At 45.4% G+C, this 288,358-nt stretch overlaps 3 protein-coding genes across 5 annotated transcripts in view; 2 read left to right on the forward strand and 1 right to left on the reverse strand.

The window, feature by feature from the left end:
* Nucleotides 1-14,345: 14,345 nt before the first annotated feature.
* Nucleotides 14,346-225,013, reverse strand: USP32 (ubiquitin specific peptidase 32). Of its 3 annotated transcripts, none has more exons than XM_081346563.1 (34): nucleotides 224,213-225,013; nucleotides 153,121-153,248; nucleotides 130,015-130,120; nucleotides 126,917-127,035; nucleotides 119,205-119,364; nucleotides 93,597-93,728; nucleotides 91,033-91,140; nucleotides 86,498-86,613; nucleotides 84,574-84,636; nucleotides 79,748-79,831; nucleotides 76,813-76,874; nucleotides 70,797-70,899; nucleotides 69,817-70,009; nucleotides 66,376-66,554; nucleotides 64,296-64,436; nucleotides 60,927-61,044; nucleotides 55,471-55,625; nucleotides 52,672-52,753; nucleotides 51,403-51,477; nucleotides 50,602-50,740; nucleotides 48,524-48,629; nucleotides 47,013-47,186; nucleotides 42,252-42,426; nucleotides 41,079-41,230; nucleotides 39,749-39,863; nucleotides 38,074-38,276; nucleotides 35,620-35,804; nucleotides 35,183-35,269; nucleotides 33,730-33,850; nucleotides 31,630-31,821; nucleotides 29,508-29,805; nucleotides 23,953-24,380; nucleotides 20,629-20,721; nucleotides 14,346-18,828 (listed from the first exon to the last, which is right to left on the reverse strand). In XM_081346563.1, the coding sequence occupies exons 1-34, from the start codon at nucleotides 224,268-224,270 to the stop codon at nucleotides 18,655-18,657; spliced, it is 4,824 nt and encodes a 1,607-aa protein (XP_081202689.1). In that variant the 5' UTR covers nucleotides 224,271-225,013; the 3' UTR covers nucleotides 14,346-18,654. The 3 variants fall into 3 exon arrangements, with proteins under 3 accessions (XP_081202689.1, XP_081202688.1, XP_081202687.1); XM_081346562.1 differs by having other exon boundaries at nucleotides 60,786-61,044; XM_081346561.1 differs by having other exon boundaries at nucleotides 38,074-38,282; nucleotides 60,786-61,044.
* Nucleotides 225,014-231,603: 6,590 nt separating this feature from the next.
* DHX40 (DEAH-box helicase 40) lies at nucleotides 231,604-270,622 on the forward strand. Its single transcript, XM_081313846.1, has 18 exons — nucleotides 231,604-231,675; nucleotides 233,516-233,696; nucleotides 234,212-234,357; nucleotides 236,534-236,653; nucleotides 238,733-238,963; nucleotides 244,647-244,713; nucleotides 246,151-246,282; nucleotides 249,158-249,257; nucleotides 251,940-252,026; nucleotides 253,158-253,340; nucleotides 254,320-254,400; nucleotides 254,797-254,965; nucleotides 261,846-261,949; nucleotides 264,316-264,424; nucleotides 265,085-265,179; nucleotides 265,419-265,488; nucleotides 267,295-267,523; nucleotides 268,791-270,622. Exons 2-18 carry the CDS (start codon nucleotides 233,531-233,533, stop codon nucleotides 268,928-268,930), a joined length of 2,229 nt encoding a protein of 742 aa, XP_081169972.1. The 5' UTR covers nucleotides 231,604-231,675; nucleotides 233,516-233,530; the 3' UTR covers nucleotides 268,931-270,622.
* Nucleotides 270,623-280,780: 10,158 nt separating this feature from the next.
* Nucleotides 280,781-288,358, forward strand: part of CLTC (clathrin heavy chain) — a 126,357-nt gene continuing 118,779 nt past the window's right edge. The window contains exon 1 of the mRNA XM_081346560.1: nucleotides 280,781-281,164. Coding sequence (XP_081202686.1) covers nucleotides 281,123-281,164 — 42 coding nt within the window. The 5' untranslated portion in view covers nucleotides 280,781-281,122. The remainder of the gene's footprint in view (nucleotides 281,165-288,358) is intronic.

Here is a 288,358-nt window from a genome sequence, read left to right on the forward strand (position 1 = left end):
TACATGGGGCTGCCCTTGAGGACCACTCGGAGGCTTCAACTGGTGCAGAATGCGGCCGCGCGAGTTGTGATGGGGGTTTCCCGATACTCCCATGTAACACCTCTACTCCGCGAGCTGCATTGGCTTCCGGTTGCCCTCCGGGTGAGATTCAAGGTGCTGGTGATGACCTATAAAGCCCTGAATGGCTTGGGTCCAGGATATTTGAGGGAACACCTGCTGCCAGCATCAAGTTCCCTTCGTCCAGTGCGCTCGCACAGGGAGGGTCTTCTCAGGGTGCCGCCGGTAAAAGATTGCCGGCGGATAACACCCAGGGGGAGGGCCTTCTCTGTGGGTGCGCCTGCCCTCTGGAACCAGCTGCCCGTGGAGCTCAGGGCTGCCCCTGACCTGCGTTCATTCCGCCGAGACCTGAAGACTTGGCTCTTTGAGCTCTCTGACCCAGGCTGAGAATTTTTAACTGGGGTTTTTATTTTCAGGGATAATTTAATCTTTTTAATTGTCTTTTAACTTTTGTATTTTGTATTGGTGTGATTTTAAAATGCCCTGTAAACCGCCCTGAGTCCTTCGGGAAAGGGCGGTATATAAATCTAATAAAATAAAATAAAATTAAATTAAATTAAATTAAATTAGCACAATGGAGAATATCCCTTGCTTAGATCAGTCTCTTTCGACCTTAGCAACTTTAAGGCCCGTGGCCTTCAACTCCCAGAATTCCCCAGCCGGCTGGGGAATTCTGGGAGTTGAAGGCCGCGGGTCTTACAGTTGCCATGGTTGAGAAACACCTGGTTTAGATGCTAAGTCTGTGCGATACAAAACCTCAGTTGTGTGTGCTAAGTGTGTACAGTGCAAGAGCTCAGTTGGTTTTCATTTAATTTGCAGGTCATTTATATTAAATTAAGTTACCTGCCATGATTTGAAATTAACCTTGAAGGCCGCCAGCTGATTGAATAATTTTCCTCTCCCATGAGAGATTAAAATAAATATTCAGTGATAACTTTGTAAGGAGCTGGAGGGGAAGGGGAAGAATCTTTAACCTCTTGGATGGTGAAGTTTCAAGGTTTAACAGGGAGAGAAGAGAAGCCTCTTGCTGGCTTTACCCTGTGGGTGAATATCAAATCAGCCGGTGAAACCAGGACGTGGGACTCCTTAGACCTTTGGACTGACCCTTCCTGGAGAATGGTGACATTTGAGAAACAGCCTTCAGGAAGCGAACAATAAAAAATGAGAGAGAGAGAGAGAGAGAGAGAGAGGGAGTAAAAATCAGGAGGGAGGGTAGGAAGAAAAAGGAAAAGCTGGCTAGATCAAGTTTAAACAAAACATTTGTGTGAAATAATTTCTGCCTGACTTTTTATCAGAACAAAGAGCTTCTTATATAACCCTGGAGAACATCTGTGCTTTCCCCCCCACACACACACACAATACATAGAAACTTTATTTTTTGTTTTGCTGGTTAATCGGATTACAAACGGTCGCTACCTTTAGTCTTAAGATTCTATAGATTCCACGATTTTCGCTTTCCTGTTCCTTTTCCCCTTTCCTTACCTCCCCTGCCCTCCCCTGCCCTCCTCATACTCCTCTCCTTTCTTCTCCCCTGCCCTGCCCTGCCCTGCCCTGCCCTGCCCTGCCCTGCCCTCCCCTCTCCCCTCCTCTCCTCCCCTCTCTTCTCCTCCCTTCCCCTCCTCCTCCCCTCCCCTCTCTTCTCCTCTCCTCCCTCCCCTCTCCTGCTCCCCTCCCCTCCTCTCCTCCCCTCTCTTCTCCTCTCCTCCTCTCCCCAATCCTGCCCTTCCCTGCTCTCCTCTCCCCTCCTCTCCTCCCTCCCCTCTCCTGCTCCCCTCACCTCCTGCCCTGCTCTCCTCTCCTCCCCACTCCCCTCCCCTGCCCTTTCCTTCTCTTCCCTCCTCCCCTCCCCTCTCCTCTCCCCTGCCCTTCCCTCCCCTCCTCCCCTCTCCTCTCCCCTCCTCCTCTCTCCTCTCCTCTCCTCTCCTCCCTCCTCTCTTCTGCTTCACTCCCCTCCTCTCCTCCCCTCTTCTCTCCCCTCCCCTGCCCTTCCCTCCTCTCCTCTCCCCTCCTCCCCTCCTGTTCCCTGCTCCCCTCCCCTCCCCACTCCCCTGCCCTGCCCTGCCCTCCTCTCCCCTCCTCCCCTCCCCTCCCCTGCTCCCCTCCCCTCCTCCTTGCCCTGCCCTCGTTCCCTCCACTCCTCTCCCCCATCCCCATCCCATCCTGGAGAGATGAGTAGCCCCCCCAAATTCCTCACCCTTCCTATCCTTTTTATTTTTGAAGGAGGCAGACTCACTCCTGGGTGTAAAGATTTTAGTTATTAGCAAAGGCTGTCAAGTTTGTAGTTTTCCAGTGACCTGTTATGTTTTTCTTTTATTAGAACAATGAATAAAAGGAATCAATGCAGAGAATTTACTACAATAGTTGAGAATGATCTTCCAAAGCAGCCTTCTGAATAAAAAGTACCTGCAGGACGTGGTGGACCCCCACTTTCATAAATTTTGCCTCTGTCATTTCAAATTTGGACTCTGCGGCATCAATATATTTTGTGCATGTCAAGTTGGAAAAGAGAGTTAAGGGTTTTTTTTACCTGACCCAGATTAGCCTAAAATACGTAGATTAGAACAAATGTGTTCAGTCATCCTCTCTGAAATACACTAGCTTTACTTTGAGTTATAGATCTACAGCACTGTTTTTAGCTAACGCAGGAGTAGAACCTGAGAAATTCTTCTCCAAATTCTTCTAGTCATCGTTATAAACACTGAAAAAAGAGCATCATTTGTTATGATAAGAGGAAGCAGAAGTCACTGGGACCTGGAATGGAGATTAAAACTTGGTGATGGATTAGGACAAGGACTTTGGTCTTTGTGCTATCATATCTAAAATCTTTGCCATTTGGACTTTACCTTAAACACCTTTGGACATAGTATATTTAGACTTATTCCGTGCTGTGGATCTGGTATATTTAGACTTATTCTGTGCTGTGGACATGGTATATTCAGGCTTCAGCAAGGCATTTGACAAAGTAGACCACAACCTACTTCTTGGTAAGCTAGAAAAATGTGGGATAGACAGCATCGACACCAGATGGATTTGTAACTGGCTGACAAACCGTACTCAGCGAGTAGTCCTTAATGGCACTACATCTACACGGAGGGAAGAAAGCAGTGGGGTACCACAAGGCTCCGTCTTAGGCCCAGGACTCTTTAATATCTTCATAAATGACTTAGATGAGAGAACAGAAGAGGAACTCATCAAATTTGCAAATGACACTAAGCTGGCAGGAATAGCCAACACTCCAGAAGACAAGCTTGGAATCCAAAAAGTTCTCGACAGACTTGAACACTGAGCCCTATCCAACAAAATGGTATCTAACGTGGAGAAAAGCAAGGTTTTACACCTGGGGAGGAAAAACCAAAGGTACAAGTACAGATTAGGTGAAACCTGGCTCAAAAACAGTAACTGTGAGATGGATCTTGGAGTCCTAGTGGACGATCACTTAAAAATCATAATCATAATAGTAAAGTTGGAAGGGACCTTGGAGGTCGTCTAGTCCAACCCCCTGCTCAGGCAGGAAACCCTACACCATTTCAGACGAATGGCTGTCCAGTCTCTCCTTAAAAAACTTCCAGTGTTGGAGCATTCAGTAGTATGAGGCAGCAGCCAAAAGAGGTTAATACAATCCTGGGTTGTAAAAACAGAGGCATAGAATCAAAATCACGTGAGGTATTAGCACTACTTTATAAGGCCTTAGTAAGGCCACCTCTGGAATACTGCGTCCAGTTTTGGTCACCACATTACAAAAAAGATGTTGAGACTCTGGAAAAAGTGCAGAGAAGAGCAACTCAGATGATTAAAGACCTGGAGACTAAAACACAGGAAGAACGGTTGCAGGATTTGGGAATGGCCAGTCCAGAGAAAAGAAGGACTAGGAGAGACATAATAGTAGTATTCCAGTATTTGAGAGGCTGCCATATTGGGGAGGGGGGTCAACCCAAAGCACTAGAAGGCAAGACAAGAAGCAAGGGATGGAAACTAACCAAGGAGAGAAGCAACCTGGAACTAACAAGAAACTTCCTAACAGTGAGGACAATTAAGTAGTGGAACAGCTTGTGGGCGCTTCACCACTCAAGGTTTTTAAGAAGAGACTGGACCGCCACTTGTCTGAAATGATAAAGGGACTCCTGCTTGAGCAGGGGGCTGGACTAGAAGACCTTCAAGGTCCCTTCCAGCTCTCTTCTGATTCTGGTTTGTTGGAGTTTGCCACCAGGACATGCGATGAAGACTAGCATCTTAAAAAAAGATGTCTATGGATATAATCCAGAACAAATATGGGACTAAAAAGTTTCATTTAGCATTTGAATAAGTCTTCCTTTCTTTTTTCCTTTTTTTATATATAAGTAACATCAACATTGTTTGTAGTTATCCTATATGAGCTAGAGAGTGATAGATTTAAGAGTTTATTGTTGTTAGCATATGGAGGTTTATGATTGTTCTTTGTTTTTTATACCTTGTACTTAGCTCTGGGAAGTCGGGGGGGGGAGGGGGGAATGGTGGGGAGGGGTAGGGAGGGATAGGTAGGGGTGGGGGGAGGGGGGATTGTTAAAGACAAAATGTATTCTAAAACTTTTCAATAAAAAAAAAGATGTCTATGGAGATTCTCAATCCACCAGGTCATTGTTGTCCGAAAAGTGGTTTTTTTTCCCCTCTAAAAGGCAACTGGACTTTCTTGGGGTTTTTTCCCCCCTTAGGAAACATTTCACTTCTCATCCAAGAAGCTTCCTCAGTTCTGAACTGAACACTTCTTAGAACTTAAGAAGCTTCTTGGATGAGAAGTGGAATGTTTTCAAAGGAAAAATAAACAAGAAGGTCCAGTTGCCTTTTGGAAAAAGCACCTTTGGGCTTTAAAAAGAAGAGTTAGTCCAATTCATGGAAGTTATGGGGACCAGTGGCTGTTAGTCTTGGAGATTGTTGATTCCCTCTGAAGGCCAGGTGCTGTGAGCTTCCTTGTGCGATGGGCTGGCTTCTGTGAGAATGGAGTATGATCCAGTGGGACACAGCTTATGTTTTCATAGAATAGAATAGAATAGAATAGAATAGAATAGAATAGAATAGAATAGAATAGAATAGAATAGAATAGAATAGAATAGAATAGAATAGAATAGAATGGAATGGAATGGAATGGAATGGAATGGAATGGAATGGAATGGAACGGAACGGAACGGAACGGAACGGAACGGAACAGAATAGAATAGAATAGAATAGAATGAGATAGAATAGAATAGAATAGAATAGAATAGAATAGAATAGAATAGAATAGAATAGAATAGAATAGAATAGAATAGAATAGAATAGAATAGAATAGAATAGAATGGAATAGAATAGAATAGAATTCAGAATGAATAGAATAGAATAGAATAGAATAGAATAGAATGAGATAGAATAGAATAGAATAGAATAGAATAAGGGACGCGGTGGCTCAGTGGGTTAAGACGCTGAGCTTGTCGATCAGAAGGTCGGCAGTTTGGCGGATCGAATCCCGAGTGCCGCGTAACAGAGTGAGCGCCTGTTACTCGTCCCAGCTTCTGCCAACCTAGCAGTTCGAAAGCACGTAAAAATGCAAGTAGAAAAATAGGGACCACTCCGGTGGGAAGGTAACAGCGTTCCGTGCGCCTTTGGCGTCTAGTCATGCCGGCCACATGACCACGGAGACGTCCTCGGACAAGCGCTGGCTCTTCGGCTTTGAAACGGAGATGAGCACCGGCCCCTAGAGTCGGAAACGACTAGCACGTATGTGCGGGGGAACCTTTACCTTTACCTTTACCTTTATAGTATAGTATAGTATAGTATAGTATAGTATAGTATAGTATAGTATAGTATAGTATAGTATAGTATAGTATAGTATAGTATAGTATAGTATAGTATAGAATAGAATAGAATAGAATCTTTATTGAGAATAGTATAGTATAGAATAGAATAGAATAGAATAAAATAGAATAGAATAGAATCTTTATTGAGAATAGAATAGAATAGAATAGAATAGAATAGAATAGAATAGAATAGAATAGAATAGAATAGAATAGAATAGAATAGAATAGAATAGAATAGAATAGAATAGAAATCTTTACTGAGAATAGAATGGAATAGATTAGAATCTTTATTGAGAATAGTATAGTATAGCATTGTATAGTATAGTATTAGTATTAGTATTAGTATTAGTATTAGTATAGTATAGTATAGTATAGTATAGTATAGTATAGTATAGTATAGTATAGTATAGTATAGTATAGTGTTCTTTTTAATCTGATTTATATCCCGCCCTTCTCCGAAGACTCAGGGCAGCTTACAATCTAAGCACAAATCAATGTGCTTAGCACATTGATTTATAGTATAGTATAGTATAGTATAGTATAGTATAGTATAGTATAGAATAGAATAGAATAGAATAGAATAGAATAGAATAGAATAGAATAGAATAGAATAGAATAGAATAGAATAGAATAGAATAGAATAGAATAGAATCTTTATTGAGAATAGTATAGTATAGTATAGAATAGAATAGAATAAAATAGAATAGAATAGAATCTTTATTGAGAATAGAATAGAATAGAATAGAATAGAATAGAATAGAATAGAATAGAATAGAATAGAATAGAATAGAATAGAATAGAATAGAATAGAAATCTTTACTGAGAATAGAATGGAATAGATTAGAATCTTTATTGAGAATAGTATAGTATAGTATAGTATAGTATAGTATAGTATAGTATAGTATAGTATAGTATAGTATGTATAGTATAGTGTGTTTTTTAATCCGATTTATATCCCGCCCTTCTCCGAAGACTCAGGGCAGCTTACAATCTAAGCACAAATCAATGTGCTTAGCACATTGATTTATAGTATAGTATAGTATAGTATAGTATAGTATAGTATAGTATAGTATAGTATAGTATAGTATAGTATAGTATAGTATAGAATAGAATAGAATAGAATAGAATAGAATAGAATAGAATAGAATAGAATAGAATAGAATAGAATAGAATCTTTATTGAGAATAGAATAGAATAGAATAGAATAGAATAGAATAGAATAGAATAGAATAGAATAGAATAGAATAGAATAGAATAGAATAGAATAGAATAGAATAGAATCTTTATTGAGAATAGAATAGAATAGAATAGAATAGAATAGAATAGAATAGAATAGAATAGAATAGAATAGAATAGAATAGAATAGAAATCTTTACTGAGAATAGAATGGAATAGATTAGAATCTTTATTGAGAATAGTATAGTATAGTATAGTATAGTATAGTATAGTATAGTATAGTATAGTATAGTATAGTATAGTATAGTATAGAATAGAATAGAATAGAATAGAATCTTTATTGAGAATAGAATAGAATAGAATTTTTATTGAGAATAGAATAGAATCTTTATTGAGAGTAGAATAGAATAGAATAGAATAGAATAGAATAGAATAGAATCTTTATTGAGAATAGAATAGAATAGAATAGAATAGAATAGAATAGAATAGAATAGAATAGAATAGAATAGAATAGAATAGAATAGAATAGAATAGAATAGAATTCTTTGAGAATAGAATAGAATAGAATAGAATAGAATAGAATAGAATAGAATAGAATAGAATAGAATAGAATAGAATAGAATAGAATAGAATAGAATAGAATAGAATAGAATAGAATGAGGTAGAATAGAATAGAATAGAATAGAATAGAATAGAATAGAATAGAATAGAATAGAATAGAATAGAATAGAATAGAATAGAATAGAATAGAATAGAATAGAATAGAATAGAATAGAAAGCTTTACTGGCCAAGTGGGGTTGGACACACAAGGAATTTGTTTCCAGTGCATAAGCTCTCAGTGTACATACAAGTAATAGTGATAATCATGACCATATAAAACATGAAAATACATTCATCATCAATTGTGAAATACAAGACTTCATCATAAATCATAAGAGGCAACATTTAGTGATAGTCATAGAGTAGTAGCTAAGCAAACAACATAAATCATATTAGGGTACAAAAAACCCCCAATATAAATTGTAAGATACAAGTAGCAAAGTTATGGTCATAAGAAGATAAGGACAAGTAATAGGAAAGGTGAGGAGTATCATAGCAATACAGCTTTACTAGTATTTTGACAGTGTTGTAAGAATTAGTTGTTAAGCAGAGTGACGGCACGGGGAAAAAATTATCCTTATGTCTTGTCGTTCTGGTGTGTAATGCCCTATAGCAGGGGTCTTCAAACTTGGCCCTTTTATGACTTATGGACTTCAACTCCCAGAATTCCTCAGCCAGCATGCCTGGCTGAGGAATTCTGGGAGTTGGTTCACAAGCAAGGGTCTTCAAACTTGGCCCTTTTATGACTTGTGGACTTCAACTCCCAGAATTCCTCAGCCAGCATGCCTGGCTGAGGAATTCTGGGAGTTGGTCCACAAGCAGGGGGTCTTCACACTTGGCTCTTTTATGACTTGTGGTCTTCAACTCCCAGAATTCCTCAGCCAGGTGCCTGGCTGAGGAATTCTGGGAGTTGAAGTCCATAAGTCATAAAAGGGCCAAGTTTGAAGACCCCCGCCCTATAGCATCATCTTGAGGGAAGAAGTTGAAATAGTTTATGTCCAGGATGAGAGAGGTCTGTAGATATTTTCACAGCCCTCTTTCTTGCTCGTGCAGTGTACAGCTCCTCAATGGAAGACAGGCTGGTAGCAATTGTTTTTTCTGCAGTTCTAACTATCCATTGAAGTCTGCATCTGTCTTGTTTGGCTGCAGTTCTAAACCAGGCAGTTATAGAGGTGCAAATGGCATATTCTTATATTCTAACCTTCTTGCCATCTCCTATATACAGGGGTGGGTCGCAAAACCCATTAAAGAGAGAAAACGGGTACCACGTCTTTGATGGACACCTATTTCCTATGAACATCATCAGCATTACTGTAGGATGCTTACCTAGGATGGCAAAATACAGAGCCTGCTATGAAGCTCCATGAAGCAGTGGTTTGCCCGGTGGGTCTCCTTGTTTTTTTACTCTTAAGAAAGTCACTTCTAACATTTAGATGCAATCTGGGCAGTTGTTTGCACAGATGCTTCCTACAAAATCTCCTATCTGGCTCTGGAGATGTGAACTCATTTGAGATCAGAAGGAATCCCCTTGACTGCGTTTCTCTCAAGCTCAAGTTTCTTCAGCTAGGTTTAATTAATTATGGGGTGGAACACGTGCCTTATTTGAGAGCCTAGGCTAAAATAGGAATTCAGCTGTTCCTTCCCTTTCTTCCCTGCTAGCATTTCTGTGGCTCACTCAAGATCTACCTACGGATTCTTCTCTTGCTTTTATTTTGAAGGCATCTGAGGAAACCTTTGCTTGGTTGATGCTTTTAGCAGCCTTTGCAGACTTCCATCGCTCACCAGTAGTCTTCAATTTGCAACCCTTTGTTGGGCGACGGAAGTTATGATGGCGCTGAAAGAAAGAGACTTATGAATGGTCCTCACACTTACAACCGCCAGAGTATCCCCACGGTCGTGTGATCAAAACTAGGACGCTTGGCAACTGGCACGAATTTGCAGTGGTTGCAGTGCCCTGGGGTCATAGGATTGCCATTTGGGACCTCCCAACAAGCAAAATCAACGGGGGAAGCTGGATTCACTTAACAACCATGTGATTCATTTAATAATTGCAGTGATTCACTGAACGGTGGCAAAAGGGTCATAAGATCAGGTGTGATTGACGTAACAACTGACTTGCTTAACAACAGGAATACTGGTCTCAGTTGTGGACACAGAGCCAGGACTATTTAAATCAGGGGTCTTCAAACTCGGCCCTTTTATGACTCATGGACTTCAACTCCCAGAATTCCTCAGCCAGGCACACTGGCTGAGGAATTCTGGGAGTTGAAGTCCATGAGTCATAAAAGGGCCGAGTTTGAAGACCTCTGATTTAAATGGTTTCCAGATGAATGTCTGGCTCTTCTTTGGTGATATGGCCCTCTTTCTATATATAATATATATTTTTCTCGAGGTTTACATTTTCACCAAGTAAATTATATCTACAGCATTCCTCTGGTCCACTAATTTTGTCACTTGGTCAATATGATGATGATGATGATGATGATTACCCTGCTGCTTTGCATCTGAGAGCTTCTGCACCGGAGACAAATTCCTTGTGGGTCTAATCACACTTGGCCAAATAACTTTTATTGTATTGTATTGTATTGTATTGTATTGTATTGTATTGTATTGTATTGTATTGTATTGTATTGTATTGTATTGTATTGTATTGTATTGTATTGTATTGTATTGTGTTCTGTTCTGTTCTGTTCTTTTCTACTTCTGTTCTGTTCTATTCTGTTCTAGTACTGTTCTGTTCTATTCTATTCTATATTCTACTATTCTATATTCTATTCTCAATAGATTCTATTCCTATTCTATTCTATTCTATTCTATTCTATTCTATTCTATTCTATTCTATTCTATTCTATTCTATTCTATTAATATTCTATTCCACTCCACTCCACTCCACTCCACTCCACTCCACTCCACTCCACTCCATTCCATTCCATTCCATTCCATTCCATTCCATTCCATTCTATTCTATTCTATTCTATTCTATTCTATTCTATTCTATTCTATTCTATTCTATTCTATTCTATTCTATTCTATTCTATTCTATTCTATTCTATTCCCTCCTTGCAGTGTTTACAATTCCTCATTTTAAAGAATTTCTTAAAGGAATCTTCTTGCATTCTTTTATTGTTAGGTCAGTGATGGTGAGTCTATGACACACATGTCAAAGGTAACATGCCATGATGTTTTTGGTGTGCTCTAGTGGGGCCTCTGAACACTCAGGAAGTCAAACAAGAGGGCTGTGCTGTTGTGCAGCCTCCGAAAATCATGTGAGAATGTGACATCCTTTTGTGCAATTTTCAGAGGCTGCAGAGACCCTGGGACACAGGTAGGCAACCTTGGCTCTTTTATGACTCGTGGACTTCAACTCCCAGAATTCCTGAGTCAGCCATGCTGAGGGGAAAGGGAGAGGTTTCCATGCTGAGCCAGGCTGGCTCAGGAATTCTGGGAGTTGAAGTCCATGAGTCATAAAAGAGCCGAGGTTGCCCACCCCTGCCCTGGGAGAATGAGGTTTGCTCTCACGCAGCCTCCGAACCCTTTGGAAGTCACACAGGGGGCTGTGCTCTCTTGTAAATGAGTTTGTTTTATTTGCATTTCATTCTCATAATTTAAGGACATTTCTTTATCTAATACGGAATAACCAAGTTAGAATGGATCTTGGAGCTCTTGCATGATTTTCAGAGGATGTTTGAGCCTCTAGAATAGGGGACCCCAACCCGTGGTCCGTGGACCGGCACCGCTTCCACGACATGCCAGCAACTGGGCTGCACAAACAAGCAAAGCCCCATCTGCAGGATGCAGGCAGCACACAAAACCACGCCCCCTCCAGTCCACGGAAAAGCCTCCCTCCACGGAAGCGATCCCTGGTGCCCAAAAGGTTGGGGAGGGGGCTCTGGTCTAGAACCTCCGGAAGTTAGACAAGAAAGCCGTGTTCTCGTGTAGCCTTTGAAAATCATGTGAGACTGGGCTGGGGTATGGTCTCATGCAGCCTCATTACCCTCCAGAAACTACGCAAGAAACTGTGTACTTGTGAGGCCTCTAAAATGAGCTTGTTTTACTCATAGTTCTCAACTGACCACCGCAACTGGGCCCCAAATTTCTGTTGCTAAGTGAGACATCTGTTAAGTGAGTTTTGCCCCAATTTATGAGCTTTCTCGCCACAGTTGATCACTGTATCACTGCAGTCATTAAGTTATGGACACAATTGTTAAGCGAATCTGGCTTGCCCCGTTGACTTCGCTTGTCGTAAAGTTTGCAAAAGGTGATCACATGACCCCCAGGGACACTAGCAACGGTCACGAGTTGGTTGTGAAGCATTTGAATTTTGATCACGTGACCATGGGGATGCTGCCAACAGTTGTAAGTGTGTAAAACGGTTAAATGTCACTTTTTCCAGCATCATCGTAACTTTGAATGATCACTAAATGAGCTGTTTTAAGTGGAGGACTACCTGCATTTCATTCTTGTAATTATGTGACATTTCTTTATATCGTACCTGGCACCACACGTTTGGACTGTATTTTGTTCAAGAAATAAATGAATATATAAAAAATTGTTTCTCTTTTGTCCCAGGAGGAATGACACCCCAGTAGAGTCAAGGCATTTTCCAAATTTTTAACGGAGACACCCCAAAAGGTTCACCATTGCTGTGTTAGGTTCTTCAGCCCGGCATCCGATTTCTCATTGCTCAAATTGTGTCAGAATCTATGGTTTTAAGTCCAGGGTTAATGACATCCAACTAAAGTTATCCATAAAATCAAACTCCCGCATTCAATGGTCGTGCTCCCTTCAAATTCCTACTGCTTCTATTTTGTCAATTAAGTTACAAAATGTCATGGATTTTGCCCATGACGTTATAAAATGACATGGATTTTGTTATTTATGTTACAATATGACATGGATTTTGTCAATGACGTTAGAAAATGTCGTGGATTTTGAAATTTACATTACAAAATGACATGGATTTTGTCAATGACATTAGAAAATGTCATGGATTTTGTCAATGTTAGAAAATGACATGGATTTTGTCAATGACATTAGAAAATGTCATGGATTTTGCCATTTACATTACAAAATGACATGGATTTTGTCCATGATGTTAGAAAATGACATGGATTTTGTCAATGACATTACAATATGACATGGATTTTGTCAATGACGTTTGAAAATGTTGTGGATTTTGCCATTTACGTTACAAAATGAAATGGATTTTGTCAATGACACTAGAAAATGTCATGATTAGGCTTCTCTGGCTAGTACAGGACAGTAGTTAGGAAATCACAGATCACCTAAAATAAATCTTACCTAGAATTACTCTGTGAATGTAAATGTGCAACATCATTTTCCATTTTTTTGTTTGTTTGTAAAGAAAAGATTCCAGAAATAAAGAAACAGGAGAGTGAAACCTGAGATGTCATGAATCTAACAACAAACGTTGGGGAGAATTTGGAAGTAAATGCTGCCACCCATTGGCTGCACAGTTCATAAATGAAATAAGTACTGTACATTCATTCTTTTACTCCTGTGACCACTATTTGTTAAAATGTATTATGTTTTTAATTACTATTATTGCTGTTGCTGTTTTGTCATTTCAATGTCTACCAGTTTTAATATTTCAAAATGTTTCTTCCGGGGACGATGTTGGCTGATCAAAAGCACCGCCAGTTGGGTGGCAAAACGGGCACGTCTCCCTCGCCAACGGTCATCATTCAGACGTGTTATTTTGCTTTTGGAAAGAAAACGAATGGAAAGACCACACACCCAGGCGTACACACTGCTATCCCAAAAGCACTTAAGGTGAACTCCACTACGTTTTTATTATTTTTAAAGAGTAAATAACACAACCATTTTTTTAGTGGCGAAAGTTACAATGCCGCTGAAAAAAGTTGACTCAGGACCATTTTTTTCACACTTAACAACCGTTGCTGCATCCCCATGGTCACGTGATCAAAATTCAGACGTTTGGCAACTGGCTCATGTTTATGACGGTTGCGGTGTCCCGGGCTCACGTGATCACATTTTTATTTTATTTATTTTTTATTTTAATTCCATTTATATCCCGCCCTTCTCCGAAGACTCAGGGCGGCTTACAAGCTTAGCAGTAGCCTTCATTCTATGTATATGCCTGCTTATTAGGGCTTTCACACACCCCCAAGCGGCATTATTACAAAGTCAGCTTATTGCCCCCAACAATCTGGGTCCTCATTTTACCTACCTCGGAAGGATGGAAGGCTGAGTCAACCTTGAGCCTGGTGGGATGCGAACCTGCACTAATTGCAGGCAGCTGGTGTTACTTAAGGAGGCATTAGCCCACTGCTCCACCAAGGCTCTTTGAGACTCTCTTGACAAGCAAAATCCAATGGGGAAGCCAACATTCACTGAACAACGCTGTTGCGAACTTAACAGCTGCAGCGATTCACTTAACAGTGGTGGCGAGAAAGGTCGTAAAATGGGGCACAACTCACTTAACAACTGTCTTGGTGAGCAACAGAAATTTTGGGCTCAATTGTGCTCATAAGGCAAGGACTACCTGTATATAAATGGAATGAATGAATGAATGAATGAATGAATGAATGAATGAATGAATGAATTGAATGAATGACAAGATAATAATGAATAACCCAGGAGGAACATCACCTCATGGTGATAATTTAATTTTTAGAGAAGCTGTCCTCTCAACTGTTCCAATGATGAATCTGTCGACAGAGTGAGTTGCATCCACAGTATTTAATTTGTTTGAATAATATACTTACAGATAGACAAGTTCACTCCATATACAGTTACTTGGACTTTTTTTTTAATACAGTTCATATCCCAATACATTAATACTTTTTTTTTCCTTTAAATTATTTACACAGTACTTATGTACACGGTCTTTCTAAATTCAGTGCATTGTCAATAGGTTTTATACAATAATTTACAGAGCGAATATAGTTAAACAGTTAACTTAAAAGTGTTTTTTTCCTATTAAATTTAGGAATTAATTTAACCTTTTTTCTTAAAAAGAAATTAATCATTACAACCGATGTAACAAAGCATGGCAGGTTTAAAGACGACGCAAGTTGATCATGCTGTGTTGGGACTTAAAACCAAACCCCTTCGGAAAAAAAGGAAGAGAGGAAGAGGTGAGCGGAAGAATCTTCAGAGATAGATAAGAGGTTGACGTCCCCTCCCATTTTTAAAGTAGGGATTTTCTCCATGCTCAAGAGAGGTCAAGAAAATGGACATAGGGGATAATGCGTCGTTTAACATCTCTCCCCACCTCCAGGATTTGGCTACCCCACTAGGGACATCACATCTTCAACAAGATGCTGGCTTTTTTTTTTTGGCAAAAGGGGAACGTTGCACTATTAATCACACAACTGAGATTGGTTTTCAGTAGCTACTCTGGACTGTACTTTCCTGAAGGCCTCATCCGCACAGTCGGGGATTATGGGAGCTTACAGGAGATTATGGTGGCCTGTTTCTGCAGGACAAGCTGAGAGACACTAGGCCTTTTTTTCTCCTTGGGGTCTGCCGCGACCTTCTGCCCTTCTTAAAAGCAGAAAACCTGGGTTTGAAGTGACCCCCATCTGCAACATTCATACCCGTGCACGCACTAATGGGAGTGACAAGGTGCCCCATTCGGCAACCACTGGATGATGGATCCACGTCACTCGGGTGGGTAAGATCTTCAGTGCACGGCTGAGTTGCTCGGACACAAATAGTTGGGTGTTTCAAAGCGATCAAAAGATTGAACAACTGTCAGCTGTTGTGTTCTCCAGCAGTGTATCTCAGCCTCGGCCACTTGAAGCTGGGTGGACTTCAAGTCCCAGAATTCCCCAGCCAGCATGGCTGGCTGAGGAATTCTGGGAGTTGAAGTCCACCCAGCTTCAAGTGGCTGAGAGGTAAAGACCGTTCTATTAGCCTGCCAAAGCACAGGCTAAAATGTAAACGTCTACCTAACCCTGCAATCCTTCTCTTCTGTCTATATTTACCAAACTCCCTAAAAAGAGACCTAATCCACCTTTCTAACAGGAGGTTAGCGGAATGAAGCCACAATGCCCTGGAACTACCAGGAAATGGTACTAGGGGGAAAAAAAGGGGAGTTTTAAAAGGTCTTCTATAAACTCTGCAGTTGGAAGAAGACAGCCTGATGCAGACAAAAGCTAAGTGATTTGGCTTGGGGTGCGCGGGGGAATGAGGGAAGAACTGCAGGGAAATTAGCTAAAAGAAATAATCTGAATTTTTATTGGGTTCTCACTAAGGGAAGGGTTGATAGGACCGGTTCAAACAACAGTGCAGGGCTGAGCTGATAAGTGTGTGTTCCTCTTCAAGAAGGCAGAATGAAAACCCTGCACATAGATAAGAAATCGAGCTTGTGAGGAGGCAAATTGCTTATTGACTTCTCTCTGCTGTATGAAAGATTTTATTTTGCACAGAGAAGTCACTTGTTCAACTAGATCCTTCTTCCCAAAATTTTGGCAGCATGATCCCACTCTAGATCTCCCAATTAGTGACAAAACTCACCTTTGCTGCTCTTTTAAAATCTCACTGTATCACTAACAGGCTGCGTTGATGAAGAAATGTTGATTTATCCTAACCTTATTTAATCATCTGATTGGGACTGGTGAGGAATAAAGGGGGTCTGATTTAGGGCCTGGCTTAGTAAAATGCCGATTTAGGAAGGATTTTCCATCAAACTCTCGACAACAGAGCTCGACTGAAAACGGGAACACCGCTGCGGCTCCCTCGTTATCCTCCTCTCTCAATCCATTTCCATTCAGGAAGATGGAAATGGCCACCAATTTAATTCCTTCCTTCATTTTATTATTAAATTTATGCAGCCACCCATCTCACTGACTCTGACTCTGGCTGACCTACAAGATTTATCAAAATGGAAGGGGAATCTCCATCAAGAAATGGTTAAAGTAAAGGATACTCCCCCCCGCTTCAAACCCCCCCCCCACAACCTGCCTAAAGTGGGTTTGAAGTATAAATATTGTTTCTGGAGACAATGTTGGAAGATCAAAAGCACAGCCAATTGGGTGGCATCATTCAGACATGTTATTCTGCTTTTTGAAAGAAAATGAATGGGAAGGACACGCCCCCAGGCATACACACAGCTATCCCAAAAGCACTTAAAATGAACTCTGGTGTGTTTTTATTATTATTTTTAAAGTGCAAATAAAAACAATCATGACTAGCCCTCCCTCCAATCAAGGAAGACCCTTCAAAAGGTCTGCCACAAATGTAGGATTGGTGTTAGAAGTGTTGAAGGAGGGGGCCGTTGATCTTGCACTCCATCTCCATCTCAAGCTACTTGGCGGGGTCCAAAAAACCAAGATGGCGGCTGCCCCTGCCGTTCTGAAGCCCCATCTCTTGCATACATATCATAGAAGTAAGAAAAAAAAGGGTAGGGCTTGGATCAGTCACCAACACCATCTTGAACTTTTTGACCACTACCCTACTTCAGGGACAGCCTTGAGTATAACTCTGCTTTGGGTACACATTTCACATCAGCCATCACTGATACACTGTCGGCTCAAACACTCAACCAGGTTCTGTTGTCTTTGGGGTTTAAAGGCTGGTTTGAATTGCATTAGGTTGGATTGGGTTGAGTTGCATTGGGTTGTATTCGGTTAAGTTGCTTTGAGTTGGGTTGGGTTGGATTGGGCTGAGTTGCATTAGGTTGGATTGGGTTGAGTTGCATTAGGTTGGATTGGGTTGAGATGCATTGGGTTGGGTTGAGTTGCGTTAGGTAGGATTGGGTTGAGTTGCACTGGTTTGGGTTGAGTTGCATTAGGTTGGATTGGGTTGAGATGCGCTGGGTTGGGTTAAGTTGCTTTGAGATGAGTTGGGTTGCATTGGGTTGAATTGCATTAGGTTGGATTGGGTTGAGTTGCATTGGGTTGCACTGAATGGGGGAATAGATTCCTGTTTTCATTATCCCAGTCTCAACAATGACCAATACACTAAAAAATCAGGAGCTAGTTTCTTTTGAACAAAGGTCGTAAGATGAGGAGACTGCGTAACCACAAAGAGAAAATATTTTCAGAACCAGGGCAGATTTCTTACGCCCAATACCCTCTAGTGAACAGAGAAACACTTGGTTCCTAGAACATCCCAATCCATCCAAAGTGGAGATGAATACAAAATAATTACCCCACTCACTGCTTCCAGCAACAGCCTGGAACTGTCTCAGCTTCCAGTTTTTCAGCCATTTTTAGGACCGAAAGGCTGCTGGAAGCTGCTCTGAATTTTCTCTGAAAGCCAAAAGGGTTGGAACAATTCCACAAGGTCAAAAAAAAATAGGAAACTTTATTCTCAAGGCGACGGAAAGGGACGCTAATGAATACATCCACTGAGAAAGTGAACAGCAGGTTAAACAGGGGAAGTTTGGGGGGGGGGCTTTTCTGCAGCTTGTGCCTGCCGTCTCGTGGATGCCTCTTCTCCTCGCGGAAATGGGACTACAACTTCAGAAAAAGGAGGTAGAAATTTCATGTTGTCAGACAACACTACAAGTTGATCGTCGGAAATCGGAAGAGAATGTTATTTCTTTCCCCAACCCCAACTCACTTCAGATGTCTCTTAAGAGCAAATTGGTAAAAGGAAAGAACGGACTACGGCTATCCTGGCTCTGAACTGGATTGCCTAAAACTTTAAATGCATCTAAGTCCTGGTTTGCTGAGGTCAAGCCAGTTTAAAGGCTGAAGGCAAAGTAAAACCAATCAACGAAATGGGCGTTTCCCCCAACCCTCTGGGCATGGAGCAAGAGATGGGAAAGCAAAGCGAATGTTTTAATTAGGGTTTCTCTTTCTCCCCCCGTTTTTTGTTTGTTTGTGTGTTCGTTTGTTTTCTTTAGTTGTGCTTTCAGGTCACAGGAGGAAAATAAAAATAAAATAAAATAAAATAAAATAAAAACTACACCTAGCTCTTCTGCTCAGTTAAAACCGTATTTCCTTTCTTTCTTTTTTTCTTTTCTTGCCAGCCTGGTGGTGCAATTGCCTCGGACCAACCTTTACAAACCCGTTTTGCTCATTGCAAGACACAGTACTTTTTGTAATCAGACTCAAAATCTTCATCCATGCTACTGGTATCCGCCATATTCTTGCCCTCGATCTTGGGCAAAAATTGTGCATAGTCCACTCCTTGCTGTTCGTAGAAAAGGATGTAGGCAGAATCTGTGTCAATTTCGTCGGTATGCAATTCCTGAATGATGGAGGAGGAGGAGGAGGAGGAGGAAGAGGAGGAGGAGAAGGAGAGGGGGTCATTAGGGAACAGTCCTCGAAGTAATACAATATTACTCCAAAATTTAAAATTTAACAAAATTCTGAGAACTGTTGAAACTCTTGTCCTAATACTACTGGAGACTGTTTGGCATCAGGGAGGATGGAATAGCATCTTATTATAAGGACGCTGCAGGAATTAGCAACTTTAGTCTATTAGTTAGGGCACCCGGCTAGAAACTGGGATACTATGCGTTCTACTCCAACCTTAGACATGAAAGTCAGCTGGGTGATTTTGGGCCGATGACCAGGAGACAGTAAGTTCTAGTCCTCCCTTAGGCATGAAAGCCGGCTGGGTGACTTTGGGCCAATCACCAGGAGACGGTGAGTTCTAGTCCCGCCTTAAGCGTGAAAGCCAGCTGGGTGACTCTGGGCCAATCACCAGGAGACTATGAGTTCTAGTCCCGCCTTAGGCATGAAAGCCAGTTGGGTGACTGTGGGCCAATCACCAGGAGACAGTGAGTTCTAGTTCCACCTTAAGTATGAAAGCCAGCTGGGTGACTTTGATCAGTCTCTCTCTCTCAGCCCAACTCACCTCACAGGGTGGTTGTTGTGGGGAAAATAGGAGGAGGAAGATGAGTTGGACATGTTCATCACTTTGCGTTATTTGTAAAAAAAATAATAAAGGTGGGATATAAACAAACAAATAAACAAATCCTGTTGGAAACCTTGGGAAAAGGCAGGATGCAGAATAATAACACTGATACATCCCCTGGAAGAATGCCCAGACCCAGCTAAGAGGTCTGGAATATCCTAAAGGAGCAACAAAATTACCTTAAGTACAGAGGCAGGGAACCTTGGCTCTTTTATGACTTGTGGACTTCAACTCCCAAAATTCCTGAGCCAGCCATGCTGAGGGGAAAGGGAGAGTTTCCAAGCTGAGCCAGGAATTCTGGGAGTTGAAGTCCACAAGTCATAAAAGAGCCAAGGTTCCCCACCCCTGTATCTATCCATGAGCCTAGAGCAGGGGTGGGGAATCTTGGCTCTTTTATGACTTGTGGACTTCAACTCCCAGAATTCCTGAGCCAGCCATGCTGAGGGGAAAGGGAGAGTTTCCAAGCTGAGCCGTGCTGGCTTAGGAATTCTGGGCCCTGGTTCCCCACCCCTGATCTAGACATGTCAAACACAAGGCGGATGCGGCCCGCGAAGTGGTTTCATGTGGCCCGCGAAGCCATCCTGGAAACAGTGAGGGAACGGCCCCCACTGCCTTGGCCCTGGCCCAGAGACCCTCCTTCTGCCAGAGACCCCCAGATCTGTCCCACTCCTGCCCAGGCCCCCATAGGCACCCTTGATGCGAATGAGGTAGAGCTGGCCATTCCCACCCAGTAGGCCACACCCACTCTAGCCACGCCCACCCAGTAGGCCACGCCCACCCTGGCCATACCCACCCAGCCCCCTGAGGGTAACCGCAATGCTGATGCGGCCCTCAATGAAATTGAGTTTGACACCCCTGATCTAGACCAACATGTCTCAAGTCCACAAGGGGCCACCCCCAACTTTCACGATGGAACAACGCAACTGGAAGAGAGCCTCATCCACCTCAAGTTCTCCTGAGACCGACAACTTGACTGGCACCCAGAAACAGGCTGCTGTTCCACAGGTGGGCCAAAGTAAATCGTCTTAGCACCCAACGTCCTCAAATTTTGGTGGCTAATTTCCTGTGTAGTGGAAGCTCCCGTCAGGCCTGTTCTGTTCTTCCCCGTAAGCCAGCCAAGTGGTTTACCTTACAGCTGCTGTCGTTGTAACAATACCATTTGTCGTTTGGGTTTTTGGCATAGGTGACGTAGTGGCCTCCTCCCATAATTCCTGAATGGCACTGGAAGAGAAGAGAGCGGAAAAGACAGCAAGGTTATCCATTGATTCAAGTCCTCCATCTTTTCCTTTCTGCCAAAGGGAGGGGGGAATTAACCCGGTGCGACGGGAGGCACCATTTTAGAAGGCTGTACGGATAGTCCTCAACTTACAACCCCAACTGAGCCCCAGATGTCTGTTGCTTAAGCGAGACGTCTGTTCGGTGAATTTTGCCTCACTTTACGAGTTCCCTTGTCACAGTTGCAGTTGTTAAGTTGAAAACACGGTGGTTAAGTGAATCTGGCTTTCCCATTGACTTCTCGCTTGTCAGGTGAACACGTGACCTCGGAACACTGCAACCGTCATAAAGACGAGACGGTTGCCAAGCATCTGAATTTGGATCCTGTGACCGTGGGGTTGCTGCCGTGGTCGTAAAAGTGAAAGATGGTCGTAAGTCCCTTTTTCCCGGTGCCATTGTGACTTTGAACAGTTACTAAATGAACTGTCGTAAGCCGAGGACTGTATCATCTCCAAGGTGTTTTTCCCCAAAGGCAACTGGACTTTCTTGGGTTGTTGCTTTTTTTTTGTCTTTGAAAACATTTCGCTTCTGATCCAAGAAGCTGCTTCAGTTCTTGGACGAGAAGTGAAACGAATCCAAGAAAAAAAAACGACAACCCAAAATAGATAACCTTTATTGTCATTTTTTTTTACTGTGGGCACAACGGCACACATCAAAAATGAACTTTAGTTGCCCGCTCTCAAACACATATATGACACACACCTAACTGTACTATATGCAACATATGTATAGACCCACACCCCTACATCACATAACAAATAAATATTAAATACTGTCCATCATGAATATATAACGGAAGGAGGAAGAAAGTCCAGTTGCCTTTTGGAAAGTTATCTTTGGGACAAACACGACTTGGATGATGGGAGAATCTCCACAAACCTTGCGTCTTCTCACTTTTATGCATTTCAAAAGTTCCTCAAGACCCAGCAGCCTTCGACCAACCTGCTGACCGGCAGGCAAAGAATGGCCTTGATGACTAAGAGCGCCTGAGGAGATGGTCTTCCAGCAGCTGAGAAGATCTGAAAAAGACCTGCCTCCAGAAGCTGTGGATGCTCCAACACTGGAAGTTTTTAAAAGGAGACCGGGCGGCCATTTGTCTGAAACGGTCTAGGGCAGAGGTCACCATCCTTTTCATGCTGGTGGTCTGGAGGGAAAGGCAGTAGCTGGGAAATCTGCGTGCACGTGCCAGGTGCGTGCAGAAATGGGGCCGTGCACACCTGGCAGGGCACTAGTGGCCTCTGCATAGGTGTGCGGGTGCTATCCGCCGCTGCTAGCCCGTGCACATGCGCAAGTGGGCCGTGCAACCCATGTGCGCCAGCAGCCCCGTTTGTGCAAGCGCATAGGCACTAGCCGCCACCATCCCCGCATGCATTCATGAACAGTTCCACGGGCGCTGGCGTGAGTGGGGGTGAGTGCGCGCATGTGTGTGCGTGCAATGGCCAGCCTGGTATAGGGTTTCCTGCCTGAGCAGGGGGTTGGACTAGAAGATCTCCAAAGTCCCTTCCAACTCTATTTTATATTATTATTATTATTATTATTATTATTATTATTATTATTATTATTATTATTATTATTATTATTATTATTATTATTATTATTAGTGAGGGAAGTAAAAATCCAAGAGGGCGATGGTATGGATTTCTTTTCCTTCAAGGGAACACAGGTAGACCTCGACTTACAACCATTCATTCAGTGGCCATCCGAAGTTACCACGGCACTGAAAAAGTGACTTGTGACCATTTTTCACACTTACGGCCGTGGCAGCATCCCCATGGCCACATGATTAAAATCTGGACGCTTGCCAACTGGCACCTACTTATGCACTGTCCCAGGGCTCACGTGCTCACCATTCGTAACCTTCCCAGATGGCTTCCGACAAGCAAAGTCAATGGGGGAAGCCAGGTTAGCTTAACGACCGCGTGAGTCACTTACCAATGGCAGTGGTGTGCAGAACCACTGTGGCAAAAAGGTCGCAAAATGAAGCGCAACTCGCTTCACAGTCCTCTTGCTTAGCAATGGAAATGTTGGGCTCGGTTGTGGTCTTAAGGCGAGGACTTTCTGTAGTCTGAGGTTTGTCAAGGGAGTGAAGGCAAGGCCTTGTTTTCAGGAAGAGAAGCACACAGACTTACCGTGCAATGTTTTCTGTGTCAGGAGTGCTTTTCAACCCTGGAGACTTTAAGATGTAAACACTTCAACTTTAAGGAGAGATTGGACAACCATCTGTCTGAAATGGTATAGGTTCTCCTGCCTGAGCAGGGGGTTGGACTAGAAGGCCTCCAAGGTCCCTTCCAACTCTGTTATTCTATTCTATTCTATTCTATTCTATTCTATTCTATTCTATTCTATTCTATTCTATTCTATTATTCTATTCTATTCTATTCTATTCTATTCTATTCTATTCTATTCTATTCTATTCTATTCTATTCTATTCTATTCTATTCTATTCTATTCTATTCTAATTTCTATCCTATCCTATCCTATCCCTGTTCTATTCTATTCTATTCTATTCTATTCTATTCTATTCTATTCTATTCTTATATTCTATTCTATTCTATTCTATTCTATTCTATTATTCTATTCTATTCTAATTTCTATCCTATCCTATCCTATCCTATCCTATCCTATCCTATCCTATCCTATCCTATCCTATCCTATCCTATCCCTATCCCTGTTCTGTTCTATTCTATTCTATTCCATTCTATTCCATTCTTTCATTATTCTATTCTGTTCTGTTCTGTTCCATTCCATTCCTTTCGTTCATTATTCTATTCTATTCTATTCTATTCTATTCTATTCCATTCCATTCCATTCCATTCCATTCCATTCCATTCCATTCCATTCCATTCATCTTAAAAGTCTCACAGATCTTTAAAATCGCCAAGTTTAAGAAATACTACACCGTTAATCATACAGAAAGGGCAGACTGACTAATTGCAAAACTGGACAGAAAACCCATTCCTTGTATCCTGATCGGCTGAATAGAAATAATTATGATGACTAAATCTGGATAGAAACTGCTGGACCCTCTACTCTTCCTTTTGGGGTGCTTTAAGTGCACCCCCTCTGATAACACATTTGGGTCTTTCATGTAATGGCTCGGCCTAAATCTGAGCTGGGGAAAAAAAAACAACTGATCCGAGGCTTCACCCAGATGGCAATTGTTTCCTTGACACTTACCGAAATTGCATATAAGTTGTAAATGGGATTAATACAGATTTCTCCTCTTTTGTCATCCACCAGTTCCTCTTCCCGGTGGGCTTCCAGTGAACCGTTGAGACTGTGGTTGCTGGGGGAGCTCAGCTTGCAAAGGTATCCGTTGGTCAGCTGCCCCTCATTGTCCTGAGCGGCCACTGGTTCGCCGGAACCGTCCCCCAAATTCTGCTGCTCCCTTCCCGGGGAGTCAAGCGTGGCCTTTGGATCTGGCTGGGTACCGTTCTCGCGACTTGTGTCCAGGTTTTCTTTACTGCTCGACAGTTTGTTTTTACATAGCTGGGGGAGCCGAAGGCGCCCTTTACTTCTGCCTGTAGTCCTGGGGCTACTGGTGGGACTAAGGTTTTTACCTGTCGAAGAGCTGGATATGCATTTCCTCGTGGAGGACGGTGATGCTGGAAAGAAAGAGATGTGTCAGAATCCATTGATACTTCATTTCTAACAATCTCCTCTGAGCTAACCCCAAATCTCCTCTTTTTGTGATTCAGCGTCAGCCTGTGATACCGGCAGCTGAGTCTGATGATTCTGAAGAGGAGGAGGAGGGGTTTGGAGAGCCTTTGGTGTCAAAGGGAGGCTCTGATGCACTGCAGGACTCTCAGCCTGGCCCCTCCCGTCATGTTCCTCATCAGACTCAGCCTTGTGAGCACAAGGTATTGGACGTAGATGATTCACAGCTGGATCTATTCAGGGACGCTAGGAGAAGGAGGCAGTCCAGCAGAGCAGAACAGAGAAAGGCAATGAGGCAACTCGGTGAGAGGAGGAGAAGGTAATGAGAAGCCACGCCTTGGGACTGCTGATAAAAGGGGAAGGTTTGGGAGGTGCTGGTTGCTGAAGGCAACCGTTTGAAGATCTTCTGCTAGAGTCCTGGTCTGTTATTCCTGTTTAACTCTTGTTTGAACTTTTGGTTTAACTCTTGTTTGAACTTTTGATTTCTTTGTAAATAAATTTGGTTGGGTTTTTCCAGCCTGTTGACTATAAAAAGGGGTTGTCCCTGACATTCAAACAGGGGCCGGTCGTAGGCTGGAACAGAACACCTCTCCCCCTGGATTCTGCCATTCCCAAGGGGGAGAGGGAACAGGCATGGAGCGTTATGGCTTTCACTTCCTCCCTTAAATGTAACCTTTGTTTATTCTGCCTGCCTGCTATCCATCACAATCTAATCCATTGCTTTCTTGCTAAGCATTCCCTCTTATCTTATGGGCAACTAGGAAAGGGGGTGGAAAAGGGAAGAATGAAACCCTCCGGAATCTGGTGTGCTTCTCCGGATGAAATGTGAGAGGGGTGGAAATGATCCTGCTGTGATCTCTCCTCTCCCACGATGGGCTTATCGCACGGAGCTTGGCTTATCCGGAACTGACCGAATGAACTGTGGGGTGGGGTTTGCTTGCGGACACTTTAAAAATATCGATCTGTGAGGGGATTCCTCCGATCCTGTCTATTATGCCTGGTATCTCCTATTTCTTAGTAAAAGTTGCTGCTTGGAAAAACTTGTCTCCTTCTTTCTTAAGATGTGGGCTGAAGTGGATTCTAACAAGATGGGGGAGTGCTTTGCAGATGAATCAGTGTTCCAACCTTGACTACGTTTAAGTGGTGTGGACATCAACTCCCAGAATTCCTCAACCAGCCGTGCTAGCTGGGAAATTCTGGGAGTTGAAGTCCACACCTCAGAAATTGGCCAAGGCTGAGAAACACTGAAATAAATCAATCCTCCTCGCCTTGATAACAAGCAACAACAACTTCTTATTAGTTAAGACTTGGGCTACTTTGCAAAAAAAAACCCAGTCAGGCTGGTTGCTTTCTCTTATCTCAAGCTACCTCGCAGGGTTGTTATAGAGAAAAAGAAATAGTTGGAGATATTTTTGTACCCAGCCTTTATTATTTTTAGAAATAACTCCAAGCTGCAAACATCTCCAACATATATTCCTCCTATTTTCCTCACAACATGATCCCTGTGAGGTGGGTTGGATTGAGGGCAAGTGACTGGCCCAAGGTCACCCAGCTGGCTTCCAGGCCTAAGGCGGGACTAGAACTCACCTTCTCCTGGTGACTGGTCCAAAATCACCCAGCTGGCTTTCATGGCAAAGGTGGAATTAGAACTTAGGGTCTCCGGGTTTCTAGCTGGTGCCTTAACCACTAGGCCAGGGGTAGGCAAGCTCGCCTCTTTTATGACTCGTGGACTTCAACTCCCAGAATTCCTGAGCCGGCATGGCTCAGCTTGGAAACCTTTCCCTTTCCCCACAGCATGGCTGGCTCAGGAATTCTGGGAGTTGAAGTCCACGAGTCATAAAAGAGCCAAGGTTGCCTACCCCTGCACTAGGCCAAACTGGCTCTCTTGTAGATTATCTTGAGTGCCCAGAGGAAAAGTGGGGTTTATCAGATAGATTAGATAGGTTAGTTAGTCGGTAGGGAGGGAGGGAGGGAGTAAAGAAGAAGATCTTGTCAGATGAGTTGCATAAGAAAAACGAGTTGAAACATTTTTTAAGTCCAGGATGTCCAGATAACTTGTGGAATTCGTTCGGACAGACACCTTCCTAATTCACTGGTGTATAAGGGGGAGCACCTTCAGATCTTCACGATTCTGTTATTAGAGCTAATCTCCGTAAAAGCAGTTTTAGCTTTTTCCTGTGGAATTGTTGTCCTGCAGTTTCTAAGTAAACTGTTGACCTACTTAGCGGGGCTGATGTGGATGGATTGATGGGTGGATGGACAGGAATCGGTTTGCTGAGTGCTCTCCTCAATCCCTCCACGAGCACAAAGCAGTCTCCTCGGGGTCGCTTCAGTGGGATGTTTGGAGATTGTGTGGCTCCTTTCAACTTAGGGAAAGGCCCTTTGCTTTCACAAAGGAACGTCAGTTTCCTCCAAAAGTTGTACTTTCAGAGTGGGTGGGCCAGGCAACCAAAGCTATAATTCAGTGGTGGTGAACCTATGGCACGCGTGCCAGAGGCAGCACTCAAGAGCCCTCTCTGTGGGCATGCGCACCATGCCCTGGAGATGGCAACTGTCCCTCTTCAACCAACCGCCTGCTAACTCGCTGAGGTCCCACATGGCCGGATGCATTGTTCTGTTTCAGCCTATGACCGGCCCTGTTTGTGTGTCAGGGACAACCCCTTTTTCCTTTTTACAGTCAATAGGCTGGAAAAACCCAACCCAGATTTATTGACAGTTCAAACAAAAAAGCAACAGAATATTTCCTTCAACAAATGAATCAAAATATCAAACAAGAGTCAACAAACAAGAGTTAAACAGAAGTATCAAGAACAGACCAGGATTCTGTTAGAATGTCTCCAAACGGTTGCCTTCAGCAACCAGCCCCGCCCACACTTTCCCCTTTTATTATCAGTCCCAAGGCTTGGCTTCTCACTGCCTTCTCCTCCTCTCACTGAGTTGCCTCATTGATTTTCTCTGCTCTGCTGGATTGCCTTCTGCTTCTAGAATCCCTGAACAGATTCAGCTGTGACTCCTCTGAGTCCGACACCTCGTACTCACACAGCTGAGCCTCATGAGGAACATGACTGGAGGGGCCAGGTTGAGAGTCCTGCAGTGCATCAGAGCCTACCTCCGACACCAAAGACTTTCCAAACCCCTCCTCCTCCTCCTCCGATTCATCGGACTCAACTGCTGGAAGCACAGGCTGACACTGAATCACAACATGCATCCCGGCATGGCTGGTTTCTCTCCCCCCCCAGCCCCCCCATCCCATCCCTCCTGGCCTCTCATGCTCTCCTTTTCCCAGACACGACCCACTGCATCACCTCCTCAGCTGTTGGCCGGCCATCCAACTCAGAGGCTGCTTCTTTGAACTGCTGGTGATGGGCTGCGGAGCCCCAGGTTGAGGGGCCAGCGAGCTGTGGCTGCTGATGGACACCGTCGGCCCCCATGTGCTTGCTGGCCTCTGTGTGTGGGGGGCCCGATGGTGTCAGGCAGCAGCCGCCCCAGCCCTTGCCTTGCCCCGTGGCAATGGTACCCCTGCCCTGCCTCGCTTCACCCCGCATGACGAGCCTCCTGTCTACCGCCCCAGAGACCCCCTGGATCTCCCCCAACCCTGCCCACCCCCCCACAGCTGTCCCTCCCCATGAGCAACATTGAGGTGACCACACCCACCCAGTCTGCCAGGACCACCACAGCCACGCCCACCCAGTGGGCCACACCCACCTGGCACCTGGCGATACATAAGTGGGTTTTGGGTTGCAGTTTGGGCACTCGGTCTGAAAGGTTCGCCATCACTGCTATAACTCATGCAGAGATGTAACTCACGCCCGACTTTTGCAGTTCTGCTGTCAGTTGGCTTCAAGAGTTGGGATGCAGGTAGTCCTTGCATCACGACAATTCATTTAGCAACCATTTGAAGCTACAGTGGCTCTAAAACAAATGGCTTACAGCCCAGTCCTCGTACTTACGCCTGTCATAGCATTCCCCACAGTCGGGTGATCAAAAATCTGGCACCTGGCAACCAGCATGTATTAACAACAGTTGCAGCTTGCTGGGGGGGATGTCATGTGTCCTTCCCAGCCAGCTGGTGACAAGCAAAAGACGGAAGCGGGATTCACTTAATGACCATCTGGTTCACTTAACGGCAGCAATTCGTTTAGCAACCGTAACAAAAAAAAGATTGTAAAATTGGGCATGACTCATTTAACGACTGCCTGGTTGAGCAATAGAAATGGTCATAATATAACGTTCGCAAGAACGTTATATTATAGAATGGAGAAAATGGGTTGAGTACATCCAGAACAAAAGGGACGCGGTGGCTGAGTGGGTTAGGACGCTGAGCTTGTCGATCAGAAGGTCGGCAGTTTGGCGGGTCGAATCCCGAGTGCCGCGTAGCAGATTGAGCGCCTGTTACTCGTCCCAGCTTCTGCCCACCTAGCAGTTTGAAAGCACGTAAAAATGCAAGTAGAAAAATAGGGACCACTACGGTGGGAAGGTAACAGCGTTCCGTGCGCCTTTGGCGTCTAGTCATGCCGGCCACATGACCACGGAGACGTCCTCGGACAAGCGCTGGCTCTTCGGCTTTGTAACAGAGATGAGCACCGACCCCTAGAGTCGGAAACGACTAGCACGCATGTGCGGGGGAACCTTTACCTTTACCTTTACCTTACATCCAGAACAAATATAGGGTTAAGAAGTTTCATGTAGCATTTGAATAAGTCTTCCTTCGCTTTTTCTTTCTTTATTTCCTTTTTTTTTTCTATATATATTTAATATCATTAAGGTTTGTATTATCCTGTATAAGCTAGAGAGTGATGGATTTTAGAGTTTATGGTTGTTAGCATATGGTTGTTTATGATTGGGTTTTTTTTCTATACCTTGTATTTAGCTCTGGGAAGTCGGGGGGGAGGGGGGGAGGGGTAGGGAGGGAGGGAGGGGGGAGGGGGGACTGTTAAAGATAAACTGTATGTTAAAACTTTTCAATAAAAAAAAAAGAAATGGTCATAAGTTGAGGACTTCTTGTAGATCCCTTCCCCGTGGGGTCCAAGCAACTCTTATGTAGCGCCCTGTGGGAGAAGACCTTAGTCGCCTACCTCTAACATTATTTAAGTTGCCCGAAGTGTTGAGGGAGGAAGGGCTCCGGGTGAGGAGGACGTCACCCTCCCCGGCCACAGTGCCGCCCCGCTGCTCCGCCTTCCGAGACTCCTCCGGCAGAGTCAGCAGCTCCGTGGGATCGTCAGCCTGCGGTGTCGGCAGCTTTTGCGGCCAGCAGCTCGGATCTCGTGGCATGAGGAAGGCACTTGGGTCAAAGCTCTCCCGAGGAAACTTGACGATTTTTTGGGATTTTATCCAGCGGCCGTTGACAAACTGGAAGCGCTTTAAGTGAATGATCTGGAGCAAGACAAGCAAGAGGGCAGTCAGCTGAGGGCTTCCTTGCTCAAATGCCTTCCGTTTAGGGCAGGGGTAGTCCAACCGTGGCAATTATAAGCCTTGTGGACTTCAATTCCCATAATCCCCTAGCCAGCCAACATGTCTGGCATCTATGGCAGAGATGTCCATCCTTGGCAACTTTAAGCCTTGCGGACTTCATTTCCCAGAATTCTAGGAGTGGAAGTCCACATGTTGTAGAATTGCCAAAGTTGGACACCTCTAGTTTAGAGGTTTGCTAGGCCCTTTTGGCACTACAGCTAGTTCCTGAATTACAATTGATTGCTTAGTGACCATTCAAAGTTATGACAGACACCCCCCCTCCCCCCAAAAAAACATTCTTACAACCTGGTTCCTGTGACTGCATTTCATGCACTCAGCAATCAGCCTACATTTGCAGGTCTTTTCTATAGCAATAGCAATCAGAGTTTACAACATTTTTGGGGTGGTTTACAATGTCAGCATTATTTGCATATGGCCCCCAACAATCTGGGTCCTCATTTTACTGACCATGGAAGGATGGAAGGCTGAGTCAACCTTGAGCTGGTCAGGATCGAACTCCTGGCGGTGGGCAGAGTTAGCCTGCAATGCTGCATTCTAACTATTGCAGCTCCTTTGCGGCAATCAGCTGTCACATTATCAGAGTTTATGTTTTTGCCCAAAACTGGCATGCCCTTCCGCTTTTCAGCAAAAATACCCCATAGCAAACAGTGGGTTTGCTTAATAGTGGCGGAATTCATTTAACGACTGCCATGAAAAGGAACACAAAATTGGGTTGGTCACATGACAACTTATTTTACAACTGTAATGGGCAGTCTTTAGTACAGTCATAAATGATATAATCTGTGGATCCTACATCCAAGGAAGGAAGGAAGGAAGGAAGGAAGGGAGGGAGGGAGGGAGGGAGGGAGGGAGGGAGGAAGGGAGGGAAGGGAAGGGAAGGGAGGGGAGGGGAGGGGAGGGGAGGGGAGGGGAGGGGAGAGGAGAGGAGAGGAGAGGAGAGGAAAGAAAAGGAAAATGTAGGAGGGGAAGGGAAAAGGAAAAGTAAATGTAGGAAAGGAAGGGAAGGGAAATGTAGGAAGGAAAGGGAAAAGAGAAGGGAAAAGGAAGGAAAGGGAAAGGGAAAAGGAAAAGTAAGGAAAAGAAAATGTAGGAAAGGAAGAGAAGGGAAATGTAGGAAGGAAAAGGAAAAGGAAAAGGAAAATGTAGGAAAGGAAGGGAAGGGAAATGTAGGAAGGAAAAAGGAAAAGGAAAATGTAGGAAAGGAAGGGAAGGGAAATGTAGGAAGGAAAAGGAAAATGTAGGAAAGGAAGGGAAGGGAAATGTAGGAAGGAAAAGGAAAATGTAGGAAAGGAAGGGAAGGGAAATGTAGGAAGGAAAAGGAAAATGTAGGAAAGGAAGGGAAGGGAAATGTAGGAAGGAAAAGGAAAATGTAGGAAAGGAAGGGAAGGGAAATGTAGGAAGGGAAGGGAAAAGGGAAGGGAAAAGGAAGGAAAAGGAAAAGAAAATGTAGGAAAGGAAGGGAAGGGAAATGTAGGAAGGGAAGGGAAAAGGGAAGGGAAAAGGAAAAGAAAATGTAGGAAAGGAAGAGAAGGGAAATGTAAGAAGGGAAGGGAAAAGGAAAATGTAGGAAAGGAAAGGAAGGGAAGGGAAATGTAGGAAAGGAAAGGAAGGGAAGGGAAATGTAGGAAAGGAAAAGGGAAAAGGGAAGAGGAAGGACAGGCCTTGTCAGAAACCTTCTCGGCTGGGCCTGGCTGAAGGCAGAAGAGAGACAACCGGCCGGCCTACCAGGATTGGGGGAAGCCTCCAGAGGTCCAGCTTCTTGGTGGCCAGGCAGTGGGTCCTGCACTTGGAGCAGTAGTACATTTCGTCTTCCCCCAGCTCCTCCTCGCCCGTGAAGGCCCGCAAGCAGCTGTCCAGGTTGATGGGCTCGGCCTGAGCACGCTGGCTCTGCTCCACGCTCCGGTGCTCCTCTGCGATCTGAAGACGGGAAGGAAACCGAGGAAGGGTGAGAAAGGGGGGGGGAGCTTTCCGGAGGGGCTTCCCTCTGTGGGAAAAGCCCCCAGCCCTCCCTTTTTACTTCACAGGCAGAATCCTCCAAGTCCCTTTCAAGGAAGAGATTCTCCAGCCATTCACGCTCCACAGGGGCCCTTGGTGAGGAGAACCTCGTTTCAGAGATTCCCCCCCAACTTTGGCAACTTTACACGGTGTGTCGCACGGGTGCTTTTTCACCAGGCAACTGGACTTCCTTGTTTTTCTTACGAAGACCTTTCTCACCCAAGAAGCTTCTTCGGCTCTGACCGGGATGGTGGGGGAATGGAAGGATTTTTATACTCCTTGCAGACAGCTGGTCCTTTGCGTCCTTTTAGCGGGTCGCTGAGGCCACCTGGTGGTTTATCTGTGACCTCAGGGTCACCTGAGTTGTGCAAAGCCCAAAATATTGGACTTTGGACAGAGAGGACCACTGGTTTGAAAGAGGAGGTCAAAGAGGTCGTCTATGTCCAAACTGAACAGCCCTCTCTCAAAAGAAGGGGAGGGATACGACATCGTCCATCTCCTGTCTGCAACACGGTCCTTTCAGCAGTTCCAAGATGGATCCACACCCATTTGCACCACTCAGGTGACCCTGAGGACATAGACACACCTCCAGGTGGCCTCAACGACTCTCTAAAAGGAACGCAAATGACCAGCTGTCCGCAAGGAGTATAAATCCTCGCATTCCCCACCATCCAGTCAGAGCTGAAGAAGCTTCTTGGAGGAGAAGCGAAACGTCTCGAAAGGAAAAATAAAGAAAGTCCAGTTGCCACCTGAAAAAGCACCTTTGGGACAACCATGACCTGGATGACTGAGAATCTCCTTAATTCCACGCTGGCTGAGGAATTCTGAGAGTTGAAGTCCACAAGTCATAAAGTTGCCAAGTTGGAGAGACACGAGACAGAATCTCTCAGGATATATCTAGCAGTTCCAGCCAGGTTCCATCCATTAAAGGTAAAGGTAAAGGTTCCCCTGCACGTGTGTGCTAGTCATTTCTAGGGGCCGGTGCTCATCTCCGTTTCAAAGCCGAAGAGCCAGCGCTTGTCCGAGGACGTCTCCGTGGTCATGTGGCCGGCGTGACTAGACGCCAAAGGCGCACGGAGCGCTGTTACCTTCCCACTGGAGTGGTCCCTATTTTTCTTCTTGCATTTTTACGTGCTTTCGAACTGCTAGGTTGGCAGAAGCTGGGACAAGTAACAGGCGCTCACTCTGCTACGCGGCACTCGGGATTCGACCCGCCAAACTGCCGACCTTCTGATCGACAAGCTCAGCATCCTAACCCACTGAGCCACCCCGTCCATCCATTAGGCTTAAGCAAATAAAGGACTGGACACAAACTGGATTTCAGTGTGCGGTCTCTGGGTTTGAGCCTGGCCACGCAAACCTATACAGGAAGTCCTCGACTTGTAACCATTCGTTTAGTGTCCTTTCAAAGTTATGACGGAACTGGGGAAAAAAGAGGAACTTATGGGCTGTTTTTTCACGCTTGTGACCATCGCAGCGTTCCTTGGGTCACGTGATCAAAATTCAGATGCTTCGCCAACTGGAATGTATTTATGAAGGTTGGAGGGCCCTGGGGTCATGTGATCTCCTTTTTGCAATCTTCCGACCAACCAAGTCCGTAAGGGAGCCCGATTCACTTAACAACCAGGTTGCTAACAGCTGCAGTGATTCATTCAAGATCTGCGGCCAAAAAGGTCATAAAGCGGCGGGGGGGGGGCGGGAATTAACACCTGTCTGGCTTAGCAATGGACATTCTGGGCTCAGTTGTGGCTGTTGAGTCGAGGATTCTCCGTACGCCACCGCAAGAAGGAAAAGGCCTGGGATTAACCCGCAGGCTTTGGTTTTGTTTACCCGTTCTTGTGAGGTCTGGTAGCGGAGATGAAGCGCGGTGGGATCCCAGTCGACAGCAAGGTTTGCGTTCCCCATCAGTGCTCGCTCTTCCGTGCAATCGATTTTGCACCCGTAGCAAAACCTAAACGGGAGGCGGAGACAGCCAGAGACGGTGAACTCCAAGCAAGAGAGGAACCGGATCGCCACAATGGGACTGGCCCCTCCCACTTACACCAGCAGGAGGGGCAAACTCTGGACCCTGTCAATCAAGGAATTCCGGCTGGTAGGGTCCAAGAGAAGAGCCTTTTTGGCTGTGGCTCCCGCCCGCTGGAGCATGGTGCCCCTCGAGGCGGGACCCGCCCCTCCCGTCCTCTTGGCCTTCCAGAAAGTCCTGTAAACCTGGCTCTGCCAACAGGCCTGGGGCCCTGATTGGGCTGTAGAATAGTGAAGGTGGTTAGCGGATTAAAAGAGGACTCCCCCTCTAGCCTGTTATATATTGATTCTTTCCTTAGCTATTTTTTTGTTTTGTTTTGTTAATTTTAATGTTAACAGTTAGTGTTTTAATGTTTTATATTTTATATTGTTATTTTTTTCATGTGAGTAAGCCACTCAGAGTCACCTAATATAGCAATGAGAGGCATATAAATTTATAGATGGATGGATGATACGGGTAGGTGGGTAGGTAGGTGGATGGATGATAGGGATGGATGGATAGATGGATGGATGATGGATGGATAGGTGGGTGGGTAGAGAGGGAGGGGGGTGGGTGGGTAGATGGATGCATGGATGGATGATGGATGCATGGATAGGTGGGTGGGTAGAGAGGGTGGTGAGTGTGTGTGTGTGTGTGGATAGATGGATGGATGCATGGATGGATAGATGGATGGATGCATAGATGGATGGATGGATAGGTGGGTGGGTAGAGAGGGAGGTGGGTGGGTGGGTGGAGAGATGGATGGATGGATTGGTGGGTGGGTAGAGAAGGAGGGGGGTGGGTGGGTGGGTGGAGAGATGGATGGATGCATGGATAGGTGGGTGGGTAGAGAGGGTGGTGTGTGTGTGTGTGTGTGTGTGGATAGATGGATGGATGCATGGATGGATGGATAGATGGATGGATGCATAGATGGATGGATGGATAGGTTGGGTGGGTAGAGAGGGAGGTGGGTGGGTGGGTGGAGAGATGGATGGATGGATAGGTGGGTGGGTAGAGAGGGAGGGGGGTGGGTGGGTGGAGAGATGGATGGATGGATGGATGGGTGGGTGGATAGAGAGGGAGGGGGTGAGTGAGTGGATAGATGGATGGATAGATGGATGGATAGGTGAGTGGGTAGAGAGGGAGGGGGGTGGGGGTGGATGGATGGACGGATGGACAGACAAGTGGGTGGATGGATGAGATAAGACAGATACAGACAGACAGAGGGCAGAAAGACAGAAGGCAAGAGAGGGAGAAGAGATCAAACCCAGCAAAGCTCACCTGTACCAGGGGCACCAGGCACAAGAGTTGCCATCTTTCTGAACCACCCGAAGGGTGAAGGGGTACTGATATCCCAAGCTGTCATCGCTAAGGAAAACACACAAACACACACGGCGTTATTTCCGGGAGCACAGGCTGGCACGGAATCACAACCCCGCCCCGCAGGCCTATTCGTGTAGTGAGCCCTTGGTGCTCTATGAACTCAGTGGCTGTCTTGCAGACGTTTCATGACCCAACTAGGTCACATCATCAGTGCTAAAAGGGCAAACCCTTCTCCTTTCTTGCACTGGTGAGGTTAGCTAGTTGGGTCATGAAACGTCTGCAAGAGAACAACCAGGCTCAGAGAGCACCAAGGACCCCAACCCTGAGCTACAAATATTTTCCTTTATCAGACCTATTAGTGGCTCAGCAGTTCCTCGTTCCAGCACCAGACTCACCAATCCTGAGCATGGTTACTTGCTTCCTGGGGAGGCAAAGGGCTTGCAAGCCGAGACACTTGAATCCAGACCGCATCATAGAGGTCTTTCTTCCTGGTGTGAACTGTGCAGGGAACAATCAGAGGCATCCCAAACAGGCTTGGCCGGTTCTTTTGAGACGAGAGGAAGTACATTTCGGCCCGCATCTGCATTCAATGGGGAAGTTTTGTTTTTTTTAAAAAAGAAAGCACATGTATTTTGAAAGTTAGGAACGATTCAGACTTTTGTAAAAAAAAAATAAAACACGGATGGACCGTCTCTCAAATGGTGTCCAGAAACGTTAACAACAAAATAGCAAAAAAATGGCCCCAGTGTAATCAACACCTACTTTTTGCTTAATATTTTCATGCCTTTTGTAATTCCAAAGTTTTTAATGATTAAAAAAAATCATCATTACAAAACGTAAAATCTACAAATAGATATGGAACGGCTGTGTGGCAAATGACGACAAAGATAAGTACCAATAGGGATAAGCGGCTTGGGTGCAATTCCGAAACAACGGAAGCACCCCTTGGACACCATCGGCACTGACAAAAAAATCTCCCATCAGTGAATTGCAAAAAAAAAAAAAGCAGCTTTACTGGAACAGCTTGCATCCTGCAATGATGCTTTTAACTCCCATCAAACCGCGACACTTTTCACGGTAGAAAAAGGCGCAACGCAGCGGAGATTTCCAAAATCTCTCTGTGAGGGTTTTGGGTAAAAGATCTGGCTTCAGTCGGTCCAGGCTTCTCCTGCATCCCCCACCTCACCCTCCCAAGGATAAACTCCTATTCCCAACCTCGTGGCCACCCTTTCAGCACTCTGGAGATGCAGGTTAGGTTGAGGAAATAGCTTCTTGTCACAACAGCATCCTTTCTCAGAATACAAGAATGTTGTTGTTGTTGTTAGTTGCGAAGTCGTGTCCAACCCATCGCGGCCCCATGGACAACCTTCCTTCAGGCCTTCCTGTCCTCTACCATCTTCTGGAGTCCATTTAAGCTCACACCTCCTGCTTCAGTGACTCCATCCAGCCACCTCATTCTCTGTCGTCCCCTTCTTCTCTTGCCCTCAACCTTTCCCAGCATTAGGCTCTTCTCCAGTGAGTCCTTCCTTCTCATTAGGTGGCCAAAGTATTTGAGTTTTAGCTTCAGGATCTGCCCTTCTAAAGAGCAGTCAGGGTTGATCTCCTGTAGGACTGACCGGTTTCATCGGCTTGCAGTCCAAGGGACTCGCAGGAGTCTTCTCCAGCACCATAGTTCAAAGGCCTCAATTCTTTGGCGCTCAGCCTTTCTTATGGTCCAACTTTCACAGCCATACATTGCAACTGGGAAGACCAGAGCCTTGATTATATGCACTTTTGTTGGCAGGGTGATGTCTCTGCTTTTTAGTGTGCTGTCTAGATTTGCCATTCTATCTATATTCTGTTCTATTTTCTATATTCTATTCTATTCGCTATATTCTATTCTATTCTATATTCTATTCTACTCTACTCTACTCTACTCTACTCTACTCTACTCTACTCTACTCTATTCTATTCTATTCTATTCTATTCTATTCTATTCTATTCTATTCTATTCTATTCTATTCTATTCTATTCTATTCTATTCTATTCTATTCTATTCTATTCTATTTTCCCCTTCATGGATTACTGCCTTGTCGTGGCGAAGGGGCTTGCGTAATTCAATGAAGCTATGAGCTATGCCGTGCAGGGCCACCCAAGACGGAAAGGTCATAGCAGAGAGTTCTGACAAAACGTGATCCACTGGAGAAGGAATTGGCAACCCACTCCAGTATCTTTGCCATGAAAACCCCATGGAATACAAGAATAACCTTGCTCAAACAAATCTTGTGGTAAGACGGGCAGTTAACACATTTAACAAAGAAAAAAAACAAATAAATACATAAGCCACAAGGCTATTGGATCCTTGCCTCAGTTTTTTGCCCAAGAGGTCTGGAAATCTCAACAGCTTTGGACAAAGGCACTCAGCCAACTGTGATTCCAACAAAGGGTCGTTCGCTATTCCTTTAGTGCAGCGGTCCCCAATCTTTACGTCTTGGTGCCCCAGCACACGCGAGCACTGACCTGCTGCTCATGCACGTGCATACACACCAGCTCACTGCTCATTCAGGTCAAGCTGTGTGTGTGCCTGCTGGCCTGCCGCTTGCGTGGCCCGGTTCCGAACAGGCTGCGGGCTGAAACCTGGGGGTTGGGGACCCCCGTTTTAGTGACAAGAGTGACTATTAAACAGAGGGATCTTTTTGAAGCCCACACTCCACAGATCGACAAGCAAATATTCCCAGCATGGTACACATTGTGTCTGAACCCCAGATAATATTTCCCCATTAGCTGGTGGTCCTCTGAAGCTGTGGCTACTTCATCTGAAACAGACAAAGCACCTTATTGGTTTGGGGAATAAGATGTTCTGCACTAACCATTTTCCGGTGGACCGCAATGATGTAGCCGATGAAAGGGCTGTCAGAAGGTGAGGTCACGTGACCGTTCATCATCACACCGTTCTCCACCCTGCAGGGCACCACTGTGTTCGGCATTCCGTTTGGGATCAAGGTTGACCGCGGAAGGTCACCGTTCATCAGGCAGTTGATCATCCCATTGGTCGACTGTCCACGGTAAAAATCTAAAACTCAAGCGCAAAGAGGCTGTTGTCGAAATAGGTCCTGGCGTGAAGCCAATTTTACACACGGAATAGAACAGAATACAATAGAACAACAGAGTTGAAAGGAGCCTTGGAGGTCATCTAGTCCAACCCCCTGCTCAGGCAGGAAAGCCTATACCGTTTCAGACAAACGGCTGCCCAGTCTCTTCTTAAAAACTTCCAGTGTTGGAAGCGTTCACCACCTCTGGAGGCAGGTTGTTCCACTGGTTAATTGTTCTAACTGTCAGGAAGTTTCTCCTTAGTTCTAGGTTGCTTCTCTCCTTGATTGGTTTCCATCCGTTGCTTCTTGTCCTGCTTTCAGGCGCTTTGGAGAATAGCTTGACTCCCTCTTCTTTGGGGCAGCCCCTGAGATATGGGAACACTGCTATCATGTCACCCCTCACCCTTCTCTTCGTTAAACTACACGTACCCAATTCTAGCAGCCGTTCCTTATATGTTTTAGCCTCCAGTCCCCTAATCATCTTTGTTGCTCTTTTCTGCTTAAGCTCTTTGCTTAAGGATCTTTTTTTTTACCACCGCCTTCATAAGGAGACCTGTTTTACTAGACTGTAAAAAAGAGAACAAACTTATTTAGTCTTGCTCACATCTTGTCGTATTCTATGCTGGGCTTCTCCAGCATAAAATAAAACAGTATGTGAGGAAGGCTAAGTTAGTTCTCTATATTCTGTCGTAAGAACAGCTGGGTTCTGCAACAAGTATTGGTTGAATGTTCACCATTCACAAATCGTATCCTGACTGTGCCAGTCCCAAGAGGGCTAAAATAGAGGGAGGGAGGGAGGAGGGAGAAAAGGAGGAGGAAGGGGAAAGGGGGGAGGAGGAGGAGGAGGAGGAGATGGAGGGAAAGACGGAGAAAAAGGAGGGGGAGGAAGAGGAAAGGGAGAAGAAGAAAGAGCAGAGGAGAGGAAGGAGAGAAGGAAGAGGAGAAGGAGATGGAGAGAAAGATGGAGAAAAAGGAGGAGGGGAAGGGGAAAGAGAAATTGGTTTTCTATGGCAGGACCGGTGGTGGAGAGAAGCACAAAGAGGGCAGCTTGGCGTAGGAACTTTTCTGTCCATCAGTTGCCATCAGAGACTGGACAGCCATTTGCCTGAAATGGTATAGGGTTTCCTGCCTGAGCAGGGGGTTGGACTAGATGACCTCCAAGGTCCCTTCCAACTTTATATTATTATTATTATTATTATTATTATTATTATTATTATTATTATTATTATTATTATTATTATTATTATTATTATTATTATTATTATTATTATTCCTGCATTTTACTCAGTATTAAGCCCTTCCTTCAGTTGGGAATGAAAGTTAAAAGAGTGCTCACTTTCGCTCCCAGTGCTCAGCAACAGTTAACAGCAGCGCTGCCAGTTTGCCAGACAAAACTCCCCAAACTGCGCAGGGGTGGGTGGGTGGGTGGTGGAATCGAGGCATTTCTTCCTACCTGTTTGCAAAGGATTTGAAGAAGCCGAAGTGGGGGAGCCAGGAATTGGTACCTCGAACGCGCACAAAGAAGCAGTCGTCGAATGCCGGACTTTTTGGTTGTCTTGCGGAAAGTTCTGTGGGAGAAACAACAGCAGCGACGAAAGGGATTAAAAGCCTGGAGCAATTAACAATTAAGACGGCGCGTCAAGAGAGCCGCAGACGAGAGGAAGCTGAGGCGTTCTGTGCCCTGACCGACAGCAACGGAGAATGCTGCTCCAAAGGTTTTTTGGAAACCCAGGGGAGACAGGAAAGCTGTTTCCAGAAGCACGGAAGCAGCTGACGAGAGAATTACAAAGGACAGAGGAGCAGATTTGACTCAGCCACATCTGTTGTCTTGATAGGAGATTGTGTAATGAGCTCCCAGGATAACCCTCCTCCTTGACACGGCCCGTTGGATCTAAAGGATAGGCTGGGCACATCGCGGCAAACGATCTCTCTATAAAAAGACAAGCTTTATTCTCTGGATCTCCTGTAAACTGCAGGACGGTGAAAGGCTATCGTTGGGGTCTCTGCGTTAAGGCACCAAGCTGGAAAGCAGGAGATGGTGAGTTCTAATCCTGATTTAGACATGAAAGCCAGCTAGGTGACTTGGATTAATCCCCAGGAGACTGTGAGTTCTAGTTCTGCTTTAGATATGAAAGCCGGCTAGATGACTTGGAGCCAATCACCAGGAGCCAGGGTGTTCTGGTCCCACTTTAGGCATGAAATCTGACTGGGTGACTCTGGGCCAATCAGCAGGAGTCTGTGAATTCTAGTCCCGCTTTAGACATGAAAGCCGGCTAGGTGACTTGGACCAATCACCAGGAGACTGTGAGTTCTAGTCCCGCTTTAGACATGAAAGCCGGCTAGGTGACTTGGACCAATCACCAGGAGACTGAGTTCTAGTCCCGCTTTAGACATGAAAGCCGGCTAGGTGACTTGGACCAATCACCAGGGGACTGTGAGTTCTAGTTCTGCTTTAGACATGAGTCGGTTGGGTGACTTGGAGCCAATCACCAGGAGACAGAGAGTTCTAGTCCCGCTTTTGGACATGAAAGCCAGCTAAGTGACTTTGGGCCAGTCACTCTCTTTCTCAGATCAACCCACCTCACAGGGTTGTTGTTGTGGGGAAAAAATAGGAGGAGGAAGGTTCCAAGCTTTTCTCTTTTGTAGGAGACAATTACATTTTTCAGTTCCCCATCTCTTTATACAGCAGCTGTGCCTCTTCTGCCTCCTTAGGGTTTCACTGAAACATACACATTTCTCCAAGGGTGGCCAATTTTTGCATTCAGTTGCAGAAGCGTCATTACCTTTATGTTCGAGCTGTGCACTTCTGCCAGCAGGATCTGATCCGGCTTCAGGGCACAAAGTTCACTCAGGTGCTTCTTCAAGTCAGAGTATTTCTCGTCCATATTCAGCCTGAGTCCATATCGGACAGGAGTCGTGCCATCTAGCTTGGTTACTTGAAGGAAGGAAAGAAAAAAGAAAAATGGATGGGAGAGAGACAAAGAGAGAAAGCGTGTATTTTTAGAGGCTTTTCCCTTTATTTATTTAGTTTTATTCATCACGTTTTTGGAACCGCTCATCTCTCCTCACAGAGAGACTCTGGGCAGCCTACAGTAGAAAAATTAAACCATAAAAACAGCATACAAAAGTTAAGATTTAAAAAAGAGGCAAGACGATTAAAGACAATGTTAAAAATTAATTGAAAAGCAAAAGGAGGGCTTTTAAGGGGCTAACCATGTGTTTTAGCTTCTTAAATACCTTTCAAAACTACAGATAGTCCTCAACTTACAACCATAACTGAATCCAGAAATTACCCTGCTATGTAAGACAGTTTGTTAGGTGACTTTTATCCCATTTTATGACTTTTCTGGCCACAGCGGTTAGTACATGAATCGCTGCAGTTGTTAAGTCAGTAACGCGGTTGTTAAGTGAATCTGGCTTCCCCATCGACGTTGCTTGTCAGAAGGTCGCCAAAGGGGGATCACATGATCCCGGGATGCTGCAGCCGTCGTAAATACGAACCCCTTGCCAAGTGTCTGAATTTGAATCATGTGGCCATGGGGGATGCTGCAACGGTCGTTAAGCGAAATTTGCTTGTTGGAAGCTGGCTGGGAAAGTCACAAATGTGGTCACGTGACCCCGGGACACTGCAAATCGTCATAAATACATGCCAGTTGCCCAGCGTCTGAATTTTGATCACATGATCATGGGGACGCTGCAACAGTTGTAAGCGCGAAAAACAATCGTAAGTCACTTTTTTCCCCCCAGTGCCATCGTAACTTCGAATGATCACTAAATGAATGCTTGTAAACCGAAGACTACTTGTAAATTAAAATAAATACAAGTCCAACATATTTGGAAGGTCCCAGCCAGAAAGAGATGCTCAACTCTTGGAGTTTTTCCAACAACCAAAATGGAGTCCATTTCTTCCCCAACAACCACACCAAGGAGAGAGAGACTCGAGATTCCTCACTCACCTATTATTTCTATATGCATGTAACTGTCCATCGGAAGAGGCAGCGATAAAAAATTAAACGGGTCAAAACGAACACTGATGTGCCCACACGTCTTGCATTTCACCTGGGACCTCAGCTGCCCATGAAAGAGGTCAACCACAATTGAGCGGTTCCTTCTCAAGTGGTTCTCCCAGGCCTGAAACGAAATGAAAAGGAAATCAATGTTAGTACCACTTTACAATGCCTTGGTAAGGCCACACTTGGAGTACTGCATCCAGTTTTGGTCACCATGATGCAAAAAAGATGTTGAGACTCTAGAAAGAGTGCAGAGAAGAGCAACAAAGACGATCAGGGGACTGGAGGCTAAAACATATAAGGAACGGTTGCTGGAATTGGGTATGTCTAGTTTAATGAAGAGAAGGACGAGGACATGATAGCAGTGTTCCAATATCTCAGGGGCTGCCCCAAAGAAGAGGGAGTCAAGCTGTTCTCCAAAGGCCCTGAAGGCAGGACAAGAAGCAACGGATGGAAACTAAATCAAGGAGAGAAGCAACCTGGAACTAAGGAGAAACTTCCTGACAGTTAGAACAATTAACCAGTGGAACAACCTGCCTCCAGAAGCTGTGAATCTCCAACAATGGAAGTTTTCAAGAAGAGACTGAGCAGCCAATTTGTCTGAAATGGTATAGGCTTTCCTGCCTGAGCAAGGGATTGGACTAGATGACCTCCAAGGTCCCTTCCAACTTTTATTATTATTATCAAATCAAATGAAACCTTTGCAAAAAATCGAGTGACCTAAAACAAAAAAAAGGGCTCCTGAAAACTTTAGAAGAAAGGGTGAGATTTGGTGCTTATCGCAAATTCATTTATTTGGAAAATAATGGTTCTGAAAGGAGAGGCTTGGTTGCTTCAGATCGCAGCCGTGTGGCTCACCTGATGGAAAACTGATTTGTACACATGGGAAATTTGCACAGAGGGATATTACCATCACCCCCACCCCTTCTCTACTTGTAGAAAAGCAGCATGTCAGGGATAAAGTGAACGTTTTGTAACAGGCTCATTTTTTTTTAGGGGCAAAACATTTTTTCTTCACCCCACCCAAATTATGAGAATCTACTGTGTGATTCCCTCCTTCCCCAAGGCGTGGCTTAATGGTAGAGTTGATTAAAAAAAACAATATATGTTGTTTAGAGAGCTCTATGAAACCATAGACCTTTTGCAAAGAAACGTCTGCTTGGTCCAAGACCCCCTTTAGGACAAGACCCATTTCTTTCTCTCTTTTTTTGTATAAATTTTATTAGCTTTTATGGGGTTAGGGGTAAGATAGAGTCGGGATTAGGGTTGGGGTTAGGATTAGGGTTGGGGTTTTTCCAAATAACATTGCCAATATTTAGCAAACAGCATAATGTCTGGGTACACGTATTTAACTAAGAATGATAGATATGCTTAATTATCATAAACAATATGTTAATTCATCACTCAATCGCCTTCTTCTTACTAATATAAATTCAAAATTACATATCACATTCGTTTCTCTCTGGCTCGTTTTTCTAGGACAAGACCCATTTCTACGAGCCTACAATGGTTGATGCAACAAAGGTTAGCTGGTTTGGGGGTTCCAAAGACACGGCCTGGTTCTAGCACAGGACATGTTCCTGAAACCAAGAGCGACAACTGAGTTCTCCATCTTGTGAGACCTTTGGTATCAGGTAGAAAGGTCTGCCAAGTTGCCTCTGCCACTCCCCTGTAGCCAAGAGAGCTCTTAACTGCCTTGGGGTCTTGATGCTCTCTGAGCTTTGGCTGTTTCCTGGCAGACGTTTCATTACCCAACAAAGTAACGACATCTAGTCAAGGAGAGAAGCAACCTAGAACTAAGGAGAAACTTCCTGACAGTTAGAACAATTAACCAGTGGAACAACCTGCCTCTAGAGGCGGTGAATGCTCCAACACTGGAGGTTTTTAAGAAGAGACTGGACAGCCATTTGCCTGAAATGGTATAGGGTTTCCTGCCTGAGCAGGGGGTTGGACTAGATGACCTCCAAGGTCCCTTCCGACTTATTATTATTATCAGTGCTGGTAGGGAGTGCGGTTTGCTCCATATTTATATACAAGTGGCTTGCCCTGTCAGTGTGGGTGGGGAGTGTTCTGGGTGGGTGCCTTGATTTTAGACTGTTGATTTATTATTTATTTATTTATTAATTTTATTTGTATACCGCCCTTCTCCCGAAGGACTCAGGGCGGTGAACAGGGCAATACATATTAAAAAACAAGATACAAAAATTAAAAACGATTAAACAAATGCCCATGAATAAGTTAAAACACATTAAAATAGATTAAAACAAATTAATAAAACCCAACCCCATCCCATCAGGCCAGGCCAGCTTGTTCGAAAAGGTAGGTTTTGAGATCGCGCCGGAAGGAGCGGAGGTCAGGCGCCATCCGGAGCTCGACCGGAAGATGGTTCCATAAATCCGGCGCGCCCACAGAGAACGCCCTCCCCCTGGGGGCCACCAGTCGACATTCTTTGACCGGTGGCACCCTGAGGAGGCCCTCTCTGTGGGAGCGTACTGGGCGGAGGGAAGTTGACGCCAGCCGCAGGTGCTCCCCAAGGTATTCCGGACCCATGCCATGTAGGGCTTTGTAGGTCATTACCAACACCTTGAATCTGCTTGCTTGTCTGAGCTGGGTAATGAAATGACTGCAAGAAAGCAACCGAAGAAAGAGAGCACCAAAGACCTCAGACTTCAATCCTAAACTACGAATATTCTCTCCTATTTGTTTTAGCTACTTTTCAGCACCCTGTAGTCCAGGGCTTTTCCACCGGTGGTACGGGTACCACCTGTGGTACACTGGCACCTGGCAGGTGGTACGCGACCATCCTAGAAAAGGGGTAGCGGGGGAGGGGAATGAGCTGAACCGGTGGCAGCACCGCACAAGCCCTGAGCGAGAGACCGCTGGAGCTGCAGGGCTGCCAGGGCTCAGCGGAAGCGCCTGGATCAGCGCTTCTTCGGGGCTGTCAGGACTCAGCGGAAGCGCCAGGATCAGCGCCAGGCTCCAGCTGGAGCTCAGCGCTGATCCCGGCGCTTCTGCTGAGCCCAGAAGAAGCGCCGATCAGCTGGAATGTTGCAGCATCTCCAGGCTCTTGTGATTTACATTCAGATGCTTGGCAACTGATTCATATTTATGATGGTCACGGTGTCCCAGGGTCATGTGAAGACAACCAAAACCTGCTGCAACCACCCAGCAGACGGGGGGGGGGAATAAAAACCAAACTCCCCCACCCCACCCCCGCTGCCAATCCTCAACAATGAAAACCTCGGACAGGAGGAAGAGCACCACCGGGCGGGCAGGCAGGTGTCTTGCTCGACTATGGCTTGGGGGAAACTTTTTTCAGTGCCATTGTAACTTCGAACAGTCACTAAGCGAACCGTTGTAAGTGGAGGACTATCTGTACTTCATCACTTTTTTCTTTTCTTTTTTTTGGTCATCAAGTTTTTGACACCTTGCTAGGTGACTGGTAGTACTCGAATGTTGCCATATACTAAAAGTGGTACAATGGGTGAAAAGGTTGAAAAGCCCTGCTCTAGTCAAGACTTTCCTGGCTGAAGAAGGCAGATGCACAAACAATAGGAATGGCGATATTTAGCAACAGCATGTAGGTTTTTGTATCACCCCATAGTGCTTTGCAGCCCTTTCTGGGCGGTTTACAACATAGAAGCATTATTTCCATCTCGCTCCCAAAATCTAGGTCCCCCATTTGACTGACCTCAGAAGGATGGAAAGCTGAGCCCCATCGAGATGTAACTCCAGGCTGTGGGCAGAATTTGCCTGCAATATTGCACTTTAGCCATTATACTAGGGGTCCCCAACCCCTGGGCTGCAGCCCACTACCGGGCCTTGAGCCATTTGGAACTGGGCTGTGGAAGTGGTGGGTGAGCCGTCACACGTGTGTGCTCGCCACTCGTGGGTCCCGATCCCCTCTACCCACCCTGCCAGTCTGCAAAGGTAGGGGAACCCTGCGCTATATAGTACTGCCAGAGCTCTTTAAACGGCACATTCCAGCCACATGACATTCATACTTTAAGGCGGGGGTCTTCAAACTTGGCCCTTTGATGACTTGTGGACTTCAACTCCCAGAATTCCTCAGCCAGTGTGCAAGTTTAAGGGATCTTCCACTGGGCTACCATTATCTGCAGGGAATCCTGCAGCTTTGGGAACCGTGGTGGTACAGTGGTTAGAATGCAGTACTGCAGGCTAACTCTGCCCACAGCCAGGGGGTCCGATCCTAACGGGGCTCCCCGTTGACTCAGCCATCCATCCTTCCGAGGTCGGTAAAATGAAGACCCAGATGGTTTGGGGGGGCAGGGGGGGCATTTGCTGACTCTGTAAACCGCTTAGCGAGGGCTGTAAAAGCTCAGTGAAGCGGTATATAAATCTAAGTGCTACTGCTAGTGCTATTGGGTATGATGGAGCTGGTTGTCTCAAGTGACAGCTAGCTACTGGTTAACCAGGACCAGGGCTTTTTTTTCTCACAGAACGCTCAGAACGGAGTTCCGGCACCTTTTTTGGATGGAACCTTGTAAGGTAGGCAAGGCAGGTTGTATGACGTGTGTGAGTTCCGGCACCTTTTTCTTTTACAAAAAAAGCACTGACCAGGACAGACTGGGGCTTTCGTTCTTTGGAGAGAATGGATGCTTCCAGAGAAACCGCAACACGGTAGAAATAAGAAAACCTGCATTAGATGTCAGAGAGAAAGCCATGTATCGGCTTTAAGTCACTCACTTCTGCCGCTACCTCCCAATCCGGCCGGCCATCGCTGTCCTTCAGTTCGACATACGGCTTATCGTGAACTCGGTTCAGGTCCTCATGGAGCCCATCCAGGAGAAAAGCTAAGAGCTCCTGGGAGTCTTGCTGCTGGAAGCCATTAAATCTCGGGGCGTATTTAGCTATAGTCCACTGTAAGAAAGCAAAGTGGACCCAATGGGTGTTAAGAACAGTGAGGAAACTCACACCCTGGCCGGGTTAAGTTAGATAGACTATGCTGATTGTGCCTGCAAACCCAAAGCACTATTCTTGGGTAAGTCGTGGCTTAACATTATGGGTGAAATCAGCCCAATGTGGCTTGTTCCAAGGTAAAGGTAAAGGTTTCCCCTCTTCGATTCTAGGGCACGGTCCTCCTCACTCATTTACAGCCAAGGTAGCCAGCATTGTCTGAAGACGCTTCCGTGGTTATGTGGCTGGCATGGCTGTACACCAAAGGTGCACGGACTGCTGTTACCTTCCCGCTGAAGCGGTACCTACCCGTGTACCTACCTCTTGCACCGACAGCCCTGCCCAGCCGGTCCACTTCTTCTGCAAACGAAGGAGCGGCTTCATTCTGCAGCTGCATTCCGGCCTGCATTTTGCAGTCAGCCCTTTCCAGAAGGCCTCTGCAGCCGAGTACCGAGCGATGGATTCAATCCATCGCTTGGTTCTCGGCTACAGTGGCCCTTTCCAGAAATGCAGGCCTGGCTGCGGAAGACGTGTCAGAAGAAGTGGGTCAGCGAGGAAAGGCCTGGCCGCAAGGTAAGTGGGTGCGGGGCGCATGAGGCAGATCCACACTCCCACCCCATCTTGATTTTTAGGTGTGTGCCTCACCCCAAAACTAGGGCTTATTTTTGGGGTAGGCTTATATTAGGCCCACCCCACCCCCACCCCCCAAAAAATCAAGCTAGGGCTTATTTTCAGGGTAGGCCTTACTTTCAGGGAAACAGGGTATTTATCTGCTCACCTTTGCATGCTTTTGAATTGCTAGCTTGGCAGGAGCTCACCCTGTCACACGGTGTCTGGGTCTCGAACTGCCAACCTTCCGGTTGACAAGACTAGTGTCCTGACCGCTAGACCTCCCTGCCCCCTTCGGCTTATTCAATCAGTCACACTTGAAAGCATTTAATAGCGCCATATGTGAACGCTATGGCACAACGGGTGGAATGACTTCAAGGAAGCAGTTACCATGTCTGTGTGCTCCCCCACCTACTAAAGAAGATAGACTTTGTAGTCCGGATTCCACCTGGGTGCTAATTATTCTTCCCTGCTCCTCAAATCCATGGGAAATGAATACAGTATTATCTAGGAAGGTTTGTCCCGTACGCCTCCCAGGAAATGGACTTTTGAAATTGTCCGGAAGTTCCATTGTGGGGCCACTCACTTCCCAGGCCTGTGTATGTCAAGAAATACATGACCTTTTTCCCCCTAAAATTCCCCATTTCATAATGAAGCTGCAAAGGAAGTAAGAAAGGTTGTGGGGGGCTTACCCTCAATTTGAGAGGAGCAATGTTCTTTTGGGTTCCGCTCCACAGTTCTTGAATCAAATCCCCGTAGCACTTAGCCATATGCCCCTTCATTCCTATTGGATTTGTCCTGGAATTTAGAACAAAATTCCTTCCGTCAATTCTCTTTTTGGCTACCTAGGAAGGAGTGGATGGGATTTTGAAAAACAGGTAGATCTCTTCTTACAAACCCAATGGGAACTAGAACTGCCACTGCTAAACAACATAGCCCTTAAGCGAGTCGCACCAGGGTTGAAGACCATTTCCGCCCCCCCGCCCCCATGTCATTAAGCAGATCATCACGGCTGTCGAAGCAAATCCAGCTTCTCCATTGACTCAGCTTGATGGAAGACCACTAGGAAGGTGAGAGATGGGGATCGTGTGACCCCAGGATGGTGCAACTCATCAAGAATATATGTGGTTACTAAGCACCCACATACCGACCAGGTGACTGTGAGGATACTGAGAGAGTCACAAGTGCAAGGACTTTTTTCAATGCTGCTGTAATTCTGAACGGTCATTAAATGGTCGTAAACCAAGATCTGTACGTAACCTCAGATGACAGAGGGCACCCCTAAATTGCTCCCTGAATAGAGACAGGACAAGGGCTTTACTGAACCTCCTCTTCTACTATATAGGCTAGATGTCTACATGCAGGGATGAGATTTTGTTTTGTTTGAGTGATTTGCCAGCATCTTAGGCAGGGAACCCGGCGGTCCTTCCCAAAGTGCAGAAAAACTAGGCAAGCAATAATGTTGTTATCAGAACCAGGAAGTCAGCAACAAACAAAGGCAGCCCTTTTTATTTCTAGTGCATTTGTTCTCTATCTGGATCACTTTACAATATAGGCCCGTGGTGGCGAGCCTACGGCACGGGTGCCAAAGGGGGCATGCAGAGCCCTCTCTGTGGGCACGCACGCCATCGCCCCAGCCCTAGGCCTTCAGCTGGGTTTTATAAAACCTTTTCGCTTTAGGCCTCCACCGCCGTGTGGAAGGACAAAAAAAAGGTTCAATCAATCAACCAGTGGAACAGCCTGCCTCCAGAAGCTGTGAATGCTCCAACACTGGAAGTTTTTAAGAAGAGACTGGACAGCCATTTGCCTGAAATGGTATAGGGTTTCCTGCCTGAGCAGGGGGTTGGACTAGATGACCTCCAAGGTCCCTTCCAACTTCTTCTTCTTCTTCTTCTTCTTCTTCTTCTTCTTCTTCTTCTTCTTCTTCTTCTTCTTCTTCTTCTTCTTCTTCTTCTTCTTCTTCTTCTTCTTCTTCTTCTTCTTCTTCTTGTTCTTCTTCTTCTTCTTCTTCTTCTTCTTATTATTATTATTATTATTATTATTATTATTATCATTATCATTATTATCAATTTCAACTTCTCGCAGGGGAAAAAAAGATCTCGCAAAATTGGAATTGATTGATTGAACTTTTTAGTCCCATCCAGTCTGCTGTTACCACTGCAGCCACGCCCACCCGATTGGCCAAACCCACCCAATGGACCACACCCATCCAGCACCCGATGATACATAAGTGGGTTTTGGGTTGCAGTTTGGGCACTCGGTCTCTAAAAGGTTCGCCATCACTGACATAGGCAGTCCTCAAGTTATGGCCAACTGTCTGAAGTTAGGACAGATCCCTCCACAAGGTACTTAGGACCCGGTTTTGACAGCTCCCCCCACCCCATGGTCATGTGACAGCACGTTGGGCACTTGGCCACCAGCCTGCATTTGTGGGCATTCATAGTGTTCCACAGCAATGTGACCCCGACGTACGATGTTTCTGCTGACAACTTGGCATTTATTTCCAATTTTTGGCACAAACGCCCCAGAATGACACAGCTCCAGTTAATAACCAGTGATTCATTTAATGACCACCACAAAAATAGGGTCATAAAATCGCCACGGTCACACGATGATCCGCTTTACAGTCATCACAACTTACAACCGTAATGGGCAGACTCCATTACAGTTGTTAAGTCGAGGACTACCTGTAACCACCACACATACACACACCATCACAACCGCTTCTGTTCATATTTCAATTCCTCCTTGGGCTACGGGTGAGAACTACCTGTTCAGCTCATACAGGTGTCGGCCGGAGATGAAATACTGGGTGAGAGGTTGAGTGTTGCTGACGCACTGGATGCTCGAATTCATGAAGCAGGTGTTGCCCAAGTTGCTCAAGCCGGTGGCCCCTTTTTCGGTGGGAACTGGAAGGATGGAAGAAATTATGGAAATCAGCAGGACGTTAATGATGGATAATTATAAATAGCTGAATGATGATAATAAACACTATTATCCCTGCTTGTGTTATTAGCCATCAGACCTCAAAAATACCTTTCCCAAAAGGTTTCCACAATTTTGGCCCCCTGCTGTAGGTTACCCTCCTTCTTAGTGATAGTCTCTCAAATATTGGAGAACTGCTATCTTGTTACCCCTAGTCCTTCTTTTCATTAAACTAGACCAGGGGTAGGCAACCTCGGCTCTTTGATGACTCGTGGACTTCAACTCCCAGAAGTTGAAGTCCATGCTCAGGAATTCTGGGAGTTGACGTCCACGAGTCATCAAAGAGCCGAGGTTGCCTACCCCTGAACTAGACATACCCATTCAACTGTTCATTATTTGTTTTAGCCTTCAGATCCCTAATCGTCTTTGTTGCTCTTCTCTGTATTCAAGAGTCTCAACATGGTTTCTGTGTCACGGTGACCAGAACTGGACAAGATCTACAAGCTTGGATTTACCAACTTACTAGCATCATTTACCAACTTACGGGGAGGATCTCTCTGCTTGGAACTCCCAACAGCTCATTCTATTCACGGGTCGACCAATAATTGACTTTTGGAAGGTCAGAGAGTAAGAAAGAACCCCTTACCTTTATGCCTGTCAATTTTACTGCTGTTTGCTATAAACGACATCTCTTCGGGCCAGCTCATGTCTTTATTGCGAACTGCAAAAACCAAAGATCAAAGCTTAGCTGGCACCAAGTCCGTTGCATTTAGAGCGCAGCCGAGTCCAATAACGTTGAGACTGAAACCTCTTTACAAAGACAGAAGGATCCTCATGTTTTACGAAAACCACAACGTGGTTCGAAGTCAAGAGAGGGCTGTCCGCTGGGGATGCTGCCCATCCAGGATCCCAACGAAATGATTTAAGTTCTCAGCCCGGAAAGAAATCCTCAGATGTTTTTGTAGGGTGAGAAATTTCTGAATGAAAACTCTTGTTTTCAGGTATGGTGCGCTGGAGTTGGCCCCCGGCTCTCTGGAAAGGTTATCGTATTAAAAATGCAACACGAAATTCCAGTGACAAATGAATGGGCGAAAGTAACAGAGGGGAAAAGGAGAATTCCGAAGTTTAATTAGCCAAGCCTCTCCTCTAAGGCTCAAATCAAACTTCTAAAGAAGAAGTGATTAGGAATAAAGAACGTTTGGGAATTGTAGCCAAGTCAGTTTGTGTCAGGACCCACCCCAATCCACATCTTAGGAAAATAAAGAACTCTTGGAGCCAGGTCTTGTCCAAAAGGAGTTTTTTACTAGGACATGATCGGTTGTGGAAATACAAGACAGGATCTGGCATTGTGTTACACTTTGATACTTTATAAAAAGTTCCCGGTTCAACCCCCTCCCCTCAAACCCATTTGGTCAGACCCACATCAATTTAACTTAGGTATCAAACCCTTTTGTGGGAAAGAGGGATCTTCCCGTGTCTTTATGACTATTTCCTCCTTCCTTTTCAGATTCAAACGGAGATACAAACCAGATCTCCTTCTCCCTTTCCTCCCTTTGTTGTCCTCAGTTCAAAAGGTTTTCCCTGGTCTTTGAAGACAGCCTACAGGCAGGCTGAATAAACATCCTCTCTTCTCCCTTCGGGGGGAAAATGGCAGAATCCAGGGAGGGGTATAATATTTTAGACATACATTTATGAATGGTATATAAATGGATTCTGACAGTTTGATCTTTCTTTTCCTCCTTCCCTTTTTGTTCCAGGCAAAACCTCACTCTAAATTGCCCTCAGATTTCCAGTGATTTGAGTAGTTAAAACAGTATTTCTCAACCTGGGCAACTTGGAAGATGTGTGGGCTTGAATTCCCAGAATTCCCCAGCCACCCAAGAAATGTTAGGGTAAAGCCACGGTTATCTTATACCTTCTATAATTAAATGCTGCTCATCTTGAATATTCAGGTATTCCAGCGTGTGGTCCTCATCATCGAGAAGAGTAAGGTAGTTCTGTAGAGGGGGAAAAAAACTGCTGGTGAGTTTGCCTCTCCTTTATAACAGCAAAACCTGATGACCAGGAAGAGCTGATCTTGCCTCCTTATTAATTCAGACTTTTCGCTAATCCTCAGTTACACTGTCTTAGCGCACAGCCAATATAAGTATATCCATAGAGCTTGACCTATTTTGGTGGCGCAGATAAAGTGCAGGCAAACTCTGCCTACAGCCAGGAGTTCGATCCTGACTGGCTCAAGGTTGACTCAGCCTTCCATCCTTCCGAGGTCGGTAAAATGAGGATCCAGACGGTTGGGGGCAAGACGCAAATACATTGGAAACCACCCAGAGAGGGCTGTAAAGAGCTATGGGGCAGTATATAAGCCTAAACGCTACTGCTAGGTTCTTCCTAATCTGATGACCAGCAGGCACAGATAGTCCTCAACTTACGACCGCAAGTGGGACCGGAGCTTCTATCGGTCAGTGAGTTGGTCAAGTGAGGTGAGCCTGATTTTACAATCTTTTTTTTTGTGTTTTTTTTTGCCGTGGTCTTTAAGCAAAGATCTTAAGCGTATAATGTGGTCGTTAAATAAATCCAGTTTCCGCCATTCACTTTGCTTGTTGGAAGCTGGCCGGGGAAGGGTAGGAATTGTGATCACGTAACCCCTAGGGCAATGCAACCATTGGAAACACGTATCATGTGGTCCTAGGTCAGGGGTAGGCAAACTTGGCTCTTTTATGAGTCATGGACTTCAACTCCCAGAATTCCTGAGCCAGCACGGCTCAGTATGGAAACCTCTCCATTTCTCCTCAGCATGGCTGGCTCAGGAATTCTGGGAGTTGAAGTTCACAAGTCATAAAAGAGCCAAGGTTGCCTACCCCTGTCCTAGGTCAAGGACTACCCGTTCCCTAACCCTAACCCATTGTGGTGCTTACACGACCACAATGAAGTCCAAAATTTCTGTTGGTAAACAAGATAAGCCCCAATTTATAACCTTTTGGGGGGGGCTGCGTTTCTTAAGCAGATCACTGCAAGTTGTTAAGTGAATCAGGCTGTTGTTAAAACAAACCTGGTTGTCAGGTCCCCAAACCCTTATTCTTTACCTTGCATACATACTCTTACTTTTGGGACCCGCCGTTCTTCTGGGGGGAGGGGGAGCTCCGCCTTGGCCTTGGGGTAACTTTTACTTTCTACTCCCTCCCGCTGCCTCCATCCCTTTGGAGAAAGGAATGTCTCTCCCTTATGAGGGAAGACGGCTGCAGAGAAACAAAAGCTGGAGAAGACCTTGAGATGCGGCCCAGCTGTGCCAGCTACCCGCTCTTCAGACCACCTGTGGATTGGCTGGATTTCAAATGGACATTGTGAGTGTGCTGGGAGGAGGAATATCGCTTGCTTAACTATGCCGTTTCGGGCGGGCTTTTCCCCAGATCTCTCTTTGACCTCGCCACTGTCACTGACCCCCTAATATCCCTAGTATCCTTTTGAGACAATGCCTGTTTCAAGAATTCTGCTTTCTTGGGGGGAGGGATGGTTAGTTGAAGTGGGTCCTTACACTGGCATCCTTGGTTTGACTGCTGATGGAAAGCTGACTGGGAAGGTTGCAAATTGCAATCAATAATCAGCAAGTAACAGCAAACGTAACAGAGAGAATAACAGAGAGAGAGAAGCTATGTCTCTAGCTCTCTCTTATGGCCGTTGGAAAAACAGCGTTGGCCAATCATCACACATTTAAAGTGATACAATACAGTTTCTATTACAACAATACAATCATAGTTTATATATATATATATCGCCAACCCAACCAGTTGTTTTTTTAATCCCATTTATATCCCGCCCTTCTCCGAAGACTCAGGGCGGCTTACAATCTAAAGCACAAATCAATGTGCTTAGCAATATGCAGTTAGGCCATAGTCATCTACCTAACAGTGATGGTGAACCTTTTAGAGACCGGGTGCCCCAAAATCGCCCAGCCCCCGGCCCGCACCCGCTCTCTGCCCACTCCACCCACCCTGCCCCTGCTCTGCCCCCCCCACTGCCTCCAGGGCTCACCGCAGCAGATTGCCCAGGCAGCCCTGCAGCGCCATGGCAGCCACGCCCTCCGCCTGCACCCCTAGCATCATCGTAGGATGGGGTGCAAGGGCAGTCTTGTCCCCGCTCTCCAGCTGCCATGTTCTTGGCTGCGCTGCTCTCTGCAGGCGACTCTCCTCTGGGGGGGCTGCTGGTGAGGAAGGGGCCACGGGGGGAGGCGGGGCTGGGGCGACGGCACGGGTGCCCACAGAGAGGGCTCTGAGTGCCGCCTCTGGCACACGTGCCACAGGTTCGCCACCACTGCCCTAGGACAAGGTGACCCGCGTAAATAATGTCCGTTGCCAAGCGCCCAAATTCTGATGACACGTGACCACAGGAATGCAGCAAGTCGTAAGCAGGAGGGCCAGGCACAGTTCATTTGTTTAACACTGTCGTGACTTCAAAAGGTCACGACGCGAATGCTCGTGAGTCAAGGACTATCTGCAGGCGGGCTCTGCAGATCCCAGCATGGCTAGGAGGCTGGCTCAGCATCTCTGGATTAAGCGGTAATCAAAGGTGGAACTACTAATTTGGGTCCCCATCCGTCCAGTGCCGTTCATACCAAAACGGGCCTCGGACCCCACCATTTTAACTTCCGGTCACCACGCCTGGGCTGAGAGCCCACCGGTTTCTTCTCCACAGGGACCCGCCACGTTTCTGCCCTTACCTCGCTGTTGTACAGCCACAGGCGCATATCCTCCTCTTTCATCCTCAGCCGCTGCGACAGGTATTCGTGGATGTCCTTGACGGTCTGGGTGCGGCTAAAGCAGCCGGTGTAGGCCAAGACCCTCTTCAAAGGGGCGCTGGGAGAAGGGACGTTCCCTACGTTCACCAGCAGAGAGAAAAACAGCGGTTAAAGAGCCGAAGGGGCAAGATACAGTAGGGCTCTTGCAAACTCGGCGACTTTAAGGCTTGCGGACTTCGACACCCAGAATTCCTCATTCTGGACATCGAAGTTCGCAAGCCTTAAAGTCGCCGAGTTTGCAGAGCCCTGCACAAGAGCGTGCAAATCAACGTTCTTGGGTCGATCTGGACTTGCTGGTCTTTTTTAAGCATGGTTCGGCTGGCCCCCCTCGCTAAATTCAGAGCCCGAAGCAAAAGTGGGCAGAAAAAAAACCCAAGAGACAAGACTGGCTAAAGTGAATGTGCAGATTCGCACTCGAATAAACTCACAGGCCTCTCGAGAAAGAAAAAAAAATCGGGTAAGTGAAAATATTGAGCTGATACCTCTTTGTCCGGGAAGAAGAAACGCAGGTGGCCAAAATGGGATCATTTCCAGGTATCAAGGCAACAGGTGTAAAAAAGGGTTAGGGTTGGTTCCCTCCTGGTTCTTCCCCAACCTGGGTTGATCCTTTCAGGAGCGTTTTCATGAAACCGGAGCAGCCGAAGTGGACAAATTGCACCTCTTCCGGGGTCCATCTGCCTTCTACTGATGGCTGCCCTTCCTGAACTATTTCTTGCAGCAGCGTGAGGATTTTAGAATAGAATAGAGCTGGAAGGGACCTTGGAGGTCATCTAGTCCAACCCGCTGCTCAAGCACGAGAACCTACACCATCTCAGACAAGTGGTTGTCCAATCTATTCTTAAAAACCTCCAGTGATGAAGCACCCACAACTTCTGGAGGTAGGTTGTTCCACGGGTTAATTGTTCTCACTGTCGGGAAAATTCTCCTTAATTCCGGGTTGCTTCTCTCCTTGATTAGTTTCCATCTGTAGTTTCTTGTCCTGCCTTCTGCTGCTTTGGAAAATAAGTTGACCCCCCCACACTCTGCCTTGTGGTAGCCCCTCAAATACTGGACTACTGCTACCATGTCACCCCTAGTCCTACTTTTCTCTAGACTGGCCATACCCAAATCCTGCAACAGTTCTTCATATATTTTAAGTCTTCAGGCCTTTAGTCTTCTTAGTTGCTCTTCTCTGCACTTTTTTCAAAGTCTCAACATCTTTTTTGGTCATGTGGTGACCAAAACCGGATGCGGTATTCCAAACGTGGTCTTATAAGGTTTTATGAAGTTTTTTTTCCTTAATTAAAAAGTAACATTTTGAAATGCTAGGCATCTCAGACACTCTAGCAGGAATTATTACATCCTACCTGCTTTATAAAAACGGAGATCACAGCACAAAATAAATAATTCCTCCTGCAGATTTTGTTATTTAGAGATAAGGCTTAATTATTATTATTATTATTATTATTTTGTGGATGTGGGGAGGTTTACAGCCTTTAAGGGTTATTGAGGCTCCATATTTTAGTTGTGAACTTAACTCAGGTTGCAGTGTGCATTTCTTGTTTTTTGTACTGTGCCTAGCTATAATAATAATAATACTAATAAAAAAACTACTACCGGTAATTGTTTTAGTAGTCAGTAGGACTATAGGTGGTCCTTGAATTATGACCGCAATTGAGCCCCAAATTTCTGTTGCGAAGTGAGACATTTTTTAAGTGAGCTTTGTCCCATTTTATGACCTTTCTTGCCACAGTTCTTAAGTGAATCACTGCGGTTGTTAAGTTAGTAACATGGTTGTTAAGTGAATCTGGCTTCCCCTTTGTCTTTGCTTGTCAGAAGGTTGCAAAAAGTGATCACGTGACCCCGGGACACTGTGACCGTCATAAATATGAATCAGCTGCCAAGCATCTGAGTTTTCATCGCGTGATCATGGGGATGCTCCAACGGTCTTAAGTGTGAAAAGTGGTCATAAGTCACAAATCTAGAAGCCAACTGTCATTTTAAAGCAGGAGACCATGAATTCAAATTCTGCTTTAGTCACGAAAGCCAGACTTTGGATAGGGTCAATCTGTCTCACAGGGCTGTTGTGAGGAAAATAGGAGGAAGAAGGCACGCTTGGCGATGTTCTCCACCTTTTCATTTGTAAAAATAATAAAGGCGGGACATAAATAAGTAAAAAATAACTTTACTGTCTTGGTGAGTTCTTCTCCAACCTGGGTCAATGCATAAGGCGGCCATATTTGATGGGGTGGGGGGTGGGGAAACATGCCTGCTCTTGCAATAACCAATAACAATTAATTTAAGCATCCAGCTTAATCCAAACAAGGCCAGACCCCCTGACGCATTTGCATGCAGGTTAAAGAAAAACAGCAAAATTTGAATTTTCAATTTCTTTGTACGGCAGCAAGCATCTCTGCCCTTTTACCCCGTGTTTTTTTTTCCCCATCCTCACCATCAAGCAAAGCACCGGCTCTCTCTGTATATAATACAAAGCCATTTCCCCCTCCCGCCCCCGCAGTCCAAAAGCGAGAGATTAAGAATAAGATTACAGCAAGAAAGCATGTCGGGATGGAGGGCAGGCTCACGATTCGTGGGTTGATTCCACCATTAGTGCCGAGCGAACAAACGCCAAATCACGTTCAGATCATGTCCTCTTCCAAAAAAAATTTTTTTTCGGGGGGAGGGGGGTGGTGGTTTGATGTGTTGGAAGGCAAAGCAGCTCTGACCACAAGATATTCAGTAAGGGGTTTTGATAGGTAGCTGGCTGGATTTTGTTATATTCAGATTAAGCCACGAGCCACTGATTTTAACCAATTGAGGGGGAGGGGGGATTTCCTAAGGCCCTCCCCCCCTCTTTTTTACAGGTGGCAGAAGCATTAAAACACACACACACACACACACACCCAAAGTTGAAGATTTAGAATGAGCGTTTAAGCAAACTCTTATTAAAGGTCAACACAACATCCTGCTTTTCTTCCAAAGACCTCGCTTTCCCAGCTAATATCATTTTGATTACAGGAATTCACCCATTATCTAGCCCCAAGGCCAGCTGGGTAAAGTGAAAGACCTTGAAAAAAGACTTTTTCCCAGATGCCTTGAGCTTCTTATCAAAAGCACCTGGAGCTCGCCAGCTTTGCTCCCATCCCAAGGAAGACTGTTGCCAGCAGAGGAGAATTGTGACAAGGAGGAAGGGGGGCTTTGCAGCCAAATTCCCACGAGGCCAGCAGGAAGAATAAGGGTTTGCCCCCCCCTTCCCCCCCTCACAGGAGACAATTCTTCTTTGATTGGTCCTCCATAAATAGCTTATTTTTTTTTTAAAAAAAAGAAAACTCTTCTAATTTTAAACTGTTTTTTAATAGTTATAAATTGTTCTTTTATTGCATTGCCAACCGCCCAGAGTCGCTTGGAATACCAAGCATTGGTACTTCCTACGAAGGTTTGGGAGGCATTTGTAGAAAGAAAGCTAATGCAGAAAGGTGAAGGGCCAATGAACCAGGAGATTCCCACACCCTCCTTATCCCAGGCACCATGCTAGATATCCCAGAACATCAGCATCAGAAGCAAGAGTTCGCTTTTCCGTTAGAACATGGAACCATACAGCTGGGAGGGACCTCGGAGGTCTTCTAGTCCAACCCATTGCTCAAGGCAAGAAACCTTATACCATCCTGGTCAAATGGTTGTCTGTTCTATTTCTGAAAACCTCCAGTGACCGAGCGCCCAGAACTCCTGGTGGCAAACTGTTCCACTGATTAGTTGTCCTCACTGTCAGAAAAATCTCTCCTCAATTCTAGGTTGGATCTCTCTTTAACAAGCTTTCACCCATTATTTCTCGTCTTGCCTTCTCGTACCTTAGGGCAGAGGTCCCCAACCTTTTGGGCACCAGGGACCGGTTCCGTGGATAAAGGTTTTTCCACGGACCGGACAGTGCGTGGTTTGGTGTGCTGTCTTCATCCCGCAGATGGGGCTTTGCTTGTGTGGACTGGTTGCTGGCGTGCAGCGGTCCGGTACCGGTCCACAGACCGGGGGTTGGGGACCCCTGCCTTAGAGTACAAGTCGATTTTCTTTTGTTTGAGACAGCCCCCCCAAGTACTAGAAGACACTTATCACGTCCCCCTTAATCCTTCCCTCCGATAGTATAGACGTAACTCCCTCAACTGTTCATCGCACAATTTAGTCTCCAGACCCCTAATCATTTTTGTCTTGCTCTTCTCCGCTCTTCTCTTTCCAGAATTGCAACTTTTGTTTTTTGTACTGTGTTGACCAGAACTGGAAACGACGACGTTCCAAGTGTGGCCTCGCCAATAATAGTAATAATAGTAATAGTAATAGTAATAGTAATAGTAAATAATAGTAATAATAGTAATAGTAATAATAATAATAATAATAATAATAATAATAATAATAATAATAATAATAATAATAATAATAGGAAGAAGAAGAAGAAGAAGAAGAAGAAGAAGAAGAAGAAGAAGAAGAAGAAGAAGAAGAAGAAGAAGAAGAAGAAGAAGAAGAAGGAGAAGGAGAAGAAGTTGTTGTTGTTGTTGGAAGGGACCTTGGAGGTCATGTAGTCCAACCCCCTGCTCAGGCAGGAAACCCTATACCATTTCAGACAAATGGCTGTCCAGTCTCTTCTTAAAAACTTCCAGTGTTGGAGCATTCACCACTTCTGGAGGCAGGTTGTTCCACTGGTTAATTGTTCTAACTGTCAGGAAGTTTCTCCTTAGTTCTAGGTTGCTTCTCTCTTCAACTAGTTTCCATCTGTTGCTTCTTGTTCTGCTTTCAGGTGCTTTGGAGAGTAGCTTGACTCCCTCTTCTTTGGGGCAGCCCCTGAGATATTGGAACACTGCTATCATGTCACCCCTCGTCCTTCTCTTCATTAAGCCAGACATACCCAATTCCAGCAACCGTTCCTTATATGTTTTAGCCTCCAGTCCCCCAATTATCTTTGTTGCTCTTCTCTGTACCCTTTCTAGAGTCTCAATATCTTTTTTACACCGTGGTGACCAAAACTGGATGCAATATTCCAGGTGTGGCCTTACCAAAGCATTGTAAAGTGGTATTAGTACTTCACGCGATCTTGATTCTATCCCTCTCTTAATGCAGCCTAGCACTGTGTTTGGTTCGAACCAAGAAAAGAAAAGCGCCCGAACGCTTCCGTGGCCTTTGATAAGAGTTTTGAATCATTTTTGGAAAGGGGGGGAGTAGGGGGGGTCAACCATCACCAACCGTGCTTTTAAGGTTTCATTAGCATCATTTACAAGCACTGTGGCAGCACAGGCGTCCAAGTCTGGGCGGTGGAGCCGGCCTCCCCTCGAGAACTACGGCACAGCTGGGTTCTTGCTGTAGTCTTACGTTACCTCTCAGCCAATGGTGGGGAAACAGCCTCAGGCTCATCATACCCATGTTCACCCAGACGTTGGACTGCTGCGTCCGGGTAGCTGGCTGCTGTCTCAGGAAGAGCAGGTACCGTGGAAACAGCTCCAGCTCAGGCAGGCCCCTAGCGCTGTTTCTGATCACCTGCAGGACAGGGAGGAAACAGAGAGGCAGATCAGCAATCCAGGAGGAAGGAGGTTTTTTTGTTTTTAATCCCATTTATATCCCGCCCTTCTCTGAAGACTCAGGGCGGCTTACAATCTAAAGCACAAACCAATGTGCTTAGCAATAGCCTTCATTCTATGTACCGTATTTTTCGGACCATAAGACGCACTTTTTTCCCCAAAAGTGGGGGGAGAAACGAGGGTGCGTCTTATGGTCCGAAGGTGATCCGTATGGCCAGCCCCAACCTCTGCAAGTGGAGCACGAATCGGCACGTGCTGAGAAACGCCGATCTCACGCTCCTGCACTCTCCCTCGCTCGGTTTCAGCTTCCCTTGCTACAAGAGAAAGCAGGCTGAAACGGAGTGAGGGAGATTGCCAGGAATGCGAATCGGCTGATCTCGCGCTGCTGCAATCTGCCTCGTTTCAGCCTGCTTTCTCTTGTAGCAAGGGAAGCTGAAACCGAGCGAAGGAGATTGCAGGAGCGCGAGATCGGCCGATTCGTATTTCTGGCAATCTCCCTCACTCCGTTTCAGCTTGCTTTCTGCAAGAGAAAGCCGGGCTGCAGGGCCGCCTCCGCGGGTACTGCTCTAATGCAGAGAGGGAAGGACAAAGAGGGAGGGAGGGAAGGAAGGAAGGAAGGAAGGAAGGAAGGAAGGAAGGAAGGAAGGAAGGAAGGAAGGGACAATGGGAGAGGGAGGGAGAGAAAGAGAGAGGGAGAGAGAGAGAAGGAGAAAGAATTTTTTTTCTTGTTTTCCTGCTCTAAAAACTGGGTGTGTCTTATGGTCCGGTGCGTCTTATGGTCCGAAAAATACGGTATATGCCTGCTTATTAGGGCTTTCACACACACCCCAAGCGGCATTATTACAAAGTCAGCTTAATTGCCCCCAACAATCTGGGTCCTCATTTTACCTACCTCGGAAGGATGGAAGGCTGAGTCAACCTTGAGCCTGGTGGGATGCGAACCTGCACTAATTGCAGGCAGCTGGTGTTACTTAAGGAGGCATCAGCCCACTGCTCCACCAAGGGAGTTGGGGTTTTTGGTTTGGTTTTGTCTTGAGCAATACAGCTTGTCCTCGACTTACCACCACAACGGAGCCCAAGGTTTCTGTGGATTTTTTTTTTGGCCCCATTTTACGACCTTTCCCGCCACCGTCGCTAAGCGGATCGCTGCGGTCGTTAAGTTAGTCCCACGGTTGTTAAGTGAATACACCCTCGTCAGAAGCTCAGAGAAGGGGGTCACGTCACACACGCGCGCACGCGCACACACACACACACGGGACGCTGCAACTTTCATAAATATGAGTCGGTCGCCAAGGAGCTGAATTTTGATCACGTGACCTTGGGGAGGCTGCAACGGTCGTTAAGTCCAGAATGTGGACTTTGCTTTCAAAAGAGTGATCTCTCGTCTTTAAAATGCAGATGGGCTGCTGACCCTTGCCCTGATGGGTTTGTTCGCCTATGCATGGTGGCGAACCTATGGCACGCGTGCCACAAGTGGCACGCAGAGCCTTCTCTGTAGGCACGCACGCCGTTGCCCCAGTCCCGGGCCTTCAGCTGGGTTTTATAAAACCTTTTCGTTTTAGGAATCCGCCGCCTTGTGCAAAAAAAAAGGTTCAATCAATCAATTTCAACTTCTTGCGGGGAAAAAAAAAGATCTCCCAAAGTTGGAATTGATTGATTGAACTTTTTAGTCCCACCCAGTCTGCCATTACCACCGCAGCCACGCCCACCCAATGGGTCATGCCTACCCAACGGGTCACGCCCACCCAATGGACCACGTCCACCTGGCACCAGACGATACATAGGTGGTTTTTGGGTTGAGTTTGGGCACTCGGTCTCTAAAAGGTTCGCTATCACCGTCCTATGCTGTGCCACGCCTTTGTGAAGTGGTTGTTTTGTTTCTCCAATGTACAAATCTGCACGTGGGTGATGGGTTTCACCAATTCTCTTTTGGGAATGATCCGAATTTCAGGGAGATGGCGGGGGTCAAACCCATGCTGCAGAACAAGCTATATGGTTTGGCTCATTAAAACTAGCAAGATTCACTGTCTCATGGACATCACATAAAGTGCCACACAGGTCAGGCTGTTTATTACTCTTTCCTTCCATCCTGTGCCCATGTGCTTAGTTGCCAACAGACGACGATCAAACAGCAGGCTCCAATCCATTAACCTTGTGCCGGCAGATGGAAATTCTTATTTTTTTATTAGCATTATCCCATTACTTCCCCAGCTCTGCTTTAAGATGCCACTGTACTTCTGGAGAAACAAAAAAAAAATTCCCTCACAACCGTAACCTCTTAAAAATGCACATTTAGCACTATAATACCCATTTTGGCACAGAGCTAACTTACCAAGCCAAAAAGATATCCAATTTTGTACGTGGGTGTATTTTTTTTAAAAAAAAATCAACACTCTGGGGTTATGAATAAAAGCAGAATGAGTTGAAGGGGATATTTTAATGGAAAACATGCTGGGAGATATCAAAAATCCCAGATCAGCTTTTTTCCCCCTACCTGATGCATCCCAGGTGTTATGCTGTATCACTTCCATCTAGCAAAATACGATTTATATTGGCTAGAGAGTCCCACATACCACAATTAGAGACAATTTCCCTGAAGATTACATGTCTCAAATGGGGGGGGAGGGGTGTTCCCTCCCACTAAACTGAGATCAGGCAAATTATTCTGACTTTTTAAAAACTCTATAAACATTTAATTACAAGCAGTCCTTCACTTATGAATATAATGGTACCTGCCAAATACGGTCGTAAGTCCTGATGGTCATAAAGGGGGTCATCATGCCCCATTTGACCTTTTTTTTATTGGCAGTAATCATTAAGCAAGCCCATTGTTCTCTATGGGGCGATGTAAACAACGGTTTCAGGGAAAAATATTGTAAATTATAGTTACGTTAACCGTAATATTTTCCCTCGAAACCGTTGTTTACTTCACCCCATAGAGAGTTCCGGCACCTTTTTTTGGATGGAACCTTGTAGGGTAGGCAAGGTGGGTTGTATGACATGTGTGAGTTCCGGCACCTTTTTCTTTTACAAAAAAAGCACTGACCTTACCACTGTATCTACATCTTTAGTCAACTAATGTACATTAAGCAATCAGCAAGGGCTTTGGTGACAATTAGGAATATTAAAAGAATTCAGTTCACATATTCTGATGAATCCGATTGAGACTAACAACCTCCTAGAGGACCGTTGCCCATTTTCAGTACATACCGGTCGTGGCAAAGACAGGTTCGCTCCGTACCAATGATAGAGGGCTCTCCATACCGGTTCTGGGACAATTTCATAATTTTTCCCTTGGATTAATTGGGGTGATGGTTTTAATCGCCCGCCTTCCAGAGTCAACGATGGAGCCTTCCAAAACAGGAAAAAAAAGGGGGGGAAATCAGATTCTGAATTTCCCTTTTATCAAATTTCTCGAAAGATTACAAATCCTGAACCACGTAAAAAATGAATGCAGATTAATACCATAGGCCAGGGGTAGGCAACCTCGGCTCTTTTATGACTCGTGGACTTCAACTCCCAGAATTCCTGAGCCAGCTTGGCTGGCTCAGGAATTCTGGGAGTTGAAGTCCACGAGTCATAAAAGAGCCGAGGTTGCCTACCCCTGCCATAGGCTGAGCAACATTAGAGAGACCATCCCATTTCACAAAAAAGTCCTGGTCATTAAAAGGGTTTGGATTATTTGCATGCTTGTTCATCGTGGTCATTTTGTGGTTTCTTCTGGCAAGGAACCACTTCTTTTTCTAACCCTGGAGATGAAAGCGTTAGCAAGAGTCTGAGCGTCATGCTGACTTTTTCCACCCCCTTTTTTCTCCCCATCTCTTTTTCTCAATTTTTAATGTCTCCTGACTGCAAACCGATTTCACTTGCTTAGCCTTTGGCTAAAGAGCAGAGTTTAAATTAATTAAATAAGTCAAAAAAAATAAGTTTTGCAAACATCTTAAGCACAACTTGATTAGGGCAGAACTCAGCTGCCCCAATTTAAATGGTACCTCACAGTTAGTTCTCATCGCTCCATTCATGCTGACTAGTGATTCGGTTCCAAGCCCTTTTCATGGAGATGCTGTATATTTTTAAAGCTCAAAATACTTGGAAAAAAAGAGTATTTTCCTTATCCCAGTCCACCCTTGCCTTGAAATAGGAGCTGAAAAGGTGCAGCCTGCTTATAAAGCCAACAGTCAGGGTTGCTGGAAACTGTTATAACACAGAATACCCATCGCTGTTTAAGATCCTCACAGATCGGTTTTTCCAAGTATCTTCCTTATGGAATAGCAGAATGGAGTGAGAAGAAGGGCTTTGGAATGCTGTTCTCCAGTATCAAATTACCATCTCCATATTGGCAGTTTAAGATACTATTTTTCAGTCAGATATTTTAATCTCATTATTTCTGACTCAATATGTTGCTAAAACTCTTGTTGTCATGACCTTTATCTGGGCAAAGCGGTGCATCAATCTTTGAATGAAGATATCTTACGTGCACTAACTTACAGAATGTATCCAAAATCCGGGACCTATGATTCCCAAGGGAGTGAAATTTAGGGATGTTGTGACTGCTTCAGTGCTACTGGCTGTTGCTCTATGGCTGGGCTGTCGCTGCTGTCATGTGATCTTCATTTTCAATATTCTGCGACAGTTTCCCAGCCAGTCTAGCAATCCCTTGCTCCTTCCTCCACGCAGCAGCATTCACTAACCTGGCAGGAGAGGGGAGGGCAGGGGAAAGGAGGGCAGGGCAGGATTGTGTCTAAATTTTGATCACATTACCATGGGGATGCTATAAACGTGAAAAATGGCCATAAGTCAGGTTCTTAAATGCTGTTGTAACTTTGAACAGTCACTAAATAAATGGTTGTAAGTCGAGGACTATCTGTGCAGGTTGTCCTCGATTTACAACTGTTCATGTAATAACCATTCAAAATTACAAGGGCGCTGAAAAATGTGACTTATGATCATTTTTCACAGTTATGTTGCAGCATCCCCATGATCATGTGATCAAAATTCAGACACTAGGCAACTGACTCATATTTATGACGGATGCCGTGTCCCAGGGTCATGAGATCACTTTTTGGGACCTTCTGACAAGCAAAGACAATTTGGGAAGCCATATTCACTAAACAACCATGTTACTAACTTATCAACTGCAGTGATTCACTTAATAACTGTGGCGAGAAAACTCGTAAAATGGGGCAAAACTCACTTAACAAACGTCTCATTTAACAACAGAAATTTTGGGTTCAATTGTGGTCGTATGTTGAGAGCTACCTGTACTGTTTTTTACTTGTAAGAGGCTTACCTTCACGGGCTCTTGCGTGACAAGCGGCTGATTATCAATTGCTCCAGGCCGCTGTGGGTTCAGCAACTGCAGTAAGATATTCCCATTAGATGCAAGGAGGCACTGATTGTTGTTGTCTGAAGAATTAAGCTGTCGAGCAAAACATGTCTCGGCATTGGGAGTGGTGGCCAAAAGGATATCTGGAAGGTAAATGAGGATGAAACAAAAGTAAGCATGAAGTGTCAAGTTTTGCAGCAGGGTTTTTTTTTCCCCCTGCTGCAACGGTTATTGCTTCTCGGCTTGCCAACGAACTCAGGGGGCGGTGCAGACTTCAAAGATTAAGGAAGCGGACCATGGGAACCAAGGACAATTACCAGATGTCTGGCCAGACCCAGAGATACTTTCTCATAACAATATCACTGCATCTAACTGGGCATCGTGACCTGATCCAGAGAGCAGAGAGAATTCTATGCTTTCGCTATGTAGGGCTTGGGTGGGGTTTTGCCAGAGCTGGTTTTGCTTTCATAAGTGCCGAAATGATGTACTCAATAAAGTTTGACATTAAGAGATCGGAATGTTTTATAGATGGCACATGACACCAGTGAGACTAGCAAAAATGTTTAAAAATACTTCAAATGTTTGTTGGAAATGTAATCAAAGACCAGGTCCCTACTATCATATCTGATGGACATGTCCTAAAGGTAAAAGGTTTTGGCTTAAGATAGACTTATGGTTGAAGAAGATGACTAAGAAACAAATAGAATTCAAACCAGAATTGTTTTTGTTAGGAATGATAGGTCCCAATTATGACAAGGAGAGTGGATATCGAATATTACCTGTACTAACAGCAGCGAGAATTATGTATGCCCAATATTGGAAAAATGAAAAGTTACCAACTAAAGAAGTATTAATTAAGGAAATATTAGATGTTGCAGAAATGGATAGATTAACTTTAGAGATTAAAGAGAAAGAGCATTCAGTTTACTATAGAACTTGGAATAAATTTTATCAATGGCTAGATAAACAAATTGGAGAGAAAGGAATGCGATATGTCATTTTGAATTTATTTTAGTTAAGAAAAATATTATACATTGAAAACTTAATAGTGTTTATGATAACCTACTACGCTTATTACTGTTAACTATTAGCTTTATCATTTTTATTTATATATATCTACCCAGACAATAAAGGGATGCGGTACTCAGTGGGTTAGGACGCTGAGCTTGTTGATCAGAAGGTCGGCAGTTTGGCGGGTCAAATCCCGAGTGCCGCGTAACAGGGTGAGCGCCTGTTACTCGTCCCAGCTTCTGCCAACCTAGCAGTTCAAAAGCACGTAAAAATGCAAGTAGAAAAATAGGGACCACTGCGGTGGGAAGGTAACAGCATTCCGTGCGCCTTTGGTGTGTAGTCATGCCGGCCACATGACCACAGAAGATGTCCTTGGTCAAACGCTGGATCTTCGGCTTTGAAACGGAGATGAGCACCGGCCCCTAGAGTTGGAAACGACTAGCACGCATGTGCGGGGGAACTTTTACCTTTACCTTTACCCAGACAATATGCTGTTTGCCAAATATTGAATGTTATTGGGGGAAAACCCAACCCTCACACCCAACCTTCCCTGTACCCTAACCCTAATTCCCACCCCTTTACCCCTCTCCCCAACCTTATTAAAATCAATAAAAAATCTTTCAAAAAAAGAGAGAGAGAGAGAGAGATCGGAATGTCTTGAAGGTGTTTGCTTCGTTGGGTTCGTCAGTCGGAACCGTGACGGGAAGTGTGCAAACTTACAGGGGAATATCAGAAAGGAGCAAACCAGTGGCTCTGAAGGTATGACTGGATTATAACTCCCCTCAAATCTCACCCTCTGAACGGTGACTTGAAAATGCTATGTGTTATTACCGTGTTTTCCCCACAGCAAGACCCAACTGGAAAATAAGCCCTAGCATGTTTTTTTCAGAACGCTTGTAATATAAGCCCCACCCCAAAAAATAAACTCCAGTTAAGATCGTCAGCCAGACGCATTTAGCACTGTATTTCCCCGAAAATAAGACCTAACCAGAAAATAATTTTTGGAACAAAAATTAATATAAGACCCGGTCTTATTTTCAGGAAAACGTTTAGTTCAATAACATCTGGAAAGCTGCTTTTTATGGTCCATCAGCCTCTTACAACAGGATCTTGGCACCTCCTTCATTTTCTCAGGAGGCCATACAGGTGGTCCTCAACTTACAACAGATCCATTTCGTGACTGCTCAAAGTTACAACGGCACTGAAAAAAAGTGTCTTATGACTGCTTTTCACACTTAGCAACTGTTGCAGCACGTGATCAAAATTCAGACGCTCAGCAACTGACTCGTGTCTGTGACGGTTGCAGGGCCCCAGGGTCACGTGATCAGCTTCTAACAAGCCAAGTCAGTTGGGGAAGCCCGATTCACTTAACAAAGGTGCCACTCATTTAACAACTGCAGCGATTCACTTAACAACTGTGGCAAGCAAGGTCGCAAAATGGGACAACATTCACTTAAGAAATATGTCACTTAGCAAAATAAATGTTGGACTCAACTGCGGTTCTAAGTCGAGGACTACCTGTATTCTTTCCCCTATTGTTTCACTATTTGAAAAAACAGTTTAATATTTAATGAAGAGAAGGACAAGGGGGGGACATGATAGCAGTCTTCCAGTATCTCAGGGGCTGCCCCAAAGAAGAGGAAGTCAAGCTATTCTCCAAAGCACCCGAAGGCAGGTCAAGAAGCAACAGATGGAAACTAATCAAGGAGAGAAGCAACCTAGAACTAAGGAGAAACTTTCTGACAGTGAAAACAATTAACCAGTGGAACAACCTGCCTCCAGAAGCTGTGAATGCTCCAACAATGGAAGTTTTTAAGGAGAGACTGGACAGCCATTTGTCCGAAATAGTATAGAGTTTCCTGCCTGAGCAGGGGGTTGGACTAGATGACCTCCAAGGTCCCTTCCAACTTTTTTATCATCATCATCATCATCATCATCATTATTATTATTATTATTATTTGCATCTAATCTTTCATAAATTTAGATAAAACCTCTTACCTGGCTTGATCATTTTGACAACTTTAGTCTACCTTCAGAGCTCTTTACGAATAAAAGGGTCTGAAGGGGGAGGTTCGTTCTCTGAGCTTGTGGGTTGGTTTCGTTACCAGGCTAGGCAACATCTTCAGCTGAGTTCAGGAGATGTCATCACAGACCCTCACTCAACACACCCACACCTGAAGCCCTTCTAAGCAGAAGAACACTGACACGGACATCCCCTAAAGTCCACTGAAGACGTTACCTAGCCTGGTAACGAAACGTCCGGAAACCAATCCACAAGAAGCTGGGAGAACAAACCTTCACCCTCATCTATACCCGAGCTACAGATATTCCCCACTAGTGAAAATAAAAGAGTTTGTCAGGCTGTTGTTGCTTTGAGGGGGGGTTAATGCTTACTGCTGTTAGTTGTCTCCGATGCTTCTGATGCGCTGGAAATATTATCTGAAAACTTTTCTTCTGTGGCACTGATGTTATTCGAAGCAACCGTTCGGTCGTCTCCCTGCTCCGATGTAGGGGTTCCAGGACTCAGGAGAGAAGTCTTACCTCCATTTGAGACAGACAAAGGCTCTATCAGAACAGGGGGAGCATCCTAAATTGGAGAAGAAAGTCAGAATTTAATGGTGGGGGCGAGACGGTAGCACAGAAAAGCCCAGGTACTTCCTACGGTCATTTTCTTGGTGTGGAAGGCTGTGTATGTGCTTGTCCATTACAAATGGTACCTCAGTACCTGTTGGTAAATCCTTCCGGAAGACACAACGAATACTAAAACCGACAAGTACCGAGGAGACCACCGTTGACTTACCACGTGACCCGCCATTTTGGCTGGAAGAGAACACTGAGTCATGAGGCGGCGGACGTCAGCAAGTTTTTCCTTGCACGTCGACGGCCAGGAGAAAGAAGAATGGCAGGGCAAAATTTCTGCCTCAAAACGTGTGACCTACTGAATTCGATGCGTTTTGAAGCAGCCGAGTGCCGAAGTATGACTGCACGCAAATTCCATCATGGTTTACAAATATAAGCTTGCCAAAGACCTTCAGTTTTCGTTGGTTGAGGGGGGACGAGAGGAGAGCAGATGTCCCAAAGGTACTTTTTCCCAAAAGGCAACTGGACTTCCTTGATTTTTTTTTCCCTTTGAAAACGTTTCACTTCTCATCCAAGAAACTTCTAGAACTGAAGAAGCTTCTTGATGAGAAGCTGGGAGATTCTGGGAGTTGAAGTCCACTCATTGTCAAGATAGCAAGGTTGGGAAACACTGTCCTAAAGGGTGAGGGAGCCTCAACTGCCATCTGATTCCGGTGCATGGACATTGGCACACTATTTATTCACCCATTTCTTCATTCAGCCATCCTCCCTTCCAAGTCCAGCATGTGACTCACATATTTGACGTATTCTTTCCATTGCTGCCACCACTGCATTGCGATGAGAAACCAGTTGTGACTTTGTTGAAGGCCGTGCCTGCTTTCACGTTCTAGCCAGCCTCTATGTCAAGAAAACAAAGAAAGAGATCAATGGTGCAATACTTGGCAACACTTGTGCTTCACATCTACGCTGGTGTTTCTCGACCTTGGTAACGTTAAGATGGGCGGACTTCAACTCCCAGAATTGAACCAGCCTGGGGGAATTCATTCCTAGCTGGTCGGAGGGGGGGGGTTTCCGGGAGTTGAAGTCCACCCATCTTAAAGCTGCCAAGATTAAGAAACAGTCTAGGGAAGGGGTCTTCAAACTTGGCCCTTTTATGACTTGTGGACTTCAACTCCCAGAATTCCTCAGCCAGAATGCCTGGCTGAGGAATTCTGGGAGTTGAAGTCCATGAGTCATAAAAGGGCAAAGTTTGAAGACCCCTGGTCTAGGGCAGGGTTAGGCAACCTTGGCTCTTTTATGACTCGTGGACTTCAACTCCCAGAATTCCTGAGCCAGCATGGCTCAGTATGGAAACCTCTCCCTTTCTCCTCAGCATGGCTGGCTGAGGAATTCTGGGAGTTGAAGTCCATGAGTCATAAAAGAGCCAAGGTTGCCTACCCCTGGTCTACTCTAGGGGAAACAGTGCTTCATGATGCTGGAACTGCCGGCCAAATATGGTCTGCACTCCAACAGATCAAGCCCGGCCCCACAAGATGGGGTGAGCTCCTGTCATTTGCTCCCCAGCTCCTGCCCACCGAGCAGTTCAACAGCATGCAATACTGCAAGTAGATAAATGGGTACCACTTCCATAGGAAAAACCTAGCCACGTTCGTATGTGTGGAGAGCGGAAGCCGGTGCTGGACCTCACGGGATGCAAGGCAAAGCGACGTGAGGCGAGGTGAGACCGGCAGAAGAGTCCGGAAGAGTCAGTAACCCGAGGGCCGTTAGTCAGCTGGTATAAGTTCGCTCTCTCCTGCGGTGCACCAAGGATAGGCCAAACAGAATGAACTACCAATTTAGGATGTCAGGGCTGCATTGTATTCTAGCATTTGTAGATTTCCCTGACATTGTATGCGATGTGCTAAATAAATAAATGTGAGAAACACTGCTCTACAAAGTGTCTAACATCTTCTAGGTTGCCTTATCAAATGTACCTGGAGGAAGCCTAGTTTATAGGAAACAATTTTGGGGGGTGTTCATAACAATTTGCAAACCACTATCAGAATGAAGCTATCCAATAAAAATTTCTGGAAGAGCAACCATGTTAATGTCTTCAGCATCAATGCCTTCCTTACAAATGTATGACGTTCACATTGAATTGAATACTTTATTGAATATTTTATTGGCCAAAGGTAATTAGACAGACAAGGACTTTGTCTCCAATGCAGCAGCTCTCAGTGTATATGCAAAGCTACAGAATAATGATAACCATTATCGTAATAATGTCAATAAGAGCAAAGTAAAGAAGACAATAAGAAGGATACTACAGCCATACTACATGGATAAATACAGTGGTATCTTGGTACTCATCATTAATTGGTTCCAGAAGGCGCAATGAGTACCAAAAACTATGAGTACCAAACAAATCTTTTCCTACAAGGAATAATGTAGCCAATCGAAAGGTGGCTGACACCGACAAGTTCTAGCTTGTATGTTGAGTACCAAACAAATGATGAGTACTAGGACAAAATTTTCATGTCAAAATGCATTGAGTAACAAATTTGAAGAGTTTCACAGCAGTTGAGTACTGAGGTACCACTGTACGCATAGACATTGGACATAATTCGGAGGGCTAAATTCCATTGCATCAAAACTAACAATATTATCAAGAATCACAGGACTGTATCAATATACAGTAGTTTGGGGAGAGAGGCGGAAATGCAAGCAGAAGAAAACGGAATGCATAGAGTACAGACAATGCTAATTAAGCTGTTCACAGTGGCCATTTGCAAGACAGTCAGTCACTGGGGAGACCACAAAGGCATCCGGCATTGACGAGATAATGAGCATATATAGCCAGATAAAATCTCATTCCTGATTCAGGAACTAGTAATCTAGCTGACTTTCTAGACAATTGTGCACTTTTAATTACAATAGGTTGGCAGCTGGAATAGAGACCAAGGTTTTTATCACATATCTACTCATTAGCTCAGCAGTGCTAGAAGGCCATTGTTATATCCTTTAACAACTAATTGTTGAAAGTGTACCTCGACAATAGAATTAATTCTAGCTGCCCTCTGTGTATTACATTTCAATTCTGACCTCACTGTTCCCAATCCCCATTTATCATTCTCTCTCTCTCTCTCTCTCTCTCTCTCTCTCTGTGTGTGTGTGTGTGTGTGTGTGTGTGTGTGTGCGTGTGTGTGTGTGTGTGTGTGTGAGAGAGAGAGAGAGAGAGAGAGAGAGAGAGAGGAGCAATCTCAAAGCTATTTTGTTGCATGACATCTCCTGACATCTCCACTTGGCTTTTAGAGAAGACATTCAGTGTTTCACACATACAGGTAGTCCTCAATTTGCAACCAAATGTTTAGCAACCATTAGAAGCTACACTAGCACTGAAAAAGTGACTTGCAGTGGGTCCCCGCACTTGCAATTTGGACGCTTGGCAACAGGCATACATAGCGGGCGAAGCAAGCAAGGCTGCATGACACAGGCAGGCGAGACCAGGATTTTATTATTGGCTGGGATTGAGGGTTTGCTTGTTTGTGCTAAGCCAACTTTTAGAGCTTCGGCCACAGTTTGTATTTTTCTCATCACAAAAGGGCAAAAGGCAGGTTCCTGCTGTTCGGTAAAGGCTTTCACTGGAGCTGCCAACAAAGATTTTATGGGTTGCAAAGGAAGGATAAATAAGGGGAAAACCTGTTTGTCTGTGTGACAAACTTGGTTTCCTGAAGTTTGGTGAATGCATATATGAATGATAGAGGTAGTCCTTGATTTACAGTCACAATGGAGCCCAAAACATCTGATGCTAAGCAAGAAAATTGTTAAATGACTTGTCTCATTTTACAACCTTTTTTGCTGCAGTCGTTAAGTGATCCACTGCAGTTGTTAAGTGAATTTAGCCTCCCCCACTGACTTGTTGGAAGTCAGCTGGCAAGGTTACAAATGATGATCACATGACTCTGGGAGAGAGAATGCAGCTGTCGTAAGTACATGCCAGTTGCCAAGTATCCGAATTTGGATCTAGTTTATTTATTTATTTATTTATTTATTTATTTGTTTGTTTGTTTGTTTGTTTGTTTGTTTGTTTTATATACCGCCCTTCTCCCGGAGGACTCAGGGCGGTGTACAGAGCAATAAAGTAAGAATACAATAAAGCAATAAAGTGAGAAAATTTTAAAACCCAAATCCATCAGGCCAGGTCGGCTTGTTGGAATAGATAAGTTTTTAGATCACGCCGGAAGGAGCGAAGGTCGGGGGCCATCCGGATTTCAGCTGGTAAGTGGTTCCAAAGGATTGGCGCACCCACCGAGAATGCTCTCCCCCTGGGGGTCACCAGCCGACATTCTCTGACCGGTGGCACCCTGAGGAGGCCCTCTCTGTGGGAGCGCACAGGACGGAGGGATGTTGACGCTGGCAGTAGGTGCTCCCGTAGGTAATCCGGACCCACGCCATGTAGGGCTTTGTATGTCATCACTAGCACCTTGAATTTCACCCGGAAGGCAACTGGAAGCCAGTGCAGCTCACGGAGCAGAGGTGTAATATGGGAGTATCGGGAGACCCCCAAAAGCACTCGTGCAGCTGCACTCTGCACCAGCTGAAGCTTCCGAGTGGTTCTCAAGGGCAGCCCCATGTAAAGAGCGTTGCAGTAGTCAAGACGAGAGGTCACAAGTGCATGGGTGACTGTACGCAAGGCACCCAGGTCCAGATAGGGTCGCAGCTGGCGCACCAGACGAACCTGGGCGAAGGCCCCTCTAGTCACAGCTCCTATATGATCTTCTAAGGAGAGCTGTGAATCTAAGAGGACACCCAGATTGCGAGCCTTATCTACGGGGGGTAATAACTTGCCCCCGATATTAAGAGATGGAATAATCTGAATATCCTGACATGCCGGTATGTATAGCCATTCAGTCTTGTCCGGGTTGAGTTGAAGCCTGTTCCTCCCCATCCATTCCCGGACCGCTTCCAGGCAACGGGACATCACGTCGAGGGCATCACTGATGTGGTTTTGGGTCGAGATGAAAAGCTGGGTGTCGTCAGCATACTGATGATAACCCACTCCAAAACAACGGATGATCTCACCTAGCGGCTTCATATAGATGTTAAACAGGAGAGGTGAGAGGACCGACCCCTGAGGAACTCCATAAATGAGAGGCCTCGGGGTCGATCTCTGGCCACCCGCCAACACCCACTGTGAACGTTCCAGAAGGTAGGAGGAGAACCACTGAAGAACAGTGTCTCCCACTCCCAATCTCCTGAGACGCCGCAGTAAGATACCATGGTCGATGGTATCAAAAGCCGCAGAGAGGTCTAATAGGACCAGGACAGAGGAATGACCCCTGTCCCGAGCCCGCCAGAGATCATTCATCAGAGCGACCAATGCCGTCTCCGTGCTGTGTCCGGGCCTGAAACCCGATTGGTACGGGTCTAGATAATCAGCATCTTCAAGGAACAGAGGAAGCTGATGCGCCACTACGCTCTCAACAACCTTAGTTGACCCCCTTTCTCTTGTGTCAAGGTAATGATTTGGAAGCTAACCAGCTTGTATAACGTGAGATGAACGATGCAATATTAGGAATGACTCAGCAGGAGTCTGTATCCCTTTAAGAGCTTGAGTATAAAAGGGAAGGCCTTTTGCTGGAGTCTTTCTCTCTTGACCGTTTCCTGCTGTAATTGCTGTGTATTGGAGTTTGCTGTTTCCCCACGGTGTGTATGTATCTTGTTTCTAGTGTATATGTCAACGCTGCTAATATTGGATGTTTTTGCATTGACAACAGATGGAAATGTAGCCATTTTCTTCCTTTCGCTTTTAGAGTTAGATCCGTGGTGGCAAACCTATGGCACATGCGCCGTCACCCCAGTCCTAGGCCTTCAGCTAGGTTTTATAAAACCTTTTCGCTTTAGGCCTCCGCCGCCATGTGCAAAAAAAACAAAAAAAAAACAACACAAGTTCAATCAATCAATCAATTTCAACTTCTCACTGGGGAAAAAAAAAGATCTCACAAACTTGGAATTGATTGATTGAACTTTCTAGTCCCACCCAGTCTGCCATTACCACCGCAGCCACGCTCACCCAATGGGCCATACCCACCCAATGGGCCATGCCCATCCAGAAGCTGATGATACATAAGTGGGTTTTGGGTTGCAGTTTGGGCACTCGGTCTCTAAAAGGTTCGCCATCACTGAGTTAGATGATGCTGAGGAGGGGGATGTGAATGAGAATCCAGCTAGACATAACAACACTAAACTTAGCGTAAGAATCAAGGTTGTTGAAATCAGAGCTGATAAAGAATTGGCGGGCTGGAGAGCTGGAGAGGAAGCCTGCGCTTCAAGCTAATTGGGGAATGTGATTGATGACTGTTCATTGGAGGAGGGAATTGTGCTTTGATACTAGGTGCCCAGGGGAGGGGAAATCAGTTTTTGGCTTCGATTATGTAAGTGTCAATATTGTGCTACTTGAAGAAAAGATTCCTTAAGGTAAACAATGCCTCCAAGTTCTTTGAGGAGTTTCATCTGTCGGAACCATGACCATTTGTAGATAGTGTGTAATATAAACCACCATTTAATACAAACCACTGTTTACTCTTATTTACTCCCGGGTTACCTCAGCACAATAAGACTGTGCATACTCTGACATCTTGGTCCCAATCTGGAGATGGCACATTTAAGTTTTGATACATCTTATTTCTTTCTAGCCCTTGATTGGTGGAAACCGAAGATGTTACCTGGCTTAGGTCCCTGGTCCAAAACGCACATCTTATTTTATTATTTTAAGATAGGAAAGAGTCTCCAGAATTCATTTGAAAGGTGATGTCAGAAGATCAAACTTACCTAATGATTTGACCTTCATCTCCTGGAGTGGCAGGTCTTAAACCTAAGACTATATGGCACACCTAGAGGGGAAAAAAAGAGATGGGAGTGAAAAAAGAGAAGGTGAGAAAATGTACTTGTGCCAGACGAAAGGACACGAAGTTAATAAGTTATTCCTCTTGGTCAGATAACGTTTTGTATAGGAAGTCCTCAACTTACGACCACAATTCAGCCCAAAATTTCTGCTGCTAAGCGAAAGAGTTGTTGAGTGAGTTTTGCCCCATTTTACCACGTTTCCTGCCACAGGTGTTAAATGAACCCCTGCGGTTGCTAAGTGAGTAACACGGTTGTTAAGGGAATCTGGCTTCCCCAATGGACTTTGCTTGTGAGGGTGTTAGGCATATGATGATAGCCTACATATTGGGTTGGAAATATATAAACCATGATGATGTTGTAACTTTAAGATGTTAATTGGCCAATGGGTGTGTAAGTGTTCTCATGGCCATAAGAGGGAGCTAGGAACGTAGCTTCTCTCGCTCTGAATTCACTGCTCTCTACTATTACTGTTTTTGCTCTGTTTTGCTGTACTGTTGGTTTACTACTGTGATAAACCTGTACAACTGTGTATTGACCTCTGGACCGCTAAGAAGACTTTGTATTTTGGATTACTCTTTGGACTGTTGCTATTGTGTATGACCTGAACTGTTTATTTTTGACCATGCATTTTTGTTCTTATACCACCTCAAAGTAAAATACTTTCAATTTTTACAACTCAGTGTACTCTTGTGGTTACTGTGTGACCCTTACTGCTCTCAGTACCCTTCCTTGTCTGTGCAACTCTTTGGTAGCACAAGGAGACCTCTGCACAACAATCCTTAACAGAGGGGATGGTTGCAAAAGATGATCACATCACCCCGGGACACTGCAGCCGTCATAAATATGAGCCGGTTGCCAAGTGTCTGGATTTTGATCACGTGACCCTAGGGATGCTGCAATGGTCCTAAGTGTGGAAATCAGTCATAAGTCACTTTTTCCCAGTGTTGTTGCAACTTCAAACGGTCACTAAATTGTATGTCGAGAACTACCTGCAAAAGATAATTTTCCTATTCAAGGTAAACAATTGAGCCCACAGGCAGCTGGAAACATCTGGCCAGAATGAAGTTATCGCAGATAACTCAATTCGGACATTGTGCCAAACCAAGTTTCCGCTTCCAGAATCAAATCATCATTTCAGGGCTGCTTTCATTCCCCATCCTTATCAGTATGCTAAATGTCTCTCTATTGCAGCCTTCTCTGCAAGGGAGACCCCGGCTGTCATGCTGGATTTATCCCCTGCCAACTTCATTTAGTACACTGAATGCATAGGCCAGCCGTGGCGTGTAAGAATTCTGGCGTCTAAAAGCTGCAGCTCAGCACATACGTGCGTTCTACGAGCAGGACGTAACGCTTGGCAAAAGGGCTGCCCAGCCCAGTTTGAGAGAGCAGGTAAGAAGGATGCCGCTGTACCCCCCCCCCCTCCGCGTTCTTGTTCGTCTTGCAGAATATCTTTTTCCCCATTCAAAACAACCGATTTTGTTTTGAGGTCTTCTATAAAACACCACAATGTGAGCCAACTAGGCTGGGCATTGTTCTCATTCTTTGGAACGGTCGCTAAACAAATGGCTGTACGTCGAGGAGTTATCTGCATTATTTTATTCCTCTCTCTCTCTCTCTCTCTCTCTCTCTCTCTCTCTCTCTCTCTCTCTCTCTCTCTCTCTCTCTCTTTCCCTCCTTCCCTCCTTCCCTTCCTCCCTCTTTTTCCATCCACCTCCTTCCTCCCTCTCTCCTCCACTTACCTTACCCCTTTCTCCCTCCATTTCTCCTTTTCTCCCTCCCTCGTTCTCTCCTAGTTATCTACCCCTTCTTTCTCCTTCTCTCCCTCCCTACTTCTCTCCACCTCCCTCTCTCCCTCCCTCTCCCTCCCTCCTCCACTTACCTACCCTCTCTCCCTCCCAACCTCTCTCCCTCTCCCTCTCTCCCTCCCTCCCTCCTCCACTTACCTACCCTCTCTCCCTCCCAACCTCTCCCCTTCTCTCCCCCTCCCTCCCTACTTCTCTCCATCTCCCTCCCTCCCTCCCTCCTCCACTTAACTACTCTCTCTCCCTCCCACCCTCTCCCCTTCTCTCCCTCTCCCTCCCTACTTTTCTCCCCATCTATCTCCCTCCCTCTCTCTTGCACTACCTACCTACCTCAAAATGGCAAACCTACGCACCAGGGCCCACCAACCCACTGCTTGCGTGGCCCAGTTGTCCTTCCCCTCCCCGGCCCTGCTGAGCCACCAAGCAGCAAAGGTTGGGGACCACTGTCCTAGGCTACCACCTAGAACTAAGCAACCTAGAACTCAGGAGAAATTTCCTGACAGTTAGAACAATTAACCAGTGGAACCACCTGCCTCCAGACGTGGTGAATGCTCCAACACTGGAGGTTTTTAAGGAGAGACTGGACAGCCATTTGTCTGAAATGGTATAGGGTTTCCTGCCTGAGCAGGGGGTTGGACTAGAAGACTTCCAAGGTCCCTTCCAACTACTACTACTACTACTACTACTATTTATTATTATTATTATTATTATTATTATTATTATTATTATTATTATTATTATTATTATTATTATTATTATTATTATTATTATTAATTATTATTATTATTATCATCATCATCATCATCATCACCACCACCACCACCACCACCACCACTTCACCAAGCTGGCTGATATTAGTCAGGCAAGAGAAGCACCTCTGCAAAGCTCACACTTCCCAAAAAACTCAAAACCCAAAAACCATAAAAAAAACCCAGACGTCCCCAGGAATGCAACTGACATAAGAGCTGACCCAGCATTTGGCATTCCCTGACTGCAAAGCAGGCAGCCAAATCCAAGGCTTGCCTTCCACGGGAGGTTTGGGCTTGCAGGAAACGTACCTGAAAAAGCAGATTGAGGAATTCGTTGGCAAGAGCGCTCTTCACACTCCAGATCTGATAATCCTCAAGGGTGAGATGACCAAGCTGAAGTGGAGGAAGGCAGGATAATCAATGAGGGTTTTTTACCCCAAATGTTTGGCTCAATGCTTTCTCTCCCTCCTTCCCTCCCTCCGTCTCTCTCTCTCTCTCTCTCTCTCTCTCTCTCTCTCTCTCTCTCTCTCTCTCAAACACACACATATACACACCATCTCCCCCAGGCAAACTAAAATGGATATTTTAAGGAAAATAAAGGAAGGCTTTGAACCAAGAATTAATCTGTTCTATCTGTAGATTTGAAGCTGGTTTGGATCAATTCATAGGCATGATTTCCCTGGAGAATGACAGATCTGCAACTACTCTCAATAATTTTGACTTTCTCAAACTATCCATCCAGGTTTTTCTGGCTGCAAGCCATGTCATTTAAACAGGGTTTTCTATTCTATTCTATTCTATTCTATTCTATTCTATTCTATTCTATTCTATTCTATTCTATTCTATTCTATTCTATTCTATTCTATTCTATTCTATTCTATTCTATATTTTATATTCCTATTCTATTCTATTCTATTCTATTCTATTCTATTCTATATTTTATATTCCTATTCTATTCTATTCTATTCTATTCTATTCTATTCTATTCTATTCTATTCTATTCTATTCTATTCTATTCTATTCTATTCTATTCTATTCTATTCTATTCTTATTCCGTTCTTTCATTATTCTATTCTATTCTATTCTATTCTATTCTATTCTATTCTATTCTATTCTATTCTATTCTATTCTATTGTTCTGTTCTGTTCTGTTCTGTTCTGTTCTGTTCTATATTCACTATTCTATTCTATTCTTATTCCATTCTTTCATTATTCTATTCTATTCTATTCTATTCTATTCTATTCTGTTCTGTTCTATTCTATTCTATTCTATATTCACTATTCTATTCTATTCTATTTTCTATTCTATTCTATTCTATTCTATTCTATTCTATTCTATTCTAATCTATATTCTATTCTATATTTTATATTCCTATTCTATTCTATTCTATTCTTATTCTATTCTATTCTTATTCCGTTCTTTCATTATTCTATTCTATTCTATTCTATTCTAATCTATATTCTATTCTATATTTTATATTCCTATTCCTATTCCTATTCCTATTCCATTCCATTCCATTCCATTCCATTCCATTCCATTCCATTCCATTCTATTATTCTATTCTATTCTATTCTATTCTATTCTATTCTATTCTATTCTATTCTATTCTATTCTATTCTATTCTATTCTATTCTATTCTATTCTATTCTATTCTATTCTAACCAGGATTAGATTCGCTGGATCCGTGAGGAGTTTCAGGGGAACTATTCTCACTGAAATTATGGGGTAGTTGGTTGAATAGACAGAATAAAGGTAACAAACTACCGTATATACTTGAGTATAAGCCGACTCGAGTATAAGCCGAGACCCCCAATTTCACCCCCAAAAACTGGAAAAAGTTGTTCACTCGAGTATAAGCCGATCCGCCGTTCTGCAAGCCTCTGCCGCCAGCAGAGGCTCGATCCGCCATTTTGCAAGCCTGAATACACAGGAATACCCTGTGTGGCCGCGGCTCTCGGGGAAGCCCTGGCTGTCAGCTTCCTCGCTCCACGCTGCCATTCGGGGCCCGCGCGTTCCCCGGGCAAATCGCGGCGCCCAGCAGGTGAGGAAACACGCCCGCTCCAGTCGCCCCCCCTTCCCTCAGGAGACGCGAAGCAAGTGACCGCCCGGAGCTTACCGAGGACTTGCTTCGGTGCTTCCAGGATCGCGCGCACCTCTCCCAAGCCGCCGCCGTCCGGAGACCTGCCAAAGTTTGGGGAGGTTTGGGGAGGTGCGCGCGCACCTCCCCAAACCTCCCCAAACGTCGGCAGGTCTCCGGACCTCTGCGCCCTGCCTGCCTGCTTCTTTCCGCAGCGGAAAGAAGCAGGCAGGCAGGGCGCGGAGGAACGGAGACCCGGCGACGTTTGGGGAGGTTTGGGCGCCTCCCCAAACCTCCCCAAACGTCGCCGGGTCTCCGTTCCTCCGCGCCCTGCCTGCCTGCTTCTTTCCAGAGCGGAAAGAAGCAGGCAGGCAGGGCGCGGAGGAACGGACACCTGCCGACGTTTGGGGAGGTTTGGGCGCCTCCCCAAACCTCCCCAAACGTCGCCGGGTCTCCGTTCCTCCGCGCCCTGCCTGCCTGCTTCTTTCCACAGCGTCGGCAGGTCTGCGCGGAGGAACGGAGACCTGGGGAGGTTTGGGGAGGCGCCCAAACCTCCCCAAACGTCGGCAGGAGGAACGGAGACCTGCCGACGTTTGGGGAGGTTTGGGGAGGCGCCCAAACCTCCCCAAACGTCGGCAGGTCTGCGCGGAGGAACGGAGACCTGGGGAGGTTTGGGGAGGCGCCCAAACCTCCCCAAACGTCGGCAGGAGGAACGGAGACCTGCCGACGTTTGGGGAGGTTTGGGGAGGCGCCCAAACCTCCCCAAACGTCGGCAGGTCTGCGCGGAGGAACGGAGACCTGGGGAGGTTTGGGCGCCTCCCCAAACCTCCCCAAACGTCGGCAGGAGGAACGGAGACCTGCCGACGTTTGGGGAGGTTTGGGGAGGCGCCCAAACCTCCCCAAACGTCGGCAGGTCTGCGCGGAGGAACGGAGACCTGGGGAGGTTTGGGGAGGCGCCCAAACCTCCCCAAACGTCGGCAGGAGGAACGGAGACCTGCCGACGTTTGGGGAGGTTTGGGGAGGCGCCCAAACCTCCCCAAACGTCGGCAGGTCTGTGCGGAGGAACGGAGACCTGGGGAGGTTTGGGGAGGCGCCCAAACCTCCCCAAACGTCGGCAGGAGGAACGGAGACCTGCCGACGTTTGGGGAGGTTTGGGGAGGCGCCCAAACCTCCCCAAACGTCGGCAGGTCTGCGCGAAGGAACGGAGACCTGGGGAGGTTTGGGGAGGCGCCCAAACCTCCCCAAACGTCGGCAGGTCTGCGCGGAGGAACGGAGACCTGGGGAGGTTTGGGGAGGCGCCCAAACCTCCCCAAACGTCGGCAGGAGGAACGGAGACCTGCCGACGTTTGGGGAGGTTTGGGGAGGCGCCCAAACCTCCCCAAACGTCGGCAGGTCTGCGCGGAGGAACGGAGACCTGGGGAGGTTTGGGGAGGTGCCCAAACCTCCCCAAACGTCGGCAGGAGGAACGGAGACCTGCCGACGTTTGGGGAGGTTTGGGGAGGCGCCCAAACCTCCCCAAACGTCGGCAGGTCTGCGCGGAGGAACGGAGACCTGGGGAGGTTTGGGGAGGCGCCCAAACCTCCCCAAACGTCGGCAGGAGGAACGGAGACCTGCCGACGTTTGGGGAGGTTTGGGGAGGCGCCCAAACCTCCCCAAATGTCGGCAGGTCTGCGCGGAGGAACGGAGACCTGGGGAGGTTTGGGGAGGTGCCCAAACCTCCCCAAACGTCGGCAGGTCTGCGCGGAGGAACGGAGACCTGGGGAGGTTTGGGGAGGTGCCCAAACCTCCCCAAACGTCGGCAGGAGGAACGGAGACCTGCCGACGTTTGGGGAGGTTTGGGGAGGCGCCCAAACCTCCCCAAACGTCGGCAGGTCTGCGCGGAGGAACGGAGACCTGGGGAGGTTTGGGGAGGCGCCCAAACCTCCCCAAACGTCGGCAGGAGGAACGGAGACCTGCCAACGTTTGGGGAGGTTTGGGGAGGCGCCCAAACCTCCCCAAACGTCGGCAGGTCTGCGCGGAGGAACGGAGACCTGGGGAGGTTTGGGGAGGCGCCCAAACCTCCCCAAACGTCGGCAGGTCTGCGCGGAGGAACGGAGACCTGGGGAGGTTTGGGGAGGCGCCCAAACCTCCCCAAACGTCGGCAGGAGGAACGGAGACCTGCCGACGTTTGGGGAGGTTTGGGGAGGCACCCAAACCTCCCCAAACGTCGGCAGGTCTCCGTTCCTCCGCGCCCTGCCTGCCTGCTTCTTTCCGCTGCGGAAAGAAGCAGGCAGGCAGGGCGCGGAGGAACGGAGACCTGCCGACGTTTGGGGAGGTTTGGGGAGGTGCGCGTGCACCTCCCCAAACCTCCCCAAACTTCGGCAGGTCTCGGACGGCGGTGGCTTGGGAGAGGTGCGCGCGATCCCGGAAGCACCAAAGCCTCGGGCGTGCACAAGTCCTCGGTAAGTTTTTTTGTTGACTGGAGTATAAGCCGAAGTGGAATTTTTCAGCCCAAAAAGTGGGCTGAAAAATTCGGCTTATACTCAAGTATATACGGTAATTGATTATCATGTGAAGCTGTGAAAAATAATAGAATAAAAAGGAAACATGTTTTTCTACTTTTAATATCTTTAAAGGAATAGCTGCCCCTTTTTCATATTCAGGAGCTTAGGAGAATGTACTTGAACAACAACAAAGACCAGCAGATGGAAAGGACCAATTTTTAAAACATATTTAACGATAACTGTTCTATAATTTTACTATAGTTGTAAACAAGCAAGTGTAATTGCATTCATTAGCTCAGTGGATTTCTGCCACCTTATAGGTAATGTCAAATAAATGAATGTAAATAAATGATCTCTTTTAATGCTTTTTATTCTCTCCAGCTTCTCTCGGCAAAGGATACCATCCAGATCAATTTCACAGTAAATAAACTTTCCAGGCACTAGTTAACTCCGCAGCTTGACTCAGCTTCCCTACTGTCCATCTCAGAAGCCAATTCAGTTTCTTGGCGATACGTCCGCACTGATTCCTCAAGTCACACAATAAGGGATAATAAGATGCAGATGCTCTTTCTTACCTTGGTAGTGTCATGTGACTTTAGAATATCTTCTACAATATCAGGCAAATTCATGTGCAGCTCCTTGAAAAAGAGAAGAACAGGAAGATCCCATAAAAGCTAAAAACACTATTTCGAATGGTTGTTTTGATCTACGTATATAGACCCTAAAAGTAAGAATGCTGGGTTGAATCCGTGTAGAGTGCAGATCCACTAAAAACAACGAGCTTAAATTAGTAGCAAATGACCTATCCCACTGATTTTAGCTAGTCTCCTCCATGACTGATCTAACCTTGAATCAGGCTATTTCGTCTGATTTTATGAGCTTTCTGGATAATTGGTTTACACAGTGCTTTTTTTGTAAAAGAAAAAGGTGCCGGAACTCACACATGTCATACAACCCGCCTTGCCTACCCTACAAGGTTCCATCCAAAAAAGGTGCCGGAACTCCGTTCTGGGCGTTCTGTGACAAAAAAAGCCCAGGGTTTACAAAACATGAAAGTAAGAGGGGAGAGAGAGAGAGACAGTGAGACAAACAGATAGACAGGCAGGCAGAAATAAACAATGATAGACAGACATAGATTGAAAGACAGACAGATTCATAGATAGGCAGACTGATAGACAGACGACATATTTTAAACCAATCTTTGCAAGTTAAACCACTGAGGGATCAGTAAGAAACACCCAAACTAGCCAGATGGTTAAGCAGAAGCCCATCTACTTTATTTTCAATTTCAGACTCAGCAGGCAATTGACTCCTTCTGATTTTTGGCTACCATAGACTAAAATGATATTTCTCCTGCAGCTTTGAGGATGGTAAACTGTGTTGTTCAATATAATAGTCCCATGGCTTAGCTGAGAAAAGTGCATTACTTTTTCATAAACCCCAATACAGGTGGTCCTCGTTTAGTGACTCTGTCGCTTAGTGACTGTTCATAGTTATGATGGTGATGCAAAAGTAACTTTACAACCAATCCTTGCATTTACGATCTTCACAGGTCTGTAAAGCAAAAGAAAGGTGAAGAAAATAATAATAATAAAGTTGGAAGAGACCTTGGTGGTCATCTAGTCCAACCCCCTGCTCAGGCAGGAAACCCTATACCCATGGTGGCGAACCTATGGCACGTGTGCCACAGGTGGCACACAGAGCCCTCTCTGTGGGCACGTGGGCCGTTGCCCCAGTCCTAGGCCTTCAGCTGGGTTTTATGAAACCTTTTCACTTTAGGAATCCGCCGCCTTGTGCAAAAAAAAAGGTTCGTTCAATCAATCAAACTTCTTGCGTGGAAAAAAAAAACATCTCGCAAAGTTGGAATTGATTGATTGAACTTTTTAGTCCTACCCAGTCTGCCGTTACCACCGCAGCCACGCCCATCCAATGGGCCACACCCATCCAATGGGCCACGCCCACCTGCCACCCAACGATCCATAAGTGAGTTTTGGGTTGCAGTTTGGGCACTCGGTCTCTAAAAGGTTCGCCATCACTGCCCTATACCATTTCAGACAAATGGCTCTCCAGTCTCTTTTTAAAGGCTTCCAGTGTTGGAGCATTCACAGCTTCTGGAGGCAGGTTGTTCCACTGATTAATTGTTCTCACCATCAGGAAGTTTCTCCTTAGTTCTAGGTTGCTTCTCTCCTTGATTAGTTTCCATCCGTTGCTTCTTGTCCTGCCTTCGGGCGCTTTGGAGAATAGCTTGACTCCCTCTTCTTTGGGGCAGCCCCTGAGATACTGGAAGGCTGCTATCATGTCCCCCCCTCACCCTTCTCTTCATTAAACATTAGACGTACCCAATTTCAGCAACCTTTCATACGTACAGTTGCGGTTTCACTTAAAGGCTGAGTTGCCAGGAGCGACTGTGGTCACTAAACAAGGACGACCTAAATGCACATGCAAACTCAAAGAATAAGGCAGGGGAGCAAGAGGCTATTAATGTTGCATGCAACTTACAGGAATGTTATCAATACGATTATCTTTCCAGACTTCCAAAAGGGCCACGACCATTTCTTCGAGTTCAACCTTAGACAAAACTCCATCTCGATCAATGTCAAAAACCTTGAAGCAAACTGAAAGAAACAGAAGGGGTTATTCTAACGGAACTAAACAGCTTATTATGACTTCAAAGATTTTGAAGGCTGAGATGAAAGGAGAACTGCTTTTGTCGGAACTTATGGATAGTTGATTTGAAAAGACATAAATGACTGGTTTTTATTTACAGTAACTGCAGCAAGATACTTGTCCGCACCGAGATGGAAAAATACTGAAATAACCCACAACGAAGGAATGGATTGGGAAGATGGCAGAATTAGCAAAGAAGGCAAAACAATAAATATATTTTTTTTTACAAAAGGCTGGAAACCCTTGATGGACTTTTTTTTGGTGAATATGGAAATGGTGATTTCAGGATTTGACAATTGGGGGGAAAAGAAGATTGAATAAGGGGCTGAAGGGATAATTGTAATGTTAAGGAGGGAGGAGAGAGAAACAGTTTGCATATAACTGCTTTAAACTGCTTCTTCTATTTATTTCTTTATTTTATTTGATTTGTTTGTTCATATGGCTGGCTGTGCAATGAACCCTAATAATTGCCATCTTGAGATTTAACTGCTATTTCTATCCATCGTTTCCGTTTCCAAGCTGCTGCTTTTAACTTTTAAAAAAAGTTCAAAAAAATATGTTAACTTTTTGTAACAGGATGATGAACTGCTGTGAAGAAACCTTGCATTTTAAAAAGCAGATATAATTTTTTTTTAAAAAAAAGCCTGAAAGCAGAATCTTTTTTGGTTTTTAAACCTCAGCTAGTAATTGTCCACTTTCTCAGATGGAATGGGAGAGTAGCCGGGGATACTTACAGTTCACAAGACACAAGTGATGAGTGTTCAAAGAGGAGAACTTGAGAAACTAGAAGGTTCAGATTGGTGTAGAGTTTAAAGTGCTGGATTAGAAACTGGGAGACAGTGAGTTCTAGTTTCGCTTAGGTGTGAGAGCCATCTGGGTTGACTTTGGGCCAATCACCAGGAGACGGTGAGTTCTAGTCCCGCCTTAGGCATGAAAGTCACTGGGTGACTTTGGGCCAATCACCGGGGGACTGACAGTTCTAGTTCTGCCTTAGGTATGAAAGCCGGCTGGGTGACTTTGGGCTAATCACCAGGAGAATGAGAGTTCTAGTTCCACCTTAGGTATGAAAGCCAGCTGGGTGACTTTGGGCTAATCACCAGAAGATTTGAGAGGTCTAGTTCTGCCTTAGGTATGAAAGCCGGCTGGGTGACTTTGGGCTAATCACCAGGAGAATGAGAGTTCTAGTTCCACCTTAGGTATGAAAGCCAGCTGGGTGACTTTGTGCCAATCACCAGAAGATTTGAGAGGTCTAGTTCTGCCTTAGGTATGAAAGTCATTGGGTGATTTGGGGCCAATCACCAGGAGCCGGTGAGTTCTAGTCCTGCCTTAGGTTTGAAAGCTGCTGGGCGACTTTGGGCCACTCCATCTCTTGCAGCCCAGCCCCCTAGACATGAAGCTGGGTTATTATGGAGAAAATAGACACTGCAAACAGGGAATAGTTAAAAGTGGCCTCTATTAGAGGGAGGAAATCTATTTCAGAGAGTGAAGGGACAGGAATACACGGGCACCAGTGATGTAATAAATGATATAATCTGTTTAGTCTTCTTTTTCCAAAGAGCAAATATTGGCATTTACAGCACATTGGCTCTCCACATACTCCATCCACATAGACACAAATGTCAATGCCGCAAACCGAGCTAACTGTTTGTGCTCATGAATATTTTATTAAAGAGAAATTAAAATCCAGCTCCCAAAAATGGGGAGTTATCGACAAGCGGACAACCTCTTCCAGAAGATTGACTGTAATTGGCATAAAATGAGAGTAACTCACCATGTTATATCGAATTAATAGAGCTGGGAGATGATTGGGAATTAGCTTTTTAAAAGCCCTCCTTTCAAAACCATCACAAGAGATTATATTTCCTTAACGTGTGCATACACCCATACAGGAAAGAATAATAAAGGGGGGGGGGGAAACTCCCAAGACTTAAAATGTAGGTTAGGTAGGCAGATGTAGAAAGCATCTTTTTTTCCCCAAAAAAGGAGGGGGAAAAAATCTGTAGACAATAAACTTAGCTCTGTTTTTATATATTACCCCTACAGAGCCAGGACTGATCAACCTCTACATCACTGTGTTTCTCAACCTAAACCAGGGGTAGGCAACCTCGGATCTTTTATGACTCATGGACTTCAACTCCCAGAATTCCTGAGTCAGCTGACTCAGGAATTCTGGGAGTTGAAGTCCATGAGTCATAAAAGAGCCGAGGTTGCCTACCCCTGACCTAAACAATGTTGAGATGAGTAAAGGTAAAGGTAAAGGTTCCCCCACACATGCGTGCTAGTCGTTTCCGACTCTAGGGGCCGGTGCTCATCTCCGTTTCAAAGCCGAAGAGCCAGCGGTTGTCCGAGGACGACTCCATGGTCATGTGGCCGGCATGACTAGACGCCAAAGGCGCACGGAAGGATGTTACCTTCCCACCGTCGTGGTCCCTATTTTTCTACTTGCATTTTTACGTGCTTTCGAACTGCTAGGTTGGCAGAAGCTGGGACGAGTAACAGGCGCTCACTCTGTTATGCGGCACTCGGGATTTGACCCACCAAACTGCCAACCTTCTGATCGACGAGCTCAGCATCCTAACCCACTGAGCCACCGCACCCCTTTTGAGATGAGTGGACTCCCCATAATGCATGCTGATTGGGGAATTCTGGGAGCTGAAGTCCTCTCCTCATAAAGCTGCTGTTCTACGTACACAGGAGAAAACAGCAGCCAATGTCAACCTCTTGGGGGGGGGGGAAATGTACACCACATGTTTGTGTCTGTGTTTGTCTGTGCGCCACACGGACACTTTGACATTTCCAGATCGCAAAAGCAATAAAACCACAGAAGGAGCAAGACAAGCTTAGAGCCCATCAATAAATTCCACTCCTGTTATTTTTGAGAGAGGGTTTCCCAAAGGACACAAGGCTCCAGCATGCCTCTCAAAGGCTCTGCTATAATCCCAGCACAGGGACTGGGAGAATTTGTCGCTTAGAAATAAGGAGAAATTGTCTGTCAGTGACGGCAATTAATCAATGGAATAGCTTTGCCTCCTGGGCTTGTGGGCACTCCATCACGGCAGGTTTTCAAAAACAGATTGGACAACCATTTAGCTGGGTTGTTCAGACTACAACAGGGGTCCCCAACTCCCGGGCCGTAGGTCACTATGGGGTCTCGAGCTGTTTGGAACCAGGCCACAGAAATGGTGTGGGTGAGGGCGTGTGAGCGCATCACCACTTGTACAAGGGATGGGCGCCCGCTGCTCGTGCAGAACCCTCCCCTCTCCTCGCCGGCCCGCAAAGCAGGAAAGGTTGGAGAAGTCTGGACTAGAAGACCTCCAAGGTCCCTTCCCATCCGATGAGTCTATAAGTGTGTGGCTGCTTGGCGGCCTGGATGGACGGGAGAGGGGAACTGGCCACACAAGCAGCAGGCCAGTGCACACGCAGTCTTTGTGCGAGTGGTGGGCTGGCGCGCACGTACGCAGCTCGACTTGTGTGAACGGCAGGGCTCGTGCGGACGCGCGTCGAGTACCTGCTGGCCCACCGCACATGCACGCGAGTGCTGGCCAGCTCGCAGCTCAAATGTGTTGAGTTGCGCAAGTGCACGCGAGTGCCCCCAGCTAGCCACTCACATGGCCCAATTCTGAATAGGCCACGGCTCGATAGTGGGCCACAGCCCAGGGTTTGGGGACCCCTGTAGTAACCAGTAAACCATTAGTAAGTAAAGAGCAAGCCCCACTCTCTTCTAGCACTGATGATGTTACCTAGTTTGGGTAGTGAAACGTCTCAAGAAAACCCTCCAAGCTCAGAGAGCATCAAGGATTGTTGTTGCTTTAAATTCACTGGGTCTCCATGTAGTCTAAAGAAGGGCTTGCGCCTCTGCGCATGAGTGGAAGTGATTTGCGTGGCTGTTTTCCAGGGCTGAGACTGTGTGAGTGAGTGACCCTAAGCTGAACCTGGGAGCACCTGTAACACCTGAAAAGGGAGCCTGGGAAACCTCCTAGCTCCGTGGTGGTGAACCTATGGCACGTGGACCACAGGTGACATGCAGAGACCTCTCTGTGGACACACACGCTGTCGCCCCAGTCCTAGGCCTTCAGCTGGGTTTTATAAAACCTTTTTGCTTTAGGCCTCCACCGCCGTGTGCAAAAAAAAAGGTTCAATCAATCAATCAATTTCAACTTCTCGTGGGGAAAAAAAGATCTCGCAAAGTTGGAATTGATTGATTGAACTTTTTAGCCCCACCCAGTCTGCCAGGCCCACCCAATGGGCTGCACCCACCCAATGGGTCATGCCCACCCGGCACCTGACGATACATAAGTGGGGTTTGGGTTGCAATTTGGGCACTCGGTCTCTAAAAGGTTCGCCATCATTGTCCTAACCGTACTCACACTTCTGCCGTTCTGCCAGCGGTCCCCTGCAGCAAGCCGAGAGTCCACATGAGATTTCCTTGAAGTCTATGTGATTGTCGCGGTTTTCATCAAAGGCGTTAAACAGGCCTGCAAAGGGTCCCAAAGCAAGAGGCTGAGTTCGTTTCAGTTATAGACAGTGCCCGGTTTGCCAATTAAATCGTGACTCAGTTAGCTGAGATGCAAGGTAGTCCTCAACTGACATTGGCTTAGCAACCTTTCGAAGTTACAAAGGCCTTTAAAAAAAGTGACTTTTATGACTGGTCCTTGCAGTTACAAGTGTCACTGCATTCCCCACATTCACGGGATCAAAATTCAGGCGCTTGGCAACCAGCATGTATTTAGGATGGTTGAAACATCCTGAAGTCATGTAATGGCCATTTGCAACCTTCCCAATTGGCTTCGGACAAGCAAATTCAATGGGGAAACTCAAGATTCGCTTAATGACTATGCGATTCACGGAACCACCGTAGTGATTCGCTTAACAACCACAGCAAAAAGATTGTAAAATTAGGCGTGGCTCATTGAACAGCCGCCGCGCTTAGCAATGGAAGTTCCGCCCCCAATTGTGGTTGTAAGTTGAGGACTACCTGTACAGAGTAACTTATACACTGATTCATTGCCACTGTGTGCCCAAGAATGGAAAACTACAGCCAATCTCCTGATCCAAGAAATCATGGTTTAATATCCTGGGCTTTTCCCCCCCCCCCCCGTTCATTTCTTAGTCCATTTAAAGGGCATGTTACAAAAGGAGAAACGCAAAGGCCATATGGCCAGCCTTAACTTTTCCCCCATCATTTTTACTGATTTATTTTACCCCTTGCAAATGCAGATATTCTGAGGTTCTGACTAAATGCCGGGGGCAATTAGGAAATAAATCTCCATTTGGTTATCAAGGACAGAGACTCGCAGATACAGAACTTTTATTATACACATTAGAAGACTACAACGTTACATTACTTTTTGACATAACCGCCATTCAAACTGAGGCAACTTGTCATAACGTCTTACAAGGTTTGAAATTCCTTAGTTGTAGCCGCTTGGTGCCAAATTTGGGCTATTGGGGGGTGGGTGGGTGGGTGTTTGATCAAAAAGATCCCAACGAAACTGCTTCACGGGTTCTTGGGTGCGTCTAGCGGTGTGCGGGCGAGCATTGTCGTGAAGCAACACCACACCGGAAGTCAGCATGCCCCGACGCTTGTTATGCATGGCGCATCTGAGTTTTCGTAACGCTTCACAGTAGACATCTGAATTGATGGTCGAACCAGGCTCCATGAACTTCCCTAGCAGTACTCCTTTGGCATCTTCGCATTTGGCGGCATTTTCTATGGCACCACTTCCGGTGTGGTGTTGGTTCACGATAACGCTCGCCCGCACACCGCTAGATGCACCCAAGAACCTTTGAAGCAGTCCCGTTGGGATGTTTTTGATCCCCCTCCCTCATAGCCCAGATTTGGCGCCAAGCGACTATGACTAAGGAATTTCAAACCTTGCGAGGCGTTATGACAAGAGCCTCAATTTGAATGGCGATTATCTCAAAAAGTAATGGAAAGTTGGTCGTTTCTCTAATTTGTACGATCAAGGTTCCGTATCTGCGAGTGTCTGTCTTTGGAGGTTTGTTTCTGAATTGCCCTCGTAATTCTTTCCAGAGGGCAGCTGGTAAAAATGACTTTCCAGAAGGAGAGCAAGAATCCAGATGGAGCCAGTTTCTGCAACCGGCCCTTGGTGATTTTCCTTTGTTCCTTCCCACTGTGCATTTGTATGTCAATTTTTTTTCAGGTATCTGCTTCATGGAAAGAGGGATGTCAGGCCCTCTGGTCGGTTATAATAACCAAATTTCGCAAGTCTGACGGTAATGTCCCTCCCCTCCTTCTTATACGGGCAGTCCTTGACTTACAACCGTTTATTTAGTGGCCGTTTGAAGTTACAACAGCACTGGAAAAATTGACTTCTGACCTTTTGTTCAGATTTACAACCATTCCCGCATCCTCGTGGTCAGGCGATCAAAATTCAGACACTTGGCAACTCACTCACATTTATGACGGTGGCAGTGTCCCCAGGGGTCATGTGATCCCCTTTTGCAACCTTCTGACAAGCAAGGTCAATGGGGAATCCAGATTCGCTCAACAACCGTGTTGCTAACTCAAAAACTGCAGTGATTCACTTAACGAATGTGGCAAGAAAGGTTGTAAAATGGGGCAAAATTCACTTGACAACTGTCTCGCTTAGCAACAGAAATTTTGGGCTCTGTTGTGGTCCTAAGTGTGCCACCTTCATGCACTTTTAATGCAGTTGTTACAAGTTTAGTGTTTATGGCCTGTATAGAACTTCTGAGGTGGGACCCACCTCTAACTTGGCCCTTTTATGACTTGTGGACTTCAACTCCCAGAATTCCTCAGCCAGCGTGCTTGGCTGAGGTATTCTGGGAGCTGAAGTCCACAAGTCATAAAAGGGCCAAGTTTGAAGACCCCCTGTTCTATGAGCAGGCGTGTTGGGATTCACATGGCCAGGAAAGCAAGGAGAGATTGTCAATGCGCTGTCCATACCTTCGCTCAGGGACGGATGAATAGGAGGGGACACCAGGAGGCCAAATGTTTCCAGATCAAAGCGGCCTGTTCTTGATTGAGCTTTCAGGAGCCAATAGCGTTTCTCGAGGTCGATGATATCCGATTCTTCCACTGCATAAAAGCCAAGAGGATCAAAGTCAGACAAATCAACACGGTGCCTTTAATGTCAAGGGTTTTGTGTCAGCCACTTTATGCAGGCAACCCGCTCAAAGGAGCAATTCCAGGAATGAGGGTTGCTTTATGGAACAAAGAGCCTTAATGTGGGGTCCACAGCGCAGAGGGACCATGTTTATTCAATATTTTTACAACCCTGGTGGCGCAAGTGCTTAGAATGCCGCATCGCAGCCTAACTCACTGCTCACTCCAGGAGTTCGATCCTGACCGGCTCCAGGTTGACTCAGCCTTACATCCTTCTGAGGTCGGTAAAATGAGGACCCGCATTGTTGGGGCCTCAGCAAACCGCTCAGAAAAGGGCTGTGAAGCGGTATATAAGTCTAAGCGCTATTGCTATTCTGGACAGGCAAACAGCTTAGTGCGGTGATGGTGAACCCATGATACCCATGTCACACGTGACACACGACAACATTTTTGTGCCAGTGTTGACTAACGTCCGACAACAACTATTCTCTAAAACACAATCCATCCTCATGTGATTTTTGTGCAAGAAAGGGGTGGGGGGTTGTGTTTCTTTGGATGTCGCACGAGGAGGGCATGCTCTCACGCAGCGTCTGGAGCCTCTGAAAATTACACAAGAACAGGGTAGACTTCTGGCGGTTTTCAAAGACTGCAGGGGGCCGCGGAAGAGCATTTCCTGAAGCTGCTTCAAGAAAGAAGGCCTTGTGCCACCGGAGAAGGCCTAGATGGGCCCTCAGGGACTTGTCAACAGAAAGAGAACACTGCCTGAAGGCAAGTGGCAAACGGCAGATCCTGGGGACTGTTGGACCAGAGGGGCAATGACACTTTCCCTGGCGGCTTGCGCACCTGGGGAACGGCACCACGCAAGGCAGCTTTTCGAACGGCAGCAGTGGCCCTAGGGCTGAAGTCAAGGTCTGCGCCCCTACTTCAGGACCATCCTTGGTCTTTGCTGCCGGGTGTTGCTGTTCAAGGTGGCCTAGATGGGGTGGGGAGGAAGACAAGAGTAACAGAAAAGAATAACAGAGTTGGAAGGGACCTTGGAGGTCTTCTAGTCCAACCCCCTACTCAGGCGGGAAACCCTATACCCGTGGTGGCAAACGTATGGCACGCAGAGCCCTCTCTGCGGAAACACGTACCATCGCCCCAGTCCTAGGACTTCAGCTGGGTTTCATAAAACCTTTTCGCTTTAGGACTCCGCCGCCGTGTGCAAAAAAAAAAAGGTTCAATCAATTTCAACTTCTTGCGGGGAAAAAGAAAACATCTCGAAAGTTGGAATTGATTGAACTTTTTAATCCCACCCAGTCTGCCGTTACCACCACAGCCACGCCCACCCAATGGGCCACGCCCACCAGGCACCCTACGATAGATAAGTGGGGTTTGGCTTGCAGTTTGGGCAGTCGGTCTCTAAAAGGTTCACTATCACTGCCCTATACCATTTCAGACAAATGGCTGTCCAGTTTCTTCTTAAAAACTTCCAGTGTTGGAGCATTCACAGCTTCTGGAGGCAGGTGGTTCCACTGGTTAATTGTCCTCACTGTCAGGAAATTTCTCCTAAGTTCTAGATTGGACTTCTCTTTGATAAATTCCCACCCGTCACTTCTTATTGTGCCCTCGGGTGCTTTGGAGAATAAATCGATCCCCTCTTCTCTGTGACAGCCCCTTCAATATTGGAAGACTGCTATCGTGTCACCCCTAGTCCTTCATTAGATTAGACATACCCAGCTCCTGCAACCGTCTCTGGTTGGGGGTTGGCGGGGAGAGACACCCACTAGCAGAGTCGTTAGGCATTTTCTGAATATTTGGAACATGGGAGTCTACAAGATTTTCCATCACTGACCTAATCCATAAAACCCGTCAAATTGGAATCTACCACTGAAGCTCTCAGATCTAATCCCTTACTCAGGGAAGGAAGGAATCCAGATTTAAAGCATTCCCGATAAAACAACCATCCGGCCAGTTTGTATTCATCCAGTGAAGGGAATCCCCGAATCATCTGGGTAAACTGGTCTCAATGTCAGAGACATGTAAGTCAGAGCACTGTCAGATACATCTGTATAGCCCTGCAGTATGTCAAGTCACCAAACAAGGCGATTCAGAAAAAAAAGACGTGTGCACATGAATAACGATTGCTTTATTGATTCAAAGCGCTGTCCATTTATCGTTCAAAGGATCATTTTTTTAAAAAGGGCTGTAAATATTTGCTTTCAGAAAAGTGTCCAAGGCAATGCCGTTCAGAATATAGAATATGGAATAAGAGTGCTGGAGGGGATTTTGGAGGTCTTCTAGTCCAATCCCCTCTTTGGGCAAGAGACCTTATACCGTTTCAGACAAACGGCTGTCCCAATCTCTTCTCGAAAACCTCCAGGGTTTTCTGGAGGCAAGTTGCTCCACTGGTTAATTGTTCTCACTGTCAGGAAATTCCTCCTTAATTCCAGGCAATAATAATAATAATAATAATAATAATAATAATAATAATAATAATAATAATAATAATAATAATAATAATAGCAGTAGTAGTAGTAGTAGTAGTAGTAGTAGTAGTAGGAAGGGACCTTGGAGGTCATCTAGTCCAACCCCCTGCTCAGACAGGAAACCCTACACCATTTCAGACAAATGGCTGTCCAGTCTCTTCTTAAAAACTTCCAGTGTTGGAGCATTCACAATTTCTGGAGACAGGTTGTTCCACTGATTAATTGTTCTCACTGTCAGGAAGTTTCTCCTTAATTCTAGGTTGATTCTCTCCTTGATTAGTTTCCATCCGTTGCTTCTTGTCCTGCTTTCAGGCGCTTTGGAGAATAGCTTGACTCCCTCTTCTTTGGGGCAGCCCTTGAGATATTGGAACACTGCTATCCTGTCTCCCCTCATCCTTTTCTTCATTAAACTAGACATACCCAATTCCAGCAACCGTTCCTTATATGTTTTAGCCTCCAGTCCCCTGATCATCTTTGTTGCTCTTCTCTGCACTCTTTCTAGAGTCTCAACATCTTTTTTTACATCGTGGTGACCAAAACTGGATGCAGTATTCCAAGGGTGGCCTTACCAAGGCATTGTAAAGTGGTATTAACACTTCACGTGATCTTGATTCTATCCGTCTGTTAATGCAGCCTAGCAGTGTGTTGGCTTTTTTGGCAGCTGCAGCACACGGCTGGCTCCTATTTAAGTGATTGTCCACTAGGACTCCGAGATCCCTCTCACAGTTGCTACTATTGAGCATTTGGTTTTTCTTGCCTAACATTTGGTTTTTCCTGCCTAAATGTAGAACCTTACTTTTTTCACCATTGAATTTCATTTTGTTAGATAGTGCCCAGTGTTCGAGTCTGTCCAGATCCTCCTGTATCTTAAGCCTGTCTGATGAGCTTCCATCCCATTACTTCTTTGTCCTGCCCTCAGGTGCTCTGGAGAATAGGTTGACCCCCTTCTTCTCTGTAGCAGCCCCTCAAGTACTGGAAGGCTGCTATCATGTCAACCCTCGTCCTTCTCTTCACCTCTACTCCTCCTCCTTCTATAGGAGCACTATAGTTCTCCCCTTCCTTTTTGAAACACAGAAGAACCTGCTATGGGAAGAGGAACATCTTTTGCAGAAGGAATGGGGAGGAGTGGGTTTGGAGATCACTTTATCTTGTTCAACCACTATTTCATCTGCTAAGACGGGGGTCTTCAAACATGGCAACTTTTAAGACTTGTGGACTTCAACTGGCTGAGGAATTATGGGAGTTGAAGTCCACAAGTCTTAAAAGTTGCCAAAGTCAACGCTGCTAACGTCGGATGTTCTTGCTTTGACAACGTGTGGAGAGGCAGCCCTTTTCTTTCTTATGCTTTACTCTTAGAGTTAGAGCAGACATGTCAAACACAAGGTCCGGGGGCCAGATCCGGCCCGCGAAGTGGTTTCATGCGGCCCACGAAGCCATCCTGGAAACAGAGAGGGAACGGGCCCACATTGCCTTGGCCCTGGCCCAGAGACCCTCCTTCTGCCAGAGACCCTCAGATCTGTCCCACTCCTGCCCAGGCCCCCATAGGCACCCTTGATGCGAATGATGTAGAGCTGGCCACGCCCACCCAGTAGGCCATACGCACTCTAGCCACGCCCACCCAGTAGGCCACGCCCACCCAGGTCATACCCACCCGGCCCCCTGAGGGCAACTGCAATGCTGATGCGGCCCTCAATGAAATTGAGTTTGACACCCCTGAGTTAGAGTTAGAATTAGATGATACTGGGGATGGGGAAAAAGGAGGAATGTGATGGGAGTTAGTTAGACATAATATTGTAACAGTGTGTGAACCTAAGGTTTTTGAAATAACAGATGATAAGAAAGGGAGGGGGTTGGAGAACAGGAGGGGAAGCCTGCATTTCAAACTAATTGGAGAATGTGATTTAGGACTGTTAATTAGAGGAGGGAATTGTGCTTTGATACTATGTGCTCAGGGGAGAGGGAATTCAGATGTTGGCTTCGCTTATGTACATGCAGACAGCCAAGTTTGAAGACCCCTGTGCTAAAGTAATGCCATTTTCACACTGCTTCTGTTTTATACTGCATCAGTGTGCTTAGAATAGTATGTTTGTTCCCAGAACTATCAGTGTTGTGTCTGTGTCTAGTTGCATTTCTTTTTTTTAAAAACAAACAAACAAACAAAGAAAGGACTGATAGTGTCTGAATATAGCTCTATCTCTTCTGCTGATGCAGGCAAATAAAGCAACATTTAACCTACATTAGAGCAGTGTTTTTCAACCTTTTTTGGGCAAAGGCACACTTGTTTCATGAAAAAAATCACGAGGCACTCCACCGTTTTCCGCACCGTTGGGCCTCCCCACGGTCGCTACACAAACAGTCGTAAGTTGAGGATGGCCTGTGTTCTCAAGGGGTTGGACTAGATGACCTCCAAGGTCCCTTCCAACTTATTATTATTATTATTATTATTATTATTATTATTATTATTATTATTATTATTATTATTATTATTATTATTATTATTATTAGCCTCTTTATTTTATTTTATTTTGGGGCTTTTGTTTGTTTTTGCTGTGAAGGAAAAGGAAAGCTTGCATTTCTTTTTAATTTATCTTTCTGTATTTTCTTTTTTCTCTTCTTTTCTTTCTTCCTTCCTTCCTTCCCTCTCTTCCCTCCCTCTCTTTTCTTTCTTTATCTTCCTTCCTTCCTTTCTCTCTCCCACTTTCTTTCCCTCCCTCTCTCAATTTCTTGCTTTCTACTTGTTGTGGAAATTGGAAGCTACTTGCATTTCTTTTTAATTTTTCTTTCTGCATTTTTCTCCTTCATTTATTTTTCTTTCTCTTTCTTTCTTTCTTTCCTTCTTTCTTTCTTTTCTCTTTCTTTCTTTCTCTTTCTTTTCTCTTTCTTTCTTTCTATCTTTCTTCCTTTCTTTCCTGCCTTTCTCTCTCCCACTTTCTTTCCCTCCCTCTCCCGGTGCCCAGCCGAGGCCGTGCAACAGGCAACAGCCTCCTCAGGGCTCAGCCAGCCAGAACTCACCCTCCCGTCTAGCTCAGCCCGTTCGGTAAAAATGCCGAACGGGCTCAGAAGGCATTCCCAGGCACTCCGCCGCAGGCCCCAGGCGCCCCGTCGCTCAGAACGGCCCGGCCACTTTAGGTCCAGGTTCCCCGCCGCCCGACTCATCTTCGGCGGCCTCAGAAACGTTGCCGCCGCCGCGGGTCAGGCCCGGCGGACCCGGACCGGCACACCAACATCTCCCGCGGCCTCTGCAAGTTGTTACGGCACCGGGAACTCCCGGTGCCCAGCCGAGGCCGTGCAACAGGCAACAGCCTCCTCAGGGCTCAGCCAGCCAGAACTCACCCTCCCGTCTAGCTCAGCCACGGGCCACGGCCATCTTCTCCGGAGGGAGGTAAAAAAAAAATTCCCACGGCACACCAGGCAACAGCTCGCGGCACACTAGTGTGCCGCGGAACAGCGGTTGAAAAACACTGCATTAGAGGCACAAGTGTAACCTTGAGAAATTAGGGTACAGATTGCACTGTGGCCTTCTGCAGCTGATGCACCATGCCCAAAACAATGCATTTGGCTTGAAAGAATTGCCAACAAGTGCCACCTGTGTGTACAAGGGCACTTTGGCTGTACAGCTTTTGTGCGCAGAGAATTAAAGCAGCATCTTTTCAACTGGGGCTAAAAAAATTCAGAGGCTAAAATCCAATGTTAGAGCAGTTACAGGGAACAGTAGTGACCGTTCACCGGAAAAAGTGGCATATGACCATTTTTCACACGTACGACCATTACAGCAGCCCCTTTTGGTCACGTGTTCGAAATTGGGACGCTTGGCAACTTTACGACGGTTGCAGTGTCCCTGGGTCACATGATCCCCATTTGTGGCAAGCCAAGCCAATAAGGGGGAAGCCAGATTCAATTAACAACCGTGTTACTAACTTAACAACTGCGGCGAGTCACTTCTTAAACGGTAGCAAGAAAGGTCATAAGATGGGGCAAAACTCACTTAACAACCGTTGCCACTTAGCAACGGAAATTTTGGGCGCAGTTACGGAGATGAGTTGAGGACTACCTGCAAGCATGGATCAGATGAAGGATCAGATGAAGGAAAATAAACTTATGCTTAGACTAGCTTACACAGAAGTACTTGGGTCAAAAGATAGCTTGCCTTTTGCACGACTTTGGAACGAAAGACAAGATGCGTATCTAACAAATACACACTTTTCTTGGTTCTCTTTTTATCTACACATAACACCAAGCAGGCATGGGATGACCTAAGGACCATTTTAAAAAAAGGAATACAAACTTTATTCAGGAGGAAAAGGAGAGGAACACTTGGAACATAGCCCAGATATCTTGCCAACCCTTAATTAGCTATATTTCTATTTTACACACATACATACACACACACACACACACACACACACACACACACACAAACAGAAGAGAATATTTGTAGCTAAGGGTTGAACTGTGAGGCTTCTTGGTGCTCTCTGGGCTTGTTTTACTTCTTGCAGACGTTTCATTACCAAACTAGGTAACTTCATCAGTGCAAAGTGCGCTGATGATGTTACCTAGTTTGGTAATGAAACGTCTGCAAGGAAGCCACCAAGCTCAGAGCGCACCAAGTAGCCTCACACACAAACACATGCGCTCATTTAAGCAATTTATATTTGTTTGTTCATTGATCACATTTTGTAGCCACCCATCTCACAATAAAGCGATTCTAGGGAGCTTATTATAAAAGCAATCACAAAATCCAAATGTTAAAAACTGCAATTAAAAGACGTCAATCATATCTATCACAAACAACAGGAAAACAATCAACAATCTGTCACTCAAGTGTACAGAGAGACATGTACACATCCTCAGCATACCATGAAAATAGATACCACTGGATCCTCCCCAGGTATAATTCAGTACAGGTAGTCCTCGACTTACAACAGTTTGTTTAGTGACCGGTCAAAGTTACAACAGCACTGGAAAAAGTGACTTATGACCATTTCCCCCACTTACGACCGTTGCAGCATCCCTGTGGTCACATGATCAAAATTCCAACACTTGGCAACTGGTTCACATTTATGACGGTTGCAGTGTCCCAGGATCATGCGATCCCCTTTTGCGACCTTCGGCCGAGCAAAGTCAATGGGGAAGCTGGATTCACTTAACAACCCTGTTACCATAATAGCTTTTATCCGTGGGCTGTTAGGCTTTTAAATGGGACATAATCTTATGCAGAATCGACTTGGGAGGCCGGTGTGTGGTGTAGTTGGTTCACATGGTGTGGTGGGATGGAGGGTTTGTTGTCACTGTGTGTTGGGGGGAGAGAGCACGGGGGGGGGGGAGGCTCAGCTAATCTCAATGTACACATGTTGTACTTTGACAATAAAGGTTTATTATTATTATTATTATTACCAACTTAACCACTACAGTGGTGCCCTTAACAATTGTGGCAAGAAAGGTCGTAAAACGGGGCAAAATTCATTTAACAACCCTCTCCCTTAGCCACAGAAATTTGGGGCTCCATTGTGGTCGTACGTTGAGGACGGACTGTATACTCAGCCCTGTCCTGTCTTCCAAAACATTTATAGATGGCAGTGATTGATTATGTCTAAGCTGGAAAGCGAAGCCAAGAAAGGAAGGAGCTGGCCGGTATTCGGATCGATGACATCAAAGCAAATCTTAGGGATGTGCGAATTTGTAAAAAGGATCAAAAGTTGGTTCTGGACGCCGCTTTTCTGTGGTGCTGCCAAGAATACGTCAAACTAAATGATGCGGTGGCTCACTGGGTTAGGACGCTGAGCTTGTCGACCAGATGGTCGGCAGTTTGGCGGGTCGAATCCTGAGTGCTGCGTAACAGAGTGAGCTCCTGTTACTCGTCCCAGCTTCTGCCAACCTAGCAGTTCAAAAGCACGTAAAAATGCAAGTAGAAAAATAGGGACCACTCCGGTGGGAAGGTAACAGCGTTCCGTGCGCCTTTGGCGTCTAGTCACGCCGGCCACATGACCATGGAGACGTCCTCGGACAAGCGCTGGCTCTTCGGCTTTGAAACGGAGATGAGCACCGGCCCCTAGAGTCGGAAACGACTAGCACGCATGTGCGGGGGAACCTTTACCTTTACCTTTACCTAAATGACGTTACCGGGAGTTCAGCTCTACTTGGTGGGACTTTAGCTTTTTTATGTGGCTATAGATTGACCAGAGTGCCTTGGCAAAATGACTTCTTCAAATATTTAAAATGATCGTTGGTTTTTTGGTTGCTTGTTGTTTTTTTTCAGGGGGGGGGAAGACAACTATAAACTGTCTTTTCTTATTAAGTAGACTCACAACTAACTGCCCAGTCAGAGCGACCCCGAAATCTTTTCTTCTGCAGCAGAAGCCCTTTCCCATCTGAGAAGATTTAGGGGGGGGGGGGGAAATCAAGCCCTTTCCAGACAGTATTTGGTCAGAGTTTATGCCAATCGACGCTAGAATTGCTAATCTCTTGGCCAAGAATGCTAGGGGGGAAAAAGGGCTTCCTTGCCGAAAAGGCATGAAAGTTGCTGCATATTTCAGGTTTTAATACAGGTAGTCCTTGACTTACAACCATTCGTTTAGTCACTGTTCAAAGTTGCAAAGGCACTGAAAAAAAGTGACTTAGGACCGTATTTTACACTTTATGTGATCCAAATGTGGACGTTTGGCAACTGGTGTATATTTATGACAGTTGCAGGGTCCTCGTGTGTGTGTGTGTGTGTGTGTGTGTGTGTGTGCGTGTTGTGATCCCCTTTTGCGACCTTCTGACAAGCAAGTCAATGGGCAAGCCAGATTGACTTAACAACCATGTTACTAACAACCGCAGTGGTTCACTTAACCACTGTGGCAAGAAGGGTCGTAAAATGGGGCAAAATTCACTTAACAACATAGCAACAGAATTTTGGGGCTCAATTGTGGTCGTACGTTGAGGACTACCTGTACAAGTAATCTGTGACTATGACGTTAGTGACCATTCAAAATTATGACGGACCTAACGAGGGGGGGGTGTATTTACAACCTGGTTCAGATATTCCAAAGGCTGCAGTCAAATCATGGCTTAATTAGCTGAGATATAGGTAGTCACGTGACCATATTTTAGGTGCTTGGCAAGCAGTCCACATTTGAGGCTGTTTGCAGCATCCTGACCTTGTTTTATGTCATTTTTACAACAAAAAAACAAAACAAAACAAAAACCCCAAAACAGCCCATAACGCAACACGGTTTGCTTAACGACCAGAGCTTTCACTTAACGCTGCAAAAAAAAGGGTCGTAAAATCAGGTCAGCCACCTGGGCGACCCGCTTATATGACTGTCGCAACCGAGATGGGCAGGCTCTATTCCAGTCGTAAGTTGAGGACTACTTGTAGCTCGTCTTTTTCTTAAAACAAAAAACAACAACCAGGGAATCTGGGCTGTATGACTTGCAGAGGGAAAAAAAACCCTCTAACCTTGGTAAAATTTGGGATTTAGCACAGAACGAGAGTCGCCAGCAGTTTTCCCCACTGACTTCTAACAACACTTAAGACTGGCACAGATGAAAGATTTCTCAATGTCTAGGAACAAAGTGGGGTATATTTAGCTTTGCCATTTGTGATCTCATTACCAGATGGCCCCTGAGTCCTTAAATCAATGCCAGTTCCATAATAGGATTTGACTTCAGCTCTTTGGAATGGTTAGCGCCACGAAACAAGCATGTGCAGAGGATTGAGGGACAAACAAAGAGACAGGCTGCCTCGACTTTGTTTGGAACCTTCATGCAATGGACAACAATTTATTTATTTGTTTGTTAAATTTATTTACTGCTTATCTGACTGTAGGGCTACTCTGGGCTGCTTACCATAACAAAAATGGAGAAATGAAGTGTAAACATAATGAAGTTACAGAACAACAGAGTGGGAAGGGGCCTGGGGGGTCTTCTAGTCCAATCCCTTGCTTAAGACAAGACCCTTCTGGATAAGTGGTTGTCTAATTTCTTCTTAAAAACTTCCAGCGATGGAGATGTGCCCAAATGAGGAGCATCTCCACACGAAACTGACCTGGAGCATCACATGTGTAGCAACCATGTCCACGGGGCAAACTGCAGTGAAGGAAGACCAAAATGACAGGGCAAGCCACTAATATAAAAAGACAGCAAACCCCACTCCCTTCTAGCACTGATGATGTTACTTAGTTGGGTGATGAAATGTCTGCAAGAAAACCACCAAGCTCAGAGAGCACCAAGGAGCCCACAGTCCTCCTCCTCCTCCTCTCCACAAACCTCTCTCCCTCCCAGCACTGATGGTGTTACTTAGTTGGGTGAAGAAATGTCTGCAAGAAAACCACCAAGCTCAGAGAGCAGCAAGGACCCCACAGTCGTCGTCCTCCTCCTCCTCTCCACTCCTTTCTAGAATTCCTCAGCCAATTCTGGGACTTGAAGTCCACAAGTCATAAAAGGGCCAAGCCTGAAGACCCCGGCTCTTGAGAGTCCCTTGGAGAGCAAGGAGATCCGGTCAATCAATCCTAAAAGAAATCAACCCTGACTGTCTTTTGAAAGGAGAGAGACTGAAGCTGAAGCTCAAATACCTTGGCCACTGGAATGAGAAGAGAGAGGACTCCTTGGAAAAGACCATGAGGTTAGGAAAGATGGAAGGCAGAAAGGAAAAGGGAATGGCCGAGGATGAGAGGGTTGGATAGTGTCATTGACACAACGAACATGAATTTCGGCAAACTCCAGAAGACAGTGGAGGATTGGGGGGTGGGCTGGCGTACTGTGCTCCAGTGAAGAGTTGGACACGACTTAGTGAATGAACAACAACAACAACAACACCTTTGTTTGCCAAGCAATCAGAACGTCAGCGAAACGGGGTATGTGTTTGCTAGCATCGGTCAGAACAAAATGTGAAAGTGCTCTAGAGTTTTATTCCAACCTTGAACATACAGTTTATTTGAACTCTGGATTGAAACAATGCATTTCAAGGTTGGCTGATCTGGTCTGAGGTTGTTTTGAGGGTGCAGGCTGTGGCAACAATAACGCAACTCAGCTCTTGAAAGGCCTTGGACTTGGAACAAGGTTCAGTTGGGAAAAAGCAATCTACTAATCATGGTGATTGATGGTTTATCTCTGAAGAGAATGCAGTTATTAACATGATTAGATCAACCAGAGCTGGTAACTCAAAAATACAAAATTTTAAAGTCAAAGGATGGATGGATTGCGTGGTGCGGTGGGCTACGTTCATCCACTGTGGCATAAAGCCATTTTTTTAATGCTACTTTAATTATCTTATTATTATCTTAATATAACCTGTTCTAGGGAAGAAAATAATGCTTTATCGGCATCTCTTATCAGTCAGGCTGCAAGGTTAAAGAAACCGACTGGTGTCAAGCTGTCATCTTCAGAGGAATTACTAATAAGTGTGAAAATTTGCCGCCTTCTGACAACGACAGCCAAAGAGCTCAACATTGTGGATCAAACTTCAATTTCACACAAAGGAAATCATCGGCTGTTCCCGCAAGGCAAAATCTGCGACTAAGTGGAAAAGAACACTCAGCTGATTGCACAAAACGTCCTGTCAGCACTTGTCATATTCAGAGTATTGATTATAAATTAAGCAAGCAGTCATTTCCAATAGTGGTAAATGATGGCTGGGTGCTTTCCAGATCCTAATGGTAAATCTTCCAAATAACAGGTAGTCCCTGACTTACAATTGGTTCTCTATAGAGATTCTCATGAAACTTAACATTAAGAAAACCAAGATCATGGCATCCGGCCCTCTCAATTCCTGGCAAGTAGATGGGGAATAAATGGAGGTAGTGACAGATTTTACTTTCCTGGGCTCCAAGATCACCGTAGACGGGGACTGCAGCCAAGAAATTAAAAGACGCTTGCTCCTCGGGAGGAAAGCCATGGCAAATCTAGACAGCACCCTAAAAAGCAGAGACATCACCCTGCCAACAAAAGTGCGTATAGTCAAGGCTATGGTCTTCCCAGTTGCAATGTATGGCTGTGAAAGGTGGGCCATAAGAAAGGCCGAGCACCAAAGAATGGAGGCCTTTGAACTCTGGTGCTGGAGAAGACTCCTGCGAGTCCCTTGGACTGCAAGGCAATCAAACCGGCCAGTCCTACAGGAGATCAACCCTGACTGCTCTTTAGAAGGCCAGATTCTGAAGTGGAAACTCAAATACTTTGGCCACCTAATGAGAAGGAAGGACTCACTGGAGAAGAGCCTCATGCTGGGAAAGGGTGAGGGCAATAGAAGAAGGGGACGACAGAGAATGAGATGGCTGGATGGAGTCACTGAAGCAGTAGGCGTGAGCCTAAATGGACTCCAGAAGATGGTAGAGGACAGGAAGGCCTGGAGGAACGTTGTCCGTGGGGGTCGTGATGGGTCGGACATGACTTCGCAGCTAACAACAACATGGAAATTCTCAGTCATCCAGATCACGGTTGTCCCAAAGTTGCTTTTACAAGAGGCAACTGGGCTTTCTTGTTTTTCTTTGAAGACGTTTCGCTTCTCATCCAAGAAGCTTCTTCAGTTCTGACTGAATGGTGGGGAATGGGAGGATTTATTGAACAGCCCTCTCTCAACAGAGGGGGGGATGGATATGACACAACCTCTCTCAGTCCTTTCAGCAGTCCCAAGTAGGTTCCACATGCATTTGCACTATTCTGGTGACCTTGATGGCATAGAGGAAAAAAAACCTCCAAGTGGCCTCAACGATTCTCAGACGGAGTACTAACGACCAGATGACTGCAAGGAATAATAATCCTTCCATTCCCCACCATTCAGTCAAAACCGAAGAAGCTTCTTGGATGAGAAGTGAAATGTCTTCAAGGAAAACCAAAGAAAGTCCAGTTGCCCCTTGAAAAAAGCACCTCTGGGATTATGACAGATTGTTTACCAACCATTTGAAGTTATGACTGACTCTCCAAAAATTATTTAGGATGAGTTCCTAACTTCCAGTGCCCCCCCCTTTCAATCACGTGACTGTAATTGGGGCACTTGTCAACTAGCCCACATTTATGGCTGTTAGCAGCATCCCCATAGTCAGATGACTGTAATTTATATAATATTTTTGCCAAAAACTGGGGTTTACTTCCTGTTCCTGGCAAAAAACATCCATAGCAAACAGCAGCTTTATTTAATGACCACTTCAAAAAAAAAGGTTGTAAAATTGGATTTTGTCTGCTTTATGGCTGTCAAGACTTACGACCTTTAATTGCCAGGCTCAATTATGATCATAAGTCAAGGACTATCTATAAATATTTTGGGTGGCATCTCCATAAATGTCTAGGAAATTCTGAACCCAGGCAATCCAAACTCTACACTAAGAAAAAAAAACCAAACGCTTCAGCTTGCAGAGTCTTTGCAAACCAATCAAGTTTACATTGATGCTTATTTTGAATAATTCATTTGGTGTTTATGTGAAGAGCCAACGAATCGTGCAAATTTACTGCAAGTAGTTTAACCTCCCCCCCCCTGGTTCCTGAGATTTAAACAGGTCTCCCATTCCCAAACATTTTTCTTTTTCTTTTTGCTAGTTACAACAACTGAACCACAAAACCTCAAAGCGAGGGGGGGAAGGGGCAGCGAAGAACCTTAACAAACTAAATTACTGTCACCAAAAAAATAAAATAAAATCGTTTACCGATTTTCATGAAATCACAGCGCATAAAGACTTCCGAAAATACCAACCACTGTTGGAAAGAATTGTATTTATTTCGCAGAAAACATCCAGTATGAAGACAAGAATCCACCCCCACCCCCCATTTCCCGCAATCAGGTGAGCATCTTACACTAATCTGGATTCTCGGAAGACCAAAAAAAGAGAGAGAGAGAGAGAGAGAGAGAGAATTAGCAGGAGCTACAAATGGTTGCAGGGACGCGGTGGCTCAGTGGGTTAGGACGCTGAGCTTGTCGATCAGAAGGTCGGCAGTTTGGCGGGTCGAATCCCGAGTGCCGCGTAACAGAGTGAGCGCCTGTTACTCGTCCCAGCTTCTGCCAACCTAGCAGTTCGAAAGCACGTAAAAATGCAAGTAGAAAAATAGGGACCACTACGGTGGGAAGGTAACAGCGTTCCGTGCGCCTTTGGCGTCTAGTCATGCCGGCCACATGACCACGGAGACGTCCTCGGACAAGCGCTGGCTCTTCGGCTTTGAAACGGAGATGAGCACCGGCCCCTAGAGTCGGAAATGACTAGCACGCATGTGCGGGGCAACCTTTACCTTTACCTTTACAAATGGTTGCAGTCATCTGTCCCTTAGATCCCTTCATCCCAGCTGCTTCCCTGGTTAATTTTAACTATTTTTATATCACTTTAATGTAATCTCTTCTCCTTTCTCCCTTCCTTCTCTCCTTCCTTCCTCCCTCCTTCCCTGCCTCTTTTACTTTCCTTCCCTTTCTACATTTTCCTTTACTTTCCCTTCCCTTCCTACATTTTCCTTCCCTTTCCTTTCCTTTCCTCTCCTCTCCTTCACCCTCACCCTGTCCTGGGACCTCTTCCTTTCTGCTGAAGGATCATCCAGTTTCATACCTCACTTTCTCTTTCCTTCTCAATGCAGCTAACATTTCCCTGTCCCTGAAGTGTATTTCCTTATCTCTACCCCATTTTCTTATTTTTTGTTGAAAGAATGGAGAGAAATGTTATGCACGTGTACGTAACGGTGTGTGGGTCACCTGTGCGCATAGCTGTATGCTTTCAGGATACGGATTTATTTGTCTGAAAGTGAACAGCGAGCGATAGGCATGAGGACTCAAGTTTTATAAATGGGATATAGGTAGACATCAACTTACAAGGCTTTATTTAGTGAGCATTCAAAGTTACAACAGCACTGGAAAAAAATGACCGTTTTTCATACTTAGCGATTGTTGCAGCATCGCCAGGGGTCACGTGATGCAAATTCAGAGGCTTGGCAACTGGCATGTACTTATGACAGCTGCAGTGTCCCCGGGGGTCACGTGATCCCCTTTGGAGACCTTATGACAAGCAAAGTCTATGGGGAAGCCAGATTCACCTAACAACCGTGTGACTCACTTAACAACTGCAGCGATTCGCTTAATATCTGTGGCAAGAAAGGTCGCAAAATGGGGCAAAACTCACTTAACAATTGTCTTGCTTGGCAAAAGAAGGGTTAGACTGAATTGTGGTCGTAAATGGAAGACTACCTGTACTTTCTTAATAGATACTTTGATTTAATCCAACAAGCGGGCCTGGACTGACTATGGTTTTAAATTTGGCTTTTATTGGGTTAAATTGTCATTTATTTATTACATCCATTGTTTAATTCTTTTTTAAAATTTTGTACTTTATGTTTTTTAATTTTTTATTGTTGTGAGCCGCCCTGAGTCCTTGGGGAGAAGGGCGGCATATAAATTTAATAAATCTCAATCTCAAATCCCACATTAAATGTTTTTCACCCCTCTTGCTATGTTATTGTTGCTGTGGTTATCTAATCCCTGTTTTCCAGCAATTACGGATATGCATCTACAAATACAAGTTTGTCACCTGTGCGCTTTTATGTAAGGGAGTGGGAAAATCTCTAAAACTGGTTCAATCTGGATTTGGCAACTTTAGGTTGATGGGGAGAGGGGAAGCCGGGCACTGCAAAAGATTTATGTCTATGTCTATACATTTCTTTTTCTTTATGGGAGTTATCATCTTAAATTTATCTTCCTTTAGGGGTAACTGTTTCTATCCAGTTCTCCGCAGTCCTAAGATAAAGTAGATCTTATTCACAGAATGCCTAAAACCTCACCAGCCTTTTGCAAGGTTCACACAGCAGGAGATAACATTCCTTAATTTTTAAAACACCATCTCAACCATTTATCACGCAGATATGTGTAACACTGGGGGAGCACATATACCCGGCTTTCTTTTGAGTGCCAAGTCAAATATATTCAGGGGTGGGGGGGTTTATCGGCCATGGCATTTTAAACTGATTGCTTACTTTGCGGGTTGAACAGTTACAACTCCCAATTGCACCGATTTAAATTTTTATGCCCAAAATATGTTCTCTGCTTTGGAAGGGTTTGTATACTTCCCCGAAATGTCTCACGGTTGAAAGTGCCAGTCAGGAAATGTTAAAATAAATAATCCACAGTGGGTGGCAGGTTCTAAAAGTAACTTGGCAGTGGCCCATCCAAGTCTCCTGCTTGAGCAGGGGGTTGGACTAGAAGACCTCTGAGGTCCCTTCCAATTCTGTTATTCAGTATTTATTTATGTGCATCTTGGGAGTTTGTCTTCAGAAGTCCAGAGCGGACTACGTAAGAATCTCTCTTCGCTTTATACCCGCAGCAATCACCCCGTGAGCTAGGTTAGAATGGGAAATATGTCCAAATCTGTCACCTCCTGAGTTTTCAACAATTCAAAGTGAAAGCAATGAATTAAAAAAAAAAAAACGAAACAAAGCACAATTATAGTCCAAAAGCATGAAGAGATAGCCAGGGAATCATATTCAAATCCAAATAGGAAGTTCCACTCAAACCAGCCTAGAAATTGATTTTTTTTTAAAAAACAAAAAAACAAAAACAGGTTTTTACTATTTTTCTGAAGGCCAAAGGGAAGGATTCTGGGGAGGTAAGTGCAAGATAGTTCATTTCAAAGATGCCAGAATTGAAACGACACACTCCGGATCCCATCGGGTATCGCTGATTTAGAGAAGGCAACTAAAGTTGGCCTGCCCTAGGACATGACCAGCTAACAGCACCATCTCAGCTAGACATTTCCAAAGCAAAGTATATAAACTTTTTCCCTTCTTTCTACACCCCACCAAACCTAACTTATGTGGCTGAAAGCTTTCCCTTTGCCTTTCAATTGCTGTTTTAACAGTGCTCTGAATTCCCCTTGCCTCTTTTAAATTTCAACTTTTACCTTTTTGTTTTTCGGTTTAATATTTCATTGTGCACCACCCAGAGTCCCTCTGGGAGGGAGATGGGCAAGTTCCAAAACACGATAAATAAAATAATAAAAATCAAGGCACCTGTGACAAAGATCAAAATAAAGCTGTTTCAACCATCTAATTATTTCCAAAGGTGCTTTCCCCCCCCCCCACCCCAAAAGGCAACCGGACCTTCTTTGTTTTGGCTTGAAAGACTCTTTTGATTTATATTTCTCGAAGTCATCCTTCCATCCCCCCCCCCAATCAGTCAGAATTGAAGAAGCTTCTTGGATGAGAAGCAAAACCTCTTCAAGCAAAAACAAAGACACTCCAGACGGCTTTTGAAAAAGCACCTTTGGGACTACAACGAAGGAGGAGGAGGAGGAGGAGGAGGAGGAGGAGGAGGAGGAGGAGGAGGAGAAGAAGAAGAAGAAGAAGAAGAAGAAGAAGAAGAAGAAGAAGAAGAAGAAGAAGAAGAAGAAGAAGAAGAAGAAGAAGAAGAAGAAGAAGAAGAAGAAGAAGAAGAAGAAGAAGTTGGAAGGGACCTTGGAGGTCATCTACTCCAACCCCCTGCTCAGGCAGGAAACCTATACCATTTCAGACAAATGGCTGTCCAGTCTCCTCCTAAAAGAGCTTAAAAGACTTATCCATGACCTGGATAACTGAGGAATCTCCATGGACATCTAATTATTTCCCTTGTCTGACATTACAGCAGCATCCATTCACTTTCTGAAATTGCCCAGCTACCCTTCGAGCCTTTTTTCCTGCTCCTAGTTCAGAGACAATACGGTAGCCTTGCATTTCCAGACAATTCACACATCGTCCATCTGTGACATGTGGTTCTGCCCTCTGGCATTTCAAGGCACCCCTCCTGCCTTGCTTTCCCCCTCTTTCGCACTCATACACACACACACACACACACACACACTCATGTTCAAACAGTTCTTCTACCCACCTAAGGGTACAATTCTCTTGGGTGCGCAACAGTAGCAGCATACCATACTCCCGACATTTTTACCAGCGCCGGCTTGTACCACCGACGCTCCACCACGTAGGGATTCCCAGCCAGTTGTCCAGCCATGCAAAAACGCTCTTCATTCCAGGTTTCTTTTTTGGCTGGTCAGCGGGTCTGGATCCACTCCCCAACTAACTCGGCCATTTGTTCACTTTCAAAGCAGCAGCTCATTAAAGGATCCAAGCAACCAGATCTCCTTAAAGGGGCACGCTGTGTCCCCGAGGGTAAGAGGATAAGGATCAGAAGATGAAGACTGTCAGACATTAAATCCCGCAAAGAATGTTTGGCTGAGTCTGAACGCTTCCCGGAATACAGGTTGTCCTTGATTTACGGCCACAAAGGTTGTTGCAAAGCAAGACTTTTGTCAAGTGAGCTTTGCCCCGTTTTGCGAACTTTCATGCCGGAATTGTTAAGTGAATCACTGCAGCTGTTGAATTAGTAACAGGGTCGTGTTCTCTCTCTCTCTCTCTCTCTCTCTCTCTCTCTCTCTCTCTCTCTCTCACACACACACACACACACACACACACACACACACACACACACGACTCTGCAACCAGTCATAAATAGGAACCCAGTTGCCAAGCATCTGAATTTTGATCAGGTGAGCCTGGGGATGCTGTGGTGATTTTAAGTGTGAAAAAATGGTCATAAGTCACATTTTCAGTGCCGTTGTAACTTTGAATGGTCACTAAACGAATGGCTATAAGTTGAGGACTATCTGTATCTTCGTGCTTCTCAAGCAAATGGATTTTCAGGAAGAGGGAATTTAATGATGATGATGGAGATGATGATGGAGATGATGATGATGATGTTGGGAGGGACCTTGGAGGTCATCTAGTCCAACCCCCTGCTCAGGCAGGAAACCATATACCATTTCAGACAAATGGCTGGCCAGTCTCTTCTTAAAAACTTAGTGTTGGAGCATTCACAGCTTCTGGAGGCAGGTTGTTCCACTGGTTAATTATTCTAACTGTCAGGAAGTTTCTCCTTAGTTCTAGGTTGCTTCTCTCCTTGATTAGTTTCCATCCATTGATTCTTGTCCTGCTTTCAGGTGCTTTGGAGAATAGCTTGACTCCCTCTTCTTTGGGGCAGCCCCTGAGATATTGGAAGACTGCTATCATGTCACCCCTCACCCTTCTCTTCATTAAACTAGACATACCCAATTCCAGCAACCGTTCCCTATATGTTTTAGCCTCCAGTCCCCTAATCATCTTCGTTGCTCTTCTCTGTACTCTTTCTAGAGTCTCAATATCTTTTTTACATCGTGGTGACCAAAACTGGATGCAGTATTCCAAGTGTGGCCTTACCAAGGCATTGTATTAATACTTCACGTGATCTTGATTCTACTTCATTTGGAAAAAAAAAACCTGGATGCTTTGGTTTTGGTTTAACACACATTAAGAAACGAGCTGTTTTGGTTTCTTCATGTGTGTTAAGTGAATCTGGCTTCCCATTGATTTTGCCTATCAGAAGGTCACAGAAGGTGATCACATTGTTCGATTAATGCAGGTAGTCTTCGACTTACAACCACAGTTGAGCCCAATATTTCCATGGCTAAGCAGGTGTTAAGTGAGTTTTTGCCCCATTTTATGACCTTTCTTGCCCCCGTTGCTAAATGAATCACTGGCAGTTGTTAGATTGGTAGCACAGTTGTCAAGGGAATTTGGCTTCACTTAACATTGTGGACTTTGTCAGAAGGTCACAAAGGGTGATCACATGACCCCGGGACACTGCAACCGTCACAAATACATGCCAGTTGCCAAGCTTCTGAATTTTGATCACGTGACCGCGGGGAAGATGCAACGGCCGTTAAGTGTGAAAAATGGTCAGCGTGTCACTTTTTTCAGTGCCCTTGTAACTTTGAATGGTAGCTAAAGGAACCACTGTAAGTCGAGGACCACCTGTACATGGGCAGCCAGGGGAGCCATGACCTTGTTGCTATGTCAGACAGTTGTTAAGACAATTTGGTCCATTTTACAACCTTTCTGGCAACAGTTATTAAATGAGTCAGAGTAGTTGTTCAGTTAGTAATGCAGTTGTTAAGTGAATCTGGCTTCCCCATTGACTTTGCTTATCAGAAGGTCGCAAAAGGGGATCACATGACCCCAGGGCGCTGCAACCGTCATAAGTATGAGTCGGTTGCCAAGCATCCGAATTTTGGTCACGTGATCTTGGGGGAATGCTGCTATGGTTGTAAAAGAGAAAAATGGTCATAAGTCACTTTTTTCAATGCTATTGTAGCTTTGAGCGGTCACTAAATGAACTGTTGTAAGTCGAGGACCCTCTGTAGAATGCTGTTCTTTTAAGCTGTTTGTTTCCTTTATATATATATATATATATTTTCCTTGAACTGTCTCTAACCTTCACTTGCTGTTATCTGGGATTGATGGCAGTTGCAGCTGGAGAGCAGCAGATTTGGGAAAGCTGTTTTAAATTATGTGAGGACTTATCTTGTGCTTATGATAGGTTGATAAGTATAAAATGATGCAGTGTTCCCAGATGGCATTTTAGCTGCGGCTTTTGCTGCTTCCCGCTGCTTTTTGTACTGCTCTGCCTCTTTGAGTAATTATCGGTAAAGACATGAAAAATAGCTTTGATTAAAAAAAATAGGGAGAAGGAGTTTGATTTTGATTTTAGAGGCTGTGGGAGGAGGCCCGGTGAGGACAGCAAGCATTTATTGCGAAGCTCCAGTGGCTGTATTTAAATCTAGTTAATGAGCTGAGATATGGAGGACACCCTGAAAATAAATGTACCATTTTGCACTTGTAAATAATATTTATACTGGAAGGCAGATGACTTTAATTATCTCCCTCCCTGGCCCGAAATTATAAGGAGGAGTTTTGAAAAAGTCACACACCGAGAGTTGCCCTCGTTTGCCACTTCAAATCAAATTTTGTTCCGTTTCATTTCAGCTGTAGAATGGTCCTAAGTCAAGGATTGCCCGTAGTTCATCCAACCCTGCTCTCTTTAATCTTTCAGCAGCTTTCAGTACCGTCAGCCACGGTAGCCTCCTGGACCGGTTTGGAGGCTGGGAGACGGGGCAATGTGTTTTGCTGGTTCTCATTCTTCCTTTGAGTCAATTCCAGGTGTGTCGGGGGGGGGGGGGGCTGAGAGGTCCGCCCCAAGGCTCCTCTTGTGTGGGGTCCTTCACGGCTCAACTCTCCCAGTTGTATGAAGGTGCTAGATAAGGCCATTCATTGACACAGCGTGAGGCATATCCTCAATTATACGATGGGACATGCTGCGGATCCTGTTGGCCAAAGAATTCCAACTGCCGGGGTCCAGGAGAAGAACTTATTCTGCTGGAACATGGTGTCCCTCGAGGTGAGGTCCACCCCGACCCTCTTGGCCTTCCGGAAGGGCCTGTCGATTGACTTGGGGTCCTGATGGGGGTGTCCCATTTTCGAGATGAAGTAGCAATAGCAGCAGGTTGGACTAGATGACCTCCAAGGTCCCTTCCAACTTCTTCTTCTTCTTCTTCTTCTTATTATTATTATTATTATTATTATTATTATTATTATTATTATTATTATTATTATTATTATTATTATAAAACTTTTATTCATAAAACATGAAACTCAGTCAACTGAACACTCAAACCTACTGGCACTAACGGTTGACACAGGTTGCTGCCAGCATCCTAGGTATCAACCAGGTATCTCCTTAAAATGTAAGATGTTCCGAGTAGCACAGTTTTTTGTAGCTTTGCTGGAGTTATTGCAGGAAGCTGCAATTTCTTGATGTGTTTTGCAAAGTTTTTGGACATCGTCCCCAGTGCCCCGATGACAATGGGTATCACTGTTACATGTTTCATCCATAATTGCGCAGTTTCGATGGCCAGGTTGCGGTATTTCGTAATTTTTTCCAGTTCTTTTTCTTTGACTCTGGCATTATTATTGTTGTTGTTGTTGTTGTTGTTGTTGTTACTGTTATTATTGTTATTATTTGACAAAATGAACAGCTCAATTCCAAAACATTGCTAGAGTTGAAATTAATGTTAAATGGTTCCAGAAGACTTACATGCAAACTATCTTGTATATTTCTGGCCAATTTCTTTTTTTACCCTTTTTACTCTTACCCATAATCCCAGAGTTTTAAACCCCAGCTTCCAATAGATTTGTCTCCAAAATTGGACAGCAATCGTATTCTAATACACACACACACACACGTATATATGTATACATATACATATACATACATACATATATATATATATACACATACACACACACACATACATGTATGTATGTATGCACCAGGAATTCCAATAAAATAAAATTAGCCTTTTTGCCAATTCTAGAGGAGCTTGTTTTAACAGATATACCTCTCTGTGCATTTCGATCAACGGGAAATGAGAAAATGACCATTAACCCAAACTTTCCACAGCACACTTTCCTGGGTTGGAAGGATTCTTTTACATCTGTTGCACACCTGGCAGATGTTGTGTCCCCACAGTTCTTTTCCCGGCCTCTCCTGGGAATCCTGTTACTAGGTTCACGCTCATGTGATTTCCTGCTTCAGACCAGGTTATTAATTTCATGCTGCTATCCCCCGATATCTTGGATTATTCCAATTTTCTGTTCCAATGCAATTTGAGTGAGTGCCCCATGGAGCACAGCGACATTTTTATGACTCTCTCCCAAGAGAAATCAGAAGTACAATAATAGAGATAAGCACAACACAAATATAGGAGAGGGAAGCGAGGCCCATCGCCTCTTAATGCTAGTCTTAAGCTTCCAATTTGAAGACAGATAAGCACCTAACCCAGAAACTTCACTTCTCAGGATGTGAAAGCAAGAGGCAAGAAAACAACTGCAGCCCCTTAACAACTTTCTACCTATCACAAACAGGGAGGAGAGCAATATTTGGAGGGCAGATGTTTTAATCCAGTGATGGCGAACCTATGGCACGTGTGCCACAGGTGGCACGCAGAGCCCTCTCTGTGGGCACGCGCACTGTCGCCCCAGTTCCAGGACTTCAGCTGGGTTTTATAAAAAATTTTTGCTTTAGGCCTCCGCTGCTGTGTGGGGGAAAAAAAAGGTTCAATCGATTCAATTTCAACTTCTCCTGGGAAAAAAAAGAACTGGCAAAGTTGGAATTGATTGATTGAACTTTTTAGTCCCACCCAGTCTGCCGTTACCACCGCAACCACGCCCACCTAATGGGCCACGCCCACCCCGGCACCTGATGACACATAAGTGGGTTTTAGGTTGCAGTTTGGGCACTCGGTCTCTAAAAGGTTCGCCATCACTGTTCTAATCATCTCTTTCTTCCAAAGAAAATAATCTACACTAGGGATGTTCAATATAGAAAAAGCACAGGATCGTAGGGCTGGGAGGGACCTCAGAGGTCATCTAGTCCAGAGGTTCCCAACCTTTTCATGCCGGCGGCCTAGAGGGAAAGGGAGCAGCTGGGAAATTTGCGTACATGTGCACACGCATGTTGAAACGGGACTGCACGTGCCGACACGAGGCTAGTGGTCCCGCGTCAATGCTGCTAACATCGGATGTTCTTGCTTTGACAATATTCATTTCATTCATTTCCCCCTTAACTTGTGTGCTACTTCTAGAGTTAGAATTAGATTATGCTGGGGGGGGGAGGAGGAGGAATGTGATTTATGACTGTTAATTAGAGGAGGGAATTGTGCTTTGATACTATGCGTTTAGTGGAGGAGAATTCAGATTTTGGCTTCGACCATGAACTTGCCGATGCCATGCTACCTGAATAAAGATTCTTTAAGGTAAACAATGCCTCAAAGTTCTTTGAAGAGTTTCATCTGTCGGAACCATGACATCCCGTTTGCATAGGTATACAGGCGCTAGCCGCCACCACTAGCCCACGCATGCATGCACAAATGAGTTGTGCAATCTCTGTGCATGCTAGCGGCATGTGCGTGCAGGTGCGCTGGCGCTAGGTGCCGCTGCTAGCTCCACGTGCATGCGCAAATGGGGCTACAGGCACTAGCACGAGTGGGGGTGAGTGCATGCACATGTGTGCACACATTGGCCATCCTGTCCCGCAGGCTGGTGGCCAGTAGGCTATGGCCCAGTAATGGACCACGAACCATAGTTTGGGGACCCCTGTTCTAGTCCAACCCCCTGCTCAAGGAAGGAAACCTTATATCATCCCTTATATCAGGGGTGTCAAAATGCAGAAGCCGCACTCACCCCATTGCCAACAATGGTAAAACCGTCGCAAGTTTGACATGTCTGCCTTATTATCAACCAGTCAAATGGTTGTCCAATCTATTTTTGAAAACCGTGATGGTTACCACAGTGAGGAAATGCTGCAGGAAAGATCCGACGACAGGATGACAATCCAACATGAATTGTTTAGTTACTCAAGTGGTGGTTGGCCCCTCGTTTCCAAACCAGAGCCTGAAACCATAGCTTTGATGCAGCACAAATCTCGACAACTCAAAAAAGGTAATAGTAAATTAAACCAAGCTATTATGAACAAGTCACAAAATTAAAGAGTAATAGAGTTGGGAGGGACCTTGGAGGTCTTCTTGTCCAACCCCCTGCTCAGGCAGGAGACAAATGGCTAGCCAGTCTCCTCTTGAAAGCCTTCTGGAGGCAAATCATTCCACTGATTAGTTGTTCTCACTGTCAGGAATTTTCTCCATAATTCTAGGTTGGATCTCTCCTTGATAGGTTTCCATCCGTTGCTTCTTGTCCTGCCTTCAGGTGCTTCGGAGAATAAGTTGACCCCCCCCCTCTTCTTGGTGGCAGCCAACGTTGATCAACCTATTTGCACATGTAGCTAAGCCTATAATTCCAGAGCTTTAAAGACACATACTTTACAGGCAGACAGCACAGAGGTCCTAGGCCAGGGGTCCTCAAACTTGGCCACTTTAAGAGTTGTGGACTTCAACTCCCAGAATGCTGGCTGGGGAATTCTGGGAGTTGAAGTCCACAACTCTTAACGTGGCCAAGTTTGAGGACCCCTGGCCTAGGCAATAGGGCAGAATAGCCAGTGAAAGCATCCCTTTTTTGCACAAAAGAAGGCTGATCCTTGAAAAAAATCTCAAAGAGAAACCACACGTTCATTAATCAAGGCTTGTTTGGCTCAGCAGGGAAAAAAAAAGCAGGCAGCTCTTAACCAAAGACAGCTACTTACAGTGAGTGACTCCAGCAAGAGTTTGATAGAAGGTGGGGGTGTCACTGTCATCTGTCAGTGTGACATACACTCCTCCGGAGAGCAGCCAGCGGGAAAATGTGAACGCTTCTTTATTGTGCAACAGCCAGGATCTGAATTTTTCATAGTTTACTTTTTCTCCCTACGATAAAAGCAAAGGGAAAAAAGGGAGAGATGAATTGTGAAGTCTGGTTCCTTTTTTTTAAAAAAAAAATTTTTTTTAGTCAAATCGACTGATGAGAGAGCTATCGATAGAAAATAAAACAGTCTTACTCAGGCTGGGCATCCTCTAGAGCAGGGGTAGACAACCTCGGCTCTTTGATGACTCGTGGACTTCAACTCCCAGAATTCCTGAGCCAGCCATGTTGACTCAGGAATCCTGGGAGTTGAAGTCCATGTGTCATAAGGTTGCCTACCCCTGCTCTAGATATATAGGACACAATATATATCATCCTCGGTCAAGGGAGAGCCAGTTTGGCGTAGCGGATAAGGCGCCAACCTAGAAACAGGAAGCTGTGAGTTCTAGTTCCTCCTTAGCCATAAAAGACAGCTGGGTGATTTTGAACCAATCCCCACCTCAGGCCTGAAAGCCGACTGGGTGACTTTGGGCCAATCACCGGGAGACTGGGAATTCTAGTCCCACTTTAAGCATGAAAGCTGACTAGATGATCTTGGTACAGTGTACAGGTGACAGTGGTCAATCATAAGATCCGGGAGGTACTGTAACATCAGAGCAGCTAAGCCAGTAGTATTTAGGGAGAGATTAATGAAGGAATTGCAAGCCACGAGACAAGGAGGAAATGTAGGTACTTCCCAGCTTGCAACCACAATTGAGGCAAAAATTTTCAGTCGCTCAGCAAGATGGTCGTTCAGTGAATTTTGCCCCATCTTACGACCTTTCTTGCCACAACTGTTAAGTGAATCACAGCAGTTCAGTTAATAACACGGTTGTTAAGTGAATCTGGGTCTTCCCCATTGACTTTGCTTCTCAGAAGGTCGCAAAGGGGGATCAGATGACCCTGGGACACTGCAACCGTCATAAATATGAGCCAGGTGTCAAGTGTTTGAATTTTGATCATGGGACCACAGTCATAAGTATAAAAATGGTCATAAAAAGGTAAAGGTAAAGGTTCCCCCGCACATGCGTGCTAGTCGTTTCCAACTCTAGGGGCCGGTGCTCATCTCCGTTTCAAAGCCGAAGAGCCAGTGCTTGTCCAAGGACGTCTCCGTGGTCATGTGGCCGGCATGACTAGACGCCAGAGGCACACGGAACGCTGTTACCTTCCCACCGTAGTGGTCCCTATTTTTCTACTTGCATTTTTACATGCTTTCGAACTGCTAGGTTGGCAGAAGCTGGGATGAGTAACAGGCGCTCACTCTGCTACTCAGCACTTGGGATTCGACCCGCCAAACCGCCGACCTTCTGATCGACAAGCTCAGCGTCCTAACCCACTGAGCCACCACGTCCCTAAAAATGGTCGTAACATTTTTCAGTGCCACGGTAAAATCCAAATGGTCACTAAATGAATGGTTGTAAATTGAGGAGGACCTCTATAAGCAGGAAATGAAAAGAGCCCTCTGCTTTTATAGGCTTGCCTACTAAGTTTAAGTTTAAGTTTATTATATTTGTATACTAATTGCAACTGAGGATTAAATCACATTTTCTCAAACTCTGCTCTTGATGAGCTTGAAAGAAATATCCTTCAAGCCCTCTCTCGTTAAAACGACTGCGGTTATTTTCTGATCCGCTGTAATGGCAGCTGAATGCCTGGGTTTAAAAATAAAATATTCCTGCCAATTCCTTTGTCAACAGATCAGAGTGCTGATTTTTTTTCAACTGCAGGGCCTGCTGTTGCATTCAAAACCACCCTGAAAGAAAACTACAATTAACTTCAGGAGCCCTGTATATTGGCCTGCGTGGGTTTTTAACCCTTTGGCACCAAAGGATTAGCTTCTCCAGCCTCCAGCGAGCTTATCAGGAATAGACAGCTTGGTAAAAGAGAATACACTGCGGTGCTGAGATAGCTAGGAAGACAAAGTCTCTGGCACAATTTTGCAAAAAAAAAAATACACCATTAGGACGGAGGTGGGGGAACAGAGAGTTGTTATGCCTAACAGCAGAACAGATCTTTGCTATCAGAGTGTCACACAGCTCTTACTAACTTAACGTGTTCCAGGTTTTAATAAATGTAACAGAATTTTACCTACAGGCAGTCCTCAACCTAAGGCCGCAATTGAGCCTCAAATTTATGTTGCTAGATGCGAAATTTCCTAAGTCAGTTTTGCCCCATTTTTACCACATTTTTAATTTAATTTAATTTGAAGAGCAATGAAGAGAAGGACGAGGGGGGACAGGATAGCAGTCTTCCAGTATCTCAGGGGCTGCCCCAAAGAAGAGGGAGTCAAGCTATTTCTCCAAAGCACCCGAAGGCAGGACAAGAAGCAACGGATGGAAACTCGTCAAGGAGAGAAGCAACCTGGAACTAAGGAGAAACTTCCTGACAGTAAGAACAATTAACCAGTGGAACCACCTGCCTCCAGAAGCGGTGAATGCTCCAACACTGGAAGTTTTTAGGAAGAGACTGGACAGCCATTTGTCTGAAATGGTATAGTGACTCTTGCTCGAGCAGGGAGTTGGACTAGATGACCTCCAAAGTCCCTTCCAAGTCTGTTATTCTGTTACTTGTTAAGTGAATCAATGCAATTGTTAAATTAGTAACACAGCTGTTCAAGTGAATCTGGCTTCTCCATGGCTTGTCAGACGGTTGCAAAATGTGTTCACATGACCCCGGGACACTACAACCATCATAAACGTGAGTCAGTTGTCAAGCATCCGAATATAAACCGCGTGACAATAGGGGTGCTGCAATGGTTGTACATGTGAAAAATGGTCATAAGTCACTTTCTCCAGTGCCGCTGTAACTTAGAACAGTTACTAAGCAAACTGCTGTAAGCGAGGACCACTGTACTGAGCTGTGTCATTGTCTGTAAGGAGCAGGAAAGAACTGGGGATCAGCTGCATTGGACTTAACACTTACTAACAGGGAACAAAAGATTGAGGAAGCAAAAGCTTTTAAGAACCACGGAGAGGGTGACTCCATTATCTTAGTACCGCAGGCAGGGAGAGCTAAAAACAGCCAATTAGTGTTCTAGATTCAAGAGAGCCGAGTTCCACCAGCTAAAGAAAAAAACGAAGAATTCCGCCAATGAAAATCTTGAAAAATGATGGAAAAAAAAACAACAACACTGCAAGGAGGTTTTTGAGAAATTCTGGTGTGTGTGTGTGTGTGTGTGTGTGTGTGTGTGTGTGTGTTTGTGTGAAAAATAAGATAGCTCAGTCCCAAACTCAAAAAACAAGGGAAGAATATCGGTAGGATCGGCAAAGAGCGCTCTGAGAAATTGAGAAAGAGAAAGGAGAAGGTTTAAAAAAAAATGAAAAGAAGGTTGTTGTTTTTTTAACAAAAAAGAGAGAGCAGAATATTGAAGGACAGCTCAGGTCTGGGAAGATGGGAGCAAGAGAGCGAACGCTCAGAATGACTGGGGCAAGAGACAAAAATAATTAAAAATATAATAAATAAAATAAATAAATAAACACCACTTAGCAACCTAGAACTAAGGAGAAACTTCCTGACAGTGAGAACAATTAACCAGTGGAACAACCTGCCTCCAGAAGCGGTGAATGCTCCAACACTGGAAGTTTTTAAGAAGAGACTGGACAGCCATTTGTTTGAAACGGTATAGGGTTTCCTGCCTGAGCAGGGGTTGGACTAGATGACCTCCAAGGTCCCTTCCAACTACTACTTCTTCTTCTTCTTCTTCTTCTTCTTCTTCTTCTTCTTCTTCTTCTTCTTCTTCTTCTTCTTCTTCTTCTTCTTCTTCTTCTTATTATTATTATTATTATTATTATTATTATTATTATTATTTCGTTGTCCAAACTCAGTCACATTATCAGTGCTTTCCCATTATTACTATTTTTTTCCCTATTATTCCTATTCTATTCTTATTCTGCGAATAATAGGAAGGCGCTGTTAATGGTGCCTAGTTTGGATAATGAAATGTCTGCAAGAAAACAGTCAAGCTTAGAGAGCGCCACATAGTCCAGTGGTGGCGAACCTATGGCACGCGTGCCAGAGGCGGCACTCAGAGCCCTCTCGGTTGGCACGCGCACCGCTACCAGCAGCAGCAGGTCCATCAGGCCTCCGCCGCCGCCCGGAGCAGGAGTCCCACCCACCACAAAGGAGGCGAAGCGGCCGACTACCAAGCTCGAGTAGAGGTGGTAGAGCAGAGGTCAGCAACCATCATCGATTGGTGGACTGGAAAAAAAGGGAGGGGGAAGCATTTTCCATGCGTGCGCTCGCACGCACGAGGCCGTGAGCATGCACGCGCTACAAATGGGGCGGGGCTAGTGCCTGCGTGATACTCACTAGCCCTGCCCCGTTCTTGCGTGGTGCAGCGCCTTGCAGCATGGTAGCCTATTTTTACGCCCCTGGTTTTTGCGTGCCAGAGGCGGCGCAGACACACACACACACCGAGGGAACCACAATGCTGATGCCCCTGGCACTTTGCGATAAATAAGTGGGTTTTGGGTTGCGGTTTGGGCACTCGGTCTCTAAAAGGTTCGCCATCACTGACACAGTCCTTCCAGCTCTTCTCTCTTCGAAACCTACTCACTTCTAGTACTGATAAGGTTACCTCGCTGGGTGCAAGAAAACAACTAAGCTCAGACAGCACCATGGAGCCCTCTTTTGAACCCTGAGCTACAAATATTTATTTATTTTATTTATTTAATAATATTTATATACCGCCCTTCTCCCGCAGGACTCAGGGCGGTGAACAGGGCAAGAATAAAAAATACAAAGTTACAAAAGTTAAAAAAGAATTAAATATATGCCCACTAAAAACAGTAATACAAATATTAAAACAACAATAAAAAACCCCACCAATCCCCCATCAGGCCAGGCCGGCTTGTTCGAATAAAAATGTCTTTAGATCGCGACGAAAGGAGCGAAGATATTAACCCAAGGTCACCCAGGTGGCTTTCGTGGCTAACCTGGAACTAGAACTCACAGACACCTGGGACTTTAGGCCGACGCCTTCAACTACCACGCCAAACTGGCTGTTAATTTCAAAATTACACTGAATTTCAAACTGAACTTTGAAATTCAGTGTCATTTCGAAATTACAGCCAGTTTGGTGCTAGTGGTTAATTTGATATTCACATCCGGATTGCTGTCTTTCTGGAACCCTCTGAAGATTTTTTTTTGCCCTGGATCAGAAGATCTCCGTGGTCCCTTCCAACTCTACGATTCCACATCTGGCTCAGGTGCAACTTTTTTTTAGGGCATCTGACATTCCCCGAGAGACGAAGCCCTCACTTAGCGTGTCCTGGATTTGGACTGAGCCTTCTTAAGACACAGAAAGAATCTGCTGTGTACACGGCAGTTGTGACTGCAGCTGGCAAGCCGTCAGCTGGCTATGTGCCTTGCCAAGTGTCGAAAGCAAAATCTGCTGCCAAATGCACATCTGGTGCCAACAGCTGCTCTCACCCCCCCACACCCCCAAAGGTAGACTCCAAACGCCAATCAACATGTGCCGGAATTGATCACAAATATTGACTGTTCTTAGAGTGCTTTCCATATATTATTTAGTTGCAGTACTCTAGGTCGAAATCCCGAGAGCCGCGTAACAGAGTGAGCGCCTGTTACGCGTCCCAGCTTCTGCCAACCTAGCAGTTCGAAAGCACGTAAAAATGCAAGTAGAAAAATAGGGACCGCGACGGTGGGAAGGTAACAGCGTTCCGTGCACCTTTGGCGTCTAGTCGTGCCGGCCACATGACCACAGAGACGTCCTCGGACAAGTGCTGGCTCTTCGGCTTTGAAACGGAGATGAGCACTGGCCCCTAGAGTCGGAAACGACTAGCACGCATGTGCGGGGGAACCTTTACCTTTACTTTACCTTTACTCTAGGTCAGAGGTGTCCAGCTTTGGCAACTTTGAGACCAGTGGACTTCAACTCCCAGAATTCCCCAGCCAGCTATGGGAGCCGAAGTCCACAAGTCTTAAAGTTGCCAAGGTTAAATGCAGACAATTCTTGATTTTGCAAACAGGAGAGGTTGAGACCGACGTAGGGAATGCTGGTCAAGAGGTTTTATAAGTATAGCTCTGCCGGGCTACCAGGGTCACATAAATCAAAATCCAGGCGCCTGGTAGCCAACATACATTTAAAATGGCTGTAGCATCCCAGGGTCGTGTGATTGCCAATTGTGAGTCTCCCAGCCAGCTTGCCACAAGCAAACTCGATGGGAGAAGCCAGATTTCCTTAACAACCGAGCGATTCACTTAACAACTGCAGGGATCGAGCGATTTGCTCAACAACGATGGCAAAAGGGGGGTAAAACAGGGGATGACTTGTGCAATTTCCACCCTATTTGGCAACAGAAATTCTAGTTATTGTTTTAAGCCAAGGACTATCTATATTTAAATGTCCCTGTTTGTGATTAGGTAATGAATTTTTGTGTCATTACCAAAAAAAAACCAAAAAAACCCAAAACCACCCTCCACTTTTACCCAATTCTGGGTGATCTGGCCATATGTTGGAAGCAACGGACTAATGTAATCTCTCCCTGAGCAAAACCATGCTAATCCAGACTAAACAGAAGACTGGAATTGCTGTTTCTTTTCATCTCAAAAGTAGCACGACAAAGAGACACTCTGTTCCCATTAAGAAGGTGTGGGCCCAGGTAGCGTGCTACTTCCTGGGAGAAAAGTACTACCTGGTTCGAATCTTTAGCACTTACATAACTTTCCTCCTAGCAGGAAGAAAGTTACAAACAGCCCAAGAGAGATGCTTATCTGTTTCACCCATACACCCAGGAGGAGAAGGGAAAACTGGTTCTGTACAAGTGGCTGGCAAGCGCACAGGCAGGCAGCTCCATCTGCGCAAGTGGCATGCATGCGCGCCTGATGCTCACGCAAATGGAGCACGTCTGCACACGCTTACCCCGCTGCTCGCGCAACTGAAAATGTGCGTGTGCACTCGCTGGCCGTTTCCGTGGCACAGTTGCAATCCTGGATTTTAATCTAAGGATTAAAAAAAACCCCAAATCTTTAAAAAGTTTGTCGCGTCCAGGTGCTTCTCCTTCATCATAGTGGTGCAGTGATTAGAAAGCAGTATTGCAGGCTAACTCACTGCTCACTGCCAGGAGTTTGATCCCGACCAGCTCAAGGCTGACTCAGCCTTCCATCCTTCCGAGGTCGGTAAAATGAGGGCCCAGATTGTTGGGGGGGCAATAGGCCGATTCTGTAAACCGCTTAGAGAAGGCTACGAAGCACTGTGAAGCGGTATATAAGTCTAAGCACTATTGCTATGGCAGGCAAACTCTGCCCACTGCCAGCAGTGCAATTATCACCAGCTCAAGGTCAACTCAGCCTTCCATCCTTCCGAGGTCCGGAAAATGAGAACCCAGATTGTTGGGGGGCAATAGGCTGACTCTCTAAACTGCTTAGAGAAGGCTGTAAAGCACTGTGAAGCGGTATATAGGTCTAAGTGCTATTGCTATTTAAAAAATTAGTATAGCAGTATTCCACAATTAGCATCACTAAAAGAGGATTGGTATCAAGGCAGAATAATGTTACGACCGAGAAGAAAAAAAGAATTGAACATTGAATAAAAGGTGGGCAGTGATCAGGAATTACCTCTGAGAAGCATTTTTTTAGACATTCGGGGACTTTCCCATCAATTAGGAGAAGCATCCTCTCCATCTCCTCACGGGCGACATGGCTCCCAGATTCATTGGAAAACAGGCTGAAAATATCTATGAGAGAAGACAAAACAATGTACCCAGAGCAAAATAACTATTTCTGTGCAAGTCAGACTTGGGATAGAGCTGGTGATGTCCATTATTTCACACAATATTAGAAAAAGGAATGGTTATGCTCTTAAAAAGCTTTTTACAAAAAATATCCACAAGTATTCTCACAGTCGTCTGATGTCGCCATTGCAAAGGGCATGGCATTTTATGTAAAATAAATATCACAAGCAATGTCTAGGTCAGGGGTAGGCAACCTTGGCTCTTTTATGACTCGTGGACTTCAACTCCCAGCATTCCTGAGCCAACGTGGCTCAGTATGGAAACCTCTCCATTTCTCCTCAGAGTGGCTGGCTCAGGAATTCTGGGAGCTGAAGTCCACGAGTCATAAAAAGAGCCAAGGTTGCCTACCCCTGGTAGGTCAGTATTTTGGCAGCTTGAAGATGGATGGACTTTAACTCCCAAAAATCCCCAGCCATGCCATGCTGACTGGGGAATGCTGGGAGCAGACGTTCACCCATCTTAAAGCATGCTGGCTTGAGAATTCTTGCAGTGGAAGTCTGCCAATCTTCAAACGTGCTGGCTAGGGAAATTCTGGGTGTTGATGTCCACCCATCCTCAAGCCGCCACAGTTGAGAAACACTGAGGTTGATCCTCAATCTCAACAAGGAGCTTAAATTTCCTGGAAAAATATATATATGCCCCTTCAACCCTGAGACAGCAGCACCTTAGCATTGTTGGATTAACACAAAGTAGCCCTGATGGGATTAAATGAAATGCTCACCCTACTGGAGGCAGTAATGCTTAAACTACATCGGCAAGAGCCATATTCCAAGGGCTACTCAGCTATGAAGCTCCTTGAGATTAGCTGTCTCTCAAAGGTTGTTCTGAAAATGAAATGTTGCAGTGGTTCTCAACTTTTTCTTCACCCCCCTTTAAACCCCTTTTGTGGCCACAGACCACCAAGACTTAACTCAAGATTTAAATTTAAATTTAATTTTTTTTCAAGACTTTGCGGACCTCCCGTTGTAACATAAAGGACCCCACAAGGGTCCATGGATCACAGGTTGAGAGCCGCTGAAATAAATATTGGACATGCTACAGAAGTGACTTTTTGGAGATTCCTTTCCTATTGTGGATCGGAGCCGATTGTGTTTCCCCACCTCTCGAAAACCTCCGATCTTCATTAACCCGCTTGTAAAAGTAGTCCTCGACTTGCAACAGTTTGTTTAGTGACCGTTCAAAGTTGCAACGGCATTGGGGGGGGAAGTGGCCATTTTTCATTTTCTCATTTTTCGTATGGCGGTTGCAACATCTCCATGGCCACGGGATCAAAATCTGGGCACCTGGAAACTGGCCTGTATTTATGACGGGTTGCAGCGTCCCGGGATCATTATGATGATCATCCCCTTTGGTGACTTTCTGACCAGCAAAGTCAATGGGGAAGCCAGATTCACTTAACAATGGCTCAGTGGGTTAGGACGCTGACCTTGAGAATCAGAAGGTCGGCAGTTTGGCGGGTCGAATCCCGAGTGCCGCGTAGCAGAGTGAGCACCTGTTACTCGTCCCAGCTTCTGCCAACCTAGCAGTTCGAAAGCACGTAAAAATGCAAGTAGAAAAATAGGGACCACTACGGTGGGAAGGTAACAGCGTTCCGTGCGCCTTTGGCGTCTAGTCATGCCGGCCACATGACCACGGAGACGTCCTCGGACAAGCGCTGGCTCTTTGGCTTTGAAACGGAGATGAGCACTGGCCCCTAGAGTCGGAAACGACTAGCACGCATGTGCGGGGGAACCTTTACCTTTACCTAACTTAAAAAAAATGCAGTGACTCACTTAACAACTGTGGCAAGAAAGGCCATAGATTGGGTCAAAACTCACTTAACAACCACCACAGAAATTTTCGGCTCACTTGTGACTGTAACTCGAGGACTACCTGTATCAACTTTACAAGGGCCAATCGTTGTATCTAATTTGGCCTTAAAATGGGATGCGTTTGGGAGGAGAAGCTGCTGAGTAAAACGCACTTTCCATGAGCTCTGAAAGTCATGCCCCCATGTTGGAGTACAACTCCCATAAGTCCTCAATTAGATGCCAATTATATGGGGGGGGGCAAAGATTGCAATCCAACACCCACCCTAGGCCACAGGTAGGGAAAAGGTAGGGAAAGAACATGATGGATCTGTTATGGATTCTTCTCATGATGTCTAGGAACAGCAGAACTCAGGCTGGTGTCCAAGCTCTTAATGGGAATTCAGCTGATTTTATGACCTTTCCTGCCACAGTTGTTAAGTGAATCACGGTACAAGTATCCTTGACTTAGTGACCTTTCGCTGAGTGACCGTTTGAAGTTGCAATGGCACGGAAAAAAGGGACCTATGACTGTTTTTTTTTTACAGTTATGACTTTTGCAGCGTCCCCATGATCGCGTGATCAAAATTCGGACGCTTGGCAACTGGCTCATATTTATCATGTGATCCCCTTTTGCGACCTTCTGACAAGTGAAATCAACGGGGAACCCAGGCTCACTTAGCAACTGGGTTACTAACTTATCAATTGCAGTGATTCGCTTAACAACGGTGACGGGAAAGGTCGTAAAATAGGGCAAAAACTCACTCCACAAACATCTCATTTAACAACAGAAATTTGTTGGGGCTCAATTGCGGTCGTAAGTCAAGGACTAACTGTAGCTGTTAATTGGGAAAACTCTTAACTGAGCTGGAACCACCAGTCCACCCGTGCCTCGTCTCTCTTCCAAACAGGACTGGTACTTACCCCAAAGGTGCTTTTTCCAAAAGGCTGGGGGGGTTTTTCCCCCCTTTGAAAACATTTCACTTTTCACCTTAGAAGCTTCTTCAGGTTCTAGGGAAGGGAAACGTTTTTCAAAGAAAACAGCAAGAAAGTCCAGTTGCCTTTTGGAAAAAAGCACTTTTGGGACAACCGTGACCTGGATGGTTGAGGATCTCCAGAAATGACTGATACTTACATTTGGCTTTCTCTTCATCTCGGCCCCTCGTCAGGAGGACTAAGCCCACTATCAGGTTATTGAAATGTAGTCCTTTCGACGTGCCACCAAAAGAACAGTATATGACCTGAAAGAAAAGATGAGAAGATGTCAATCTGGGGGATCAGAAGTTTAATGAAGAGAAGGACTAGGGGTGACATGAAAGTAGCGTTCCAATATTTGAGGGGCCACCACAAAGAAGAGGCGGTCAAGCTATTCTCCAAAGCACCTGAGGACAGGACAAGAAGCAATGGATGGGAACTAATCAAGGAGAGAAGCAACCTAGAACTAAGGAGAAACTTCCTGACAGTTAGAACAGTTAACCAGTGGAACAACCTGCCTCCAGAAGTGGTGAATGCTCCAACACTGGAAGTTTTTAAGAAGAGACTGGACAGCCATTTGTCTGAAATGGTATAGGGTTTCCTGCCTGAGCAGGGGGTTGGACTAGATGACCTCCAAGGTCCCTTCCAACTTTTGTTGTTGTTGTTATTAACATCTCCGGGTCCTTCTGCATGACCGCTGTGGTCAAGTTGAAAAACAAAGCAAAGAGAGCTTAGAGGTCATTCTACCAAATCTGTTGTTTACGGTTTCAAAAAGGGAGGAGGAGCCGTGGGCTGCAAATTAAGATGACCCCATTTCAAATCTAGCCTCTCACCCGAACTCACCAGGGGGGCTTCCTCAAAGAGTTTCCCTTTGTAATCTGGGAAGAAAACGAGGCCAGCTTGCTTTATAAGGTGGTCAGCTCATAACCTGATAAGTGCACATAAAGCAATCTGTACGCTTGAAAGCATTAGGCAAGTCTTAATTTTTGTGAGCGGTTGGCCCCAATTCTGTGGCATCTGTTGCTCAGGAAGGCTGAACCACTAAAAAGCCACACATAACAGGCACCACGTAAACGCCACACGGAATAGCCCAAAGCACACACTCTGCTAGAGAGAAGTTCCCTTAGGATGGCCTCCAGCTCTAGTCCGACAGTTTGGAAGACTAGACTAGACTAGACTAGATTAGATTAGATAACCTTTATTGTCATTTTTTCCCCTGAGGGCACAACAGCACAGGTTAAAAATGAAATTTAGTTGCTTGCTCTCAATGTGTAGACATACATAACATTTAAAACATACTATATACAACAGGGGTCTTCAAAGTTGGCCCTTTTATGACTTGTGGACTTCAGCTCCCAGAATTCCTCAGCCAGGCACGCTGGCTGAGGAATTCTGGGAGCTGAAGTCCACAAGTCATAAAAGGGCCAACTTTGAAGACCCATGGTATACAACATAGGTACAGACCTAGACCCTTACATATAAGTAACATATAAATATTAATCACTGTCCATCTGGTCCCAGTGACCGACCCAGATTGGATCCTGCAACAGCATCCTGGGACATGTAGATCGGCCTTCACTGCACTTGTCTTCATCCCCAAGCCTCTTTCACTCCTTTATCCTGATCACACATGCGCCATGTATCATATCAATTATTAGTTCTTCTCCAGGTTGAAGTGCAAGGTGATTATTTATAGGCTCCGGCAGTCATGCGAGAGGTCACCCCGGGACAAACCTCCCCTGTCTTTTAAAATAAAAATAACATGGCCTGCCCTGAAGCTCCAACCACAAGCCTCAGCAATGGCATGATCGGCCGATTGAGAAGCTCTTGGGACTTTCCCATCATGGCTAGTACTGATATCCATCATGGCTAGTACTGATATCCACCTACATACAGAGAGTTCTCCACTTTGACACATGTGTTGAGCAACCTGCCTGTTTCCTGCCTGGGGGTTTGGACTAGATGACCTCCAAGGTCCCTTCCAACATTATTATTATTATTATTATTATTATTATTATTATTATTATTATTATTATTATTATTATTATTATCATTATTATCCATTCAAAGTTACAAATGGCACTGGGAAAAGTGACTTAGGACCATTTTTCACACTTACGACCTCATGGCCACGTGGTCAAAATTCAGATGTTTGGCAACTCATATTTATGACAGTTGCAGTGTCCGGGGTCATATGATCACTTTTGTGATCTTCAGACAAGCAAAGACATCGGGGAAGCCAGATTCATTTAATAGTCGTGTTACTAACTTAACAACTGCAGTGATTCACTTAACAACTATGGCAAGAAAGGTCGTAAAATAGGGCCAAACTCACTTAAGAAATGTCTCACTTAGCAACAGAAATTTTGGGCTCAATTGTAGTTGTTGAGAACTACCTGTACTTACATCTACCTATATACAGAGTTCACGACTTACATCCATCCATTTAGGGACTGTTCAAATTTACAACACCGGCCCTCGCAGTTATGACCCCTGCAGCATCCCCATGGTCGGGGTAGGCAACCCTGGCTCTTTTAGGACTCGTGGACTTCAACTCCCAGAATTCCTGAGCCAGCGTGGCTCAGCTTGGAAACCTCTCCCTTTCTCCTCAGCATGGCTGGCTCAGGAATTCTGGGAGTTGAAGTCCACAAGTCCTAAAAGAGCCAAGGTTGCCTACCCCTGCCCATGGTCATGTGATGAAAAATCGGTTACTTGGCAACAGGCATGGATTTATAATCGTTGCAGCATGCTGAGGTAATGTGATCGCCATTTGTGACTTTGCCAGCCGGCTTTCGAGACGCAAAGTCAAGGGGAGTCAAGGTTTGTTTAACGACTGTGCAATTCACTTAACAACTGCAGTGATTTGCTTACCCATCGCCCAGAGACGTTGAATACGAGATGGGCAGCATTCAATTTCATAAATCAATAAATAATGGCAAAAAATAATAAAATCGAGTGCACCTCACTTAACTACTATTTTGCTTAGCAACGGAAATTCAAGCCGCAGTTGAGGTCTTCATTTGAGGACAACCTGTAACAAGGATGTTCCAAACTCATTCTGTTACTTATTATTTACATACTGATATATTGTTATATTTACACACACACACACACACACACACACACACACACACACACACACAGCCAGCTTTGATGCGTAAGGTGGGACTAGAACTCACCGACTCCTGGTGATTGGCCCAAAGTCACCCAGTCAGGTTTCATGCCTAAGGTTGAACTATAACTCACCATCTCCCACTTTCTAGCCTGGTGACTTAAGCACTAGAGTAGACCAAACTAGACCAAATCTCTAGATCACTTATTTAAATTATTAACAAACTAATAATTTATTGTTTCTTCAAATATAATGAAATATGGGGCTCATTTATTCAAAATACAGGTTAACAAGATACATAATACATATATTATTAGTACATGCTGTAGGTACTTGAATAGCAATTGCATTAGGTAACTATACATAGAATTGTAACTATTTTCAGCTAAAGTGATATATTGTACCTTTTTTGTATTTTTTCACTTTTTTTAATCAACACATTCTATGTGGGTTCTTTCTTTGAGAACGCAGGAATTTTTGTCTTTGTGTGTGAGGGAGGTTCTGTTTCTCTGTCGTTATTATAAAAGCCATAAAATAAAGTATTATTTTTTGAAATAATTACCTGAGTAGATGCATACTTCTACTTTGATACTTTCTGATTATTTATTGTCTGCGAAGGCTGATGTTGCTTTGGGTACCAAAAATCTGTACTTTCAGAGCTGGCTTTGCTCATTAATACATTGTGCAAAATACTACAGTACTATAAATACAGGTAGTCCTTGACTTACAACCACTTGTTTAGATAGAATAGAGTAGAGTAGAGTAGAGTAGAGTAGAGTAGAGTAGAGTAGAGTAGAGTAGAGTAGAGTAGAGTAGAATAGAATAGAATAGAATAGAATAGAATAGAATAGAATAGAATAGAATAGAATAGAATAGAATAGAATAGAATAACTTTATTGTCACTTTGAATGTACACAAATTGGCATACATTAAAATGAATTTTCATTGCATGAGCTCTCAAAGGGTCACCACCTCTGATATATACTACATAAATATGACAGACAGACAGACAGAGAAAGAAAGAAAGAAAGAAAGAAAGAAAGAAAGAAAGAAAGAAAGAAAGAAAGAAAGAAAGAAAGAAAGAAAGAAAGAAAATTATGCATAGACCCACATATATTCTATAACACAGAGAAACAACACAGTCTAGTTCAGGTTATGTATACATGTGCATGGTGAGAAAAATGAATCTAGCGAGTTTACCAGACGGATAGCACAGGGAACAAAGCTACTACAGAATCAGGTGGTCCTGCTATAAATACTTCAAAACCTCCTCCCAGTGGGGAGCTACAGAAACAGACCGTGAAGTGGGTGTGGGGAGGTCTCTAACAATGCTTTGAGCTCTGAGCATATATATGCACTTATAAACAGCATCCTGGAAACCAGAAAGCGAGCTGGTAATGACTATTCAAAGTGTCAATGGCACTGAAAGATGTGATGACTTATGACCAATCTTCACACTTATGACCATCGCAGTGTCCCTACAGTCATGTGATCAAAATTCAGGCACTTGGCAACTGGTGTGTATTTACAACAGTTGCAGCATCCTGGAATCACGTGATTGCCATTTGCGGCCTTCCCAGTCAGCTTCTGACAAGCAAAGCCAATGGTGGAAGCCAGATTCACTTAACAACCGCATGATTAATTTAACAGCTGCAGTGAATCACTTAATAACTGGGGCAAAAAAGGATGTCAAAATTAAAACTCAGGTAACAACTGCCTTGCTTAGCAATAGAAATTTTGGGCTCAATTGTGGTCATAGGTCAAGGACAACCTGTAATGAGACAGCATCTAGATCAGGAGTCTTCAAACTTGGCCCTTTTATGACTTGTCGACTTCAACTCCCAGAAGGACTTGTCCACTTCCTCCCAGAGAAATTCTGGGAGTTGAAGTCGACAAGTCATAAAAGGGCCAAGTTTGAAGACCCCTGATCTAGATGCTTTAATGAATGAAAGCTCAGGTTAATACACTTCACAATCATGTTACTAACTTAGCAACTGCAGTGATTTCTTAAACAACTGTGGTAAAAAAAAAGGTCGTTTAATTGGGTGTGAGTCACTTAACCGCCTTCTTGCTCAGCAACAGAAATTTCAGCCCCTTGTGTGGTTTGTAAACTGAGGACTACCTGTATAGATGGTGCTGGAGAAGACTCCTGCGAGTCCCTTGGACTGCAAGGCGATCAAACCGGTCAGTCCTAGAGGAGATCAACCCTGACTGCTCTTTAGAAGGCCAGATCCTGAAGCTAAAACTCAAATACTTTGGCCACCTAATGAGAAGGAAGGACTCACTGGAGAAGAGCCTAATGCTGGGAAAAGTTGAGGGCAAGAGAAGAAGGGGACGACAGAGAATGAGGTGGCTGGATGGAGTCACTGAAGCAGTAGGTGTGAGCTTAAATGGACTCCAGAAGATGGTAGAGGACAGGAAGGCCTGGAGGAACGTTATCCATAGGGTCGCGATGGGTCGGACACGACTTCGCAACTAACAACGGCACCTGTATAGATTAAATTTTTCCCCGTCCTTGACTTACAACCACAATTGAGCCCCAAATTTATGTTGCAAAGTGAAATGTTTGTTAAGTAAATTTTGCCCCATTTTACGACCTTTCTTGCCACAGATGTCAAGTGAATCATCGCAGTTGTTCAATTAGTAACATTGTTGTTAAGTGATTCTGATTTCCCCACTGACTTTGGTTGTCAGAAGGTCGCAAAAGAGGATCACATGAACCCTGGGACGCTGCAACCGTCATGGATACAAACCAGTTGCCCAGCATCTGGATTTTGATCACGTAACCATGGAGATGCTGCAAAATGGTTATTAAGTCCCTTTTTTTTCAATGCCACTGTAACCAAATCAGGGGTTCCCAACTGGGGGTGCGAGACGATATTCCAGGGGGTGCGAAAACTCGGGTTTTCAAAATTATAGTGTATGTGCATAATTCGTTGCCGTTGTTTCGAACTTTTGTAAGGGGTGCGAGAATATATCAGAAGCGTTCTAGGGGTGCGGGGTACCGAAAAGGTTGGGAGCCGCTGAACGATATGAACTGTTGTTAGTAAAAGAACTACTTGTGGTCAGTCTTTGGAGGCCGAAATTCTTTCTAAGGAAACTGCATAACAGACATTTACCACCGTCCTCAAGTTCTCCCCACCATGCTGCTTTTTTCAATCGCCCGGATTTAAGAGCTGCAAGTGTGTGCAAGCTTGACCTGATTAGCACATCTGCCGCAACATCAAAGCTTTGACTAATCCTTTGTGGAGAACTCCAGCTAAGGGCCTTAATAGCAAGGCAACCAGGGAGACACCTGGCTGATTTGATTATGGGGGGACTACAATGAATAGGAAACTTAGTCTGATGTTAGAGGGTGTTTATTTTTATATATATTACTTTACAAGATTAATGCAGTTCAGCTCGGCTTTTTAACAAAGTTGAAAATGCAAAGCACTAGAGAGCAAAGAGATTAAGCCTGGTTTGGCTAGGGCAGGGCTTTCCAACCTTTTCACCCATTGTACCACTTTTAGGATATGGCAGCATCCGAGTACCACCAGTTGCCTAGCAAGGTGTCAAAAACTTGAAGACACCCCCCCAAAAAAGGAAAAAAGTGATGAAGTACAGGTAGTCCTCGACTTACAACAGTTCGCTTAGTGACTGTTTGAAGTTACAATGGCACTAAAAAAAGTGCCCCCCAAGCCACAGCCGAGCAAGACGCCTGCCTGCCTGCCCGGAGGCGTTCTTCCTCCTGTCCGAGGTTTTCATTGTTGTAAGCATTTCTGTTGAGGATTGGCAGCGGGGGTGGGGGGTGTTTGGTTTTTATTCCCCCCCTCTGCTGGGTGGTTGCAGCAGGTTTTGGTCACTTCACATGACCCTGGGACACTGTGACCGTCATAAATATGAATCAATTGCCAAGCATCTGAATGTAATTCACAAGACCCTGGAGATGCTGCAACATTCCAGCTGATCGGCGCTTCTTCTGGGCTCAGAAGCACCAGGATCAGCGCCGAGCTCCAGCTGAAGCCTGGCACTGATCCTGATGCTTCCGCTGAGCCCTGATAGCCCTGCAGCTCCAGCCGTCTCTCGCTCAGGCTTGTGCGGTGCTGCCACCGGTTCAGCTCATTCCCCTCCCCCGCTACCACTTTTCTAGGATGGGCACGTACCACCTGCCAGGTGCCAATGTACCACAGGTGGTACCCGTACCACTGGTTGAAAAGCCCTGGGCTAGGGGAAACATCCCCCGCCACAGATAACGGTACAAAATAATCCTACGTTTATTTTGGCTCCGGGAACAGCCCAGGTGTTCCAAAGGGTCTGTCAAATTTTCCCTCGGCTTTGAAAAAAGGAAAAGACACCTGGCAAAGTCCTGCTGCAAAAACACAGCCTACCCCTGCATTAGTGAAACGTTCTTCCTGCTAGAAAGTTCTTCTTAATGTTCAACGCTAATCCTCTTTCCTGTAACTCAACATCAACTTCCTGCACTCTGGAATGACACCAACCAGGTGTTGACCTTTCCAAACAGGTGTTTGACCTTTGGGAAGGTGCCTTCCTCGGCCTTCTCTGGGGACCAGTAAATTCTCCAAAGTAGGTGTGGGTGGAAGACAGCGTGTCAATTCGACCGTTTTAGGAAGCGCTTCAGAAAATGCTAGGATGAAGCCATTTGTGGAGTTTCTGCGAGTTAAATGTAATAATGGAAGCTTAACAAGGGATTTGAAGTTTAATTATTTTTTTTTGGGGGGGGAGGTTAATAGTTAACAGTTAACAGCTTTCTTACTGTGAACAAGTATTGGGTCGACTTCATGGACAGACAATAAATTTGTACATTTGGGGCATTTGGTTAAGAGAATGTGACGTAAAATACTACAGGTAGTTTTTGATTTGTGACAACTGAACCAAAATTTCTGACACTGGCTAAGTAAGTTTTGCCTCATTTTGCGACCTCACCTGCCACATTTGTTAAGTGAATCACTGCAGTTGTTAAGATAGTAGCCTGGCTGTTAAGTGAATCTGGCTTCTCGGCTGACTTTGTCAGAAGGTCGCAGAAGCTGATCACATCACACACACACACACACACACACACACACACACACACACACACGAGACACTGCAACTGTCATAAATATGAACCAGTTGCCAAGCATCTGAATTTTGATCGTGTGACCACTGGGATGCTGCAAAGGTCGTAACTGTGAAAAACGGGTCATAAGTTGCTTTTTTTTAATGCCGCTTTAACTTTGAACGGTCCCTAAATGAACTGTTGGAAGTCGAGATTCATCCAATAGCTGTGTTACTAGCTGAACAACTGCAGTGATTAACTTAACAACTGTGGCCAGAAAGGTCGTAAAGTGGGGCAAAACTCACTTCACAAATGTCTCACTTAGCAATTGTGGTCGTAAATCAAGGACTACCTGTATCGCGGGATATCCAGAAGGGCCAGTGGCCCAACCTTGTCACTTCCTTCCCCTTTCCAAAGGGGAGACTTCTGAAGAGCATCAAGAGGTGGCTACGTGTTTCTTCTGACATGCTAAGCCAACGCAAAACGCAAAACCCTCAAGAAACATTATTTTCTTTGCCTTCGAAGCCAGGTAAGGCTGGTGGTCCTTGAAGTGTGTGATCTGTCTGCTGTAATGCAGAGGCTGCTTTATTTTCTTGGCACGACCACTAAATCACTGTTTTCGGCTTTTCTTTTCTTCTGGTATGGCAATAATGAGATTTTAAGCCACCTTAGGTGGATCGATACCAAACGGACATCCCAAACAGTAGAAACAGGAGGAGTAAGATGAAACAGAAAGGCCAGAGCCGAGCATTTTTCACACCCCGGCAAACCCTGAGGCTCTCTTCCCCCTTGAATCTAAAGCTCTTCCATCTACAGCTCACCCTCTCTGCAAGATTTATTGTCAAAAGAATCCCCTTGCCCCATTCTTTCTCCTACACCTCACAATGCCCACGATGGGATTCAAGTATCTGAGGCACACCAGGGGGGCCCACAATAAAGTCACCATCTTCTCAAACCTGTTGTCAACCGAATGTTATTGCTTGACAAGAGATGAAGAAGTAGCCCTTTCATATGTTAAACTTGTGTCTTGCTTTAAGACTACAAGTAGTGTATTGCTTTAGTTTAAGGTTAGGAGGGGGAATGAGTAGGAATGCACCTTCCAAGGCCATTCCTCTCATTAAAGAAGATAAGGCTTTGGCGGGTCTTCTAATGGAAGGGAAACTGTGCTGCCACCACGTGGCTGTTCTTGGGAAATTACCAATATGCTAATTGGGTCTGCCAGTACCTTCCCCCTTTGTGATGTATTTCCTATCCTGCTCATGATGCTGTACTAGGATCCACCCCTTCTGGGTTGGACTTCCTCCTTCTCCTTGCTCCCTTGTGTTCCATCCTCCATTGTAACATCTGAACACAAGCCATGCGGGCAGTAATCCTGTTACTGTCTTTTGACTGTGCTGGGACAGGCAGTTGTATTGCGAATATAATTCCTTGTTAAGACACTTATTGGTCTGTTTAAGCGAATTTAGTCACATTTAACGGCCCTTTCCAGACAGTGAACTCATAAAGCACCTGGTTCATCTGAAATACCTTTATTTTGCATGTAGAAGGTGGTTACAGCAGAGAAGGTGTGGTCAGGTGAATCTGGCCGGAGCTTTAAGGTCAAAAGACAGTAACAGGATTACTGTCCGCGTGGCTTGTGTTCAGATGTTACAATGGAGGATGGAACACAAGGGAGCAAGGAGAAGGAGGAAGTCCAACCCAGAAGGGGTGGATCCTAGTACAGCATCATGAGCAGGATAGGAAATACATCACAAAGGGGGAAGGTACTGGCAGACCCAATTAGCATATTGGTAATTTCCCAAGAACAGCCACGTGGTGGCAGCACAGAAACTGATTCTTTAAATTAATTGGGGAATATGATTAATGACAAAATTAGAAAGGTGGAGAATTGTGTTTTAATATATTGTGCAAGGGGCGGAGATTTCAGATTCCAGCTTCTTTCGAGCAAGCATTTGCCGGTGTATTAGGCTAATAAAGGACTTTTAAGGTAAACAAGGCCTCAGAGTCACTTGAAAAGCCCATGCGTCAGAAACTTGACACCTGTAGTCCAGGTTCTGCAGACCTCATTATATTACGATCCTTGTTTCGTCCGCCCTAAAAACACACTGGCTAAGGGCGATCTACAAGCCACTTTCAAAGCTAAGCCAGCAATCGTGGTTTTGTTTTTTTTAAGTGTTAGCTGATTCCTCTTTGTAATACTCAACACCTTCTATTAATATTTCTCCATGCCAGAGAAGAAACGGCTGATGCCTTCTAAACAGATCTGCTTCTGCTGCAATTAACAGTGGTGGTGGCTGCACTGGCAGGGAAGAAAGGAAACGCATCTTCTGGTGGAGCTGATGCATCCCCTTGAAGTGGTGTTCACCAAGCTGTGAACTGTGTGTCCTTGTGTGATTTGAGAAGCTTATTTATGAATTTTTGTGAACCTTTGTTATTTTTACCAGTAAGGCAGAGAACACACCTCCCTCCTCCTATTGTCCCCACAACAACAACCCTTATGAGGAGGATTGGGCTGAGACAGTGGTGCTGGTCCACGGTCACCCAGCTGGCCTTCAGGGCTAAGGCGAGACTAGAACTCACAGTCTCCTGGTGATTGGCCCAAAGACACTCAGTTGGCTTTCATGGCTAAGGCGGGACTAGAACTCTCAGTCTCCTGGTGATTGACCCAAAGTCACCCAGCTAGCTTTCATGGCTAAGGCGAGACTAGAACTCTCAGTCTCCTGGTGATTGTCCCAAAGACACTCAGCTGGCCTTCAGGGCTAAGGAGAGACTAGAACTCAGAGTCTCCTGGTGATTGTCCCAAAGACACTCAGCTGGCCTTCAGGGCTAAGGCGAGACTAGAACTCACAGTCTCCTGGTGATTGTCCCAAAGACACTCAGCTGGCCTTCAGGGCTAAGGAGAGACTAGAACTCACAGTCTCCTGGTGATTGGCCCAAAGACACTCAGCTGGCCTTCAGGGCTAAGGCGAGACTAGAACTCACAGTCTCCTGGTGATTGGCCCAAAGACACTCAGTTGGCTTTCATGGCTAAGGCGGGACTAGAACTCTCAGTCTCCTGGTGATTGACCCAAAGTCACCCAGCTAGCTTTCATGGCTAAGGTGAGACTAGAACTCAGAGTCTCCTGGTGATTGGCTCAAAGTCTCCCAGCTGGCTTTCCTGGCTAAGGTAGAACTAGAACTCATTGTCTCCTGCTTTCTAGCTTGGTGCCTTATGTACTAGTTCGATGGCTAACAGGTCCCAGCCAAGGACAAAGCTTCACCGTCCTGACTTCCAAACGGCCATCACTAGGTCTCCCTCTCAACCGCGCCTAAAGGAGAGGCACAAAATAAGTCCCTCTGGGTTAAAATTTCTGCCGTCTGCTTAATCTCATCCAGAGGATTGCATATTACTCCATCAGCCACAAAGGGATGATTCAGTAACTCAAGTGGAATTCAATATCCTTGGACAAAGCATGTCCAGGACGGAGAAAGGGCTCTTTAGGAGATGGGGAAATCTTCCTCCAAAGCAGATGGGAGGACTTCAACTGCCAGGATTCCCTAGCCAGCATGGCTGGCTGGCCGGGGAATCCTGGGAGTTGAAATTCATCCCTCTTAAAATTGCCAAGATGGGAAAACCCTGCTCTACATCCTTCAGAAACAAAAGTGGCTATCAGAAAACAAAACAAAACAAAACAAAACAAAAATGGTTCCTGCAATCTGTCTGTGTGTGTGTGTGTGTGTGTGTGTGTGTGTGTGTGTGTGTTGAGGAAATGCTGCTTTAAAAGGAGTGGGGGCCAATTTACCAAACGAGCAGAAATGAAAACCACAAGTTCCTCAAACAGCCAAGGCTATTGAAGGCCACAGGGGACATGAACACAACACCCACCCACACAGACACACCATCTAATGTTAGTGCCTGGGCTGTTTGCGCTGACTCGGTGCATCTGCTCCCATTGAGCAGGAAGGGAAGTGACTCAGCTTTGAGAGAAGGTCAACTTTCAGAAGTGAAGACCACAGTCAACAACCTGGCTTCCTTCCTTAACTACCAAGGACGTGCATTCTATAATAATAATAATAATAATAATAATAATAATAATAATAATAATAATAATAATAATAATAATAATAATAATAATAATAATAATAATAATAATAATAATAATAATAATAATAATAATAATAAATAATAATAATAATAATAAGAAGTAGTAGTAGTAGTAGTAGTAGTAGTAGTAGTAGTAGTTGGAAGGGACCTTGGAGGTCATCTAGTCCAACCCCCTGCTCAGGCAGGAAACCCTATACCATTTCAGATAAATGGCTGTCCAGTCTCTTAAAAACCTCCAGTGTTGGAGCATTCACCACCTCTGGAGGCAGGTTGTTCCACTGGTTAATTGTTCTAACTGTCAGGAAGTTTCTCCTTAGTTCTAGGTTGCTTCTCTCCTTGACTAGTTTCCATCCGTTGCTTCTTGTCCTGCTTTCAGGTGCTTTGGAGAATAGCTTGACTCCCTCTTCTTTGTGGCAGCCCCTGAGATACTGGAAGACTGCTATCGTGTCACCCCTCACCCTTCTCTTCATTAAACTACACATACCCAATTCCACCAACCGTTCCCTATATGTTTTGGCCTCCAGTCCCCTAATCATCTTTGTTGCTCTTCTCTGTACCCTTTCTAGAGTCTCAACATTCATCCATAGGTAGTCCTCGACTTAACCACCAAAAATTGGGACTGGAAAATTTCTTGTGAAGAGGTACAGTCATTAAATGGGGCATTACATGACTGCACCCAATTTTATGGCCTCTTTTGTCCTGGTCATGAAGTGAGACATACTTCCTTGCTGGCTTCCCCACTAACTTGCCTGGTCGCATGCAGGTTGGGAAGGCTGCCAATGGTGATCGTGTGAATCTGAGACACTGCAAACTGCCATAAATGTGAGCCCATTGCCAAGACCCCGGGATCGTGATCACGTGACCGCAGGGATGCTGCTGCAATCGTAAGTGCCAGGATCAGTCGCAAGTCCCTTTTCCCCGACATCATCCTAATTTCGAAGAGTCGCTAAACAAACGGTCATAAGTCAAGGGCTGTAAGTGTACACACCAATTAAGATACTGTTAAATCTAATTAGAGTCCGAAAGATTATTTGCTTCCACAATTTTATTTATTCTTTACATCCCATCTTTCTTTCTTTTTACGAACAACTCAAGGCTGCAGACATATGTAATACTCCTTCCTCTTCCTATTTTCCCCACAACAACAACAACCCTGTGAGGCGAGTTGGGCTAAGAGAGAGCGGCTGGTCCAAGGTCACTCAGCTGGCTTTCATGCCTAAGGTGGGACTAGAACTCCCAGTCTCCCAGTTTCTAGCCTGGTGCCTTAAACGGTTAACTAAACTGGCTCTCGGATTAAAGTGATTCTCTGTATTAAAGACAGTTTAACTGCTGCTGCAAAGATCTCAGATTTTATCTTACATTTACACACATTGATTTATGATAATTAGCTTTCAGAGTAAAAACCTAGCTAATCAGACACAGAACTTGTAAAATATTGCATTTGTTTCTTGTAGCTTGAGGAACAATAGGTATGGCTACATGAGGACCATAAAAACAAAAACAAAACACCCAACATTTTTCCCAACACTTTTAGCCCTCTCTGACAATATCTGTGTGTTTTTCAAAACCCATCTCCAAATCATGAGGTCTGCAAACTTAAGTGGGCCTATAAAAATTGAACACCTGTGCCCTTTACCAGGACTAACGTGCAACTGATGTTTATACACTCTCCTTCACAACCCCCCAATTCCTACATTGCACTCATATGTGGGTTCCCACTTCAAATCTTTACTGCTGGACACGCACACAATAGCATCTGCAAGAAATGCTGACACATTAATCAATAATAGTTTCTGCAGTGACAGGAAAAAAAATCATTAAGTCTATTTTACCAGAAGTAAATAGGCCATACCTAGATCTGAATTCACTTAATGGGAGATGCCTAGACATTTAATCATTCATACCAGAAAAATCAATACTTGGATATATACACATTCCCTTCTTCCCCACTGAAATAGCTTTCAAAATTGCTTTTAAGTTTTTCTCACACCTTTTTTGAACACTATCCGTTCCGTTAAATTCTTCTCCAGGACCATAAGAAGTTAGCAAGTGGCTTTAGATCAGGGGGTCTCCAAGCTTGGCCACTTTTAAGATTCGTGGACTTCAGCTCCTAGAATTTCCCAGCCAGCCAGGTTGCATTCAGAGTGACTGATTCGATCCAAAGAGAGATGGAGTCTATTCTTAATCCAGTGATGGCCAACCTTTTAGAGACCGAATGCCCAAACTGCAACCCAAAAACCACTTATGTATCATCGGGTGTGGGATGGGCATGGCCCATTGGGTGGGTATGGCTGCGGTGGTAACGGCAGACTGGGTGGGACTAAAAAGTTCAATCAATCAATTCCAACTTTGCGAGATCTTTTTTTTTCCCCGCTAGAAGTTTAAATTGATTGACTTTTTTTGTTTTTTGCACACGGCGGCGGAGGCCTAAAGCGAAAAGGTTTTATAAAACCCAGCTGAAGGCCTGGGACTGGGGCGACGGCGCGCGTGCCCACAGAGAGGGCTCTGCGTGCCACGGGTTCGCCACTACGGTCTTATTCCACCGATTCCTTCCAATCCAATAGCTCGATTGGGGCCCAAAAACCAACTGGCAGAGCCAGGGAGAGGAAGACTTCTCCAAATCTGGCTCCAGAACTAAAACTGCGCTTTTGTCCTTCCTGTTACGTCCATCCGTCAAGAGAAAGAGTAAAAAGAATTTTCTCAGCAGGAGGAGAATGTGAGGACTGGAAATGTGGAAACAGCTGTGCTCTCTTGTCTGTCTTGAGCGGGATGCTCCCCAGAATGGGAGAATTAGACAGAATTGGGGGCTGGGGGAGCGGGGAAAGTGAAGAGAGACTTTCATAAGCAAGCGGTTCAATCAGCAAGTCAACAAGTGCCACAATGCCTATTTTAAATGATGCCACTATCTGCTCTCTGTCTGGATTTATGCAAGCCGTTTGGTGGTGGTTGTTTTTTTCTATTTGCAGCCCTCAAGACCAAGGCTTTTCAACTTTTTCACCCATTGTACCACTTTTAGGATATGGCAACATCTGAGTACCACCAGTTGCCTAACTCCAGCCTTCTCTCGCTTACGATACGATACGATAATCTTTATTGTCATTGTCCCACACAGAACAACGAAATTGAAAAATCCACATCAGCCCCACAAAAGCCAACAAAAACACATATCAACATACCACCCACCCCCACATATACACATTTAACCCCTAGAAACACTCTAACGCTCTAGAAAACTACCGTATTTTCCGGCGTATAAGATGACTTTTTAACCCATGAAAATCTTCTCAAAAGTTGGGGGGTCGTCTTATACGCCGGAAAAAAACTCCGGCGCGGCTCCGGGACACGGCTGGGCGGGAGCATCGGGCGGCTCTCCCCACGCGAAGGCGGCGCTGCCTGTTGGCTCTTGGCCCGAGGGGAGGGCCTCGCGCCCGCCAGACTCACCTGTCACCAGCACCGCTCTCCCCCCTGCGGGGATGCGCTTCCGCCGGGCGGTGCTGTCGGAGACGAGCCAGCCTGGTGGCCGGGATCGGAGCTGCGCGCCGGACTAAGAGGCCGTTTCGTGAGGCGAGAGGGCGGCGGGAGGGGGGAAGGAGGCGCCGTGAGCAGCTGCTACTGCCCGCCCTGCTTTTTGCAAGCAGGCTTCCAGCAGCGGGAGGCTCTGGGATGAGCTTTGGCACGTCTTCCCTGTGCTGTGCTCTGTCGGTGGCTCAAATCCGGAGTCTCAGCCTCCCAGCTGATCAGCGGAGCAACGAGCGGCTGGCAGGGCAGGTAGCCGGGTTGCTGCACGGATTCCCCCCCCACTTCGGTTGATTGTCGAGCCCGGGGCTTGACAGCCGCTCCTGCTCAAAAGGCAGGGTTCAGCAGCCGGCGAGGCGCTCGTGCGGAGCTCTCTCAGAGCTGGCGGGCCAAACGGGGACTGGCCTCGCCTGCTCTGCGCCAGAGTGGTACCCGCGGAGGCGGCCAAGGGCAAGCAGGGCAAGGCCGCTCCTGCTCAAAAGGCAGGGTTCGGCGGCCAGCGAGGCACTCACGCGGGGCAATGGGGGAGAAGCAGGCTGATCGCCTTACAGGTACCTGGGACTCTGACGCACTTTCCCGGCCATGTGTGTCCCGAAGAAGCGCTGATCAGAAGTCAATCTGGTTGCTGCACTACAAGTCCCTGGGGAGGGCGGGGCCTCGCTCTGCGCCTGCGCGCGCCCTCTGTAGGGTTCCTGCAGGCCGCTGCCAAGCAGCATGCTTTCCGGCAGCAAGTGAGCTGGGAAGGAGCGGAGCGCGGGGGGAGGAGAAGGTGCCCAGGAAAAGCAGCCACACCGAGAGGCTGCACGCCCAGTCCAGCTCCATGAGGGGCAGGGTGGGAAGCCGGCCAGGAAGAGGGACCGGGAGCCCGGGCCGAGCGTGCCTCGGCCGACAGTGAGAGGGAAGTGCACGAGTTCTAAAAAAGAGGCTGCGGGCGGAGCTGCCATGCCCTGCGCCCAATGGGAGAAGTTCAAGGCCTGGGGGGGAAGCAGGAGGGGCGCCGGCCGTGGCGGGGTGGCGGCTGCCCTCCGGCGCTGCCTGCCGCCCGGGAAACGCTGCGCCTCGGGGGCCGGCAGAAGCGCGGGAGCAGCGGGAGGGCCGGCGGGGCCAGTCGGGCCTTCGCCTCCCCTGCGACGGGCAGGGCATGTAAGTATTTTCCGGCGTATAAGACAAAACCTTGAAAAACTTCTTAAAAGTAGGGGGTTGTCTTATACGCCGGGTCGTCTTATACGCCGGAAAATACGGTAAATACAGAAGTTCTCTCAGAAACTACATTCTGCTGCATTCAAAGGCAAAACCGCTTTTGGATAAAAACTATTTCTCAAGCGGCTAGTCCTGGTCTTTATGACCCTATACCTCCTGCTAGAAGGCAGAAGCTGAAAGAGATCATTTCCGGGGTGCGTGCAATCCTGCACAATCTCCACAGCTTTCTTATAACACCTGGAGGCACAGATTTGAACTAAAGTAGGAAGAGTAAGTAGACCCAATTATTCTCTCTGCAGTCTTTACGACCCTGGACAGCATTGTTTTTTCCCTGACTGTACAACTCCCAAACCACACACACAGACCATAGGTTAACACGCTCTCTATGGTACAGTGGTAGAATGCCAACAACAGGTCCTTTGAGAGATTATGCTTCCTGAGAATTCTCCAGACGTATAACCTCTGCTGTGCTTGTGCGGTGCTGCCACCGGTTCAGCTCATTCCCCTCCCCCACTACTGTTCTAGGATGGTCGTGTACCACCTGCCAGGTGCCAATGTACCACAAGTGGTACCCGTACCACTGGTTGAAAAGCCCTGCTCAAGATTGCACTGAGAAATTAGGGAACGACTAGCATCAGCCACCCTAAACCGTTTTTTTAATGATTTTTTAAAAAAATAAAATCGTAAGATTTCAGAATTTAAGAAAAACTGTAAGGCCACCCAACTCGCTCACGGTGACCCCATGCCCAAAGTTCCTGTTGCTAAGCGAGACAGTTGCTGTTAAGTGAGTTCTGCCTCGTTTTATGACCTTCCTTGCCACAGTCGTTAAGTGAATCACTGAAGTTGTTAAATTAGTCACATGCTTCTTATGTGACTCTGGCTTCCCCATCGACTTTGCTTGTCGGAAGGTCGCAAAAGGGGATCGCGTGACCCCGGGGACACTGCCACCGTTGTCAATATGAGTCATTTGCCAAGCCTCTGAATGTTGATCATGTGACCACAAGGATACCGCAATGTTGTAAAAGTGAAAAAAACAGTCGTAAGTCACTTTTTTCAGAGCCGTTTTAACTTTTGAGCAGTCACTGAACGGATGGTTGTAAGTCGAGGACTTCTCCTTCATCATGGTGGCGCAGTGGTTAAATTGCAGTATTGCAGGTTAACTCACTGCTCACTGCCAGGAGTTCGATCCTGACCGGCTCAAGGTTGACTCGGCCTTCCATCCTTCCGAGATCAGTAAAATGAGGACACAGGTTGTTGGGGGCAATAGGCCGACTCTGTAAACCCATTTAGTGAGGGCTGTAATGCACTATGTAGTGGTATGTAAGTCTAAGTGCTATTACTATAAGTGATATTATGTTTTCAAGGCATTCAGAGTTACATCCAAGCTTCCAAAACAGGCTGGACAAAGCTAGAAATGAGTAAATAAGGCACTGATCAGCATGGATAGTTGATCCAGTATCAATCTTGATGTTAATTTCTGCTTATCTGGAAACTGATTGCTGGCGAGGAGGTGTGTTGATCATTTTGCTTCCTTTTTTTGGCTTTTTGATTATCTCTTTTGAATGATATGTAGATGTTCTTTATCTCTGTGTGCCTGTTGATAGCTGGGAGGAACCACCAAGAACACTCTACCAACACTGATAGGGCAAGCCACTATACCCCACTCTCTTCTAGCACTGACGGTCTTACCTAGTCTGGGTAATGAAACATCTTCAAGAAAACAACCAAGTTCAATATGTACGATCAGACTTGCAAGTTTTACCCTTCCTATTGAGTTGATTTCCTGGTCTGGGCTACTAAGTGGGGCTGACACTAACAGGAGACAGCGGAGGAAAGATGGGATTAGAAATAATTATCTGCTTCATCAAAGAAATGTTGCGCAGCAGGAACCCCGAGAACGAGGGTGGAGAATTAAGTGAATGCAACAGGAATAAAGGGGTAGTTTATTTATTTATTTAGTTACATTTATATACCGCCCTATTCCCTGAGGACTCAGGGCGGTTTACAGGGAATTAAAAATCCAAAATACAAAAGTTAAGAACCAAATTAAAAAATATTAAATTGACCCTGTACTCAATTAAAAAGAACCCCAGTTAAAAATTTCTCCTCAGCCTGGGCCCGAGAGCTCGAAGAGCCAGGTCTTCAGGCCCCGGCGGAATGATCGGAGGTCGGGGGCAGTCCTCAGTTCCACCGGCAGCTGGTTCCAGAGGGCAGGCGCTCCCACCGAGAAGGCCCTATCCCTGGGTGTCACCCGCCGGCAATCTCTTACCGGCGGGACCCTGAGCAGACCCTCCCTGTGGGAGCGCACTGGGCGAAGGGCGTTTGATGCCGGCAGCAGGTGTTCCCTCAGATATCCCGGACCCAGGCCATGTAGGGCTTTATAGGTGATAACCAGCACCTTGAATTTCACCCGGAGGGCAACCGGAAGCCAATGCAGCTCACGGAGTAGAGGTGTTACATGGGAGTATCGGGAAACCCCCATTACAACTCGCGCGGCCGCATTCTGCACCAATTGAAGCCTCTGAGTGGTCTTCAAGGGCAGCCCCATGTAGAGAGCGTTACAGTAGTCCAAACGGGAGGTCACAAGCGCGTGAGTAACTGTGCGTAGGGCGTCTCGGTCCAGATAGGGACGCAACTGGCGCACCAGGCGAACCTGAGCAAAAGCCCCCCTGGTCACGGCTCCTATATGGTCTTCGAAATTGAGCCGTGAATCCAGGAGGACGCCCAAGTTGCGAGCCCTATCGACGGGGGGTAACACCTCACCCCCCATCATTAAGGATGGGATAACTTGGTTAACCCGAGATGCCGATATGCACAGCCACTCAGTCTTGGCGGGATTGAGACGAAGCCTGTTAATGAAGTTAATGAAGAAAAATCTGATTACAGTAGCCATAGCGAGCAAAGGAAAAATAAGGCAGATTCCTGGAATGAAAATTACACAAATTAGCTTTGATCCATATCCCACAGCCACCTAGTAAAATGAGTAGTCTTCTAGCCGCTGCTGGGCTGGTATTGACCAACAATCAAAAAGGAAACAATAACCTAACCAAGGAACTACCAATTCAGACAAATAAGCTAACAGTAAGTAATAGCCTAATCAAGGAATCACCAAGAACACTCCCACCAACACTGACAGGGCAAGCCATTTGTAGATGAAACCCCACGCCCTTCTAGCACTGATGATGTTACCTAGTTGGGTCCCGAAATGTCTGCAAGAAAACAACCAAGCTCAGAGCACACCAAGTACCCCACAGCTCAACCCTGAGCTACAAATATTCTCTTCTATCTACACTGAATGGTAACACCTATGGAGCTATGGCCAAAATGACTCACACAGAATCATGAAGCTTGCTTATACGCCATCAAGTTGGTGTTGACCTTTAGTGACCAGAGGGACAGACCAACCTAGCCCTTTAGAACACATCTTCAAATCCTCTACAGCCCTAAACCTGGAGGATTTAATATTCCCCAGCGTAAGCGTCCCCAAGCGCTGCCTGGAACCTATCAGGGTCCATTAGGCGCCTAGGGCGGTACCATCTGGTTGGCACCGTGTACCCACGGCGGGGGGTGGCAAAGGGGAAGTCTAGCCGTAGGAGGTGATGATCGGTCCATGACAGGGGTGTAACAGTCGTGGCACCCCCACCGATATCATCACGCCACCGTCCAGACAAGAACACCAAGTCTGGGGTGTGGCCTCCCTCATGAGTCGGTCCAGAAATTATTTGCGACAGGTCCATGGCCGCCATGGAAGCCATGAACTCCCGAGCCAGTTCGGACGATCCTCCCAGGGACGGTAGGTTAAAGTCGAAGTTCAAGGTGCTAACAATGACATACAAAGCCCTACATGGCATGGGTCCGGACTACCTACGGGAGCACCTTCTGCCAATGTCAACACCCCACCGCCCTGTGCGCTCCCACAGAGAGGGCCTCCTCAGTGTGCCACTGCTCAAGGAATGTCGACTGGTGGCCCCCAGGGGGAGGGCATTCTCAGTGGGTGCGCCAGCCCTCTGGAACTGCTTACCAACTGAAATCCGGATGGCCCCCGACCTCCGCACCTTCCGGCGCGACTTGAAGACTTACCTATTCCAGCAGTCCGACCTGGCTTGATAGCTCTAATTGGGGTCCCAGTTTGTTTTGTTTATTGTTTTTCAGTACTGTTTCATTATGTTTGCCTACCTTACTCTGTACACCGCCCCGAGTCCCTCGGGAGAAGGGCGGTTTATAAAAACAAATAAATAAATAAATATAAGAAAATTAACCATCACGATATCGAAAAGCCTTCTCTGACAGTCAGATAATACAAAAAATAAAAATAAAAATTTTAAAAAAATCCCCAAAGGCACAAAATGTTTATGTTTTATGTTTTATGTTTTATTGAATTTTTATACGTATAAACCTTATACGTAAGGTTATAATTGACCCGTGATACTTAAAGCAACAAGCTTGCGTGAGATCACATTTTTGATTCGACAGAAATATCCCGTCAAGTAGCAGGTAGAGAACTAACCGGTCAATCAAATGTAAGTCTTGCCAGCCACATAGTGCTCCCTAAAGCCAAGACACAAAAGGCCAAATAAAGGATCAATTCATAAGTCTCTTATGTTGTGCCGGTAAAGAAAATCCAGGACAAAGCTGACACAGTTAAGCAACAATCCAATGTAGTAACGCTCTCCAGAATCGCTAAACAAATTGCTAAACAGACTGCGTGCCGGGGTAGGAAGATCGAAGGACAACTGAAGAAAATGGGGCTTCCCTACGGAAGATCCTCTGCGGCAAATGTGGAGAACAATGCATCTCATTTATATAATGTCCTTCAATATTTACTGAGGGAGAACTCCGGCTGGTGAAAGAAAATGCTGTCAACGTGGCCCGATACTCAGCAAACATTATGTAGTTTTAATCCTATTCATTCTACATGCAGTGTTCCAATATCTCAGGGGCTGCCCCAAAGAAGAGGGAGTCAAGCTGTTCTCCAAAGCACCTGAAAGCGGGACAAGAAGCAACGGATGGAAACTAGTCAAGGAGAGAAGCAACCTAGAACTAAGGAGAAACTTCCTGACGGTTAGAACAATTAACCAGTGGAACAACCTGCCTCCAGAAGCGGTGAATGCTCCAACACTGGAAGTTTTTAAGAAGAGACTGGACAGCCATTTGCCTAGAATGGTATAGGGTTTCCTGCCTGGACAGGGGGTTGGACTAGATGACCTCCAAGGTCCCTTCCAACTTATTATTATTATTATTATTACATACTTTATATATGGGCTATATTTCTATGACGGGGGCGCTGCTTACCTAGCAGTTCGAAAACATGCAAACGCAAGTAGGTTAGCAGGTACCACTTCAGTGGGGAAAGTAACAGCGTTCCATGTGCCTCAGCCTATAATCATGCTGGCTATATGACCAACGGAAAATGTTTTCGGCCAAGGCTCGGCCCAGAAAAGGAGATGAGCACCGTGCCCTAGAGTTGGACACAACCGTCAAGGAAGCCTTTACCTTTTTATATTTCTATGACCTGTTTTATATTGATTTTATTCGCTCAGTGTTGAATGTTAAAGGTAAAGGTAAAGGTTCACCCACACATGCGTGCTAGTCGTTTCCGACTCTAGGGGCCGGTGCTCATCTCCATTTCAAAGCTGAAGAGCCAGCGTTTGTCCGAGGACGTCTCCGTGGTCATGTGGCCGGCATGACTAGATGCCAAAGGCGCACGGAACGCTGTTACCTTCCCACCGTAGTGGTCCCTATTTTTCTACTTGCATTTTTACGTGCTTTTAAACTGCTAGGTTGGCAGAAGCTGGGACGAGTAGCAGGCGCTCACTCTGTTACACGGCACTCGGGATTCGACCCACCAAACTGCCGACCTTCTGATCGACAAGCTCAGCGTCCTAACCCACTGAGCCACCGCATCTGTAATTTGTAAGTGATTCTGACGCGAACGAAGAAAGACCTTCTCCGGAGATCTGAACTCAACTGGTTTGACTAACGTTTGAGCCCACCTGTAACCTGCACACAGGGCAGTAAGTCTAATGAGTATTTCAATTTCAGCCCTGTTGCCAGCTGGCAGGCAAATGTGGGTGATAAATTATTTTTACGTACAAGGAAGTAAGGGGATCCGTTCTGTCCTTGAGCTACTCAACTCTGAACAGTGCCCAGCACCATCAAAAAGACAGGGAAACCGCTTTGGCCCTGTGGAGACGAGCCTCAATATATCCTTCGCGAAATGCTTCCTTCACTTGGTATTGTTTTAAAACACTGATTTCTGCACTGGGTGGATTTGGGGGTGGGGGGCAGGAGATGGGAGGGTGGGAAGAGAAATTACCTCTGCAACTTTTGGAGGAACTCCATCTCCGAGAACTTCCCGAATGAAGCATTGTTGGCTCATGTAACACGAGAGTCCGCAGGTCCTCTTGAAGGCATCTTTCAGCCGTTTTAGCTCTACATCCGTCACTATATGGAACAGAAGAAAAGAGGGAGAGGAATTAGGCACATTTATTTTGAATAAGGACTCTTTGCACTCCTTAACTATTCCAAAAGGGGATAAAAAGAGTGAAATTAAGATGCCCACAGACCACTTGCCTCACAAGGCAAACTCAAACCACTTGTCCATCTTAGAGACCGTATTCTACCCATGAGGTGACCACCTATGAATGTACTGCAGGGTCTTCTTCAAAAGTCTAAATGAACAGATGCAAGAATAAGGTGCAGTAGTCCTTGACTTACAATGATTCATCTAGCGACCATTCAAAGTTACTACAGCACTGGAAAAAAAAGTTATGTATGATCGGTCCTCGCACTTATGACTGTTGCAGCATTTGCCATTGTCACAGGATGAAAATTTGGGTGCTTGGCAAACCGGCATGTATTTATGACAGCTGCAGCATCCTGGGGTCATGTGATCACCATTTGCGACTTTCCCAGCTGGCTTCCAACCAGCAAACTCAATGGGGGAAATCAGATTTGCTTAATGACTTCATGATTCATTTAACAACTGCAGTGCGATCTGCTTAACAACCATGGCAAAAAGATCATGAAATCAGATGGGGCTCACTTAACAACTGAACTTGCCTAGCAATAGAAATTCTGGTCCCAATTGTGGTCATAAGTTGAGAAGTCTTTATTTACTCCCAGCAGAATTTTTCACTTCCAATCCAATATGCATTTTCATACGATGTGCCTAACCAACAGCACCAAAAGAATTTCTCCTTATGCAACTCAGCATTTCAAAAACTGCCTCATTTCAGAATTTTGAACAGAGTAGATGGACAGAGGAATAAAATGGGATTTAAAAAAAAAACCCGCCAGAATACTCATTTTTTTCAGTTTCATGGCTAAAATATTTACTCAGCTTTATAGGGACTTTGCTCATTTGTGCTATGATTTGAATATGGAACAGAGGAGTTCTCAACTGTGAGAAGAAAGGAATGCTTCTAGATCCCCATTTTTCCTCAATGCTCGACACTAATGCCCAAAACAAACACCTTGTGGGCTGCCCATGCTGTTATTATCCTTGCTCATCCACCTAAGGCAGACATGTCAAACACAAGGCCTGGGGGCCGGATCCGGCCCGCGAAGTGGTTTCATGTGGCCCATGAAGCCATCCTGGAAACAGTGAGGGAACGGCCCCCACTGCCTTGGCCCTGGCCCAGAGACCCTCCTCCTGCCAGAGACCCCCAGATCTGTCCCACTCCTGCCCAGGCCCCCATAGGCACCCTTGATGCCAACGATGTAGAGCTGGCCACGTCCACCCAGTAGGCCATACGCACTCTAGCCACGCCCACCCAGTAGGCCACGCCCACCCTGGCCATACCCACCCGGCCCCTTGAGGGCAACCGCAATGCTGATGCGGCCCTCACTGAAATTGAGTTTGACACCCCTGACCTAAGGAAAAGGAGTTGTAACCAAGATACTTGATTACCAGCTGCACAAAAGCATAGTGGGAATCAAGTTGATGGGGAGGAGAAAGGAAAATCAAAGAAAGGGAGAACCATCAGCTGAGGCCAGGTGGGTTTCATATGCCCCGTGGTTGATCCTTAGCAAGAAACTGTGAAATACTATGCCAGGGGTCTTCAAACTTGGCCCTTTTAGGACTTGTGGACTTCAACTCCCAGAATTCCTGAGTCAGCCATGCTGAGGAGAAAGGAAGAGGTTTCCATGCTGAGCCATGCTGGCTCAGGAATTCTGGGACTTGAAGAACACAAGTCCTAAAAGGGCCAAGTTTGAAGACCCCTGTACTATGCTAATACCAAATTTATATGCCACCTAGAGTTGCTAATGGTGAGATTTATTTATTTATTTATTGATGGGATTTATATCCCGCCCTATCTCCCAAAGGACTCAGGGCGGCTAACAACAAAACATATAATAAGTACAGAAATCAAGATAAAAATAAAGTTAAAATCATCTGTGCAATAAATTAAAATTGAAACCTAAAAATAAATTAAAAATTGTAAATATAATTAATTAAAATGCCTGTCAGTCCAGGTCAGCCTGGTGGAAAAGGAGTGTTTTGAGGCCGCGGCGAAAGGATTGGAGATTTTGGGCCATCCGAAGTTCAGGGGGGAGCTGATTCCATAGGAATGGCGCTCCCACAGAGAAGGCTCTCCCCCTGGGGGTCGCCAGCCGACATTGCCTAGCTGACGGTACCCTGAGGAGGCCTTCTCTGTGTGAGCGTACTGGGCGATGGGAATTTGTTCCCGGCAGCAGATGGTCCTGCAAGTATCCCGGGCCTAAGCCATGTAGGGCCTTAAAGGTAAGTACCAGCACCTTAAATCTCACCCGGAGGGCAACCGGTAGCCAATGCAGCTCACGCAGGAGGGGTGTAATATGGGAGTATCGGGGTGCTCCCATCACTACCCGTGCAGCTGCATTCTGCACCAGCTGAAGCCTCCGGGTGGTCTTCAAGGGCAGCCCCATGTAGAGAGCATTACAGTAGTCTATACGGGAGGTAACGAGTGCGTGGGTGACAGTACGTAGGGCATCTCGGTCCAGAAAGGGGTGCAATTGGTATATTAGGCGAATCTGGGCAAATGCCCCCCTAGCCACGACTCCAATATGATCTTCAAAACTGAGTCGTGAATCTAGGAGGACGCCCAGATTGCGTGCTCTATCAATGGGAGGTAACATCTCTCCTCCTATAGTCAAAGATGGGACCTCTTGGACTAAACGAGATGACGGTACGTAGAGCCATTCAGTCTTGGCTGGGTTGAGTCGAAGCCTGTTTTTTCCCATCCAGATCTGTACCGCTTCCAGGCAACGGGACATCACATCGAGGGCATCACTGGGTTGGTTCGGGGTCGGGGTCGAGATGAATAGCTGGGTATCATCAGCATATTGATGATATTTCACCCCGAAGCCACGGATGATCTCTCCCAGCGGCTTCATATAGATGTTGAACAGGAGGGGCGAGAGCACCGATCCCTGAGGCACTCCACAACTAAGGGGCCTAGGGCTTGACCTCTGCCCCCCTGCTAACACCGTCTGCGAACAGTCCGAGAGGTAGGAGGAGAACCACCGCAGAACGGTGCCTCCCACTCCCAACCCCTCAAGACGACGCAGTAAGATACCGTGGTCGATGGTATCAAAAGCCGCTGAAAGATCTAATAGGACCAGGACAGAGGAATAACCTCTATCTCGGGCCCGCCAGAGATCATTCACCAGTGCGACCAATGCCGTCTCCGTGCTATACCCGGGTCTGAAACCCGATTGGTACAGATCCAGATGGGTGGCATATAAATTTAATACATTTTAAAAATGATACATGTGGAGGTCTTGACAAACCACAGCCAATCAAAGATGGAGTCTTTGCCATACATCAGAGCATTCAGATTTTCCTACAAAATCTCCAAATGCCTTTGCTCAACACTGGGAGACTTATATTAGCATATCGGGAGATCTACATTGGCTTATGAATCTGAATCCAAAAGTCAATCAGTAAATTAATTTCAAGAGGGTCTTGTCTCTCTCAAAATGAGCCCACCTGGTAATTAAGACTCTCAAACTAAAGTTCTTTGGATGCTTTCCCTCCCGAAAATAAAAAGTATGGGTTACTTTACAGAGAGGTTTTACAAGCCCGGAATTTTTCCCTATTTTTTTTTTTGCAGGGAATCGATGCATTGCAAAAGTAGACCCTGACTTACAACCGTCTGAAGTTACAATGGCACTGAAAAAAATGACTTTTAACCAGTCCTCACATCCCCACAGGTCATGTGATCAAAATTTGCAGCACTTGGAAACCCAGCATTTTATCATTCATTCATTCATTCATTCAACAAAAGCATGCTGTTGCTGTTGTTAGTTGTGAAGTTGTGTCTGACCCATCGCGACCCTATGGACAACGTTCCTCCAGGCCTTCCTGTCCTCTACCATCTTCTGGAGTCCATTTAGGCTCACGCCTCCTGCTTCAGTGACTCCATCCAGCCACCTCATTCTCCGTCGTCCCTTTCTTCTCTTGCCCTCAACCTTTCCCAGCATGAGGCTCTTCTCCAGTGAGTCCTTCCTTCCCATTAGGTGGCCAAAGGATTTGAGTTTCAACTTCAGGATCTGGCCTTCTAAAGAGCAGTCAGGGTTGATCTCCTCTAGGACTGACCAGTTTGATCGCCTTGCAGTCCAAGGGACTCGCAGGAGTCTTCTCCAGCACCAGAGTTCAAAGGCCTCAATTCTTTGGCACTCAGCCTTTCTTATGGCCAAACTTTCACTGCCATACATTGCAACTGGGAAAACCATGGCCTTGACTATACGCACTTTTGTTGGCAGGGTGATGTCTCTGCTTTTTAGTGTGCTGTCTAGATTTGCCATGGCTTTCCTCCTGAGGAGCAAGCGTCTTTTAATTTCTTGGCTGCAGTCCCCATCTGTGGTGATCTTGGAGCCCAGGAAAATAAAATCTGTCACTACCTCCATTTCTTCCCCATCTATTTGCCAGGACAACAAAAGCATATGGCTGCCCAACTCACACATATACAATGGCTGCAATGCCCCAGGTCAAGGGTAGGCAACCTTGGCTCTTTTATGACTCGTGGACTTCAACTCCCAGAATTCCTGAGCCAGCCATGCTGAGGAGAAAGGGAGAGGTTTCCATGCTGAGCCATGCTGGGTCAGGAATTCTAGGAGTTGAAGTCCACGAGTCATAAAAGAGCCAAGGTTGCCTACCCCTGCCCCAGGTTAATACGATTGCCGTTTTCAACCTTCCCATTTGGCTTCCGACAAGCAAAATCAATGGGGAAAGTTGGAAACGGCTTAAGGACTGCATGATTCACTTCACAACTAGAGTGATTCGCTTAACAACCATGACCAAAAAGACCGTAAAATGGGACGCAAACTTACTTAACAGTTACCTCGCTCAGCAACAAAAACGTTGGCCTCCGTTTTGGTTGTGAGTCAAGGGCTACCCGTAATAATACTGAAATTGATTGGATTAAAATGAAACTAGTTGCAGTTAACTATTATTCCCTGCGTGCGTTTTTAATATTTTATTGTCTCGTTGATTTTCCGGAGACGTGATTAGTTCCGTTGATTACACACACTCTCTATCAACTTTCTCTTCAAGAGCTGTATCAGGAGGTGTTTTTTTTAATGTGTCAAGGGACGTAGCAGTTAAGTGCATTAGAACCAGCAGCTACTGTCTAGCATCACACATAATTTCTGAAAATGATATGCACCCTGTGCCTAGTTCCTAAACTTAAAAAACATGCTATCAGCTGTTTCTTGTCCAACTCCCCGCATCTATGTGAGATTCCCTTTCAGTGCGGAAAGAGCTGAACAGCCTTTTGCTACGAAGCTGAATGGGGGATACACTCGTTCCCAGAACAAGGCTCTTACATCAAATTAAAAATTGAAGCTTCATAAATACGGTGAAGGGATAAAACAGTGGGCGTTGTTTAGCAGACCCTTGAAAAGCAGCGTCAAGAGCACCGTCGTTTCTCAAGCTGGGCAAGTTTGAGAGACTTCGGCTCCCAGCATTCCCCAGGACTCTTTGAAATTAATTTACTGATTAGCCTTTTGATTCAGATTCATAAGAAGGCTAGCCGTTAAAAAAAGTAGCTGAACAAAAAACAAAAACAAAAACCATCGGGTTTTTCTCCTGTGCCTTTTCAGGGACATCTGTTTCTCCTCAGTCGTTCAATTCACACGTCAACGTCCCTCCGTCCAGTGCGCTCCCACAGAGAGGGCCTCCTCAGGGTGCCGCCGATCAAAGAATGCCGATTGGTGACCCCCAGGGGGAGAGCGTTCTCTGTGGGCGCGCCAGACCTTTGGAACAGCTTACCGGTTGAGCTCCGGACGGCCCCCGACCTTCGCTCCTTCCGGCGCGATCTTAAAACATTCTTTTTCGAACAAGCTGGCCTGGTCTGACGGGATGGGGTTGGGTTTTTTAAAATTAGTTTTTAACTTAATATGTATTGATTTTATGGGCATGATGTTTAATTGGTTTTTAATGGTTTTTTAATTTTTGTATCTGATTTTTATTGGTGTATTGCCCTGTTCACCGCCCTGAGTCCTTCGGGAGAAGGGCGGTATAGAAATCAAATTATTAAATTAAATTAAATTAAATTTGCGGTCGTGTTTTTGGAATTGTTTCTGGCCATAGGTTAGTTTATTGTAGTTTCCCTCTTTCCTACCATCCGTTTGCCCAGTAAGCCTGAGAGATCGGCACATCCCTCTGATTCAGGGGTCCTCAAACCTGGCCACTTTAGCGAGACCCTGGTGAAGCGGGCACAGCAGCGGCTGCATTTTCTGTGTCGCATGAGAAAAGCACGTCTTCCTTCCCTTGTCCTGACCACTTTCTACAGGGGGACGATCGAGAGCATCCTGTCATACAGCATCACAGTCTGGATTGGAAGCATCCCTGCTTCAGACAGGAAGGCGGTGCAGAGAGTGGTGAGGACGGCCGAAAAGATCCTTGGCAGTTCCCTCCCTCCCATCCAGGACATAGCACAGAAGCGTTGCTTGAGCAGGGTCCGCAAGATTGTCTGAGACACTACTCATCCTCTTCACGGCCTGTTTTCCTTGTTGCCTTCTGGCAGGAGGGGGCTTCGTGGTATCCATAGCAGAACATAGTTTCGTTCCATGCAGCGTTAACCTTGTGAACTCTCAAGCTTCCTCCTTCCGTTATATATTCAAGATGGACAGTGTTTAATATTTATTTGTTATGTATATGTAGGGGTGTGGGTCTATACATATGTTATTTATAGTATGTTTAGGTGTGTGTCGTGTTATGTGTTCCACTTTGAGAGCAGGCAATCAATGTTCATTTTTGATGTGTGCCTTTTGTGCCCACAGTAAAAAAAAAAAGACAATAATATCTTACCTTATCACTCAACAACTGGGTTACTAACTTAAGAACTGCAGTGATTCGCTTAACCACAGTGCCAAGAAAGGTCATAAAATGGGGCAAAACCCATTTAACAATTGTCTCACTTGGCAACAGATATTTTGGGCTCAACGGTGGTTATGTAAGTCAGGAGCTACATGTATCCCATTCTGCTTTCTGAAGGACCGCAAACAGAAGAAAAAGATGCCAGATTCTCATCTATACAAGCACCTAACGTAGATGAAGCCTTAGTAATAAATTTGGTCTTTTTCCAGCAGGCCAACTGCACCGCTCACATCCGAATGTCTTCACCAGTAATAAATATAAATATATTGTGAGTTGAACACCCACAAGAAAAAAACACTGAAGGTTTTTTTTTGAGGCACAGCCAAAATCTAGAACTAGATTCTGATGCCAGCAGCTACGTGATTTGTAAATAATTATTTCTCTTTCAGCCCACCGTGTAGCTGGCACAGATAAAGAGACGTTTAGTTCCAATCCCGATTTCAGAATCTTAAATGATTTTAAATATCCTTCACCGAGATGGGGCATAACCAGAGCTCCCTCCCACAAAGGGGAGCCCTGTTTGCAGATGCCAGGTTTAATCTTCTTAAGATTTACTGTCCTTCATAATTAATGGGATGCATACTGCTACCCAGCCATTTTCTGGTTTGCAACCCTAGCACTAATAAAAACGCCATGCCCTGGGCCATAAAGGCTTTACAAATTATCCGTACCCCCTGCCTCAAAAAGAAAAAAGGGAAAAAAAATAGCCAGGAGGATGGGAGGAACATCAGAGAGACGCAGAGACAGCAGGACTGTTATCTCTTTGAACAAGAAACTGGTCCTGTTCTGTTTTCAAAGCACCTGAGACTTTTTTATTTTATTTTTATTTATTTTAATTCCATTTATATCCCGCCCTTCTCCGAAGACTCAGGGCGGCTTACAAGCCTAGCAGTAGCCTTCATTCTATGTATATGCCTGCTTATTAGGGCTTTCACACATACCCCAAGCGGCATTATTACAAAGTCAGCTTAATTGCCCCCAACAATCTGGGTCCTTAATGGAAGAATCAAGAGGTTCTTAATGGAACCTCTGGGTTCTTAATGGAAGAATCAAGAGGTTTGCAACCAAGCTTGGTCGCTTGGTCTGGAGCTCCTGGGCGTGTGACCTTCTCATTACTGGCGGTCTCTTTCTTGGGGTGTACCAGGTAATCCTCAACTTACAACAGTTTGTTTAGCGACCGTTCCAAGTTACGTCACTGGGGGGGGAAGTGACTTACAGCCGTTTTTCACACTTACGGCAGTTGCAGCCTCCCCGTGGTCACGTGATCAAAGTTGGCAACTGACTCGTACTTAATGAGGGCTGCAGAGTCCTGGGGGGGGGGTGTCACGTGATCACCTTTTGCGACCCCTCCCCACCCACCCCCGACAAGCAAAGTCAATCAGAGAAGCCAGATTCACTTAACAACCCTGCTCCTAACTTAACAACTGCAGTGATTCACTTAACAACTGTGGCAAGAAAGGCCGCAAAATGGGGCCAAACTCACCTCACCACTGTCTTGCTTAGCAACAGAAACGTTGGGCTCAATTATGCTCGTAAGTCGAGGACTACTTGTATTCCTACATTGTTCCATTGGCTGCCCTCCCGCACCGTTCCCAGTTTCTTGCTTGCTTGTTCTCCATTGTCCCTCATTTCCTTCTGCCTTTCTTTAAGGGAAGGCATATTTGGGACAAGAATAGGACAGATGTTTTACCCAGAGACTGGCAAGGACCAGATAAGGGATGCCAAAGTCCTCGGAGCAGTGCCCATTGCTTAGTCCACAGCAAATTAATCAGTCAAAATAGAGCTGGAAGACCTTGGGGGGTCTTCTAGTCCAGGCCCACACTCAAGCAGGAGAACCTATAACATCTCAAACAAGTGATTGTCCAGTCTCTTCTTTAAAACCTCCAGTGATGGAGCGCCCACAATTTTTAAAGGCAAAGCTGTTCCACTGGTTGATTGTCCTCACTGTCAGGAAGTTTCTCCTTAATTCCAGGTTGCTTCTGTCTTTGGTCAGTTTCCAACCACTGTGTCTTCTCCTGCCCACTGGTGCTTTGGAGAATAATTTGACCCTCCTCTTTTTGGTGGCAGCCCCTCAGGTAGTGGAAAACCCAAGTCCTACAGCCGTTCTTCATGTGGTCCGATTTCACAGAAGGCAGCTTCCGAGAATCTGAGAACCAACATTAGATTACAGGCAATCCTTGGCTTACAAGCACAATTGAGCCCAAATGTCCATTGATAAGTGACACACAGTTATTACGTGAGCTTTGCCCCATTGGGTGGTCTTTCTTTGCCATAGTTCACAAAGGGCAACCACATGACCCCAATGATCCTGTAACCCTCATAAATACATGCCGGTTGCCAAGCGCCCAAATGTTGATCGGCCGATGATGGGGTTACTGAGACGGTGGTAAGCACGAGAACTGACCGTAAGTCACTTTTGTCAGTGCCGCTGTAGTTTTTGAACGGTCGCTAAATGAACGGTTGTAAGACTGGTGCCTGTACAGTCATGGGGCATGTCTGGATCAGAGATTTGGCTGGTATTCCAGAACTGCACCTTGTGACCATTCTCATCCTGGAATCTTTCTGATGATATTACCTAGTTTGATAATGAAACGTCTGCAAGAAAACCACCCAGCGCAGAGAGCACCAAGGACCTCACAGTTCAACCCTGAGCTACAAATGTTATTTTCTATCAGTATCTTCCTGAATTTGTCCTTCTTTCCCATTAGGAGTCCGACAGAAAAACCACTTTGGAGACATTGCTTTCAACCAGGGGAGTGTTTTGTTCAATACAAACTGGCTTTCAAATGCAGGCGCTCAATCTCATTTTCACTACACTACGACTGATTCATTGGCAAATTAAAAAAAGCATTCCTGGCACGCAATCCACTTATTGGGGGGGGGGAGGAACATTCACATTGTACATAATTGCTTGGGAGCGGGAGCCATTATAGCAAATTTTTAAGTACCGTATATACTTGAGTATAAGCCGAATTTTTCAGCCCACTTTTTGGGCTGAAAAATTCCACTTCGGCTTATACTCCAGTCAACAAAAAAACTTACCGAGGACTTGTGCGCGGCCGAGGCTTTGGTGCTTCCGGGATCGCGCGCACCTCTCCCAAGCCACCGCCGTCCGAGACCTGCCGAAGTTTGGGGAGGTTTGGGGAGGTGCGCGCGCACCTCCCCAAACCTCCCCAAACGTCGGCAGGTCTCCGTTCCTCCGCGCCCTGCCTGCCTGCTTCTTTCCGCAGCGGAAAGAAGCAGGCAGGCAGGGCGCGGAGGAACGGAGACCTGCCGACGTTTGGGGAGGTTTGGGCGCCTCCCCAAACCTCCCCAAACGTCGGCAGGTCTCCGTTCCTCCTGCCGACGTTTGGGGAGGTTTGGGCGCCTCCCCAAACCTCCCCAAACGTCGGCAGGTCTCCGTTCCTCCTGCCGACGTTTGGGGAGGTTTGGGCACCTCCCCAAACCTTCCCAGGTCTCCGTTCCTCCGCGCAGACCTGCCGACGTTTGGGGAGGTTTGGGCGCCTCCCCAAACCTCCCCAAACGTTGTGCAGACCTGCCGACGTTTGGGGAGGCGCCCAAACCTCCCCAAACATCGGCAGGTCTGCGCGGAGGAACGGAGACCTGGGGAGGTTTGGAGAGGCACCCAAACCTCCCCAAACGTCGGCAGGTCTGCGCGGAGGAACGGAGACCTGGGGAGGTTTGGGGAGGCACCCAAACCTCCCCAAACGTCGGCAGGTCTGCGCGGAGGAACGGAGACCTGGGGAGGTTTGGGGAGGTGCCCAAACCTCCCCAAACGTCGGCAGGAGGAACGGAGACCTGCCGACGTTTGGGGAGGTTTGGGGAGGCGCCCAAACCTCCCCAAACGTCGGCAGGTCTGCGCGGAGGAACGGAGACCTGGGGAGGTTTGGGGAGGCGCCCAAACCTCCCCAAACGTCGGCAGGAGGAACGGAGACCTGCCGACGTTTGGGGAGGTTTGGGGAGGCGCCCAAACCTCCCCAAACGTCGGCAGGTCTGCGCGGAGGAACGGAGACCTTCAAATGCCAATTGCAATGCTTTTCTCGGCATTAACACATTCACTTGAAATATTCTCAATTTACAAGGGCACCTCAGCCCTACAGGAAGAATAGATAAGGGAAAAAAAGTCATAAACACAGACAAAACTCTTGCACAACCTTCAGGCTTTTTTAGCATAACAAGTTGCCAACTCCCTGCCCTGCTGCGTCTGACTCTAGGGGGCGATGTTCATCTCCGTTTCTTAACCAAGGAAGCCAGCATTGTCAGAAGACATTTCCGTGGTTATGTGGCTGGCACAATGGGTGGGGGTGGCCCATTGGGTTGGCGTGGCTGCGGTGGTAATAGCAGACTGGGTGGGTCTAAAAAGTTCAATCAATTCCAACTTTGTGAGAACTTTTTTTCCCCACAAGAAGTTGAAAATGATTGATTGAATTTTTTTTTGCACACGGCGGCGGAGGCCTAAAGCGAAAAGGTTTTATAAAACCCAGTTGAAGGCCTAGGACTGCGGTGACGGCGCACGTGCCCACAGAGAGGGCTCTGTGTGCCACCCGTGGCACGCATGCCATAGGTTCACCACCACGGCCCTACGGGACACAGAATTGTTTAGACTAGCAAAAATCCTCCGCATCCCTTCCCCTTTCCTGTGGCAACCTAGAACGAGCAAGACGGCTGCAACAAGTAACCGGAGCTCACCTCGTCGTGAGGCGCTCGGGTCTCGAACTCAGGCTGTCAGCTTTCCAGCTGACAAGCTCAGCATCTTTTAACTGTTATGCCGATCCTGGGGGGATTCCCCACCCACAGGTGAGATGCATATAAGCCAGATTCACACAACAGTCGTGGCAAGAAAGGCCATAAAACAGGGCAAAACTCACATCACTGCCTTGGTTTGCAACATCAACTTTGGGCTCAGTTTTGGTCATAAGCCGAGGACTACCTATTGGAGCATACCTGGATGAGTGGTGCAGCCCTAATCTTTCTCTATGCTGCTTTCTCCAAACAGCTACTCTCCTCTCTTTTCCTCCCCACACCCCCAAAGTCCACAAAGCTGGCCTGATTTAGAAAGTACGCAAAGAATGAAGAGGGGAAAATCAACTTTTTTAAAAACAGCCCATGAAGGTTAAGTTAGTTGCGTGGTTGCTAAGTGACTCTGGCTTCTCCCGTTGACTTTGCCATGTCAGATTGTTGCAAAAGGTGATCACACGACTCCGGAACACCGCAACCATCATAAATACATGCCAGTTGCCAAGCGTCCAAATTTTGACCAGATTGACCACGGGGATGCTGCAACGGTGGTGGTAAGCGTGAAAAGTCAGCATTTTTCAGTGCTGTTGTAATGTCAAATGATCACTAAATGGCTGTTAAGTCAAGGACTGCACTGTACTTCAAGGCCCTGGGAATTAACCCCTGCCCAGTTTTGTGGAACGGCTTTGGGCTTAAAGCAAGAGAGGCCCTCAACCTGCACGATTAGGAGCTAAAGGATTGTCTTGCGATAAGGAATTTGGCATGCTAAACTCTTTATCTGAGTCGCAACGAATCACACCTGCGTCTAGCTCAGGAGTCTCCGATCCCCGGTCCGTGGACTGGCACCGGTCCGCGGCATGCCGGAAACTGGTCTGCGCAAACAAGCAATAGCCCCATCCACGGGATGCAGGCAGCACATGAAACCACGCTCCCTCCAGTCCACGGAAAAACCTCTCTCCGTGGAACCAGTCCCTGGTGCCCGGAAGGTTGGGGGGGGCCCCACTGATCTGGCCCAGTGTTTATCAACCTCCGCAACTTTAAGAGGTGTGGACTTCAACTCCCAGAAATCCCCAGCAAGCATGCTGAGGTTGAGAAAGACTGATCTGATCTCTTCTGCTCAATTTCACAAAGGGCCTCTTCGGAAGCTGTCACGCCTTCCTCGACTGAACATCATCTAACTTTTACCAGAGCAGATCCTGTCCCTGTACGACTTAGATCAGTGGTGGCGAACCTATGGCACACGTGCCAGAGGCGGCACTCAGAGCCCTCTCGGCGGGCACGCTCGCCATGCCCCAGAGATGGCAACCGTCTCTCTTCAAGCAACCGCCCGCTAACTCGCCGAGGTCTCACATGGCCGGATGCATCCCGGCACAGTTGGTGTCCCTCCCCCGCCATCCTGGCCTCACATGCTCTCCTTTTCCTGGGCACCACCCACTGCATCGCCTCCTCAGCTGTCGGCCAGCCATCCAGCTCAGAGGCGGCTTCTTTGAACTGCTGGTGGTGGGCTGCAGAGCCCCAGAGTGCGCCGGTCGAGGGGCCAGCAGCCTGTGGCTACTGACGGACACTGTCGGCCCCCATGTGCTCGCTGGCCTCTGTTTGCGGGGGCTGATGGTGTCATGCAACAGCCGCCCTGGCCCTTGCCTTGCCCCGTGGCAATGGCACCCCCACCCTGCCTCGCCTCACCCCGCAGGACGAGCCTCCTGCCTACCGTCCAGCCTGCCAGAGACCCCCTGGATCTCCCCCATCCCTGCCCACCCCCACAGGCATCTCTCCCCATGAATAACATTGAGGTGACCATGCCCACCTTGGCCACAGCCACCCAATCTGTCATGACCACCACAGCCACGCCCGCCTGGCACCCAGCGATAAATAAGTGGGTTTTGGGTTGCAGTTTGGGCACTTGGTCTCTAAAAGGTTCGCCATCACTGACTTAAGATATTTCCCCAAACTTATTTGGATAAGAGCGGTAGGAATCTGAGTGTGATATTCAACCATGAGAAAGAAAACATACAAACCACAGCTGCATGAGCTATCTTGATCCCACGAAGGCCCCAAGAATAAGCCAAGAGCTACAATATCTAATCAATAAAATTCTATTTTTGCTGGGCTGCTAACAATCCAGCCAGGCTAGAGAAGCTGGCAACTGTCATTTCAACCCAGAGCTACAAATATCCTCCTTTATCAGTACAAAGCAATCAATTATTGTTTTTGTAGGCAACTTCCTATAAATGAAGTCACCAAAATCTCCCAGCTTTGGTTGGCACAGAAATGAAGTCTTCTTGGCAAAGAGTGTGCCCAGAGATGGGGGAAAAAAACAACCATGAGCCTTAATCTGTTGCCTGGACAATTCACTAGCTAGGTTTTGGGCAATACTGCAAAATTAACAGGTGGCCAGTTGGTTTGCGGTTCAGTATATTGCGTGAACTCAGCCCACATGTTTTTCTATGATTCAGTTGTACTGAGTGAAATGAAGCAACTTTGTTGGGATAAGGTGAGACTGAAGCGCAAAGATTGTAATTATCGATGGTCGGGGAAGAGCTATTTAAAGCACCAGGAGCTGTTTGGGGTTTTATTGTTTTTAAGCCATGGTGGCAAACTGGTTAAAATGCAGTATTGCAGGCTAATTCTGCTGCCGGCTGTCTGCAGTTTGGCAGTTCGATTCTCACCGGCTCAAGATTGACTCAGCCTTCCATCCTTTCGAGGGCGGTAAAATGAGGACCCAGATTGTTGTGGGCCATATGCTGTCTCTGTAAACCGCTTAGAGAGGACTGCAAAGCACTGTGAAGCAACATATAAGTGCTATTTATTTATTTATTCATTCCTTCCTTCCTTCCTTCTCTATGGTGGCGCAGTGGTTAAAATGCAGTATTCCAGGCTGACTTTGCCCACTGCCAGGAGTTCAATCCTGACTGGCTCAAGGTTGACTCAGCCTTCCATCCTTTCGAGGTCGGTAAAATGAGGACCCAGATTGTTGGGGGCAAATATGCTGACTCTGTAAACCGCTTAGAGAGGGCTGCAAAGCACTGTGAAGCAGGATATAAGTCTAAGTGCTATTGCTATTTTATTGGTCTTTATTATTGATCTGTGATCCGCCCCAGGTTGCGATACATGAGATGGTACAGGTCTTTCAAATAAATGCAACAGTTAGGCTATTTCAATAAAACCACTGTTCAGATAAACGTAGGTTAGCAGTGTGTTGTGCAAACACAATCAGTAATTCCAGTCGATGGTGAAGCAGAGGAGAGGCCTGTTCTCCATTGCTTCCTAATGTCAGGCGCAAAGAATCAGGACCACACCTTAAATTGCAGGTAAGCTGATTTATTGCTCATGGCTACACAGGTAGTCCTTGTCTTGCAACTGTTTAGCAATCGTTTCAAGTTACAACTCTACTGGGGGAAAAAATCGGTCCTTGCCCTTATTTATTTATTTATTTATTTTATTGGATTTGTATACCGCCCTATTCCCGTAGGACTCAGGGCGGTTTACAGGGCAGTTAAAACCATGAATACAAAAAATTAAAAACAAATAAAACAATTAAATTAAATTAAATTCAAGCCCCAAGAGTAAATCTAAAACCCAGTTAAATTAACAACCCCACACTCTGGACCAAACAGATCAAAGAGCCATGTTTTCAGGTCCTGGCGAAATGAGCGAAGGTCGGGGGCAGTCCTAAGTTCTGTGGGTAGTTGGTTCCATAGGGCAGGCGCACCCACAGAGAACGCCCTTCCCCTGGGAATAACCCGCCGGCATTCATTAACCGACGGTACCCTGAGAAGGCCCTCCCTGTGGGGGCGCACAGGACGATGGGAAGATGATGCCGGCAGCAGGTGTTCCCTTAGATCAGGGGTTTCAAACTCAATTTCACTGAGGGCCACATCAGCATTGAGGTTGCCCTTAGGGGGCCGGGTGGGCGTGGCCTGGGTGGGCATGGCCTAACTGGGTGGGTGTGGCTAGAGTGCGTATGGCCTACTGGGTGGGCATGGCCAGCTCTACATCGTTCACATCAAGGGTGCCTATGGGGGCCTGGGCAGGAGTGGGACAGATCTGAGGGTCTCTGGCAGAAGGAGGGTCTCTGGGCCAGGGCCAAGGCAGTGGGGGCCGTTCCCTCACTGTTTCCAGGGTGGCTTCGCGGGCCGCATGAAACCACTTCGCGGGCCGCATCCGGCCCCCGGGCCTTGTGTTTGACATGTCTGCCTTAGATAATCCAGACCCAAGCCATTTAGGGCTTTATAGGTCATTACCAGCACCTTGAATCTCACCCGGAGGGCAACCGGAAGCCAATGCAGCTCACGGAGAAGAGGTGTTACACGGGAGTATCGGGAAGCTCCCATCAAAACTCGCGCGGCTGAATTCTGCACCAGTTGAAGCCTTCAGGTGGTCCTCAAGGGCAGCCCCATGTAGAGGGCATTGCAGTAGTCTAACCGGGAGGTCACGAGCGCATGAGTCGCAGAATCCTCACGGTCATGTGATCAAAATTCAGGCCCTTGGCACTTATTGACAATAGTTGCAACAGCCCCAAGGTCATGTCATCACCAATTGTAACCTTACCACCGGCTTCGGACAACCATCTCAATTGCTGGATTTCTTTAACGGCCTCATGATTCACTTAACACCGGGCAGTGATTCACTTAACTAAAAAAATAAAAGTTCTAACATTGAGCGCGACTCACTTAACAAATGCCGGGCTTAGCAATGGAAATGCTGGTCTCAGCTGAGGTCGTAAGTCGAGGGCTACCTGTACGCAAAGAATCTAGTCAACTAACACTGGTTTTAATTGTAGCCATAGGTCAAGGACTGCCTATACCAGGGGTGTCAAACTCAATTTCTTTGAGGGCCTCATCAGCATTGCGGTTGCCCTGGGGGGGGGGGGCGGGGAAGTGTGGCCAGGGTGGGCGTGGCTGGAGTGCGTATGGCACAAAGGGTGATACCTCCCCAGCGTGCGCCCAGGGGGCAGTGCCGACACGGCACGGAGCAGTCCCTCACTGTTTCCAGACGGCCTTGTGGAGCTAAGACTGAATGTATTTCAGCACAGATGACCACCATGAAATTGTACATTGGCTCCCGGCTGGCCTGGGCCAGGGCCAAGGCAGTGGGGGCTGTTCCCTCACTGTTTCCAGGATGGCTTCGCAGGCCACATGAAACCACTTCACGGGCCAGATCCGACCCCGGGCCTTGTGTTTGACATGTCTGGCCTATACGCAAGAATTTAGTCAGCTAACGGTCAGCAGCACTAAATGGACGCTAAAAGATAGTCAATTGGAATTCAAGAGGAGCTGGACTTAGACCGCTTGTGTGAACATAACGATGCCAGGCTGATTCCTCTCTTGACTCTGCCCCCCAGCCTCTGCCTCTCTTCTATACGCTAAGAGCTACAAAAGCCTAGAAAAACCAAGGACAAAATCCTTCCAGAGAAGAAAGGTACCTGGAAACATGACGAATTGGGAGCCAAATGTGATGGAATGTAGTGAGGAGGGATCCGCAGGAGGGAGAGGGTGCATTACTGAGGAGTAGGAGACAACTCAGCACAGATATCATGTGTGAGAGAAAGAGGGTGAAGACAGCCCCTCCATAATTGTTTCCAGAGTATATTGTAGACCACGGGTCTTCAAACTTGCCCTTTTTATGACTTGTGGACTTGTGGCGCACTGACTGAGGAATTCTGGGACTTGAAGTCCACAAGTCATAAAAGGGCCACGCTTGAAGACCCCTGTTGTAGATGCACACAGTCCTCAGTCTAGCAAGATTTTGTCTACAGGTGTGAAATAATCAAGAACGCAGTTTGGAAGAGCTGCCACCTATCATTCTTGGTTTGGGGCCTGATACCAGTAGACTAAAGGACCAAAATGGCAGGGACCTAACAGAGGCAGAAGAGATTAAGAAGAGGTGGCAAAATTACACAGAAGAACTATACAGGAATGAGCTTAACATCCCTGACAATCACAATGAGGTGGTCACTGACCTTGAGCCAGACATCCTAGAATGTGAAGTGAAGTGGGCCTTAGAAAAGCTGAGCAACAACAAAGCTAGTGGAGGTGACAGTATTCCAGCTGAGCTATTCAAAATCTTAAAAGACGATGCAGTAAAAGTGCTACACTCAATTTGCCAGCAAATTTGGAAAACTCAACAGTGGCCACAGGATTGGAAAAGATCAGTTTACATTCCAATTCCAAAGAAAGGCAGTGCCAAAGAATGTTCAAACTATCGCACCATTGCACTCATTTCTCATGCTAGTAAAGTTATGCTTAAAATTCTACAAGCTAGACTCCAGCAGTATGTGGATCGAGAACTACCAGAAGTACAGGCAGGATTTCGAAGAGGCAGAGAAACTAGAGATCAAATTGCTAACATACGCTGGATCATGGAGAAAGCTAGAGAGTTCCAGAAAAACATCTACTTCTGCTTCATTGACTATGCTAAAGCCTTTGATTGTGTGGATCATAACAAACTGTGGCAAGTCCTTAAAGAGATGGGCATACCAGACCATCTTATTTGTCTCTTGAGAAACCTATATGCGGGCCAAGAAGCAACAGTGAGAACTGGACACGGAACCACTGATTGGTTCAAAATTGGGAAAGGAGTCCGGCAAGGCTGTATACTGTCGCCTTGCCTATTTAATTTATATGCAGAGCACATCATGAGAAAGGCAGGGCTAGATGAATCAAAAGTTGGAATTAAGATTGCCGGAAGAAACATCAACAACCTAAGATACGCAGATGATACCACTCTAATGGCAGAAAGTGAAGAACTAAAGAGCCTCTTGTTGCGGGTGAAGAAGGAGAGTGCAAAACTTGGGTTGAAACTTAACATTAAGAAAACCAAGATCATGGCATCTGTCCCTCTCAATTCTTGGCAAATAGATGGGGAAGAAATGGAGGTAGTGACAGATTTTGTTTTCCTGGGCTCCAAGATCACTGCAGATGGGGACTGTAGCCAAGAAATTAAAAGACGCTTGCTCCTGGGGAGGAAAGCCATGGCAAATCTAGACAGCACACTAAAAAGCAGAGACATCACCCTGTCAACAAAAGTGCGTATAGTCAAGGCTATGGTCTTCCCAGTTGCAATGTATGGCAGTGAAAGCTGGACCATAAGAAAGGCTGAGCGCCAAAGAATTGAAGCCTTTGAACTATGGTGCTGGAGAAGACTCCTGCGAGTCCCTTGGACTGCGAGGCGATCCAACCGGTCAGTCCTAGAGGAGATCAACCCTGACTGCTCTTTAGAAGGCCAGATCCTGAAGCTAAAACTCAAATACTTTGGCCACCTAATGAGAAGGAAGGACTCACTGGAGAAGAGCCTAATGCTGGGAAAGATTGAGGGCAATAGAAGAAGGGGACGACAGAGAATGAGGTGGCTGGATGGAGTCACTGAAGCAGTGGGTGTGAGCTTGAATGGACTCCGGAGGATGGTGGAGGACAGGAAGGCCTGGAGGAACGTTGTCCATAGGGTCGCGATGGGTCGGACACGACTTCGCAACTAACAACAACAACCAGTAGACTTTTAGCAGGAAAGCGGGCAGTTATATGAACATGCATCAGTACGTGTATGCATAAGTATGTATTATGTACGATCCAATCGCTGCCTCGATAGAAGAGAATTATTTGTAGCACAAGATTGAACTGTGGGATCCTTGGTGCTCTCTGAGCTTGGTGGTTTTCTTGCAGATGTTTCATGGCCAGCATCAATTAGGTTTACCTAGTTTTGGTAACAAAACGTCTGCAAGAAAACCACCAAGCACAGAGCGCACCGAGGACCTCACAGCGTTTCTGTCTTCTACTGCAATTCCATCAGGCCATGTGATCTGATCCCAATTCATTATAGCAAATATGCCCAGAATGGGTGCGTGGGGAATTTTTTTAATGCTTTTTATTTTTTTCTTGTTTCTTTCATCTGATTTTTCAAGGTTCCTTTAAACAAGAAGCCTGAGAGAAGGCATTATTTCAATACTAGCATTTGGGAGCAAGCCGAGAGCCGTGTGGGCCAAAGAGTATGACAGAAATGCCAAAGGGAAGGGTTACTATTCTTCAGAGGCAGCACTTTCAACTGCTTAATTTAGATTCTCTCTCTCTCTCTCTCTCTCTCTCTCTCTCTCTCACACACACACACACACACACACACACACACACACACACAGGCCTGCCACAGAAGAAAGCAAGAGGATATCAAGGAAAGGCTGACAAAACAATAAAAAGGCTAAAGAGGAGCATTTGCCTTCAAATAAATCCACTGCAAGACTTGGTTTCAGGTTATATATGGCTAAGAATAAGTGTCAGCTGAGCTCAGGATCTTTACCACTGTTAAAACACTGCAGGTAGCCCTCAACCTAAGGCCATAATTGAACCCCAAATTTCCATTGTAAGCAAGGCAGTTGTTAAGTGAGTTTTCCCCCCACCCCCGCTTTACAACCTTTTCTGCCACATCCCAAAGGTGCTTTTCCAACAGGCAACTGAACTTTCTTGTTTTTCCTTTGAAGACGTTTCGCTTCTCATCCCAGAAGCTTCTTCAACTCTGAATGGCATGGTGGGGAATGGGAGGATTTATACTCCTTCCAGAGAGCTGGTTATTTGCATTCCTTTTAGAGAATCGTTGAGGCCACCTGGAGGTTTACCTGTGCCCTCAGGGTCACCTGAGTGGTGCAAATGGGTGTGCAGCCTTCTTGGCTGCAGGATGTTTTCTGCCCTGGGTCGCTTCGCAGGCTTTTCTGCCACAGTAAAGCGAATGACTGTAGTTGTTAAGTGAATCATGCAGTCGCTAAACAAATCTGGCTTCCCCCATTGACTTTGCTTGTCGGAAACCAATTGGGAAGGTTAAAAATGATGATCAGGTGATCCCGGGACAGTGCAACCGTCATAAGTACATGCCAGTTGCCAAACCTCCGAATTTTGATCACGTGACTGTGGGCATGCTGTAACAGTTGTAAGTGTGGAAACCGATCGTCACTTTTTTCAGTGCCATTGTAAGTAACTCTGATCACTAAACAAATGGCTGTTAAGCCGAGGACTACCTGTACACACCCCTATAGATCAGAGAAGTGTTTGAAAATAACAAAACCTTTCCTCCCCCCTTTGGTCCCGACTATGCTAAATCACTTTTAATTTTTAATCTTATTTTTCCTCAAGGGGATGAGAATGGCAGACATAACTCAAGGACTTCCCGTAGGATTGCAAAGGCCACTCGCCTATCTGAGAAGTATGCAGCATTTTTAAAAAAATTATTTATTAACGTGCAAAGTTGACTGAATTATGAAGCTCCGTCTCCATGGCACCTTCTTCAAAACATACAATCCAGTATTTCAGGGCAATAAAAGAGGAGATAGGGAGGACTTGAAGCAAGTTCACAGCAAGTTCAAGAGGGCCTGAAATCAAGTTCACAGTCAAGTTGAAGCCGGCCTTGCAACAAATCACAGGAGTAAGTATTCCCCAGACTTAGGAGAAGTCACCTGCTGAAAGATGGCTTGTGGTGCTTTAGGGGACCTGGCAACAACATAATTTCTGGGTTTTCAGGCTGCAAATTACAATGATAGAGTTCACGCATGAGATTAAATCAGAAGGGGGGGGGGGGAAAAAGTTTTGGCTTTAGCGTGATTTGTGAACTCAGGCACCGAGGTTTCGCAAAGCGTGATTTACGACTTGCAATATCTGCAAACAAGTGCTCCGAGGTTTGCTTTACATACTGCACACGACCAAAATGTGGTTTGTTTGTGCTTAGTGTGCCAAACAAACATCAAGTTATTCTGATTTGTAAATTGTGGTTAATGCCTTAATACCCTGGGCAAATCCAGACTGCAATTTGCTCAACACGTAACAGGCTACACAAGCCACAGCTAATATAAGATGGAACACTAACAAAGTGGTGGGGGGGAGGTAGAAACCCTGATGGGTGGAAAAAGTTCTCTTTGCAGGCACTATCCGAACTCAATCTGAACTTGAAATATTAAGGAAAACCTTTCCCACAAGCCTTCCAGTTTGATCTTGAGCACCTTTGTAGCTAAGGAGATTAGTAGGTTCCTGCATCCCAAATTCCGTTACAAATTAGCAACTGAATTGTGTTATTTAAAGAGCCAACAGCTTTGCAGGTTTGCTAGCAATTTTGCAGCGTATAAATTAATCTCTGGTGACCGAATTATCTTCCCTATAATCAACGGCTCAGCAATATTCTCCCAGGATCCTCCGTCCTATTTATACTTGGAAATTGCCACACTATGCAGGACACAACTGCGTACTGGTGACTGAAGATGGGAAACTTCAAAGCACACAAATTGCTGTAATGTAGAGGAACAGGCAGCGTTTAGAAGTGGAGTCAAGGGAGGAATCAGCCTGGAATCCTTAAGTTCCCACAAATGGTTTAAGAAGTTAACCTCTGTGGAATTCCCTTATCTCCCATCTAGCGCCAATGTGCTGCTATTAATTGACTACATTCTCGTGCACACACAGTCCTCGACTTACAACAGTTTGTTTAGTGATTGTTCAAAGTTACAGTGGGACTGAAAAAAGTGACTTATGATCGTGTTTCACGCTTACAAACATTGCAGAAATTCCCTGGTCATGCGATCAAAATTCACACACTAGGCAACTGACTGGTGTTTCTGAGTTGCAGTGTCCTAGGGTCACGTGATCATCTTTGGTGACCTTTCGACAGGCGAAGTCAATGGGGAAGCCAGATTCACCTAACAGCCAGGTTACTATCTTAACAATTGCAGTGATTCACTTAGCAACTGTGGCAAGAAAGGTTGCAAAATGGGGGCAGAACTCACTTAACAACTGTCTCGCTTAGCAACAGAGATTTTGGGCTCAGATGTGGTCGTAAGTCAAGGACTACCTGTATAGGCAAGAGCAATAACTTAGCTTAACTGGACATTCATTTGTGTTCCTGATTCTTTGCACCTGACAATAATTCACGGACCATTTTTACAAGTGGATCCCAAGGGAATGATAAAGGTTTGGGGTACATCACAAACCGCACTGACTTCTGGAAGGTACAGTTATGAAAATATACTAAATCACTTCTAGAATAGTTGAGATGGGTTCGTTCTGGAGAGAAAACAGAGAAGAATTGTCTGTTCTGCACATCCCTACAAATCATGATCAAGATTAGAAATTACATGTAAACAGAAAACAGGTCTCACTGGTACAGCGTAGATGTCATTTCATAATCTATATTTCCTGTTTTCCCAGTTAGCCTTCTAAATTGTCTTACAATTACCGTTTAAATTTCATTTATTTAGTATTGTATTATTGTATCATGGGATACCTTATTAATGTCATTTGTGCAGTGAATTTTTAGTATATAGTATAGATAGAATAGATCAGACATGTGAAACTCGTGACGTCACGTGATATCGCGAGACGTATCGGGACTATTTTGCCATTGCCGGCGATGGGGTGGGCGTGGCTTCCAGATGACGCATCCGGCCCGTGGGCTGGCAGTTTGAAACCCCTGGTATAGATGGTACCTTGCTCAATAGTAGTAACCGTGAGAGGGATCTCGGAGTCCTAGTGGACAATCCCTTAAGTATGAGCCAGCCATGTGCTGCAGCTGCCAAAAAAGCCAACACAGTCCTGGGCTGTATTAACAGAGGGATAGAATCAAGATCGCGTGGAGTACTAATACCACTTTACAATGCCTTGGTAAGGCCACACCTGGAATACTGCAACTAGTTTTGGTCACCACGATGTAAAAAAGATGTTGAGACTCTAAAAGAGTACAAAGAAGAGCAACAAAGTTGATTAGTGGATTGGAGGCTAAAACATATAGGGAATGGTTGCTGGAATTGGGTATGTCTAGTTTAATGAAGAGGACGAGGGGTGACATGATAGTAGTGTTCCAATATCTCAGGGGCTGCCCCAAAGAAGAGGGTTAGCATTAGGGGCGGGCAGGGCAGGGGCGGGGCAAAGTGGAGCGGTTTTTGGGCACTCGGTGTCTAAAAGGTTCGCCATCACTGGCGTAGGGTGTGCACTTTTTTATTTATGCCTTTGAGTTAGCGTTGCCTCTCGGTGAGTGCCTGAACCGGGTCCCTGCCGTTTCCTTGGCAAGATTTTCAACCTTGGTGTGCTCTTGCCCTCTTCCTAGGGGGTGAAAGAGGGAGAGGCTGGGCCAAGGTCCACCCAGCTGGCTTCAGTCTCAAGGTCTCCCTGTTTCTAAACTGGTGCCTTAATCAGCATACCGAACGGCCTCTCGATAAAGAAATATTTGCTTTGGCTTCGGCATATTTGTGGTAGAACTTTTACATAGTTTATAGTGGAACTTAAAAGGGGTTCCCCAGTATAAAACATGTAGGAAGTCTATCCGTTCCGTTCGTTTTTATATTGAAAGTACGGTAAGAATGAACTGCATCTTAAGAACAAAATACAAAAAACAAAAGTCCTCAAGTTACAACTGCAATTGGGACCAGGATATCTCTTGCTAGAGACATATGATCGTTAAGCGATTCCTCATTGACTTGGCTTGCCGGAAGCTGACTGGGAAAGTCACAAGTGGCAATCACATGATCCCGGGGCAGTTCAGCCATCGTAAATACATGCCGGTTGCCAAGCACCCAAACTCTGACTGTGTGGATGCTGTGATGGTCGTAAGTGCAAGGAACGACTGTAAGTCAGTCCTCGACTTACAACACTTCATTTAGTGACCGTTCAAAGTTACAACAGCACTGAAAAAAGTGACCTATGATCGTTTTTCACCCTGACAACTATAGCAGCATTCCTGCGGCCATGTGATCAAAATTTGGACTCTTGCCAACTGGCTCATATTTATGACGGCTGCAGTGTGTCCTCCGGGTCACGTGATCACCTTTTGCAACCTTCTGACCAGCAAAGTCAATGGGGAAGCCAGGTCCACTTAGCAACCATGTTGCTAACTTAACAATTGCAGCGATTCACTTCATAGCTGTGGCAAGAAAGGTCGTAAAATGGGGCAAAACTCACTTAACAAATGTTTCACTTAGAAACTGAAATTTTGGGCTCAACTGCGGCCGTAAGACAAAGACTCCCTGTATAATGGTTGTAAGTCGGGGACCGCCTGTAAATTCGCTAGTGGCTGGACTGACGCAGAAAAGCTCCATTATTTCAACTTCACACAGCATGAGATAGTAAAGCGTGGAAAATAATTTTCTCTGCCCAAAAACTACCGGATAACTACCAGAGAAGAAAATGACAGGTTAAACCAGTTGACTGTTGCCTTCTATCAACTCAGTCTATGAGTAAAGGTAAAGGTAAAGGTTCCCCCGCACATGCGTGCTAGTCATTTCCGACTCTAGGGGCCGGTGCTCATCTCCGTTTCAAAGCCGAAGAGCCAGCGCTTGTCCGAGGACGTCTCCGTGGTCATGTGGCTGGCGTGACTAGACACCAAAGGCGCACGGAATGCTGTTACCTTCCTACCGTAGTGGTCCCTATTTTTCTACTCGCATTTTTACGTGCTTTCGAACTGCTAGGTTGGCAGAAGCTGGGACGAGTAACAGGTGCTCACTCTGCTACGCGGCACTCGGGATTCGACCTGCCAAACTGCCGAGCTTCTGATCGACAAGCTCAGCGTCCTAACCCACTGAGCCACCGCGTCCCTCCAAGTCTATGAGTAGGTTGATGTAAACAGCTTTGCTCAGTTCTCTCCCACACTAAAGAGATTACTTTTTTTTAAAACAAACTACGGGGGTTGATGCAAAATGAGCCCAGGAATTTTTCAAACTCAGTAACAGAATCTTAGTCTGTAATTCCTTTATCTCCCCAGTCCCAGCCACTTTCCTCCTGCAATATGGCAAGAAGGAAAAACAGATATGCCCCCACTTTTATTGATTTTTGAATCAGTGGAGTGACTCAACGTCTGGCCCGTTTTGAGGGGTCCTGGCGCTGCTGGCACTGATGATGTTACCTATTTGGGTGATGAAACTTGTCTGCAAGTAAGCATTCCAGCTCAGAGAACACCAAAAAAACCCCTCCTTTCAACCCCGCGTTACAAGTATTCTCCTTCACTGATACCACATGTTTTTTCTACAACTGGTCCATCTGCAAAGATTTTGGAACCAATTTTCCAGAGTGGTGATTCGATCAGGGTTGGATTATTGTGTGCTTTAAGTTTCAACTTGCGCCACCCGTTTTACAAATAAAACAGGGGTGCACGCACATGGTTTTGGGATTACAGTATGTACCTACAAGTCATGCGTTGATTTAGTCCACTCTTCTGCACCCTTCAATGCCTAATTGGATCCTTGTGATCACTCGCAAAGGATGAGCCCTCCCTTGTGTTCTCAGAAGCGTGCTGCCTTTGAGCCCTGAAATTCCACTTCTATCAATGCTGCTCTTCGTAAAAGGCAGCTACTGTTTCTAGGCTGCAAGGCAGATTAGTTAGATGCTCTTAAGAGTCATCTAATTCAAAACAACCCAGCTGAAACGTTGGTTTGGGTTTTTTTTTGAGATCTCCCTTTTGGCATCTCTGGGGATTTTGACAGCCGTTATACACTCCCTGACAAACCTATGCTCACCACGAGGATTAAAAAATTTGCTTTTAAAGCACAACGGAACAAAGAACGTAGAATCCTGGGAGTGACTCTGCAGGTCTTCTGGATCAACACCACGCTCGAGAAGGAGAAGAGCAACAAATATACCTGTGGTGGCGAACCTACAGCACGCGTGCCACAGCTGGCACGCAGAGCCCTCTCTGTGGGCACCCGCACCATCGCCCCAGTCCTAGGCCTTCAGCTGGGTTTTATGACACCTTTTCGCTTTAGGCCTCTGCCGCCCTGTGCAAAAAACAAACAAACAAAAAAAGGTTCAATCAATCAATTTCAACTTGCGGGGGGGGGGGGGAAGATCTCGCAAAGTTGGAATTGATTGATTGAACCTTTTAGCCCCATTCAGTCTGCTGTTAGCACCGCAGCCATGCCCACCCAATGGGACACGCCCACCCGGCACCCGACGATACATAAGTGGGTTTTGGGTTGCAGTTTGGGCACCCGGTCTCTAAAAGGTTCGCCATCACTGGTATATACCACTCGGACAAATGGTTATCTAACCTCTTCTTGAAAACCTCCAGCAATGGAGCATCCACAATTTCAGGAGCCAAGCCGAGCAATTGACGAATCGTTCTTACTGCCAGGAAACTCCCCCTTAAGTTCCAGGTTGGATCTCCCCTCTGACAAGCTCCTACCCATTGCTTCTCGTCCTGCCCTCAGGTGTGAGGAAGAATAAACTGACCCCCTCTTCTCTGTGATAGCCCCTCAACTACTGGAAGACAGCTAGTCGTTTTTTTCATTAGACCAGACATATAGCACTAGCACTTAAGACTTCTATACCGCTTCATAGTGCTCTACAGCCCTCTCTAAGCGGTTTACAGAGTCAGCATATTTGCCCCCAACAATCTGGGTCCTCATTTTACCTTCTGAGGTCGGATGGAAGGCTGAGTCGACCTTGAGCCGGCCAGGATTGAACACCTGGCAGTGGGCAGAGTCAGTCTGCAATACCGCATTCTAAACACTGCGCCCCCACGGCACAGTTCCCTTAACTGTTCATTGTATAATTTAGTCTTCAGACCCTTTTATTACCTTTGTTGCTCTTCTCTGCACTCTTTCTAGGGCCGACCTTGAGCCGGCCAGGATCGAACACCTGGCAGTGGGCAGAGTCAGCCTGCAATACCGCATTCTAAACACTGCACCCCCACGGCGCAGTTCCCCTAACTGTCCATTGTATAATTTAGTCTTCAGACCCTTTTATTACCTTTGTTGCTCTTCTCTGCACTCTTTCTAGGGCCGACCTTGAGCCGGCCAGGATCGAACACCTGGCAGTGGGCAGAGTCAGCCTGCAATACCGCATTCTAAACACTGCACCCCCACGGCGCAGTTCCCCTAACTGTCCATTGTATAATTTAGTCTTCAGACCCTTTTATTACCTTTGTTGCTCTTCTCTGCACTCTTTCTAGGGCCTCAGCACTGTTGTATCGTGATGACTAGAAACGAATGCAGTATTCCAAGTGTGGTCTCACCAGTGAAAGCTATATTTCTCCTTGATGGACACGTTTGGTTTGCTACTCAAAAGACAAGAGAGGATATATATTGTTTTGACCTGCTGTACTTGAAATGGTCAGCTTCCTGACAGCTGAGTAGGAGTCCCTTTATCTCTATCCTAAATTAAGATGCTGAAAACACACACACACAGAGAGAGAGAGAGAGAGAGAGACAGAGAGAGACAGAGAGAGAGAGAGAGAGAGAGAGAGAGAGAGAGAGAGAGACCCAACTGCCACATTGCCTTGCTGGTGTGGTGTGGGGTTTTCACTCACAGATGAGCCGTGGCTGCTAGAATGGAAGAAACATACCAACGTCCTGTCTGGTGGGAGATACCTGTGCTTCATTTTCACTAATTTGCATGCTGCCTTTTCACAGCTGGTGAAAATATTTTAGGGAAAGTTTGTGGATTTATCTTTCCTTCTACCTCGTCCATCTCCAATCCAGGGCACATGACTTCTTACTGGAAAGCAGTCACAGTTCACTTATTTTAATTACCCAGCAGATTTCAAACTGTCCTGAAAGGCCATCTGAAGCACAACAGTAACCCGCCAGAGAACCGGGGTTTTGTTTTTTTTGTTTTTTAAAAATCAGATTATTTTAACAGAATAGAGGTGGTCCTCAATTACAGTAGCTCATTTAGTGACCCTTTGAAGTTACAATGGCACCGACAAAACTGACTTGTGATAGTTTTTCACACGTATGACTGTTGCGGCGTCCCCGTGGTCACGTTATCAAAATTCAGATGCTTGGCAACTGACTCCTACTTATGAGTTTTAGTATTACAGGTGGTCCTCGACTTACAACAGTTCATTTAGTGACCGTTCAAAATTACAATGTCGCTGAAAGAAAGTGACCTACGACAGTCTACAGAGATTCTCAGTCATCCAGGTCATGGTTGTCCCAAGATGCTATTTTCAGCAGGCAACTGGACTTTCTTGTTTTTCCTTGAAGACGTTTCGCTTCTCATCCAAGAAGCGTCTTCAGCTTTGGCTGGATGGTGGGGAAATGCAAAATGACCTTCCATCCCCCACCATCCAGTCAGAGCTGAAGAAGCTTCTTGGATGAGAAGCGAAACGTCTTCAAAGAAAAAGCAGAGAGTCCAGTTGCCTCCTGAAGAAGGCACCTTGGGATGACCTATGACAGTTTTTCACCCTTAGAACCGTTGCAGCATCCCCAGGGTCACCTGATCAAAATCCAGACGCTTGGCAACTGGCATGTATTTATGACGGCCGCAGTGTCCCAGGGTCATGTCATCCCCCTTTTGCGACCTTCTGACAAGCAAAAAGCCAGATTCACTTAACAATCCATGTTACTCGATCGACAGCTGCAGTGGTTCACCTAACAACTTAAGAAGAAAGGACATAAGTTAGGGCAAAATTCACTGGACAACTCTCTTGGCGTAGGAATAGAAATCTGGGGCTCCGTTGTGGTCGCTAAGTCGAGGACCACCTGTAGATAGATGTCACAGGGAATTTTGGGAATCAAATCTTCCTTGGCAGATTCAATGATCCAGTTCTGATAAGAGGAGAAAAACGTAAGCTTGTTCATCGTCATTCTTAACCTTGTCCGGATTGGGCCCGTGGCCTCCAAACTGTGAACGCTGAAAGAGAATCCCAATTGTGCAACGGAGGCCAGTTGTGCTTGGGAAGCCTGAAACCCAGGGGCAAACCCAGTACCGACTGTGACAATCCCCAAAAGGAAGGACTGTGGGTTGACAGCAGGGGGTGAGACCGTGCAGGGCTTCCTACGTCTCAGGCCAGAGAAAGCCATTCCTCGAAGGAGAAATCATGAAATCATTTCTTTAGCAGCAAGTACAGTAGAATTGAAACTAAACATTAAGAAAACCAAGATCATGGCATCCAGCCCTCTCAATTCCTGGCAAATAGATGGGGAAGAAATGGAGGTAGTGACAGATTTTATTTTCCTGGGCTCCAAGATCACCACAGACGGGGACTGCAGCCAAGAAATTAAAAGACGCTTGCTCCTGGGGAGGAAAGCCATGGCAAATCTAGACAGCACACTAAAAAGCAGAGACATCACCCTGCCAACAAAAGTGGAAATAGTCAAGGCTATGGTCTTCCCAGTTGCAATGTATGGCAGTGAAAGGTGGGCCATAAGAAAGGCCGAGCGCCAAAGAATTGAAGCCTTTGAACTATGGTGCTGGAGAAGACTCCTATGAGTCCCTTGGACTGCAAGGTGATCAAACCGGTCAGTCCTAGAGGAGATCAACCCTGACTGCTCTTTAGAAGGCCAGATCCTGAAGCTAAAACTCAAATACTTTGGCCACCTAATGAGAAGGAAGGACTCACTGGAGAAGAGCCTAATGCTGGGAAAGGTGGAGGACAAGAGAAGAAGGGGACGACAGAGAATGAGGTGGCTGGATGGAGTCACTGAAGCAGGAGGCGTGAGTTTAAATGGACTCCAGAAGATGGTAGAGGACAGGAAGGCCTGGAGGAACATTGTCCATGGGGTTACGATGGGTCGGACACGACTTCGCAACTAACAACAACACAGTAGAATTATATATAGTCCTCGACTTACGACCACAACTGAGCCTGAAATTCTTGTCGTGCATCTAAATTTCGATCACGTGACCACTGGGGAAGCTGCAATAGTTGTAAGTGTGAAAAACGGTCGTAAGTCACTTTTTCCAGTGTTGCTGTAATTTCGAATGGTCACTAAATGAACTGTTGCAAGTCAAGGACTACCTGTAATCCGAAAGGATGAGCTATGAAAGCGAACAAATAGCTTTGCTGTCTTTATACTACAACTGAATTTCAGGTGGTCCTCGACGTACAACCACAATTGAGCCCCACCGCTAAACAAAACAGTTCTGAGGCGGGTTTTGTTCCATTTTCGGACCTTTCTTGCTACAGTCGTTAAGTGAACCACTACAGTTGTTGAAATAGTAACATAGTCTTACGTGAATCTGGTTTCCCGAGAAGGGGGAAAGGTCAGAAGGTTGCAAAAGGTGATCATGTGAGCCTGGGACATTTCAACCATCAAAAACTACATGCCAGTTGCCCAGTGTACAAATTTTGAACACAGGGAATGCTACAATGGTCATAAGTTAAGCAGAGGGTTGGACTAGATCACAGGTCTGCAACCCGCGGCTCCGGAGCCGCATGCGGCTCTTTCAGCCGTCTCCTGCGGCTCCCAGTCCTCTGCCATGTGCAGTCCCCCCCCCAAAAAAGTGGGAGTAAAAAAGTTCAACCAATCAATTCAAATATGCAGGGTAGGTGCATATCTCGCCTTGGCTTCACTCTTCAGTCAAACCCTGTTCTGCGCATGTGCGCATGTGCACGCATGCGCACACATTTTTTGTGGCTCCCAGTTTTTCCTTTTGTGAGGGAACCGGTTCCGAGTGGCTCTTTCACTGTTTCAGGTTGCTGACCCCTGGACTAGATAGAAGACCTCCAAGGTCCCTTCCAACTCTGTCATTCTGTAACTCTGTAAGTATGAAAAATACATGCAGTGATAAGTCAGTTTTTTCAGAGCCGTTGTAAATATGAACACTCACTGAATCAATGTTTGTAAGTCAAGACTACCTGTATCAATCAGGACACTTCTCCAAGCCTGCATGTGTGTCGTAAGTTAAGCATTGTTTAAAATAATAAAGAGGCAACAACCTCTTTGTAGAAATTAAGAGGTAGCTGCTGTTTGACTGGAATTCTCCACCTCAATGTGGAACCTATAAAGATATAAGGCGTGGGCGGCCGTCAAGAGGAATGAGGTAATTTGGAAAACCGAAAATGAGGTTTTTACAGTAATCACAGGCAAAATGCAAGACCGCTTGCAAGCATTCAACCCCATAGTCCGACCTACAAGCCTTCTTGCACTAAACCACTCATAAGAGAAGGAAAACTTGGCTTAGTAGCCTGTTTGGAATGAAACCAAAAGCACCATCGGAATAAGAGAAACCGCAGGGTAGATGTCAGCCTTACCAGGCAGACCAGACAGGAAACACGACCAGATGAGATGATTCTACTTTATTATAAGGCTACATTAGCAAAAAAAAAACTTGCTGTAAAGGAAAACATTTGTAACTCAGGGCTGACTAGCACTGATGATGTTACCTAGTTTGGATAACGAAACAACTAGGCACCGCCAACTCAGTGCGGGACAACTCGCCATGGCCAGCTCGCCGCAGGACGAGAGTTACCCTAATTTTCGAAGAAAGGGTGGAATGGAATCGTAAAGGAAAGAGGCAGACGGAGGGACAACATGAAATGGGAATGATCAAAATTGAAATACTTTAAAAATTACTTTAAATACTCAAATGGAATTGCTGAATTGTCCCACCGTTGAGTTGTCCTGCTGCGAGTTGGCTGCGTCGAGCTCCTATTCCATTTTCCAAGGAGTTTTTCTCTCTTGTCCATTAGGTGGCCAGAGTATTTGCGCTTCAGTTTCAGGAATCTGAACTTCCAAGAAACAGGGAGGGCTGATTTCCTTTAGGACCGACCGACTGGATCTCCGAGGGGCTCTCGAGAGACTTCTCCAGCACCACAGTCCGAAAGCAAAAACGTCTATATGCCACAAGGAATTTCTCTGTACGCGTGAAAACTCGAGACTGACACCTTTGCCACTGCACCCAGGTCTATTAAAGTTGCTACAACTTTCTTCTCTCAATCCTCAATTGAAACAAACCTCCCGGCATACGTTTGCTCTTGGCACTAGAGAACAGAGATTTGGAAGCAAAAGGTAATTTCCCCGTCTTATTTCTTATCACCCCCCTATGTCAAAACAAAACAAAAATCCTTTTGGGGAAAAAAACAGATTAAATATAGCATTAGGATAAGTTCTGATACACATTTATTGGTGTGCTGGTGATCTTCCAGAAGAGTTCCTAATTTCTTTTAAAAGGATATACAAAGCAGCTTAGATGTGGAAGGAAAGGATTATGGCTACGAGCATTCCTGCTGAATCAAAATGCAACCAAGCATGGGAAAGAGATGTTTGCCCCGACAGCCATAAGGTACCTGTGAAAATAATGAAAACTAAAATTTATTGGCAACTGACTCGTATTTCTGACGGTTGCAGTGTCCCCGGGGTCATGTGATCACCTTTTGTGACCACCTAACAAGCAGTCAATGGGGCAGCCAGATTCACTTAACAACTGCTGTGATTCACTTAACAAATGCGGCAAGAAAGGTTGTAACACGGGGCAAAATTCACTTAATAACTGTTTCGTTTAGCAACAGAGACTTTGGGCTCGATTGTGGCCGTAGGTTGAGGACTATCTGTAGCTATCATTTCAGAAAGGTCTGTTTCAGGGGTAGGCAACCTTGGCTCTTTTATGACTCGTGGACTTCAAACAGGAATGAGAACAAGCGCTGCTCGCTGGAAGGCAGGTTGTCACCTAGCCACACCTGTTGGACTTTTACAAGCCAACTCTGCTCCACCCTGTGGAGGCAAGCTGACTCTCCTCCAGCTGTGACATTTCCAAATCCATAGATCAGACATGTCAAACTCGCGATGTCACGTGACATCACGTGACGTATCGGAACGTTTTCCCCATTGCCGGCAATGGGGTGGGCGCGGTTTCCTTGTGACCCGTCCAGCCCGCGGGCCAGCAGTTTGACACCCCTGCCATAGATTATACACTAGGAAGTAGGGGTGTACTTTCACCGGATGTATCAAAACTTTTATTTTTGTTATTTTATTTCCCACCGTTATTACTCTGACAAATAACTCGAGGGGGCAAACATGTGAAATACATGTTCTTCCTACTCTTTTCCCCTCAACCACCATCCTCTGGGGTGGGGTGGGCTGAGAGACAGTGACAATGCCTATTCACTAGGCCAGGGGTAGGCAACCTTGGCTTTTTTATGACTCATGGACTTCAACTCCCAGAATTCCTGAGCCAGCACAGCTCAGTATGGAAACCTCTCCCTTTCTCCTCAGCAGGGCTGGCTCAGGAATTCTGGGAGTTGAAGTCCACGAGTCATAAAAGAGCCAAGGTTGCCTACCCCTGAAACAGACCTTTCTGGAATAATAGCTACAGATAGTCCTCAACTTACGACCACAATCGAGCCCAAAGTTTCTGTTGCTAAACGAAACAGTTATTACGTGACTTTTGTCCCATGTTACAACCTTTCTTGCCACATTTGTTAAGTGAATCACTGCAGTTGTTAAGTGAATCTGGCTGCCCCATTGGCTTTGCTTGTTAGGTGGTCACAAAAGGTGATCACATGACCCCGGGGACACTGCAACCGTCATATATACGAGTCAGTTGCCAAGCCTCTGAATTTTGATCACGTGACTATGGGGATTCTGCAACGGTCGTAAAGTGTGACATAGGTTCGTAGCTCACTTTGTTCAGTAAGGTTGTAACTTTGAATGGTTATTAAATAAACTGTTGTAAGTCGAGGACTACCTGTACTTCAGAATCAGTTGCGTTATTTATTTTATTTTTCTGCATTTTTCAATGATTTTTTTTAAAAAAAAACCATACATCGGTTTTAAAGCGATGTACATGTTAAGGTAATTTAGCTTGTTTTGCTTTTTCTTGGAAACCAGATGGGTTTTTTCTTAAGGGAAGTGTGGTATATACATACATACATACATGTAATGATTAAAACCCCTTCTTGATAGTGAAAATATTTCAGTTTCAGAAATTAGGCCGACTATATATTTCAAAGGGCAAAATGCATATGTTGATCCATTGTTCCCCTCCTGGAATTTTTTTAACCTGCTTAGAATACAAACTTTCCACTGTTTTATGACAACGCCAGTGCTTCCGTTTTTAAGATTCCCTTTTCAGTTGCATAATACTGACAATCAGGGAGAAATGAAGGAAGGCTGCAATTTTTTTTAGCAGCTTGTAGCTCCGTTTCTAGCTGAAGTCAGCAGTAAGAAGGCACAATCACTTCTACCATTCCATTAAATGTGCCATTTTGCATTTTCATAAATTAGGGTAAGAACTCCACTTGGTCATCCAAGAAGCGGGATATTTTGGCATGAAACTTACAAAACACCACAAGAGAAGGTATTTTTTTCTGAAGGGATTTTTGTAAAGCCCATCCACTGCCAAGTGATCTGTGAGGGTCACAAGCTTCTACCAAAATTCACATTTCGATCCCTCTCAACTGGATTGTGAAGCAAAGACAAGTAGGCAGAAGGTAGCTATTTCATGGCTGGAGGCCTGAAATTATAGGCAGAAGCCGACTTATTTTTTCAGAAAAGAACTTGCCAAAATTCAAACGTGCACTTTCTCTTTTCCTCCTGAATCTTAGGTCAAGCAGGTGGAGGCTGCGTGTTCTCACTTTGTATCCTACCGCAAGAATTTTCAGAGTTGCTTTGGATAGTGAGGAGGCATATAAATTTAATAAATAAAATAAACAAAATAAAACTATTTTGAAGGGCATTTGACAAGAGAGCCAGTTTGGTCTAGTACAGGTGTCCCCAAGCCCCAGCCCACCACTGGGGCCATGGTCTCTTTCAGAGGTAGGCAACCTTGGCTCTTTTATAACTCGTGGACTTCAACTCCCAGAATTCCTGAGCCTGCATGGCCTGCTCAGGAATTCTGGGAGTTGAAGTCCACGAGTCATAAAAGAGCCAAGGTTGCCTACCCCTGGTCTGTTTGGAACCGGGCTGCACAAGCGGTGGGCGAGCACACATGTGCACAGTTCCACTTCCACGAGCGGTGGGCGCTCGTGCTCACGCATGCACCTGCCACTCACACAGAATCAGCCCTTCTCTCCACCCCATCAGGCCGCCAAGCCGGAAAGATTGGCGACTGCTGGTCTAGAGGTTAAGGCACCACTAAAAAGGAAGACCATGAATTCTAGTCCCCTCTTAGATAAGAAAACCGGCTGGGTGACTTTGGGGCAATCACCAGAAGATGGTGAGTTCCAGTCCCGCCTTAGGCATGAAAGCTGGATGGATGGCTTTGGGCCAATCCCTCTCTCTCAGCCTGGGTTATTTGTAAACATAATAAAGGTAAAGGTAAAGGTTCCCCAGCACATGCGTGCTAGTCGTTTCCAACTCTAGGGGACGGTGCTCATCTCCGTTTCAAAGCCGAAGAGCCAGCGCTTGTCCGAGGACGTCTCCGTGGTCATGTGGCCGGCATGACTAGACGCCAAAGGCGCACGGAACACTGTTACCTTCCCACTGTAGTGGTCCCTATTTTTCTACCTGCATTTTTACGTGCTTTCGAACTGCTAGGTTGGCAGAAGCTGGGACGAGTAACAGGCGCTCACTCTGCTACTCGGCGACCTGCCAAACCGCCGACCTTCTGATCGACAAGCTCAGCGTCCTAACCCACTGAGCCACCGTGTCCCTAAACATAATAAAAGTAGGATACAAATAAAAAAAGAGAAAACTCTTCCAGATATTCATGCTGAGAAAGCATCATTTCACTCTGGACAGATATCCCTGTCTGACAAACGATAAGGTTTCCTGTGTACAGAAAGCCTGGCAAAGCTTTTCAAGAGAACGTTGCCTACGGATGTCAAAAATAGCAACTCCGAGACACTTCCTCACTTCCCGTGCTTCATAGCATTTGTAACATCTGCCTGCTTCCAGAAGTCTGGTTTTAATATAGCGCAAGAGACAGAAGGAACTGCACTTGTTCATCCAAGAAGTGGGACATGTCGGCATGAAACTTACAAAAAAACAAAAACAAACCCCCCCCAAAAACACCACAAGAGAATGTATTTTTTCTGAAGGGATTTTTGTAAAGTCCATCCACTGCCAAGTGGTCTGTGAGGGTCACACGCTTCTACCAAAATTCCCATTTTGATCCCTCTCAAATGGATTGTGAAGCAAAGACGAGCAGGCAGAAGGCAGATATTTCGCGGCTGAAGACCTGAAATTATCTGCAGGTGCCAACTGTGCCATGTCCCCTAATTTTGACACTGGGGAGGAACGAGAAAAAGCAGCTGTCCAGCAGCAAGATGGACAGACTTAGTTACAGGTAGTCCTCAACTTACGACTGCAACCGGGACCAGAGTTTCCATCAATAAGCAAGTTGGTTATTGGAGTGAGTTGAGTTGGATTTTTTTAACAGCCTTTTTTGGCCAGTACTTAAGCAAATCACCAAAGTTTGAAAGCAAATTATGAGGTCGTAAAGTGAAAGTTGCTTGTCAGAAGCTGGCTGGGAAGTTCCCGAATATGGCCACATGACCCCGGGACACTCCAATTGTTGTAAATAGATGCTGGCTGTCAAGTGCCACAATTTCGATCATATTTTTATTTTATTTATTTTAATCCCATTGATATCCCGCCCTTACTCCGAAGACTCAGGGCAGCTTACAATCTAAAGCACAAATCAATGTGCTTAGCAATAGCCTTCATTCTATGTATATGCCTGCTTATTAGGGCTTTCACACACCCCCCAAGCGGCATTATTACAAAGTCAGCTTAATTGCCCCCAACAATCTGGGTCCTCATTTTACCTACCTGGGAAGGATGGAAGGCTGAGTCAACCTTGAGCCTGGTGGGACGCGAACCTGCACTAATTGCAGGCAGCTGGGGTTACTTAAGGAGGCATTAGCCCACTGCTCCACCAAGGCTCTTTTTCCAGCTGGCTCAGGAATTCTGGGAGTTGACTCCACGAGTCATAAAAGAGCCAAGGTTGCCTACCCCTGGCCAAGTGGCAGATCATTTTCAAAGTAGACACAGTCCATCTATGTGTGGATCAATAACCACACCAAATCTAGAATTTGGGTGGTGGATGCATCTATTTTATTTTATTTATTTTTATTTTATTTTAATTCCATTTATATCCCGCCCTTCCCCGAAGACTCAGGGCGACTTACAAGCTTAGCAGTAGCCTTCATTCTATGTATATGCCTGCTTATTAGGGCTTTCGCCCCCCCCCCCAGCGGCATTATTACAAAGTCAGCTTAATTGCCCCCAACAATCTGGGTCCTCATTTTACCTACCTCGGAAGGATGGAAGGCTGAGTCAACCTTGAGCCTGGTGGGATGCGAACCTGCACTAATTGCAGGCAGCTGGTGTTACTTAAGGAGGCATTAGCCCACTGCTCCACCAAGGCAGTGAGGATGACTATGAGGATGTTGTAAAGTTCTAAGTCCAGGGGCTGGTCCATGTCACTTTTTTCAGTGCCTCTGTAACTTCAAACAGTCATAAAAAGAATGGTTGTAAGTCAAGGGCTACCTGTGTAGCAATTATCGGTGCAAGGTCTAGGCTGGGGACAGGCTACTCTGAGGAAAATAACACACTTAGAGAGTTGCAAGGCACCTTGGAGGTCATCTAGTCCAACCTCCTGCTCAAGCAAGAAACTTTATAACATTTCAGACAAGTGGCTGTCCAATCTCTTCTTTAAAAACCCCCAGTGTCGGAGCACCCACAACTTTTGGAGGCAAGTAGTTCCACTGATTAATTGTTTTCACTGTCAGGAAGTTTCTCCTTAGTTCTAGGTTGCTTCTCTCCTTGATTAGTTTCCATCCATTGCTCCTTGTCTTGCCTTCATGTGCTTTGGAGAATAGCTTGACTCCCTCTTTCTTTACGGCAGCCCCTGAGATATTGGAAGACTGCTATCCTGTCAACTATGATATTATAAGATATAACATAAGATATAAGTGAAATCTAGTTGCTAACAGCCAACACTGACTCGATGGCTCATAATCAAGCAATCTGTTTTGACAGTGCTGATTCATTTCACTGTACTAATATTTTGCTCCAATCCCAACAGTCTCTGGTTGGCAGCAACAATCCAAACAATTAAAAAAAGAAAAGAATCAAAATGCAAAAACATCTACACGAACCAAAGCCGAACTCACAATAGGCCCCCACAGCTAAACCCTCTAGAACCAAAATCTCCTAGTTAAAGCTGACTTGACAAACAGATATATGTTTAATTAATAAATCTTATTAAGTAACCCTGCAGAAGTTATATGAGCGTGGGGAAAAAAAGAACAAATTATTAGCATAGTTTGCTGGGGATGGTCCAAAAAGACTACAAAGGGAAATATATATATATATATATATATATATATATATATATATATATATATATATATATATATATATATATATATATATATATATATATATATATATATATATATATATATATATATATATATATATATATATATATATATATATATATATATATATATATATATATATATATATATATATATATATATATATATATATATATATATATATATATATATATATATATATATATTTTGCTAAGAAGAGCTTACACTTGGCACCAGCGCCAACGTTTAGCGCAAGGGCCAAGGGCTGTGACCTGCCCCCCCACGACAGCACTTGCACAGAAATTCTTGTGGCTGAGGGCAGCCAAACCAGAGCCCGTTACTAAGCCACAGATGTTGTAATCTGGATTCCAGCACGCAGCGGGGGAACTCAAAGGCCCTTCCCACACTGGAATTCCACCCGACTGCAACACCAGGCCTGAACAGCCTTTGCTAAAAAGGCTGAGAAAGGATGCAAGTAGTCCTCAGCGTAGGAGCCCAGTGGAGCCCAACATTTCCAAGGCTAAGCAAGACAATTGTTAAGGGGCTTTTGCCCCGTTTTATGACCTTTCTTACCGCAGTTGTTAAGTGAATCACTGCAATTGTTAAATTAGTATCGCAAGTGTTAAGTGTACACGTAACGGCTTCCCCATTGACTCTGTGTGTCAGAAAAATCGCAAAAATTCTGGACTCTTCATGTCCGGAAGATTGCCGGGACACTGCAACCGTCATGAAAACAGGTCAGTTGGCAAGCAGCCAAATGTTGATCACATGATCGGGCTATGTTGTAATGGTCATTAAACAGAGTGGATTTGATTTAAATCAAGTTGATTTAAATCACAATTTGAATCATGACTTAAATCACTCGTAAACAATTTAAATCAACTCTGTTCAAATGTGGCAAGAAAGGTTGTAACATGGGACAAAAGTCACGTAATAACTGTTTCGTTTAGCAACAGAAACTTTGGGCTCGATTGTGGTCGTAAGTTGAGGACTATCTGTAGCTATTATTCCAGAAAGGTCTGTTTCAGGGGTAGGCAACCTTGGCTCTTTTATGACTCGTGGACTTCAGCTCCCAGAATTCCTGAGCCAGCCATGCTGAGGAGAAAGGGAGAGGTTTCCATGCTGAGCCATGCTGGCTCAGGAATTCTGGGAGTTGAAGTCCACGAGTCATAAAAGGGCCAAGGTTGCCTACCCCTGGTTTAAATCATAATTGTTAAAGAGCAACTGTCATCTCTGTCCCGCAGCGGCTCCTCCTCTGACCGGCTGTTGACTCACCAACAGTCACTTTAATGGGCTGGCTGGTGATGTGGCAGTGACACAACAAGGTGAGGGACGTGGCAGGCAGCAGGTGAGTGGATGCCTGCTAACAGGCGCTGCCATGATGGATCTGAAATGACAGGTGCTCTTTAAATGTAGGCACTCATTCTTGCTGGTAGTTAGTCTTTAATATCATTATTTGCAAACAATATGAAGGTCTCCTATTTAGAATAATAAGCTGTCCGGTTAGTAAAAACAGTGGTATCAGAACCAATTTTAGGTTAATAGGTCACGCTCACGTAGTTGGAGAACTATTCAAATTCTTTTATTTAATTAAAACACTTAGATCCTGGTACAGATGCAATTCTCTTCAAACAAATCATAGAGTTTGTAGTGTCCATATATTGGCAAAACAATGGGATAAAGAAATATTCCTGAACTTTGTTTTATGATTTATCTCATGGTTACTGTGAAATTGTGTGAATGCATCGATGCAGTGCATGTTATCTCAGCTTGCGGAGCTTGGATTCCTTGAATGAGTTTACCAAAAATGTAAATATTTCAGAATAAACAGCCTCATGGTATATAACTAAGCTCCGTTTCATGTTGAATAAACTAAATTATTAATGTATCTTAAACAGAAAACTATCTTTTGACAGATTTTTTTTTACTCCAAAGGCATTTTATTAAAATAAATTCGATAAAAAAATCAAAAAAATCCGATTTAAATTTAAAAAATCCCGATTTTTTTTTAAAAAAAATCCCGATTTTTTAAAAAAACTTACGACTGGTCCTAAGTGTGAAACAACAATCATAATTCATTTTTTTAATGCTGTTGAAACTTTTGAACAGTCATTAAATGAATGGTTATGAGGACTACCTTTATTCAATTTTGCTTGGAATAACTAGGAAGCCACCATCAAAGCTGATGTACCAGTAATGCAGGCTAATTCTGCCGACTGACAGCAGTTCGATCCTGGCCAGCTCACAATGCCTTAAATGAGTTTGTGGTTTCGCACTAGGGCAATCGGAGATCGAACGAGCTTGCGAGCTTCTTTTCCAAAAAGCCGAGATGGTAGATTACCGCTTTGATGTAAGAGAGCACTCCGCAGAAGGCTTACTTATCTTGCCATTGTACGGATGCATGCCAACAGGTGAGAGAACTTCTTCTTTTATTGCCTTCGTTTGGATTTTCTCGCTGGGAGTCCTTACATCTATTGCATTTTGCAGCATTCGAGCCGTGGTGGCGCAGTAGTTAGGATGCAGTATTGCAGGCTAACTCTGCCCATTGCCAGGAGTTCGATCCTCACCGGCTCAAGGTCGACTCGGCCTTCCGTCCTTACGAGGTCGGTAAAACGAGGACCCAGATTGTTGGGGGCAAGATGCTGACTCTGTAAACCGATTAGAGAGGGCTGTAAAGCACTGTGAAGTGGTATATAAGTCCAAGTGCTATTGCTATTGCTTCCTTCCTTTCCTTCTTTCTCTCCCTCCCTCTTCTCCTTCCTTCTTTCCTTCCTTCCTTCCTTCCTTCTGATGGTGGCGCAATGGTTAGAATGCAGTATTGCAGGCTGACTCTGCCCACTGCCAGGAGTTCGATCCTGGACAGCTCAAGGTTGACTCAGCCTTCCATCCTTCTGAGGTCGGTAAAACGAGGACCCAGATTGTTGGGGGCAAGATGCTGACTCTGTAAACCGCTTAGAGAGGTCTGTAAAGCACTGTGAAGCGGTATATAAGCCTAGGTGCTATTGCTATCATCAGCCAGGAAGCAGATTGGACTATACGTTGGGGAGAGGGAATTCCTTTCCACCAGCGAAGAAACCTGGCTTAAAGATGGAGGAAACGTTCCTTGTAATAAATCATCAATGTGAGGGTTTTCAGAAGCATGCTGTGATAATATGGAGCCAAGCACCTTCCAGAATCCTTCCAGCCGGGCTGGATAATAAATACATTCCAAGGAAATGCATGCCTGCATGCTTCCCAAATCTGGTGGTTTTCTCAGAGGAACAAATTCCCTAAAAACAAGCAGATTAAAATCCATTCATTTCCCCCTGGAACTTGGCAAACCTCCAAAGGGCTCTAAAGCAAATAACAAACTGGAGTTGCATTGCACCATTCCAGGTCATAACGCTAGAATGAATCACACTAATAAATTCACTATGGCAGCATCAGCTGTTAGAGTCCACTTGATAAGATAGCTTGCCCATTTCCAATCTCTCATGATTGACCAACAGGAAGCTCCCAATCAAGACTATCTGATGGGCAAAGTCTGCAGCAAAACAGCACGCGGGGAGGGGGGGGGCAGAAAGTTCACCAGACTTAGAATCACAGAATTAAGAGTTGGAAGGATTCCATATAGACCACCTACTCCAATTCCCAGCCGAGTACCGATGCTTTCCAAACATGATGCTTCGTAGCTATGCGAGACTATAATTCCTATCAGGGCAGTTCACTGGAGAAAGCAATTATGTTTGAAAGAGTTAGCTGTCAAAGGAAGCCAGGCCACCAAAGGACACAATGGCTGGACGCCTTCAAAGCCGACACCAGCCAGAGCATAGAAAAATTCAAAGAAGCAGTGCAAGATCAGAAGATGTAGTGTAGAGAGAGACCTGGCCCATAGAACCGCCAAGAGTCGGGCATGAGAAGAACAACTAAGATGATCAGAGGCCTGGAGACTAAAACATATGAAGAACAGCTGCGGGATTTGGGTCTGGCTAGTCTAAAGAAAAAAAAGAAATAGGGGAGACACGATAGCAGTATTCCGGTATCTGAGGGGCTGCCACAAGGCAGAAGAGGCCAGGTTGTTCACCAGAGCAACAGAGGGAAGGATGAGAAACAATGGTTGGAAATTGATCAAGGAGAGAAGCAACCTGGAATGAAGGAGAAACTTCCTGGCAGTCAGGATAATTAACCAGTGGAACAGCTTGTCACCAGAAATCGTGGATGCTCCATCACTGGAGATTTTTAAGAAGAGACTGGACATTCACCTGTCTGAGATGGTATAGGTTCTCCTGCTTGAGCAGGGGGCTGGACTAGAAGACCTCCAAAGTCCCTTCCAGCTCTATTCTATCATCATCATCATCATCATCTCTTCTTATCATTAGCAATCAGCAGAGGCATCCAGCAGTCTGTCCGTAGAACATAGAATCATGGGCCTGGAACAGACCTCAGAGGTCTTTTAGACTAGAGGTCCCCAAACTTTCTGGGTTGGCAGCACGGAAGGAAAGAGAAGGACAGTTGCCTTTACGCGCGCATGCGCACTCGCAGCCGGAGCTGCACACACATGCCACAAACGGGGCCGCGAGCACACGAGTGATGCAAATGGGGCCACGAGCACATGCGCGACACTCGCTGTGACACTAGAGCCCACAATCCTTGCGGCTAAGCTAGCACCCACGTGACCCTCACGGTGATGCTAGCGCCCGTGCAATCCTCACAGCGACCCTCAGGGTGATGTTAACCCCAAGACCCTTGTGGCGACGTTAGCGCGAGGGGGAGGGGGAGTGCACGCACGCTCACTGGCCAGCCACTCACGCGACCCGGTGGCCAAGAGGCCACAGACCAGTAGTGGGCCACAGCCCACAGGTTGGGAACCCCTGTTCTAGTCTAGTTTACTCTGCGTAGGGCAGAAGACCTTATACCACCCTGGTCAAGCAGTTGTTTAGTCTATTTTTGAAAGCCTCCAGTGATGAAGCACCCACAACTTCAGGAGAAAAGTTCTTCCATTGATTAATTGTTCTACCGGTCAGAAAAATTCTCCTTACTTCTAGACTGAATCTCTCTTTAATGATTTTCAACCCATTACTTCCTGTCCTGCCCTCAGGTGCTTTGGGGGATTCATATTCTGATAAGAAGCTGAAAAAATAAGACAGGAGCACTTATTCTTGAGGGAGCCAAATTGAGGAAGGCTGCAATTTTAAAACAACCATGATGAATGCCTTATTTACTAAGGCACCCGCTAAACTGGTGCAGTCCCCTGATTTTCTATTTTCATTTCCTTCTGCAAGCAGGTAAATACTTGGTCACAAGCTGTATCCTGGAGAACTGGAATTCGACAGGCAGGATTTCTAAACACTTCCTTCCCACAACTACTGAGCAAAAATGATCTAGAGGTGGAGGGATGCAGGGGAGTGAATTTTTTTAAAATAAATGTATGTGTAAAATTTTTGTTTTCAGTCCTAATTAAAATTAGTATCCTTAAAATAACAGTGACTTAAAGTGGAACACTAACTTCGACTGCATGTTAAAACGCACATCTGCATTTGCTTCTCTTAGCCAAGTCAGAATTACAACGTACTTATATTTCTGAAGAGAAATGCACCAAATGATACGTGCATAATGTTTGTTTATCCTTATCCTCAGGAACCCAGGGACAGCAAGATGTCACAAGAACTTCAATCCAGGAGCATCCATCTTGTGTATTGGCAAGATTATTGACAGAGACTATATGACTCTTGGCTACAAAACAAGGAACTGTGAGTTCTAGTTCGATCTTATGCATGAAAGCCGGCTGGGTGACTTTGGGCCAGTCCCTCTCTCTCAGCCCAACTCACCTCACAGGGTTGTTGTTGTTGTGGAGAAAATAGAAGGAGGGAGTATTGTGCGTGTTAAGTACCCTGAATTATTTATAAAAACAATAAAGGGGGATATAAAGGTAAAGGTAGAGGTAAAGGTTCCCCTGCACACACGTGCTAGTCGTTTCCGACTCTAGGGGCCGGTGCTCATCTCCGTTTCAAAGCCGAAGAGCCAGCGCTTGTCCGAGGACGTCTCCGTGGTCATGTGGCCGGCATGACTAGACGCCAATGGCGCACGGAACGCTGTTACCTTCCCACCGGAGTGGTCCCTATTTTTCTACTTGCATTTTTACGTGCTTTCGAACTGCTAGGTTGGCAGAAGCTGGGACGAGTAACAGGCGCTCACTCTGCTACGCAGCACTCGGGATTCGACCCGCCAAACTGCCGACCATCTGATCGACAAGCTCAGCGTCCTAACCCACTGAGCCACCGCGTCCTTAAAGGGGGATATAAAGATACGTAAATAAATACAAGAAGTAAATAAATACAGTGCAGATCATAAATCGACAAAAGTATTCAGTTATTCAGGCACAAATCAAAATCACTGGCTTTCCATTTCATAAAGAAAAGTATTTCTACGCAATAATTGCATGCGTAGCAGGCAGTAGATTTAAGGCTTACTGGGCTGTAAACCAAAAATGAACTTCAGAGGCACCAACTCAACACTGCTGATAAACAGTGTTAGGAAAAGACAAGAACCATACCTACCGTAAGCTGTTTTTCACGAACAACTGTCCACCAGAATGAGGCTCCTGATAAAGCCTGCAAGAAATATCAAGGCTCTTGGAACAAAGTTCGTTTTTTTTTTAAAAAAAAAAAGAATTATTACCCTAACCCAGGGGTAGGCAACCTCGGCTCTTTTATGACTCATGGACTTCAACTCCCAGAATTCCTGAGCCAGCCTACCCCTGCCCTAACCAATGCAATTATTATGTAACTATAATAAAGCTAACTACATTATGCTAAGCCTTGTGCATGGGTGTGTTCCTCTCCATGTGGATTCCTTGGTGCTCTCTGAACTTGGTTGTTTGCCTGCAGATGTTTCATTACCAAACTAGGTTACATCATCCAAGTTCAGAGAGCACAAAGGACTTCGCAGTCCTCCTCTTTCTCCTCCTCCCCTACTTCTCCTCCTCCTCTTCACTAACTCCACTGCCTTCTCGCACTGATGACGGCACCTAGTTTGGTAATGAAACATCTGCAAGAAAACCTCCAACCTCAGAGAGCACCAAGGACCCCACAGCTGCAAATATTCCCTTCTGTTCATTTTTTCTTTTCTTTTTCAACACGGAAACCAAGCAAGGTCTAAGATAACATTTTTGGGCTACCTAGGGATCATATTCAGAATATTCCATCTCTTTCTATGGGGGGTGAGTTATTACCCCCCGTAGATAGGGCTCGCAACTTGGGAGTCCTCCTAGACTCACAGCTTTCTTTAGAAGACCATATAACAACTGTGACTAGGGGGCCTTCGCCCAGGTTCGCCTGGTGCGCACAGTTGCGACCCTATCTAGACCGGGATGCCCTGCGTACGGTCACTCATGCGCTCGTGACCTCTCGTTTGGACTACTGCAACGCTCTCTACATGGGGCTGCCCTTGAGGACCACCCGGAGGCTTCAACTGGTACAGAATGCAGCCGCGAGAGTTGTGCAGGGAGTTTCCCGATACTCCCATGTTACACCTCTGCTCCGTGAGCTGCATTGGCTCCCAGTTGTCTTCCGGGTGAGATTCAAGGTGCTGGTAATGGTCTTTAAAGCCCTACATGGCATGGGTCCGGCGTACCTCAGGGATCACCTGCTGCCGGCATCAACTTCCCTCCGCCCTGTGCGTTCCCACAGAGAGGGCCTCCTCAGGGTGCCACCGATCAGAGAATGTCGTCTGGTGGCCCCCAGGGGGAGGGCGTTCTCTGTGGGCGCGCCGGATTTGTGGAACCGTTTGCCGGTTGAGCTCCGGATGGCGCCCGACCTTCGCTCCTTCCAACGCGATCTGAAGACCTACTTGTTCGAACAAGCCGGCCTGGCCTGATGGGGGATGGGTTTGGATTTTAATATTGTTTTAGTGCATTTTAACTTATTGTTGTTAGTTCTGGGCACCTTGTTTAATCTTTTTTAATATTTGTATCCTTGTATTTTTATATGTTTGCCCTGTTCACCGCCCTGAGTCCTTCGGGAGAAGGGCGGTATACAAATAAAATTATTATTATTATTATTATTATTATTATTATTATTATTATTATTATTATTATTATTATTATTATTATCATCATCATCATCATCATCATCATCATCATCATGAGAGTTAGAACCCAGGGTAACTTGAAGGTAGCCAATTCTCTAGGCTATTACAGGTAGTCCTCGACTTATGACAACAACTGACTCCAACATTTCTGTTGCTAAGACAGTTTGTTAAGTGAATTTTGCCCCCATTTTACAGCCTTTCCCGCCACAGGGTAAGTGAATCAGTGCAGTTGTCAGGTTAGTAACACAGCTGTTAAGTGAATCTTAATTCTCCCATTTTCTTTGCTTGTCAGAAGGTCGCAAAAGATGATACACGTGATCCCAGGACCCTGCAACCGTCATAAATATCAACCGGTTGCCAAACCACCTGAATTTTGATCACGTGACCATGGGGATGTTGCAACAGTCATACGTGTGAAAAATGGTCATAAAGTTTTCATCGTTGTTGGAACGGTCACTAAAACCACTGTTGTAAGTTGAAGACTACCTGTATTTATAAATATTTTTTAAAAAAAGAAAAGAAAAGAATGGCAAAAAACAATATAGGTAAGTATACTTAAATTTCTGACTTCCCCTTTTTTTGTACGCCAAGTAATTTACGGTATTTATTGACATAAACTTTAGAAATGATACTCTAAGCATTTGGATTTGTATTTGTCTTGCTAAAAAGCCATTCCTGTTGACCCCAGACCTCCGGTCCTTTCGTTGTGACCTTAAGACATTTCTTTTCCAACAGGCCGACCTGGACTGATGATAAGGGGTTTTTAATATGGTTTTCCCAAGGGACACGGTGGCTCAGTGGGTTAGGACGCTGAGCTTGTCGATTAGAAGGTCGGCAGTGTGGCGGGTCGAATCCCGAGTGCCGCGTAACAGAGTGAGCGCCTGTTACTCGTCCCAGCTTCTGCCAACCTAGCAGTTCGAAAGCACGTAAAAATGCAAGTAGAAAAATAGGGACCACTACGGTGGGAAGGTAACAGCGTTCCGTGCCCCTTTGGTGTCTAGTCATGCCGGCCACATGACCACGGAGACGTCCTCAGACAAGCGCTGGCTCTTCGGCTTTGAAACGGAGATGAGCACCGGCCCCTAGAGTCGGAAACGACTAGCACGCATGTGCGGGGGAACCTTTACCTTTACCTAATATGGTTTTAAGGTTTTATTGGTTGTAGTTGGGGCTATAGATATAGTTTAATTTTTAATATTTGTATTTTTACTTGTATTTTACTGCTGTTAGGCCGCCCTGAGTCCTTCGGGAGATAGGGAGGCATATAAGTCCCATTAAATAAATAAATAAATAAATTTCTATTATGTATAGAATGAGTTTTGTCACTGCTGCACAGTCATGCCTTGTCTTTTAAAAAAAAGAGGTGTTTATTTTAAGGGCTAACACCCTTTTCGCGAAAAAGACACGTATATTAAAAGTAAAGAAAGGAAGTTGTGTCTTATAAGTAGTAATTTGCCAAAAGCTAATCCTATTTTTTTTTCCTTGGGCAAGCCAACTGAGCAATGGGTTCAGCTTGTGACACACCAAGGGTGTGTCTCAACCTCGGCAGCTTGAAGACGTGTGGACATCAACTCTGGGGAATTTGGGAGCTGAAGTCCTTCAAGTTGCCGAGGTTGAGAAACACTGCGCCAATACTCTTCCTAAATACCGTAATTTTGCCAAGTTGCTTGAAAAGGTAAAGCTTTCAATGAATTCACTAAGACCAAACTTCAAGTTCACTTTGTTTCTGACATTGTCACATCCCGATTTTGTAACTTCTTTTTTGCTTTCTACAGCTCGTTCCCTCACCTTCATGTTCTTAGCTAACCTCAATTGCCAGTTATTATCTAATCAACCATTACAACAGCGGCTATTACCGGAATGCCAACAAGTCAAGTTTCTTCTCTTACCAACAAGGAACAAACATCCAAGGAGACCAGTAACGCTAGTAAGAGGAAATTAATAAATGCAGTTGTTTTCTTTTTTTAAAAAAAAGTATCCCTGAACAGGAGAAATATATCATTAATAAATGCATTTTTTAAAAAAAAAGATAAATTATGTCATAAAATCATAATGTATCTTGCAGGGAGGCTGTCTTTAGTCCCAAATCCTCTTTAATGCATGTCTTTTTCAAAAGATAATCGACCCAGGAATTTTTTTCCTCCCAAGGCAGAAAAGTCATCCCTTCAAAACTACAGGGCTGAGCATAATTTAACAAAAAAGTGGGAAATGTTAATTTTTATTTAAAAAATTACATAGCTTAAAGGTAGATGTTTATTAAATGTATATGTGGTCCATGTCACTTTCCAAGCAATTCGGAGCAGCTAGAAATATAGAATATAGAAATTTAAAATATAGAAATATAGAAAGAAATATTTTTAAAAAAATATAGAAGTGTATAAAAAAGAAAGAAAAAAGAGAAAAGGTGCAGAGAAAAATAGTTAAAAAAAGAAAAAAGTTAAATAAGCTACTTTTAAGCCTTTTTATAGCAGTTACAAAACCATTATCCCTCCTTCCACCTTGAAATTACAATAACCCCTTCAGCCCCCTTATTCAATATTTTTCTAATCATCAAATCCAGAAGCCACCATTTCACTTTTTTTTCTATTTTCAGCAAAAAGTCCGTAGAAAGTTTCCAATCGTTTATCAAGGATTTATTGTCTCATTCCTGACCGAACAAGTCAGATTTGCTGCTAGTTGTACTATCTCCACAATCCATTTGTCCCTTGTGGGTACTTTCACACGTCGCCATCTTTGTGTGTATGTTGCCGTCAATGTGTGAAATTAAGCATTTTACAGAATGCCTAGGAAATCTATAGAATGCCAAAAAAAAGAACGGCAAAGTATGAAACACTCAATATTCCACATAGTTCCCAGGCATTCTGTGCAATGGCAAAAGGCAAACTGGCAAAGTATAAAACACGCCGAACCGCTAAAATGACACTCTAGCCTTCCTTGTTGCAACAAGTAGGTCAACACATTTCTTTTTCTCTACTTTTTTTCTCTTTTTGCAGTAAGAAACTCCTGTGTAGTGGGGTGCCCCAGGGCTCTGTTCTGGGCCCAGTGCTCTTCAATATCTTGATTAATGATTTGGATGAGGGGATAGATGGGGAACTCATCAAATCTGCAGATGACACCAAGCTGGCAGGAATAGCCAACACTCCAGAAGACAGGCTTAAGATACAGAAGGATCTGGACAGACTCGAACACTGGGCGCTATCTAACAAAATGAAATTCAATGGTGAAAAAAGTAAGGTTCTACATTTAGGCAGGAAAAATCAAATGGACAGGTATAGTATAGGTGGTACCTTGCTCAATAGTAGTAACTGTGAGAGGGATCTCGGAGTCTTAGTAGACAATCACTTCAATAGGAGCCAGCCGTGTGCTGCAGCTGCCAAAAAAGCCAACACGGTGCTAGGCTGCATTAACAGAGGGATAGAATCAAGATTAAGTGAAGTACTAATACCACTTTACAATGCCTTGGTAAGGCCACACCTGGAATACTGCATCCAGTTTTGGTCACCACGATGTAAAAAAGATGTCGAGACTCTAGAAAGAGTACAGAGAAGAGCAACCAAGATGATTAGGGGGCTGGAGGCTAAAACATATAGGGGACGGTTGCTGGAATTGGGTATGTGTAGTTTAATGAAGAGAAGGGTGAGGGGTGACATGATAGCAGTGTTCCAATATCTCAGGGGCTGCCCCAAAGAAGAGGGAGTCAAGCTATTCTCCAAAGCACCTGAAAGCAGGACAAGAAGCAATGGATGGAAACTAGTCAAGGAGAGAAGCAACCTAGAACTAAGGAGAAACTTCCTGACAGTGAGAATAATTAACCAGTGGAACAACCTGCCTCCAGAAGTGGTGAATGCTCCAACACTGGAGGTTTTAAAGAAGAGACTGGACAGCCATTTGCCTGAAATGGTATAAGGTTTCCTGCCTGAGCAGGGGGTTGGACTTCCAACTTTATTATTATTATTATTATTATTATTATTATTATTATTATTATTATTATTATTATTATTATTATTATTATTATTATTATTATTATTATTATTATTATTATTATTATTTTGCATTTCTTCTTTCATTTTCACATACGTCTTTTCAATACAGGTAGTCCTCGACTTAGAACAATTCATTTAGTGACCATTCGAAGTTAAAATAGTACTGAAAAAAGTGTTGCGGCCTCCCCATGGTCACATGATCAATATTCAGACGCGTGGCAACTGACGGTTGCAATGGTCCAAGGTCACGTGATCACATTTTGCAATCTGACAAAGTCAGTGGGGGGAGCCAGATTTACTTAACAACCACTAACCACTAACTTAACAACCGCAGTGATTCACTTAACAACTATGGCAAGAAAGTTCATGAAAAGAGGCAGAACTCACTTAACAACTGTCTCACTTAGCCAAAGAAAATTTGGGCTCAATTGTGGTCATACGTTAAGGGCTAGGGCAGGGGTAGGCAACCTTGGCTCTTTCATGAGTCGTGGACTTCAACTCCCATAATTCCTCAGCCAGCCATGATGAGGAGAAAGGGAGTGGTTTCCATGCTGAGCCATGTTGGCTCAGGAATTCTGGGAGTTGAAGTCGAGTCATAAAAGAGCCAAGGTTGCCTACCCCTGGGCTAGGGTTACTCTAACCCACAGGTCTGCAACCCGCGGCTCCGGAGCCGCATGCGGCTCTTTCAGCCGTCTCCTGCGGCTGCCAGTCCTCTGCTATGTGTAGTCCCCCCCCCAAAAAAAGTGGGACTAAAAAAGTTCAACCAATCAATTCAAATATGCAGGGTAGGTGCATATCTCACCTTGGCTCCACTCTTCAAACCCTGTTCTGCGCATGTGCGCATGTACGCGCATGCGCACACATTTTTTTGCGGCTCCCAGTTTTTCCTTTTGTGAGGCAACCGGTTCCAAGTGGCTCTTTCACTGTTTCAGGTTGCTGACCCCTGCTCTAACCCTAATCATGACTCTCTTTTCATACCCTGCCTAAATAGTTCTTGTCGTTTTGCATAATGCTGAGGTATTTTATGCAATGCCAAGGCAAAGTATATAGCATATTAAAATAACACAGACATTTTATACTTTGCCTAAAATCTTCACACATTCTATAGATTTCCTAGGGGCATTCTATGTTGTTGTTAGTTGCGAAGTCATGTCCGACCCATCGCAACCCCATGGACAACGTTCCTCTAGGCCTTCCTGTCCTCTACCATCTTCTGGAGTCCATGTAGGCTCACGCCTACTGCTTCAGTGACTCCATCCAGCCACCTCGTTCTCTGTCGTCCCTTTCTTCTCTTGCCCTCCATCTTTCCCAGCATTAGGCTCTTCTCCAGTGCCAGCTTTTCACACATTGCCGGTAACATATATAAGACTGGGGAACATTTTTTGACCTTTGGTGTTGGAGAAGGCTTCTGAAAGTATAGCAGACACCCAAGAGAACAAACCTATTAATCATCAAACAAATCAACCCAGACATCTCACTCAAGGCACAAATGACCAGGCTTAAATTATCCTACTTGAGACACATGATTTGAAGACCCAGCTCTCTGGAGAAGCTCCAGTACTAGGAAAGTTTGAAGACAAGAGAAGATGAGGACAACCAGAAGCAAGATGGAGGAACTCAGTCACAGTAGTGATGGGGGACACTGTTGGAAGACCAGAAAGATCAGACTAGGGACAGACTGTCATGGAGAAAATCTATCTAGGTGGTCACTAGAAGTCAAAAACGATGGAATGTAATCAATCAATCAATCAATCCCATAAGCCCTCTGCCATGCTGCCTCCAATAAGAGTACAATTAGAACTTTTTTAAAGGAAACCCACTATGGCTGTTCCTTGGAAGGAGTGATCCCGAAGCTCAAATACTTTGGCCGCTGAATGAGAAGAGAGAGGACTCATTGGAGAAGACATCGATGTTGGAAAAGATGGAAGGCAAAAGAGATGGGGACAGCAGAGTAGGAGACGGTTAGATAGTGTCATTGATGCAATGAACGTAAGTTTGGACAAACTCCAGGAGACAGTGGAGGACAGGGGGGCCTGGCGTGGGAAGCCTGCGAAGAGTCGGACATGACTTAGTGATGAACAACAATAATAACAATTAGAAGAGATGAGATTTCAAGTAAAAGCTAAAGTATGAGGAGCATAATGGCAAAAAAAGCCGTTAATCACTCTTAGTAGATAGAGAACAAACAAACTATACATGAATTTCAAGATTTGAGCATTATCCTTCCAGTCAGGTAGCCAGAATCATCTTAATCCACCAGAAGGACTAAACCCAGCTTTCCTCCTACAGTGTGTCTTAATCTACCAGTTGCTAAGAACAACAGAACAAAGTTGAGTAAATTGGATCTGTTATATTGCTTGTAAAACCTTTTTATTGCCGGCAAGTTGTTTTCACCTGAAGTCATTTCATCCATCCTCTCAGGTGAATAACCTTTTCATATAAAAATAAAATAAAATATTAAGGCACAACATAAAGCATCCTTGCAATGCCATAAAACATCTTATTAATCTGGTCCTAGCTAAGACACGCCACTTTCAAGCCGAGATCAAAGAACAGAGGATTTCCTTCAATAATTATTGCTCCACTAAAAATCAACTGAAACTCTGATGAAAGCAGCCAACTGCTGCCTCAGTGACAATTAGCGCAATATTCTTCTCTTTACGTGACAGGGATCAAGGCCTTCTCAGTGGGGGAAAAGAATGCTGGTCTTTTCTAAAGCTGCTGGACTTTGAATGAGGGACGCTGACAGTAGAAAATTCAGTCTTCAAGGTCTCTTGAAGGAAGAGGGTTATCAGGACCCACCCCAATCCACGTCTTAGGAAAACAAAAACTCTTGAAGTCAGTTCTAGTCCAAAAGGAATTTTTACTAGGACATGCTTGGTTGTGGAAATACAAGACAGGACCTGGTATTGTTTTACAGACTGAAACTTTATAAAGAGTTCCCGGTTCAACCCTCCTTCCCTCAACCCCATTTGGTCAGCCCTCCATCATTTTACTTCGTGTCATCCCTTTCGTGGGAAAAAGGGAACTTTGAATCTTTACGGTTATTGCCTTCTTCCTTTGCAGATTCAAATGGAGACACAGGCCAGATGCCTCCTTCCCTAACCCTCCCTTTTGTTTCCCCAGTTCAAAAGGTTTCCCTTGGGTCTTTGAAATAACCTAGGGCAGGCTGAATCCACATGCGCTCCTCCTTCCTCGGGAGATGGCAGAATCCAGGGGGGGTGGGGATAATGTTTTAAACATACATTTATGAATGTGATATAAATGGATTCTGACAAGGGTGGTTCTCCAGGTTAGTGTATCTCAACCTCAGCAACTGTAAGCCGGCTGAATTTCAACTCCCAGAATTCCCCAACATGGAATTCTGGGAGTTGAGGCCCATTCAATTTCATGTGGCTGAGGCTGAGGAACACAGTGCTAAGGAAACCGAGAGACTGACGAGAGCCAAACGTTTAAGTTAAAAGCAGATTTTGGGTAGCAGGAGGAACTTCGTGAAGGTGGAGGTACGAAATAGGGAGAGAGTTTGCCTAGAATGCTGATGGACTCCCCACTCTGAGGTTTACCAACAGGGACTTGCATGACCGTCTGCTGACAATGCTTTAGCGCTGAGCAAGCATCAGTCTAAATGACCTCTGTGATACCAATAAAACATTTGTAGCTTAGAGGTGAACTGTGGGGCCTTTGGTGCTCTCTGAGCTTGGTTGTTTCCACACAGACATTTCATTACCAAACTAGGTAACATCATCAGCGCTTGGTAGTTGAGGGCCTTCTATTGTGTTTTTTGATAGATAGCAATAGCAACAGCACTTAGACTTAACAGTAAATACTGCTTTATAGTGCTTTCACAGCCCTCTCTAAGCGGTTTAGAGTCAGCATGTTGCCTCCAACTATCTGGGTCCTCCCTATACTGACCTCGGAAGGATGGAAGTCAACCCTGAGCCGGTTGAGTCAACCCTGAGCTGGAGAGGATCGAACTCCTGGCAGTAAACTGAATTAGCCTGCAATACTGCATTCCAACCACTGCACCACCAGGGCTCCTATGTAGATCATATCCACAGATACGCTCTCTATGATCCTTGTGGCCCCTCTATGACCTCTGTGGTCTCTTCCTAGTCACCCATTAGAAAATCCACACCCTTTTATATATGATTATGGCAAGTATCACAGCTCTAAATATCTTGATGCCACACCCAGGGAAATTTGCCACCTGGGTGAACAGGGATAGTAACCTGCAAAAAAAAATGGCAATTGCTTTGACTCAGATGTCTTTTGGCCTCTCCCCACTCACTCTCCACAATTGCTGTTGGCCACTGTGAGAGTTCCTAGCTCTGTGAGATTAACAGGATTGCAGCCACAACACTGCTGTGTGATGTGACAAATAAGCAGCGACAGCTGAAGAGAAACACAATTAGATTTCAGGGCTTGAATGAGAACCGCTGGATCCCCAATCACTGGAGTCTGCACTCAGAGGACTAATCATTTCAGTAGCTCTTTGGGGGTCCTTTTTTCCTGTTCCACGCTTTCCCTTTTCAGGTGAGAACATCACACAAGGATTTGTTTTCTAATATTGGCAATTTTATCGTCAATTACATCCTGGAAGGGAATACAGGTAGTCCTCAACTTACGATCACAATTAAGTCCAAAATTTCTGTTGCTAAGCAAGGCAGTTGTTAGGTGAATTTTGCCCCGTTTTACAACCTTTCTTGCCGCAGTGGTTTAAGGGAATCACTGCAGCTGCTGAGTTAGTAACAGAGATGTTAAGTGAATCTGGCTTCCCCATTGACTTGGCTTGGCCGAAGGTCGCAAAAGGGGGCATCACGTGACCCCAGGACACAGCAAAGGTTATAAACACATGCCAGTTGCCAAGCATCCAAATTTTTATCCCATGACTGTGAGGATGCTGCAACAGTTTTAAGTGTGAAAAACGGTCATAAATCACTTTTTCCAGTGCCGTAATTTTGAAACATCACTAAACGAACTGTTGTAAGTCAAGGACTACCTGTAGTTTAGCAGAGCTTCATTTTGCCTGCAAACATCTACTGATTGCACAGTGTGTTGGCCATTAATTCCAGATGTATATAGTATGTTTTAGGTATGTCTCATGTATGTGTTTCACTTTGAGAGCGGGCAACTAAATTTCATTTTTAATGTGTGCCGTTGTGCCCACAGTAAAAAAATAACAATAAAGATTATCTTATCTTATCTTATCTTATCTCTTCTGCTGCTCACCCATGGAGATAAGCAAAGACCTTCTTAGGTTTTCCCAGGAGAATGCCTACAGCAGGGCTCTTCAAACTTGGCCCTTTTATGACTGGTGGACTTCAACTCCCAGAATTCCTCAGCCAGAGTGACTGTCATTTTTTTTTAAGCAAACATTTTCACTGCAGACTGATAAGATTAACTCCAGGAAGCTTTACCAGGAATAAAAGAAACTTGCAAATCAACCAGAAGGAGATTTTTCTCTCCTTGTTTTTCTTTGGGAGTCATTTTTCAAGTCACGTTCGGAAAGCACAGCTGAAGCTTTGCTACACAATACTCTGTGCTTAGGGCAGTGTTTCTTACCCTTGGCAACTTTTAAGTGGTATGGACTTCAACACCCAAGATTCCCTTGGCCAGGGGTCTTCAAACTTGGCCCTTTTACGACTGGTGGACTTCAGCATGCCTGGCTGAGGAATTCTGGGAGTTGAAGTCCACCAGTCGTAAAAGGGCCAAGTTTGAAGACCCCTGGCCTAGAGCAAACTGAAGGTGGCTTTCCTCAAATCTAGGTCTTGTAGCTCAAGGTTGCCAAGGTAAGTGACGTTAGCATGAAAGCTGGAAGATATTTTTTTCCCCTTAATCTTGGCCCATCCTGAAGCGTTGTTCATATTACAGGTTGTCCTCAACTTACAACAGTTCATTCAGTGACCGTTCAAAGTTACAACCGCACTGAAAAAAGTGACTTATGACCGGTTTTCACACTTATGACTGTCGCAGCATCCCCCCATGGTCCCCTGGTCAAAATTCGGATGCTTGGCAACAGGCATTTATGACAGCTGCCGTGTGGCGGAATCATGTGATCCCCTTCGGTGACTTTCTGACAAGCCAAGTCAATGGGGAAGCCAGATTGACTTAACCACCGTGTAACTAGTTTTAACACCGGCAGTGATTCACTTAACAACTGTGGCAAGGAAGATCCAAAAGGGAGCAAAGTTTGCATAGCAACTGTCTCACTTAGAAACGGAAATTGTGGACTCAATTGCAGTCGTAAGTCAAGGATTACCTGTACAGTGCAAGAAAACAAATTAGTAGGAAGTAGAAGGGTAACCTTTAGAAATGTGAACGCTGTGTCGTTACACAGGTTTTGGAGGCTAATGGAATAGCCCAAGTTATTAATATTTGAACAAGTGTGACATTTCTAGAAGTCTAAGGAAAGAAGCTTAGCTAGTTCAGTCAATTACAGAACCAACCCAGGATCTGCTCTCTTGCGAGATGAAAAAGAACATAGAAGCCACAAGAAGCTAGCTTTGCTCTTTCAGTGTTTACTCTCCGGCTTATTTGGTCTTCAGAGATCCAAGGCGGAAAGAACTTGGTTAGGCCCAACCCTCTAATAGCAGAAACAATTATAATCTTCTGTCGAAACCGTCATACCTGGGTTGCAAATGATGCAAACTTGTAGGATTAAGAGAGAAAATGAAATCAAATGTAACTATTTATTTTCACATACGTATGTATGGTTCAGCAACTCTTTCCAATCATCAGAATAACTCAAATTCTTTCTCAACAAATATCTCTATGTTTCTTTATTGGATTTCTATACAGGTGGTCCTCAACTTACAACAGTTCATTTCGTTACCGCTCAAAAGTTACAACAGCAGTGAAAAACGTGACTTATGACCCTTTTCCACACTTATGACCTTTGTAGCGTCACCATGATCATGTGATCAAAAAATCAGATGCTTGGCAACCCGTTCACACTTAGGACCGTTGCTGTGTCCCAAGATCATGTGATCACCTTTTGCAAACCTTCGGATGAATAAAATCAATGGGGAAGCCAGATTCACTTAACAACTATGTTACTAATCAATGCAGTGATTCACTTAACAACTCTGGGCAAGAAGGTTTGTAAAAATGAGGCAAAATTCACTTAACTGTCTTACTAAGCCACAGAAATTTTGGGCGCAACTGTGCTTGTTAAGTCGAGGACTATCTGTCAGGGCTGTCAGGGCTCAGCGGAAGCGCCAGGATCAGTGCCAGGCTCCAAATAGAGCTCGGCGCTGATCCTGGCGCTTCTGAGCCCAGAGGAAGTGCCAATCTGCTGGAATGTTACAGCATCTCCAGGGTCTTGTGATTTACATTCAGATGCTTGGCAACTGATCCATATTTATGATGGTCACAGTGTCCCAGGGTCATGTGAAGTATCCAAAACCTGCTGAAACCACCCAGCAGATGGGGGGGAGAAATAAAAACCAAACATCCCCCACCCCACCCCCGCTGCCAATCCTCAACACAAATGCTCACAACAATGAAAACCTCGGACAAGAGGAAGAGCGCCGCTGGGCGGGCAAGCGTCTTGCTTGGCTGTGGCTTGGGGGGCACTTTTTTCAGTGCCATTGTAACTTCGAACAGTCACTAAGCGAACTGTTGTAAGTCGAGGACTACCTGTACTTCATCACTTTTTTCTCTTTTTTGGTCATCAAGTTTTTGACACCTTGCTAGGTGACGTGGTACTCAGATGTTGCTATAGCCTAAAAGTGGTACAATGGGTGAAAAGGTTGAAAAGCCCTGATCTAAATGGATACCTGGGTACCTTCTATTATTGGTTGGCATGTTTTGAAAGGGAACTTTCCTCCTTTGTAACTGGGTACACAAGTCAGATGCTGCTCGTGTTCGTGTCCTGATTATGAGCTTCTCAGAGGCCTCTGGCTGACTGCTGTGGAACAGAATGCTAAACTAATTATGCCTTTGGGCTAATCTAAGCATGTCTGCTTTTAGTTCCCCTGGAGAAGAAATAAAAAAAGTGATTTTAAATATGCCTATTTATTCAGACTGCAGAACAGTTAGGAGTCCTAGAATCATACAACTGGAAGAAAGCATAGATATCGTTGCATTCAACCATCTACCAGAACATTTCTGACAGATCATCCCAAATGTGTTGTTGTTTTTCAAGAAGCAACTGGACTTTCTTTGTTTTTTTCTTTTGAAGACGTTTCACTTCTCATCCAAGAAGCTTCTTCAGCTCTGACTGGATGGTGGGGAATGGGAGGATTTATACTCCTTGCAGAGAGCTGGTCATTTGCATTCCTTTTAGAAAGTCATGGAAGCCACCTGGAGGCTTATCTGTGTCCTCAGGGTCACCTGACTGGGGCAAATGGGTATGGAGCCTTCTTGGAACCGCTGAAAGGACCGTATTGTCGACTGGAGTTGGATGATGTTGTGTCTGCTGAGAGAGAGCTGTTCTTGGATGAGAAGTGAAACGCCTTCAAAGAAAAACAACGAAAGTCCAGTTGCCTTGTGAAAAAGCACCTTTGGGTCAACCATGACCTGGACGACAGAGAAGCTCCATAGGCATTTCTGACACATGCCTGTTGAACTTACCACTTCTAAAGAACATACCACTTCATAAAAAGGTAAAGGTAAAGGTTCCCCCGCACATGCGTGCTAGTCGTTTCCGACTCTAGGGGCTGGTGCTCATCTCCGTTTCAAAGCCGAAGAGCCAGCGCTTGTCTGAGGATGTCTCCGTGGTCGTGTGGCCGGCATGACTAGACGCCAAAGGCTCACGGAACGCTGTTACCTTCCCACCGTAGTGGTCCCTATTTTTCTACTTGCATTTTTACGTGCTTTCGAACTGCTAGGTTAGCAGAAGCTGGGACGAGTAACAGGCGCTCACTCTGTTACGCGGCACTCGGATTCGATCCGCCAAACTGCCAGCTTGTATATTCTCCTGATGTTTAGTCTGAACCTTCCTCTTGGTTTTAACCCATTACTTCTGGTCCCGCCCTCTGGGGAAATAAAGAAGAGGTCCATCTCTGTGTCAGTCACGATTGACCAGATCACCAAATCTACTCCACAGGAAGGCTAGAATTATTTTTATGGAGATGGGCTAAAATAACTGAATCGTTCAAGCTTGCTTTTCACCTAGACATCAGCTTCAATATAACTCCCATCAAGATTACTTGCTTGTTCTCTACACCATATGGCAAATATTTAAAACACTGCTAAGAAGTCTCTCCTCTGTGGTTTTTCTTCTGTAAGCTAAACTTACTTAGATCCTTTGGCTGTTCCTCATAGGCTCTGGCTTCTCGGTAATCTCCTTCGAATTTGCAGCAACTTACCACTGTTCTTGTAGAACTGCGGTGCCCAAAACAGGGTCACAGGACTCCAAATGGGGTCTTGACCAGAGCGAAGTAGAGCAGGGAACAATTTGAGGAGGGTCCTTGGTGCTCTCTGAGCTTGGCTGTTTCCTTGCAACCTTTTCATCATCCAACTCGGACAAACAATCAATAGCCCAATCCAGGAACAGCGATGGTGAAAGCCACTTGTATATAAATTTGGAGCAAAGCCCACTCTCTTCTAGCACTGATGGTGTTACCTACTTGGGTCATGAAACGTCTGCAAGCAAGCAAGCAAACAAACAAACCAACTCTCCAAGTTCAGAGAAAACCAAGGACCCCTCATTTTAACCCTGAGCTACAGATATTCTCCTTTCTTGGGGAACAATTACTTTTCACGGCCTGGACTTTTGTGTTCCTGTTAATGCACCCCAAAATGGCATTTGCCTTTCTAGCAATTGCATGATACTTCTGACTCATGTTGTGCTTGTGATTGCCAAGGACACCAGATCCCCATCAAGCCAGGTCCTCGCACCATCTTATTATATTCATGCTTTAAGCTTTTTTTTTTACCCTAGTTCAGAAGTTTACATCATTTCTCAAATTCCATCATATATTTTTTCAATCCATACTTAAGATTGCCTAGATCAGGCACGTCGAACTGCCGGCCCACGGGTCCGAGGCGTCACACTGAAACTGCGTCCACCCCATTGCCGGCAAGGGGGGGGGAAAGTCCCAATACATCGCGCGATGTCACATGACATCGCGAGTTTGACATGCCTGGCCTAGATTTTTTTTGAATCACTTTCATGCAAAGTCTTAGTTGCCCCTCCTAGTTCATTGGCAAGCTGACCTCCTCGAAATGGTTGTGTCATCTCCATAATCCCGTCATCCAAATCATGGAATACTTCCACCCAAAAAGAACCATAAAGAGAATTCTTTGTTTGTGGTCCATGTCCATCTAACTGTTGTTAGCATCTAGCCAAGAATTAAGTCCCAATTCAGTGGGACTTTGTTCCTGGCGGCCTACAGTGTGGCAGCATCTAGCCAACTTTGACAGATCTTAAATCAGGAGGCAGGGTCAGACCTAATAAGCACTTTAATGAGAGACCACCAGAAAATCCTGGGTGGTAAAATAAACTGCAAAGTCAAAACAATAAACAAAGGAATTTCATGCCAAGAAAAGAAGCTGAAAATGTTCATGAAATTTCAAGTTTGACTCAAAGAAGACCGTATCTTTATAGAGCAAAATGCAATATTTTTGTTTCAGCTTACCATAAATCAAGTGTTTTCTCAAACTTGGCAGCTTGAACATGGGTGGACTTCAACTCCCAGAATTCCTCAGCCAGCAGAACTCCCCACCCATCTTCAAGCTGCCGAGGTTAAGGAACACTGAAACACTGCCGTAAGTTATCATACAAGTGTTATTTTCTGCAAGCATCTACAAATCCACTCAGGGTTGACACACCCAGCTGAGGAATTCTGGGAGTTGAAGTCCATGAGTCATAAAAGGGCCAAGTTTGAAGACCCCTGGTCTACATTAAGATGCACTAGCTTGCCCACCCATGTATCAATATTGTGCTTTAGTGTAGCTGAAGGATCGTTCTGTTTTTAAAACTGGCCTTTTTCTCTACAGATAGTCGCTCACTAATTCATCTAGTGACCGGTTCAAAGTTACAACAGCACTGAAAAGTGACTTATGACCATTTTTCACACTTATGATCACTGCACTATCCCCATGGTTATGTGATCAAAATTCAGATGCCTGACAACTGACTCATATTTATGACGGTTGCAGTGTCCCGGAGTCGTGTGATCATCTTTTGTGAACTCTGACAAGCGGTGTCAATGGGGAAGCCAGAATCACTTAACAACCAGGTTACTAACTTATCAACTGCAGTGATTCACTTAACAACGGTGGCAAGAAAGGTCGTAAAAAGGAACAAACTTCACCTAATAACTATCTCGCTTTGGGCTCAATAGTGGTCATAAGTCGAGGACTACCTGTATTGTATATCTAGCTGTCTTTCAAATCTTATGGTGCTTATAGATATTGCTTATGAGAAGCGGGGCCTTTTTAGTGAAGGTGCCACCCTTAAAAGATATTCTTCCCACGAAATTGTGTAGACATCTGGACAAGATGCATATTTTTCCAGGTGGCCTTTGGGAATTCCCAACGTCTACTTATTACCGCCTCTTCTGCCTTTAGTAGCTTTTACTATCTGCAGTTGAATTTTGTATCTGCCATCCGGAGATCATTTTCATGAATCACCTGTTGAATTAGCAGGTTTTACTTTGTTGCATAAGGTGGCATCAAGTACTGCTGGCGTAAATTAGTGCATATACCATGGACAGAAAGAGTAATTAACAGAAAGGGGTTAAATCGTATAAAACCAGACACACTGCTGGAAGCGAAAAACATAAGACTACGTCCGATATACGTCGGCCATGTTGTGTGTGCAAATTCACTGGAGAAGGCAACGATGCTAGGAATGTCTATGGAGATTCTGTCATCCAGGTCCTGGTTGTCCCAAAGGTGCTTTTTCAAGAGGCAACTGAACTTCGTTTTACTTTGAAGACATTTCACTTCTCATCCAAGAAGCCTCTTCAGCTCTGACTGGATGGTGGGGAATGGAAAGATTTATACTCCTTGCAGACAGCTGGTCGTTTGCATTTTTTTAGAGCAGGGGTGTCAAACTGTCGGCCTGCGGGCCAGATGCATCATGCTAAAACCGCTCCCAGTTGTGATACAAGTCGGGACACCTCACGTTGTGAGTTTGACACCCCTGTTTCTGAGAGTTGTTGAGGCCAAGGGAGTTTTATCTGTGCCCTCAGGATGACCTGAGTAGTGCAAATGGGCGTGGAGCCACTGAAAGGACCGTGTTGCAGACTGGAGATACATGATGTCGTATCCCTCCCCCTCTGTTGAGAGAGGGCTGTTCAGTTTGGAGATAGATGGCCTCTTCGACCCCTCTTTCAAACCACTACAACCTCTTGAAAAAGCACCTTTGGGGATGCCAGGAAAGGTTAGAGGAACAAGAAGAACACCACTCTGGTTTGATAACATCAAATCTGATGCCAAGTTGAACATCCAACGATTAAAAGAAGCTGTGTGGAGAGCACTTGCCTATATAAAGTCACCAAGAGTCGGATACGCCTGAATGGTTAAAAACAAACAAAACTTCCTTGCATAAACGGGCAGGACTGCTAAAACGAACAAATGAATGAAAAGGAAAGAGTGCTTATTTTCACAAGCTGAGATTTTCCCGGGTCTCCCAAGGGCCACTATACAATTTGATTTTTGATAAGAGGGTTGTGCTAAAAAAGAGAAAGTTCCCAAAAATAACCTCCAGAAGTAGATTTCCACTAGTCTATACTATGCACAAAAGGATTATTTTGGTGCAATGTAGACCTGCCGCCATCTGCTCCTACCTACAAAGCACAACAGCAACTCAGCAGAAGTGAATGTTTTGATAACTGCACGGGGGGGGGGGGGGGTTGTACTCAAAGAATGATTTAGTGGCTAAGCAAACACGTTTCGGCCAGCCTCCTATCTGTAAAAAGCAACTTACTGCTTTTTTTTTTTTTTTTTTGAGAAGAACAATTCAGAAGGGGAAAAAAATCACCTCTTTGAAAAGGATGATTAAAGCCATTGGGTTAGGCTGCAGACACAGCCCACATAAGTGAGGAATGAATGTGGACAGGAATACCTGTAATAGCCAAAACCTGAATGGGTGGACACCACTGACTTTGAAATCATTTCCACAAACACACACACAGCCCCACACACACACACACACACACATCTATCTATAATCCTAATTTTTTAAAAATATTTTTTATAAATACTCAAGGCGCTGAACAAACATTATATGCCTTCTTCCTCCCTATTTTCCCCACAACCATCATCTTTCATGCCTAAAGTGGGACTAGAACTCACAGCCTCCTGGTGACTGGCCCAAAGTCAGCCAGCTGACTGTCATGCCTAAGGCGGGACTAGAAGTTACAGCTCCTTGGTTTCTAGACTGGTGCCTTAACCACTAGACCAGGGGTAGGCAAGCTTGGCTCTTTTAGGACTCGTGGACTTCAACTCCCAGAATTCCTGAGCCAGCATGGCTCAGCATGGAAACCTCTCCCTTTCTCCTCAGCATGGCTGGCTCGGGAATTCTGGGAGTTGAAGTTCACAAGTCATAAAAGGGCCAAGGTCTACCCTTGGGCTAGTAGTGGTTAAGGCACCAGACTAGAAACCGGGAGATTGTGAATTCTAGTCCCATCTTAATCAGCATACCGAACGGCCTCTCAATAAAGAAATATTTGCTTTGGCTTCGGCATATTTGTGGTAGAACTTTTACATAATTTATAGTGGAACTTAAAAGGGGTTCCCTAGTATAAAACATGTAGGAAGTCTATCCATTCGTTTTTATATTGAAAGTAGGGTAAGAATGAACTGCATCTTAAGAACAAAATACAGGCAGGCAGTCCTCAAGTTACAACTGCAATTGGGACCAGGATTTCTCTTGCTAGAGCAGGGGTAGGCAACCTTGGCCCTTTTATGACTCGTGGACTTCAACTCCCAGAATTCCTGAGCCAGCCATGCTGAGGAGAAAGGGAGAGGTTTCCATACTGAGCCATGGTGGCTCAGGAATTCTGGGAGTTGAAGTCCACGAGTCATAAAAGAGCCAAGGTTGCCTACCCCTGCACTAGACCAAACCTTAATGCAACTAAGTCTGGTTTGTAAATGAAATGACAAAAACAACTAATCTATCCAAAGAGTAAGTTGATCTCAGACCTACTGGAGGGACACATGTGACCCACAAAGAAAAGCACAACATCAACATCTGAAAAGCTTTGCTGTTTGGTTGCCTAGAAATTGGTCTCCCTTACCCCAGGAGACCAGCTATTTACAAGTCTGAGAAAATTAGCATTTTGATTTTTTCCCCCTTCCTCTTCCTTTCTCTGGAAAGATCACCTCCTCCTATTATAGTCTTGCCTGTAAACCTTCTGCCAATAAACATTATGACATCTTGGTTCCTCTTAAAGAAACAAGATATACGTTTCATAATGGAAACAGACTGGATTTCAACATAGGGAAGTCTAAACTGAAGCTCAGTTCCAAACTTCTAATTGCAACAATTATTCATTCAGGAATGTTGCTCAGATTTGGCACAGCCATGTATTTATACTTGGGAAGAAAAACTTGGAAGCAATTAGCAACCACAAAAATGATTCAAACCATTGCAAACTATATATTTCAATGAAGTATCGCACTTCCCTGCTTAGACTAGCATTCTCAAACCTGGCATCTTCCAGATGTACTAAGATTACAACTCTCCAAATCATTCGCAATTTTGAAAAGGACCAGAACGGATTCAAATATAACCTGAAACTATTAACACGGCAGTTGCTTCTTGCCCATCTCAGCTATGATATGCCTGAGAAGGCAACAGGCAAAAAAAAACAAAAACGCAGCTGGCATCATACAAGCACGATTTCAATTATTTTAAAAATGAAAGATAGCAGAAAAAGCCGGTGTAGCTGCATATAAAGCAGAAAATCTGGGTAAAGGACAGATATAAAAAAAACAACAAAAGTCAAACACAAAGCTAAAAAACAGAGGATAGCTACTTGGCAATAATACTTGTGAAATGATCTCGGAAGATTAGTTGACTACAAATTGAGTATGAGTCAGCAGCATGGCTGTAAAAAGATATGCAAACACCAGAGAAATATAGAATCTCAAATTACTGAAAGCAATTGTTCCAATTTCTGTTAAAGATCATTTTAAATGTTATGTCCAGTTCTTGGCACTAGTAAGAAAGGAGTAGATTGGATGAAGGTCATCAAGAATAAAGAAGAGTAGCTCAACAAAAATACGCTGCCAACTTTAAATCAATTTCAGTATTAATATTTATTGTTTGGATGTTTTATCTTGCTTTTTATTGATCGTAAGCCACCTAGAGTTGCCTCTAGGCAAGATGGTTGGCATATTACCGTATTTTCCGGCGTATAAGACAACTTTTTAACCCATGAAAATCTTCTCAAAAGTTGGGGGGTCGTCTTATACGCCCAGTCTTCTTATACGCCGGAAAATACGGTACTTATTAGTTAGTTAGTTGATAGGCAGGCAGGCAGGCAGGCATAGACAGACAGACAGATATTGAAGGCCCTGACTATACTTAGGAATAGGTTAGTCCTCTTCAAATTTCTCAAAGAATATTATACAGAAGCAGCCCCGGACTTGTTTAATTTCAGAATGCAGGTTAGTAAGTCTGAAATAAGTCAGAGAAAGTCAGATTCCAATTGAATACTATGAAAAACCCCCAGCAGTTTGACAGTGAACTGACTCAGAGAATTGACAGCTTCCCTCCACTGAATGTGTGTACCTGCAGAAGTTAGGCAGCCATCCACTGATGGTGCTTTAATTGGAAGACCTGCACCACAAAAGGATTGGGCCCGGTGGCCTAGATGTTTATGAGGAAAGCTTTGCTAAGGCCTGTAATGCATGCTCCACCCAGGTCATATTCTGGCAGCATAAATCAGTGGATAAAAGGTTTGCAGCAAAATGCAGCTGAGTTCACTGCCAGTCTCTAACATCACAGCTCATTTAATCCCACCACCACCGAGGCAAGAAAGGAGGTAAGAATATAAAACAGAAATGTGTGTTCTAGCCAAGGTTGATGATGAGTAGACAAATACCAAAGAAGGCTTCAATATGAAGCTAGTCGTTCTTCAATAGCCACATGCCAGGATCTTCCAGGAAAGATCCAAGGTGCAGGTGCCACCTTAAAAGGCTCAAACAAGGCCCCTCTTCCAGGTCCAGGACAGCCACGTTAAGAACAGAAAGACGCTTCATGCTGACCTTTGTGGCTCCCTGGCAGGAACAGGTAGGGCTTTAAAGGTGATCACTAGCACCTTGAGTTGTACCCGGAAGCAAACTGGCAGTCAGCACAGAGGTGAAAACATGGGCAAGTCAAGTGGGAAGGCAGAGCGTGTTATGGGTCCCATCAATTGGAGACTGCCATCTGGTAGGATCACAAAAAGGGGTCTTCTTGGTGGTGGCCCCTTCTCCCCATGTGGTTCGGTTACTCTCCACCCTGTTGCTTTTCCGGAAGGCCCTAAAAATGTGGCTTTGTCAGTGGGTCAGAGGACCCCCGGATGGACACAAGAGCCCATCAAGTGGCTGATTTGATTGTGGTGCTGCTGGCGTGGGGGAGGGGTATGTGTACGTGTTTGTGGGTTTTTATTCCATGGTGGATTTTAAAAATGCTGTAAGTCACCTATGTGTGAGTTGGGTGGCCATATAAGCTTGTTTAATAAATAAATAAATAAAATAAATTAATAAATAAAAATAAACACAAGGCTGAACTGCCCCCAGATCCTGGTGCCTGCAAGGGGCAGCCCAAAGGCAACCTGTAGAGGGGCTTTGTCTCTCTCCACGATAAGCCATGGCTCCAGAATTCAGTTATAGCAGAGGTCCCCAACCTTTTGGGCACCAGGGACCGTTTCCGTGGAGAGATTTTTTTCCCCACGGACTGGAGGGTGCGTGGTTTGTGTGCTGCCTGCACCCCACAGATGGGGCTTTGCTTGTTTGTGCAGACTGGTTGCTGACATGCCGTGGCCCGGTACCGGTCCACAGACTGGGGGTTGGGGACCCCTGAGCTATAGGGACATCCCTGTAGGATGATAAACCTTCTCACCAGTTATGTTCCAACACTCCATTCTCTGTCTCTTCTACACCCTTTTCTCACATGGTGTAACCAGATGGTGGGTTTGTTTGTCACTGTGAGTTGTGGTGGTGGTGGTGGGACACGAAGGGAGGCTCAGCCAATCTCAATGTATATACATGGTTGTACTTTGACAATAAAGGTTCATTCATTCACTTATCCCTTTTTTCTTAATACGCACACCTTTATCCCCATCTCCGTTCAGCAATATCCCCCACTATGTCTGTTATTAACTGGTGGCCCATCATACCATACCCGGTTCACCCACTTTTACCCGACCTTCCTGCCAGTCCCCTTGCTTCCAGGATCGTCATCCCCATCAGGGAGGTTCAAGTTGGACTTCTGCTTTTGATACAATGCCCACAGAGAACCTCCAGCTCCCCCCAAAGCAAAGTTAGCCTGTTCCTCTCAAGCTGCTTAGTAACTGCTATGGCTACCAAGCTGGAAGACTCCATCCTGGAGTGACACGACAGCCACCCACCTGGGCCAACAGGGAGCCAGCATTTCCTCCCATCACCAGCTCCAATGTCACCTGTGAGTCAATCCACTCAGCCTGCAGCCTCATCGTGCCTCCATGACCGGAATTATTTGGCATGGGAGCCCCTTAGTGAAATCCTCAGTTTCCCCCCAATGCTAACCTCAAGTTACCTCTTGAACATTCTTAAAAGCAGCAGCTGGAGGGAAGGTCATTTGAGCCAGGCCCTGAAACTCAGACCCTGAATTGCATTAGACTAGAAGACCTCCAAGATCCCTTCCAACTCTTGTTATTCTGTTAATGCAATGTAATGGCCTGCACTCGCTGCCTCCTCTCCTCCAGGCTCAAGCGTCATTTATCATCTCAAGAAGCTCCAGACCACCACCGCTGCCACACTTTTTATCCTTGTGAACCTCCACAGATCATTACTGATGGGTGCATTGAAAGCATTTCTATCCCCAGGGTGAGAAACTGGCTTCCAGAGGGGCTAAAAGAGAATTAGATGTTAGATTTAGATTTTATTAGATTTATATACCGCCCTTTCCCGAAGGACTCAGGGCGGTTTACAGGGCATTTTAAAATCACATCAATATAAAATACAAAGTTAAAAGAGAATTAAAAGATTAAATTATCCCTAAAAATAAAAACCCCAGTTAAAATTCTCAGCCTGGGTCAGAGAGCTCAAAGAGCCAAGTCTTCAGGTCCCGGCGGAATGAACGCAGATCAGGGGCAGTCCTGAGCTCTACGGGCAGCTGGTTCCAGAGGGCAGGCGCACCCACAGAAAAGGCCCTCTCTCTGGTTGTTATCCGCCGGCAATCTTTTACCGGCGGCACCCTGAGAAGACCCTCCCTGTGGGAGCGCACTGGACGAAACAAAAGGAGACAGTCTGTGCCCGCAGGCTTGCCTTGCAGCATAAAAGGAGATGACACACAAGGAAAACAAGTAGAGAAGAAAAGAGGAACGAAAAACACTGAGCAGCTAGTCCTTAAGATTATGCTGCTCTTATAATGGCCTGTTACAAGGCACATAGGTCATTTGTGTGCTTCTAAGTACTTTTCATTAGATGTGATCTCCCAATATTCCATCGACAGCCAGTCACACTGTTAACAAGCAGCCAACAATAACCACCAATAAAACAAACAAGCAAATACCAGATTAAAGAGATTTTCTTCCAAGGGACTTTACTAAACAGACGACAAAAATCACTGCAAGATCTTTTCTATACTCTCCAATATACCGAGCATATAAAATATATGAGTAATTAGCATATATATATATATGAATGTCTAGATCAACCCTGACTGCTCTTTAGAAGGCCAGATCCTGAAGCTAAAACTCAAATACTTTGGCCACCTAATGAGGAGGAAGGACTCACTGGAGAAGAGCCTAATGCTGGGAAAGATTGAGGGCAAGAGAAGAAAGGGACGACAGAGAATGAGGTGGCTGGATGGAGTTACTGAAGCAGTAGGCGTGAGCCTAGATGGACTCCAGAAGATGGTAGAGGACAGGAAAGCCTGGAGGAACGTTGTCCATAGGGTCGCGATGGGTCGGACACGACTTCGCAACTAACAACAACAACAATATATGAATGTCTAGCCCTTTCCAGTATCTGTACAAGTATTTTATCTCAGTACTCCTCTGAGCAATAAACCCTCCATTTCCTAAGATGTCATCAATCATATTTGCTTCTCAGCTATGTGAGCTTCATTCCAAGACCTAATCAACATCTATAATCACTCCCCACACCATAAATCCCTGAAGAGGGGCAGGTCCAACCCCTCAACAGGCACGCCACCATGGCAACCTTAATCCTGGTCTCTCTCTAGCTGGTTCCAGCAGACAACTTTTGAAGTTACAGCCTAAGGTGTGTTGTTCACCATTCTGGAAATGTCCCAAAGGCGATTTTCCAAAAGGCAACTGGACTTTTTTTTTCTTTTCCCTTGAAAACATTTCACTTGTCATCCAAGAAGCTTCTTCGGAACTGAAGCACTCAACTGAATGGATGAGAAGCGAAACATTTTTCAAGGGAAAAAAACCCAAGAAAGCCCAGTTGCCTTTAGAAAAAGCACCTTTGGAACAACGCCGACCTGGATGATGGAAGAATCTCCAACCTTTAACCAGCTCCAACCACAAAGAGGGATAACTTGTCTATACCCATCCACAACCCCCTCCTCTTACACAGCAGTGATGGTACCCCTGTATCCCCCCAACATCCACAGAGGACCACAGGTCAGGCCCCCTTACTATTTCACATAAGGAGATGCCAAACACTCCAGCCTCTCTCTCTCTCTCTCTCTCTCTCTCTCTCTCTCCAGCAATGCTGCCTTAGCCACCCCAGGTCCTTCCCCATGGCTGCCCCAGAGTCAGCCCCCCCAGCCCCCCTCCATCTCCACTGCTTCTCAGCCACCCCCACCCCCCACCTGATGAGCTCCAGCAAGGTTAAATCTCCACCTCCCATCATCTCAGCTGCCAGTCTGCCATGTTGCCACCCCTGGAGACCCCCTAAGACCCCCCCCAGCCTGGCTGGCCGAGGATGATGGGACCTGCACCCCATCACCAGGGGGCGAGAAGCAGCCCCTCCACTCCCCCAAAGCCCCTCCCCCTTTTCGCATGCCTCCTTAGCTTAGCCCCTCCCACAAGGAAAGGTCGCTGCTCCCTGCCAACCCGGCGCCCCTCCGTCTCTCTCTCTCTCTCTCTCTCTCTCTCTCATTTACATATTCATTAGCATGCCCGCCGCCGGAGCCAATCAGGGCGCTCGCAGAACTCGTTTGCATACCCGCCTCCTGGGCAGCCCCGCCCTCCACTCACCCCTCCGCAGGGCCTCGTCGTAGGTGAGGAAGCCGATGCGCGACTCCTTGTTGCCCATCGCGGTCTCCTCAGTCCATGGCGGAGACCGCCGCCGCCGCCGCCGTCCGTCCCCGGCAACAGTCGCTCGCCTCAAGCGGCTGCTGCCGCCGCCGCCGCCGTCGTCGCGGCCGCCGTTTCGCCTGGACTAGCAGCCGCGGCCGCCGCAACAGCAGCGCCGTCCCCGCCGACTCCTGAGGAAGATGTTCGCCTCAGCTGCTGCCGCCGCCGCCGCCACCTCCATTCCGAATCACGTGACGTCGCCAATTAACTGACCCCTCCTCTTCTTTCAAAGCTCAGCCCCGCCCCCTGGCGTGTCACTCGTTTCTCTTTCCCCCCCCCCCGCCCACCCGAGCCGGAGAAGGAGAACTATTCGGCGAGCAGCCCTCACTTCCGGCGCGAGGTCGACCGCGTGCCGTCACGCGGGGAACGCGCGTGCGCGGAACGAAATTCCCTTTTCCAGTTTCTTTTTTTTTAAAAAAAAAAAAGTTATAATAACGAATGTTTTTAATTGTTTTGGTTGCTATTAAGACCGCGACAATCTTTTCTCCGTTCCTTTTTAAAATTCTCTGACTTGGAAGTAATATAGGGGGGGCGGGGGAAATAAATACATGCTTTTTATGTATTTTAACTTATTGTTATAGTTTTTGGGCATCTTGTTTAATCTCTTTTAATTTTTGTATTCTTGTCTTTTAACATGTATTGCCCTGTTCACCGCCCTGAGTCCTTCGGGAGAAGGGCGGTATACAAATAAAATTATTATTATTATTATTATTATTATTATTATTATTATTATTATTATTATTATTATTATTATTATTATTATTAATGTAATACTTAGCAATGATTACAGTCTCTATTACGACTGAAAATTTACCTCGGAATTTCCCCAGAGCATTTGAGAAATAAATATGTTCTGTGTGCCCCTGTCAAATCATACAGGTGGTCCTCAATTACGACCACAATTGTGCCCAAAATTTCTGTTGCTAAGTGAGACAGTTAAGTGAATTTTGCCCCATGTTACAACCTTTTAAGTGAATCACTGCAGTCGATAAGTTAGTAACACGGTTGTTAAGCGAATCTGGTTTCCCTATTGACTTTGCTTGTCAGAAGGTTCCAAAAAGGGATCATGTGATCCCGGGACACTGCAATCGTCATTAATATGAGTCAGTTGTCAAGCATCTGAATTTTGATCTCACAACCATGAGGATGCTAAGTGTGAAATGGGGCAAAATTCACTTAACAACTGTCTCACTTAGCGACAGAAATTTTGGGCTCAGTTGTGATCATAAGCTGAGGCCTACTTGCACTATTTCAGACAAAATGGTTGTCCAGTCTCCCCTGAAAAAAAACCTCCAGTGTTGGGGCACCCACAACGTCTGGTGGCAAGTCTTTCCACTGGTTAATTGTTCTCTCTTGTCAGGAAGTTTCTTCGTAGTTCTAGAAGCTTCCGCCTGTTACTTCTTGTCCTGCCTTCTGGTGTTTTGGAGAATAAGTTGACCCCCTCTTCTCTGTGGCGGCTGCTGAGATACTGGAAGACTGCGAGTGCAATATATTTTCTGTTCTGCTTGATGTCTCAGAAGGGTTTTACCGTATTGCAGGGGGGGTCTTCAAACTCTGCCCTTTTATGAGTTGTGGACTTCAACTCCCAGAATTCCTCACCTGGGTATGCTGGCTGAGGAATTCTGGGAGTTGAAGTCCACAACTCATAAAAGGGCCGAGTTTGAAGACCCCCCCTGCTGTATTGGATTTAACAGACTTTCGGTTGGAAGCCTAAAGTGTGTTTTTCTTGATTTAACCTTCCCTTTACAGTGATCAGAAAACAGCTCCTCCCCTCCGAGCTTGCTTTCATCACGTGACAGAGCAGAAGCAGCGCTATCTTTCCTTCTGTAGAGAGAATATTTTAGAGAGTTATCCTCGAATGCCAAAAACACAATATAGTTTCCGTTGTGTCTTGCTTCTAGAGAAAAAAACATAGGTATGCAATCCCTTCAGAGGGACTTGCTGTCTCCATCTGAAACCGTGCAGAGTTTTAATTGCAGTGGCAAAGCCCACCAATCTATAATGTTTTCACAGCAAATATTTGGCAGCAATTGGTGAGAAGCAGCGACCGTCTACGGAGGGAGGAGTCCATTGAGATAAAAATTGTAGAAGAGGACACACACCGTGCCCAAAGTTCCCTTTGGAAATTATTAATTTTTTTTGTAGTGGAATGAATGGCAATTTGATCGCTCTCTACATCAGCGTTTCTCTAACTCGAGGCTGTGTGGACTTCAACTCCCAGAAGTCCCATGTTTCCTGGGAGATGAAGTCCGCACCTCTTAAAATGATCAAGTTTGAGAAACGCAGCTCCGTATCTTAGCATCTGTATTCTGAATATTTTAACTGTTCTATCTGTGTGGTTCATAAGAGTTGACAGCTAAATGGCGTGTAATTGGCCCATCAAAAAAAGTTAACATATCTAATTACATACATACTATCATAGCCATCAATCTTTTTATTATCTTGATAAATTGCCACTTCACAACTGTGTGAATTGATGGACTGGAAGCTAAAACATATGAAGAATGGTTGCAGGAATGGGGTATGTCAAGTCTAGTGAAAAGAAGGACTAAGGGGTGACGTGATAGCAGTCTTCCAATATTTGAGGGGCTGCCACAGAGAAGAGGGAGTCAAGCTATTCTCCAAAGTGCCCGAAGGCAGGACAAGAAGCAACAGATGGAAACTAACCAAAGAGTGAAGCAACCTAGAACTAAGGAGAATTTTCCTGACAGTTAGAACAATTCACCAGTGGAACAACCTGCCTCCTGGAAGTTTTTAAGAAGAGACTGGACAGCCATTTGTCTGAAATGGTATAGGGTTTCCTGCCTGAACAGGGGGTTGGACTAGAAGACCTCCAAGGTCCCTCCCAACTCTGTTGTTCTGAAAATGGATCAAGTTTGCTCTTACAAGGCAATCTGGAGGACTTCTAAATATTCCAATGTTGAATAATCCCTTTCTTTCCTATTTAAACAGTGAAAGGTTCCTCATTTTTTATAGATAATTGAGGAATGCTTTCACACCTTTAAATAATAATAATAATAATATTTCCAATATTGAATTCACAATTATCTAAAAAAGCAATGAGGGCATATAGGTTGAACCTGCAACCACAATTGGTGGAGCAGTGGGCTAATGCCTCCTTAAGTAACACCAGATGCCTGCAATTAGTGCAGGTTCGCATCCCACCAGGCTCAAGGTTGACTCAGCCTTCCATCCTTCCGAGGTAGGTAAAATGAGGACCCAGATTGTTGGGGGCAATTAAGCTGACTTTGTAATAATGCTGCTTGGGGGGGTGTATGAAAGCCCTAATAAGCAGGCATATACATAGAATGAAGGCTACTGCTAAGCTTGTAAGCCGCCCTGAGTCTTCAGAGAAGGGCGGGATATAAATGGAATTAAAATAAAAAAAAAATTGCAGTCAGAATTTCTTTTGCTAAGCAAGCCGGTTTTAAGTAAGCTGTGCCCGATTTTATGACCTATTTGGCCACAGTTCAGCAAATCAGTTGTTAAGTGAATCCCACGGTCATTAAGTGAATCCAGCTTCCCCTATTGACTTTGCTTGCCAGAAAACAGATGGGAATGTCACACATGAGCCCAGGATGCGGCAACTATGAATTGAAAAATCATATTTATTTATTTATTTATAATTGAATTTCTATACCTCCCTTCTCCCGAAGGACTCAGGGCGGTGTACAGGGCAGTAAAAGCTTTACATACAAAAGTTAAAATGAAATTAAATTAATTAAGTATGGGTATATTTCCTCACCTATTGTCATTTCCAGCATAGTTGCAAACCATCATGATGAGCGGATGAGAAATGCTTGTCTCTCAACACTGAACATGGAACATAATTCATACATTTTCCATCATAGTGTTGCAATGCATGGCTCATCATGTCCTCCTCCCTTTTGCTTCCTTCCCTCCCAGATACCTAGTAGCCCTGAAAAATGACATTTTATTGAAAGCTGGGATTTCCCAAACTACAAGGAAGCATTTTGTTTAAACCATGTTAATCCTAGTTTAGCACCTCAGCTGGTTCTCACAGGCATCTCTGAGCAAATGGAGAACTGAACTTGGGATAAGAGAGGAAGTTGCTAAGGGGAGACTTGCAGAAAAGATGAGACAGTCCTGAGAAGCCAATGTACAATTTTGCGGTGGTCATCTATGCTGAAGTACATTCAGTCTTAGCTCCACAAGGCCGTCTGGAAACAGCAAGGGACCAGCCCGTGCCACGTTGGCACTACCCCCTGGGTGCACGCTGGGTAAGTATCACCCTTTGGGAGGACTGAAGAAATGCATCATTGCCTGGCAGTGGCCAGCACATGGCTCTGCCTACTCCGAGCAGGCTAGGTCCTGGGCAGTGTTACGCTTTTCTTCAGATTTATGCCACCCGGTTCAGCCCCTCAGCACTGTAAGGAGAGCACCCTGCTGCCTGCCAAAACCAGGCAGGCTGGGGGCTGGGCAGCATTGCACAGGTAACATGGACTCTCACGCTGCTTATGGCATCCCCTCCCCCAGAGCCCACCAAGCCGGATATGTGAAGTAGGGGAGGGCCATGTGCTGACCACTTCCAGGCGATGGTGCATTTCTTCATTACTCACAAAGAATGACACTTCCCCAGCTGCGTTTCTTGCCTGTTTTTCTTCCTCCCTCATCTCAAATATTTTCCCATCACTCTGTTCTTAGGAAGGAAGGAAGGAAGGAAGGAAGGAAGGAAGGAAGGAGAGGGAGGGTCTGACGGAAGTCCTGCCTTAGTCCTGCCCTGCTGCCTTTTCACCATCCCCTTGACCCCACCTCCTGGCCTATCCTGGGGGGTCTCCCATCCTATTGCTAAGCAAGCTTTGGATACAAAGCCAGGTCTCCTCACATGGAGAGGGAGTGGGCCTCCCTCTTGACTTTGCCCTCGTACCCATCATGAGCAACCTGGCTAAGGAGAGCAAGCACAGCAGCAGCAGCCTTGAGGAGGACATAAGTGCAGCTGGGCCCCCCCTTGGGGAAGTGGGGCTGGGCTTAGTGCCATGGGTCTGCGCACCACTGTCCAGTCCCCCCCCACATGGTCTGAGAAGAACAGTGAGGCTCCTCCAGTGGACCATGCCTTGCCACTTGCCTGGGTCCCATCTCCTTCTCCCAGAGACCCTCGGATCTGTCCCACTCCTGCCCAGACCCCCATAGGCACCCTTGACGCGAATGATGTAGAGCTGGCCATGCCCACCCAGTAGGCCACACCCACTCCAGCAACACCCACCCAGTAGACCACGCCCACCCTGGCCACACCACATACCCCAAGGGCAACCGCAATGCTGATGCAGCCCTCAGTGAAATTGAGTTTGACACCCCTGCTTTAAGGTAAACAATGCCTCAAAGTTCTTTTGAAGAGTTTCATCTGTCGGAACCATGACACCTGCTGGGAAGATCATAAATGATTATTATTATTATTTTATTTATTAAATTTTTATACCGCCCTTCTCCCGAAGGACTCAGGGCGGTGTACAGGGCAATAAATATCAAAATGTAAATACAAAAGTTAAAAAAGAGATTAAAAAGAATTAAATAATTATGCCCAATAATACAATACTAAAAATGTGTTAAAACTAAATCCAACCCCAAACCCATCAGACCAGGCCAGATTGTTCAAATAAATAAGTTTTTAAATCACGCCGGAAGGAGCGCAGGTCGGGAGCCATCCGGAGCTCAACCGGCAAGCGGTTCCACAGGTCTGGTGTGCCCACAGAGAACGCCCTCCCACTGGGGGCCACCAATCGACATTCTTTGATTGGAGGCACCCTGAGGAGGCCCTCTCTGTGGGAGCGCACTGGACGGAGGGAAGTTGATGCCGGCAGCAGGTGCTGCCGTAGGTAATCCGGACCCATGCCATGTAGGGCTTTGTAGGTCATAACCAGCACCTTGAATCTCACCCGGAGGGCAACCGGCAGCCAATGCAGCTCGCGGAGCAGAGGTGTGACATGGGAGCATCGGGAGACCCCCAACACAAATGATGGTCACATGACCCCAGGATGTCATAAATACATGCCAGTTGACAAGCGTCTGTACTTTAATCACACAACCATGGGGACAATTGTAAATGTGAGGACCAATTCACATAACAATTGCAGTTGGCTTAAGAACAATAGGTCGTAAAATAATCACTGTTAATCCTTCAGCTGATTGACAGGAGAATTCGGAGCCTTTCTGCCATGGGACAAGAAAGTTACTTAGGCTCTGTGGTTTATACAATTGTATAAATCTGGAGAAAAAGTGAGAATTTGTGAGAAGGTACGTCCATGCTCAGAAAATCCTATCCAGGTGTATTCACTTTGTACCTTGTCTTACCATTCGTCCTTTACTGGGTATATTTGCACTGGAGTTACACCTTCTGACGTAATGGAAAGTGGTCATAAGGCAGAATTTGACTGTCATTTTTTAAGCAAACATTTTCACTGCAGACTGATAAGATTAACTCCAGGAAGCTTTACCAGTAATAAAAGAAACTTGCAAATCAACCAGAAGGAGATTTTTCTCTCCTTGTTTTTCTTTGGGAGTCATTTTTCAAGCCACCTTCGGAAAGCACAGCTGAGGCTTTGCTACACCATACTCTGTGCTTAGGGCAGTGTTTCTTACCCTTGGCAACTTTAAGTGGCATGGACTTCAACACCCAAGATTCCCTTGGCCAGGGCTCTTCAAACCTGGCCCTTTTACGACTGGTGGACTTCAACTCCCAGAATTCCTCAGCCAGCATGCTTTTTATTTGGGTGGGCTTCAGCTCCCAGCATTCCCCAGCCTGCATGCTTTGAAGGTGGAGTTCAGCTCCCAGAATTCCCCAGTCAGCACATTTCAAGATGTCTGGACTTCCACTCCCAGCATTCTCCACCCAGCATGCTTTTTATTTGGGTGGACTTCAACTCCCAGCATTTCCCCGGTCGGCTTGCTTTTTCGATAGGTGGACTTCAAACTCCCAATTCCCAGCATTCCCCAGCCTCTATGCTTGAAGAAGGTGGACTTCAACTCCCAGCATTCCGCAGCCAGCCACTCATCTTAATGTCGCCAAGAAACAGCGCAGTAGAGGGCAGTAGAGGATCGCGCAGAGCTCTGCTATCCTTGTGGTCGTGAGAAACTCCGCCACCTGCTTAGCGGTCATTCACAATTGCTAAATCCCGGACTAGATTGATAACAGGTAATCCCTCCCTCTCTTCCCCAATCAATCGATCCGTCAGTTTCCAAAGTGTTACAGCTGATCAGAAGAAGGGGCGGGGCTGGACGGGTAGGTGGGGCTTGTGCCCGGAAGGGCGTGACGTCAGGTCAGGGGGTGGTGCTCTAACGACCTCACGTGCTCTCCAGGAGTCACGTGGCCTGCGGCTGCTACTTGTACAAGGGCTCCCCCGCAAAGGGTAAGGACTATTTCCAGTGGGAAGGCGAGGCTGGCCGTGGAGGATGGGAAGTGTTGTACAGCCCATGCGCAAGACGTCGGCTGGAGGTGGGGAGGCGGTGCTCGGCTCGAGCCTCGTAGTTCCTGACTTTCGGGCGTTGATTCCTTACCGCAGGGCTCCCCAACTTTGGCCACTTGATGACTTGTGGACCTCAACTCCCGGAATTCCTCAGCCAGCAGGAAGTCCGCAAGTCATCAAGTGGCCAAGGTTGGGGACCTCTGCCCTAGAGCTGATCTTCTAATGCAGGGGTCTTCAAACTCGGCCCTTTTATGACTCATGGACTTCAACTCCCAGAATTCCTCAGCCAGTGTGCCTGGCTGAGGAATTCTGGGAGTTGAAGTCCACGAGTCATAAAAGGGCCGAGTTTGAAGACCTCTGTAAATGCTTTGGAACTACAACTCCCAGCATGCCTCGCCCGAGGATTGTAATTGTTACAGCCTTTCCCCCCCCCCCCCTAAAATCCCCTGATTAATTTGTCGTCCCACTTTCTCTCCTGTGCAGATTGCCCAACCTGGGGAATTGAAAACTCTGCCCCCATAAGTGCTTTTTTTCCTTTTTTTTTAATTGCAAACCAGAAATGTTTCCGACTGGATGCATTTCGAAGTGTGAGTCCTCTTGGCTTTCAGTTTGTTTGAGGTGAGGTTGGTGTAGTGCAGAGGTCTTCCAACTTGGCCCTTTTATGAGTTGTGGACTTCAACTCCCAGAATTCCTCAGCCAGCGTGCCTGGCTGAGGAATTCTGGGAGTTGAAGTCCACAAGTCATGAAAGGGCCAAGTTGGAAGACCCCTGGGTTAGAGTTACGGCTGGGCCAAAATGGATTGCCCTGCTTGCATCATCTGAAAATGCCTTCTGCAACCGATAGTACTGATCGAAGGCGCCAAACGTAACAAAGGCTGCATAACGATGTAAAAAGATGAAAGACAACAGGCACAATGTGAAAGGCGTGGCATGAAAGAAAGAAAAAACGGAGGGAGAAGGAAAACTAGGTGTAGGGCAGAGGTAGGCAACCTTGGCTCTTTTATGGCTCGTGGACTTCAACTCCCAGAATTCCTGAGCCAGCATGCCTGGCTGAGGAATTCTGGGAGTTGATGTCCACGCGGCATAAAAGGGCCAAGGTTGCCTACCCCTGGCCTAGGATGTCCATTCTGCAAAACCTGGGATGCAATGTTTTGATTGGAGCTCTGCAGGAAAAGAACTATGGCTGGGCCTTTGTAACGTTGTGTCTACTGTCTTGCAAGATACAGGTAGTCCTCAGCTTATAACAGTTCATTTAGCAACCATTTGGAGTTACAACAGCGCTGAAAAAAGTGACTTGCGATCGTTTTTCACGTGACCGTTGCAGCTTCCCTGTGGTCACGTGATCAAAATTCAGATGCTTGGCAGCGGACTCGTATTTATAACAGTTGCTGTGTCCTGGAGTCGTGATCATCTTTTGCAACATTCTGACGAGCAAAATCAATGGGGAAGCCTGATTCACTTAACAACCAGGTTACTCGCTTAACAACGATTCACTTAACTGTGACAAGGTTGCAAAAATGGGACAAATTCACTTAACAACTGTCTCGCTTAGAAACAGAAATTTTGGGCTCCAGAGTTGATGTAAGTCGAGGACTACCTGTACACACACACAAACGGATTCTGTAGAGGCTCCTGACCAGTCAGCTAAACTGCCCTCCATTACAAGGAACCCTGGGCAGATTCCATCAATTCCAAAGGACTTAACATTACCAAAAAGATCTGTTGGGATACCTTTATCCCTTAGCTGCACCTTTAATTGTTTCACTCATGTTTTGTACCGACAGAGCAACAACTCCGAAATGCCGAAGGGAGACAAGAAAAAAACTCCCAGCTTTGCACTTCTGCCCATTAGCAAATTCCGAAAGAAATTAGTGGAGACTATTCGACGCAACACCTTTGTTGTGGTGACGGGTGAGACGGGAAGTGGGAAAACCACCCAACTTCCCAAATATTTATTTGAAGAAGGTAAGAGCACGTACACACGAGTCTATCCCATTCCCAAGATTCACGGGCATGGGCAGTTGCCAAGGCTTATGTAGAAGAAGAGCAGGCAGAGTTGGGGGGAGAATTAAGTGTGTCAGTAACTTAGAGTCATTACATTGCCACAAGCGGTCCAACTCTCCTTTAATTCGGTTGATGTTTATCTGGCGCCAACTTAGTAGGGAACTTTAGTTCAGATTCTTGTATACAGGCAGTCCTCGACTTACGACCACAATTGAGCTCGAAATTTCCTTTGCTAAGCAAGAAAGTTTTTAAGTAGGTTTTGCCCCATTTTACGACCTTTCTTGCCACGTTGTTAAGTGAATCAGGGTGTTAAGTTAGTAATATGGTTGTTAAATGAATCTGGTTTCCCCATTGACTTTGTTTGTCAGAAGGTTGCAAAACGTGGTCACATGACCCCTGGCAGGGTGATCTCTGCTCGTCGTTATTCTTCCCTTCTAAAAATCAGTAATGTTTTTTTTATTGCTTGCTTTTCATAGGGTTTGCCAAACAGGGCACAATTGCTGTGACACAGCCACGGCGCGTGGCTGCCATATCCGTGGCCGAAAGAGTGGCGGAGGAACTAGGCTGCCCAGTGGGAGGCCTTGTGGGGTACCAGGTTCGCTTTGAGGAATGCATCTCAGAGGTACGCATTCGAATCCCGCTTATTCTTGGAATGTATTATTATTTATTGCGTTTGTGTGCTGGGTTGTTTTTTTTTCAAGTCAGAAGAGATTCCTGGCTTACGTGTAGTAGCATGGTAATGCCTGTTTTTAGGTTTACAGTCAAAAACAGTAATGACGCAGCATACAAGGAAAAAAGGAGGAGGAGGGAAAAGGAAAAAAAAATCATTGAATCTGATAAGTGGATATTTAAAACAAGTTCCTTTTAGTATTTAATAAAAAGTATATTTTGTTTGAATTTCAAACAAAGTCAGCCAGATATGTAGAGTGGATTTGAATTTTTTATCCAGTGACTGAGTCCTTCTCAAGGCCTTGGAATAGGCAGATGTAGTTAATTGATTAAACAGGGGTCTTCAAACTTGGCCCTTTTATGACATGTGGACTTCAACTCCCAGAATTCCTCAACCAGGCTGGCTGAGGAATTCTGGGAGTTGAAGTCCACACGTCATAAAAGGGCCAAGCTTAAAGACCCCCTGGTATTAAAAGTATTGTCCCAGGACAAAAGCTGCCTTTTGCAATTGACTGATGGAGATTTTGTCAATGCCAAGGGTACTCATGTGGTGTTCCAGATGTTTTGAGGTTTGTACCCAAGGCAACCATGACTATCTTTGTTTTCTTTTGACACAGTTCTTTTTACAGATCTTTGTCTTTTGTGATCTTTTCCACTCTGCTCAGGTCCTGCCATGTCCACTATCCAGCCTTTTTTGTCTTTCTTATCAACAGTTGTTAAGTCTGGGGTGTCACGTGGCAGGTACCTGTCTGTTTGAATTCTAAAATCCCAAAGGAATTTAGCTTCTATTACTTTTAGCTTTTCTATTACTTTCCCCTATTTTATGGCCCTACCAGTTCTTGCTTGCAGGCAAGTGGTATTTCTTGCAAATCTTCCAACGCACCCTTGTTGCTACTTTGTCGTGCCGCTGCTTGTACTCAGTCTGGTTAATCTCCTTGCAGCAACTAACCAGGTGATCCACTGTCTTTCTTTTCCAGTCTTTTTTGCAGTGTTTTTTTGCAGAAGTATAGCTATCACTAGCTTCTCAATTTCTGTTTTGTGTGCATCTTAGCCATTGCCTTGCCTTCTTATCTGCTTTGCCTGCTGTTTTTTTTTTAATGTACTGACCATGTAATATTTTCTCTCGCCACGTCTCTTTTCTGTTTATTATCGTTCGTCGCGCAGTGAGCCAGATGTTTAGACTGGTTATTATGATGATGGTTGGTTGCAAAGTCAGATTCTTTAGACTGGATTTGGCATTTTTATCCACCTCTACGTTCTTCCCAAGGACCTGATTATGAAATTATATGATGATTAGTTGTTTTTTTTTTCTAAGAGAGCACGATGGCTGAGCGGTTAAAGACGCCGAGCTTGTCAGCTGGAAAGCTGACCGCTCAGGTTCGAGCCCCGAGCGCCACATGATGGGGTGAGCTCCTGTTCTCGCCCCGGTTTCTGCCCACCTAACAGTTTGAAAGTATTTTTTTTAATCCCATTTATATCCCGCCCTTCTCCGAAGACTCAGGGCGGCTTACAATCTAAGCACAAATCAAATGTGCTTAGCAATAGCCTTCATTCTATGTATATGCCTGCTTATTATTAGGGCTTTCCCCCCCCAAGCGGCATTATTACAAAGTCAGCTTATTGCCCCCAACAATCTGGGTCCTCATTTTACCTACCTCGGAAGGATGGAAGGCTGAGTCAACCTTGAGCCTGGTGGGACTCGAACCTGCAATAATTGCAAGCAGCTGGTGTTACTTAAGGAGGCATTAGCCCACTGCTCCACCAAGGCCAATGTGTGTAGATAAATAGGTACCATTTCGGTGGGAAGGTAACAGCGCTCTGTGGCGTCATGCTGGCCACATGACCACAGAAGCGTCCTTGGACAAAACTGGCTTCCTTGGCTAAAAATGGAAACCTTTACCTTTATTTTATTTTATTTTATTTTATTTTATTTTATTTTATTTTATTTTATTTTATTTTATTTTATTATTTTATTTTATTATTTTATTTTATTATTTTATTTTATTTACTATTAAATAAAAAAAGCATTGTCTTTCTGAGTGGAGGATTTCCTTCAAGCAGCGTAAGGAGTTTTCTTTGCTGTAATCAAAAGGATATGCCTGGCTAAATATTGATTCTAAATGTCCCAGGAGACTGCAATCAAGTATCTGACGGACGGGTGCCTGTTAAGGCAGATCTTGGCAGACCTGCATCTGACCCAGTACAGCGTCATCGTTCTGGACGAAGCTCACGAACGGAGCCTCTGCACGGTCAGTGCTAATAAAATAGGCAGATTTAAAATTTATTTCTCTGGCTTGGTGGAAGCCGAACCAACCAGCCAGTTATTCGGGGTTTAAGCAATGGGGGCACTTTGCTCTGTGGAGGCGCTCGTAAAAAGACGTCCTGGATCTGAAAGACACAGCACAAGAAGAAGAGGGCGTGGGAGGGAGAAAGAAAAGTGTACACTCAGCACCTAGGACTTAATGAAGTTAAGAGAATGCAGCCAAGGTCAAAACAATACTTTGGGGCTTCAGTTCCACGCTGGGTGGCATTTTGAGGTTTTGTTTTTTTTAAAAATCCTCCCATGAAATTTCCTTACATCCTTTCCATTCTGGCATGTGCAGGATAGGGTAGTCCTTGATTTATGACTTCAGTGGAGCCTGCCTATCAAGGTCATAAGTCATGAAGGTTGTAAAATAGGTCGTTCATGTGACCAATCCAATTTAATAATAACAATAACAATAATAATAAAGTTGGAAGGGACCTTGGAGATCATCTAGTCCAACCCCCTGCTCAGGCAGGAAACCCTATACCATTTCAGACAAATGGCTGTCCAGTCTCTTCTTAAAAACTTCCAGTGTTGGAGCATTCATCACTTCTGGAGGCAGGTTGTTCCACTGGTTAATTGTTCTAACTGTCAGGAAGTTTCTCCTTAGTTCTAGGTTGCTTCTCTCCTTGGTTAGTTCCTATCCGTTGCTTCTTGTCCTGCCTTCAGGCGCTTTGGAGAATAGCTTGACTCCCTCTTCTTTGGGGCAGCCCCTGAGATATTGGAACACTGCTATCCTGTCACCCCTCATCCTTCTCTTCATTAAACTAGACCACAGATCTGCAACCCGCGGCTCCGGAGCCGCATGCGGCTCTTTCAGCCATCTCCTGCGGCTCCCGGTCCTCTGCCATGTGCAGTCCCCCACTAAAAAAGTTCAACCAATCAATTCAAATATGCAGGGTAAGTGCATATCTTGCCTTGGCTCCACTCTTCAGTCAAACCCTGTTCTGCGCATGTGCGCATGTACATGCATGCGCACATATTTTTTGCGGCTCCCAGGTTTTCCTTTTGTGAGGGAACCGGTTCCAAGTGGCTCTTTCACTGTTTCAGGTTGCTGACCCCTGAACTAGACATACCCAATTCCAGCAACCGTTCCTTATACGTTTTAGCCTCCAGTCCCCTAATCATCTTTGTTGCTCTTCTCTGCACTCTTTCCAGAGTCTCAACACCTTTTTTACATCGGGGTGACCAAACCCAAAAAATCTTGACGATCTTTTTTGCGGCAGTCATTAAGTAAATGCATTGGTCGTTAAGTGAACCAGTGGTTCGCTATGGACATGGTTTCGCCGACATTCGGAAGTGCCAGTTTTCAGCAAAATCTTCATAAAACACAGTCACGTGACCATGGAAGGCTGCAAACGGGCATAAATGCGGCCGTTTTACTGAGCACCCAAAGTTCAGTCACATGACTGCAGAGTAGGTGTGACCGTCAGAACTTCGAATCTGGGTAATATGTAGCCCCAAGGTAGGCTGGCCATCACATTGAACAGATGCTAAGCAATCGGTCGCAAGACGAGGACTGCCTGTAGTATATCCCCAGTCTTTTTTTTTCCCTTTTAGATTAGATTTCCCTACTGGGTGTCTCTAATTCCTGTGGACCAGTGACTTTAAAAGCTTTGAAAGCCTGCTAAAATTCCAGCATGAATCAGATTTGAAGCTTGTTCCTTGCTGTGCTTTTTTTCTCCGTCAGAGAATACTTTAGGTTGTCCTCAACTTACAATTGTTCATTTAGTGACCAGTCAAACTTTACACTGGCCCTGAAAAAAGTGACTTGTGACTGTTTTTCACACTTGAGACTGTTGCAGCGTCCCCTTGGTCACGCGATCAAAGTTCAGAAACGTCTGAACGCAACTGACTCATATTTATGACGGTTGCAGTGTCGCGGAGTCTATATTCTGTATTCTACTTTTACTAATGAAAAGATCGACTTAGCATGGGCTCTGAAAGAGCACCAGCTTGTTCCATGTTTGAAAGCGGATTGTTTTTCGAACTGTGGACTTTAGGAGCACCGCCTCTCTTTCAGGATATCCTCTTTGGCCTATTGAAGCAGCTGCTCCATCAGGTAAAAGAAGTAAAGAGGAAGGAAAACTTGAAGGTTGTGGTGATGTCCGCCACCTTGGACGTGGAGAAGTTCTCGGCGTTCTTTGGGCATTGCTCAGTGGTGGAGATCCCAGGAAGAAAATATCTGGTGGAGGAGGTCTTCTGTGATGGACTGGGCCCCAGAGATGCCAACAGCTCTGCCTTCATCACAGAGGTACTGCCTGGTCACTTTCGTTTTATTTATTTGAGCGTTCTTGGTGGTCTTGGAGCTTGGTAAAATCATCAGTGCTAAAAGGGAATGGGTGTGAGGAGGAGGAGGAGGAGGAGGAGGAGGAGGAGAAAGAGGACTATGGGGTCCTTAGTGCTCTGTCAGCTTGGTTGCTTGCAGACGTTTCGTTACCCAACTAGGTAACATCATCAGTGCTAGAAGGGAACAGGGTGTGAGGAGGAGGAGGAGAAAGAGGACTGTGGGGTCCTTAGTGCTTTCTAAGCTTGGTTGGTTGCGTGCAGACATTTTGTTACCCAACTAGGTAACATCATCAGTGCTAGAAGGGAATAGGCTGGGAGGAGGAGGAGGAGGAGGAGAGGACTGCGGGGTCCTTGGTGCTCTCTAAGCTTGGTTGCTTGCAGACATTTCGTTACCCAACTAGGTAACATCATCAGTGCTAGAAGGGAATGGGGGAGGAGGAGGAAGAAGAGGAGAAGTGGGAGGAGGACTGTGGGGTCCTTGGTGCTCTCTGAGCTTGGTTGTTTCCTTGCAGACATTTCGTTACCCAACTAGGTAACATCAGCAATGCTAGAGGAGAATGGGGTGAGAGGAGGAGAAGGAGGACTGTGGGGTCCTTGGTGCTCTCTGAGCTTGGTTATTTGTTTGCAGATGTTTCAGTATCCAGCTAAGTGCTGGTGAATGTAGAGTTTGCTCTCTGTTTACATACAGTAGCTTTCCTGTCAGGCTGGTGGAGATATCATTTCCGCCTTGGTAGTTCCCTGATTAATAAATAATAATAATAATAATAATAATAATAATAACAACAACAACAACAACAACAATAACAATAACAACAACAACAATAAATAATAATAATAATAATAATAATAATAATAATAATAATAATAATAATAATAATAATAATAATAATAATAATAATAATAATAATAATTAGGATAATGTTTGCAGCTAGATTGTTAGTCTGGTGATAACCCTGATTATCTGAGTGTTGGCTGCTGGAGGGAGTAACACCAGCTGCCTGTAATTAGTGCAGGTTCGAGTCCCACCAGGCTCAAAGTTGACTCAGCCTTCCATCCTTCCGAGGTAGGTAAAATGAGGACCCAGATTGTTGGGGGCAATAAGCTGACTTTGTAATAATGCCGCTTGGGGGGGCGAAAGCCCTAATAAGCAGGCATGTATACATAGAATGAAGGCTATTGCTAAGCACATTGATTTGTGCTTCTTAGATTGTAAGCCGCCCTGAGTCTTCGGAGAAGGGCGGGATATAAATGGGATTTAAAAAAAAATTGGACCAGTCAAGTCTCTCTGTGTAGAAGACACAGCAATGTAGACTTAAAATCATCACTCTAGCCAAAATGTTCTCATTTTTGCGGCCTTTCCATTGGTATCTAAATGTGGTTTGTCTCTGTGTGTCTTGATGGCTGATTTGTCTGAATGCCAAGCTTTCAGGAATTCCCAAACATTTTAGGATCTAGCTTGAGTCTGTCCATGTTTTTGTGAGATTAAGCAGCAAACCACACTCCCATCAACACTGGCAGAGCAAACTGTGTGTGTAATTAGGGAGAAAACACCACACAAATAAAGGAGAATATTTGTAGCTCAGGGTTGAAGTGAAGGGTCCTTGGTGCTCTCTGAGCTTGCTTCTTTTCTTGCAGACGTTTCATTACCCAAACTAGGTAACATCATCAGTTTGCACTGCACTCCTTACTAGCACTGATGATGTTACCTACTTAGGGTAATGAAACGTCTGCAAGAAAACAAGCAAGTTCAGAGAGCACCAAGGACCCCTCAAATACCACACTCACTAGCACTGAAGATGTTGTTAGTTGCAAAGTCCTGTCCAACCCCTCGCGACCCCATGGACAACGTTCCTCCAGGCCTTCCTGTCCTCCACCATCTTCTGGAGTCCATTTAAGCTCATGCCGATTGCTTCAGTGACTCCATCCAGCCACCTCATTCTCTGTCGTCCCCTTCTTCTCTTGCCCTCAACCTTTCCCAGCATTAGGCTCTTCCTTCCTTCTCATTAGGTGGCCAAAGTATTTGAGTTTTAGCTTCAGGATCTGGCCTTCTAAAGAGCAGTCAGGGTTGATCTCCTCTAGGCCTGACCGGTATGATCGCCTTGTAGTCCAAGGGACTCGCAGGAGTCTTCTCCAGCACCAGAGTTCAGAGGCCTCAATTCTTTGGCGCTCAGCCCTTCTTACGGTCCAGCTTTCATACCCATACATTGCAACTGGGAATGAAGATGTTACCTAGTCAAGAAACAAAATGTCGGCAAGCAAACAGCCGAACTCAGAGGGCACCAAGCTCCAGAGTTGTGGCTGTCATTCTGATTATTTTTGAGGGGGGCCCCCCACGCTCTTGTTTCCATTGCAGAAACTAATAAACTATCAGCTTCTAAGATCAACAAGAAGGTATAATCTGAGTACTTGTGGCCGATGCCCAATTATAACACCTTTTTGAGTAGGATTAGTCTTTATTTCTACAGCTTTCCTTTAATTCCCCCCCAAAAACTACATATCGTTTGGGGGGACATGATTAGGACAAAGAAGCTGCAGGAGAGCCTTAAAAACCTTTTCCAGTTCCCAACTGAGTAGACTTTATTGAAAGATTAAGCAGAAAAGAATCAGAAACAGCCACTAGTTTTTCGAAATAATCGTAAGGGGTTAAAATGTAAGACTGCTTCCTATCGTGTTTATTAGACTGCAGTTTCATAAAGCAGGGGATTTTTACAGGAAACCCCCGGAGCGATGTATCAAAGCCAGGATAAAACTTCGCAAGGGTTCTGAAGATTAAAGAAGCTTTTTAAAACCGTGTTTCCTTATTGAAGGGAAACACCCAAGGGTCTTTCGGCCTTGTTTCTGGAAAGGAAGTCATGTCATTTGTTGGGATGGTGTGGGGGAATGATCCTGGGAGACGGGAATAGGGTAGGGCAGGGGTAGGCAATCTTGGCTCTTTTAGGACTCGTGGACTTCAACTCCCAGAATTCCTGAGCCAGCATGGCTCAGCATGGAAATCTCTCCTTTTCTCCTCAGCATGGCTGGCTCAGGAATTCTGGGAGTTGAAGTCCAAAAGAGCCAAGGTTGCCTACCCCTGGGGTAGGGGAAGAGATGGTGCCTAGGGCAGGAATCCCAAAAACCTCTGGGCCATGGCCTACTAGTGGTCTGTGTCTTATTTGCAACCAGGCTGTGTGAGTGGCTGCTTGGTGTACGCGCATGAGTGTGCGCATACAGAGCCCCACTGATGTGACTGTCACAAGCGCTTGGGGCCTCATTTGCGCGAGCATCGCGGGCACTCGACGCCTCAATCACACCAGCATAGCGGGTGCTCAGGACCCCACTTGCTCGAGCATCACGGGTGCTCACGGCCCCCATCGTGCGTGAGCCATGGCATGGGTCTGGAATACCTCGGGGACCACCTGCTGCCGGCGTCGACTCCCCTCCACCCTGTGCGTTCCCACAGAGAGGGCCTCCTCAGGGTGCCTCCGGTCAGAGAATGCCGGCTGGTGGCCCCCAGGGGGAGGGCCTTCTCTGTGGGCGCCCCGGCTCTGTGGAATCAACTGCCGGTTGAGCTCCGGATGGCACCGGATCTCCGCTCCTTCCGGCGCGGGTTAAAGACCCATTTATTTGAACAAGCTGGCCTGGCCTGATGGGGAGTTAATTTAGGGTTTTAATATTTGTATATTCTTACTGTTTTATTTTGGGCAATAATTTAATTCTTTTTTAACTTTTGTACTTTTGTATTTTTATTATATGCCCTGTTCACCACCCTGAGTCCTTCGGGAGAAGGGCGGTATAAAAATTTAATTAAAAAAAAAAAGCCTCATGAGCCATGGGTGCTTAGAGTCTCAATCGCACAAGCGTTGCAGGCGCTCACGGCTCCACTCTGCGCGAGCGCTTGGGGCCTCACTCGTGCAAGCGTCACGGGTGCTCTCTGTCCCTCCCGCGAGACCAACGGGTGCTCATCCATGTGCACAGAAGTGCCTGCCCCTCCCACAAAACCATCCCCTCTTTCCCCCCCCCCCTTGCCCTCTGGACCGCCAACCCAAAATGTTGGGGAGCTCCGTCCTAGGGAATGATCAGATGACAAGATGGGGGGCCCACAACTGCACAACGGACAGAGAAATAGGCTCAGGAGTTACGAACACCCCCTCCCCAAGTTCTTAGACCAGGGGTAGGCAACCTTGGCTCTTTTATGACTCATGGACTTCATAGCTGGTTCAGGAATTCTGGGAGTTGAAGTCCACGAGTCATAAAAGAGCCAAGGTTGCCTTAGACCAGGGGTCGGCAACCTCGGCTCTTTTATGACTCGTGGACTTCAACTCCCAGAATTCCTGAGCCAGCTACGGCAACCTCGGCTCTTTTATGACTCGTGGACTTCAACTCCCAGAATTCCTGAGCCAGCATAGCTGGCTCAGGAATTCTGGGAGTTGAAGTCCACGAGTCATAAAAGAGCCGAGGTTGCCAACCCCTGCCTTAGACTGTAAAAGAAATGGCAGGAGATTTATACTTTCAGATTGATGAGCTTCTGTTAATGTAACCTTACCATACCAGTAGTCCTCGACTTACAATCATCAGTTTAATAACCACCCGAAGTTAAAACAGCACTGCAAAAAGTGACTTATGACCGGTTTTCTTACTTACGACCATTGCCCTGGTTGCTTGGCAACCAGCATATATGTACAACGATTCCACTGTAGTGGGGTTCTGGGATCACCATTTGTGGCCTTCCCAGCTGGCTTCCAACTGTTTAAAGTTATGACAGGTCACACACACACACACCCCACACACCAAATTTTGAAATTACAGCAGGTGCACCCAGTGGTTACATGATTGAATTTGGGCGCCTGGCTGGCTCCCCTTTACGGTTGTTTGCAGTGGGCCTGTCCCGTTTCCAGGGTATATGATTTCTGGCAAAAAAAATTCCCCTTGGGTCAACATCAATGGCAGAAGTCAGATTCACTTTAATGATTGTGGTGATTCACTTAACAACCATGGCAAAAAAGATCATGAAATTGAGCACAACTCAGATAACAACTGTGTTGCTTAGCAACAAAAAGAATAGAATAGAATAGAATAGAATAGAATAGAATAGAATAGAATAGAATAGAATAGAATAGAATAGAATAGAATATGAGAAATAAAATAGAATAGATTAGAGTAGAATAGAATAGAATATGAGAAATAGAGTAGAATTTGATGAATAGAGTAGAGCAGAACAGAACAGAATAGAATCTTGAGAATAGAACAGAATAGAATCTTTATTGAGAATAGAATAGAATAGAATAGAATAGAATGAAATTAGAATAGAATATGATAAATAAAATAGAGTAGAATAGAATAGAATATGATAAATAGAATAGAGCAGAACAGAACAGAATAGAACAGAATAGAATCTTCATTGAGAATAGAATAGAATGAAGAATAGAATAGAATAGAATAGAATAGAATAGAATAGAATAGAATAGAATAGAATAGAATAGAATAGAATAGAATAGAATAGAACCTTGGAGGTCTTCTAGTCCAGCCCCCTAACCCTTATACCATTTCAGATGGGCTGAATGTTGGGCTGTGTTGTGGTTGTGAGTCGAAGACTACCTGTAGTATTTAGCACAGTGTGAAAAAATACAGTGCTTGAACGCCTTCTAAAGTCTTAGCGTTCTTTGCTTCAGACTGTCAAGGTGACCTTGGATGTCCATCTGAATGGCTCGGCTGGAGACATCCTGGTTTTTCTGACAGGTAAGTCTTCCTCTACTTCCAGGTTAGATGCTACCCTGTGGAGAATCACTATGCTCCTTCATATATAGTGAATCCTTGACTTTAAAAAACCATAATTGAACCTGGTATTATGGCCATAAGTCATTGTGGGTATTAAGCAGGTCACCACGTGACCAAGCTTGATTTTTTTTGAAATTTCTAGTGGCAGTTGTCTATGGAGATTTTCAGGTCATAGTTATCCCAAAGGTGCTTTTTCAGGAGGCAACTGGACTTTCTTGTTTGTTTTTTTTAAGTTATTTCGCTTCTCATCCAAGAAGCTTCTTCAGCTCTGACTGGATGGTGGGGAATGGGAGGATTTATACTTCTTGCAGAGAGCTGGTCATTTGCATTCTTTTAGAGAGTCGTTGAGGCCACTTGGAGGTTTACCTGTGTCCTCAAATGGGTGTGGGGCCTTCTTGGCTGCAGGATGTTTTCTGCCCTGGGTCCCTTCAGCCTGTGTCTGTCTTCAGCAGGAATAAGCTGAAGTGCTCTGGTTGTTCATACATCAAATATGTCATCTTGTTCTGTCTAAGCTTGATGTCTGTTCCCTCTTCAGCCTTGAATACAGATAGTCATTTACTTGTGACCACGGTTGGGAGCAGAACTTCTGTTGCTAAGCAAAGAGGTTGTTAAATGAATCACGCTGTCAACATCCAGCTTGACAATCCATATAAAACTCCAGGTTCATTCCGTTTCTGAAAATCTTAACTGTTTATTGAATACGCTGCTTGGTTATGTCGAAGCAAAACTAACTCTGAGGTTCCCACACCAATTCATAGCCTTAAACAATAATTCTCCCAGCGAAATCCCCAACATCTTATGTAAACCATATCAACAAGTTCACCTTGTTACGGGGAACCATCTGCTTCAAATCCACACCTGTTCTGGTGACCTTGACAAGGCTTCAGGCTCCCACGGTCTGCAGCTGAATTTCGTTTCTCCTCACCCACTTGAAAGTAACACCTCCCCCCCTTAATCTAATGATGAAATGCAGAGGCATGCAGCTGCCAAAATTTCATCCTTGACACACGCCCAATTATACCACCTTTTTATCGCGTTTTTCAAGTGAATCGCTGCAGTTCAGTGAATCATGTGGTCATTAAACGAGTCAAGCTCCCTCCATTGACTTTCCTTTGGAAGCCGGCTGGGAAGGTTGCAAATGGGCGATCATATGACCCCAGGACAACACTGCAACCATATTAAATACATGCCAGTCGCCAAATGTCCCATTTTTGATAACACAGCCGCGGTGACGATGCAACAGTCGTGTGACTCCCTGGCTGCAAGTCACTTTTTTTCAGTGCCATTCTAACTTTGAATGGTTGCTAAACAAACGGTTCTTAAGTTCCAAGTCTGCCTGTGTTCTTTCTCACAGTTCTTCAGAACAAAGCCTTAAATGAGTTTGTGGTTTCGCACTAGGGCAATCGGAGATTGAACGAGCTTGCGAGCTTCTTTTCCAAAAAGCCGAGATGGTAGATTACCGCTTTGATGTAAGAGAGCGCTCCGTGGAAGGCTTACTTATCTTGCCACTGTACGGATGCATGCCAACAGGTGAGAGAACTTCTTTTATTGCCTTCGTTTGGATTTTCTCGCTGTGAGTCCTTACATCTATTGCATTTTGCAGCATTCGAGCCGTGGTGGCGCAGTAGTTAGGATGCAGTATTGCAGGCTAACTCTGCCCACTACCAGGAGTTTGATCCTCACCGGCTCAAGGTCGACTCGGCCTTCCGTCCTTACGAGGTCGGTAAAACAACCCAGATGGTTGGAGGCAAAATGCTGACTCTGTAAACTGCTTAGACAAGGCTGTAAAGCACTGTGAAGAGGTATATAAGTCTAAGTGCTGTTGCTATTCCCTAAAAAGTTGTGAGAAGATTTTCTTTATCCTTTTTTCCAAATCTCATTTGGCTCCCGGAGGCGTGGAGGTTTTCAAGAAAAAAATTGGACAACCATTTAAGTAGCATTGTATAAGGTCCCCTGCCTCGGGCCGTGGGCTGGACTAGAAGACCGCCATGATCCCTTCCAGCCCTATGATTCTGGGAAAAGAGAAACTAATGTTTTGCAGGAGCCTTGGGGCCTATTCTTGCTGCCCTCTTAGTGTGCTTGGCTACAGTTTATTTATTTATTAATTTAATTTGTATACCGCCCTTCTCCCTAGGGACTCAGGGCGGTGAACAGGGCAATACATAAAAACTAGATACAAAAATTAAAATTATTAAAACATGATTAAACAATGCCCATAAATTAATACAAATTTAAAATTAAAGTCATTTCCCACCCCGTCCCATCAGGCCAGGCCAGCTTGTTTAAAGAGGTAAGTTTTAAGATCGCGCCGGAAGGAGCGGAGATCGGGCGCCATCCGGAGCTCAACCGGAAGATGGTTCCATAAATCCGGTGCACCCACAGAGAACGCTCTCCCCCTGGGGGCCACCTGTCGGCATTCTTTGACCGGTGGCACCCTGAGGAGGCCCTCTCTGTGGGAGCGTACTGGGCGGAGGGAAGTTGACGCCGGCTGCAGGTGCTCCCCAAGGTATTCTGGACCCATGCCATGAAGGGCTTTGTAGGTCATTACCAACACCTTGAACCTCACCCGGAAGACAACCGGTAACCAATGCAGCTCGCGGAGTAAAGGTGTGACATGGGAGTATCGGGAGACTCCCAGTACAACTCTCGCGGTTGCATTCTGTACCAGTTGGAGCCTCCGAGTGGTCTTCAAGGGTAGCCCCATGTAGAGAGCGTTGCAGTAATCAAGACGAGAGGTCACGAGCGCATGAGTGACCGTATGCAAGGCATCCCGGTCTAGATAGGGCCGCAACTGGCGCACCAGGCGAACCTGGGCGAAGGCCCCCCTAGTCACAGCTACAATATGGTCTTCTAAGGAGAGTTGTGAATCTAGGAGGACTCCCAAGTTGCGAGCCCTATCTACAGGAGATAATGACTCACCCCCCATAATGAGGGGTGGGATATCCTGAATATCCCGAGATGCCGGTACGCACAGCCACTCAGTCTTGTCAGGGTTGAGTCGAAGCCTGTTCCTCCCCATCCAGACCCGGACCGCCTCCAGGCACCGGGACATCACGTCGAGGGCATCACTGGGGTGGTTTGGGGTCGAAATGAAAAGTTGGGTATCATCAGCATACTGATGATACCCAACTCCAAAACCACGAATGATCTCACCCAGCGGTTTCATGTAGATGTTGAACAGGAGAGGCGAGAGGACCGACCCCTGAGGGACTCCACAAGCGAGAGGCCTCGCGGTCGACCTCTGCCCCCCTGCCAACACCGACTGCGAGCGTCCCAGGAGATAGGAGGAGAACCACTGAAGAACCGTGCCTCCCACTCCCAATCCCCTGAGACGCCGCAGCAGGATACCATGGTCGATGGTATCGAAAGCCGCTGAGAGGTCTAATAGGACTAGAACAGAGGAATATCCCCTGTCCCGGGCCCTCCAGAGATCATTCACCAGCGCGACCAATGCCGTCTCCGTGCTGTACCCGGGCCTGAAGCCCGATTGGTACGGGTCTAGATAATCCGCTTCATCCAGGACCAGAGGGAGCTGATGCGCCACCACACTCTCAACAACCTTCGCAAGAAAGCGAAGGTTGGAGACCGGACGAAAGTTATTCAAAACAGCCGGGTCCAAGGCAGGCTTCTTGAGGAGAGGTCTCACCACCGCCTCTTTCAAGGCGGCGGGAAAACTACCCTCACTCAGAGAGGCAGATATAACCGCCTGGAACCAGCCTCGTGTCCCCTCCCGGGCTGCATAAACCAGCCAGGAAGGGCACGGGTCCAATAAACATGTGGAGCTCAGCCTCCCCATGATCCTGTCCACTTCCTCCGGAGTCACAGGATCAAACTCCTCCCAGGTGACATTGACAAGACCGCTCGTGTCCTGATCGTCCGATACTGCCCAGTCGGAGTCCAAACCGGTCCGAGCGATTTTGTCCAACAGATGTTGACTAAATTCCTCGGCACGCCCCTGCAAGGGTTCCCCACTCACCTCCTGATTAAGGAGGGAGCGGGTCACCCTAAACAGGGCGGCCGGGCGATTATCTGCGGACGCGATGAGGGCAGCGAAGTAGTTAGATCTCGCTACCCTCATCGCTGCGAGATAAGACCTAATATGGGTTCTTAGTCGCAATCGGTCGGATTCAGATCGGCTGGACCTCCAAACGCTCTCTAGGCCCCGTCTCCGACGCTTCATCTCCCATGAAGCGTTCCCAATGTCTTCAACTGTGCTGGCTGAGGATGATAGCAGTTGTAGTCCAGGTCAGATCACTCTTTGCTGTCTCGCCCGGCTGGCGACTGGATTGTGGCCGAGTCCAATTTAACAAGGTTTTGCTTTTAGTCTATACAAAACCTGCAGACCTTCAGAGACAGGTGTCACTTTCCTCCATTGCATTCTTCTGACGCTGTTTTTGTCACTTAGATCAGCAGAGACGGATATTCCTGCCACCTCCGCCAGGGATCAGGAAATGCGTCGTGTCCACAAATATCGCAGCAACGTCTTTGACCATTGATGGGATCAAGTAAGAGTTCTCGACTGGATGTTCAGCTGGGCCTGTGGTTGAACTATGCCAGTGATGGCGAACCTTTTAGAGACCGAGTGCCCAAACTGCAACCCAAAACCCACTTATGTATCGTCGGGTGCCGGGTGGGCGTGGCCCATTGGGTGGGCGTGGCCCATTGGGTGGGCGTGGCTGTGGTGGTAACGGCAGACTGGGTGGGACTAAAAAGTTCAATCAACTCCAACTTTCCAAGATCATCTTTTTTCCTGCAAGAAGTTGAAATTGATTGATCGACTGAACCTTTTTTGGGGGACATGGCGGTGGAGGCCTAAAGCGAAAAGGTTTTATAAAACCAAGCTGAAGGCCTAGGACTGGGGCGACGGCCCGCATTCCCACAGAGAGGGCTCTGTGTGCCACCTGTGGCACGCATGTCATAGGTTCGCCACCACGGAACTATGGAGTCGTTTAATCCAGTTAGTCATCAAGTTACAACTGTACAGATTGTCTTCGATTTACAAACATTTATTTAGTAGCCGTTGGAAGTTACAGCAATACTTTGAAAAGTGTCTTAGGACCATCGCAGCATTCCTAGAGTCACAGCATCTAAATTCAGACCCTTGGCAACTGACTCATCTTTACGACGGTTTCAGTGTCCTGAGGGGGGTCATGTGATCCCCTTTTGTGACCTTCTGACAAGCAAAGGCATTGGGGGAAGCCAGATTCACTTAATAACCGTGTTACTGAATTTACGACTGAAATTGATTCATTTAACCAATGTGGTAAGAAAAGTAGTAAAATGGGGAAAAATTCACTGAACAAATGTCTCACTCAGCAACAGAAGGGTTCAAATTGTGGTCCTAAGTTGAGGACTACCTGTAATTGAGCCTGGCAATTACGGTCGTAGGTCATGAAGGTCGTAAAGTGGGTCATATGGAGGCATGACTCCTCAAGGAAGGAGTCTGCCATCACGTTGGTGGTCCTGCGTGCAAAGTAGGAAACTCCAGGCTGAGGATCGTGTGCTTTTTAATAATGTCTAAAACTTATTATTAACTTTATTTATTTGTACCTTGCCTTTATTATTTATACAAATAACCTAAAGCAGCGATCATTTTCTGCGTCGCGTGAGAAAAGCACATCTTCCTTCCCCTGTCCTGACCACTTTCTACAGGGGAATGATCGAGAGCATCCTGTCATACTGCATCACAGTCTGGTTTGGAAGTACCCCTGCTTCAGACAGGAAGGCGGTGCAGAGAGTGGTGAGGACAGCCGAAAAGATCCTTGGCAGTTCCCTCCCTCCCATCCAGCACATGGCACAGAAGCATTGCTTGAGCAGGGTCCGCATAATTGTCTGGGACGCTACACATCCTCTCCATGACCTGTGTTCCTTGTTCCCTTCTGGGAGGGGGGGGCTTCGTGGTATCCGTAGCAGAACATCCAGATTCAGCCATAGTTTCATTCCATACAGCATTAACCTTGTGAATTCTCAAGCTTCCTCCTTCCATTATATATTCAAGTTGGACAGTATTTAACATTTATTTGTTATGTATATGTAGGGGTGTGGGTCTATACATATGTTATATATAGTATGTTTAGGTGTGTGCCATGTATGTGTTTCACTTTGAGAGCCGGCAACTAAATTTCATTTTTAATGTGTGCCGTTGTGCTCACAGTAAAAAAAATGACAAAAAAGGTTATTTTATCACTCAACAACTGGGTTAGTAACTTAAGAACTGCAGTGATTCAGTTAACCATAGTTTATTGTTATGTATATGTGGGGGTGCGGGTCTGTAGATATGTTGTATACAGCATGTTTTTCAATGTGTGTTATGTATGTGTACATTTTGAAAGCAAGCAACTAAATTTCATTTTTAATGTGTGCCGTTGTGCCCACAGTAAAAAAATGACAATAAAGGTTATCTATCTATCTATCTATCTATCTATCTATCTATCTATCTATCTATCTATCTATCTATCTATCTCATCCATCATCTCTCAATAATAATAATAATAATAATAATAATAATAATAATAATAATAATAATAATAATAATAATAATAATAATAAAGTTGGAAGGGACCTTGGAGGTCATCTAGTCCAACCCCTGCTCAGGCAGGAAACCCTATACCATTTCAGACAAATGGCTGTCCAATCTCTTCTTAAAAACTTCCAGTATTGGAGCATTCAACATTCTCTCTCTCTCTCTCTCTCTCTCTCTCTCTCTCTATATATATATATATATATATATATATATATATATATATATATATATATATATATATATATATATATATATATAAATCATCTATCATCCATCTATTTATCATCTATCCATCCATCCACCTACCTACCTACCTGTTTATTCTAGAACACACCTCCCACCTTCTATTTTTCACTACAAGAACAACCCGGTGAGGTAGGCTGAGAGCAATTGACTGGCCAATAGTCAGTCACCATCTCACCCTCCCCATTTTTCTATCCTGGCGCCTTAAAACTTGGACCAAACTGACTGCTGGTCTTTTCAGTCAGGCCCAATTGTCTGAGCCGTGTCTAGAAAGAGAAGTCGTTACCTTTAATCGGTATTATTTACAGTTTCCTTTCTGATGCTTTTCTGATTTAAGATGTTTGGCCTTAACCATGTGAATAGAGGTGCGCTCCCAATTTGGTAAGACTTACATTTCTGTCTTCCCTTTTTTTCCCCCCAGGTATGTGGTTGATAGTGGGTTTGTGAAGCAGTTAAGCCACAACCCAAGAGTTGGCTTGGATGTGCTGGAGGTGGTGCCAATTTCGAAGTAAGCCTGATGGAAATCTTGGTTGAGCTTTGCATCCAGGTAGTCCTCAACTTACGACCACAATTCAGATAGGAACCTCTGTTATTATATGCAATGTGGTCATTAAGTCAGTCTGTCAACATCCAACTCGAGAATCCAAGTAATTCATTCCATTTTCGAAAAACTTACTGTTTATTGAATACATGGCATGGTAATGTCGAAGCAAAACTAACTCTGAGGTTCCCAGACGCCACTTCATAGAATTAAATAATAATTTACCCGGGCAAACCCCCAACCTCCCCCGTACTCCATGCAAACAATTTCACTTTGTTATGGGAACCGTCTGCTTCTTCTCCACACCCGCTGTGGTGTCCTTGGAAAGGTTTCAGACTCTCACGGTGTTCAGCAGAATCTAGAGGTTTTGTTTATGTCCAGATTGTGCAGGGGTCTGTAGATATTTTCTCAGCCCTCTTTCTGGCTCCTGAAATATAGATGTCCTCAGTGGAAGGCAGGCTGGTTGCGACTGTTTTTTTCTGCAGCCCTAACTCTTCATTGAAATCCATGTCCGTCTTGCTTGGTTGCAGTGCCAAACAAGACAGATATAGAGGCGCAGATGACAGACTCAGATTACTTCTCCTCCTCCGATCACTACCACATAACATTGTGGGAAACTTGCCTTGCCTCTTAAGACAGAGGGTCTTGAACCTGTGGCCAGCGGGCCACAGAAATGGCTGGCGAGGGCATGTACACATGCGTGCACCCCCACTTGTGCTGGCAGCCCCGTTTGCGCATGCGCGGGGTGCTACGCCACCATCAGCATCACACAGTCGCTAGCAGCCTGTTTGCGCATGTGCGTGGTCACTAGCGGCCTGTTTGCGGGTGCTAGCATCCCGCTTGCACGGCACGTAGGCACCAGCACTATCGCCTGCACTGCCGCGGGTGCACGCAGTTCACTTGCGCATGTGAGCAGGTACTGGCGCCATTGTACATGCGCCTGTTTGTGCATGCACGCGCGCACGGACACACTTCTCTGCTCTTCCCTTTCCCTCTGGGAACTCTGTCTTAAGACCAAAGAGGTCCACGAGCCAGGCAACATTTCAGAATTTTGTCCAATCAGAAGCTGAGATGTGTTTTTCAATGTACTGCCTCTAGGAGCGAGGCGGCGCAGCGTGCAGGCCGAGCCGGTAGAACGGCCTCTGGGAAATGTTTCCGGGTCTACAGCAAGGAATTCTGGGAACAGTGCATGCCTGACCACATGGTTCCAGAGATCCAACGGACCAGTTTGACCTCAGTGATGCTGACTTTGAAGTGCCTGGCCATCCACAATGTCATCAGGTAACCCTTGCACGGGTCTCATTCGACAAATGCTGAGTTAGGAAGCCATGTTCCGATTGGCGCTCACGGTCTGGAGCTATTGTTTTCTTCTCTGCCCAGCCTACCCTGCAAGTTTATTGTTGGGGAAGAGAAGTTGAAAATGTGGTACAGGTAGTCCTCAATTTATGACCACAACTGAGCCCATAATTTCTGTTGCTAAGCAAGATAGTTGTCTAGTGAGTTTGGCCCCATTTTACGACCTCCCTTGCCACAGTTGTTAAGTGAATCGCTGCAGTTGTTAAGTTAGTAAGGTGGTTGTTAAGTGAATCTGACTTTCCCCGTTGACTTGGCTTGTCAGAAGGGGATCGTGTAATCCCGGGATACCGCCACCGTCATAAATATGAGCCAGATGCCAAGCGTCCTGAGTTTTGATCCTATGGCTGTGGGGACGCTGCAGTGGTCACATGAAAAACGGTCCTAAGTCCCTTTTTTCAATGCCGCTGTAAGAAGTTCAGACAGTCACTAAACGAATGATTGTAAGCCGAGGACTACCTGTATTTGGAGATTATGTTTTCCAACCAGGAATTCTGCACAGCCTAAATAAATCAGATGGTGCTTTTATTGATTTCCACATTGGTTTTGCCAGCTCCACCAGGTAGACCGGATCAGGAAATCAACTCCACAGGAAGACTAAAGCTCATTTTGCTGAATTTGGCTAGAATTTACAGAATCTTATAAGTCTGATTGTGCTGCATGTCCTCTTCCTCCTCCTCCTCCTCTTCTTCCTCCCCCTCTTCCTTCTCCTCCTCCTCTTCCTCCTCTTCTCTTCTTCCTCCTGCCCCCTTTCCTCCTCTTCCTCCTCCTCCTCGAATTAGGGAGGTGTCTTCCTGAATCGCTTCCTAATGTTATCCCATTATTCTGGATTTTAAACATTTCAGTCCCTTTTAGTTAACAGTCCTCTCCTCTCTTCCATCAAGATCATCTTCTTTACCCTTGATAGATTTCCATATTTGGACCCTCCGGATGAGAAGCACATTCTAGTCGCCCTCAAGCAGCTCTATCAATGCGGAGCAATTGACAGGTAAACTGCAGAGCTTTCAAAGAAATAAATCTTGATTGGCAAGCCAGGGGAAGTCCAGGCAGTTCAAATGAATATAAAAATGTATTGCAAGCTCATGCTCTCTACAAGAATCTGATCTACTAACGGTCAGAGCGAATGGGCGGTAGAGAAGAGTCAACAGAATGAAAAGTGGGATGGATTCAGATCTCTTGTGGGGGCAAAGGGACTGAAGACTGAGGACACGTTTGACCCCTCCCTCAGGCTCAGCCTGGTCCTCTCCTACATTGATAAACTTAATGGGATGTTCCTGAGTCACCCAATGGGCTAATCTTCCCTAGGTGATGGTTGAACTGGGTGAGACAGTTAATTGAAGAATATACTCCTTCACGAATCTCCTCTCCCATCCTCAAATGCTAGGCAAGGTCACGTGACCAAATTGGGCCAGCTCATGGTTTGGCTTCCTCTGCCTCCTAACTTGTCCTGTGCCGTCCTCAAGGCTGCCTCTCTGGGCTGTGATGACTTGCTGCTCCCCATTGCAGCCATGTTGTCTGTGGAGAAGGTCTTCATTCATCCAGGTGAGAAAAAGGTGGGATTGGGAGATGGTGGCAGTGGCTGGTCATTATCCTGTCAAGACCCACATTTTACTATGGTGTGGTATGGTTGGAACCTGATCAGTCACAATCGCATATGTTCTGTGGGGAGAGGTAGTCGTGAAACCAGACTTCTAGGGAAGCAGAGATCTAGTACCTGGCTTCCTGGAAAGCAAGGATCTAGAATGAAGCTTCTGGAAAAGCAGAGATCTAGAATGAAACTTTCTGGGGAAAGCTGAGATCTAGAATGAATCTTCCAGGAAAGCAAGGTCTGGAATGAAGCTTCTGGGGGAAAGCAGAGATCTAGAATAAGGCTTCCATGAAAAATGGATGTCATATCTAGGGCCAGGCTTTCAGGAAAGTGAAAATCTAGGACCAGGCATCCAAGAAACTGGAGAACTAGGACCAAGCATCTAGGAAAGTGGAGATCTAGAACCAGGCACCCAGGAAAGCAAGAGATTTAAGAAGTGTATTTAATAAGTCACTGATTCCAGTTGCAAATGAGTGAACGCTGCAGGATGCATGATGATAACCAGGGTTGTCCAAAGATGATGGTCTCAGTAAACTGTTGATTTTTGACCTCTTTGGTCTTTGTGGCCAAAATAAATGGATGGTCCTGTGATGCTTTGAGCAATTTTAATCATTTATCATCACTCATTTTGCATTGTGGAACACCAGCGAAGCCAGAACGAAAGCATTACTGTAACATTGTCTTTCCTGAAAGCCCCTTTTTTCTAAACTACACTTTAGGTTGTGACAAAATCAACTGTAATGTGGTTTGGTTTGATTGATTTGGGATAGATTAGGGGCCATCAAGTCATTGTCAACTCTTAGCGACCACATAAATCATGACTTGTGGACTTCAACTCCCAGAATTCCTCAGCCAGGCACGCTGTTGAACAATAAATGGCCTTTTCTGTTGTCCTCCAAAATGATATGAAGTGTTGTTGTTGTTGTTAGCTGCGAAGTCGTGTCCGACCCATCGCGACCCTATGGACAACATTCCTCCAGGCCTTCCTGTCCTCTACCATCTTCTGGAGTCCATTTAAGCTCACGCCTACTGCTTCAGTGACTCCATCCAGCCACCTCATTCTCTGTCGTCCCCTTCTTCTATTGCCCTCGATCTTTCCCAGCATTAGGCTCTTCTCCAGTGAGTCCTTCCTTCTCATTAGGTGGCCAAAGTACTTGAGTTTTAGCTTCAGGATCTGGCCTTCTAAAGAGCAGTCAGGATTGATCTCCTCTAGGACTGACCGGTTTGATCGCCTTGCGGTCCAAGGGACTCGCAGGAGTCTTCTCCAGCACCACAGTTCAAAGGCCTCAATTCTTTGGCGCTCAGCCTTTCTTATGGTCCAACTTTCACTGCCATACGTTGCAACTGGGAAGACCATAGCCTTGACTATACGCACTTTTGTTGACAGGGTGATGTCTCTGCTTTTTAGTGTGCTGTCTAGATTTGCCATGGCTTTCCTCCCCAGGAGCAAGCGTCTTTTAATTTCTTGGCTACAGTCCCCATCTGCAGTGATCTTGGAGCCCAGGAAAATAAAATCTGTCACTACCTCCATTTCTTCCCCATCTATTTGCCAGGAATTGAGAGGGCCAGATGCCATGATCTTGGTTTTCTTAATGTTAAGTTTCAACCCAAGTTTTGCACTCTCCTTCTTCACCTGCAACAAGAGGCTCTTTAGTTCTTCTTCACTTTCTGCCATTAGAGTGGTATCATCTGCGTATCTTAGGTTGTTGATATTTCTTCCGGCAATCTTAATTCCAACTTTTGATTCATCTAGCCCTGCCTTTCTCATGATGTGCTCTGCATATAAGTTAAATAGGCAGGGCGACAGTATACAGCCTTGCCGGACTCCTTTCCCAATTTTGAACCAATCAGTGGTTCCGTGTCCAGTTCTCACTGTTGCTTCTTGACCCGCATATAGGTTTCTCAAGAGACAAATAAGATGGTCTGGTACTCCCATCTCTTTAAGAACTTGCCACAGTTTGTTATGATCCACACAATCAAAGGCTTTAGCATAGTCAATGAAGCAGAAGTAGATGTTTTTCTGGAACTCCCTAGCTTTCTCCATGATCCAGCGTATGTTGGCAATTTGATCTCTAGTTCCTCTGCCTCTTCGAAATCCTGCCTGCACTTCTGGTAGTTCTCGATCCACATACTGCTGAAGTCTAGCTTGTAGGATTTTAAGCATGACTTTACTAGCATGAGAAATGAGTGCAATGGTGCGATAGTTTGAACATTCTTTGGCACTGCCTTTCTTTGGAATTGGAATGTAAACTGATCTTTTCCAATCCTGTGGCCATTGTTGAGTTTTCCAAATTTGCTGGCAAATTGAGTGTAGCACTTTTACTGCATTGTCTTTTAAGATTTTGAATAGCTCAGCTGGAATACTGTCACTTCCATTAGCTTTGTTGTTGCTCAGCTTTTCTAAGGCCCACTTCACTTCACATTCTAGGATGTCTGGCTCGAGGTCAGTGACCACCTCATTGTGATTATCAGGGACGTTAAGCTCATTCTTGTATAGTTCTTCTGTGTAATTTTGCCACCTCTTCTTAATCTCTTCTGCCTCTGTTAGGTCCCTGCCATTTTGGTCCTTTATCATGCCCATTTTTGCATTAAACGTTCCCTTCATTTCTCCAATTTTCTTGAAAAGATCTCTGGTCCTCCCTATTCTATTATTTTCTTCTATTTCTTTGCACTGTTCATTTAAGAAGGCATTCTTATCTCTTCTAGCTATTCTCTGGAATTCTGCATTCAATTGGGTGTATCTTTCTTTTTCTCCCTTGCCTTTCGCTTCCCTCCTTTCCTCAGCTATTTGCAAAGCTTCCTCAGACAGCCATTTTGCTTTCTTGCATTTCTTTTTCTTTGGGATGGTTTTGGTTGCTACCTGTTGTACAATGTCGCGAACCTCTGTCCATAGTTCTTCAGGCACTCTGTCTATCAGATCTAATTCCTTAAATCTATTTGTCACCTCTACTGTATATTCAACAGGGATATGATTTAATTCATACCTGAGTGGCCTAGTGCTTTTCCCTACTTTCTTCAGTTTAAGCCTAAACTTTGCAAGGAGAAGCTCATGGTCTGAGCCACAGTCAGCTCCTGGTCTTGTTTTTACTGACTGTATAGAGCTTCTCCATCTTTGGCTGCAGAGCATATAGTCAATCTGATTTCTGTGTTGACCATCTGGTGATGTCCATGTGTAGAGCCGTCTCTTGGGTTGTTGGAAAAGAGTGTTTGCTATGACCATTGTATTCTCTTGACAGAATTCTATCAGCCTGTGCCCTGCTTCATTTTGCACTCCAAGGCCAAACTTGCCTGTTATTCCAGTTATCTTTTGGCTTCCTACTTTAGCATTCCAATCCCCCATGATGATAAGAACATCATTTTTTGGTGTTAGTTCTATAAGGTGCTGTAGTGCTTCATAGAACTGGTCAATTTCATCCTCTTCAGCACTGGTGGTTGGGGCATAGACCTGGACTACTGTGATATTGAATGGTTTGCCTTGGATTCGAACTGAGATCATTCTGTCATTTTGAGGATTGTATCCCAGTATTGCTTTTCCTACTCTTTTATTGACTATGAAGGCTACTCCATTTCTTCTGAGGGATTCTTGCCCGCAGTAGTATACCTGATGGTCATCTGAATTAAATTCACCCATTCCTGTCCATTTTAGTTCGCTGATACCTAAGATGTCAATGTTCAGTCTTGTCATCTCTTGTTTGACCACGTCCAGTTTTCCTTGATTCATGGATCTTACATTCCAGGTTCCTATGGAGAAAAAATCTTTACAGCATCGGACTTTCCTTTCACCACCAGACATATCCACAGCTGAGCGTCCTTTCGGCTTTGGCCCAGTCGCTTCATTCTTTCTGGCGCTACTAGTACTAGCCCTCTGCTCTTCCCCAGTAGCATATTGGACACCTTCCGACCTGAGGGGCTCATCTTCCAGCGTCATATCGTTTTGCCTTTTGGTACTGTCCATAGGGTTTTCATGGCAAAGATACTGGAGTGGTTTGCCATTTCCTTCTCCAGTGGATCACGTTTTGTCAGAACTCTCTGCTATGACCTGTCCGTCTTGGGTGGCCCTGCACGGCATAGCTTATAGCTTCATTGAATTACGCAAGCCCCTTCGCCACGACAAGGCAGTAATCCATGAAGGGGATGATATGAAGTAGAAAGTGCCAAACAGCAAAGTTTTCCAGAATAATTGTTTTTGGCAGCAAAAAGTCACTACTGGACAGATTTGTGGCTTGGAAAGTTTTGTACTGTGAATATCCTTTATTTATTTTTTTCCCCCTCTAACCTTGATGGTGCTTGAAAAAGCAAAAGAATCTTCTTTTTAAAAAGTGGTCATTATGTTGGGAGTTAGGAGAATCACTGCTCCTCCAGAAAGTGCAAAGACATTTGAAGACAGTTTTTAAGTAGGTTTGTTAAGCTTCTGCAAAGTTTAATACCTTTGTTTTGTCTCTTAAACGTTCTTCAGAAAAAAAAAATTAAACCAAAAGCATTCAGCCTGATCCACTCTAGGGATTCTCTACTATCCAAAAAAGGAATTTATGTTTTTTTTTTTAAAAAAAAAATGTAAATTTATTTATACACACAATATTCTTTTTTCCTTCCTGTTTTCCACACAACAACCCTGTGAGGTGGGTTGGGCTGAGAGAGGGACTGGCCCAAAGTCACCCAGCCAGCTTTCATCCTTAAGGCAGGACTAGAACTCATTGTCTTCTGGTGATTGGCCCAAAGTCACCCAGCAGGCTTTCATTGGCTAAGACGGGAGTAGAATTCACAATCTCCCGGTTTCTAGTCTGGTGCCTTAACCACTAGCCCAGGGATAGGCAACCTTGGCTCTTTTATGACTCGTGGACTTCAACTCCCAGAATTCCTGAGCCAGCCATGCTGAGGAGAAAGGGAGAGGTTTCCATGCTGAGCCATGCCAGCTCAGGAATTCTGGGAGTTGAAGTCCATGAGTCGTAAAAGAACCGAGGTTGGCTACCCCTGCACTAGACCAAACTGGCTCTCAAAATAATTTAATTATTAATAAGTATGTATGGTTAAATAATAGGGACGCAGTGGCTCAGTGGGTTAGGATGCTGAGCTTGTCGATCAGAAGGTCGGCAGTTTGGCGGGTCGAATCCCGAGTGCCGCATAACAGAGTGAGCGCCTGTTACTCGTCCCAGCTTCTGCCAACCTAGCAGTTCGGAAGCACGTACAAATGCAAGTAGAAAAATAGGGACCACTCCGGTGGGAAGGTAACAGCGTTCCGTGCGCCTTTGGCGTCTAGTCATGCCGGCCACATGACCATGGAGACGTCCTCGGACAAGCGCTGGCTCTTCGGCTTTGAAACGGAGATGAGCACCAGCCCCTAGAGTCGGAAACGACTAGCACGCATGTGCGGGGGAACCTTTACCTTTATGGTTAAATAATAATTAAAAATCAAATAATCATACATAATAGTTAATAATTACTCATAACAATTTATCCCCAACCTGGTCTTTCAGGTCTTCTAGTGGTACCCCCATCGCTGCTGTGAGTCCCTTCACTCTTGCTGTTGGTCACCCACTTCTTCTCTTTCCTTCTACCTTTCCCGCTATCAGAGCTTTCTCCAGAGCGCTAGGTCTTCACATCATATGTCCAAAATAGGATAATTTGAGCCTGGTCATCGGTGCTTTGCGTAAGAACGCTGGGTTGATTTATTTGACGATACATCGGTTTGTTTTCTTGTTTATCCATGGTCATCTCAGGGGGCTTTTCCAACACCCAATTTCAAAGGCATGCAGGTTCTTGCTATGAAAGGCGCTTTTTTCGAGAGGCAACTGGACTCTCTGTTTTGTTTTTTTCTTGGAAGATGTTTCGCTTCTCATGCAAGAAGCTTCTTCAGCGCGAAGAAGCGAAACGTCTTCAAAGAGAAAAACCAAGCAAGTCCAGGTGCCTCTCGAAAAGGCACCTTTGACACAACCATGATCTGGATGACTGGGGACCTCCATAGACATTCGAAGGTAGGAAGGAAGGAAGGAAGGAAGGAAGGAAGGAAGGAAGGAAGGAAGGAAGGAAGGAAGGAAGGAAAAGGAAGGAAGGAAGGAAGGAAGGAAGGGGAAAGGAAAGAAAGAAAGAAAAAAGAAAGGAAAGAAAAGAAAAGAAAGAGAAAGGAAAAGGAAAGAAGAAAGGGAAAGAAGAAAAAGAAAGAAAGAGAAAGAAAGAAAGAGAAAAAGAAAGAGGGAGGGAGGGAGGGAGGGGATGCCTGTCTAAAAAACAACCTTAAATATGATTGTATAAAATTGGTGTCACTGCATCTACAACCTGGCTCTGTTGAATCACAGTTGTAAAGAGAACCTGGGGAAAAATGACTGCAAACTGTTCTCTAAATATAGAAAACCTATATATATATAGGCTGTGATTAGGAATTTGAAAATGTTGAGATTCAGTTTAGAAAAGTGTTTCAGAGCGCACGGCAGCTCCCATGCTCCCTGGAGCACGTTTGCTGGCCATCAAATCAAAATTGGCCTTCGGGGAGTCTAATTTTGAGGTCTGGATAACATCTGTCATTGTTCAAGTTGCTAAGTTCTTTAAATGGTATTACCTGTAGGCAGTTTATTAAAAAAAAAAAGGTAGCAGCCAATCCAGTGCTTCTTGAATGATGGTGAGTTTGCTTTTCAAAGGAAAGAAAGAGAGAGAGAGAGACAGAGACAGAGACAGAGAGAGAGAGAGAGAGAGAGAGAGAGAGAGAGAGAGAGAGAAAGAAAGAAAGAAAGAGAAAGAAAGAAAAAGAGAAAGAAAGAAAGAAAGAAAGAAAGAAAGAAAGAAAGAAAGAAAGAAAGAAAGAAAGAAAGAAAAAATTATTTCAATTTCCACCTTCCTTAGGGGATCCACAGAAGCAGAAGGAAGCTGAGCTACGGCACCAAAAACTCTCTCTAGAAATGGGAGGACACAATGACTTTACGACTCTCCTGAACATCTTTGAGCAATGCAAAGCAAGGTAACCGAATAGTCTTCAGAGAATTGGCTGAATGCAAAACTGGACCAGGGAATATTTAGTCCTCAAGGCTGGTCTGGCAGCAAGATATGATAAATGGCTAGAGCAGAGTTGTCCAATCTTGGCAACTTTGAGACCTATGGATGTCAGATCTCCCAGAATTCCCTAGCCAGCCATGCTGAAGTCCTCCCATCCCCCTTTCTGAAGGTTTCGTCTGGTTTAGCTTTTAAGCCTGGAGAAAGTCTGCCAGATGCTTATGTATGTAAATTGCTTCCTGGTAGCCTGGTATGGCTATACCAGGGGTAGGCAACCTTGGCTCTTTTATGACTCGTGGACTTCAACTCCCAGAATTCCTGAGCCAGCCATGCTGAGGAGAAATGGAGAGGTTTTCATGCTGAGCCATGCTGGCTCAGGAATTCTGGGAGTTGAAGTCCACAAGTCATAAAAGAGCCAAGGTTGCCTACCCCTGGGCTATACAGTAGTTATAAAACCTCTTGACCAGAATCTCCTTGTTAACCTTATGCCAATTGTGTCACCTCCTATTTGCAAATTAAAAGTTGGTTGCATTTAACCTGGAGGAGGGATGCCGAACCTTGGCAACTTTAAGACCAGGGGACTTCAACTCCCAGAATTCCTATCCAATATAGCTAGAACACAATCTAGGTTAGAAGTGTCCAACCTTGGCAACTTTAAGATCAGTGGACTTTAGCATGGCTGGCTGGGGAATTCTGGGAGTTGAAGTCCACAGGTCTCAAAGTTACCAAGGTTGGACACCCCTACTCTAGAATTTTAAGAAAAGCTGTTGATAGCAAAAAGGACAGAGGTAGAGATGGGGAATACATTTCTGCTTATCGGGAAAATTATATTAGTGTTTTTCAAACTTGGCAACTTTAAGGTGTGTGGACTTCAGCTCCCAGAATTCTCTAACCAGCTGGATTTCCACTCCCAGAATTCCCCCAGCCAGCATGCTTTGAGATGGCTGGATTTCCACTCCCAGAATTCCCCAGCCAGCATACTTTCAGATATGTTGAATTCCATCAGTATTCTTCAGCCAGATGGGTGGACTTCAACTCCCAGAATTCCCCAGCCAGCATGACTGGCAGGGAAATTCTGGCAGTTGAAGTCCACGCCTCTGAAAGTTGCCAAGTTTGTAAAAACACTGTGTTAAGTGGTGGAAAGCTGGTAGTAGAGGATTTTTCATGAGAATATTATGATGGTGGGAAATTCTTCCCCCCTTCTCAAGCAGAAATCTGGATGAGCTGGAAGTTGTAACTACCGTTTCTTCAAGTTGTCATGGCACATCATACTTAAGCAAGGAGTCATTAATATTTTCAAGTGGCGTGAACATTCACAAAGATACAGATATATGAATGAGATCCCTGAGGCTGTGGACAAAATGGGAATGTCTCAAAACCGTTATAGGGATGAATGGATATTTGGGATATTTCAAGGTCAGGTTTTTTTTTGGGGGGGGGGTAGGCAAAAAGGACCATTATACGTTTTATCTTGAAAAAGAAATTTAAACAACTGGTACAAATCCCACTTTAATGAATTCATTAAGTAATGAATACTGGAGTTTTTCTATTCAGCATCCAAGATTTTGAATATTCATTTCTTGACTTCTGGACAATAAACCAAACCAATAAGGCTCACTGTAAATCTTTGCTTCTGGGTTTTATTTTGCTATTGAGCACATAACAATATATTTTAAAATGCATATTTTTTCTGAACCTTCTGAATTTGCAAACAAGGACATCGAAATATGCTTCAAGAGAATAGGCCACTTCATGAGATCTGGCACCTATACTAGCCCTTCACCTCTGCCCCCTGTCTAAGTCAGTCTGCTCCTTCCTGGCTACAGGGATACAGCAAAATGCAGCCTATACGTTTTCTACTGGGTGGGAAACAATATACTGTATTTTCTGGCGTATAAGACTACTTTTTAACCCATGAAAATCATCTCAAAAGTTGGGGGGTCGTCTTATACGCCGGGTCGTCTTATACGCCGGAAAAAAAACATAAATCAGTCGAGTGTCCCCGTTCTTGCAAAGCCGGGCCGCCCCGCGCAACCGAGCTATCTCCGGCGTGGCTCCAGGCCGCCAGGCCGTTCCAAATTCCACAAACTTCCGGGGACTTCTGGCGGGCCTGGCGCCCCTCTCGCCCGCAGACCACACAGCGGCCCTCACCAGCCGGCCTCGGCATGGCTGCCCCAAGCCTGCCTCTCTAGCGCATGTATTTTCCGGAGTATAAGACGAAAAACCTTAAAAAATCTTCTTAAAAGTCGGGGGTCGTCTTATACGCCGGGTCGTCTTATACGCCGGAAAATATGGTAATTTTATTCCTTTTCCTGCCTTGATGCTCTTCTCCAGCGAGTCTCCTTCTGTTTGGTGTCAAGAAAATTGGGTCCACTGGAGAGCTGTGAAGCTGGCATTCAGTGTGGAACGACAGCTTCGTGAAATCATCAACAGGCTGAAACAGGTAAATCAAAGCTTGCCAATGGAGCTTGGATTACTTCTTGCTTGCTTTGATCTTCTATCAATCAGAGATCATCTAGCACTGTCCGAGATCTATCAGTCTATCTGTTTTTCTAAGACCTTTTGGAGAACAGCAATCCAGTCAAGGACTAGCGATAATGCTAGAGTGTGCACAGCCTTATTGTGCGAGATAACCCAGGAGTTATCACAGTAAACAGTGGTCTATATTAAATGTTGGTTTATCTTACACTATCTACAATATCAGACACCAGAAACAATATACATACACGTGCTAATACACACCACCGTTACAGCAGGAAACGGAAGAGAGAGAACACATCAGCGGAACCTTCCCTTTATACAAAGGCTCTTCAAGAGACACAGACCCTGCTGGCTCTTAAAGAGACACAGACCCTGCTGAGTCATTCCCTTCATTACATCTTACATTACATGAGCTGGTTAACTGTTAAATCATTACCTTGACAGATAATACCTTTTTTAAAAAAAATCCATAGTAAAGAACATAATAAAATTATAATGATAATCATCGTCATGATTTTTATAAAATTGCAACACCACCCCCCAAAAAGCAAAAGGCCTAAACAAAACAGTTTTCTTTAACCCCAATAAAAAGAATATTTCTTTCTGGGATTTTGTTCTCCAGCTGCCAGACTTCCAAAAGGAAGATTTTGATGGTTCCCGAAACGAGATCCTAAGGAGGTGTTTGTGCGCAGGTTATTTTGCCAACGTGGCACGTAGGTAAGGCCTTCCATTTGGGGTGGGATGGAGGTGGGGGGGCTGAAGTCAATGTAGGGCAGACAGCGATGCCCAAAGCATGCAGCCTTTGGGGTCGTAATTTTTGCTGCAGAGTTGCAAGGGGCTTTTGTGATTTCCTCCCAACTGGAGTCCTTGGGGAATTTGGGGGACATTCTGGCATTGGGGCAAAGCAACTTCATCTTCTCTCCCCCCTTTTTTCCCCCCTTGGGCTCTAATTCCAGGTCTGCAGGAAAGTCTTTTCGCACCATGGATGGCCACGGTAGCGTGGCCTATATTCATCCATCATCTGCTGTAAGTTGCCTCTTCTGGTTAATTATTGTCTGGTGGTGGAGATTTTGCTCTAAAGACCTGGCGAGAAAAGCCTCTTGAGCCGAACCTTTGCATTTTGGACTTTCCTGGATCTGTCATTCAGCTGCTTAGTTTTTGGGATGGGGGCTTAGAGTAAAGCACTGGGCATCACTCTGCAATAAGTTACCTTTGATTCTTCTAATAGGAACATTCCTGTTAGATAATATAATCTTTATTATCATGTTTTTTTAACTGTGGGCACACTGGCACATATCAACAATGAAATTCTGTTGCCTGCTCTCAGAAGTGTACACATACACAACACGTGTATAAACACATGCTATACATGTGTTGAGATGTGTTTGAATATTAGTAGCTTGGATTGGTAGCTGGGCTGTAGGCTTGATCTCTGGGCTTGGTAATTAGGTTAATTACTTAATTACCAAGTGCCGGAGAAGAAATGAACAACCCATATACATATGTATAGACCTACGCCCTTACATATAAATATGTATGTGTATTGCATGTTTTATTTGTGCTATGTATGTGTACACTCTTGAGAACAGGCAAATGAATTTCATTTTTAATGTGTGCCTCTGTGCCAACAGTAAAAAATGACAATAAGGACTAGACTAGACTAGACTAGACTAGACTAGACTAGGAATAGAATAGAATAGAATAGAATAGAATAGAATAGAATAGAATAGAATAGAATAGAATAGAATAGAATAGAATAGAATAGAATAGAATGAAATAAGAATAGAATAGAATGAAATAAGAATAGAATAGAATAGAATAGAATAGAATAGAATAGAATAGAATAGAATAGAATAGAATAGAATAGAATAGAATAGAATAGAATAGAAGAGTTGGAAGGGACCTTTGAGGTCTTCTAGTCCAACCCCCTGCTCAGGCAGGAAACCCTATACCATTTCAGACAAATGGCTGTCCAGTCTCCTCTTAAAAACTTCCAGTGATGGAGCATTCACAGCTTCTGGAGGCAGGTTGTTCCACTGGTTAATTATTCTCACTGTCAGGAAATTTCTCCTTAGTTCCAGGTTGCTTCTCTCCTTGATTAGTTTCCATCCGTTGCTTCTTCTCCTGCCCTCAGGTGCTTTGAGGTTATCTTATTTCCCAACCTCCAGGTTTGTTGTCCACAGAAGGAAACCCATTCAGATGTTCCACCATGATGAAATACCGGTTGTCCTTGACTTACAACAGTTCATTTAATGACCATTTGAAGTTACTACGGCACTGAAAATAGTGACGTATGATCATTTGACACATTTACGACTGTTGCAGTTCCCCACGGTCATGTGATCCAAAATTCAGACACTTGGCAACTGACTCATAGTTATGACGGTTGCAATACCCTGGATCCATGTGATCACATTTTGTAACCTTATAAGCAAAGTCAATGGGGAATCCAGATTCACTGAACAACCGTGTTGCTAATTTAACAACGGCAGTGATTTACTTAACAACTGTGGCACAAAAGGTCATAAAATGGGGAAAAACTCAGTTTAACAAAGGTCTCACTTAGCAACAGAACCTTTGGGTTTAATTGTGTTCATATGTCCAGGACTACACATAGCACAGGTCAGGGGAAAAAACCCTATTGCCATCCAGAAACAATAATTTCATTTCATGTATATGTATCCCAGCTTTGTCATTTTTACAAATAACACAAGGAGGCAAGTATTTCCAGTGCCTATCTCCTGCTTGAGCAGGGGCTGGACTAAATGACCTCCAAGATCCCTTCCAACCCTATTGTTCTATGTTCTACCTAAAACCCTGGACCGCTTTTAGCTCTTTGATCAGGAAGACCAGCTGGACTGGATCCTCTTCCATGACGTTGTGGTGACCTCCAAGATTTACTTGAGGACGGTGTGTCCAATTCGCTATGCCTGGGTGCAGGATCTACTTCCTCGGCTCCACCAGGTTGATGCTTATGAGCTGAGCAGCGTGGCCCGGGAGAACATGACAGAGGAGGAAATGGCTAATTGGAGGAGGAAGGAAGACCTCAAAAGACAGAACGGTGAGCTTCAAAGTGGTGGGACATTCAGTAGGTCATCCGTGTCTAGGTTGGGTGGCTTGAGACACGAGGTGTCAGACCTGCCACAACTTGCTCCCTTAGCTAAGAAATACCCTCGATTCCATTTGTAGTGAAAGTTAAAAAAAAGGTAAAGGTTCCCCTGCACATGCGTGCTAGTCGTTTCCGACTCTAGGGGCCGGTGCTCATCTCCGTTTCAAAGCCGAAGAGCCAGCGCTTGTCCGAGGACGTCTCCGTGGTCATGTGGCCGGCATGATTAGATGCCAAAGGTGCACGGAACGCTGTTACCTTCCCACCGTAGTGGTCCCTATTTTTCTACTTGCATTTTTACGTGCTTTCGAACTGCTAGGTTGGCAGAAGCTGGGACGAGTAACAGGCGCTCACTCTGCTATCTGGCACTCGGGATTCGACCCGCCAAACTGCCGACCTTCTGATCGACAAGCTCAGCATCCTAACCCACTGAGCCACCGCGTCCCTTTTAGTGAAAGTTATGCTTTACTAAAAGCCAAGTGGATTACAATATAGCAGGGGGTCTTCTTCAAACGTGGCCCTTTTATGACTGGTGGACCTCAACTCCCAGAATTCCTCAGCCAGGCTGAGGATTTCTGGGAGGTGAAGTCCACCAGTCATAAAAGGGCCACATTTGAAAACCCCTGCCGTATAGCAAAGCTAGAACTGAAGTTCTCACGCCAATGTTTCCCAGTTAACTTTCCCCCATCCAGTTCCTCTTCTCCTCTGGTCCCTTACTATCCAAATGAATACTTGAATAAATTGTTTTGGGAACGCTCTCTTCAACAGCGGGCTGGCCATTGCATTCCATTCCCAGAGCTTTGACCTTGAGACGGGGTCTCTGGAAAGCACGATGAGCTGGTAGCTTTCCCCCTCCGCTCCCGTCCAGCTGCCTCCCCCCCATAGTTCATGGCGGACTGGCAGCTAGCCAATGCAAAGCTCAAGTGTACGACGGCAGCTTTGACAGGAGGAGACGGCGTATGGTTTGTAAATGGGAGACCCTTCTGCTCTTTTGTCATGTAGAACAGAGGCCCCCAACCTTTTGGGCACCGGGGACCGATTCCATGGAGAGAGGTTTTTCCATGGACTGGAGGGGGCGTGATTTTGTGTGCTGCCTGCATCCCACAGATGGGACTTTGCTTGTTTGTGCAGACCGGTTGTTGGCGTGCTGCGGCCCGGTACCGGTCCACGGCCTGGGGGTTGGAGACCCCTGATTTTACAACTCTTATTTTTTTGTCTTCAGAAAAGGCACCAGGTGAAGCCGCCAGGAAGATGGAGAAGCGGAACGACGAGCAGTCAATCAGAGACGCCCGCGCTCGGTTCCTAGAGAGGAAGCAGCAAAGAGTGCGAGAATCCGGCATTTCTTCTAAAAACTCCAGCTAGGCTGGTCACTATCACCAGCCCATCAATCTGGTTCCTATTGGGATGGTTTTCATTTTTGGACCAGAGCGTACATTGCTGGCGGTAGCTGGGAAGAAAAGTAGAAGGCCCCAGACCCAGAAATGTTTGGAGAATCCCCTTATCTCTGCCGTGGAATAATTACTGTCTAATATGCAAGAACTAGTCAGCAGAGATGAAGCAGCATTGAGGGCGGTAGTTGTTAAGTCATCGGAGTTAGTGAGAATTTCTGCTTTCTTACCGAGACCCATCGTCCCTTTGCAAGATCCATTTTAAGGATCAGGATTAATCTCAGACTCCAAGCTGGTTGCTAAGAAGCAGACCGTTTGGATTGCATTGGCCACAAACTCCAGTGTTTCTGAAGTCACGTCTTAAACCACAGGTAGTCCTTGCCTTAATGACCGTAATGCAGCCTACCCATCACGGTCCTAACTATGACAGTTGTAAATCAGGTCACGCATCATTGGCCCAATTTTACGACCTTTTCTTGTGGTGGCCATTAATCAAACCAATGGGTTGCTATCAGCCATTTTTGCCCAAAACTAAGTAAACGCCAGTTTTGGTCAAAACGTCATAAAACGCAGCTATGTGACCTCAGAATGTTGCAAATAGCCATAAATGCGACTCTTTGCCGGATGCCTGAACTATGACCACATGACAACAGAGTTGTCGACAAGGGTTGTCAGAACGTAGAATTTGGGTTGTAAATACCCCCAGGGAGTTTTGTCATAATTTCAAATAGTATAATAATAATTATAGGGACGCGGTGGCTCAGTGGGTTAGGAGGCTTAGCTTGTCGATCAGAAGGTCGGCAGTTTGGCGGGTCGAATCCCGAGTGCCGCGTAACAGAGTGAGCGCCTGTTACTCGTCCCAGCTTCTGCCAACCTAGCAGTTCGAAAGCACATAAAAATGCAAGTAGAAAAATAGGGACCACTCCGGTGGGAAGGTAACAGCGTTCCGTGCGCCTTTGGCGTCTAGTCATGCCGGCCACATGACCACGGAGACGTCCTCGGACAAGCGCTGGCTCTTCGGCTTTGAAACGGAGATGAGCACCAGCCCCTAGAGTCGGAAACGACTAGCACGCATGTGCGGGGAACCTTTACCTTTAATAATAATAATTATTATTATTATTTATTACTCACTAAGCAAGTCGAGGACTATCTGTATAAATCCAAATTAGTTTACCTTTACCTGTCCGTGGGGTCCCTTGCAGTGTATCCCATGAATTTACAGTAACTTGAAAATTCATTACACGCAACTAAGATATAGTGAGTTAAAAAGCCAGTTTGCAGTTGCACTGAAATCAACAGCAAACCGACGAGGATTTTTGATAGCTGAACACCAGGGCACCATCATAATAAATCCTGATTCTTTCTCTTCTCCAAATTTGAAGGGGGGGGGGGCGGAATCCTGAAATGAATATATTTAACTTTTTGAAGATCTTGCTTCTAGTTTTTATCTACAGCCACTGATATTTTTCCCCCCTGGCTGGTGCAATTTGAATTTAGCGTTATGACATCAGAATTATTTGGGTAAGTTACAATTTCAAACGGGAGCTTTTTTGTTCAGTTTGTTGTTTCATATTTCTGAGTTGCACTGTGCGCCTGTAGTATATTCTGCAGTAGCTGCCTTCACTTTGTAGAATATGGAAATAAATTTTGTACTCTTGCTTATAAATCTCTGATGGCTCAAACTGCATTCCTGCCTGCCTGACCGTATTGTCTTGTCTGTTGGAGAACGCCAACCAAGAATGAACATCGCTCTTGGATGACTGCAATGCTCTTTTTGCGGAGGGAATATTTATTTATCAAATGCATCTCTAGGACTGCCACAATCCAAACAATTCTTAGCAGATTACACGGGGGTGGGGGGGAAATGCAAAATAAAACATACCTGGGACCTAAAATAAAAATGTACAATGGCAGTGCAACAATGCAAGGGAAAAAGAACAGAGAAAGAGGACAATGTTGAATTAAAAGAAATAAGAAAAATAAGAACTTTCAAAAGGCTGAAAGAGGATCCATCTGATTGCTATCATTTTACTACTGTATTAACCCTGTACATGCACGACCAAATGGGATCGTAGTTGCCTTCTATTGTGTGAACTCAGCCAGTGTGGAATAGGTGGGCCTTGAGTTATGGCTGGTTGCTTAGTGACTGTCCAAAGTTACGACTTACATTCAAAGGTTTGATGCCCCCCATCCCCCCCCCTGCCGGGGCCTGGTCTTGTAACTGGTTTGTAGTGTTCTGTGGTCACATGACTGCAATTTACAATATTTTTTTGCCGGAAACTTTATGTCCAGTTTCCAGCCAAAAAACAAACAAAAACCATCCATTGTGGACAATGGATTTACTTAACAACTGTGTTGCTCATTTAATGACGGGGGCATTCACTTAACTACCTCCACAAAAGAAGCTCGTAAAATCAGGCACAGCCATGTGATGACCCACTTAATGACTGCCCTGACTTATAATTGTAATTCTGGTCTCAACACAGTTGTAAGTTGAGGACAGCCTGTGTGTAAAACGTCCAGAGAAGTTAGTGCCCAGAAATATTGTTAACAAGGCACAGTCCTTGACTTCTGACCATGTGCCATGTTCCTTTTAGGTTTAAAGCAGAGGCCCCCAACCTTTCAGACACCAGGGACTGGTTCCATGGGGAGACATTTTTCTGTGAACCAGAGAGGGCATGGTTTCGTGTGTTATCTGCATTCCACGGATGGGGCTCCGTTTTTTGCGTGGACCGGTTTCTGGCATGCCGCAGCTCGGTGCTAGTCCACAGACCAGGGCTTGGGGACCCCTGGTTTAAAATCCAATAAATCTTGTAAGGGGTATCTGTGGTTGGTGGTGGGGTGTGTGTGCCAAAAAAGAAAATTTAAAAGTAGGGAATTCTGGGAGTTGAAGTTCACACAACTTAAAGCCTGCTGCCTGGGGAATTCTGGGAGCTGAAATTGACGCAACTTAAAGCCTGCTGGGTGGGGAATTCTGGGAGTTGAAATTGACACAAAGCCTACTGGGTGGGGGAATTCTGGGAGTTGAAATTGACACAACTTAAAGCCTACTGGCAGGGGAATTCTGGGAGTTGAAACTGGCACAACTTAAATATGCTGGCTGGGGAATTCTAGGAACTGAAATCCTGCCCTTTTTTATTGGCATTGCGACACATGTAATCAAAGAGGGGCTTCAATTGTGCAGTCATGACGGTCATACGTTTTTGACCTCTCCCACTCCATAAACACCCTGGAGGAAATTATTATTATTCTATTCCCCCCCCTTTAGATCAATCAATCAATAGAGGGAGTAGCATAGCTTGTGCAAAAGCTTTTTTCTTTTTGTGCAAAAAAAGGGTGCTGGAATGCCATTCTGAGCGTTCTATGAGAAAAAAGCCCTGCTTTTATGTTTTAATCTTATGATTTTAAAAATATTGTAAGTTGCCCCAAACTTCGCCAGGTGCATACAAATTGCATACAAATATTATATAATTGGTAAATAAAGGTAGAACATATGTTAAATATACATCAAATGATAATATGCTTCCCTACAAAGTCAATTCGTGCTCAATGACAGACCAAGGAGTTAACTCAGAAAGGCAAGAGGAAAATCTAGAAGAGGTCAGTGCAACTTGTAGAAGGGAAAGGCCCACACTGATAAATTAAAAAATCTTTGTGGTCTGCAAAGGAATGCTGGTAGGCTGGAGCATTCAACTACCTAGAGCAGGCATGTCAAACTGATTTTGTTTGAGGCAACTTCTTATAAAAGAATTGCCATTAATTTGTTTTAATAAAATAATTAAAATCAATTTTTCACTTGATTTCAAATTAAATGAATTATATTGGTTGACAATGAGATTTTTTTTTAGTACAATTGCCAAATGCAATAAACTGGTTTTAGGTATATGTGTGCACTAATTATTTCAACACCAATACATTTTAACAACATATTCCATTTGTAAATGAATGCAAATGCAAATTATACAATTTTTTGTGCAAAAATAAAACAAAATAACAGATTTAAGAGCTGTTATCATTAGTTTTGTTGTTGTTGTTAGTTGCGAAGTCGTGTCCGACCCATCGCGACCCTATGGACAATGTTCCTCCAGGCCTTCCTGTCCTCTACTATCTTCTGGAGTCCATTTAAGCTCACGCCTACTGCTTCAGTGACTCCATCCAGCCACCTCATTCTCTGTCGTCCCCTTCTTCTAGTGCCCTCAATCTTTCCCAGCATTAGGCTCTTCTCCAGTGAGTCCTTCCTTCTCATTAGGTAGCCAAAGTATTTGAGTTTTAGCTTCAGGATCTGGCCTTCTAAAGAGCAGTCAGGGTTGATCTCCTCTAGGACTGACCGGTTTGATCGCCTTGCAGTCCAAGTAACTCGCAGGAGTCTTCTCCAGCACCATAGTTCAAAGGCTTCAATTCTTTGGCGCTCAGCCTTTCTTATGGTCCAGCTTTCACTGCCATACATTGCAACTGGGAAGACCATAGCCTTGACTATACGCACTTTTGTTGACAGGGTGATGTCTCTGCTTTTTAGTGTGCTGTCTAGATTTGCCATGGCTTTCCTCCCGAGGAGCAAGCGTCTTTTAATTTCTTGGCTACAGTCCCCATCTGCAGTGATCTTGGAGCCCAGGAAAATAAAATCTGTCACTACCTCCATTTCTTCCCCATCTATTTGCCAGGAATTGAGAGGGCCAGATGCCATGATCTTGGTTTTCTTAATGTTTAATTTCAATCCAAGTTTTGCACTCTCCTTCTTCACCCGCAACAAGAGGCTCTTTAGTTCTTCTTCACTTTCTGCCATTAGAGTGGTATCATCTGCATATCTTAGGTTGTTGATGTTTCTTCCGGCAATCTTAATTCCAACTTTTGATTCATCTAGCCCTGCCTTTCTCATGATGTGCTCTGCATATAAGTTAAATAGGCAAGGCGACAGTATACAGCCTTGCCGGACTCCTTTCCCAATTTTGAACCAATCAGTGGTTCCGTGTCCAGTTCTCACTGTTGCTTCTTGGCCCGCATATAGATTTCTCAGGAGACAAATAAGATGGTCTGGTATGCCCATCTCTCTAAGGACTTGCCACAGTTTGTTATGATCCACACAATCAAAGGCTTTAGCATAGTCAATGAAGCAGAAGTAGATGTTTTTCTGGAACTCTCTAGCTTTCTCCATGATCCAGCGTATGTTAGCAATTTGATCTCTAGTTCCTCTGCCTCTTCGAAATCCTGCCTGTACTTCTGGTAGTTCTCGATCCACATACTGCTGGAGTCTAGCTTGTAGAATTTTAAGCATAACTTTACTAGCATGAGAAATGAGTGCAATGGTGCGATAGTTTGAACATTCTTTGGCACTGCCTTTCTTTGGAATTGGAATGTAAACTGATCTTTTCCAATCCTGTGGCCACTGTTGAGTTTTCCAAATTTGCTGGCAAATTGAGTGTAGCACTTTTACTGCATCGTCTTTTAAGATTTTGAATAGCTCAGCTGGAATACTGTCACCTCCACTAGCTTTGTTGTTGCTCAGCTTTTCTAAGGCCCACTTCACTTCACATTCTAGGATGTCTGGCTCGAGGTCAGTGACCACCTCATTGTGATTATCAGGGACGTTAAGCTCATTCTTGTATAGTTCTTCTGTGTAATTTTGCCACCTCTTCTTAATCTCTTCTGCCTCTGTTAGGTCCCTGCCATTTTGGTCCTTTATCATGCCCATTTTTGCATGAAACGTTCCTTTCATCTCTCCAATTTTCTTGAAAAGATCTCTGGTCCTCCCTATTCTATTGTTTTCTTCTATTTCTTTGCATTGTTCATTTAAGAAGGCATTCTTATCTCTTCTAGCTATTCTTTGGAATTCTGCATTTAATTGGGCATATCTTTCTTTTTCTCCCTTGCCTTTCGCTTCCCTCCTTTCCTCAGCTATTTGCAAAGCTTCCTCAGACAGCCATTTTGCTTTCTTGCATTTCTTTTTCTTTGGGATGGTTTTGGTTGCTACCTGTTGTACAATGTTGCGAACCTCTGTCCATAGTTCTTCAGGCACTCTGTCTATCAGATCCAATTCCTTAAATCTATTTGTCACCTCAACTGTATATTCAACAGGGATATGATTTAATTCATACCTGACTGGCCTAGCGCTTTTCCCTACTTTCTTTAATTTAAGCCTAAACTTTGCAACAAGAAGCTCATGGTCTGAGCCACAGTCAGCTCCTGGTCTTGTTTTTACTGACTGTATAGAGCTTCTCCATCTTTGGCTGCAGAGCATATAGTCAATCTGATTTCTGTGTTGACCGTCTGGTGATGTCCATGTGTAAAGCCGTCTCTTGGGTTGTTGGAAAAGAGTGTTTGCTATGACCATCGTATTCTCTTGACAAAATTCTATCAGCCTGTGCCCTGCTTCATTTTGTACTCCAAGGCCAAACTTGCCTGTTATTCCGCTTATCTTTTGGCTTCCTACTTTAGCATTCCAATCCCCCATGATGATAAGGACATCATTTTTGGGTGTTAGTTCTATAAGGTGCTGTAGGGCTTCATAGAACCGGTCAATTTCATCCTCTTCAGCACTGGTGGTTGGGGCATAGACTTGGACTACTGTGATATTGAATGGTTTGCCTTGGATTCGAACTGAGATCATTCTGTCATTTTGAGGATTGTATCCCAGTATTGCTTTTCCTATTTTTTTATTGACTATGAAGGCTACTCCATTTCTTCTGAGGGATTCTTGCCCGCAGTAGTATACCTGATGGTCATCTGAATTAAATTCACCCATTCCTGTCCATTTTAGTTCGCTGATACCTAAGATGTCAATGTTTAGTCTTGTCATCTCTTGTTTGACCACGTCCAGCTTTCCTTGATTCATGGATCTTACATTCCAGGTTCCTATGGAGAAAAAATCTTTACAGCATCGGACTTTCCTTTCACCACCAGACATATCCACAGCTGAGCGTCCTTTCGGCTTTGGCCCAGTCGCTTCATTCTTTCTGGCGCTACTAGTACTAGCCCTCTGCTCTTCCCCAGTAGCATATTGGACGCCTTCCGACCTGAGGGGCTCATCTTCCAGCGTCATATCGTTTTGCCTTTTAGTACTGTCCATAGGGTTTTCATGGCAAAGATACTGGAGTGGTTTGCCATTTCCTTCTCCAGTGGATCACGTTTTGTCAGAACTCTCTGCTATGACCTTTCTGTCTTGGGTGGCCCTGCACGGCATAGCTCATAGCTTCATTGAATTACGCAAGCCCCTTCGCCACGACAAGGCAGTAATCCATGAAGGGGTATCATTAGTTATCCTTAGATAAAAAATAATTCCATCATCCAAAACTTTGTTATACTGTATTTAACAAACAGATGCTTTGGGATTAAAAAAAAAGACTGACTACATTTGATTGTGTGTCACCATGGCATTAAAACAAAATTCGAACAGTGTATGAAAAATAAAGGTTCCCTAAACGTCTGCTGGCTATATCTATACATTTTCCTTGATAGCATATCACATATAATTGAAGATTATAATTAGTTGCGTGTGCACGTTCAGCAAGTGTGATGTATTTGTGCTGGCGTTTCTAGGCCTCTTTCCAACCACATCCAGAAAATTTTGTAACAAACATTGAAATTCTTAAGGCCATGTTTTGTATTTCCCAGCAATCTGTTACTGGGAGAAAAAGCAATCCCTGCTGTGTTACTGATCCCAGAGAAGCATTTGCATGTATGCAGGTATCCTTAGGGTGCCATAGTTATGGATAAGAAATATTGGTTGCAAAGTTGGCATTTCTGAATGTAATACAGATATTTTGGACTTATTTTTCTTTCTTTGCATGTCTGATATTTTTAAAATGGCATATGCTACTGAGTACACTTATGCACATATGTAACATCTTTTGCTAGGATACATGACCACTGCTTTTCCAGAATGTGAAAAGTGAAAGATTGTGACTAAACAAAATTTTAATGTACAGATAATACCACCAGAAATTATTTTAGCCTTTTTAATAAATGTTGTTATTGATGTTAACCTCACCATGGAAAACATCATATATTGTTATGTACATACTAGACTAATTATTTAAAGACTGAAGTGCAACATAACTAGATTCTAAATAATCTATTTTTCAAAACACACAACAGTCCAAACAGTAAAAGTAAAGTCCAAATTAAGAACATTTGATTCTTCAGAATTGTTTAATTTAAAGTGGTTTAGTTGTAATAGAAGTTTAGATTCAAAATAGTTTTCAAGAGTCTGTACAAAAGATATTATTTTTTTCTAAGGTAAAGGTAAAGGTTCCCCCGCACATGCGTGCTAGTTGTTTCCAACTTTAGGGGCGGGTGCTCATCTCCATTTCAAAGCCGAAGAGCCAGCGCTTGTCCGAGGACGTCTCCGTGGTCATGTGGCCGGCATGACTAGACGCCAAAGGCGCACGGAGCACTGTTACCTTCCCACCGTAGTGGTCCCTATTTTTCTACTTGCATTTTTACGTGCTTTCGAACTGCTAGGTTGGCAGAAGCTGGGACGAGTAACAGGCGCTCACTCTGTTACACGGCACTCGGGATTCGACCCACCAAACTGCTGACCTTTTGATCGACAAGCTCAGTGTCCTAACCCACTGAGCCACTGCGCCCCAATTTTTTTTCTAGCATCAGCTAAATTAGACATATTACATTGAGAAAAATGTTTGCTTTCATTGCAGAAATGTTAACAGAGGAAATAATTATTTTGTTATCTAATTTTACCTTCCAAAAGACTGAAGCAGATGAAAAATGTGAGGTTCTTTCCTGTTGGCTTTTCTTAATTAGCTGTTTTAGATTCTAAAAGTTTAGTTCCCAAAGAAGTAACCCTGTAAATAACTTTAATGTCCTCCTGTAGGGCAGGCTCTTTTATGACTCAAGGACTTCAACTCCCAGAATTCCTGAGCCAGCATGACTCAGCTTGAAAACCTCTCCCTTTCCCCTCAGCATGGCTGGCTCAAGATTTCTGGGAGTTGAAGTCCATGAGTCATAAAAAAGGGCCAAGATTGCCTAGCCCTGCAATAGGCTTTCAGACGGAGCTTTTTTTTTTTGCAAAAAAAAGGTGCTGGAATGCCGTTCTGAGCGTTCTATGAGAAAAAAGCCCTGCCTGTATATAAGTAGGTGCTATTGCTATAGGGGTGAGAGGGGAATGTTCATATATAATTATTTTGTTCTCTTGTCACTTTAGTTTCTCTTCTGCCACAACATCTAAATTTAGTCTGTGGTTTCTGCAAAGTACGGGCCTAGACATTTCTGTTTTGCAAGTTTAAAGTGATTTAGATATTGATCGTACTAGTATTAATATTTCATGATCACCCTTTCGGAACATAGAAGATAAAAAAACAACAGAGCAACAAAGATGATTAGGGGACTGGAGGCTAAAACGTATAAGGAACGGTTGCTGGAATTGGGTACCATGTCTAGTTTAATGAAGAGACGGACGAGGGGGGACAGGATAGCAGTCTTCCAATATCTGAGGGGCGGCCCCAAAGAAGAGGGAGTCAAGCTATTCTCCAAAGCGCCTGAAGGCAGGACAAGAAGCAACGGATGGAAACTCATCAAGGAGAGAAGCAACCTAGAACTAAGGAGAAATTTCCTGACAGTTAGAACAATTAATCAGTGGAACAACCTGCCTCCAGAAACTGTGAATGCTCCAACACTGGATGTTTTTAAGAAGAGACTGGATAGCCATTTGTCTGAAATGGTATAGGGTTTCCTGCCTGAGCAGAGGGTTGGACTAGATGACCTCCAGGGTCCCTTTCAACTTTATTATTATTATTATTAAAATGCAATGTGCCAAACTATTTGGGAAATGCAGGAATAACCCCGTAGTCCTTGACTTAAGACTGCAATTGGGACCAGAATTTTTGTTGCTAAGCCAGGCAGTTTTTAAGTGAGTCACACCTGATTCTATGACCATTTTTGGTAGTTAGGCAAATCACTGCAGGTGATTTAGCGAATCGCCTGGTCATTAAGTGAATCTGGCTCCCTCCATTGACGTTGTTTGTCAGGAGCTGGCTGGGAAGGTCACAAATGGCAATCACTTGACCAAGGATGCTGCAACTTCATTTTTATTCTTCCATTCAATCATGCCCAATACTTGCTTGGACAGTTTTTTTGGCATGGTTTTTCTGAGGTTTCTTTGTGAGGTTTGCCAATGTCTCCTTCCTAGGGCTGAAAGACAGTGGCCAGACCAAGGTTATCCCCCCAGCTGGCTTTGTGCTTAAGGCAGGACTTAGAATTTATTTTCAAATATTGGAGGCTTGAAAGAGTCCATTTCCCTTTGCACTTCCTTTCTCTTTCTCTTCCTGGAGTCTGAAACAGAATCACATAGATTTTTTTAGAGTTGATAGGTAGTTTTCAACTTACATCCAATTTGTTTAGTGATGATTTGAAGTTACAGTGGTACTTTAAAAAATGACTTAGGACCGTTCTTTTCATACTTATGACCTTTGCAGCATCCCCATGATCAAAATTCAGACACTTGGCAACTGACTTGTATTTACGTGTCCCCGGGGTCATGTGATCCCCTTCTGCCACCTTCTGACAAGCCAAGTCAATGGGGAAGCCAGATTCACTAAAGAAGCACGCGACTAATTTAACAACTTCAGAGATTCATTGAACAACTGTGGCAAGAAAGCGGTGGCATAAAACGGGGTGGAAGTCATTGGCCCTCTTGCTTAGCAACAAAAATTTGGGGCTGCTTTGGTCGTAAATCAAAGACTACTTGCACTGCATGTTCTTTAAAAGTCAAAGAAACACCGCTTTGAATCAAGCCATGATTCAATTGTTGTTGTTAGCTGCGAAGTCGTGTCCGACCCATCGCGACCCTATGGACAACATTCCTCCAGGCCTTTCTGTCCTCTACCATCTTCTGGAGTCCATTTAAGCTCACGCCTACTGCTTCAGTGACTCCATCCATGATTCAATACACGGTTGTTATTAGAACGGGCCAGTATTGTGTTATATATAAATGCAGAAGTCATCACTGGTGCAGTGTATGCCTCCCAGCATACACAAAGGACAGCACAGCAGGAGGCTGATGGTGCACATCAGCAGAGGGGTTGGACAGCTCCGGGCGATAACTGCTCACTCAGGATAAGCCTAATGAGTTAAGCTGTTGACAGCCCCAGGCATGGTCAGCCTGGTGGGAAGCCAGGATCTACACCCATTGTCACCTGCACTGGCAGGAAGCCCAGGTTTGAACTGATTGGATGCCATCCACCTGGGCAGGTACAAATAGATGCCAGGCTCCCGTGTTTCCCCAGTTCGTTCTGTTCAGAATAAACTCATCTTTACCCCAGCTCTGTGTCCGTCTCTATGTGAAGCATGCGACTTTACAACTTTCATTTTTTCTAAAGGTCACCGGTTCAAGGTCAGCCAGGTAAGGATTCGAACCCACGAACCCTTCAATTTCCGGCACCTCCCCCCCCCCCGTTTAACCCTCTGCTCTACTAGAAAAGGCGGCCAGAGCAGACTTCGCTCCTTTAATGTTAAGAGCGGGAAGGGAACAAGGCGCTACTTCCTCCGCCCTAGAATGTCCACCTTGCGGATCTACTTTTTTTTTTTTAAAATATTCTAACCTCCGACCATGTGACCCGCAGATGGGCGAGGCTCTTCTCGGAACGGAACTGACGTCTTCCCCCCCCCCCCGCCCATGTCGCATGATGTGGCAAAAAAAAAGGGGGAGAGACGGAGCGAGGGAGAGAGAGAGACCCGGCGCTCCGGAGGGCGTGGCTTCTGTTAGTACGACGAACCACGACGCACGCGGGCCGGCCGAAAGAAAAAGTTCCTTCCGGGCTTGGCGTATCCTTCCGCCGAGTCCATTGATTCCCTTACGCGGGCTGTCTCCTCTCCTCTCCTCCGCCTTCTCGGCGCGAATCCTTCCGCCGCTCGGCTAATCCGCGGCAGGTGAGGCGCGAGGCAGAGCGCGGATAAGGCGGAGGCGCGGTCGCAGCGCTCCCTTCCCTGAGGAGAGGCCCGTCGGTGTTCTTCCGCCGCGCGAGCTGTTTCCGTGTCGCTCGCGGGGGCTGCTGCTGCTGCTGCTCCTTCTCGGCCTGCCCCGCCATTACGAGCTGCCCTCGCCGGCTCCTCCGCCGCGCTCCGCTTCGCCGCCCCTCCGTTTCTGTGGAAAGGCCAGCGCCCCTTCCCCGACGCCGGGCTGGAGCCCCAAAACCCCAACAACGCGTCCGCCGCCATGGCTCAGATCCTGCCCATCCGCTTCCAGGAGCATCTGCAGGTGAGGCGGGCTGCGGCCCCGGGAAGGGAAGGAAAGGGAAGGGAGAGGGGGGGGAAAAACACACTCGCCTGCCCCCGCGGGTGGGTAGGTGGGGAGGGGGGGCGTCGTCGTGCTGGAGCCTACACGTGTGGGTGAGAACGTGTGGAGCCTTGTTCGAGGGCCTCGCTGCTTTGACAGTTGGGGAGGGGGTCACCGAACCGAGGGTGGGGGGAGCTTGAAAGAGCGGCCCGAGAAGCGGGTTTATTCATTTATGGAGCAAATATGTGTCATGCATTACCGGTTGCCATTGTAAATAGGGAATTGGGGTGGGGGGGACTTGAATGAGGGGCTTGGAGACCTGTCTCTTTCTTCCCTAATTAAGCTTAATTATTCAGTTGCAGGCACCTTTCCCCCCACTCCTTTTTGTATTCGTGTGTGTATGTATGTGTGTGTATATACATACACATATACATATACACACATACATACACATACACACATATATTGTCTGTGTATATATGTTTGTATATGTGTGTGTGTGTGTGTTATACACACACTACACAAGTATAGTATATGTAGTACATATATATTGTGATTGTTGGGGGCAATAAGCTGACTTTGTAATAATGCCGCTTGGGGTGTGTGTGAAAGCCCTAATAAGCAGGCATATACATAGAATGAAGGCTACTGCTAAGCTTGTAAGCCGCCCTGAGTCTTCGGAGAAGGGCCGGATATAAATGGAATTAAAATAAATAAATAAATAAATAAATATTTGTGTATGTGTGTATATATATACACACATGTATGTATATGTATATGTGTAGTATACATATATATATGTGTGTGTGTGTGTGTATACACACACACATATATATACACACACACACAACACAGCACACACACAAACATATATAGTGCAGGTTCGCATCCCACCAGGCTCAAGGTTGACTCAGCCTTCCATCCTTCCGAGGTAGGTAAAATGAGGACCCAGATTGTTGGGGGCAATTAAGCTGACTTTGTAATAATGCCGCTTGGGGGTGTGTGAAAGCCCTAAGAAGCAGGCATATACATAGAATGAAGGCTATTGCTAAGCACATTGATTTGTGCTTAGATTGTAAGCCGCCCTGAGTCTTCGGAGAAGGGCGGGATATAAATGGGATTAAATAAAAATAATATATATATATGTATATATGTATGTATGTATATATGTATGTATGTATATATGTATGTATATATATGTGTGTGTGTATATATATATATAGTGTGTGTGTGTGTGTGTGTTTTGTATGTGTACACTTTTGAGAGCAGGCAACAGAATTTCATTTTGAATGTGTGCCAGTGTGCCCACAGGGAAAAAAAGTGACAATGAAGGTTATCTTTTCTCCTCCTGAGTGGGACAGGAGGATATAAATGTGTAAATGTAATTATGGCATTTTTGATAATGGCTCTGCTATGGCTCTCTAGGCAAAAGAAGCAATAATGTGGGAGTTTGACAGCATGAGGGTTTAAATGTTTGCCTTTTTTTAATGGGAGAATTAAAACGGCTTTCTGGGCTTGTGGAGGGAAGCCTGTTTGGGCTCTCTGGCTGTTCGTGCACATACTTGCATGAACCTGGCCTGATTTCCTGATATCTCTATTTAATCCTGCCTATTCTGGCTTCCTCTTTAATAGGCCTTGGTTTTCAACAGGTGTGCCAGATGATAGGTGATGGTAGGCAGGGCTCCTTGGTTTCCTTCTCCCAGTTTCAGGCTTCTGTGTGAGTCAAAAGAAAAGGGTAACCCTGGTTTAAGGTGGCCAGAGAAAATTGGGGGAAGCAAGTATGTGAGGGGGAAGAGGAAGGTTTCAGGTTAATGTCTTTTAATTTGGAAAGACTTAAGATGAAAAAGTTGTTTGATTCAGGTCTCTCTTGTGTGTGTGGAGCAGTGTGGTGGCTGAAACGGGGAAGTACTTCAGAAAGGTTGGCATCATTACAAAGGTACATGGGTGTGAGTAGTTTAGCAGAAATCTGTAAGACAAAAGAGTAACTGGGGAGTAACTTCCTTGTTTCTCCTTGGCAGAGGATCCAAGGGTAATTCTGCAGCTGACTTGTGCAGGTGGGGTTATCTGTGGACCCAGCTTGATACAGAGATCTGGAGGGAGCAAATTAAACCGGTTGTGAATGGGGGACTGAGTTGAACTGGCACAATTAGGACCGTAAAACTGAAGGGAGAGGTGTGAGATGCCACTGGATGGGAGACAGGTAGATAGGCTTGTATAACAGGTTAGCTAAGAGCAGTAATTAGGAATCGGAGATAAACATGGATGATCTAAGGAGCAATATTTATTTTTAGTTGTCGGGCATCTCCGTTTATGTTTTCAGTGTCTAACAGATTTTTCATCCCTTGGTTCATTAAGACTGAATCTTGATGAGGAATAATAGTGGGATTGGCAATGAAGATAGGATGGATGTGAGCTTGGGATATGTGAACGTTGGAGCAGGTTGAAAATTATTTGTAATCATTGGAGTTCAGAAAGTGGGCAGGCAGCAGTAGCTCAAACTTAAGAAGTTGAGGGTGTATTGTAATGAGAGTTTAAAAAGCTCAGATGTTGTGGCATCTGGTTATTTAGAGATTTGTTTAAGAGGGTGGGGGGAGAAGAAAGGGATGCTTAATCCCTTGCAGCACTTGGGCTGTAGAAACGCAATTGATAGCAGTTACCTCAGGATTTTTTTAGGTGTAATCATGGATACGATTGACAATTCCTTTTGAGTGAGGTTTTGAAGACTCATTAATATTGCTCGTCTTTATGAACGCAGTCCAGAAAAACTAATGATGGGAACAGATGCAGTTATGTTCTCCATATGTTCCAGAAATAATTCCAAGAGTTTCCAAAGTATTGTAGGCAAAAAAAACCCCCCAAACCTTAGCTATTCTAAGCGAGGATCCCTAATCGCTGGAGCAACCTATAGTACAATAGAGGAAAACTTGTCTGCTTCTGCAAATTTCCCAATGTATGTTGCCAAGGACATTTTGTTTTTAGGAGCCAATTGTTGACTTAACTCATGAAAGAGATGTAGGTTTACCCTTCCATACTGTACTTTGATGCTTTCCTTCCATCTTTAAGAGCTGGGACATCACTTTTGTTTGACTGTTCTGACTTCTGGTCTACTTTGTTCAGGAATGTGTGCAGGAAGATCCAAACCATGTTTAACTGTGTGTGTGTGTGTGAGAGAGAGAGAGAGAGAGAGAGAGTGTGTGTGTGTGTGTGTGTGTGTGAGAGAGAGAGAGAGAGAGAGAGAGAAAGAGGGAGGGGGAAGAGACAGGGTGTAAGCAACTCCTGTACTGCCATCCCTGTTGTTGCAACTTCAAGCGAATATCTAATCCTGAATATCTAATCCTTGCTGCTGCGTGGGCGGGATACAGCTCTTCCTCCAAAGCTGCCTGCTGGGAGATGCATCAAAGGATAGGAGAGCAGGGGAGAAGGTTTTCTAGATTTGCCTGCAAACCGCCTTGTCTTTGAATGAAACAGACCCTCAGATTTATTTTATTTATTTTATTTTAATTCCATTTATATCCCGCCCTTCTCCGAAGACTCAGGGCGGCTTACAAGCTTAGCAGTAGCCTTCATTCTATGTATATGCCTGCTTATTAGGGCTTTCACGCACACCCCAAGCGGCATTATTACAAAGTCAGCTTAATTGTCCCCAACAATCTGGGTCCTCATTTTACCTACCTGGGAAGGATGGAAGGCTGAGTCAACCTTGAGCCTGGTGGGATGCGAACCTGCACTAATTGCAGGCAGCTGGTGTTACTTAAGGAGGCATCAGCCCACTGCTCCACCAAGGCTCTATCTTGGAAGTTGCAGACCCTTTCCCAAATAGGCATGGCTATTGGCTCATTCTTGTATAGGTTGCATTGTTTTAAGCCTGTGACTTGCAGAATTGACTCTATACTTAGTGTTCAGTTTGTTGTTACTGTGGGGTGGGGTGGGGTGGGGGCTTGAAGGGAGGCTCAGCCAATCTCAGTGTATACATGGTTGTACTTTGACAGTAAAGGTTCATTCATTCTCTACTTGAGGGTTTAAACATTTTTTTTTTCTTTTCTTAAAATGCTGCTTCTAACATGTGCCATGAAGAACTGTGGGTGTAGGTTTCCTGGCTACATAGACTTTATCAGCCGGTCTTGGAAGGAACTTAGGCACTTCCTTTTGGAATATAATCATGTTATACTTTACTTTCTGGAATGTTTGCTTTTATTGCAGCGATAAGGGTTTTAATAAAACCATTTGATTCCCAGGATAAATTCTATTGTGTGTAGAATAGACTGTGGGTGTCCTTATAAGAATATGCTCTTTGTGTGTTTATGTCCATACACACTTGGCATTCTGTCCTATGTCAGGGTTTTTTTTTTAAAAGCATGACCCCAAAATACTCTTCATTCTTGTTGAGTTAAAAAAAAACCACCTTCCTCTTTGCTATTCACTCTTACTCATTTTCTAAATAAATTATATCCTTCATTCTTTTGTAGAGAAAAGAAACCTGCCAAACTTCTTAACTATATAAATCTAATAAAATCTAAATCTAAACTTTGATACCATCTGTCTTGTAGATGCTATAGGGATTTAAAACTCAAGATAATCACTATTTTATTCAATTTATGTATCTACCTATATCCGATAATTCTAGGCGGCTCCCAGACTTTCTGGACCTTTGAAATCCCCACTGCCCTTGTCTTATAAAAACATTTGTTTTGGAAAAGAGTATATACTATATTCATTTCTGGAAAATTCCTGTGTGGTTAGTGCCAAAGATGTTGCCAAGAAGTTTACATAGAATGATAAAGCAAAATGTATGCATAGGAAATGTTGATGAGAGGCAGTGCTGCTCACACTGGATAATCACACTTGTTTCTTTACTTGTGACTGGATTCCTCTAAATTAAGATAAAACACTGCATCCATAATTTCAGTACTGAAAAGGTTAGTTGGTGTGAATGTTTCTGGAGCTGCTAATTTGCTTGAGAACATCATTGCATTTATTTAGTATTAAACACCAGATTTACAAATATGACTGTGTTTCTTTTCCCCAGCAGGAGAGACAAATCAAAGGAATATATACGGTATATATAAATTATTCAAATTGCTAATAAAGAATTTGGGAGGCTGAGATGATCATTTCGAACTTCTTATGTTCTCATCAGTCAGTCATATCCTTTATCTGAGATTCGAACCTGGGCTGATTATATATATTAGGCAGTGGTTTTAACTTCCTGAGCCACAGGTTCTTTCTCTCTTTTATTAGCTAGAAGGCAAGGGAAATATGTGTTAAGTATTTGTCAAGGCTTTTGAATGCACGTGCAATATATATATATATATATATATATATACACACATATATACATGCACACGCGCGCACACACACACACACACACACACACACACACAGAGTTCTGGACAATTCAGTGCTGAGACACCTGAGACTTTAGCTCCTCTTTATGTTATGGGAAATTGTTGTTGCACACAAAGTAACTTTGGTGTGCATGTATTAACACATTTACATCTTGTACTTTCCAGTAACACAGGGTTCCCAAGTAATCTTCCCAGCCAGCAATTACCTCTTCAGTTGAAACAAAACTTGACACTTTTATACAAACCTATGGTCATTTATTTTGAACCTTTATCCGCGTGACTTTGGGGGGGTCATGCAAATCTTGAAGGAAAAATACAAAAGAACATAGCACCCTACTAAAGCAAAGCACAACAATTAAAAGACGATCAAAAGTAATGCATGTGTGGTGCCTCTCCAGTTGGGAACTTGACTCATTTGAACTCGAGTCCGAGAGGAAGTGCAAAGTCTTAATTGCCTTTCTAAAAGTCTGCAGGTTGGAATCAACCATGTATCTTGGGGGTGTGTGTGCCGGGGGGGGATCATTACAAAGAGGAGGTGCCCTATGTCTTTCTATAAGATATAAAATACAGCAGGGGTCCCCAATCCCCGGTCTGTGGACCAGTACTGGGCTGCGGTCCGCACAAACAAGCATGGCCCCATCCGCGAGATGCAGGCAGCACACAAAACCACGCCCCCTCCGGTCCGCGGAAAAACCTCTCTCCATGGAACCGGTCCCTGGTGCCCAAAAGATTAATACAGGGATAATGTGATGGGCTTCTCCTGAAATAGTACCGTATTTTCCGGCATATAAGATGACTTTTTAACCCATGAAAATCTTCTCAAAAGTTGGGTTGTCTTATACGCCCAGTCGTCTTATACGCCGGAAAATAGTACATAAATGAATCGAGCGCCCCCATTCTTGCAAAGCAACTTCAAGCCTCCTTAGTCCAGTCCCCCCTCCAACGTGACTCTCCCTTCCCACCCCCAAGAGCCTCTAAGCCCCTTCCCCTCCCCCTTGCAAACACCAGACCCCGGGAGCGGCAGGAAGCCCCTCCCCCTCGCCCAAGCAGCATCTGAGCATAAGCAGAGTGCGCCCTGCTACCCGCTATCTCTCCCGGCAGTCTGGACAGCAGTACTTGGTGGCCTGGCGCCCCTCTCGCCCGAAAGACCATGCAGCGGCCCTCGCCAGCCGGCCTCGGCATGGCCGCCCCAAGCCCGGCTCTCCAGCGCGTCTTCCGGGCCCGCCTGGCCGACTGCCTCCCGGGTGGGGTTTGGCTCCAGACGCAGCGGCTGCTCCGTCTGCAAATATGCTCTCAAAGCTGGATTGTGCTTGGCCGTGCAGGCTGCCGAAAGGCGGGGACTCGGAGTTCCCGCGGTGGTTGCGGCTTCTGGCGTGCCGTTTGCAGAGTCTGGCCTGGAAGAGCGCGTCGTGTGAACGCAGCTCTTACGTTTATTCCAAAGGGTGGGTGGAAGGAAAAGCCCCTTTGGGCTTCAAAAGGGAGGCTTTGCACCATCTGCATCAGACGGGGCTGAATCGGGCTTGTGTTGGACACTTGGCAACTGGTATGTAAGTATTTTCCGGCATATAAGACGAAAAATCTTGGAAAATCTTCTCAAAAGTCGGGGGTCGTCTTATACGCCCAGTCGTCTTATACGCCGGTAAATACGGTAGTTCTAACATCGTGAAATCAGGGACCAGTATCCTCCAGGTCTTTGCAACTTCTGCTTTCTTTAGTTATTGCCAGTATGGCTAATGGGAAAGTGTGCAAATTGACATTTAGAACAATCTGCAGTTTCTCAGGGATTACTCTGGGTAGCCTGGATATTCCCAGAAGGGAGCTGTTGAAGCTC

The sequence above is a fragment of the Vipera berus genome (assembly GCF_964194415.1).
Source record: "Vipera berus genome assembly, chromosome: 1".
Classification (NCBI taxonomy): domain Eukaryota; kingdom Metazoa; phylum Chordata; class Lepidosauria; order Squamata; family Viperidae; genus Vipera; species Vipera berus.

What these genes read in the sequence shown, in the direction of transcription:
- DHX40 (XM_081313846.1), top strand. Translation starts at nt 233,531, where the DNA reads ATGCCGAAGGGAGACAAGAAAAAAACTCCCAGCTTTGCACTTCTGCCC. An exon ending in GCCATCCACAATGTCATCAG is followed by an intron (nt 253,341 to 254,319) that starts GTAACCCTTGCA and finishes TACCCTTGATAG; the next exon opens with ATTTCCATATTTGGACCCTC. An exon ending in TTTGAGCAATGCAAAGCAAG is followed by an intron (nt 261,950 to 264,315) that starts GTAACCGAATAG and finishes GCTCTTCTCCAG; the next exon opens with CGAGTCTCCTTCTGTTTGGT.
- USP32 (XM_081346561.1), bottom strand. Translation starts at nt 224,270, where the DNA reads ATGGGCAACAAGGAGTCGCGCATCGGCTTCCTCACCTACGACGAGGCC. An exon ending in GCTGGCAGAACGGCAGAAGT is followed by an intron (nt 86,614 to 91,032) that starts GTGAGTACGGTT and finishes TGTTTCTTTCAG; the next exon opens with TTTGCTTCAAGGTTTTTGAC. An exon ending in AGTAACCATGCTCAGGATTG is followed by an intron (nt 35,270 to 35,619) that starts GTGAGTCTGGTG and finishes TGTTTTCCTTAG; the next exon opens with CGATGACAGCTTGGGATATC.